The 288,358-nt window shown below is 41.3% G+C and overlaps 2 protein-coding genes across 5 annotated transcripts; both read right to left on the reverse strand.

The window, feature by feature from the left end:
- Nucleotides 1–2,812: 2,812 nt before the first annotated feature.
- FEZ2 (fasciculation and elongation protein zeta 2) lies at nt 2,813–21,081 on the reverse strand. Of its 3 annotated transcripts, XM_083432253.1 has the most exons (10): nt 20,579–20,908; nt 18,163–18,271; nt 17,237–17,353; nt 16,735–16,879; nt 15,402–15,670; nt 11,976–12,056; nt 7,927–8,002; nt 6,267–6,332; nt 4,180–4,208; nt 2,813–3,730 (listed from the first exon to the last, which is right to left on the reverse strand). In XM_083432253.1, the coding sequence occupies exons 1-9, from the start codon at nt 20,848–20,850 to the stop codon at nt 4,198–4,200; spliced, it is 1,146 nt and encodes a 381-aa protein (XP_083288379.1). In that variant the 5' UTR covers nt 20,851–20,908; the 3' UTR covers nt 2,813–3,730; nt 4,180–4,197. The 3 variants fall into 3 exon arrangements, with proteins under 3 accessions (XP_083288379.1, XP_083288378.1, XP_083288380.1); XM_083432252.1 differs by lacking the exon at nt 4,180–4,208 and having other exon boundaries at nt 20,579–21,001; XM_083432254.1 differs by lacking the exons at nt 4,180–4,208; nt 11,976–12,056 and having other exon boundaries at nt 20,579–21,081.
- Nucleotides 21,082–25,152: 4,071 nt separating this feature from the next.
- On the reverse strand, nt 25,153–157,580 carry CRIM1 (cysteine rich transmembrane BMP regulator 1). Of its 2 annotated transcripts, XM_083432149.1 has the most exons (17): nt 156,837–157,580; nt 139,580–139,750; nt 79,565–79,807; nt 76,720–76,840; nt 71,768–71,889; nt 64,653–64,835; nt 63,156–63,353; nt 55,230–55,358; nt 44,383–44,539; nt 40,703–40,824; nt 39,316–39,525; nt 37,400–37,615; nt 35,166–35,387; nt 32,587–32,781; nt 31,359–31,481; nt 29,265–29,452; nt 25,153–27,973 (listed from the first exon to the last, which is right to left on the reverse strand). In XM_083432149.1, exons 1-17 carry the CDS (start codon nt 157,186–157,188, stop codon nt 27,797–27,799), a joined length of 3,129 nt encoding a protein of 1,042 aa, XP_083288275.1. In that variant the 5' UTR covers nt 157,189–157,580; the 3' UTR covers nt 25,153–27,796. The 2 variants fall into 2 exon arrangements, with proteins under 2 accessions (XP_083288275.1, XP_083288276.1); XM_083432150.1 differs by lacking the exon at nt 139,580–139,750 and having other exon boundaries at nt 156,837–157,559.
- Nucleotides 157,581–288,358: the final 130,778 nt, after the last annotated feature.

Here is a 288,358-nt window from a genome sequence, read left to right on the forward strand (position 1 = left end):
CTGGGGACAACAAACACTTTGTTACTTTGACCTGTATGGGAGAGGAGTTTTTCCTTTAACCGGGGACTCTGGAATAAGCTATCTGCTGGAAAACGAAATCTCTGAAGACTCTGCTGGGGCTTCTGAAACTCTGCTGATACATCACACTGCTTGGGTATGGTGAACTACCAACTGACTTCCACAAGTCAACAATTTCCCCCCTTTTCTCAGCATCTTTGTTTTACAATATGATTTTTTTTCTTAAAAACTACAATTTCAAATAGTTTTTTTCCCCCCTTTTATAGTGCATGCCTCAAATAACTGTAAGCTTTAATTGGGTGACTGTCAATCATTCCAAAGTTCATTTGTCGTTATGCTAAGATTCACATTCTTTGTGACGTTATTTGGGCTGATCCATGCCCAAAGCAACCAGCGTGGGGGAAAGGTATTTGCTTGGTGTCCATGGTATGGACCAAAGCAGTAGGAGGAGTAAGATTAGCTGGTTTGCATGCACATTTCCCTCCCTCCCCCCCCCCACCTCACGCAGGAACACACAAAGAAAATAGTGATACCACAGCCTTGTAGAAGTTAGTGACACAGATGTTTTACCTCAAAATGGAAGGGCAAAGAGGAAATACCCTTATCTCTAATACAGGGGGAAAGAATAAAATGTGAAATTTCAGTCAGCCCCATTACTGAATGCAGCTTTTTAATGAGATCTGTGATATAATCTCCCTCAAATCAATACCTATTCACCATTTTTAAAACATTGGGCCTCTGCCATAGAGGCTTAAGCTCTAAAGCCGAAAAGTCAATAGTGTTAATTTATATTTGATCTGGCCCCATGGGAATGGAAGGTTGTTTTTTAAAAAAGGCCAGGCATTGTTAAGCATTTAGGCATACAAAAAAAGGTTTTTTGTTGTTGTTGTTGTAACTTCTGGGATGGGATTTAGAGTCAGTGACTTTGACATCTCCAAGTCTTCCATTCATACACATAAACGCGTGGTATTGACCTAAATGTAGAATAGTACAACTAGAAGAGACCTTGAAGATCACCAGTCCTCAGCAAGGACAGGAGTTATTTGATTTAAACATCCCCTCACAGATAATATGGCCAATTCCTCTTTTAAAACTGCCACAGTAAGTAGACTGAAATGTCCATAAAGTTAGATGTCTGTTGCTGTCTCAGGCAGCCTGCTTTTCTAGACTATGCAAGAAACAGAAAGGATACCTGACTATGACCTTTTTAAATGGAGCTTCAAAGAAAATCAGTGGGCTGGATCCTGAAAATAACAAGAGGAAACGGGCCAAAATCAGGATGAGACGCATTGTGCAAGTACAACACAACTATCAAAATACAGGACAGACACCGCCAATTAATATAAGATTAGCAGCAAAAATTCTGTATACAAAATAGTGAGGAGAAAAAGAGAAGTCTCTAATTGCAGATACTGGTACCTCATACTATGTGAATTTGCAACTTTAAGCAAAGTCACCTCCATCTTTTAGGTGAAAAGGGACAATCTTTTTTGGGATGTATAAGAAGCTGCATCTATGATTTTATCAGATACTAAATAAAACCTTAAACTAAAAGCATACACAAATTTAGCAAGATACTAATGCTAATTATAATGACAATTATAACTATATCAATACATGCCTATTTTTGTTCTACTGGTTAAATTGCTTTAAACAGTCCATTGTTTATTGTTTCCTCTGCTAATACTGTGTCATTATTGTTTTATGGTCCTTGACCTAGTGATCTGACTTTTTAAAAAACAATGCAACACTCTACATCTAGTAATCAGTTAGTCACTTTCCAAACCAGCTTTGCTGGCAAGCAGCCATTGGCCTCTGTAACATGTCATAAATTTAGATAGATATGCTTGATATGCAATGGACAGGGCTTCAGTATTATTATTTTCTGCACCAAAAGCACCATACACAATGGAGCCACGCTGAGGAGGGGGGTGGGGAATGCACCCTGAATTAATTTTTGTTACTTCAGGAGGGTATATGAAAACTTACCAGATGGTTTGTGCCCAGGTATACCACATCTATAAATAAACTGAAAGGCAGTAGATCTTGGAAAGCGCAGGTTAAAATCTGTCACAAACACTGTTGCTAAGCACGCAAGCTGCTACCCTCTCAACTAGCTGCTATTTCCGGCTGTCATGAAATATCCTGTGCATGGAGGCAATTTGATCTGGAGGTGGCGAAGATACGTATCGCTGTGGTGAGATTAGCATCCCAGAGGAAAAGTCATAACTTCCTGCTCAGACAGAGATAATGTGAAATCTTCTCAGCTGCAAAATGAATCTGAGATTAGGAGAAGTCCATTAAGATAGGATACTCTTGATAAAAAGAATTTCCTTCTGCCTACCCTCAGACTATATTTCTTACTGCTGTGATGTGGCTACATTTGATAAAGGAGGAAAGATTGAACCTGCATAGGTGTTCCTAGGAACAGGATAACTTTCTGTTCTAGTATTAGACACACCAGCGGATAACTTGTGTATAGGGTCACATTCTTGACATTTCAGGAAACAGAAGGCTGCAGCAAGTTGCACAGCATAAACAAGCCTGAAGTGAATGCTTTTTTACAGCCAGTTTTTTTAGCGCATTCATCTCCTAAGCTATTGCTCTTTCCTGTCTGCAGTTTTAAGGATCCTTTGTAGCGGCTGAGACACTTGAAAACTTGGTGAGACTTCTATTGTGTTGCCAAAGTCCCACCTTTGAGAGGAGTTAGTATTTATACACCGTAAGCAAAAGAAGTGCAGTGGGCAGACACTGTGCTGCAATACATAAATCAAATAACAACAGGAGAACAGTGTCTTTTTAAAAATGTTCATTAATATTCTGCAGCATATAAAATGTTATACTATGACCAAACATTTAACATGTGGACTAAAAAGCACAATAGCAGCAAGATATTCATATTCAACTACATTCATTTAAATAATTAAAATACTGAGCACAATATTAATGGGACAATAATTTGAAACAAATCAATCAGGAAGATTTCCCATGCAAGGCTGACTGTGGTCTTTCACATATCCCATTCATTTCCGTGGGGCTTGCGGAGAATAACTTCCTCATGAATTGTAATCTCATTAAGCGAGCCAACCAGTAATGGAAAAATGATACCCTACCTCTTTTTACTTCTGTAGAGTGCTGAAAAATTGATGAGAATCGGTAAACAGTAACACTAAACACAACAATACTTCTTTTTAACTCTTACATAAAAAAAAGTTCAGTGCTAGTTCCCATATCACTATTCTAGAGTCTCCCATGAAGAACTTCAGTCGAATTTTGCAGTGCAGGTTCAGCTTTTGAGCCATTTTACACATTTAATGCAATAACCTATTGCAGTTATTATTAAAAGTTCTGTTTAATGTAATAGGTTTTTACTTACACTAAAGTTTCTTGTTCTTCCACAGACTCAGATTGTTGTGGAGGATAATTACATGCCGTGTGTTTGTAAAAAATACTGTTTAAAAAGCCAAAACAATGCATGTGGATAAAACTGTACAGCATTTGTTCTCTGCTCAAATACATCACATGAAAATAATGGATGAATTCTACATACTCTGGAGGACTCACTCCAGGATTCAAAAGTCCAAGCAGGCAATGAAAATAGTAAATACATGAGAACACGGGGCCAAACTGAAAGGCTTTGAACAACCTTTGTCACAGGAATTAGCCCGGCTGCCTTTCACCAAACACAGCTCTCTTCATGTAGGGCACAAAACTGCAAAAGAATAAAGAGATGCATATAGGTATTTTTGGATTGGCTCATCCCAAAACAGTGTCAGATATGAGCTAATAAAACTAGAATGCTGAGATCTCTATTCTAAAAGCGTTACCAAATTCACAGGAAGCAATTGCTATGCATAATGAATATGGACCTCATTCCCCATCACACAAACAAAACAAATCCATAAAGGAACACACACTACCATCAACTAATTACTTACAGAAATGAGTTAAATAGAAGGTCATGTCTTAGGTGACACAGAATAATTCTTTTAAAAAGTAATTGTCCAGATATCTAGCAGATCTCTCAGATACTCCATGCAGCAACAATGAAAGAACAACTCTGATGCAAAGTGTACTCTCTCCACTGACAGATTACAGTGGGAGTCAAGACATGTCCTTTACATATTCCTCATTCCTGCTTCAGAGCTAAAAGACACAAACCTCAGAGCAATCCAGCTTTCAAACCAATGCTAGCACAACACAAAAGCAAATGAAGAAGTAAGGTTTAAGGTTATCAGAAGAGGAAAAAGTACATATTTCTTTAGTTGCATGAACATTTTGTGCTAATCTGAAAACAGTTTTTTATTAAGAAAATCTTTACCCTGCAGGTAATAAACTCTAAAAGTAGTGTTAAAATCCCATTTTAATTCAAAAGGTTGGAAACAAAAACGCAAAGCTCAAAACCACACCAAATATATATATATATTTTCTTTGATAGCACACAAACGTTCTCGTGTGTCAAGTTCTTTTCCACCCTTAAGTCAACCTAATGAGATTCTTGGTCGAATCTGCAACAGATACTCAACCAGGAAGGTGAACAATTTCTCCCTCTTGCAAATGTTCAACACATTTTACACAAAGCTTGACATGGAAGAGGGGTGTAGCCCTTTCCCTTCCCAACCCTGTTGCATGCCAGAGCTTTAAGCAATTTTCTTTGCTGTTCCTCTGCTGCTGCTTTTTGCCATTGGTTTTCATTCCACTGCCTACTTATTTAGGTTCAGGAATCTTTACACCAGCAAGGGATTAAAAGTACTTTTTGTATTCCATTTGATTAGCCTTAAGCATTGCATCGGGTGAAAAGTTTCTCTCTTCAAAATTCTGCTTTATTGGCAGCACCAGACTGCATGGGCAATTGGTTTAAGAAGGTATAAAAAGTTTCATTTTAGATGCTTGCAACAGGAGTTACTACTAGATATGAGAACTGTTTTTATATAGGTCTTTAGGTTATATTTTGTGCCTTACTAATGTGGGACATTGCTGGTTTGAAAGAAATATATTTGGTTAGGGTATTGTTTGGTTTGTTAGACATATTTGTACTGATATGTCACTCCAAGTAAAAAATCACAAGTAAAAGAAATATGATAATTGTTTCTAAAAAGTGTATGAGGACATATTTTTTAACATTTTATATTTTTTATCCCCTATCCTATTTATGCTATTTGCATATCTGCAGTGCCCAATGAATTTTCCAAAGCCTACAATAAAGTTCATTTCTAGCACTCACACCTTGAATTCCAACAGGCACAAATGCAAATCCTATACTCTTACTGCTACATCGAACTGACAAAGTATTTTGCAGCAGTAGTGCACCAGGTACGTGAAGAGCATTACATTGTTGTACTTGCTTTTTTTCGACAAGTCAAATCATAAAGACAAAATGAATTTTCTAAAAACCAGCTTAATGGATTGTTGTTTTTTATTCAGCTGCAAGTTATCACCCTAACCTTAGAAATCCTTTTCTAAAAAATCCTCGTACTACGGAAAGATTTCTCTACAGTCGACTCACAACTTGCACGCATTTAACTTGTGTGATTACCGCTTTATGTGCTTGGTGGCCAGCCCCGCACACCATCACACAAATTAAACACACACAAGGTGGAGAGTTTAAAATACCACTTTGAAACACTGCACAGGTAGAACAGAACACTGCTTTTCTCTCAGCTTCTAAAAGAATACCAGGTAAACAGTTAATGAGGAATATGTAATAATTCTCTAGAACCTTCTCAAACATTGCATAGGTCTTATTAAGACATGCGCAACATAGCTTTTAGTGCTGGCATATTTCACGAGAGCAGCTTTTCCAAGTGGCAAGTTGTTTACAACCCCTATAAAATACTGGTGTGAGGAAGCGTTGCCCTTTGAACCATTTCCAAAACACAGACAAATGACTTTTAAGTCTCTGCACCCAATGTTTAATCTCCACATCCCAGAGCTCTCCCCCTCTATGTGTCTTCACCTACTCCATTCGTGGAGCCAGCAGAGTGTTTTGATTTATTTACTATTTCAAATTCACAACTCGCACCCTTCCTCTCCAAAGGGACCCCAGGGCAGCTCACCATAATTATATTACATAAAACAAGTTTTAAAAACACTGTAACATACTGCAGACAGCAGTTAAAACTAGTAGTGAAATGGCTTTATAAAATTATTGGCCAAAAGCCTGAATGGATAAAAGCCTTGAAATGTAGAAATATTTCATACTCTACAAATTAACATTTTTTTTAAAAAAAGATGCAAGACTAGCTCACCCTTCAAAATGTAGTCTGTTAATAAGCTTGGCACTTTCTCACTGTCTTCTTTCATGGCATGAAGAACTGTAAAATGTAGAGATGATGATCAGTGGAAGAAGCACCAACTTAGTCAATATAAACATGGCATTTAGAGCAGTGCTTCCCAAACCCTTTTCACACAAACTACTGGGAAATTGCCAAGGGTCTTGGCGGACCATTTAATGATTTTTCTGCCTGTTGTAGCAATTGCAATGCACTGTGCTAGATAAGGTGTGATTTTAACTGTATTTTTACAGACATGTAGTCGACTACCTAAAAGAAGTGCACTGACAACTATTTAGATACCCCGCATTAGAGCAACTGTATTGAAGGTTATTGTGCACATTATTTCGCCCCCCTACTTTCATCCAAGTCAACCATGGATAAGAACATTAAACAACCCTAGCTTTAATCAAATGTATGTCTCCCCAACAAAGTGGACTGTTCTATTAATCTGTAATAACAGGGTTCGTTTTCAATGATAGCACTACTTGCCTGGCCACCCGACAAATGTCCCCCAAGTTCTCAGGGTACAAGGGCATTGGAAGCTGGAGTCTTTAGCATTGCGCTCCATGGTCAGCAAGTGGTAGACAGCTCACTTCATGGCTGCTTTGTCCTCAATGCACCCAAATAATTATTTCTCAAGTGCATTCAAAGCAACCCCTGCCCACAACAGGTCTAGAAACCAACAGATGCTGGTAATTTGGTAAACTAGCCACTTGTGCTAACCTGCCAAGTGGCAAGGGTAATTTTACTATTTCCCTTTTGGATCAATATATGTGAATCAAATAATGCGCAACTTTTATGAAGAACACATCCCAACCTCCTTAATATTTAGGAGTAAATATGTAGAATTATACTTGATTGTAGCACATTTACTGTTTCGTTCTGAAATATCTGTATATCAACAGCTGAGAGTCCAGTGCTCTAAATAAATGTTTTGAGGCCTGCCACACAGTGTTAGCAGGGAGAGTCAGGAAGTCTGTTACTGAGTCAAGAATCAAGTTGCAGCTAGTCAGTGGAAAACAATGCCGCTAACTCTTTAGATAGTGCCTCCTCTGAACTGTTTATGAATGGAGAAAGGGATAGTTCTTCATTAGTATGGCTGTGACTCTTGCTAAGTACTTGATACAGAAAAACAATCTGGAGAAGAAATGTTTCAGGAAAATTGGACAACTATTTGCTTGGATATTACTGCTACCTTGTGATGCAGACAGCGAACTTGAAGAAATTTGGCTAATTGTATTATGTACCTGAACTTCCTGGTTGTTTAAAGCTAAACAGTAGAAGTTAGTTCTACCAATTTCAGAATATTAATGCATACCTGAGCCGGGGAATAACACTGATTTCACTGAAAGATGCAGGAAGGGTACAACCTTTTAAATAAGTCTTCATTTTAAATAAGTCTTCACATGCCATGGGGCAGTTAGTGGCCTCTCTGGGTAACATATGGCTGCAGATCAACTCCAGGCATTTTTGAGTTATTTCAGATTTTAGAACATAAAATGCTTGGTTTTCTAATGCAATTTTCCTCCAAAGATACACTGGGAGATGTGCAACCCTACCAACTCTTCTGGATCTGAGAAAATAATCTAGAATTTGACTTTTGAAAGTACTGTAGTCACTATTATATACTTACTTTTTGTTAATGTTTGGAGATCTTCAACTGATGGAGGTCCACTTTTCTTCTCATAAGGGATGACTGTTGTCAGGTACTGCCAAATGAATGCAAGGATTACTAAATAGCATCAGTGATTCTTGGCACAACTTCCAGTTTACAGTCATACGATAAATATATCTCATTATGTACAAACCAGATCTGTTAAATTCTGTCTAAACACAATGAAACCAATTGTAAATATATTCTAGAAAGCAACAAAATGATGTGTGTCAATACAGTGTGTCAAAACTGATCTTAAATTCCAGAATACTGTTTACAAGGTAGCATCCAAGGGTGTCCATTCCCTCACTGATGGAAAAAATCCATTTGCAGAATGAGGACAGAAACCATTTCTGGTGATTCCGCGAGATGCTGAAAATTGTTTCGCTCTCTTTCATTCTTCTGACGGATTCCTTATGCCAATGGACACTGTTGGATACGACACATTGTAGTTAGCCAAACTCTTCCTTTTAGAGATTTTCTGTACTGTAAGGAAGTTATAACGGGATAGTACACACAACATTTTATTTTTGCATTTGATAACCTGGATAACCAAATGTAAACCCACAGATCTTTTAAATGCCAATAATAATGAATAGTTACTATGTTTGTTCAGGAATTGTCTGCTCAATCTTTTCATCATGGATATACTATATGTAAGTGTGTGTGTGTGTGTGTGTGTGTGTGTTGGGAGGTGACTCCATGGAATGACTTGCTGCATGAATTGTGAAATGAGTCAGTGTAACCAACTAACCAGCATCTGGACCAAGGAACATACCCAAATATATTTGGATAAGTGAAATCACATTCTGGGAGGCCCAGCTCCCCCAGCTGCTGCCAGGAAAGGTTGTGTGCTAGCTTCCCCTATGCACTTGCATGCAGGCTTACTCAGTGGCAGTGGCAACGCAATGGTCCAGGGAGCTGAGCTGCCCAACTGTACTGAACAATCCTTATTTGCTTTCACTTTGTGGACATAGCCCATTTTGCTTGGAAAGGCATCTCTGAAGCTAGATATTCTTTTCCACTGCAGCTTTGTGCTGCTGAAGAAGCAAGGTGCTTTAAATCAGCATTCTGTCTCTAGTTCTTCAGCATTTTTCCTTTGGTGGCATGTTTTATTATTGCCATACAGAAGTGTGTAGTAGTAATAATAGTAGTAATGGAAAATAGTAGCAGTAGTAGTAATGTTTTATGGCAGACATCCGCCCACTACTCAAGTCTTTCCAATTATGTATTTCAACTTTAAACACAGTTGTTCCCAATACATGGGCTTACATTATCTACATCTGAATTTAGTTCAAATTGGTTTGAATAAATACACAGATTTCAGAAAACTAAACGTGTTTCTTTTGAAGCTTTTACTGGCAATATTTTTTGGCTCCATAATTTCAAATTTGGCATTCATTGGGGGTTTTTTTTGTAGACTCTCAAACCCAAAACTGAACTCTTGGGGATTTCTGAAATAAAGCAGCCCTCCTTGCCAATAGGTCACAAGGCAATATGCAGAGCTGTACCCATGCAAACAACATTTTAAAACTCTTTCAACCATTGAAACCAATTGACTTGTTAACCTATGGCAACATACGAAGAGTATCCCCCCCATGGTAAGAAGATAATAAATAGCATAACCCTATACAAGTTTATTCACAGAAAGGTTATCTAGCCCAACCCCCTGCAATGCAGGACTCTATTGCCCAATGTGGGGCTCAAACCCATAACTCTGAGATTAAGAGTCTCATGCTTTACTGAATGAGCCATATGAAAGTCCTGCTATGTTCAACCACTTATTTCCCTGTAAGTGTGTTCAGGACTGCAGCCTAAATGACTGAGAAGCTGCTGCCTGAGGCAGAATACCTTAGTATGAAAAGAAGCATTATGCATTTTAAAATTCCAGAAAAAGAAATATGCATGTTAGCACCTATGTATTTGGGATAGAGAGCTATCAAACTAATAAAATACATTTTGGAAACTACAGAAATGGTGTCAAATTAATGTACATAGTACACATACCTTACGATGAGCTTCTAAAACAATGTTGAAGGTTCTGACAGCAAACAATACTGGAGACCCCAAACCGTGCTCAGCAAATGTCACACAGCCCCTCCTTTCAAAACTCTGCCCATACCAAAAGTTGATACAAACTTTGCTCCAGTTCAGAGACTGATAAGTAGTACATGGGCTTTTGCAGCCACAGAGTTCTCTGCCAGTAAGTTGGGCATTTATTTCAACAGAAGGGCTTAATTTGCAAGCACCATGTTGAACAGAGATCTAGGCATCTGCGGGAGCTCAGTGTGCAAATGGATTGTATTCGTCTAGTACAATGGAAGCACTGGCAGGGACTGCTTGGAATGGGCTCCACTGGGGACACTGACAACATACACAGCAGTCCAAAAGACCCCAGCTCATTCATTTTAGCACCGTGGCCTTCTTCTGGACTTAGATTGCAAACCACTCTAACCAACTGAGCTATCCAGGCTGACGCAACAGAATTATAGTTGGACAGGACTCTTGAGGGCCATCCAGCTCAGTTGATTAAAGTGTGGTAGATACCAAGGTTGTGGGTTCGATCCCCGTAAGGGACAGCTGCGTGCTCTGACATTGCAGGGGTTGGACTAGATGATCCTCAGGTTCCCTTCCAACTCTATGATTCTATGTAGCTGTCCCATACAGGGATTGAACCTTCAACCTTGTTTTTATCACTGCTCTTCTACCTTCCATATTCTTTAGGGATTTAAAGAGTTTTCAACCCTAATGTTCCCAGCATCTCTTCAGGACTCTCCAAGATGAGGGCTGGTCAAAATTAGATTTTACCCTCTCCAAATCCTATTGTCACTACTCAATCCAATGTTTATGCTAAGTGGTGCTAACTGCAAAGAGAAGCTGTCCAATGATTTTAATATTGTTAAAAAGATAACCACAGACTATGAAATGCGTACATAGGAAGCTACCTTGTCTTATACCATCTGCCTCAGAATTGTTTTTGTTACCTTTATTTAAAGCCTGTACAAATATAGAAGTACATGTTCTATCTGAGATTTTTAAAATGAGAGCGTGTTTAGTAAAAAAAAAAGTGTGTCTTGTCTTTTAAACAATTTGATCCTCATTAAAATTTGCATAGCAGCACTAGCTGTGGGTCTGATCTAAAACAAATATGTCTGATCATAAAAGCCAGCCAAAATAGCATACACACCTAGTACTTACAGGTCATTTGTGTCAATACTATACAGTGGCAGTTTTTGATCACTACTCTATATACACACTTTTTCAATAGAACCACATAATTGTAGAGTTAGAAGGTACCCCTAGGGTCATCTAGTCCACCCTGATTATTGTAAGGTTGTATAGACATACCTTTTCAATACTATAATACAGTCTAGCAATCTGACATTGGGATATAATAATAATAATAATAATAATAATAATAATAATAATGATGATGTTTGGAGAAAAAAAGTATTGAACTATTTATGGCATTTAATATCCCTTTGGATTGTGGATTACACATATATTTGCTTTAAATGAAATAAAAAATTGTCCAAGGAAACACGTGATGTTTGAGAATCCATAACAAAGAGGCTTTAAACATATTGGAAGTTGCCAGACTTATTTACCATACACTATTTTCCTGCATTTCTTTCTTCTTGTGCTGAAGTATTTAAGCTGACATGACCTTCTACTGCTGATTTCTTATGCATGCAGTTCATTCCAAGTATGCATTATGCTGATGCCTATATTTTATTTTCAGAGGTTAAATGAACCCTAGAGGGAAATTGTTCATTTGCTGCAATTTTTCTGTGCATATCAAGGCTTGTCTGCTCTTTAACTACCGAGGAAAGAAAACCTTTGCAAACAAATCATAGCCTTGAAGGCAGAGAAGACGCGAGTAAGCATGCTAATATCCCCTCCCCCCTCCGGTGATCACTTGTAGTCTGAAAATACTACCGCTGCCAGCTTTTTAAGGCCTTGATTTATATAAAGACAGAAAGGATAGCACAAGGGAAAAAACAAAGCGTCAGAGGATAGCCCAGCACCTGTTTTTCTCCACCCGAGTTTCCAAACGTTTGACGGAAGCCATTCTGAATAACATTTGAGATCCCTTCCATGCTGAACCGCTATAGGGAGCAAGAACATGGCAGGAGGGAAAAGGGAAGGGAGAACAGAAAAATTTAAAAGCTATTAGTTAGGATTTACTAAAGATGCAAGCAAGGTAAATGACAGAGACAAGCTGTTAGGAATGAATAAATGCAACTGCAGTTTAAGCGGAGAAAAACTTACTTTTTCAATATTTAGCTCTTTAGCAAAAGAAAACTATAGAATTTAGAAATAGGACCATCAGTACAATTTTATAAACACAGGCCTGATACCAAAGTGTTTTCTACATGAATTATGTGAGATGCTAAATGTCATAAAACAGACTTGTTTGCAGCCACAGCCTAAAGCTTCAGACACCTGATGTTTGCCCACCTGTCTAACTAACCTGTGGAGGGTTCACTACTTCTGGATCCGGCCCTCTGGCTGGATCCAGTTCCTCACCCTTGCTATAGTAGCTAGCCTTTTACTTTATTCACACCATTAAATTAATATGCAACATGTAGAATAAAGAAGAACACTTAAAACCTAAGATATAAAAAAACTTATACTTAGTTGTCCCAATGGGCATGTCATGCGTAAAAACAAGTCCCACTGGTAAGTCACCTTCTTGACTGGATCCCTTGCATTTAAAAGGGTGCTGTGTGTATAGCACATGTGAATGTACATGGGGAGATTGGTACTGGGTAAGGTCTGCATGTATGTATGGAAGTGAGAGCTGGACCATAAAGCAGGCTGATCGCCGAAGAATTGATGCTTTTGAATTATGGTGCTGGAGGAGACTCTTGAGAGTCCCATGGACTGCAAGAAGATCAAACCTATCCATTCTGAAGGAAATCAGCCCTGAGTGCTCACTGGAAGGACAGATCCTGAAGCTGAGGCTCCAATACTTTGGCCACCTCATGAGAAGAGAAGACTCCCTGGAAAAGACCCTGATGTTGGGAAAGATGGAGGGCACAAGGAGAAGGGGACGACAGAGGACGAGATGGTTGGACAGTGTTCTCGAAGCTACCAGCATGAGTTTGACCAAACTGCGGGAGGCAGTGGAAGACAGGAGTGCCTGGCGTGCTCTGGTCCATGGGGTCACGAAGAGTCGGACACGACTAAATGACAACAACAACAAAGGTCTGCATGTGTATCCCTATCCCCTAACATGGTTTGATGCCAGTGGCAGTCACGTGTTTGTATTCTACCTTTCTCTGTTCTGACCTCCCCACTGACACCAAAAGGCAGTTAATGATTGCAACGTGAATAAAATCAACCGTCTGCTTTGACTGCTTTGAATGCAAGGCGTTTTCTCACGCAGCCCAAAAATGTGCAGGTGCACAGGGACCATTGATTTTGGTTAACACATCAGCTTGGTTTCTATTTTACGACCCACAGGTGGGGAATCTCAGGCTTGGGGGCCAAACGCAGCCCTCCAGGTCTCTCTGTTTGGCACCTGGCACTTTCCCTAGGCCACTCACTGGCCCTGCTTTGCACCCCATGTGTTTCTTGCCTGGCTGAAATGTGCACTTGAACACTGATAATACCTCCTGCTTGTCATAATGGAGGATAGAGAGGGGTATGCAAATGTGATTAAAAACTAGCTTACTATACAAATATAACATTTATATTAATTGTTTCACCTCCAGCTCCACCCTCTAATGGAATGTGGCCCTCAGGCTGAAAAAGCCCCCCCCCCCATTCCAAACCCAATTGTTTCATATACCAGATGTTTTTCATCTCGTATAGCATTTTTAGTTCCAGCATCTTTTGCAGAGACTGCAGCTGAAAATCCTTCCAATGCAAAGAGCACCCCTCTCAAAACTACTCTAGCCTTGGCTGAGAAGCAGAAAGAGGAGTTGCATACCAACAGACCTTTTTCCTACAAAGAGCAGCATAAAGAGGTTGCAAAAGGGAGGGTAGCATTTAGGGGCAGCTCCCAGCTGTCCTCCTGCATCTCCTCAAGCCCCTCTCAAAGATAAGCAGGCCACAAGGCCCTGCGCAATGCCAGAACCGCTCTCATCCTTTGTACCACTTGCGATTAGGGCCACTTTTTGAACTTAGATACCGTACTCAAGTAAAAAGACATGCAGATTGCATCACACGTAAATGGTACACATGATACATGTGAACAAAGGTAGCGAAAAAGACTGTGCCTCGGACGCATCTCTAGGGTTCAACTAGAAACTCCTTGATGCTCTAGCACATGATGTTTGAGCATCTGTATACCTCTCTCTGGAGCAGATTGACCTTTAAAATGACAGTCACTTATGGCACATGTTCCTATTCCTCCTAAAATTAACAAAGCTTATGACTAAACAATCTCCTGGCCAATGCAGAGTCTATTAATGCTGTTATTTATGCATTTACTATTAAAAGTGTTCTGTCCTTTTTATGGCAGTATTATTTATACATGAAGACCTTCATAAATATCTTTCATTAAGCACCTACTCCCTAGCCTAGCTATTTTTTTTATTTTTAATGAAGGTATAATGCCTTGAGGCAAAGCTTACTTGACACTATAGCACAATCCTACTAAGCACAGATCTTACTAACATCTGTGGCAGGATCTTTCTGGTCCCCCAAAGTCCCTGACATTAAGAGGATGCGCTGTATGTGGTAAGTACTCCCGCATCTCTAGGTCGTAGTCTACCTGGAAAAGGGTTTTGAGGGGCCTCTACATGCTGATGACAACACTGGCAAAATAATGTGTGATCCCCGAGCAACTGGAGGAGGCAGAGGCTTGAGCAGGACATAGAAGACATACAGAATTGAGAAAAAAGAAGGCTAATGAAAGGAGATGGGGTATGTGGAAAACTTTATATGGCAAAGGGTATATATGCTGTTGCAATGACAGTTACTGAAATCTGTCCAACAGTTCTGCATCCTTGTGCACAACTTAACTTCTATTCCATTTCTGTAATCACTCTAATGAAAAATTACTACCAAGACCTCTGTACTTCAGATTTCTAGATTTTAGACTGAAAGGTTTCCATCATTTTCTGAATTTCCAGGGCAGTATCATTCCTCTTTACTCCTTACAAGTTGCTCAAAACAAAGCATGTACAGTACGCATTCCCTAGAACATAGTAAGTGCAGTGTTTAGCCATAAGGAGTACAACTTCTCAAAGTATTTGACTAAATTGTTGTACTATTGCAAGGATTAGCACTATGTTGAATAGAGCCCACTGTAAATGTATAACTATTACAGTTTGATGAAGTCATAGTTGCCAATCAGAAGCTATGAGATTCCCCAATAATGGCAACCAGAAAGACAGGAGCTGTATATACTTTAAGAAGTAAGACGTAGATAGAAAGTGATCAACTAGAGTTAAAATTCTAATTTGGTTTATATCTACAGACACAAAGGACAATGTTCTTACTGTTCCAGGCATATGACTCCTCTCTTGCTTGCCATTCTGAGGACTGCCATTTTTCAGTTTCTTTTTCTTCTTTGCCATTTCCTTCTGTTCTCTTTGTTTGTTTTGTACTTCAATAAGGACAGAGATGAAGCTGTTCTTTACTTCCTTCTCAAATTCCAGCTCATCTCGTAGTGCCAACTGCTGCACTAGCTCCTCAGAGTAGTCCTTGATGGCGGTCTCAATCTCTTCTAACAGATCATTTAATTCTGTCACAGATAGATTTTTCACACCTGCTTTCCAAACAGAACAAAAAATTATGTTGCGTATAATAATGCATATCAAAAACAGCATAAATCCAATACTTTGCTCCTAACAAATGCACCCAAAGAGCAACAGCTGCCAAATCTATGAACTTATGATGAAACACTCTTCCGCAACTGCAACTCACTTCACATGTGATGGTGCATATCAGGGGTGGACAAGCTATCACCTTCCAAGTGTTCTTGGACTACTTGCATCGTCCCTGACTATTGACCGGAAGAATTCAAATGCTATTTTCAAGAGGTGTCACCAGTTTTAAGGACAACGTGTACATCTGTCCTGCTCAATAGCTGCTTATAGGAGGAGAAAGCCTATCAGGATGGGGCAGAAAAACGTTTAGTTATCCTGAATAACTAAAATTCCTCAAGACTGTATTTCTACAGAGAATTACAGACATGCGCATCACCAAATACAGCCTGCTTCCACTTCCACTTGGCCTTATCTGTAGACGACATAACAGCGAAACTACCAAGAGAAAGATAGGCAAACATTGATAAATTGAAACATGGTAAATCAGGTGTTCACCATTCTATACTGGAAAATACTTTTTTTGGGGGGGGGGATATCACTTTTGGGTATATGAGGCAAACTTCTGTATGTTACACAAACTGGGATTTGCTTTAAAAAGTTTCCTTATAATATTTATTATATCCAGATGGAGATCAGGGCCATACAGGCATTAGCCTTTACAGACAAAACCCTGTTATGTGAAGATGACATTGCAGTACACTGGAGCATAAAGGTCTTCAGAAGAATCCCAGCTCATTGCAAACTATTCCATAATCAGGCAAGCTCCAAAAAAAGCAAAAAGAATCCTGACAAAATGCAGGAAAGTGTTCTGGAAAATGTTTTATTTTGACAGATCAGAAACATATGACTTACTGTTCTGACCTCTTCCGACAAATCATGCAATCAAGGCATCTAATGAAAATCAAGCCTAATTGTGTGTACAGAAGTGAAATGCTCTTTCAAACATTGAACAGTTTGTAAGAAGAGGAAATCAAATGCAAAATACAGCAGAAGGATTCCTTACGTTCTTCATAATTGTGGTTTGTACTAGATCTCTTAAGCGTTTGAATTTCCTGGGACAGTAAGGACAGGCGGTCTGACTGGGTTGGTGTTTCTTCATCATCTGGATCTGGAGATTCCTGCATCATTTCCTCTATTTCTTCAATCACCTTTCAAAGTAAACACACAAACACAGAGTTATGGAAAATCAAAGACACAATGTAACATTCAGGGCTGATTTTCAAAACTTAACAGTAACTTTCTAAGCATTTTCCTTCAATATAAAATATTGTCATATGGGGCAAATCTTCTCCTGATATTTCATTTGTGTCTTTTTATGAGAAGGAAGCATACCTATAAATCCAAACAAAATTACAATATGATAGCAAAGGCTGGACTTTGGGTTACATTCCTGCATTCCTATAGTTCGTCTCCAAGTGTATTTAGTATTTCTTCCATTAGAGAGATAAGAAGCTTAATAACCAGGTGCTGTTATCAAAGCTGCATGAGTGCTTTCCGTTCTTTACCTGCTCAGCTGTGAAGAGTGGTTCTTCATTGATGCAGGAAACTATAATAGAATGCATGTCTAGTTGCTCTCTCAACTCTTCATCATCTGATAAGTCAAGGTTCATGTTGTCATTAACCTAAATAACAAAAAGAAGAGTAAGAAAATTATTATTAAAAGCATCAAGACATTATGTGCCAAATCCCAACTATTGTTTTTGGATCCTAAATCCTTCCAAGAAATATGCAATCATTTTAAACCAAAGGCAATCCTAAACCCACTGACCTCAGAGCCCCACAACTCCATGGAACTTACTTTTCAGTAAACATGCATAGGATTGCACTGCTAAGCAGTGGAAACAAAACAACTAGGTCAGAACTTTTGCCCAAAATTAGAGGCAAAAATGCTTTTAGCTGTAACCAAAGAAGTCATTTTCTTATTTGGACATACACTAAATAAGGTATGGTTTATGTGCATGGGCACATACATGGTTCAGTATTTTAATACGTTGTAAGTCGCTTTAAGATTTTTCGGAAAAGCGATGAACAAATATAAACAAGCAGCCACTAACTTAAACAGAACTTACATAACATTGCACAAAAGTCTGCACACAACTGCAACTATAAGAGTGAATGAAATGTTAAATATTATTACTTTAATTTATTACCCACTGTTCAGCCGCAGTCACAAAAAATAGGGTGGGTGCTGAAAATATACAAGTGTCAAAAGGCCAAGGCAAAGAGGTAAATATATCGACTCTCATTTCTAATAGAAATTTGGCAGATATATATTTTTAAGAAGCAGCCTCAAAATGGAAACAGAAAGCTGAGAATTTTATGTCAAAAGTTCCTTCATTTGACAAATGATGCAACAACATTGTGGTTATGTGCCACAGCAGCAAGCATTCAAGAGAAAGCTGTTCAGAAAGTATTGTAGGCGTGTACTTACTCCCTTTTCAGAAAGATTCAGTGTTGGCAAATGCAGTGCTCTGGTGTGTGAAGACTTCCAGTCAACTGGCATTACATTACCATAATTATCTGTCAGAGCATTCCAAATCCTGAGGGGGGAAAATAAATTATATTTTAGCCTTCAAGCTATACAGCAACTACTATATTAAATCTGACAAATATACTGAGCAACACTGTGGTTTTAAAAATGCATTAACCAGGTGAATCCCACAGTGGTTCCAAAATCAAACATTTTGGAACTACATACATAACAATAAAAATGAATCTCTCAGCTAAGATGGGATGGCCCTAACCCATCCTTACTTGTGTGCAATAAGCTGTGGCCCAGATGGTAATACTCATTCCTACCCCCCACCCTTAGGTAAATAAAAAGGTATATCCAGCCAGTTCAATGGGACCCAGATGGATTTCATGATGCACATTTGTAATGCCTATGTGTCCATGGAAGTATACTTGCTTCTGCATGTGGATTTCCCTTGCTGGGTAATAACATAGTGTTCCCTTTTAAGGTTATTCCCTTTTAAGGTGATAACATACAGTGAGGGGAAAAATTATTTGATCCCCTGCTAAATTTTCCCATTTGCCCCCTGACGAAGAAATGGCCAGTCCATAATTTTAATGATAGGTTTATTGTAGCTGTGAGAGACAGAATAACAACAGGAAAACCTGAAGAAACCCAGAAGACAAAAGTCAGAGATTGATGTGCATTATAATGAGTGAAATAAGTATTTGATCCCCTGTCAACCAGCCAGATGTCAGGCTACCTGGTATCTTCACTGTATGCAACGAGCTGAGATTAGAAGCACCTGCTGTAAGGGAGAGGTTTTACCTGTACTCCCAGCTCGTTACAGTACCTGTACAAAAGACACCTGTAGACAGAAGCAATCTAGCAGATTTTAAAGTAGCCACCATGACCAAGACCAAAGAGCTGTCCAAGGATGTCAGGGACAAGATTGTAGATCTGCACAAGGCTGGACTATTGCCAAGCAGAATGGTGAGAAGGTGACAACAACCAATGGAAGCAAAAGCTGGGTTTCTGGAGGGGTTTGCTGTTGTTCTTCTGTCTCTCACAGCTACAATAAACCTACCATTAAAATTATGGACTGGTCATTTCTTTGTCAGAGGGCAAACGGGCAAATTTAGCAGGAGATCAAATACTTTCCCCCCTCAATGTAGATACGTGAATAACAGCAGCAATTAGTTTTGCATGCGCAGAGGCAAGAATCTAACAATTGTCTTGCTCGGTTAGACTGTATCTAGTCCAGTACTCTTGTCTGTAACAGTGGTCAAATCATATTTCTCTGGGAAACTCACCAGCAAGTCAGCAACACAAATGGCTGATATGTTTTTTGTCTCCAGTAACTGGACTGTGTTATCTGGCTTCACAAGAGCTCTGAATAATATTCCTCAAAGACTTACTACTTTTGGGGCAACCCAGAGAATATGTGTTTATAAACAGAGAATCTAATCGGAGAGGATTAACTGTATTGGAGAACAAATCAGAGCAGATGACAAACTTGTGCTTGCTAAAAAGCAAACAACATAAAAAGACAAAGTTAAAGTTCCACAGACTTTAAAGAGAAACCTCTAGTGAGCAAGAGGTTTTAAGAACCCTGACAAGCTGGTTCTCAAATATTATGGTTTAGAAGCAACAAATCATGTCTGTGTATGGAAGCTTCCCCTGCCTGAGGCTGCAATCTTTTGACCAGGAATAAGCCCAACTGAATGCAGCGAGTAAACATGCAGAGCCAACACGTCTTCTGGGACTGGACGGGTTTGTAAAGGGCCTCTCCTTAAATAAATCAAATTCTGCGCACAGATAGTTCTCCTTCCACCAGACAGAGAAGTCCCCGCTGTAAACTGGAACCCGGTTCTGGGGGACTAGAACAAAGCTTGCCTGCGTGGCCGAGTCCTGACGTACTAAAGAAGCTTCATAGAATGGCAGAGTTGGAAGGGGTCCCCACGGGTCATCTAGTCCAACCCTTGGCACGCGCAAGCTGGCACGATACCTACAGGAAACCGCTCTGAGCTTCCGAGCAACCCCCCCCCCCTCACGAGCAAAAGGCCGAGCTCGCCGAATGATGCCCAACCAACCCTAGTGTTGCATTCCGACGTCTTCCTCAAGGGCCTCGGGGACCGCGCAGTGCTGGGGAATGCAGAGGGCGGCGCAGCTCCCTCCCGCCTCCTCGAGGGGGCGATTCTGCGCTCCCAGAAGCCCCTTCATCCCCAACCGCCAGCTCTTCGCGGGGAGCAGCCTCTGAGGGCCGACGCTCCCCCAGGGCGCTAATATTTGCCCCCCAAACTATGCACCCGTCCCGAAAAGGCCACACCGGCCTGGGGAGGGGGCGGGCCCGTCACGCACCCCCCCCCCAAGGGTCCCCGGCCCGGCCACTCACTCGTCTTCGTGCAGCGCGCTCTGGTCGCTGAGAGGCCTCGGCGGGACCCGCGCTTCCCCTTCGGCGCAGCTCGGCGGCGGCGGCGCCTGGAAGCAGAGCGGCAGCTGGGCCGCCAGGTCGTTGCCTCCTCCGCCGCCGCCCCAAGTGCCTCCTTCCCGACACGCCGCCGGGGACTCCGGGCAGCCGCTCTCCTCGGCCGGGGGCTGGAAGCCCGAGAAGTCCTGCCAGTCCCCGGCAGGATCCCGTTGCGAGGCCGCCGCCGCCGCCGCCATGGCCGACGACGCAGCGACTGAGAGGAGAGAGGCCGGCCGGGCCCGGCCTGCGCGTGCCCGCCGCCTCGCCTCCGCCCCGGCGCTCCGCGGCGCGCGCTCCCGGTTTGCCCGGGCGGAGGGGCGCCCCGTTAAGGAGGGAGGCCGCCCATCGCTCGCACCGAAACCGAGATCTTGGCCTCTTGGTTTGGGAAGCTTCGCAATAGGCAGTTGGGTGACTCGGAAGCCGGCCCTGCATTGTTGAGCGGGGCTTTGCTCCCTAAGTTTATTTATCAACTCTCCTCTAGAATTTGCAGCCTCTTTGAAATTAAGAGCTAGCCAAGTACCGTAGTAAACCACACCTGTGCCCGGTGCGAACCGTATCCCGCCCCCATTGCTACCTATCACTACCTGCTTCAATTAGAACAAAAGATTTTGAATTGGATTTAAACAAGAAGAGTTACATCAGGGGCCGCTGGTGGTAACATTCCGGATGGGTTGGGCTGCAGTTTTTAGCCTGACATGTTTTCATAGGAAGTGAGTGTGCAGCACTTTTTAAGGAAAGGGTGCCATTGCACATGTGCAGTGTGCTGCTGTCTCCACACTTTCTCTAAAATAAGGGGAAGGGGGAGGAATTATTCTTGCGCATCTACCGACATCTTCCAGGCAAGAACACTCAAGTATGATTTTCAAACAAGGTTGACTCCATAACTCTTATTTAGAAATTTAATTGTTCCATGTAAGTTTTTTAATGCATGTATTGATTTTACTGACCTTTGCCAGAACTCTAAACATAGTACACACAACTTTTTAAAATGTGAGGAACACTTTCTTCCAATGGCATGCAGTTTTCATGCCTCTACAAATCAGTTTAACTTTTAATGATTAAAAATGCTTCCCCCATTCTTAGTTGTTTTTTTTTTAAGGATTCCAACCAACAGACCAAATAAAATAAAATAAAATAAAAATTTCAACCAGGGCATAGCAGAACATAGTTGCAATGCACGATTCAGTACTGAAAACTACATGGCTCATGTGCAGAGCATGACACTACGGTAATCATAATTGGCCTCTGTGTTAGGAAGAGTATTTTCCAGATTTGAGGAAGGATGTAGAGTCAGTCACTGATATTTAAACAGGCATAGAGACCAAACTTTTAAAAATTCACTGACAAACTCTCAAAAAAGCAACCTCTAAATAATAGTGACTGCATTTTCATGCATTCCTTAAACTAGGAGAGAGGCTTGTTGGAAGCAGATCTGCAAGCTCGGTGGATCAGGGGAATGCTGTGGACATAGCGCATCTTGATTTCAGTAAGGCTTTTAAGCATAACTTAAATCCTAAAATGAGTGGTGGGGATGAACTTCATGGATGTCCTCCAAAATGTTTGCACTTCCACCCTTCCAAAAAAACAAACAAAAACATTTTGCTTCTCAGTGACTGACTGTGAACATGTACAGAACACCTTTCCTATTGGATGGGAAGCATCTAAAAATATATATCTGAGCATAGAGTCCATGGGTAGCCAACTTTGTGCCTTCCAGGTTAATGGATAGGATCTTCCCTACCAAGCAGAGAGGCACTACTTCACACAACTGATTGAGGGTGTCATGGAAAAGCAGCAATTCATTAACTATTTAATTTATTTCTTTTTTAGTACCAAGGAGGGAGGAGAGGTGCTTGTGGGATTTTATGCCTCAGCTGTCATAATAACTTGATAGGGCTTGGGTAAGCACCTTTATATGCATAGTCATATGCAGTTCTGCTTCTTGACATATGCAGGTGTAGGAGTGAATGTGCAAGGCAGATAGATGTCTTCCTGCTGTAATGGGCTGGATGAGAGCCAATAACCTGAAGCTTAATCCATAGAAGACTAAGGCAATGGTAGGGAGTGGTTCCTGAGACTGAATGGAGTGGATTTTGTCTGGATTGGGTTACACTACCTCTGAAGGACTTCTGGATCCATTATTGTTGCTCAAAGCTCAAGCTTTGCAGTGAGGTGCCTTCCACCATGCACCCTGCATGGACAAGCACAGTTTAACATCTGTTGTCTAGGCTCTGGTTAGATTACTGCAATCCATTATATGTGGGGCTGCCTTTGAAGATGGTTTGGAAACTGCAGCTGGTGCAGAATTCAGTGGCCAAATTGCTGGCCAGGGAATGATGGTTCGAACATATAAAACTAATTATGGTATGCCTGCTCTAGATACCAATTAACTTTTGGGCTCAATTCATTAGTGCTGGTTTTGATTTTAAAAGCCTTATGTGGCTCAGAACCCCAAAAGCTCGAGGACTGCCTCTCTCCTCATGAACCAACTTGGAGCCTGTGTTCCCTTTCCAAGGCCCTTCCACAGGGTGTGGAAAGTGGTGACACAAGAACAGGCTTTTCAGTGGTGGCTCCCTGCTTGTGGAATGCCTTTAGGCACCAGTATGGACAGCTTTAATGCATTTTTTGGTGAGCTAGTAGAAATGTTAACTCTAAGTTGTAATTGGCATTTCTGCTATCTAGTACAGTGGTACCATGGTTCTCAAACTCAATATGTTCTGGAAGTCCACTCAACTTCCAAAACGTTCGAAAATCAAGGCCCGACTTCTGATTGGCTGATTGGTCCCAGAAACAATGCTGACAGCCAAAACAGACGTTCAGCTTCCGAAAAACATTCACAAACTGGAACACTTACGTCGGGGTTTGTGGCATTTGGGAGCTGATTTGTTCATCAACTAAGCTATTTGGGAACTATTTTTTGCCATTATATGTGTTTCTTTCAGATAGTTAAGGCCTGTAACTCTGAAGTAGCACAATTTGAAGCAATAGTTGGCTTCCGTTTCTACATGCTGTGGAACCATAACCAGGAGCTGATTCTGTGTGTACAGCAGGGGTAGAGAACCTTTTTCATTTTGAGGACCACAGTCCCTTATGAGGGGCGCATATCAGTGGTGGACAGAGGAATAAATGCAGATTTTACCTTTGTACATGCCAAAGAGCGAGCTGGCAGTAAATTACAGAGTTCAGAGTTGGAGAAAACTTTATCAGCAGAAAGACAAACTACAGAGACTAGGCCAAGTGTCGGGCCTAACGAGCACAGCTGCTCCTCCCCAGTAGGTCTTACTCCATCAGTTGCTGAGACTGAAAGTCCTGTCTCACCACAGCTGTCAATCAGTCCACTCCACTCCAGGGCTTTTCCCAAGAAAGCAGTGTCTGTGCCTGTGTGTAGGCAATCTCTCCTCCACCCTTTTCATGCCTTTCCTGGTTCTGGGAGATTGTTGCAGCAGGAGAGGGGATACCTGTGACTTTTCAGCAGCCTGACTCGTCTCTGCCTCGTTCTCGCCTCCTTCAGCTTCTGCATCTGATTCTGGTCTTCTTTCTGCCAAACCCTTAGCTCACTAAGCCCTGCTTCCTCTTCAACTTCTGACACCTCCTCTTCCCATTCTTCTCCCTTGTCTCCAGCGTCATCCCAAGAGTGCTCCATGGTCTCCGAGTCTTCTTCCCTTGGTGGTTCTCCAGCTGGTTTCTCCCACTATTCTGCGTCCAAAGAGTTCATGTCAGTACAGCCCTCTAGTTTCTTTGCACTCCCACATCCCTCTTTGGCCTCCATCCCAAGAAGCATCAGAATTCAAGGAAACATTCCAGCCAGGTAAAAGCACTCAAGGAGGGTGCAAAGCAAGACTGGTAAGGGGTGTGGATTTGGAGGTGTTGTGACATAAGGAGAGTTTCAAGGGCCAGCCAGAGAGGCCTGGAGTGCTGCATTTGGCCCCTGGGCCCAAATGTCCCCGCATACAGTGGCAGTGGGTCCTATTGGTTACATAAAGATACTTGCTGTCCCCCTGTGCCACCCCCTTCCCATTTTTGTACTAAAATGCTCTCAATCTCTTTAACAATTGCTGCAGTGCCTGGTCAAGTAAACATTTTTGTCATACATCAGTATTAGTGGCATACCAACAGCATGAAGAGTAATGATAGAAAGTTCTGCATATGTCACAGTTAAGGATTATGTTAAGGATATGAATGCTTAAGCGTTGGTGAAATGTTTGGTACAATTCTTCAAAAATAAAGGGGAGAAATCCCCCCAAACATCCCAATATGGACTGAGCATGCTTAGTGGACACAAAATGCTGACTGTTGGAGGAAGGAAAACAGAAAACTGCAGTCAATATATTGGAATATCCTAGCTGAGGGCACTGTTTGCTGGAATCATGAACAGGAACACTGCACTGCAACACTGAGGCAGCAGGTTCCACTGTATACCTTTTTTGCCGCAATGTAACTGGGAAACAATAAAACACTAAAAGATGTTAAACATAACAGAGAAGAAATCAATTAGAAGCTTATGAAAAGTTCATCAAGTTAATTTTTATTGTGCTGCCAAGAGCCAAATTACAAGAAACCGTCTTACATTTTAAAAAGTAAACAAGCAATCTGCCGAATTGCAGTGCACTCCAAGTGCCACATATGCATCTATTTATTTTTTTTCCAGAAAATTATCTGCATTTCTCTTACAAGAGCACAACAGGAACCAAAGTAAAAGAATGTAATGGATACAGCACATAGGATAAATAATATCTTCAAAATAATAATAAAATAATAATAATAATAATAAAATAATAATAATAAAACATTTTACACCATGTCCTATATCCTGCTAATATTTCTCAGAATATGGCCTTGATTGTAAAATAAAAGCAAGCATTTACAATTTCTGGATAACGACTGCTTACTCTTATGAAAGGAATGGATGATTTATCTTGACAGAATCTGGGTAATAACTGGAGAGTAACATTTGTTTCAGTGTTGTCATATGAGTATAAAATGCTGGGGGGAGTGACTACATTTTTTCTTTGTTTTTTGGAAACTGAATTTATAAACAGAAAAAATGTTGAGCCTTTATGATACACCTATTTTTCTCTTTGATGCAAACAGCTAGAACACTTTTTTGATATTCTAAAACAAGACATTTGTTAATCTTCGGATTAATAAATTAGGTCATATAATAAATTAGGTTTTTCAGTTTTAAAGTTCAGTAACCTCTGACCAAGTATTTACAACAATACTTGAGAGTTCCTTTACAAAAAATACATTTTCTTTTCACATTAAGCATACTGGGTATCTGTGTCTTATGACAAGCAACTGTAAAAGAAAGAGGCATACACAAATGGGCAGTTAGTATAAAAGTGCCAAGACATATTTGGAAAAGTTAATGTTGTATGATACAGTTAAAAGTTACGAGTCAAGCTGCAACAAACTTCCAGCTAGTTGTAGACTGTACTCCAGTAGTTGTTTCAAACAACTGTTTTCAAATATATCCAAATGCTGATGCAGTTAAGTTGTGGAACTGATGAGTGCTGCCTGTATGTTATCAGTGTATCTAGCCAATGCATTGAATTAACAGCCTTTTTAAGGCCATGCAGGAAAAGAAAAAGGAACACACCCTGAAATGTAGCAAGTAGCAAGAGCAATGCTTACTGCTAAAATTGTGCACATACTGTACACATATGCAAACACAAGGGCACGCGTGCACACACACTTGCATACTCACACTTTCAAATCAAATAAAACTAGGTAGAATGAGATACTCTCATCTCGTCTTTCCTAAACACAAATGATTAAGCAAAAATGTGGAATGCCTGTGTTTCTGTTCTGGGTAAAATCTCAGTTAAAAATACATTCAACAGGGGAAAATACAAAATTATACTGATATATACTGTATATATAAATACCATATATATATACTGTATATATACATATATATATACACATATATAGTGTGTATGTATACACACAGAGATGTATACACATACACACATATATACACACACAGACATACAAATGCTTTGTTTCCAGCATAACTTTATTTACATAAATATTTCTATAAAGCTAAAGTTTTAAAGAAGCATGATCTCCTTTCTTTCTGAGCTTCCAAAAAGGTGCTTGAGTAATATACAATTAAAATTAAGCAGCTTCCTAGCATGGAAGTTGTTTCTAGTCTGCATAATCGGTAACAGAAAAAACCCTTAACATGATTAAAAAAAAAAGTAATCTGAGCAAGATCTTCATCCAACTAATCTATTTCTTTTCCTCCAATGAAATATCTTTGAACCACCTGAAATTGATACACAATGGTAAAAGAAAGAAAAAAAGACACACACACACACAACACGCACACACAAGCTCTGGAATCAGATGGTGTTTTTAACTTTCCCTCCCTTTCTCTCCCTCGCCACTACTGTTGTCAAAAGATCCAGTGCTCATATCAGGAATTATACAGGCCTTAGCCACTTGCTGATTGCAAAAAAAACCTTGACAAACAGCATCAAAAGGAAAAACAAAAAGCAGCACAAGGTATAATTGTACACAGCTTCAATAATTCACCCTTTGTAATTCTGCTTTAATGTTTCCCTCACTATGTCATTAGCTCTTGCAGCTTCTGATCAGGTAGAAAAACATAGTTGCAGCTATACCACACCTGTGATGTGACAGGTACTATATTTTTGTAGCACAGCTGAAAAAAACAACCCAGACTTGGTTATTAAAGTTCAGGTATGGTTATGCTTATACTTCACTGCAATAAATGCTATTTTGGAGTGATAGGAAAAAAGCTATATTCTTATATTGATTGACTCCAAGTCAAGCTGACCAGCTTTTCTTCTTTGAGGCTTCCTGTTATTACCACTCAAACTCAACCCCAATTTCCCCTTTCCAAACAATCTCTATTACTATGTTACAAGCAAAACATCTTAACAAGTTTTAAAACTTTGGTTCTAAGAAAACACTTGGTCAGTTATCGCAAGGAGAAATGGGAATGCTTGTTCTGGCACACTGCAGGAGTCAGAGCCCATTCCAGTAAGGTCTTAGAGCTGTACATGAAGTCACAAATCCAATACAATCCACTAAGCAAGTGCACAATTCTAGTTTTATCTTAATAGCAGACTCAGTCTTTGTTTCTTCTTAACTTCTTTGTAAGGGTGCAACTTCTCACACTGTCTGATAGAAATTATCTGCCTGTAAGTTGTTCTGTTTTTGCATGCTGTAGAATCCACTGTATCTTGAGTCTGGGTCAGCAATTCTGAGCATCCTTTGAGAACTGTCCACCTGAACCATAGTTCCTTTCTTGCAGTCTACGTACACCAACTGATTGTTTAGACAAGAAGGCTGTTGGAATATAGAAAGGCAGAGAATAGGAAGTCAGGATATATGAAAAGCCACACGAGCTAGTAGCCCTTGCCACATCTTTTGGTAGAGCATTTGATAAGTCAGTTATGTGCTGTGCGGAACAGTGATTTCTTTAACTTAGGAAGCTGGCTTTTACGAAGTCAGACAATAGCCCAACTAGCTCAGAATTATCCATAATGACTGGGAGATGTTAACCAAGAATTCACACAGGAATCTCTCCATCCCACCTGGAGGGGCCAGGAATTGAATCTGGGACTTTTGCATACAAAGAGCATGCTTTACCACTGAGCTGTGACCTGAACCTACTGCCAACAAATTAGCTCATGCTTTGCATGTAAAAAAATCCCGGGTTCAATCCTAAGGATCTCCATTTAAAAGAATTGTGTAGCAGATAAAACCCAGAAGAGCTGTCATCTGTCAGAACAGAGTAGATAATATTGGACAAGATAAACAAATGGTCTGATTTGGAATCAAACGGCTTCCCAAGTCCCTGTGATTTATATGAATGCAAGTTCTAGCATTGTGAGCATCACTGTTAACCACAATAGTTGGTCCCAATAAAGACTGGAATCAAAAGCTAGAGAACACAATCCAAATAGCAGAAGAACACTCAGTTAATTTGCATGCACAAAAGTGACCTCCATGAGTCCATCATTCAGATCCTTCACAGTGTACTCCTACTCTAGTGAATAATGGCAAGCAGAGACGATTCACTAAGTAAGTACCTGATGCAACCTTTGGCCACAAATGAAGGTCTCTCTGCTACCTATGATAAGTAATATTAAGGGCATAAGGGAAAGCTTTATTTAACAAAGGCTGCAGCTGCATCTCTTTATCAAGGCCCAGGCAAGCGTTGATGTTTCAGACCTTGAACCTACTAGGGGGCATACTCTAGATCAGGCACCCCCAAACTTGGCCCTCCAGCTGTTTTAGGACTACAACTCCCATCATCCCTAGCTAACAGGGCCAGTGGTTAGGGATGATGGGAATTGTAGTCCCCAAACATCTGGAGGGCTGAGTTTGGGGATGCCTGCTCTAGATCTTATTTGAACTAGACCCTACACAATCTGGGGTGTAATCTAAAACATGTTCAAAGGGAACAGCCAGACAGACATTAGTATTTGCCCTCCTGCCTTTTTGGAGCTTTCTGCCATCCCTTTTCAATTTTTTTTCAACTGTATTAGCCAATTCAAGAAATCATGCTACCCGTTTATACCAAATGCAGTACAAGAACAATGGTTTAATGCCTAAATATATGAACTCTATTTACCTTTGTTGGTGCTCTGTAGCAGGACACTGGTATCCACTGCTTTTTCTGATTGATAAGTAGAAGTGCTATTATAAGAACGAGAGCTGTCATGATGGGCACTGTCACCCAGGCAAGAGAACTAAGAGATGCCTCTGCACTTGGTTGCGATCCTCTGGTTTCTCTATAATCCCCCTGAAGATGACCCAAATCTGAAAGGTGTGAATAAGCATGTTGGTAATGAACAATTAAATAACACCCCTAATAGAGTAGCAGAACAGCTCCATCATGCCACTATTTTTAAAATCCCAAGACAAGACACCATAACTGCTACCCTGAGTAACAAGAATTCTACACTTTACCCTATCAAGTTACCTTGGTTATGCATTATCTTACATAATAATATGACATGGAACAACAAAGTGAAAGAGTACCATAAAATTACAGTAGAATGCATGAAATATTTCCGTGGCACTAAAACATCCTATTGAAGACATGGAAGGGAACTGATTCTGGTAAAGTCCATAATGTTCGAATCTAACATACCTAAAGGATTGCCTCTTCTTCCTTACTCTTTACAGCAGGGGTGGGTAACCTTTGGCCCTCCAAATATTATTGGGACTGCAGCTCCCAATTCCCTTACTACTGGCAGTGTTGGTTGAAGTGGACAGAGTTTGCAAGTCCAACATCTGGAGAGCCACAGGTGCACTACTCAGCCTTTTGAGTTGACTGTCATCTTGAATTTATCGTTTTACACAATATTGTGACCACACTGTTGCCAAGGAAGCCCCTCCAGTGAGGGATGCCTCAACGCACCTGCCCAAACAGTAGGCAGAAGCTACTAGCAGCAGCAGCCCCCATACAATGGCCAACAGAAAGCAAAGCACAGTAATCTCAGGGGCCATGGAATCCTGAGCTATCCCTGATGTCATCAAGTGACGGCAATGGGCCCAATGCAGATATCACTGTTCCATAAGTAAGTCTTAACTGGGATTAGATATTTCTTATAATTTATTGGCATACTATTTTGAGAAAATTGGACAGTATTCATAGTAGTCATTACATTATCTGAACACATATGACATTGGGATGAACCCAAAGAACCCGAAGCTCAAACAGAAGACATTTCTGCTTATATACAGGAGAGTCACTAATTTTATGCTCAGCTTCTAGTCAATTCCATCCCACTCCACTCTGGAAGGTATGTGGCAACCCACTTTGCCGGTATGCATTCTGCTTTGCCGGTATGCATTCTGTAACCATATTTTCCTGTAAAATCTGCATAATGCAACCAGGCATTCCTTTTGTTCTGTGTTGCTGAATATTTATAAGGGGGTGCCTCATGGCCTTTGCCTTATGCTTAAAATTTTCTGTAGGAAGCATACAAGTTAATAATCATTTGTTTAATTTGGTAAATATGTTTCATGTACATATATGTTTCTCCTGCCTGAAGGAAACCAAAAGTATTAGGCCTATGTATATAACCTTTGGTCAAAAAACCTCCCCCCACCTTTTTGTTTACTTCAAAGGAAGCTTTCCTTGATAAGGATGAGTTTTGTCTAATGCTCCTTGAAAAAGATGAGTTACTGAAAGCTTTATATACATTTATATCCATTGATCCAATTCCAGTTTAACATCGTAACAGAATTAAAACCATAGTTAGAATTGCTTGAAGTTTTTTTTTTTTTTTAAATGCAGCAACTACACTGATTACCCCAAAAGAAATAATCCTTGTGTTTATTATCTGCTTTGCTTCAGGTTGTTTTAATCTCATGAAACCACATGAATTTAGAGGCTATTCCTATTGTCTTATAGGAATAAGACAAATGTGAGATATGAGGTTGATTGGAAAGGCATCTACAATAGATGATGTGGGGGAATGTAGACTAAACGTACAATGCATGTATCAATATAAGCAGAAACTCCTAAGTAGTTGGATGTAAAAAGAGAAGAAAAAAGAAGACTAGCATCGTGGTAGATACTGGACTTAGGCTCTGTAGTGAAACCTGGTTCTCTCAGTCATAGATAAAAGTTTTTTAAAATACTCCAAAAAGTGATTTTGAGGGGGGGGGGAACCTCCCAAGCAGCCTTTGATTCATGACATGAAATACAATTTACCTCTGTGGATATGAACAATGTCATTTTCACTGTGTGTAGGCCAAACTGGTGCTTCCAGTTCATTATCTCCTCTATGATTTGTCTTCTCAATTGGAATGTTGGTAGGTTCAGGTACATACATTTCTATTAAAAAAACAAAATTATCAAAGAAACTTATAGCCATTAAGCTTCATCCCTTACATTTCCTGCATCTTAATGTTTCACTCTATCCTGCCCACCTACTGCTTCTATCATGAGGCCAAAGTAAAACTAAGAAGTGTTTGAGATACCATTTGATACTTCAATAATGTTTTTCTTGATATTTTCTGGCACATTTGTTGTTCCTGAACATGACCAAGAAGGTAATTTTTGAGTCATCAAAAATAAAATAATTTAAACAAAGGGCTGTTCTAAGTGTATCACTACTGGAAAAAGGCACAAAACGTAGGCTCATGAGCTCTTCTCTCTTCCTCCAGTACAGCTGCGTGGAGGAGACTTGAAAAAGTTGCTTCCTCTTTAACAGTAGCTGTAATTTATTGTTAGATCCAAAAAGGGCAAACTGTGGTTCAACTACAGCTTATTTTCAAACAGTTATGCCTGAGAGGACAAAATGGGTAGGTGTGTGTGTGTGAACCTATGGCTACCTAATGTTAAATCACAGTTTACTTAACATCTGAAATAGGCCAAATAAAATACTGTAGAACAAGCAAAGCTTAAAAACTGTATTAGAAACAAACAAACAAACAAACAAACAAGGCATTTCTGTTTATTGAAGCATATTTGAATGCCTGAATTATTTGTTCTGAGAGAAAACAGGAAAATATTCATTTGCTGTATTCCAAATCCTGATTCAAGATATATTATATCTGAAACAAAAACAAAATGTTTACTTAATCCTCGGTCTAAATCAGGCATCCCCAACCTTTGGCCCTCCAGATGTTTTGGACTACAATTCCTATAATCCCTGACCATTGGTCCTGTTAGCTAGGGATCATGGGAGTTGTGGGACAAAACATCTGGAGGGCTGCAGGTTGGGGATGCCTGGCCTAAATGATACCAGTGGTGTCTTCTTATCTTTCTCAATATAGTAGCTAGATTGTAAGATAGTGGCTGGGAAGGTCTCAAAGGAGACAGTTTGGTTACCAGTACGTCTTGCATAGTATTTGCATGTCTAGGCGAAGTGATTATCTATTTTATGCATGTGCAAAATTCCTGATAAACTCTAAACATAAATATGAATGTATCTTACCTGGACACATGGGACAGCAACTTCCTTCCACGTTGATGGGCTCCACACAAGGAAGAGGAGGGCAACTGACCGTGGAGCAAAGGGTCTGACCCTGCAGACAGTAGCAGTGTGTGCAGCTATCAATATCCCAACGCTCTTCATCCGCGTATGTTTTTCCATTAAAGTGACACACTGCCTTCTTTGATGTTGTGTCTTCTGTTGAAATAATATTGCCACAATTGGGAGTTTAGAAAGCCATTTCAGAGCAATTGAAAAAGAGAAACAAGTGATTATAGACCCTGCCTTGGGACTAGATGATTTGTTGTTGTCGTTGCGTGGCAGGTTGACATTCTGCTCTTGGCTGGAAGCATCTGTTTACTGCTAATCAAATAATATATAGCAGGTACTGAAGTTTCCGTTATGAGGACAAAGGAATCAAATAATTTTTGCAGATCTTCTGAGATCTGAATTGTTCTCTTCAACTTTTCCAGTTAGTGAGAAATTAAAACATTTTTTGTGTTAACGTTTTTCAGTGTATATATTTAATGTGGTGTTGTGACTGGAGTATCAATATTAACCAGCAAAATCAGAGTTAAAACCTTTGCTCAGTTGGTTATGAAGTCATTAGGTTAGTTTCCTTTCTCTGCATTAATTCCTCCTCTGTGAAATGGTAATAACAGTCTGCCTTATACCTGATAAGCAGGTATAACCAGATAAGCAGTGAAAAGACTTAAATGTACTGAAAAAAATTATTAATAGAGCCATTATGCTAAAACCAACACTGGTTTTACTTAAGCTACCTTAAGTAAAATAAGTCCACAGTTGTTATTTCTCTTAGTTTCCAACAAAATTCAAAATAAAAAGTATATATGTCTATGCTTAATGCAACTACTGTTTAATTATATTTTAAAAGTTTCAGAAACTCAAGCAGAGGTGCATGAAACTTCTCTAACAAAGCAAACCAAAACGACTCTTATTCTGGGCTGGGGTATTTGGCTTAGGTGATCTTTTGGCATCCCACTAGAATTATAGAATCATAGAATCATAGAGTTGGAAGAGACCACAAGGGCCATCGAGTCCAACCCCCTGCCAAGCAGTTTAGCTGCTGGGCAGTTTATGTAAGGTTCCCCCCAGTGGGAATGGTATGTTCCGAGGGCAAGAAGTGGGCAATGGATGCCAATATGGTCTCACAGCTATTGTGTGACAGCATCGGACACAATTGTCTTGCACTTTCCTGCACTGCAGTCACAACCCTAAATTGCTAAAATCAGTGACTACATTTTAATTCTAACTTTCCTCCAAGATGCTGGCTGGGGTGCACATGATTCCTTCATTTTATACTTATATCATGGTTCATACAGTTCTGGGTTACTGGATCATTTCTATGATCTTCCCTATTCAGAAATTGCTGAGGAAATATTTCAGTATCCAGGTTTAGGGAATTACTCTACAGTGAACAACTAGGAAGGCATGATTTGGGTACTGACTTCTATGTAGTGTGGGGAGACTGCAGTGGAAGAGGGGTGTTGAAGAAACACAATAACCTGAGGCTTATTACAGATGTGATGGGATTAAAATATTAGCCAAATGACCCCTAGATATTTTGGACTACAAATGCCATCAGCCTCAGCATGGCCAATGGTCTGAGATGATGGGAGATTTAATTTAAAACTTATGGATGACACTAGGTTGAGGAAGGCTGTCCTGGAGTCTAGACGTTAAAAAATTTCATCAAGCACCCAGCCACAACCTTCACCTATCTGTTAAAAAATCTGTTCAGAATCTTGGTCTTTTGAATATACACCTGCCATACTGAAGGCATGTAAAACACTGACTGTTCCCAAGGTTCATTGCTGAGGGAGGCACTTTTATGTGCATCTGGTCTCTCTTCTGCACAGTAATTTTATGCTGTTGACAACAAATAGAAGCCAAATGCATGGTATCGAACCATGGACTGTGCCAGGATGAGTGGGATCAAAAAAAAAACTGTGCAGTGCTTCAAAAAATAGGAGTGCTTGCATATGTAATTCTTTGTAGGCTGGGGTGGGGGCAAGAGTTATTACAAATTAAATCTGTTTCTAGACAGAAGAGGGTCCTCTTAATAGCTAAAGATAATCTTTTTGCAGCAGATTTTCCTTACTAAATAAAATTTAAAATAAGATATTAAAAGATAATGCCACTGCATTAAAAACCAACCAACCAAGACCGTTTAATGTCTAGATGCGCCCTTCAGCTCCATTGGCACCAATGAAATACAGTTTTCAGTTAAGTCAAGTTCCACTGCTTTTAGTGGGAGCAAGGCATGACTCATTATGGCTGGATTCTGGACCAATGAAAATAAGAACCTATTTTGGCCCAAAATGCAACAACACATTCTCAATCCTATGAAATACTTTCATGTTAGAAGACGACATATATAAAAATATATCTGCTAATAGTATTAATAAAAATAGTATCACTGTTCTCAGCAGAAACAGCAGGATACACCAGAAATAAAGCATAGAAGTCAAAGAAGGTAAAAATTGAGAAGACACCATGATATGGAGTAACTGATTAAAAGCCCTCCTATCACATCATTCTTTCCCCTTTTCAGAACTTACCTATACAATAAGGACAACACTGTCCCTTTCTCAAAACAGGTCTGTCACAAGATACTGGAGGGCAAGACTCAGAATAGCAGCTGATTTCACCATCCATACAAATGCAACTGGTACAAACATTGGGCTTCCAGGATTCAGCAGTCAGGAAAATATCACCATCATCGTTTTTGCAGTAGCTGGGCATGCTCTCGTTGCTTGACAAGGAAGGCTGAACCGGCTCATCTAAAAATAAAAGCATGCAAATAAGCAAAGACTTGCAAGGCCCTGCCTATCCAAACCAGTGGGAGGAGTCATCCTGTTAAATGAATGTCCTCCAGTCCACCCAGGCAAGATCTAGGAAATGAATCTGGTGAGCAATTTAGTTCTCAACAGTTGCTCTCCTATCTTTCGTAGTGTAATTTTTATTTAAAGGCTTATCTGCACAGTTTTTTGTGATACAAAGTACATACAAGCCATGAAAGATTTCTGAATTTTGGCAACTTTGCCTATCACACAGTTCCCTCATTCTTATATCACTATAGACTTGCATTTGGAGAAAAAGAGGTACAACTTTGAGATAGATAGCATTATGAGAAAGTACAGATAGCTGTTACCGTATTTTTCGCCCTATAGGACGCACCGTCCCATAAGGCGCACCTAGTTTTTTGGGGGGGAAATAAAGGGAAAAAAATTATTCCCCCCCCCCAGGCGCAGGGTTGGGGAAGCTCGAGCTTCCCTCGACCCCAGCCCCCAAACAGGCAGCTCTCTGCAAGCCGTGGGAGCCCAGCGCTGGCTCCCGCTGCTGGCGGAGAGGTCCGCGAAGCCTGGACGCGCTGAGCTCAGTGCGCGCAGGCTTCAGCATGCAGGCAGCTCTCCGCAAGCAGCGGGAGCGCTCCTGCTGCTTGCGGAGAGGTCCGCGAAGCCTGGACGCGCAGAGCTCAGCGTGCGCAGGCTTCAGCATGCAGGCAGCTCTCCGCAAGCAGCGGGAGCGCTCCCGCTGCTGGCGGAGAGGTCCGCGAAGCCTGGATGCGCAGAGCTCAGCGCGCGCAGGCTTCAGCATGCAGGCAGCTCTCCGCAAGCAGCGGGAGCGCTCCCGCTGCTGGCGGAGAGGTCCGCGAAGCCTGGACGTGCAGAGCTCAGCGTGCGCAGGCTTCAGCATGCAGGCAGCTCTCCGAAAGCAGCGGGAGCGCTCCCGCTGCTGGCGGAGAGGTCCGCGAAGCCTGCATTCGCCCCATAGGACGCACACACATTTCCCCTTCATTTTTGGAGGGGAAAAAGTGCGTTCTATAGGGCGAAAAATACGGTAATTTAGTCATGCCCATCAGGAAGTTGATCCACACATACCTTCCCTGAATACAAAGACTACACTACTTCTGGGGAATGCTTAATCAACAGAAGTGAGACTCACAAAGCCAAGGGAGCAACTTGGCAGGGACAGAAAATTCATCCGTAATTTTTTTTTTTTTTGGTATTTAAAATTAAAATATAATTAAAATTAAAACTTTTTTTTTTTTTAAAAAAAAGAGGACTTAAGTCTGAAGTGAATTTTTGCTGGATTAAGAAGCCCATCACTGGTGCTATTTACAACACTTTCTCAGGAAAACACATTTTAATACCTGTTTTGATGAGAGAGTTATATATAGTGAGTTGTATCCAATGAAGCTTTCCTGTTCATGCAAGGACTTTTGCTTGCACAATTGAGCCTCCCCTCCCACCATGCACCCCCACCACCTACAGCTGGTCAGGGGGTGGGGTGCACAGGGAGGGGGAAGAGAAGTTCTGTTGAGCAAGTCAAAATCCTTGTATGAAGGGGGCAACATTCTTGGATATAATCTAGTATTAGCACTGTACTTTCAAATAATGAATTGTACAAATATACTAATGAAAATTCAGTTTGTCAGAATGTAGGCTCTAGAGCAACCCATAGTAAAAGTTCTGCATCACAGTATATGAATGTCTAAATTAAGCCAATAACTTTTAAGTAATTCTTCTTAAGAACGTTTTGATTTATGACTGAATATCTGCATGCTGGCTCTCATATTTCCTGTTAGCCACAGGTTACGCTATGTGTATCAGAGCTTTCAGCCCTACTAAACACTCTTCTAGCTTCACAGACTTTTGTTCAATAATTGTCAGTTTAGCTTACTTCTTGCACACTTTAACAGGGAATAAGTATCATATTTTAGAACAGCATCCTGCTCAGAGAGAACAAACAACTGGGAAGTGTATGCTGAAACCTGGAAAGTAATGCTAACCTGGGCACTGAGGACAACATGAGTCCTGAGTACGGGAGGGGTTCCGACAAAGAAGAGGTGGGCAGACTTCCGTGTCACATAAAACTCGTGCATTATGACATGTGCACTGTGTACAAGTATCAATATTCCACGTATCTCCTTCCAAAAAATACTCTCCTCCTGGAACATAGCAGATGGTTGGACCACTGAGTTCCGGCTTCTGCACAAGGGATTCATCTGAGGGGGAAAAGAACCCCAAAACAAAGTAACAGAAAATTAGACTCTGCGGAATTCAAGCAACACATTAAGTTTTGCAACAATAGATTTATGAAATTGTTTATGCATAGATAACATGTAAAAAAAATATATAGTACAACATTATTATGTTAAAAACCCAGTTTCCTGTATTTCATCAGCAGTGCGATTGAGTAACACTATTTTTCTGCATGCTATCTCATATGTGCCAGAGCCAAGGAAATTTAAACTAACTACAAATCACCAGTAATGAATATTCCATATAAATAAATATAAAACGAGGCACAGAATGTTACCATGGCTACCAGCCCCACAACAACTTTAGAATACCAATAACATAGCTATCCTCGGTCCTTTTTCCTTACACAACTGACCTTTGAATTTTGAGAGAATTATTAGAAATATGTCAAGATCACAACAGTAAATGACTATTAAGAAAATGTGTTTTTTAGATCATGTTTCTGGACAAATGCCCATCCAAAGTAGCTTAGGGGCAAAACAAAAGATCAAACCAGGGCTAAATTTAAAACCTACAAATCAATCCTTGACATAAAAATCGACTGAGCTTCCTCACACCCATCTCCCCCTTTCCCTGGGTCAAGCATTTCGATACTGTACTGCACAAGACTTTTATATGCAAGGAGGGTAATAGTAGATTCCTTACCTACTTCTGATTTCTGAGTCAGGTCACACAGAATAACCATGTTTCCTAGAAAGCCTAACCCTCTCATCTTCAGTGATCTACTTTTGTCCATAATTTTTCATGCTACTTTTTTCCTTTCACTATAAAACCACAGTGGGCAGCAACTGGACTCTTGCATGCTACTTATAACCTCGAAACAGAGCACAGAAACCTTGCTAAACCCAACACTTTAAAATTGTCCCCCCATAATACTTAATGTGCTTTTGGCACACCTGATAGCTGCTTGCAAGGTATACATTTGAAAATGAACACAGCATGAAAATGAAATATACAGATTAGTATTCAAACCCTGACCTAAATTCTGGGCTTGAATACAAATTTGTATTCCAGTGCTCCAATGGTCAAGTATAATGAGAGTTGCAGTTAGCCATCACTGCTTTAGGCACAGACTAACACATTAACACAGTGATTCAGATTCTGTTATGATTCAAGAAAAAGCAATAGTTTGCAGTGATGTTTGGGTTAGTTTCCTTGCCATATCAGGGTGAACTCTGTGCATAGAGTATGAAATAGGTGAACATATGCAGTAAGAAAAAATACTAACTCAACTAATAAATTGGATTCAAAAGTCACTGACAGGTTGGCAGCAACTGGGACAGAATTTGAGAAATATTATGCTGTCTGCCTCACAGTAAGTGCATCTAAAATTTAGATAATTCTACTCCCCTCCCCCTTTATTGGAAATAAAAACTGCTAAATGCTGAAGTACACCTCCTTCCTTCTGCTCTCAAGACTTTATTTGTCTGCATTAAATAAAAATGCTAACAGTACTCAGAAAAAATACTAGGCAATATATTTTATGGCTAAAACTGAAATATATAAACTTAGTGTCAATTGTTAACTTACAAAGGTCAAGGCAGAATTATGTGGAGACAAAATACTTTGTCTTTACTGTTCAATTTTCCTCCAAAAGGAGAAAGAGATGCAGATATTAAAGCAAGGTGTGCTTTATAGCCCAATAGGGAACACAAAATGGTACCTGGACATGATGGGCAACATTGGCCTGGATGTATGGTGGGGTTGCCACAGTTTGGTACAGAGCAGGTGATCAAAGCACACATCTCCCGTCCATTATGACAGTAGCATTCACGGCAGCCATCATGCCAACTTTCTTCATTTTCATGACGGTGCCCATCCACTGACAAGCAAGAACCTGCCTTCGCTGGTGGCATTACAGAAGCTGGTATCTCTGTATGAGTTTGTTTTTTAAAAAAACAACAACCAGTGCATCAATAGGATGGTAATAACAACCAACAGCTAAATCTTCTCTTGTGTTTGTTGTAGCAACTTAGTAAAATGTTCAGACTGAGAGGCTATGTATAGCATAGATTTCTAATATGCAGCAGAATGCCGAAGGGCACACATACAGAGCATTTAATAGTTAATGGGAACAAACTCAAAGAACTAGAAAGAGATCTGTAGGTTTATTTTTTCAAAAGTTGATAACAGAAGAATATTCAAACACTGCATTCATGAAGTAGTATTCTCCTGTATGTATGTATCCACCAAAAGCTGGCTCTGTGAAGGTCAATACTATCTTTGAGAATGCATGGGAGAGCGATCTAACCAAAGATTGTGAAGATTTCCCAACTATTTTGGGTATTGAAGTCTGGAGAACAGTTACTCATTGCCTCCTCTCCTTCTGTTTAACATCTACCTAGCCAACAGCTGCCCAGAGTGGCTGGGGAAACTCAGCCAGATGGGTGGGGTGTGTATGTATGTATAAATAAATTATTATTATTATTATTATTATTATTAGTAGTAGTAGTAGTAGTAGTATGCTAGGTATTAAAGGGCTGTAGGGTTGTACAGATCTGTTTTACACCACGGTTTCCTACTGAGAACCACTAAGGACCAATATCCTGGTCCTGATCCTTTCCTTGAGTGATGCTCACATCACAAGGGCTTCCGTGGTCAGTTCAAGAGAAATGAAGATCCATGTGTCCATTCCTCTGAATGCCAATTAGAATTTTCCGGAGAAACACACGCGCTTAAGAGCTCTATGTCTACATCGATGCTCTGGATAAGGGTGCATAATGCATCTAATACAAATAATGGGCCATTTTTCAAATATTTGACACCTATAGTGTACAGTGATCTTTTAACTGTAGGTATAAAAACACTTTTAAGAATATGATACTATACAGGGGTTTTTTTAGATTGAATAAAATAAGCAATAATTTAATCTGATTGTTCAAGTTTTTCATTTTCAAATTCCTATTAATTAATTATCATCATCATCATTATTATTGTTATTATAGTTGGGGTTAGATGGGACTCGCTTTCAAGACATATCACTGTAATATACATTTTCCTTAATATCAAAATGGGTTGGAAAGAAACAGCTCTGAAGGAGTTGAGTCTACCTGTACATTTGCAGACAAGGCATCCTTGATTGTTTTGCTGGTAGCCCATTGGACAAATCTTACCACATGAAAGCTCTGGGCATTTTTTACAGCGGCAAATTTCACACCCATGTTTGTTCTTCCTACACGATTTAAAAAGATATATATTTTGATTAGTTATACTTTAAAAAGCGGCCTAAACATTTGTAATTACTACAATTTTTTTCCTGAAATGACAAATGTTGAAAATTATTTAATTATAATTCTGTTCTCAAAGGGAGTGAAACAAAAAGAAGAAAAAAACCTTGTAAAAGAAATTTAAGCCTTTTGTTTGTATTGTGAGATGGCTTGCAGCCAGGTCCTGTTTATAGCATCACTTAGGAACAACTGTTTTGGTGTGCATATAAAAACACCTATAAATTACAGAACATTATGAACTCCTCTCCATCTCACAGGCAAACAAACTGAACAAAATTGGACAACAACTGTTTAAACAAGATTACAAGTTTGTGATTACTTGCAATCTTTTAGAACTTTTAAAGAAAACGGCAGCTTCCCCCACATCAGGACTGAAACTATGGTGGTGGTAACCTATAGAGCAGGAGTGTGGAACACTTTTGACCTGGCAGGTCAGATAGCCTGTGACCGCTGGCCAAACATGATGTCACAGAGACATCAGGTGACTGATAGGTGGTCGCTCCCACCCACGTGGGGGAAAGGGTTGTGCTTCACCATTGCAGTGCCTGTCGGGAATGTGATGCTAAAGCAGCATCCAACAGGACTGAACTGTCTGCTCATCAGACCTTCCTGCTCAATATAGGAATCTCAGGGAATATGCTGGCAAAATAACACCCAGAACTGAACCCTCTGTTCTAGCTGGTTTCGCTAACACATTCCCCACAGGATGGGGTTGTCAGCTGATGGACAGGTGACCGTGGTTTGGGGGATATGGCCTCACAAGCTACTGTAACCTGGACTTCCAGGTGGGCCAAGATTGTCCTGTGTGCCAAAAATTCCGTATTCCTGCTGTAGAGTTTTCACAACAAAAACTGACCACCCCACCTCAAAAAGTGTTTTCTTTCTTTCTAGGGTAAAAAAAAAAAGCACCTTTGGAGTATATATTTCTCTGTGTGGGATTTTAGCTGGGAAAATGACATCAAGAAAAGTTTATAGCTCCTTCCCCTACTAACTCTGAGCAGACGTACTGAAATTAATGGACCTAAGTTAAGTCGTGCACATTAATTTTAATGGGTCTATGTTGAGTAAAACTTAAGTTGAATATCACCTTCTACCTGCATTTGGGCTCATTGCAGCTTTAAAAAAAAGACTTGAAGAGGTACAAAATCCATGCATGCATGTTTAAAATTTACTTGGGCCCTAAGATTGGGGTTTGTAAAAACATTTACTATAGAGTGACACAAAGTGGAACATACTTTGGAGTACAAGGATTGCACTGTAAATTTATAGAAGGATCTAATACTTAAAAGAACCATTACCACTTAGGCCAACCTTGTGCTCAGAAACTCCGTTGGCTGGACTTCTGTGCGAACAGCTACAATTCCATATTTGAATTGAGAACACTTAGAAGTGTGTGCTGACACTAGCAGCAGCCACAGAAACTTATAGGTAACTTAAGAAAGATATGTCTTTTCCTATGTCATTTTTTTAATACAGCTTGGCACAGAAGAAGAAGAAGAGTTTGGATATGATATCCTGCTTTATCACTACCCTAAGGAGTCTCAAAGCAGCTAACAATCTCCTTTCCCTTCCTCCCCCACAACAAACACTCTGTGAGGTGAGTGAGGCTGAGAGACTTCAGAGAAGTGTGACTAGCCCGGTTCACCCAGATTACGAGTCTACTGCTCTTAACCACTACACCACACTGGCTCATGAACAGCTACTCCTGTTCATAGAATCGTAGAGTTGGGGGGGGGACCCTGAGGACCATCTAGTCCCAATCCCCTTTAATGCAGGAATATGCAGCTACCCCATATGGGGATCAAAGCTGCAACCTTGGCATCATTAGCACTGAGCTATCCAGGCTATCTCAGAACAGAGAAAAAGTAATTCTTGTCTGAACTATTTCAGTAAGATTTTGGCTGTGGCCTTGTCTTATCTTCTTTCTGACTTCAGAAGAAAAAACTAAGAAACTCATTTCATGTAGGAATATGCAAGATGCATCAGTCTTTATTCAAAAGTTCAAGTGCAGACATCATCTTATCCACCAGATGGGGCACCAGTACAGAGTCTGACCCAATGGTTAAATTTCACAAGCTTCTCTAGACACAAATGGAAAAGAAAACTAGAGCTGGGTCTCATCTATTTATTGATGACACAGCACTCCAAATCACTGGCTGACCTCTTCCAGTGGTTTCATGCGTATATTGAATAATACAGGGGAACAAGATGGAACCGTGTGGAAACACCGCAGACCAGCAGCGAAGCAACTAAAAGTAGTTCCACAGTAGTTCCTTTTGGTTTGTCCCTCTGGGAAGGACCAGGAGCCACTGCAGCAAAGTGCATTCAAGTCCTATCCCAACCAGGCAACCTGGAAACTTATAATGGTGATGGTAGTGAAAGCTGAAGAGAAGTCCAGCAGAATCAACAGCCCAAGGTGATAATGACTTCTCTCCATCCTGAAACTGAACTCAAGGCTGGACTGAATTAGATTTAGATAATTTCTAACATCCAGGAATCCCTTGAATTGAGCTGCGACCACATGCACCAAGCACCTTGCCCCAAAAGAGATTATGGGAGACTGTCTGTAAGTTGTCCAAAATGTTGTGACTTAGAAATAGTTTATTCAACAAAGTTTTACAACAGCCTTGTTGTAGATTGTGGAGCTATATTCTCCATCAGTCTAGGGAGGCACTGACCACAATCTTTATGTAATCGCCCCTGGCTGCTTTAAAGGCCAAGCACTCAGGTGTTCGGCATCACAGTTCCAAGAATCCTGCTTATCTGCTCTTGCAGTATAAATTGGGATCACAAATTGATTGGAGTCACACTTTTCCTTAAGGATGAGATTTGGTAGCTTGTAAGCGCCCAGCTAGGTCCCATCTTGGGGAGAGAGGATCTGGCCATAATAATCCATGACCCATCAAGGCTGGAATATTGTAAAGCAGGGATAAAGAATCTTTTTCAGTCACAGCATGACATTCCCTCATGGACAAACATCCAGGGCCACATGCCATGGGTGAGCATAGTCAAAACAGGTGGACATACCCACCCCTAGGCTGATGGATGAGATAAAAGTGCTCAGTGAAGACCAAATATCATTAAGAAGGGGTATTAGGGGTACTTTGCTAAGCAGAATTTGGCAGAAGTTTCTCTTTTGGCTGAATTCACACGAACTATTTCTTCTGATGGCGATTCAGTAGTGCTCCTCAAACAACTGTTCAGTAATCCACACATCAATTTCAGCTGACCACAGGAGGTGGAAGAGATAGTAAGAAAATACTTCTCAAGTTCTAATTTTCTCTTTTTATAGTATCATTTTTTTGCCATTTCTAGGGAATCAAAAGCATTTGTAAATGTATATACATTCAAAGTTATCCATGTTGATATGTACTTCTGAGTCTATTACATACTCTGCATGCTACATGTTTTCCTATAATACATAGAACAATGTAAGAGGGCTTTACACAGTATTATTTGTTTATGGATTGCGATAAGTATGTTTTTAAAGTAAGAATACGTACAAGTATCCAAATGGACAGTACTTGTCACATACTATGGGTTTGCATTTCTTAGGTCGTGGGCGGCACTGGCAGGTCTTACAGTTGTGGACATCAGTCTGGAAGCCAAAGGCACAGTCCAAGGAACAATCTGACATGAGGTCAGTACACAGCTCTTCTCCTGTGAAGAACACATGAAACTTAGCAAAAACCGCTAATAGTTATTCGTATCAGAAATGCAGGCACATGAAGAATACTCTCCCCCCACCCCCGCAACACACCTCACAGAGTATGGCATCTTGGAATAGGTCATGGCAGCCTGACTGGAACCACGAGCAAGAACACTTCATTTTGATGCTGTTCACATTTGTGTAGACTACTAGTTAGGCAAATGTTTAAGAAAGCACAGGAGGGAGCCAACAGAACTAGGTGCAAAATGAATTTGCCTTTTCTGGAAGCAATAGATGAAGACAGTAGTTGTAGTCGAAAGACAACATTTAATCATAACAGACCTCTCTATTCAGTTAAGAGTTGTCCCCCCCATATCTTCTCTACTGCAGCTTCCACGCATACATTGCAAACTGCAGTTTAAAAATCATGCTGCCTCCTCAGAACTGGAATCTGTTGCAAAAGACCACCAAATAAAAGCTTTGGGTACATGGGTTTTCCCCTAAACTACATAGAAATGGCTTCCCTAGACTGCAAGGGGGGAACCTGCCTACATATACACCAATTAAACTAATTATGTTAATGGTTAAATCAGCATGAGTTTCATGTAATGCATTCAGAATTAGGCATCAGAGCCTTGCAATTCTGAAAGGGCTATAGAATCCTCACACCAAAGAAGTCTCTCATTTACAGATTTTCAAACCACTTGCTGTGGAAATTTACATAAAATCATCATATTTTTGTCTCGAATATATCCACAGGATTTGGAATAATACTAATAAGTGAGACCATTAGTACTTACCTGTGAAGTGTTATTTTTCATACATATCATGAAATCAGGTGGGATGTGAGCTCCACCAAGTGGTTGAAGGCAGAAATTGCTGCTCAATTTGAAGAGGCTTCTGGTGCTTTGTTGTACATACAGCCAATTGTACGCAGATAAGCCATGTATACAAGAAGCAAACAGCAAACACAAAAAGGCAAATATGCAACAGTTTTCTGAGAAAACTGGAATGTGGGAAAAACTGGTAAGTTTCAGAAATTTTAACAGAAGGAGTTAGGCAGCCAGTATAACCACAATAGGGTGATGTCCTGGTATCATGTTATATGTATGAAAAAGAACCTTCACAGGTAAGTACCAATGGTATCTTTTCTCTTGTGTATCATGACATCATGTGGGACATACCCAAGCTGACCCATGTAGGGTTGGACATTAATAAAAGGCTGGCTACCTGTTAGGGACAGCATGTTGTAGGACACACTTCCCCAAACCTGTCTCAGCTGCAGCAAAGAAGTCCACCTTATTTTATTTATTAGATTTATATACCACCCTTCATCAAATGATTTCCGGGCGGTTCACAATGTATAGTGCTTGATACATGCATTGGGGTTAGCCCAAGTGGCTGCAGTACGGTGCAGGAACATTTAAAGAGAATGCTGCCCCTCTTTCGGGGATCCTTAAGAGACCAGAGATGGATGGAAGCAAATTCCAGCTGTAGAACTTTGCAGCACCCAGCAGCCCAATGTTATGGACCACCACCTATCTCAGTACTTTAGAATATCACCTCCCACTGGTGGCAGGGTTGTGTCAGAACTGATTTTTTTTGTATCTGAACTTAGAGGAGGAAGAGAACATGCTCTGGAATTGCTGTTGCCCTCTACTTGGAGTTGTTGCCTATCCCAGAAGGGTGAGAGGACCAGACATATTTTCCTCTGAATGGACAAAAGGATTGAGGCAGTTGGTATGGGTGGTAGAACCAATGAAAAGGATAGTGATCTTCTATTTTCTTGGCCAAGTGCATAGACTTCGTCTTGTCTTTAGACTATACCAAGTCTGTGCAAATAAACAAGAAAAAATGTTGAAGGAAAGAAAAAGTGGTAGGTGGCTAGACCAAGGGAGAAACAAGAACTCAGATTAACCACCAAGGAGAGGGACTTTACTGAAAAGAAGCTAGACAGACCCAAAAGGTTGAACACACTCATACCTACTCCAGAAAATTAGATACAAAAAAGCTTCTTCAAATTGAACAGATATTCCTTCAACCACTAGGGGGAGCTCACATGATATGTACAAGCAAACAGATGCAAACAGTTTTGAGTGACTAATAATGTACTACTGAAAATTTTTACTTTTATCTTACTTTTTAATAGTAACTTAAATAATACGCAAGTATTTTACAGCTACTAAGGTTGCAATCCACTACCTTGGATGTCCCACTGAATACAAGAGGTCTTACTTTTGAGTAAACAGTATTGAACTGTAAGGCATAAAGGAGCGATCCACAATATAAGGAAATGCAAGGCAAAGGCAAGAGAGAAGGAAGTCAAGAGGTAAAAATGAATGGATAATAAAAATGGGATGTACCTGAGAATGGATGAAACAATGGATCAAACCATTATGACAAAATAAAATACTGAGAAACTTTCTTAATAGGGTAGTAACTGCATAGTTCAAAAGGATTCTAAACGTCAATGTTGTTAATCTAATACAGTAGAGTACAGTAAGGATACACTCTGATCTCCTGACTAGAAGAACTAATTTTCTGAATGAGATCAGTGATAATCCAGCGCCAGTCAGATGCCACTGAGTTAACAACCCTCTTTTTCCAGAATATGGTAATCAGAGGTACAAGACATCTGAAAATGAAAATGCCATTTTTAACTATCATTATAGTCATTGATTGATGATTTTTCTAATCCTTTTTTTAAAGAAGATACATAAGCTTATGTCCATCACCATATCTTATGGCAATGAATTCAATAAGGCCAAGGATATATTGCATCAAAAATACGATAAGTATCTTGAAAAGTAAGCACAGTAACAGCATGTATGATATATAATCCATTAATACAGATGTCACAAAGAAAACACTCTGGCTTTTCCAAACTACTATGCAACACCTGACATGCAAAACTTCCAACAACATGAATGGCAAATTATGTTCCAATGACATTAAAGTCAAATTAAGATCCTTCAGACCACTTCTTCCAAATACAGCTTATAACTATGTGTGGATGTATATCTTGCAAGTTAGTATAAATTCACATATATTCATAATACAGCGTTATTACGCATTACAGCAGAGGCAAAATCTCCTTCCCAAATTGCTCCTGGTAATTTGGATGTGTGGTAATAAAAAATATTTTTACCAAATACATAATGTGGGATTAGCCATTTGTGCCTGCACACAGATTCTTCATACACAATGAAAATCCTGGACCACTTACTTCAAAGACTGTCTATTGAAGCTTGGGACCCAAGAGAAAGAGGAGGCTTCCTTCAACTCCACAGGCAGCTAGTGGCCTCCATTGCTTTTGGAAACCAAGAAAGTGATGGAAAAAAGTTTCACGTTCCACCTAGCCTGGAGGAAATGGAATGGGTCTTTTCAAGTGCTCAGGCAAGACAAGGAAAAGTCATTCAAAACTCAGCAATGAGATTTAGGAATGTAAGAACAGTATCCTGTGTTTTTCGTTGGTTGCAACTGTACTGCCATATTCCTAGTGTATTTCTGGAGCACTTATATATAAAAAAATAAGTCAATGATCTGAGAGAAACATACTCAATTCTCCCCATGTTTTGGACAGCATCTGCTGAATCAATTAAGTTCTTGGTCAGAATTGTTTTCCCAAAATGGTGCTACTTTTCAGACTTTGAGAAACATATATGAGGTATCCCCTTCCTCTTTTTATTATAGAGGGCATTTTGTTAACTGACTTCTGATGCATTACATAGTTTTTGCCGGTTTTAAAACTACAGTGTTTTATATTTGCATAGTTTATTGTTACTGGGTTGGATCCAAAGAAAAGTCTACAGAAGGCGACTCCTAAAAATATATTATAATTTAGTATAAGTCATAATTATAAATATTTAAAATAAATAAATAATTACTTTCCTGCCCCCTCCTTTCCCCGGCAACTCACTGAAAAGCCTGTTCAAAAGGCGGGGGGCGGGCTGTGGCTGAAGAAGTGGGCCGCAGCATGGGAAGTTAAAGGGAATCCCCCAGATTGGGCAGAGGCAACTTCCACAAGTGAACAGCTCACACTATTCAGTAGGACCCTCCAACCTAGGCCAAAAGGCCAGGTATAAATTAAGTAAGTTATTTTTTCTATTTTGCCTCATTTTTTATTTGACTTTCTTCTGGTTAAATCCTTTTACCACATTCTATCTCCCCTCCTTTCTTCTTGATCTTTCCTATTCCTTTTCAAAAGATGGACAGGCAAAGCAGTAAAGAAAGAGAATTCCACACTTAGTGGAAACTAACGCAACTTGACTAAAAGATGTTGAATACAAATAGCAACCCACTTATTGGATATTATTTATGAAAGCAAGCAGAACTTTGAGCTACTTGTTCTTAAAACTCACCCAACAAGAGATGATGCTTTTCTTATTCCCACTTCCTTCCCTTTTACCACACATGTAAAAGGGAAGCCCAACTTGTATGTTGTACCATGTTACTTGGGGACAGAAAAAATAGTAGGTACAAACTCAGTTCAGAGGGAATAGGCACATGCTGCTGCTACACTTAGTTAAAGCTAAGTAGGTCTTAGCCTAATAAGAAGAGAAGAAGAAGAAGAGTTTGGATTTGATATCCCGCCTTTCACTCCCTTTAAGGAGTCTCAAAGCAGATAACATTCTCCTTTCCCCTCCTCCCCCACAACAAACACTCTGTGAGGTGAGTGGGGCTGAGAGACTTCAGAGAAGTGTGCCTAGCCCAAGGTCACCTAGCAGCTGCATGTGGAGGAGCGGAGACGCGAACCCGGTTACCCAGATTACGTGACTACCGCTCTTAACCACTACACCACACTGGTGATTGTTAAGGGAGATAACCTGGAAACTCCATGTAAATCATCCTAAACTACTCAGAGTGTGCAATATAAGCAAGCAAGCAAGCAAGCAAACAAACAAACAAAACAAGCAAACAGGCAAGGTTTTGCAACAACCTGAACATGTTATCTTCAGTTTGTGCTCTCAGCAGCATGCCACCTACTACTACCTCAGAAGGCCTATCAAAAATTGAAACAACACCTCCTCTTTGGGAACTTAAGATCCAAAACCCCATTGCATATGAATTTGTGAAAGCTGACAACCTGATATCAATTCAAATGTACAGAAGAAACAGGAGAACACTGCAAGTTCACAATATGTTAGTTTTTAGAATTTTCAAACTATGGTTTGTATGAAAATATTGGTAAGACAGAAAGTGATGGTCACAACTTGTGTTGTACAAAAGAGTAATGAGTAGCTACAGCAATAACCACATGTGATTTTAAAAGATAAGCTGTGAACATGTATAGAAAACCAGCTTATTATATCCTTAAGTGTACCTTGTTTACTATATGTTCACAACCATAAGGTGAATCACAGCATCATCATAGAATTGTGGAGTTGGAAGGGACCTTGCAATGCAGAAATCTCAATGAAAGCATACATGACAGGTAGCCATTCAACCTTTGCTTAAAAACCCCCAAGGAAGGAGAGTCCACCACCTTCCAAGGGAGATTATTCCACTGTTGAACAGCTCTTGCTGTTACAAAGTTCTTCCTGATGTTTAGTCAGAATCTACTTTCTTGGAACTTGAAACCATTGGTTCAGGTCCCAGCCTCCAGAGAAGGAGAAAACAAGCTTGCTCCATCTTCCATGTGACAGCCCTTAAGATATCTGAAGATGGCTATCATATTTCCTCTCTGTCTCCTCTTTACAAGGCTAAACATACCCAACTCCTTCAATTGTGCCTCGCCTCATAAGGCTTGGTTTCCAGACACTTGATCACCCTGGGTGTCCTCTGCACATGTTCCAGCTAGCATTCTTACATTGTGGCACCCAGAACTGGACACAGGACTCCCAAAGTGGTCTGACCAAGGCAGAATACAGCAGTACTGTTACTTCCCTTGACTTGGACACAATTGTTATGTTGATGCAGCCTAGTACAAATTGTATATAAAAATGTTGAACAACAACGGGCTCAGGACAGAACCCTGCGGTACGCTACTTTTCACTTTTTTACAAGGTGACAGGGAACCATTAGTAGTCTTTAGGTTTGGTCAGTCAACCAGCTACAAATCCACCTAACAGTTACATCGCCCAGCCAACATTTTATCACCTTCTCCACAAGAATATCAAGGGGAACTTTGTCAAAAGTCTTACTGATATCAAGATACATTATGTCCACAGCATTCTCCTGATCCAACAAGCTTGTAACTATCAAAAAACCAAACCAAATCTAACCAAACCAAACCAAACCAAATCAAATGAGATTCATCTGGCATGACTTGTTTTCGAGAAACTCATGCTGGGGTAATCACAGCCTCCTTTTCTAAGTGCTCACAAATTGACTATTTAATTAACTGTTCTGGGACCTTTCCTCGTATCAACGTCAAGCTGATCGGTCAGTAGTTACCTGGGTCTTCTCCCCCGGCATTTTGAAAATGGGGTCAACAATTGCAGGCCTCCAATCCACAGGGACCTCACCAGTTCTCCAACAATTCTCAATGATTAGACGAAAGGCTCTGAGATTACATCCACAAGCTCTTTTTGAGTATCCCTGGGTGCAGCTCACCAGGCCCTGGAGATCTGAATTCGTTTAAAGCAGCTACGTGTTCCCTCATCACTCTCTTTTCCTATCTTGGTCTGCACCTCTTTCCTTGTATCATTTATTCTGTTATCACCAGGTGGGGCACTGTTTCCCTTTTGCATGACGGCAGAGGCAAAGTAGGTGTTGAGCAGTTTCACCTTCTCTCTATCACCCAATAGCACTTATTCATATTCTCCACACAGAGGACCTACCACTTGTTTGTTCTTCCTCTTGCTTTGAACATGTCCGAAGAAACAGTTTTAATTATTTTTAACCTCTCTTGTAAGTTGGCTAAATGTGCATACTCCTCCTTTGTGATTTCTCCTTTATTCCATTTCTTATACATGCCCTTCTTAACATCTCAGCTCATCCTTACAGCCACACTGGTTTCTTTAGGTGCCTCTCACCATTTTTTCTTGTTGGAATTGCCTGCATTTGTGCCTTCAATATTTCACCTTCAATAAGAAACTCCCATTCACCTTGAATTCCCTTTTTCTTTGAGTATTTCTGACCATGGGATCTCACCCAGTAGCTTCTTAAGCTTTCTGAAATCAGCAGTCTTAAAGTCCAGAGTGCATGTCCAACTACATTTTGCTTTCCCTTGCCTCTGTATAATGAAAGCCAAGAGAACACAATCACTTCCTCCCAAGGTTCCCATGTACTTTCACTTCATCGATCAGTTCCTCCCTGTTGGTGAGGATCGTGTCCAAGAGAGATGACCCCCTTGTTACTTCTTCCACCTTCTGGGAAATGAAATTGTCAGCAAGGCAACTGAAAAAATTGTTGGGCTTTACATTCTTGGCAAAGTTTGTATTCCAACAGATATTGGGGTAATTGAAGTCTCCCATGATTCGTATATCTCTCGTTTTTGAAGGGATAGAGCAGGGTAATCTGCTCTATCAAGGCACACTCAAGTCTTCAGTCTGCCTTGGAGCTCTTAATGCTCTATAGCATTAAGGTCACTGTTGTTTCCCTCTCCTACAATTTTTACCCATAAACTCTCAATCTGTCTTCCATGTTCCAAGTCACGGATCTCTTCACAAGCGTACACATCCTTTACATATAATGCTTCTCCTCACTTCCAGCAAGGGAACCAACTTGCACTTGCAGGAAGAGTAACATGGTATAGGTGTTGCGGGTCACTGCAGCAGCTCCTTCATTGTCCATGTCTCTTGGGGCCCAACTGATGCATTAATTCCCATTTACTGGTGGCAGCAGGGACAACAAACCCTACTGAAACCAAAGGTATGGAAAAGTAGTGCTTCAGGGGAGCTCCACACTCAGGACTGATTTTTCACTTGGTGGAGGTAAAAATGCAGATCATGTTCAACTAGATCAACTCTATAATGTTAGTACATTTTGCTAACCATTATTAGTTGTTTAAAAGAATTGCATTATATGGTAGAAATGCTAATGAATATTTCCTCCCCCAGCTTGTATATATTTATTTCTAAAGGTTTTTTGAGAATCGCAGATTAAGTATTCAGCTACCATAAGCAAAGTGTAGTTTGAATAGCAACTTAACAAAGAAAAAATTGCTAGCCTCTGCTTTCTTGCCTTTTATCATCACTGTTTTTAAGTACAGTGGTACCTTGGGTTAAGTACTTAATTCATTCTGGAGGTCCGTACTTAACCTGAAACTGTTCTTAATCTGAAGCACCACTTTAGCTAATGGGGCCTGCAGCTGCCGCCACACCACTGGAGCACAATTTCTGTTCTCATCCTGAAGCAAAGTTCTTAACCTGAAGCACTATTTCTGGGTTAACAGAGCCTGTAACCTGAAGCGTATGTAACCTGAAGCACATGTAACCCGAGGTACCACTGTATAAATAAAACAAAACAAATTAAAGTTTTGTTATTAGTGAAATCAGTCATAGCTTTTCCTTAAATTAACAGGAATATTAGCCTTGAGAGGAACCCATGAGAATGAAGGTGGAGGAAACAACAGGACAACTAGTCATGGTGCCAGGCAAGTGGCTGAGAAGTAGAATTTCTGGGTCTGGGGGGACCCAGAGAAGCAGGGATACTAAGGGTGGGGAAAACAGGATTGTTCAAGAAGAAGAAAAGCTCCCTGATTTTTGGCAAACTCTTAAGAGCAGAGTGGATAGCATGCAGGCCACAATGAACTAATCTGTCCCATGACGTCATTTTCCTCATTCATCAGCTGATTGGCAGTGGGACTGAACAGCCATTACCAAAGGTCTCATGGGCTTTGAAGACACTCAAACTCAGGACGCAAGGGAGAAACGTGCTAAGATGAAGGCACGCTTGGCAAATCAACTCCTGCCCAGAAACCAATGTCCCCACTGTGGAAGGACGTGTGCATCAGAATTGGCCTCCACAGTCACTTATGGACTCACTGTTAAAACTGTGTTTATGGAAGACAATCTTACTCGGCTACGAGTGATCGCCAAAAGAAGAAGAAGAAGAAGAAGAAGAAGAAGAAGAAGAAGAAGAAGAGGAGGAGGAAGAAGAAAGCGGCAGCGGGAGCATGCCCTGCTCCAGAAGTTGCAAGCAGTTTCCCTTCTGTAAACAACCCTGTGCTGCTCCTTGAACGGCTGGTGCTTAAAACCTTTAAACCTCTGGAAGTTTAAAGAACAGTGCAGGACTATTTAAAACCTCTTTCACAAACTCCCCTACATTCCTCTTCAAAACTCTAAAAACTACCTGGTTTTCTGAAATTCAAAGAGTAGCACAGGACTGTTTGCAACACTGCCCAGCTGTGCATTACATTCAGAACACTCAGGGCTTTAAAGTGCAGCATCTCCTGATGTAATAGGGACATCTGTAAAATTGGATATGGATAAGGATCTGGTCCACCAGTGAAAAATGGTTCACCATCCCCTGGACTGACCAGACAGAAGAGAGGGGCAATCAAAAAGAACAGCAAATTGCATTCCCTGTAGTCTGAAGCCACTAAATGACAGTTTGTCAAAAGCACTGTCAGGGTTGGAAAGAAGGAAAATGCAGGACTAAACTCTTAAGTGCAATTATATTTAAACTTGTCTATAATTATAGCTATAGATCTGTCTATGTTTTTAGCTTTTGTTTATTTCAATCTGCGGAAGTGCTATCACAAATCAGCTCTCATTGATCATTCTTAATCCCTTGAAAATGTACTGCTGATAAAGTTACAGCTTATGGCTAATACAATCATTGTCGTACTTCCTTCAAAATCCTCTCAAAACTGACCTCTTCCATGAAGTCTTTGGCACATCCCCTTAGTTCCCATGATGCACTAGAACTCAATATTAAGCTTTCTTTAAATATGTCCAACTAAAACAACCACATAATGCTTCCCTGTTAACCGCTCCCCTCAGTTCTCTTTATTAGGACTTGACCCCGAACATCAAATTTGCAATCCCACCAATAAACACTCCTTAGAGCACATGTCTGAAATCCAGCATTATGTGAGTTGACTTCTGCTTGTGTATGGAGACCACTGGGTGTCAGTTTGTGGCTTCACACATTCAGGTCTAAGGTGGAATTTATCTTCCCTCAACCCAAAACCATCTCAGAAGAAAGCCTGCTTGAGAGGAGGTAATCAAGAGTCTAGTAAACCCAGACATTCATGAGGGACAGGGCTATCAATGGCTGTTCTGCCTCCATGGCTGGAGGGAATATCCTTCTGAATACCAGTTGCTGGAAATTGCAATAGGGGAGAGTGCTGTTGACTCCCTTGGGATGAACAGGTAGCTAGCTATATGTAATGTGTGAATAGTGCTCTGTCCCCTCTCCCCATTTTCATGGGCACAGAAATGCTAATTGAACAGTTTTACATCAGTAAATCAGGATCAGAAACACCTTTTAAAAATGGTGGATGACCATTCAAATGCTCCCAAACTGTTTATAGAGCCATACTGACCTTTATCTGCAGGGTCCAAAAATATGACTGACAAAATTAATAATAATATATGATATCTCTGGAAATTTATTTCTGTTGCATAGATTTTTCTCCCACCATAAGTTTATTTATTTATATATTTTTTGGAAAAGAGAACATGGTATATTGTGCATGAGATAGTATTGAAGATGGAAAAAAGAATGCAAAGTTGCTAAGAATGTTTTGAAAATGATTTTGGTCAACATAGGCTCTTTAGAATCACAATTCAGCATCAACTGTATACTTACTAGTTTTGCACTGGCAGATGCGACAACCATTTTGGTCTACTCTGAAGTCATAAATACAATCCATCTCAGTTAATGTGCAATTCACCAGAGGATAACACGTGGGTGGACCTATTGTGATGTATGTTGGCTCTAATGGAAAGAAAGGAATAATTTATTTTAAAATATGCACATGCTAAGATCTAAGAGTCATTAATGGAAATGCTTATTCAAATGTGTTAAAATTTGGACATTGTCAGCTCTAGCCAACTAGAAAAACTTGACTACATTTGTAGCAGAACAGCATTTAATTGCTCAGATCCCATTAGCTATCTGCTTTGAAATCTGAAACTGAGATTTGTTACACTTGCTCTGCCTCCCCCAGTTCCTGCCCCTAACAGGATCTGGCTTTATCTTTGCCATAATTTTGCTCAAGCTGCTAACTGTTGCTTTGTGCAACACACATGGTATGGCTAGGGACTACAACCATTGTTCAGTGACTTGTAGTTTCAGCCTGCAACCAAACATATCCCAAAGCTAAGACCCGTCTCACCAGAATCCATCTTTCCGTAAACTTAAACAAAATAATTAATTTCACATATTATGCAAATGAGCTTGTGGCAATCATAGCCTGCTCAACTCCTTTAAAAGATTAACTGGAACTTAATGTGTTGGATCCAATGTTTACTTAAAGCATACAAAGATAAAACTCAACATCCATAAATTTGAACCACATGCCTGTATCTCAACTTTCTGTGGCTTGTTAATTACATTGAAGAGTATGCACACTAGACAGTACATACACAAATGTTACATTCATAGATGGATGAATGGTGTGCTAAGCTTGCCTAGTAGGCAAGGAAATGCAGTCTTGTTTTGCCACCACAAATACTCTGCACATACAGAAGTTCATTGGAACCAGACCATTATTCTTAATTTCAAATGAGTTTTCTAGTTCATACGATAAATTTCCAGACCATCAGACACAGAAATGTACATATTTTATATTGCATAGTATTTGCAAGATATTTTAGTGGCCGTTTCTCACTATTTTTGTGAATACATAAAATACACCATGTGAACACACAATACAGATATGCTTTGTCAAGTTTGAAAGACATATGTGTACACATTTCACCATGTTCTTTAAAACGCACATGACTGAGGTCTCAAACTGGCCTTTTGTTGACACCATTAAATTCATACATTCTATGTGCATAATTTCCTATGAATGCAATGAAAAAAATGCTGCCAAGAAACCAGATGATTTTTGAGAGAAATTCAGAATGCCTTACATATTTGTCAGGGACCTGCCATCAGCTCAGAGGTGAGAGGTAGAAGGGCAGTTGGGTTACAGGCAGCCTCCAAAGATCGTGAGAAGCAGCACTTCCTCTGCAGAGGAGGGAAGCCACGCCTCCAGTGGGGAAGGGATGCAGGGCTTGGAGGATGCAAGGGAGAGCCACAGCACCAACCATGAACAAAGTGCGGGGGGGGGGGGAGGCAGGTCCCCCTTTGCCCACACCCTCCCTGGGCAGTCGGTTTACGCGCAGAGAGGGGAGGCGTAGGATGGGGGTCAAGAGACTACTCTGCTGGGGAAAGTTTAAGGACCGCCCACTCCCAGATTCTGCTAGCGACTGAGCAGACATGGAAAAGAGTCGATCTGCATTGTGAATGTTTTGGACAGATAACAAAGCCTTGAAAAGACCAACGGGGAGTCTTGCCTGTTTGCTCTCGAGCAACCATGCCGGCACTCATAACAATATTTAAAGAACAAAAATATAAGCTATTGGTATTTCGAATCCTCAGATTCTGCAAGGACCAATGCCAGTGCCAAAACAGATTTGGTTCATTGAACTGATAAATGCTGCAAACAATTTAGATAAGCTTGAGAATTCTATTAGATCTACCAGAGAGACATAACTAAGTGAAGCCAGCACAGGCAGTTATTAGTGAAACTATTATCACTCAGAAAGGCTTTCATGTTTTGCTGTGCACTGTGCAATTATTGTAAAAGAAAACCACTGAAATGGTGCAAATATCTTATTTCTAATGTCATAGTAGTCCCAATAGATTTTAAATGAGTTTGAAATTTCATTTTGTTAGGCACAACGTAAGCAGACTGACTCCACAAAGAAAATGTATAGCCAGACAGCCATGATCAAGTGTGCTAAATCATTATTTTGTATTTGTGATTTCAGATATAATGTTAAGCTGAGAAGAGCTAACATTTTTAAAACCTTCATTTATGTAAACAAATTATTGCAAAATTGGATTATAATACATGTTAGATAAAGCTAGATGCTAGCAAAACAGCTCCCTGTACATCTGAATGTTTTGAAACTTTAGGTAGGAAAAAAAAATCAAATTGTTAACAGGGCCTTGGGGGGGGGGGGGGTCAATGCACTTCTTATCTAGCAGGTGCTATGCCACATGTCCAATATGTGCGTCTCAGTGAAAAATCACAATGTTTGATAAGGAAATCCTTCAGAAAACTTGACGAACAATCCTACCAGAATATGCATAGCGTAGTATTTACCTAAGAGAAAGGTTTATTATTCATAAAATTATTCATGGCATGCAGCTGGAGAATGGATATCCTTTTCCAAAAGGATATAAGAAGAGCCTGCTGGATCATAACACTAGAATTCATGAACATCAGATGGAACGGAATGTTGGACAATTAAAAACATACTTCTTCATGCAGCACATAGTTATAACCACCAACATGGATGGCTTGAAGAGAGAATTAAACAAATTCATGTCAGATAAAGCTATAAATGACTACTAGTTATGATGGCTATGCTGTACCCAAAGGAGTGTTCTTGTGGGTTTCCCACAAGCATGGGTGGCCACAATGAGAACAGGATGCAGCCATTGGCCTGACCCAACAGGCTCTTATCATGCCCTTGTGTTAAAAGTCTATTGAAATTTTAACATGGTGTTCAGGAAATATTGAAATATTTATTTCAGTCTTTGTTAGATGCTGAGAAGAGACCTGGAAATAAATTTTAAATATTTTATTTATACATTTACATTGCTGTGCTGTTATTCTCAATTACTTCTTTCAACCCTTGAAAACTACAATTGTTTATGTTTTGCACATTCCTGAAAGATAGCTGTTTTTTCTTGAATAATGTGTTAGAACTTCTGTAATGCCTGGCAGAAACAACTGCTGGTAGTTATTCATATGTGGGTTGTTGTTGTTTTTTAATGCTGCAGCTACTCCCATACAGATTCCAATTCTATACATCAATATTTTTTTCTCAGAACAAGCTTATCAATAACTAACTTTTTCTATCCACAAAGGTAAATCCCAAGATAGAGTAATTTTATATGGATGCCTGAGTTTCAATAAGCTGCAAAAGAGGACAAAAGAAATAATTTCAGTCCCCTCCCTCCCCCCCAAAAAAATGCAGTTACAAAAAAAGGAGGGGGAAATCAGCTCTTTTCACTTCACTGAACAAGACTCAACAAATAAAGCTAGTTCAGCTACTGCCAGGCTTCTAGCTATTTGAATAGACAAACAGTTAAGCTTGAAAAAGCACACATGGTCATGTGACCTAGGTTAGCCTTTCATTGCTGCCCTTGACAAACTGCAGAAGAAAGACTGAGTGCACAGATGACGAGACAATGGATGGGAAAATAACATTCCGTCTCTGTATATTTTAGATGTGACTCTAAACTGTAGAAAGGTTTTTTTAAAAAAGGGCTGGAAATGGTAAAGAAGGCTGCTGTTAACATTACTGATTACAATTATATTTAAAGATAAATGTGATTGCAACAGACAGCCATTAATTCATAGGAATTTCTGTGGAATAACACTGTGGTATTTAACAAACTATATACACCAGCATTCAGAAGGTCTATCGAGAAAATAACATTGAGAGACTAAAGTTTAATGCTGAACTAGCTAAATAATGTTACAGGTTTACTTGTCAGAATAAACACCCAATGTGATGCTATTTTAACAAGTGACTCCACCAACCCAGCTGCATATATGTCTGTAACCACTGGGCAATTTTATTTTTTAGTTCATGAAGAATTAAAAGAATGCTCAATGTAAAGTTTCAGCTCTATTTTCAGTGTTTCCCTGGTAAAACCGTCTACTGTAAACAGTTTGTCTACAGAACACCAAATTCACGATGTCATTATAGCTGAAATTGTGCAAGGTCTCCAAACAGTTACACAATATTTGGTAACGACAATACGACATGCTACATTATTATTGCCTGCAAAGTCTAGATTTCACATTACTGTATTCTTGGTCAGAAGATGTGGAACCCTGCCCTTAAAAACCAACCCAATCCTCTTACTTTGTGATCACAAAATCGCAGGAGGCTTTTCTCCGCTGGTCCTACAAGAACTACCCTAGTGACCTGGCAACTTTATTTGTAGGTCCCTGTGTGTACTAAGTACTTACAGAAAAAATGAAGGCAGCAGTAGAAAGAGCCTTATTGAAGGATAAGTCAGTTACTGAGGTGTCATGAGTGGAAGAAGAGTTGGGACAGCTAACACTAGAAAATACTCAACTTCTCTTTAAATGCCTTCTGTACTCAGATTCTTTAGATCATGAAACACAATGCAAATACATGTTTTCATTTTCTTTATGAACATGAGCTGTATCACCTACAACTACTAAATAATTTCTCTGCTGAATACTTTCCATTTATGAGTCATCTCCTTTCAAGTTTAGAAGAAAGTGTTTAAAAGTTTTAAAATGAAAGGTGCATATTAGAATTACCTCAAATAATTTGTCCACATCATCTAAATCATGCTGTGTCACAGTGAGAGAGATGGCATTAAGAAGGTGGCACCTCTAATTAGTGGCTTTTCAAAAACTTCTACTCTCCTTACCATAGACTTTAGTTAAACCAATCTAATAATTCAATATACTCTGTCTTCTATAATAAGGACTGATTGGTTAATTAATTTTTACCTGCCTACATTGCCCAATGATTGCTTATTAGGGCACTGAGGATCAATAAGGTTTTGGTAGTCTATAAAAATTTTGAAATTGCTAAATGATCGGCATATATGCTTTGCATTATAAAACATTCATGAATATCCAAAAGAATTCAGATTTGGCAATGAATTGTAAAAATAAAAAAAAAAACATGCAGGAAAAGATTTAGCAGACAATACAGCGGTACCTCTAGTTATGAACTTAATTCGTTCCAGAGGTCCATTCTTAACCTGAAACTGTTCTTAACTAGAGGCATGCTTACGCTAATGGGGCCTCTTGCTGCTGCTGCGCCATCGGCACACAATTTCTGTTCTCATCCTGGAGCAAAGTTCTCAACTCGAGGTAACTCTTCCAGGTTAGCGGAGTTTGTAACCTGAAGCCTTTGTAACCTGAGCTGTTTGTAACTTGAGGTATCACTGTACTTAGGTGAACAATTTCTAAGATCTACTCATGCTGTCTGCCAAAAGATAGGAAGGGTAGAATGGCCACCCCATTCCAGAACATGATAGTCCATCAATATAAACCAAAAATCTTTAAGTGCTATGGTCCTCAAAGGAGCTGGACTTACTGTGGACCCCTTGTGTTAAATTCATATGACAGAGCAGGCAATAGAAAGTTAGTTCAACTTCTTGGATCTTAACTCCCCCACACAGTGTTCTGCTCATAGAATGGAGCTTCCTTACATCTTCCTTCCTAGTTCAATTCCTTTCCCCCACTGCCCCTGAACAACCCCTGGAAGCTTGTGGAGTCTTCAGAACAAGGGTGTGATTTGGGGAGGAGATAGGAAATAAGCAAAAGTTTGGGGCCTTCCTTCTATGCATGTGGAAGTTTCTCTCCTCTTATGCCAGCATCTTTCTATCTAAGCCACAGAGGCAAATGATTCATTAAAATGCCTATATTATAGTTTATTAAAATGTTATAAAGATATGCTCAAGTGCACAAAAGTGTGCAGCTGCAAGGTTAACTGATTAATCAAACATAACAGTCTGTTTTGCCCCTGACAAACCTGTTCCTTAATTAACTTTTTAAACTTCCATGTTCTTTGTGGAACATTGTCTGTCTTCCAAAAAAAGTTAAATGCTGCCTCCTGAGCTGCATAATATGTGTTTACTTAAGCTTCCTGGAAAAACATTCATATCATTCCAAGGGTGACTAAATGTTTTCCATCCTCATAGCTAGCATTCCAGACAGCTTTTCTTTTCCCCGAGTTCATTACATGAAAAATACCAGTTCCAAGTTCAGTGCTAGAGAATTTCCTTCCTGGTGCCCAAATTCCTAATGCAGAAACAACAAAGTGGTTTTAAGGCTGCATTGCTTGGTTTGGTCCTTTAATTAAAACTTTACAGAAGATATAAAAGCAAAGAATTCACAAAGGAGGTGATATTCTACAGCAACAATAGAGGCAAAGGAAGAAACATGAAAACCCTCCCAACAGAGCAGACATGAGTATGGACAAGCCTGGAACAGAGTTGCATTAATTTCTCTTTTTTCAACATACTTCCACCTTCTCAGCTTTTTATATGAAGGGCAACACAGATTCACCAACTTCACAAGATGCATATCAGTTCAGGAATATTTTCCCCAAACAATGTCTAAACCAGTGGACTCCCATGGCTATGTATGGTTCAAGCATTGTGTGTCCTTTTTCAGAAAAAGGTTCCAAGACTGATCATTTGAAAGATCATGGCAGACTGCTGCATGGTGAAGAGTGAGAGTGCTCTTCACCATGGAATTCAGGTTCCAAAATAAATATATAAATAAATTTCACTTGAGGTATCTAGCCAAAAGACTGGCTCTCTGTGAAATCAATGTCACCATGGGCATCAGAAAGTCAATCAGGAGTGTGGCTTGTTGCTAACCTATCACAAAATTGGCCTCTTAGAATTCTGAACAGCTGCAGAGCTAGTTTTCTGAAAGTATCTAAAACACAAAAAACCCTAAAAATTCGGGGGGGGGGGGAGAGCATATTTTTGGTTCTCATGTTCTTATTTTCAGAAGCCTGAACTTTTAAAATGTATTTTATAACGGGGAGCCTGAAATAAAATTCATTTCTTTCAGAAACAATGTTGTTTTGAAGCCAATTCAGTCTTGTTGCAAATCCCTTAGATCTATGATCCAAAGCTAATAATATTAGTGATGATAGTACTGAACAGGAAACAGGACTTGTTTTTTGAGAGAAATACTTTCCAATGTTTCAGAAAACGGAACATCTTCAAATACTGGGCACCTTCTCATTTTTTCACTCCTAATCAACAGTACTCAAACAACTACTAAGTTGCAATGGGAAGTACATTCATGAAAATGTTCACCGTCCCCCACTATGAAATACAGCCCCTTTTCATGGCATTTGTATTCCTGCAAGAAAGTGTGCAACGCTGCCAGGAAAGCTTGGGAAGAATTACAGAAAGAATCACCCAGTTACCTGGGCAACAGAAATGTATCCTCTCTCTCTCTCTCCAATTCAGAGTGAGGGCAATGGGAGGGCTTTGTTTGCTTTCACTACTATTATCACATAGTCAAACCTGATCTGATGGTATTCAGAAGAGGGGTGCATAACAGAAGGAAAAACAAACATGCCCCCCCTTGTCAGGGCAAGGGAGGCAATGTACCCTCATCGGAAACTAGCTGAATTTCAATGGCTGATTGCAAAGCAGTAGGGATGGGGACCTGAATCTGCAGCTAGAACAGAGCACAAAACAGTGGTGGGCAACGAAACTACCAGCAAATATGATGAAGCAGTGAAAATTTCTGACCGATAAAGATCCTCCTATGCGGAGTGTGGGAAATGGGAAGGCTTCATGTGCCCTCAGGAAAGTTGGCACCTAGTTGCTCTGATGTTCACTATATAATCTGTGTCTGGCTGAGGTCACATACTACAGTAGCTCCTCTGAATATTAACAGTAACTCTAGCACCACATCGAAAATTAACACTAGAAAAGTTTTTATGCCAATTCTTAAAATGGTCTTTTGCATTCTCCATGCCTTACCTTCACACATTGGACAGCATTCCCCAGGCACTTTTACGGGATTCAAGCAGCTCTGTCCACAGGCTGTGGCAACACAGTGAGATTCTCCATTGATACATTGGCAGAAAGTGCAGTCATCTTCCCTCCAGCGGTCACCGTGTGCTTGAATCTGGCCATTAGCGTAACACCCAGCAGGGTTACTAACGGGAGAAATTGAATCTAAAAAAACAACCCCAAACCACATCAAAATGGTTCAATTTATTTGTAGTGTTTAATACATATGTTTTATTGATAATATAGCATTTTGAACATTCTGAGAGAATATCAACACAGGATTAAAAATAATTTATTACAAGACCACATTGATATTCATTACAACAGCAAGGGTGCACAGCTTTAAAAGTGTCAAAATGTAAATTATCTTTCCCAAATGTTATCAACTGTGAATTATATTTTTACAGAACTTTATGAATTGGACTCTCTTTTAATAAGGAAAACTGACAGAAATACTACATTTGCAGAAGATATATAAGCACTAGAGATAATTCAGATTATTTATAAAACTCTTGGGGTATCAAGGAAGTGAATAGCATCCTGAGCAGCCATCCCAATTTCAAGGTTCTTGTGCCAGGAATTATGAGCTATCACTTCAACACATTAAATAATACTAAAATCTATGACGACTTACAACTTGTGCAGGGGTTAGCATCCAGGGACTACATGTAAAGCTGAAATCATGTACAGTGATATCTTGGGTTACAGACGCTTCAGGTTACACACGCTTCAAGTTACAGACTCCGCTAACCCAGAAATAGTGCTTCAGGTTAAGAACCTTGCTTCAGGATGAGAACAGAAATCGTGCTCCGGCAGCACGGCAGCAGCAGGAGGCCCCATTAGCTAAAGTGGTGCTTCAGGTTAAGAACAGTTTCAGGTTAAGAACGGACCTCCGGAACGAATTAAGTACTTAACCCGAAGTACCGCTGTATAGCTAAAACAAGCCCAGAACCACACCCGTGTGACCATCCCAACCTTCCTGAAGCCGGTGTGCTGAGTGGGCCTTGCCCCTGGGTGTAAAGTGGAGCCTTGCTTACTGGACTGGGACACTTCAGTGAGATCCCAGGACCCATTTGAGACTTTCCCAGAGCCCAGTAAGCAAGGCAGAGAGCTTAAAAGTGCTTTCTGTGACAGGGAAAACAAGCCTGGATAGCCGTTTTAAACTCTCTGGTTTGCTTCCTGGGCTCTAGAGGTTTCACAAGATCTCAGATGGTCCTGTGAGATCTCATGAGACATTCCCAGCATTAAGTAAGCAAGCCTGGGAGCTTTCAAGCTCTTCCCCTTGCATGCATTTAATTTGTGCAATTGCAGCTGGCTGGCCACCAAACATGTAAAGCTGTCATTGCTGAAGTTAAATGCATCCAAGTTGTGAGTTGGCTGTACTTTTAAATCAGATTCAAAGAGCAACAGAGTAATAATAATAATAATAATAATAATAATAATAGTAATAATAGTAATAATTACCTTCGCATACTGGACAGCATTCTCCTTCTGGTACATAGTATCTGTCACAATGTAGCTCACCACACTGTGCCGAGAAACAAATAGACACACCACCTTGGCATCGACAAAACCGGCAGGCATCCATTCGAAACATATCTCCATCATAATATTCCACACTATTAAATATACAAGCTGGCTTCACTTCTGAAAATAGCAACAACAACAACAAAATAACTTTTCATGAAGGTGCTTGGCTATAAAAAGCATAGTGACTTAACTCATGAAATTCTCAGATATAGGATTATCTACTCCTTGGTAAAAAAAATAAATCTGCATTTTTGTTTCTGAAATGTTTCACGGTTTACTTAATATATACCAGGCTGAAAGTGCCTCAGCTGAAATTGCTCCTACTTGTGAAAGCTGGGGAACATGATTTTTGCTAATCCTACCTTCACCTACTGTAGTCCTCCATGATACATCCTATTTTGTTCTGGAGGGTCCCCTAACATTCAGGAACGCTTTTCAAGAGGGACTTAAGCTTGGAGGGTATTTTTTTTCTGGATGGCAGCTACATATTCTAGGGCATGTTCTACATCTACAATTATAAAAAAGAATGATAGTGACAGAAGAACTACTGGTGTACTCCAGCTACTCCACCCATCTATCAAGGAAAGAGCCACTTATTTTGAACTTAGCCTCAGCTTCATCACACCTGAGCTAGGCCTTTGCAAAAAGTCGGAAGAATTCAGGGTGCAGAAACAAAAAGTTATATACACAGCCTGTTCACTGTGAGGCCGTAGGGTGATATTTAACTCTCTTGTTTTAGTTCTGCTACCAGAGTTTGCTGGTGAACACCCAGCCCATGTTTTGTTTTGTTCAATGAAATATGACTGTTGCTGTTCATTTTACATTTTATTTCAATAAAGATGTATTTTTTGAAAAATGCTCATGACTATGCTGGTTTCACAGATATAAATTTGGGATAAATTTCCTTCATTGGATCAAATGTCATGGCAAGCCCCCACATTGCACAGAATCATTTGGCAGCACTCCTGCCCTTTTATCTGAGCCCAATTTATATGCTAAACCCCATTATAACGTTATGTACTACAAATACTTATGCCAGGAAAAAGGCTCTGTTGAAACATATTGCTAATTATTGATTGATAATTAACTACCCTAATTTTTATTTTATTTTTTATCAATTATCCTGGAAACATTCATATTCAAGAGTGGCACATGAAAATGAATTATTTTACCGATTCCTCCCATGGATAAATTGCCTAAGACTTTTTCAATATTGTCTATTCTTAATGGAAGCTAACATACCACAGCGGCTTCAGGCCAAATTAGATGCAACATGAAACACCTGCTTTAATGTTGCATGTATACCTTTACAATTGCAAATAGCAGCACCAGCGCCCCCAATCAGGAAGTGAGGGAGGAGCCTTTTCCTGTGCCTGCACTGTAGCCCTGACCAAAAAAACGCCCTTTTGAATTTATTTACATTGGGAAGGCAGCTCCCACTTAGCCCAACAGGAAATTCCCTCTTAATGAAAATTTGTTGTGACTCTGACCCAGGGGAAGCATTAAGCTCTCCCTCCCTGTTGTGGTCCAATCCTAATTGGGGGATTCAATGACTGCTATTTATGGTTTAAAAAGGGCACATGGACATTAAACAACATTAAACCACAGAATGTGCAGTGACACAGACGTCTCCAATTCAAGGTGGCTTTGGGCTAGCAACACACTCTTTCAGCCTTAGCTTCTTTACTGGCAATAAAGGGAAAAATAATATGGATCAATCTCACAGAGTTGTTGCAAGTACTACTGTGATAATGTATACCTAGCACTTTGAAGACACTAAGGTGGAATCTACTCACATATTAAAAACATTCTGAAAATGCTTTTTTAAAAGCGTTTTTAAAAATACGCTGAATTTTCCATTAGGCTCACCATCGCCATCTATTGTCACATTGTATATTGCACTTAAAACGATTTATTTGCAGCTGTATAGCTGAGTCCTAAGATTCTGTATGAGTAAATGAAGCTTTCTCATTATGGAGTCAGACCATTGGTCTAACTTGGCACTTACACCGACTGGCAATGGGTCTCTAGATTTCAGACTAGTATTGAACATAGCATTTTCTGCATGCAAATCATGCAGTCTATCATTCTGATTACATTACAAACAAACCACAACCCCTATTCACTCGGTTAACAGAAAGGTAGCTGATATATAGCTAAATGTTATGGGTATTGGGGTGTGACAAGTAGTCCTTTGTCTCACAGCCTATCAATTTAGGATGCCTCATAATGCATAATCTTAATGATTTCAGAAGAGTCAATGTTTGCAGTGAAACATCAGTGCACCTTCTTATGACTTCTACACTACACTGCTGCCTGTGACTCTTTCTGCTCAAGCAAATCCCAGATGTACCTGGAGCTTAGGAACTGTAGGTGGATCAAAGCAGTCCAAGCATCTCTGGGTCAGGAGTTACATACCTATGTTGTCTGGCAATTCTGTCTAGCCACTGGACCATCCTGGCTTTCATATATGCCTGGGGTTTCTTAGGGTTTAGCTATCTGTACTGACACTGAAGGGAGTTATTTCAGTGCAATGAACAGAAACAGAAAATATTTGACGGTACACTATTGGATTAATTAACAGAAACTGCGCTACATCTGGAAAGTTACTGGAACTCAGAGAATGTTTTTAGAAGGCGATTAAGGTCTGTTAAGAGCAAGATCATCTTACTCCAACCGTTTTAGAAGTCAGAACACATTAGGAAAACAAAACAATTGCAGACATTTCTTTGCAGACAATTTCTAAAGGTGACTGCAGCGTCTTTTGATTGCTATGAACCCTGGATGACACTTTTGTGTTTAATTCAGAAGATTATCAGCAGGAAGTTCTTTTTCCTTCACTAAGCCATGTAGCACACTCGTGGGATATCTGTTGCCTAAATGTCCTACCTAACCTATCTTAAATCTTCTTTTGTGGCTATGATAATTAGTAGCTGCTAAATTCCACATAAATAATGTGTTTTATTCTGTAACACTATAGGAAGTTACCTTATACCAAGTCAGACCACTGGTCCATCTAGCTCATTATGGTCTACACTGACCGGCAGTGACTCGCCAAAGTTTCAGGCAGGATTCCCTACCTGAGGATTGAAGGAGGGACCTTTTGTATGCAAAACAGATGCTCTACCACTTAGCTACAGTCCTTCCAACTATGAATTTTATTTTACCTGATGCTACACTGCCAGCTCAAATAGTCATCATAATACTGTAATTACTGTCAAACAACTTCTTTTGTCTTTTCAAAACAGGTACCACCACCACTGGGTGAAAGCCCACATTCCTTCTTGGGCAATTTGTTCAGAGCTGCATGCTAGTGCTGGAGAGGGCCAGAACCAAAAGTGAGTGGGCTAGAACCTCCCACACAATTTCTTTCAAAATCATCACCATCCCTCATTCTTTTTCTCAAGATCACCACAATCACTTCTTCTCCTAAAATCATAATCTACCCTTCCCACAAGGATTGGATCACATTGCCATCTCCTGCTCCAGCCTGGCTGCATTAATACCATCACTGAACAGCAGCAGCCAGTTCATACAAACTTGGGAGACTTTCAGGATTGCTTTCTAGATCAGAAAACATGATTACAGGCAAACTTGAGACCAGAAATCAAGCCCTACTTTGCCCTCATCTACTCTTCTCCTCACAGTGTTTCCTTCTCTGCCAGAAAACACTAGGAGAAAAATCTAGAATTGCAAAGCACCTAGGTCTCCTACAGAGTATGCTCACTTCATTCTCTTTATCATTATTTGGAGCATTGATTTCCCTCTGACCCAGGGGTGTGTGTGTATGTGTGAAGTTTCAGGAACCACCACTATGAGGTACTCAGCTTGCTTCCCTATCTCTGGCTCTTCTATATGAAAAGATTGTTGAGGATGCTTCAGGAGCCATTACTTCAAGGCTGCCGGTGAAGCACACTTTTTCCACTGGTAAACAGTGGGTGGGGGCAAGGAGTAGGCATAGGATGGAAGGGAATGTGAGTGGGATGTATCTGGCCAGAAGCCAGTAGATCTAAATTTAAATAAAGAACCTCTGTTATATTTATAACTTTATGACTTTGGATATAGAACCCCTAAAGGATACTGATTTTTAAACACATATTTGCACAGTGACATTCATTAAAGAGCGGTACATAGCATGAACAGAAATTTCAGGAACAGAGAGAAAGAAAGAATAAAATAATAATCCTTAACTGAGTTTGCCTTTTAAAGGCATAACTTCACTGTTGTTAGATCTATAGCCCAGTAGCATACTATACATTTATTAGTTTGAGTTGTTATTTGTATAGTAAACATTATTTCAGCAGTGGTGCTTTTTGTAACATAATTCTTACAAAGAGAGTTATTATTCTATTATATCATTTTGTTTGTGATCTTTGATGTGTTTTTTATATCTAGCAAACTAAAGATGCTTCACTAGAATACCTGCATCTTGCCTGGTACTTAGGAAAAGTATATTAATGTTTACTTGGTTTACATGTTATAATTACACAGCATCTCAAAGAGTAATTAAAATAGCATGTGTCCCTTTGATATTTTCGTTCAAAATGAACTCAAAGATATGAAATGTAACAATATAAGGAGAGATGGCAGAAAACCTCAAAAATTCTAGAGATTATAGGCCTGTTCACCCTTAACGCTAAGTCAAATCCTGGCTAAGCATGAACGAGCAAGCATGTGGGCTCTCACAGCAAAAATTATGGCAGCTTTGCTCTCCCTTGATCCTGCTGCTACTGCCCTAAGCCATGGTTTAGCTTAGCATTACGTACATCTAAATCTGGGTTTGTATCAATATATATTGCCAAATGTATCACTGAAGATTTTACTTGCTCATCCTTTGTCTCCTAATCCAATAATATCTTATACATTTTAGACAGCACTTTAACATTACATTCCAACAGATCTCTCTCCAATTGTGATATTTGTTTCCCAAACCCTCATTTCGTATCTTTCTTAAATACTTCATTCAAATGGTTTTAGTTTGTTTTAAACTGATTTGTTTTTGCTCTTGCCATCTGTCCCAGATTTAATTAAGTTTAAACTACTATTTAATTAATCTAATACTGAGATGCACAGACTCTGAATATTTATAGTAGTTTTGTTGATACTTATTGTTTATTATTGATATTTTGGGAACTAATGGGTCAGGGATAGCTAAACTGTGCCCCTCCAGAAGTTGCTGGACTATAAGTCTCATCATCCCTGACAACTGGGCATGCTAGCTGAAGCTGATGAGAGCTGGAATTTAAAAACATTTGGAGGGTCACAGGTTAGGAATCCCAGTAGAAAATAATGCATAACAGGTAATGCTGACATTTAGCAGTAAATCTCAGTAGTTAACTAGTAGCCCAATGCTTTCCTAATTTTGTGAGCCAGAATCCAGAGAGTTATCTGGCTATCTCTGAGCATTCACTGGAGCTTTTCAGACCTGATACAGGGCATGAGCTACAGGTAAAGCCTTGCCGTCAATACAAATTCCATCTGCCTGGCCCATTCACTTGCTACATTAGCATAGAGGCATCACAGCCTGCCTGGCCATCAATCAGAATAGAATAAACAAAAATAGCTTGCTTTCAGATTTCCCTAATGAGTATTTGAAAACTCATGTCACTGCAGATATGCTTTGGAAGATTTGTATTTATTTTCCACTATATTTCAATTTTTCACATTATGTGTAAAGAACATGAAATTATAACTTTCAAATAAAATAATAATAATAATAATAATAATAATAATAATGCATACCACTATTAATTAACTGTGCCCCCCTCGTTATCCAGTGATGTGGCTTAATTTGTAGTTTAGCAGTTTAACTTGAAGGATACAATTCTTCAATAATCTATTTACACAGAGGTATAAAGAGGGCTGGGTTCACCCCTTGAAACATGCCTCCCCCTCCATCTACTGAGTTGCCTGTGATGGCACCTGCAGCAGACTTTTAAAAAAATAAACATGAACTGCACATAACAGCAGGAGAAAAGGCTTGCCAGGAAGATGGCTGCAACGTGCTCAGGCACCAAGAAGGGGTGCTCTTTCCTGAGTGGTTTGCAATCATCACCAGGACTCGGAAAACATTGTAGCAGATCTGAGTGCTCCTTTCCACTTTCTAAACACAGTAAGCACAACATCTTATTTAAGACAGCCTTCTGTTAGCACAATAAATAGGAACATGGTATACCTTTACCGAGAGATAAAACTTTGTAATGATTTTGATCCACAATTGGGACAAAATCTTGGAGGCAGCAGTTCCTAACCTCTTTTGGGATGAAGGGTAGGCATAAATCCAATGAAATAAATATTTGCATGACTTCTGGCACATGGCTAAAACCTGTCTTTCAAGGTCATCGTCAAAGGTTCTGGTAGTGTGTTCAAGAGGTTTTAAATTAATCTATGGCTATGGACTATTTAAAATGGCTTTTGTATTGTTGTATTATATGCTTCTTTTTTTCTGAAAAATAATTAATTCATAGAAGTACCCTATCATACCCAGTATTAACAGACCCCTACTAAATAAGGTTAGGGACGTGGGTGGCGCTGTGGGTTAAAGCCTCAGCACCTAGGACTTGCCGACTGAAAGGTCGGCGGTTTGAATCCCCGCGGCGCAGTGCGCTCCCGTCGTTCGGTCCCAGCGCCTGCCAACCTAGCAGTTCGAAAGCACCCTCGGGTGGAAGTAGATAAATAGGGACCGCTTACCAGCGGGAAGGTAAACGGCGTTCCATGTGCTGAGCTTGCTCGCCAGATGCAGCTTGTCATGCTGGCCACGTGACCCGGAAGTGTCTTCGGACAGCGCTGGCTCCCGGCCTTTAGAGTGAGATGAGCGCACAACCCTAGAGTCTGGCAAGACTGGCCCGTACGGGCAGGGGTACTTTTACCTTTACCTTTACTAAATAAGGTTAAGTTTTAATACCCTACAAGTTTTTAGTAGGAATAATGTCCTATGTAAACGTATATATAATTTCTACTTGTGCCCCATATTGGACAACATATTTAAATTAGCCATAAACCAAACTCCTCAAAATGTTCAGTCCAAATACACTGAGAACGTAACATACCATTGACACATTCAAAGACATCACAGCACTTGCCAGGTGTTCTGTCTCCACGTGACACTATTTGGGGGATGTAGCCTGCCTCGCATTTTGGAACACCACATAAACCAGAGAGACATTCGCACCTGAAACCGAAGCATTGAAAGCTCCATAAATAAGTGAGGCAACATATGAGGGAGGGAAAGCACAAACATGGGGGGGAAACAGCTGGTGATAGCAAGTTGGTTTTCTGCTGTTACATAATAAAAGACAACATGACTATTTAAAACACAACACAGTAAACAAAATTTAACAATTGTTCCAATGGACAATGCTTGGCTTTGATCAGAAGACTGATGTTCCAAATCTTACATACATCCCAAGCAGAGGTAGGCCTGTCGAAAAGTCACTAATTCCTTAGTTCTTGATCATAAAAACCATATATCTCACAGTGTTTTGGGGAGAATCATCAAAATAACGAAGGAGCATTCTATGGCACGAAACTGCTTAAATATTGCTACAGTACTAACACTATCTCTAGCAACCATTCTCTTAACTCTGTGATGTGATATTTAATTTGAAATGGCATGGAAATGTAACATAAGGTGACATGAGTAATTAGGATCTGTATAAATCTTTCAGAAGCCCAAGGACAGTGTTGCAAACTCAACCATCAACATTTAAAGTTTACTTATACAAGTCATTTCAGCCTCATTCATAGGAAGTGAACAACATCCCACCCCAGACATTTTCTGGTCATTAGCTTTTCAAACACATATGGATAATAAACCTTAAACTGTCCAAACAATCCAAAACTCTAATCTACCTACAATGAGTACTTAGGAGGTTTCTGAGATACACAAAAGATACTCCTCTTTAAAGAGGAGATGGCACTGAATACATTTGCAAATTATTTTTTAAATCATGAATGCTAATCCCTGAAATATCCATCCAGAGAAGAGTTGAAGTGAGAAAAGAAGAATATGGAATCATCCTTTAAGAATAAAACATCATATACTTATATATTAGATAGGGGTAACCAATGTGGGACCCTACCTCCCATCCCTGATCACTATCTTTGCTGGTTGGGGCTGATGGGAGCTGAAGCCTAACAACATCTGAAGGGAACCATATTAAGTACGTGCATACTGAAAATTGCTGAAAATATATGTGGGGTAGAGGGGGACTGTTTGAAAAATGTCAGCACAGGGGAAGAGAATTTAACTATGGGAGCAGATTCCCCCCCTCCCTCATTTAGTAGTAAAACGCCGTTTTACCACCTAAATCAATCAGTATTACCTCCAATAAGACAGGGGCTTTTAACTGCTTGGGCAACTCCCAAGCAATGCAGAAAAACTAGCTTGTGTGCATCCCTGACACTCAGCGTCCCAACTTACCCCTGTATACTATAATCTTATTAAGGTCCTGACCAATTCAGGGTCAGAAGAAAGGTGCTCGCTCTATTCCTAATTAATCTATAACCCCCTCTCCCAAACAGTTTAAAGTATCCTGTATTGAGATTAAGATAGGGTTGAGAAATTTCTGCCATGAGGCCCAAACTCTTCCCACACAGCATAGGATGGCATCTCTAACCACACTGTCATGTTTAAGATTATTATTTGCATTTGCTAGTTGCTTTATACAAGAGAAATATCTCATAGCGAGTTTATTTTTATTTATAAAAATATGTATATAAAGCAGCAACCGTTTTGCACAGAAATTCCATTCCTTGCCCATGTGCACATTGGTGGAGTGTGCATAAGCCCGCTCCACCTTGTTCTGTCCTCTTCTGGGTCGAAAAGGACCTATGCTTTGGCAGCCAAACGCCAACTGGACGCGCACAAAATGGTCACTGCCTGTATTGCTATATTATAAAAAATATCAGAGTGGTTCACAATAGAAGCTCTTGAAAATCCCTCACTGGTTTTTGAGCAGTCAGAGACTACAAATCCCCAATAGTTTTGAGGCAAACAATGGTCACCCATCCCTTCATATAGTCTCTCTCACAATATGCTCATACTGAAGAAAATTAGCACTTTTTTAAAAAAAGAGAGAGATTAGTTAGTTATGTCAAATGTGGAGAGGGTGGCAAATCAGATTTCATTACTCAATGTTGTATTATCTGGAATGTTTATTGCTGTATTTGTTCTATGTTTTTATTGGTTGCTAATCAACAAGGGTGAATTTGTATTTGGGCTTAGAAGATCAAATCACTAAGTATACAGGACATTCTACAGAATAACATTTTGTATTTATTATTAACTTACAGAACGCATGAAAATAATATTTATGAATGTCTTACATTTCTGCCCCACCTTCATGGCTATTATTATTACAGTTCCCTATTCAGGCAATGAGCAGATCTAGAATTGCTTAGCTTCAGCAAGGTGTTGGTCTCCTGTGCCTTCAGACCATAATATAGTTAGATTTCAGAAAATAAAAAATTTGAAAAGCTCTCCACAAGTCCTGTGAGTAATTTTTAATTCTTTCAGTGCCAGCTTTTGTCAGGCTAATGGGTGTGACCTCTGTAGTACAGTGGAGCTATTTTGATGAGATTAAACTAATTAGTATAGTGTTTTTTATTCATTTTTGGGTGTGTTTTAAATCTTGTTATCTGCCCTGAGATCTTTTGATGAAGGCTGGAATTCAATTGCTAAAATAAATAAATTGAACCACATCTAACTTGTTAAGTATAATCAAATATAATAATTTTTTATCAAAATAGGTCAAGAACAAAAGCACCAAGTGATCTACAAGATATAACCTAAATATGTATAGGACAGACAAATAGATTAGCAGGGGCAGAATAAGGATTTTTTAAATGTTGTCTCCCCTTTCTATGGAAAGAATGTTTCCCCTTATCTGCCACTTACGACATCTAAGGAATACTGAAGAGCAGAGTGTACTCTCTCTTCCCACAGCCATTTGAGAGAAGGATGGGAGCAACAAGCCTGGAAGCTACCCTGGCAGACTACTTGAAATCAAGCAGTCACTGAGGTGCAATGTCACCAAAACGGCTCACCCCTTTTGGCGAGAGTAGGGCTGGGATGTGTAACCATGGGTAAATCATCTCACCAAGCCTAGCACACAGAAGAAATAAAATGAACAACAACTGTTCTTAATAATTGTCAGAAGGTTTTTTGTTGGCAGGATGGAAGAATCCTTTAGGCCTGTTTATTGTGACTATACAGATACTGTAAGGATAGAGGAATTGTTTTGCGGTGTTTTTGCTTTTTCAGCATAATCTAACACTACTACTAATTACTTAGCTGGTTAGCTAGGACTATACAGAAAAAGGAAGGATAAAATGAATATACACTTTATACTAAGAAGAAATGGAAGCACCATGTATGAAAAGACTCTGGGCGTTGAGTACTAATAATTTTCTCCTCTGTTTTCATAAATGGCTAGGAAGCAAGAGTGATTATTAAAGAAGCTTAAAACTTCTATCAGCAATCATTAGTATATGCTTAACACACAGCTCACTTAAGAATTGGGAACCTAACAAAAAGAAGCAGTAGAGAAGTGAATGTGATAATCAAAACAAGTAAGTGCAGATTAAAGATTGGAATAAACTCACAGAAATGCAATTAGGAAGAAGATTAAAATAACCACTTAAGTCAGCTGACATAAAATGCAACATTTTCTATGCATCAGTTTTGGATATGGATAAGCATGCATTTTGTACTAGGACTTCTGAATGCAGTTAACCAAAAACTGTTACTTATAGTTATAAGAATGAAAGTAATTATTCTGGATTGAGGAGTATATGAAATTCAACTGCAACATTAAAACTGTAAGACAGCTTTAAAACTATTTCAGAGAACAAATTTCCTGTCCTGCTGTCACTCTTTCCACAACTAAATGATTATACTGTTTGAAATCAAGATACGTAAGAATGTTTAAGAACAAGACAGCAATCAATGTTAGATATCCAGTGAAATGTATGGACATTTGCAGTCCCGGTGTCACTAGTTCCTAAATACTACATAGCAGAATAATTTTAAAACTCATTTACTGTTATATTTTGTGCTGTTTTTAGACTCTCATCTTGCCACATCAGGTAATTTCTTGGACCAGAGAATTATCTACAGTGGGATTAGATTCCAGATCCTCAGCACGTGATGGTTCTTTGTTGCTGAACACATGAATGGTAGTATTTGGATAGGATATGTGGAACCTTTGGGGAGCAGTTGTTGGGACGCTCTCAGGATCTGCTTCATCTTACAATATCAAGTTACAGAATCCAGAAATGCCCTATAGTTCATATATACCACATTACTGTAGTCAAGACTTGAGGTTAGGTCATAAATTATTGTTGCAAGATTGAATCTGAAAAAGATGTACAGCTTCTTACCAGGAGGCGTTTATTGGTACCACCGTATCCCAAGATTCAGGGTCATCCTCTATGCACCCAAGTTTAATCTTATATTTCTATATAACCAAATACATTAAGAAAAAGCTACATGACATTAAGTTCTCTCCTTGTGTTTGGAAATAAAACTGTAGGACATCTAGTTCTCTCCTTGTGTTGTTCCCATCTATAAAATACACTATTTCTGTACAGCCTTTCTAAATAAGTTACTAAGTTAAGGCTAATAAAAACATGAGAACTGCAAGCTAAAATTACTCCTATTTTATTTTTACATGAATGAGAAACACGTCAATTCCCCCCTAAAGATTTTAGTTAAAGAAAAGATTTAGTCACTAATTCTTCTCATATATCTTATTTCAGAAGTCAAAGCAGTTACTAATTCCATTTTAGTCATGAACACTTTCACACAGCAGTTGCTCAACATACACCTCCTAAATCTTCAATAGGAATTCAACTGAGAAAAAGCTGTTATTCAGAATCATCTAGAGCAACAGTGATGCTCAGTACTCCTTTGCTACTTGTATCACAACTGCTTTGAGTTCTTAAGTAGAAACTTTAAACGCAGTGACTGTTAAAGTCTTGTATCAAATGTATAACAAACCTGGTAGGGAGAGTACAACATCCATCAGCTGTCAGCCTGACTTGAGTTTCATAGCTATCCAAGGGGCAAGCAACTTGCTGGACAGGAGGACATTCTACTGTGCTACAGTCTATGCTGAACACTGTTGGAAGAAAAATATATTTAAAAATTGATTAGAACTCGTATTGCTTTAGAAAAAATGACAAGAAAGAGTCCAATTCTTTCACAGGGTACCTGAAGGAGTGTCTCCTTCCACTTATATATGCCCAGAATAAATAAAGCAATCCTCTGAGACCCTCTTCCAGGTGCCCTTGCCAAATGAGGTGAGGCAGACAGCTACTAAACGGAGGGCCTATTCAAAGATGGCATCTTAAGTTACAGAACGCCCTGCCCAGAGATGCTCACCTGGCACCTACACTTAAGTCCTTTTGTCACCAGGTGAATACATTATCCTTTTCTCAGGCTTTTTAGAAGTGTTTTAGTATTTCTTAGATATTTTACACTACTGCTATTCTCTGCTTGTTTTTGGACCTGTATTGTGCTTTTTAATTCTCTTTTAAATTTCATATATTGTTCTATCTTGTGGTTTTAATGTTCACTGTAAACTACCCAAAGAACTTTGGTTATTGGGCAGCGTACAATGAATAAATAAATAAATAAATAGAATAATATGGTACAAAGGTCACTAAACGCCAACCATAATACTTCAACACCAGCTTCTGGATGATTGCAAATGCAGACAAGGACATATGCCAACCAACAGTCCCCAAACCTAAATTCTCAAAGGTTTAATTCACAGCACCTTCACATATCAATTAGGTGGAGAGGGTAATTATGCCTGCTTCCATGCATTAATATAACATGTAAGTCTGATATTTGCATATTAACTCCAAAGCAAGTACAACTGATATTTGCAATCTTTAAACCCCATTTTGAGTCATGTTCACATTTCTGGAATACATGCATTGGAATTAAGAAGAGAGTGTTGTTTTTATATAATATGCCAAAACATTGAGGGAAGACATGCTCATAGGTGGAGCAGCTCCCAACCATTCTGGCCAAAAATGGTGACCATAAATTTTATCCTGGAGACAAGAGGCATTATAACATTAATTTTATTATTTCAAAATGGAATGCTGTTAAGTGACTTGCCAACCAGCGGTATACAATTTATAAAAGGCAGCTCAGCTGCCAGAAGACTTGGGAGCAGCCATTTCTGGCACAGTAGGCTAGGTGCTTTGCAGAGGCTGCACTGGCATTGCAGAACTTACTAGTAGTTCTCCCTCATGATGGCTAGATATCCAATCCACTTTTAGTCAGCAGCCAGCCATCACATCCACTGGCTCTTCCAAGTGAAACACAACCAATGCAGCCAGTATGCCGTGTTCATTTGCAACAGCTGAATTAGTCACAGCAGCAGTGTAGAAAGCAAAGCGACAGGACAGAATTTCAGTGATCCACAATGGTAAATTTCCATTTTTGTGTGTGCATAGCAGAGAGGTGGGCTGTCTGTGTCATATCCTTTATCAATGAAGGGGGTTGTGCTGTGTTTTCCACCTAGACTATTCTTTGCCCCCAACACCAACTGCCCTGGGGAAGGATCCTGATATTGTTTATTGTGGGTTAAATAACCTTATAAGCCACTTATAAAGACTTATGTCACTTATAAGCCACCTTAGACTTCTACCCCAAAAGGTGAGAAATAAAAAATCGTAATAAGTAAAATAATGTGCACATGCATCCCTCCTTCCTTTCCTCCGTGTATATATGGCTATGTATGTTTAAATCCCCTGCAAGTATTCACAGAGGCTGATAAACAGTCACAAAAGGTAAGTAAGTGAATTTCACTCACCGGCATTTGCACTTAGCACCACCAGTATTTTCCTTCTGTAAAAGGAGCTGCTAGTGATGAGGTGCTTGTGTTTCCATTTATCCAACCAATGAAAGTTGTATTCCAGTCTAGCCAAGGTTTTAGTACAGGGAGAGACAAGTCGGTGGCAGCAAATTATCTACGTATCTCTACAGCTTCCTCTCAAGCCCAGACACCATTTGGGGACCCCTGATACCAGATCCACCCTATTTTTTGCTCTCTCTTTTTGTAATTGTAAGTTTTAAAAATTGTTTTTAATTTTCTATTTTAAATTGCTGGGACATCAGAGTGAAGGACATATAATAAATTAAAATAATAACAGCCACAATACATTCAGTATGTGCCCATTTATGGATGCGTGAATCTGTCTAGATGGTGATTGCAATACCAAAACACATACTGGACAGTCCCTTTGAAGTCAGCTGGATTTGCCCTTGAGGAGACTTGATTTCAATCAGTCTTGGAATGCCCCTTATTTTTATGAGTAAACAACCAATGGAAGGGAAGGTGCAGGATGGTCTATCTCTACATCTTGTACTCTAAATGTCAACTTGATCTCTGTGCTTTCAGTTACTAGAGGAGATGCTATTCTGTCAGACAAAAGAAATCACAGATCATAATATAGTTATAGTCTAGCTTTTATCATGGTTTTATCATCATCTATGAGCACTAACTGCCACTGGACTGAAAGCTTGCATATGATTATCAAACAATTACGTTACCTAGCTTGATAACACAAGGAGTGAGGGAAATCAGTTTTGTAGCACCTGCCTCACATTTCTTTGCATTTATGTTATTCCATCAGTGTTCCTGTTTCGAATAGCTTGTAAGATAGGAAAGACTTTGGCTGGAGTGAAATTTTCTCTGATAGTGCAGTGATAGAGACAGTGACAGGAAAAGAGACACATGAAGGAGTTCATTTTTGATAGTCAGCTCTAGGTTAATATGCATAAACACTGAGGTAATTGGGCTGGGGGGGGTAAAGGTACACATTACCTGGTTTACATTCATAGAAGTCACAGCATTCCCCCGGCTTGCCTGATGCTTTAGAAACCAATATATTCAAATAGCCTGGTTGGCAAACTTTCCTCAAGCACCCTGTAGGGTTGCACACGCAGCGGCTAGGCAGAGGGCAGCATTCACCAGGTGGCGCATACCCTTCAATCAAAATAGAATCTTCTGGACAGCGAGGAGAAAACTGTACTTCACAACGGGCCTTGGAGCAGTCAGGCTTTTCTTCTGAAAACAAGACAGTGTGTGGATGTCAGTAATATGTTGTCCTGTTAATTTAAAGCTTTGCACATTCATACCATACAGAAGAGGTATCACTAGAAACTGTGTTGATGGAGCTATGTCCATTCCCCCAAAAGGGATGTCAGCTGTTTTTGCCAAAATCTGCAATTGCAGGAAGCAGAAAGATGGACAAAGAGACCCATAACACCTTAAAGCAGAGCTTTCCAAACTTTTCATGTTGGTGGCACACTTTTTAGACATACATTTCACAACACAGTAATTCAGTTTTACTAGCAAACTGGAGGTTAAACTAACGCCTTTCCAGCCCTGGGAGGAGCATGGGGAGCGTTTGCATGAAGCCAACGCTGAAGCCAACACACTAACGTGTCACGATACTGAAGTTTGGAAAGCTCTGCCTTAAAATTTAAATTAAAGAAGAAAGACTTTTACTGCCAAGTACTTGTTTCATCATAGGCATGAAGTACACAGCAGGCACACATTTTCATCATTCTAAGTTGTTTACTCAGGCACGCATGTACACATACACAAACATGCTGCTACAAGTACACTGATTATGGTAGCTTTACAAAGGGGGGGGGGGCAAGGATAATAACCCTCCTGGCAGATTTACCATTCTAAGACATCACTGGCATCAATCACTGAAACCTAGGCATGCCTGAAAAGCAAAAGGGCCCACCCCCTTTTGCCACCTAAGGCAAAAGCGGAAATATTTTGCTCCCTGCCATACTGCCCACTTCCACTGTCACTGTATTTCCCCCATCTCTCTGAACTTGGAGATGAGCAGCAGCGCTGTGCGCAGAAACACCTGGCTCTTGCTAAACTCCCCCCCTTGGCTCTCACTGAGGCACTCCTCAAAGCATTGTCACTTGTCTTTTCTGCCCCAGAGATGAGGAAGATAGATGGCAATGCTACACGCCAGAATGCTTCCCTCTCCCCAGTGAGAAGGGAGTGCTTTGTTACTGGAGGCAGTAGGGCAGATGGGGCACTGACTCTTGTGCTTCCACCACTTGAGGTAAGTTGTTTCTCCTCACCCCACTGGTGGGCTGGCTCTGCTGAAAAGTGATCAAACTGTATATGCCACAATATACCATAAATATTAAAATCCTATAGATAACCATAGGGTGCTATAGATAACCAAGTATAGGGTGCTAACAGAGGGATAACCTCTGGAGTGGACATGTTGTGTTCCTTCTGGGGTAGACTGTCCACCTTTGGTTCCCAACCTCCACACTTGTGGAGTTCTCACCTGTGGCTCCAAGAAGCTTCTAGAAGCCCCAGAAATGGCTTCAACTGGCTGGCTAAACCAGATGAGGGTACCCAAGGACAAGACCAATAGTAGGTCCAATGATCAAGAAGGCAGTTTCTGCACATGCTGTAGAGGGAAGTGAGGGGTAGGTGGGGCTCATCAAGCTGGGAAGATAGCCCATCTAACAGATTCTAAACCTCCCCTGCCTTGTGGGATATCTTTGGGAGAAAAAAAGGCTGAGGAGTAAACCTACACAAATCTGGAGTGGAGTCCCTAAGATGGTTGGATGGCACTTTGTATGCCTCCTTCTAGCAATTCCTTCCTAGCAGCCAAGCTGCTGCCAGACGTATTGCTCTACTTTCCTTTGGACCACATCATGAGGCAGAGAGGGAGGTCTTGTCGTCTGGGCAGCCCAGGACCACCATAAACTTTGTCCAGGCTTCTGCCCTGGAGAGGTCACTTCAGTACTGCTAATGCAGCAGCTTGACGTCACACCCAGAAACACACTTCATTGTCTCGAGATAGACGAATGGCAACACTGGATAACCATTACCTTATGTAAAAAGATAACCACTTGTAGCCCTTATAAAGCTTTTATGTAATCGAATTTGTCAATGAACTGGGTACAGCCTTAAGTTTAGGAGACAGAAGTAAAATAAATTTTAGGGATTCGGTGCTTAGGTATAATGAATTTATGGTCAAGGACACAATGTCCACTTAATCTGACTTGTTCTCCTATCATTTCTGGGTATACTCATTTTCTTCAGTACTAACATACAGAGCTGTGTTGATTATACATGCTGTGAGAGTATGCATGGTATAAAATATCAGTAGTATGGCTCACGCTATCAAGAAACTGTGTTGTTGGAGTATATGAAAAGTATAGCTGGTTATACTGGTGTCCTTCTGGAGAAACCTAATGCTAATGGATGATCAGACTGGATGAGTATAAGCATACACTAGCATCTTTCCTCAAGAACTGTCTGCAGCATGCTTTTTGCTTTATTCCCAAAAGCTCCATGTGTGGTACTTTCTGCTTTTATTTCTGTTCAACCCCATCTGACATTTACTTCCCCATCTTTACAGTCTCTAGGCTAGGAGGGGCTAAGAGTGCCTTTTTACAGGTTGGTACTCAAGCTATAATCTCTTTCAGTAAGAAGTGACATGGCCACTTTGGTAACTTCCAATTGGGTTGTTGTGGTGTGCTGTAAGTGCGGCTGCTCTTGAAGAAAAAAACTTCAATTGGTCTAAAATGCAGTGGCCAGATTACTGGCTGGGATTCCAATTAGGTAACATATAAACCCAGTTTTGCAGCAGCTGCGCTTGTTGCCAGATTATTTAGGAGCCCAATTCAAGGTGACATTATTGACTAAAGCCTTTAACAACCAGAGACCCAAATACTGAAACACTGCCCTACCCTTCCATCCTACCTGAACCCCTTAACATAGGGGTCAGCAACCTTTTTCAGCTGTGGGCCGGTCCACCGTCCCTCAGACCATGTGGTGGGCCGGACTATATTCTTGGGGGGGGGGGAAATGAACCAATTCCTATGCCCCACAAATAACCCAGAGATGCATTTTAAATAAAAGCACGCATTCTACTCATGTAAAACCAGGCAGGGCCCACAAATAATCCAGAGATGCATTTTACATAAAAGAACACATTCTACTCATGTACTCATGCTGATTCCCGGACCATCCGCGGGCCGGATTGAGAAGGCGATTGGGCCGGATCCAGCCCACAGGCCTTAGGTTGCCTACCCGCCTTAAAATAAGCAGGTAAGCAGGTTTCAAGATAATATATCACATATTTAACAGAACAACAGTGATTTCTTTTTCATGCATAACTGAGAGGCATTCAAAGAATAGAGGAAATCTTTTCTTAAGAACTCCTTTGATTTTCATGGGATGTAACAATGTGGCCATTATATATTTCAAATTACATTTTTATGTTCAAATTAAGCTTTATATTTTCAATGAATTTTACAGTAGGACCACACAATCCATATTGTTAGTAAATCAACAATTTCACATTTCTTCACCAAGAATGCCATAGGGTTCAAGTAACTTGTTACTTTCTAATTTGTAAATTAACTGTTCTTCCTCTTCATCTGACATAGTTCTTCAGATATATTCCTGAATGCAGTTGTTTAGGTCACTTTTGTGATTTAAAAATCTTAATTATGCATTTATAGTGTAAGCTGACTTTACATTTACTGTATAGCGTAAGATGCTGAGCGCTGAATGCAGAAACGAAGGGTATAAGCTATGTGAATAGTGAGTAAGTATTGCAAATATTGCCCTAGTTGCCTGCTTCTAGCCTTTAAATCAGGTGTATTTGTTAGTTTTCAAATCTGTAGCAATCCACTCCTCAAAATCTTCACCCATTTATTATTTTAATCAATTTATATTCCACACTTCCTCCAAATGGAGCCCAGGTTAACAATTTAAACGTGATTCAGCAGAGGTTCTTCTTAATTGTTTCTTGAGCAAGACTTCTCTTTTAAAGAAGATTTCTCACCTATTTAGACCCTGACTCTTTAGGTACAATGGGTTAGTTTTGGACTTGTCCATATACACCCTGGGATATCAGATCATTATTCTATGTTTAAATACTATCTAAGCTTCCATAAACTGAACCACCCACATTACCATTTTATTGTTCAACATTCTAATCCTCACATTTGTTATAAATGGCCCTTTTGAAATTTAATATACCGGTAATGGTTTTGAACTTTCTGGCCATTTTCCATTCCATTATTATATACTGAGGTTAGTTGTGCTGCAATCATTAATTTAAAGCAGTTTGACTTGACTTGCTTCTTGTAGTAGAGAAGCACCATTTTGGATTAAATCAATGATCCCTCTCTCATTTCTATGTTAGAGCACCTTAAGCACATATTGAACTCCCAGAGGTTCAGAAATCTAAAATGTTTGAAAAATGTAGTGGGTTGAGGGAGCAGAGATACAAAAAAGCAGAAACTGACATTTGCAAAAGTTTATTCTAATTGGTTTACAATAATCCAGCTCATCTCAATCTTCCAATGCTCAGGGTTTCTGTGTACCTAAAGTAACATATATCTCTGTAAAATTTATTCTCCCTAATTCCGGATTTGTAGGGTAACACAGAAATAGCTTAAGAACAATTCTGAAGAAGTATTTCAGTGCAATACTACAAGATCTGGGCATTTTCTACAGGATCCTTCCTGTAGGATTCCATTCTTTTCCTCCCTCCTATTGGGCTGAATTTGGAACATGCACTTAAAAGCTGGATCAGTAAAACAGGGACAGCATTAAAAAGTCTGAGCTTACAGATAGCAGTAGCCAGAGTGGTTGTTGTTATTTTTTAAAATCAACACTGTGTGCTCAAAAAGAAACTCTCTGAACCAGAAATATACAAAAAAGGGAAAACCAAAATGATTTAAATGCCATGAGTGCCTTCCCTATGATGAAAGGAATTTGGGGCTTTTATAGTTTTGGAGGAGAAGAACATTGGGGAGATGTGATGCTGAGATGAAGTGAATTCCATTTGTGGGTGGGGCATAGCAGGAGTGTGCACCCACTTTGGATGTAACCTAATAATGAACTGGATTGATTTGGGAGGTATTCACTCTAAAGAAAAACAGGTCTTGTCTGAAGTTCAGTGGCCTGCTCACTGTTTTAGGTCTCTCTTTCTTTCTGGCCAAAAGTTGTAAATTTCTCAACCTGCCCTCAAGCTACCCATAAAAGGGAAATGCCAGGCAGGGGGGAGGGTGGCATCTTTTGTGACTGAAAGCTGTAGCTTTTGACCAGGGCTCTAAAATCACAACACTTTTGGAGGGAATGTTTCCTTAATGCAAGGGTCAGAAATTTGTGGCCTTCCCAGTGTTCAGACTCTTTAACTCCCATCGGTTCCAGCCAGCACAGTTGATTGTCTGGGATGATGCAAGTTTGACCCCAGCAACAACAAGAGGACCATAGTTCTCTGCCCCTGAATCAACATATTAGAAGTTATTTCAGTGTTCTTTTGCAAATTGAAGTTGCAAGTTCATTACAGCATATGCTTTCATGAACTGATGCCCACTTCCTCAAATGCTTCCTCAAATAAATGTGTTAGTCTTTAAGCCACCAAAAGGTTCTGGTTTTTTTGCTGCAGAAGATAAAGCACACCTAATCTTCTGGAGGAGAAATCAGGTTGACTCTGCTAGGAAGGACAACGCTGAAGAGCTATGGAGTGGTGGTTGTATTTTGTTATTCATATACAGACAATAAGAAAAGCAATTGTCAACTTAACCCCAATACCATTCCGCGATAGGAAAACCACTACCACTTACCTGTTCTAGAAAAGCTCAGTTATTTGAAGGACTCCCATACCATTGCTGAATCAATGCTTTAGGTTGTTTTTATTTTTATGTTTTATATTTCATCAAAACTTTTGCTATCTAATGTTCTAAGTCAATATTTTGGATGTGTCATCCACGTGCTCTTTGTTGGGTCTTATGTGCAAGATATAACTGACCATTTTGTTTATAGTGAAATAATAATAATAAAAAAAAATCCTGACCAATCCCTTTCTAAAATCCAAGCCCTTCTATCCCAATTATTTACTCTTGTTGTTGCATTTTGGTTTCTGCCTGGTATGCCAGTTACTAGTTAAGGCCAGAGGTCAGCAAACTTTTCCAGCAGGGGGCCAGCCCACTGTCCCTCAGACCTTGTGGGGGACTGGACTGTATGGGGGAGAGAGAGATGAATGAATTCCTGTGCCTCACAAATAACCCAGAGATGCATTTTAAATACAAGCACACATTCTACTCATGTAAAAACACCAGGCAGGCCCCACAAATAACCCAGAGATACATTTTAAATAAAATGACACATTCTACTCATGTAAAAGCATGCTGATTCCCGGACCGTCCGCGGGCTGTACTGAGAAGGTGATTGGGCCGGATCCAGCCCACGGGCCTTGGTTTGCCTACCCATGGTTAAAGCCCTTCCTTATACTCCTACCCCATTCTAGCCCTACTTACATTTGAGTAAAGCTCAGTGTTAAATATCGATAAGTCTGTGTATCTGAACAATAGTATAACATCTGTTCGGCTGTTTGTCTTCTGGCTGAAAATTGATAGGCTCCACTTCCTCAGGAGGAGCTAGAATGCCTACAAATTTCATCCCAAAAAAAGAAGTTATGATTTTTATTTTTATTTTTTAAACTGCGGACATTGACCCTGGCATTCAATGCTACAAAGCTATTAATCTATTGCAACCATATCTGAAGACTACAAAACTGGACAGGCGAGAAATCTCTCTACATACCAGTGCCATATTTATGTCTACATCTAGAAAAAAAGATTTATCAAGCACAACAGGACTTCCAGATTAAGTATGTTTAGGACTACAGGATGAATGAATGTGTAAAGCTACCAGAGGACATGTGCTTCCCATTATGAATTAGTTGACTCTAGAGTTGTTTGTTGATTTAGTTGATTCCCAAAATCAATAGCCAAATCACTTGCACAAATAACTAGTCACCCAAGAAGCGTAATATTACAACTTTGAACTCTTCTGGAAGAGGGCAAGTCATAGCTCTTCTGGAAAGGGCAAGTAAACCAGCTGATCAATGTGCATAAACTACCGCCCAAATAATAATTCAGGGATAATTTATATATACAAGTCACTGTTTCAGAAAATGCACACTAGCTACTGATTTCAAGCAAGTTTACAATAGCAATGTAACTGACATGGTGCATAGTTACTCCACCTAGTCAGAGGAATGGATATTTCACTTAAAGGATGGAAATAAAACTGTATTTGCAGTTGATTGTTGTATTTGCAGAGAGCGGGGAATCAGTCATCATGTGTTTCTCCAAGGCCCAGGTACAACCTGAATTATGCAAAGCACCTAAAAGGCCCTTTTTGAATGCCTGCTACCTTTTCCCACACTCCATCTTAAAACACTTGTCAGACGAAGACATGGATGGCCTGAAACTTTCCTTTCTGTGCTTTTTCCTATCTAGCCTAATGAAAAATTCTGTGAAACTTGAAAGCTTGTATGTGGCATACTATTTTGTGACCGTGTGTTTGGCCTACTAAATATATTGTCCCCATATCAATAAAGCTTTTGGACCAATTCTGAAATGCTAACATACATAAAATACAGTATTTAAAAATTACCCCTATTTTATAACATATATTACCTTTTATTCTCTATAACCAAACACAAAATCAAGTTTTATTCTTTCAAAACTGATGAAGTTTTGCACAGAAGTCTAATTCAGCTAAAGCAATGTTGTTTTTCAGTGTTTCTGATTATGCTTCTATATAATCTTATCTAAGTGAAATTATTCTTTTGAATGTTTTCCTCCTCTGATGCCTGAAAACTAAACAAATAAGGCATGAGAACATCCATGGGAGAGTTGAAAAACAGTTATTTCAAAACAAAGCAAGATTTGTTGACATAACTCTTTTATTATGTAATTTGTCTTACTCAGAATACAATCCTAGGCATGCTTCCTTGGAAGCCAGTCTCACCGAACATAGTAGCACTTACACTTAAGTAAACATGTATAGGATTGCACTGTGGGACATGCAAAGAGTTCAACTCAAATTATGCCTGGTATTCTTTGTGGTCACTGTGCTGAAAACAGTTGTTCTTTTTATTTTATATCCCTTGTTAAATCCACACTAAAACACAAAACACCTTTCTTCCACTTGGCAGTCCCTTACAGTTGTCATTGAAATAGATGCCAAACAATGGAAGTACTGTACAGTTATACACATGAGCAGGAAGGAAATATTAAAAGGATTAGGGATAAACAAGAAAAATGATTACCCAGCTGAAGCAGTCAGCCAGACAGGCATCCCTACAGGAATGCAAAATACCCAAAAGGATTTTCAGGATATCAAAAGGATAGTTAATTAGATTTTAAAGAGAGATTATCTTGGACACACAATATGTATAACATCCCACATGGATGAACTGGTTTGAGATAAAAAAAAGAACTACACTGAACTTTTCCATAATCTTCAAATCGTATCTGGACTTTTTAAAAAAATGCTCTGGGTTTTTAGGGACAGGATCGAGGTTATATACAACAACATACATGACAAACTGGCAGATTATTTTATATAGGTTTATATAACAGCATTGTAATATTGGCAGTTTTATTTTCAATCCTTTCTTAATGATCCAGGAACAAGGACTTTGCCTTTCTTGCAGCTCCACACACTGGATCAACATTTTCACTGAGCTATCAAAAACAATCTCAAGATGCCTTTCCTGGTCAAACCCTACAAATTCAGATCACATTAACATATATGCAGATTTAGGATTTTCTGCCCCAATGTATATCACTTTATACTTTTATAGTTACATTTTTGATGTCTTGCTGTCATCAGAAAACTTGACTACCTCACTTCTCACTCCTAACTCCAGGTGATCTATGAACAAGCTAAAAGGCACATGTGCCAATACTGATTTGGCAGACCCAACATCTTGTATCCTTCCCATTGTGAAAACTGTTCATTTATTCCTCTCAGGATTCTGCTCTTTAACCAGTTACTGATCCATTATAAGGACTCTGTTATCCTATAATACTAAATGATTAATTTCGACCATACACTCCTATGTTCAAATCCCTGCTTATCTATGAAGCTCACTAGATGAAGTTGGGCAGTCACTCTCAGCTTAATCTAAACCTCATGTAGTGGTTGTTGAGGACAAAGAAAGACAACTGGGAAGCATGTATACTTACTTGAACTGCCAGAGGAAAGAATGAGAATTTCTATCCTAGCCCCTCCCAAACAAGCTACAAAGAGAATAAGGCAGACCCTCTAAGCCAGGCATCTCCATAGTCCATTTCGGGGGCCTAATCCGGCCCGCCGGTCGGTTTAATCCAGCCCCTGTGGCAGTTTATTTCCTGGGGTCAACCTCAACTCCAACCCTAAAAAAAAGGTCAACAACTTTGGTCAGCCCCCAAGGCCCTTTATTTCATCAAATATGGCCCTCTTTGAATAAAGTTTGGACACCACTGCAAGCAGAAGCGTAAGAGATTCCTAGAAGTCAACATCTAATATTTACCTAGGAATTTGATATATTTTTGAACCCTAACCCCATCCTGCCACATGTTGAACACTCATAATTATGTCAGGTTAAACTGATTTTATTAATTTTCATGATGATCTTTAACAAACTAAAGTTTCTAAGCAGCACAATCCCACCTGGTGAGGTAAGACAGCTAACTTGTCAGTGTGGCAGATTTCCAGGGGTACTACATTAGCAATATCAATGACTCAGAAAACCACTGTCTATACTTTCAGGAAAAGTGCACAAAGCCAGTTGAGGTCAGTTGAGTAGCAAAATTGAATGGTATCACCTGCATTCCAGGAAACATATTCAGCTTTCTGATTTCCATATGACAGGGTATAAATACAGGTATAGGGGGAAGTAGAAAAGGAGCAACCAGCAATGAGAATGTAGCAGCCTGGTCAATTCTTAGTCAATGCTGAATTGGTACACTACAAGTGGGGGTGGGATTTTAATTTATCCAGAAGAGGAAGAAACCTTAATCTTGCCCACTTTTACTCATATCAGCCAAAAATACCCACAGCAGAGAGAGATCAATGTAAGATAAGAGACATACATTACAAACCCAATATAACTACAAAAGATGAGATGGGAAGAATACATGTCACAAACTGACACTTTATCACTGAATAATAACATAAACCTGCTATTAGCGCCATATTTAATCCAACTGTCAGAACTGAAGATTAGGTATATAAGAAACTAAAGCAGCTCCCCCATTCTCTCTTCAAAGTTAAGACTTCATACCATTTTGCAAGTAAGACAAGAATATGTAAACTAGGAGTAGGTAGAATATTGACTGTGGTACTCTCATATTCACCAGTATATGGGAAACAGCAGAACTGTCAATTTTTTCATCACTTACAAAAGGATCTGAGAAAGGTCTCTGTCAATTCTCCACCTATGTGGAAGGTACTGCGTTTCAATCATCTATCATGCCAAATTCAAAAGCTGTTCTGAGAGCAGGCACAAGGAGGCAGTCACTGGGTTGCACAGGCTGACAGAAGATGAGGAGGGGAACACAATCATGATTTACTTTGTTTTAAGTTAGAGATATCCAATTATAGAAGATTCATAAATATTTCACATAATAGATATAGGGGGTTATTACAAACAATTACAAGAAAGCAATTCATTTATGTGAAATTTATTACTAAAATAATTCAGTAGTAACCATCAAGGCAGAGCGTGGATCGAACAACACACAGACGCAAGAGAAACTAAACATGATAGTGTTTAAAAGAAAAAAAAGATGTGCACAACCCAACCAAAAATGTTAACATTACTTATCTGGAAGTATATTTCAAATTCTGAATTCGCAGGCCTTACAGCCATTAAAGTATGTGCTGTCAGCTTGTTTTTATGAGATACACTGTTTGCATGTCATGCATCAGTTGTGCCAGCTTTGCTTCACTAGTGTGCAAGAGAAACAAACCACAATTCCTGCCTTAGAAATGTGTCTGAACTGGGAATTGTTAAAACTTCACCCACAATGTAGTATCAATTATATTGAATAGTAGTACTTAGTTGAGCAACACAAACTTCAGGAAGTTTCAGCTTCAAGTAGAAGAACAACTTAAATATTTTTAAAATTACCTTGGAAAAAAGGAAGCTACACAAATAAAAAAACTTTAATAATGACAACTGGAAAACAGGAGTGAAGAAATGGCGAGAGAATAAAAAAAACCTCAAGCAGTACACTCAAAACTCAGTTGTAGCTGGGGGGGGGGGGGAGCTGGGTTTTTGGCCCTGGGTGGAGCCTCCAGAGGGGTGCCACTGAGGCTCCCAGCCTCTGTGTCTGTGTGTGCACTAATAATAATAATAATAATAATAATTTATTTATACCCGATGCAGGGGTGGGTGGGTGTCAAACTGGGTCTTTGACCTGGGTAACAATGAGTCTAGTTTCACCCCTGTCAAAACTTATGGACCTAAGTACCAATTCTAATGCACACTAGTAAATGTAAGTAGCCTGCCACTTATTCTGGATTGATTCACAAACATTAGAATAGTGTATATATTCTCATCTAGGGAATTACAGCAATACTACCACCACCTTGGTAGGCTCACACCAAGCATCACTCTCCTCCACTAATTGTCTCTGCAAATATACAAACAAGTTTTGAACACCCAGAAGATAGGGAATGTGAAACAATACTCTGGGTGGAGATGGACACTGGGACATGTGTATAATTATGATCTAACACAAATCAGCAAAATGAAAGTGGTGAGTAAGTCTTGCATGTATCAATCTAGTATTACACACATGGTGTATTTCTTAATTTACAAATAAAAATATAGAACATTTAAGGAGCAGTTTTTAACAAAATTAATCAAGTCTTGGGGCACCTTAAAGACTAGCAAATTTATTAAGGCATAGGTTTTCAAGGATCACTGTACACTTCATCAGATGCATGAAGTGTAATCCTGAGTTGTCAAACATTTGTACACATGGAGATGAAGGAAAGGTATACTTGAAACCCAAATAGTAACAGTGATCAATTAACAAGGCTCTATTCATGGTAAAACATCCTGGTACTGGTAAGCTGATTAACATACACAGCAAGATAAAAAGCCATGTTGACTGAAGCCACAGGTGACACAATGGAATTGCCTAGTAAATTGTAATTCTACATTTGCACTGTATTATTCTGTTCAAGTATAACCACCATAAGATCCGTTAGAGACTGTTCTTTGGAATTTAAATTCCCTGTGTACTCCTCAATCCTTTATGCACACACCTTATCATACATGAAACAGTGCAAAAAGAAAGTAGAGCTACTAGTGTGATCCAGCTGAAGACCATTAATTTAGGGGAGGGGGGAGGCAAAGATGATATGAATTGAGTTGAATGAAGAAGGGTATTCTTTATTAAGTTAATAAAGCCTCACATGCAAAAAATAAAAAATCACTCGAAGCTTTGGTATGATTATCTTTATAACTTCAGAGCTGGAGGGAGGAGCAAAGGATGGATCAGAAGAGGAGGAGAAAGAGGCAGATCAGGCAAGTGAAGGACCAGGTGCTTCCCCATCTTCTCCTGCATCACTGCCTCCCAGGACCAAGAGGGGACTGAAAAGGGATGAGCACAGAAAGTTTCCATGTAGGCATAATCTCCGGCTGCACGTGCACAGCCTATCAGGTACACAAACCAGTTGAGGGGGAGTAGGCCCCTGTTGCTGTAACTGCTCCACAGAGCTGTTTTGCCAATTAACTACAGGTTCTTTACAGGATCTTCGGTAGTCAATATATGAGGCAAAGGATATTTTTATTTGAACAAAATAGGAAAACCTCCTCAAACAGAAAAAAACCAACAACCCTCAAACAGTAAACCTTCTTACAATGAGAAATAACCCGAAAGGAATAACCCCCAAAAGAACAATTCCCTCCACCAGACCTTCATCCACATACAACACCAGATCCAACCATGGGAAGCCTCAGCAGTGTTTGGTCCATCATCCTCTTCCTACTCAACCACATTGCCCAGCACTATTTGCACCTGCCTCAACCAGGCAGGGATCCTAATCTGGGCAATCAAGCCCCATGTGGGCCACACTCAAGGGCAGGAGTACACCTGCAAGGACTCATAGGAAGGGTTGGCTGCGTAAAGCCAAACCCACACCTCCTCGATTTCTCTTCCATGTTTTCCACTAAAAGAGTGCCAATCTGGGAATAGCTGAGTAGACACTAGATTGGTGAATGTAGGTATCGAGAGCTGTAGAAGCAATTGTAAGTGCTATCTTTGACAATAAAGTTAACTATCTGCCGTGTGCAGTCCTTTGGCTGAGAAGCACCTTTGACAATAGTAGGCTGAAAGCTACTCTCAGTCAGCGTTTCAACCTGCAATAAAGGTATAAGACTGAATACTACTGCTGGTTTGTGGTATATCCTAACGGAAATGTGTGAGTAAAAGCACTGAATAACAATGCATAATTGTTGCAAGCTACTCTCTCTCTCCAACCCCCAACCTGCAAAGGCACCCAACACCTCTAGACAATACTGTGGGGTTCTTGTAAATCACTCAAGAGCTTGACGTACAGTTTACAGTGTGCATTACACTGCAAGCATGTCATAAATGCCTACTCCATCCACAGTCCCTTCCTGCTACACAGGAATGGTGAACTGCATTTTTCTTCAGAACTTGAATTAACAGTTTTTCCCCTCTTTTAATATTTCACACATTGAACAGAGGAAAAGGCAGCTGTACAATCTGCCTATTGACTTGTGCTCATTAAATCACCAAAAATACTCCCTTCTTCCCTCCAGTCACCAGAAGAGTTTTATGCATGCATCACCTGCCTCATGTACAAGGATAGGGATAGACTAAGAACACATCTTAATCTTTACTTGTGTGAGAGAGAAAACAGAAATTTTTACTTAACTGAATTGTGGTTTAGAGTCCCCATCCACCAGGTAAATGAATGAATACAAGCATAAAAGACAACCTGCAAAGCTAGGCTCACGCCACAGAGAAAGGGCTCACTGTGCAGAACTTGTAATAAAACCCAATTGCATCACCTTTCTTTCATCATAAAACTGTACACAATTTCCTTAAAACATATAAAGCTGCCTTTTGGTGAATCTGACCTTTGTCCCATCTTTTTAGTATTACCCTCCAAGCGTCAGACAAAATACCAGATACTTGGTGCTTTTAACTACAGGTTCCAGGGATAAAACCTGGGATATATGCAAAGTAGGTACCCAGCCACTGAAGCAAATCTCTCTGCCAAGCACAGCTTCTCATCTCCTATGCAAGTTGAGAGTGGGAGTCTAATCTGAGAGGAAGAGCAGTTGGTGGTGGTGGTGAGGGTCTGCAGAAGAAAGCTACCAACCAGACATACCTAAATGTTTGTCTCATCCTCCTGGCCCCCATTGGAAAATATATAGTTCCATGCTTAAAGTAGTCCAATTGCTCACTTTGTCAATGCTCTGATCCCAAATATCTACTTGTGACAACACTTGTACTAAGGGTAAAATCAAACATAGTACACACACATCCTCTTGCACAATGGGACTTCTTCCTCCCCTTCCCCTTGCAACTCCATGTTCCCTCTTAAAACCTGAGAGTTTTGGAGCACCCTCAAAAGCAGACTTTGGGGGCACATGAGGACTGGACTGAGTGAAGCAGGAAGTTCCTAAAGCAGCCATTAGAAAGCAATACTTGAAATATTTACTATTGAAGCTTATTATTTACTATTGGCTTTAAACATCCATTAAAGTATGTTTTGCTCATATATGAATGAAAAGTAGTATCAAGCATGGCATTTCATTATCCTTAATGCAATACAAATAAGAGCAGAGATAATCAGAATTAGAACTTACCAAAGGCAGGCTAGTTAGTGCTTATATAACAGTGAAACTCTCTAAACAATGATGTGAGAATTTGGCTGAGGCTGCAGAATAGTTATTAAATATGGATTCCTCAATTTGAGCCTTAGCTGGATGTGATGAGTTCTAATGCAACAGAAAGAAGTTCTGAAGAGGGAACAATGTGTTTATGCCCAAATATCAAAGATCCTTCAACATTACCCAGAGTTGTCAGCAAGTTTAAAAATCAAACTCCTTCCTGGCTTCAGACAGGCGGCGGCGCAGGAGGCCCCATTAGCTAAAGTGGTAACTTAGGTTAAGAACAGTTTCAGTTGAAGAACGGACCTCCAGAACGAATTAAGTTCTTAACCCGAGGTCCCACTGCACTGGCCCAGAAAGTAGACAAGTTATTTTGGCCTGGGGGGAAATCTGGCTTCTGGGGGAAGCAAATCTGGATGACTCAGGAGAGCAGAGGAGAATGTGGCTTAAGGAGCTGCATTTTAGATCCAATAGTTATCAGCCAAGAAGGATTTCCCTGCAATTTGAGCAGTGCAGAGGAGCTAAGAACAAGTGGAAGGATACATGAAGAAAAACCCCTACCTTGAGTGAACAGAAGGGGGATGCTACATCTTACACCTTTCCCCCTTTAGATCTTATAGTGAGAGATGCATCTTTAAATGAAACCATGAAAGACAAATTATTCAACTCATATAGCTGGCCACAGTTGGGAACAGGATGCAACACCATAGGGCTCTTTGGTGCAATCTAAGAAGCAGAATATCTCTGAATACTAGAAGAGCATTGAAAGATTTAATTTTACGCAGTTGATAAATTGGTTTGGAAATTATACAGCATGAGTTTCAGGGCTATTTCAAGACAAACAGAGGGAGGGAGGGAGGGGTGATGTGTGATGGAAAAGGGTGAAAAATAATAGATTAATAAAATTAATTCTTGTGAAATAATTAGAAGTTTTTGAAACTGAGTTGCAGCTATCTTGGATGAAATTTGACAGTCACTGAAAAGAAATGAACAATAAATACCTACACATTCAGACGACAAGAGCAAGGGGCAATCCAATTTTAAATAACTTTTTTTTTTACAATTGTAAGGACTCTCATGCAATAAAGATTTTCAATCAAAGGTGGAACTCTGAATCAGCATCGTCTCACAACTGTGGTGGGAACAAAACTCCTGATCCAACAGCAGCTTCAGTTTTCTTCCTGATTCGGAACTGTTTTCAGTGTTTCAAGTATAAACAGACACATTGTCCTTCCATTGTAAAATATCAGAATTTGCTAGGAACTACCCTCCACTTTGAGCAATAGCCAAAAACAACATCCTTGTCACTCCATTTATACGGAAAGTAAAGAACTTTAGGAGCTGAGAAGTTGAGGTACAAGCTTGTTACTTGGTGAGGGGCTTGGCAGCAACATCTACTTTTTGGATGAATGGGAAAGAATATGCAATCTACTTTTTATTGGTTCTGATTAGCCCAGCTACTGATCAGCAGGGGAAAGTTTGCCTCGTCTGCAGCTGGACCAGATATTTTCTTTACTCATAAGACAGCACCCAGATTTCCTGTTCAGTCAAGTGGACAAAAAGGGGTGGAGGCAAAAGGGCTGAGCAGAAGTGGGTCCCCAGGTACAGGTGGAAGGATACAGAACACAATGATGACCAAAAGAGTATGTTTTTCCATTTAGCTGACATAACTATTAAGTCAGAGTATTAATTTCCTAAGTACTTTACTCAATTAAAAAAATAGGGTGAAGGAAGCATTTCAATTTCTGCATATGTGAGAAAGGGGGGACAATGAATAACATTCAACTTTTTTGCCCTGCATGAGATTGCAAACAAAATGGGCAAGAACTTCAATGTAAATGAATACAATTTGTTTCAGCAAACAAACTGCTAATAAAACAAGCAGAGCCACCAACAATTTAGGACCAAAGGAATGTACAGATTGTTAGAACTAAACAAACCCCAAAAACCTGCTGGAGGAGCACCACATTTGCCTAAATCCTAAAAACAAGAATGGAGAAAAGTTGACCTTCAAAGGAAGAGATGTGAATAAACGTGATACTGATGTTTAAAAGGCCATTTCCTGTGTAACAACCTTGTCTCAGATAGCCCGGATGAATCTCTAAAGGTTTAGTTAGATTCTTATGGGAGAAGGCAGCCCTTGAAATGTCCTGGACCCAGAGAGTTTGAGAGTTTTAAAGTGCAAAAGCAACACTAAACTGGGTCAGCAGTGAACCACTAAATGGCTACAAAAACTGTTATTTTATATTCCAAATGCCCTACTATTGTCAATACCCTGGAAACCACATTCTGAACCACTTGTAATCTCCAGCTACTCTGAGGTAGTCCCAGATCAGAGTACACATTGTGGTAGAGGACAATACTGTGAATGCTGGAAGAAGAAGAAGAAGAAGAAGAAGAAGAAGAAGAAGAGGAGGAGGAGGAGGAGTTTGGATTTGATATCCTGCTTTTTTGACAGGCATTTAACTGCCAAGCAGCAGAATCATGTGCAGTCTGTGATAAAGACAGAACAAATGAAAGGAATCAACTACCAAGCAAATAAAAAGTGAATGCATACCATAGACAGGTACCTACAAGACGACACAATATATGCCTTGTGACAAATTTGTGCCCTCTTCAAGAAATGGGATAGAGGTCCCCAAAATAAACCAGGAACTACAAAAGATGAGTATGTCTAACAGACAATGCCAATTGGTGAAACTTTTCCCATAATTGTATTTTCATACCAGGAAAGACTAAATCCCATTGAATTTCTGTTTCCAGAAATCCTGACCTGCATTTAATTAATTTCAGCTAGGATGGAGTGATCTTCATGAAGATTAAATAGTACCTTGGAATGGAAGGTTAACTCCTATGTCCCCAGCTGCACTCTCCAGGAAGATTACTGCCCATGCAATTTGACATTTAAAAAGTTAACACACTTTTTTCCAATTACATGTCTGAGAATCCATTCTTACTAGACACAGGTATAAATACCAGCACCTCTTTAGGTTCTTCAACTATATCATCTGGACTTTTACAAAAGTCCATCAACAAGGAAAGCTAAGAAACTAGGTCTCCTCTTTGAGGCTGGAAAATGAAGCACTGCCCTCATTCTGATTTCACTTTTACAAACCTAACTATCAGCATCATGTTGCCACACAGTCAATGTCATGCCTGACTGGCTGTCAATTTAAGTCAAACTGTGAATTGCAGCTGCTATGAACATCAAACAAGCAGGACTAACTCCCGTCCCCTTGCAATCAGAACATTTTTGTGGGCAAAAATTCAGCGCAGTCCTAATAAATATAGACAACCATTGAAGTCTCCCTAAAGATCTATACCAAATCTTGTTCCCTTTAACAAGTTGGTATACACATGGATCTAATGTCACAAGATCCTATCTACAGATAGCAAATTAAGGTGGCCTAATCCCAACAGAAGGAAGAGCTTAAAAGGGCTTTCTTCAAACTGTTAGTAAGTACCAAAATGACCGAATAACTTAACATGTTATTACATGGAAAATTATCAATACAAGGAGATCATTCCATATAAAGTGATCCAACTTTTTACCTCATGTCATCCAATTTTATTAATATTTTGTACACTTGTTGAACAATCAAAACTAAGTTTAAATCTAAAACTTTTTCCTGTTTTTGAGTTATGAGGGTTTTATGAGGGTTTGTAATTTCAAAAAATTGACAATTTTGGCCCTGCACAAAAGCCTTTAAATGCTCAGCTCAGGATTGAGATACATCAAAACTAAAAGTTCATGAGATAAAGTACTAACAAGAATTCTTTCAAAGCGTTAATTCTACCATGCAAAATGGGATGACATGAAAAATTAAAATTTTAGATTTAAACTTAGTTTTGATCATTCAACAAGTGTACAAAATATTCAGAAAAGTGGATACGGGGCAAAAAGTGGATGATATGGATCACTTGATATGGAATAATCCAGGAGTAAAAAAACACTGAATTTGACAGGCATCAATGGGGTCTAAAATGGCTGGAGCTAACTAGGAAAAAACAGTTTGAACACTATGCAATGCTCTGGTCACTAATTTCAAAAAGAGTAGGAGCTGATACAGAAATGAGTCATTTATTTTTTCAGAAGACTACAGATCAGGCCTGCTCTTTGAAGCCTGCCTCCACCATGATGTCATGGAGGTAGATACTTCCCAGTAATTGTGTTCACATCAACTTTGTACCATACAGAGACCTTCTGTTGGGAACACTATGGAAAAATCCATTATACTAAACCTGTGGAACAAAGGTTCCAAACTCAAGGCCCATTTCTTCTTTGCATTCTGTTTTCCCGCTACCATTGTCAGCCTGATTAAAGTTTCCTGATTTAACAGATTTTCAACTTTAATACAAATATTCACAAAAGTTGTGGTTTGCAGATGACTTCTTAAAAGATGGCGCTCTCCTTTATTCCACTATATTTTGCATGCCATAACATGTCATGTATTCATGCAGTGGTGCCCAAGCTAGGAATGCTCCCTTCTTGCTAGCCACTCTCCTAGGACAGGCCAGAAGCAATTGGGAACCACTGCTTATGATCAGGGCATATTCAAGCCAGCACCTTCCCAAACAAAATAATAAGCTAAATAATATTATTTATATTTAAAAGTTATTTGACTTCTGTTGAAAGCATATCCCCCCATCTCCTGTCTCTTCTATCCATGCATTAGTACTTTATGTACTACTATCTTTCCCAACTTCAACTTCTGCCTATCCTGAATCTCTTGAATCTGTTGTCCCATTATCCCACCCATCCATTCACTGTACTAATCCTCAGTGGTTCCTCTCTATTCAATATCTTTCCTGAGCTTGTGCCACTGAAACCCTAGAGTCAGCATGAAAAATTTTGACATTCTATGTTACATGTACAATCTCTCCCCTGCTCCCCATCCTCTTAAACCAAGGTCTACTCAGAAATAAGTCCATTGACTCTAATGAAGCTTACTCCAAGATGGAATTGCAGAAAAAGTATTGCCTCTTTACCTTCCCATTCCTCATTAAGAAAGGCTGAAGAAGGATGAGAGGGTAATAGAAAGATTGCAGCAGATGGCTTCAACTTCCTTACTGAAGAGCCAACACAGTACCTGCTCTTCAGATAATAGCTTCATTTCTACTCTCTCTTGCCCATGCACAATCCAGTCCACCTTCTTCACCATGCAAATCTCTTAAGATTGCTTTCCTTTTTTATATAATCGCTTCATGTATCACCTAAATCCAATTTATCTCCCAATCCCTGGTTGCCATCACTCCTACTATTATCCTGTTAAGTATCAACTGCTCTCTAACTTCTTTCACACTGCCATGAAATATGTAGTATGGGTGGGGACAGGAAGAGCCACTGTTGCCCAACACTGAACAGCTGGAGCAAGCAGTCATCTTAACTCTTCTCGAGTGCACCCACTGTTTTTGGCTTACTGACAAACCACAAGCCTAGGTTCAGAAGTATAGGCATAGCTGCACAGAGCACAACAGCAGGAGAGGAGTGCTGCAGCCACAATATTCGTCCCGGAACCTACAGGTTTGTACTACACCATGGTCTGCCTTAAGAGTTGTGTGACAGGTTTGCATATGATGGCACCTGTAGTGCCACACAAGTTCGTCATCTAAAATACGAAGAAGTAATGGTTTTCAAAACAATTTGTATTCATATGCATATTTATGTAATTTAATCCATTGATCTTAATTGTATAATCAATTAAAAATCTACATGATCAACTTTTTTTCTAACCAGCCCATGTAATATATTTACACTGAAGTAGAAAATCATTGCTAAAATCATACATGCATGTCAGTTAGTAAAAATATACTTTCAAAACCAATCAGTGTTTAACTCTTTCAAGTACTTTAGATATCTTTGAAATTTGCAAACTCAAAGAAGTAAATGGGCAGAGTAATCCAAATCCATTTACAACGGACTGGAGGTAGGGTTTGGATTAAGTTAATAAACAATGTTCATAATAATTTTATTATTTAAACACCACCTATCTGGATGGGCTTCCTCAGCCACACCTTCCAGCCCTACCAGTCTCTGCCAGTGGAGTGGTACCAGCGTTACTCTTGTCGGTGCTGACCTTCCCAGTCTGCCTACTATAGGTGAAACCAGCCAGTGGAAAGACCCCCAAACAGGACATTCTGAGATCAGGGAAGGGCCAAGTCTGCCCTAAACCCTGCCCATCAGGTAACTTCATCAATTAGGAGTGCCTCCTAAGTAAACTAAATGCTGTTCAAAAAGCAACGATGCAAAGCAGTTTGCTCTAAAATTGGGTTCCTTTCCCTATCTCATATGCAGAAATAAAAATCAGTTTTTAAACTAGCAGACCCACAGGAGCAGCTTACTGAAGTAACGAGTACCAGATAGTATTAATTCTCAAGTTATAGGTGTAAATATTTTAAATTGACTGCCAACAGACAGTAGGATTTACATGCATGTTCAGGAAACAGTAATTTGGGAATGTCTGATTATTCACCTCCCTTTGTACCACCCTGTGTGGATCATTTAAAAAACCCAACACCGCATGCATTAAGTGCAAAATTAAGATACCAAGAAGTTAAAACAAAACCAGATCTGTAACTCAGTGGTAGAGCATTTTGCTTTTAATGCACAGAAGGTCCCAAGTTCAATCTGCAGTGCCTCCAGGCAGGCTAGAAGAGACCCATCTGAAAGCCTGGAGACTTGCTGCCAGCCCATGTAGCCAATACTGAGCTAGATGAAGCAATGGCTGGTTTGGTATAGGGCAGCTTCCTATATTCCTGATCAAAAACTATAGTTGGAGAATCAATAATTTAGATTAAAAATACATTGGAATCTCAGTTACTCTCAGAAAAGGTCTATACATCTGACTTTTAAAAGAAAAAATGTGGCATTCCAGTGGCCAATAAAAACTAAGGAATCTCCAAAATCCCTGAAGCCTAACTAAAGCTTGAAAAGGTGGTTTTAAGGTCACTTAATAGTACTAAGTACTTTCTTCAAAATCTTGCTAGGTATATTACCTCAAGAACATAGATTTTGAAAGTATAGTATGCAAAACATATTTCTGAGCATACCTTTTGTCATTCCCCAGTCTACGCAGCTCATTACAATGAGCCCTCAAGAAATAGAGCACAGTGCTGTTTTGGCTGTGCATTTAGGGCCAATATAAATACAGGAGCCACAAAAACATAGTTACTTCTTTTGGCCTTTGTGCAGCCTTACATCTTGCCTAAAGTGATTTTAACATGTCTGCCAGCTCTATCATGCCAGAACAGCTTGTGCCCATGCAACAGACTGCTGGTGTATGTGAATGTTTTCTCCAAAAGGGGTGTATAAAGAACCCTTTATAAATGTCAGGCATGCATGGCTAAGTTCGCCTGTCTACCCTATATCTCACATGCAACTGCCACTAAAATGTTGCTGCCTTTTATATTAAAGGTCTAGTGCCCATGGAGCACTACATGGTGCTCTGCAGCTTCCAGTACTTGTCCTTTACTAATTGAAGCCACACACAATACACACAAAACACACACAAAGGATTCTGCAACTTCACATATCCTAAGCATGACCACTCCAAGTCAAAGAATAGGGCAACTGAACCTATACTTCAAACCTAATTTCCAAGAATTTGCTCACACTATATTTTGATAGTAGCTGCCATTTACTGATTGCTAAGAAAGACAGAAATCAGAAAATATTAGTTGCTAAGGAGTTCAGTCTTCAGACAAAGTTGGCATATGTGCTGCTTCACATACTTCACTATAATAAAAATGCATGTGAAAATGCAAAATTATATTCTACAGACAGACATCAAAGGAGGCAGATTGACCACAGTTCATTGTCACATAATTTATTCAATTACACGCAGGTCCCACTATCTACCCACTTCCAATGTGAAAATTCATTTATCTGTATGTAAAGAATTATGCCCAAACCTCGCTATACACTCTGCAGATTCAGATATCCAAACATCCTGAATTCCCCACTTCCTATGTGAACCCTCACCTAACAAATAATTTCCAGGGAACGCATTGTGTTTAGAAAGCAGATGCCACAAAATGAATGGTACAGCCTTCAAACAAATTCTTCACCTGTTACAATTATTTTACTTATGAATCATAGGACACTGCTTACTCAATGAGATGTCAACCTGGAATTACTACATTTGCATAAGAAAGAATGATAAAACAAAAGTTATCAAATGATATGTCTCACCACTAAAATTAATTGATAGTTGCTATAGAGGTGTTTCTAAAACATATTAGAAATTTTGAATAGCCAAGGGTGGGAAGCAAGAGATAATTCAGTTGAAGACTAGATGCACATGGAATACTCATAATAAAATTAATACATGGTATTATAAAAAGAAATGAGAAACGAAACAACTTTATTAAAACAGACCCTTTAGATCTATTTTAAACTCTAGAACAAGTATATGGTAAATACTCTGTACTTTAAAGGGCTTTTGTTTCCAAAATAAGGGATAAAACAACTGATAACTGAATACGACAACACCAGGTAGCTTCCGCTACAATATTCAGAAGTTAGAACTGTGTAGCTGTTGCCCACTAATAATTTTTTTCCATATTTTGCATACTGGTTGATTTTTCACCACCATAAGGCTGGTCCTTTAAAAACATTTAAATTAGTTCCAACCAAAGTAATTCTGCTTTCCGAAGCAGAAAACTCCTACAGTCCACTCTCACTTGAGTTAGTTTAACCCCCTTAATAAAAAGCTTTCCTGTTGAGACAAGTCTGAAAAATTATAGGCCTTGCTTACACAGGTCAAGTATAAGGCATGTTCTCACATACCAACACTGACATAACAGGTTACATTCTTCCATATGTACACACCCATCTGTGCTAACTACCAACCAGCACTAATTTAACGGAAGCTAAGCAAAAAATGGCAAGTCTCCCAAGTTACTTGGCAGAAGCTCAAACTTGGATGCCTACAGTGAGTTATTTATTTGGTATGTGCAAATGACTTGTCTAAAGATCTAAAGCCTTGTTCTGTAAAGTCTATTCTGTGTTCTTTATTCTCCTCAAGGTAACCAAGTTAAATGGTTTTATACATAATGAAAATAAGTTGCAAATAAAGCTTAAGATAGGCACACTTACTGCATGCAAGAAAGACACACACAAGATTTAACATATCTAGCTGTGCAAATAATGCCAAATTGTTTCAGATGACCTAAAGAGGGACTGCTTAAGTGATTGAGATTGAAAAATTCTATCCATGTGATATAGTATGCATTGTATTAAACAGCTATTATGGTCAAAATAATATGGTCATGAGACTCTTGAGAGTCCCATGGACTGCAAGAAGATCAAACGCATCCATTCTTAAGGAAATTAGCCCCGAGTGCTCACTGGAAGGACAGATCGTGAAGCTGAGGCTCCAATACTTTGGCCACCTCATGAGAAGAGAAGATTCCTTGGAAAAGACCTTGATGCTGGGAAAGATGGAGGGCACCAGGAGAAGGGGACGACAGAGGATGAGATGGTTAGACAGTGTTCTCGAAGCTACAAACATGAACCTGACCAAACTGCGGGTGGCAGTGGAAGACAGGAGTGCCTGGCGTGCTCTGGTCCATGGGGTCACGAAGAGTCGGACACGACTGAACGACTAAACAACAACAAATGGTCAAAATGTACAGGAATGTGTCAACAGTGGTATGAACACCACAATTGCAATGTGTATTGACAGACAAATTAAGGGAAGAACTAGAAGTTGCAAGAGATGTGAGCCTGCCAGTGAAGAGAGTCTTGTAGCAATTAAAATTATGGTAAAAATATGGGCTACGGTATCATGTTGTTTCTCTACCTTGCAAACTATAGCCAATGAAGTAGAGAAGTCTCATCATGTGTTTTTATTTACTTGAACACTTAAGTCTAGAGGACCAATTCTGTCACATATTATAGAAATGTCTACATAGCAACAGAGGTATGATTTTAAAAAATCATTATGTCCAAGGGCCCGTGTGCACATGTACATCTAAACATGAAATTAACTTACACTTAACTGCTAAAAAGTTGAAATTATGTTTATGCTTAACACAGCAGCAGAAGCCAGATTAACCCAATCCATCAGGCAAGAATCTCATGGACAGAATCAAAGATGGCTACTGAAATATATAATTGTGTGCTTATACTTAGTGAATAGGTGATTTCTAAAATATCATGGCCTCACTTTAAATAGGGCTGAACTACCAATGAGAGGCGTGTCATGCTCCTCTATTCCTTCTAATCAGCATTTCAATTGGACTTGATTGCAAACTGCAAGGACTGCTTAGAATACATTAAAACTTGAGGAATGAACACAACTGAGAGAAAACTGTACGCAGTGCACAATTAAGACAGTCATACTTCTTTCAAATGAGGTGCATTTGACCACAGCTCTTGCAGAAGAGAAAGATTGTTGGAGAAAGAAAAAATGGTTGCAGTCCCAGGCGAAGTGTGCTCAGGGTCATCTGGGTCGGGGTGTTGAAAATGAATAGTACAGTAATGGCAAGACAATATCTTGGGATCAAAATGACCATAATTTCATTGGTTACAGATGTCAGTAGGTTTTGGCATAGGGACTGGATGTGTTTCTGAACCAACCCACCCTTTTGCTAGGTGATTATTCCTTCAGGTTCGATCCTTGTTTTAGGATCACCCTATGCTCCCTACAGAGCACCATTTGAGGAATTCTATGGCCCATTAGCCCCCCTCTGGGCATTTGGATAGAATCTTTCCCCTTAGACCCCTTTAATGGGGCATTCTGATACTCTGTCCGAGTAAAAGGAGGTGGGGCTCCAGCCCACCCCCTCTGCAAGACTAAGGATCCAACCCAATGCCCTTTTTTCTGCCAGGTCAACCCTACCATTTTGGCTTGGAGTCAAACAACTCACATTACTGGGCTTTCCCAGAGCCCCATGCAGCCTATGGAACAGAAACGTCCATCAACCACGCAAGAGTAAAGGGATTCTCTCCCCACCAACTACAACAAGCTGCAACTGCTCCTGCCTGTCAAACCAATAAGCAGGCTTTAGTGGACAGCAGAACAGTCACTAGTCTAACATTTCATTTCTATCCTGCTACATTGCCAAGGTGGATAGCATTAAAAGTACAGTGGTACGTCAGGTTAAGAACTTAATTCGTTCTGGAGGTCCATTCTTAACCTGAAACTGTTCTTAACCTGAGGTACCACTTTAGCTAATGGGGCCTCCCCCTGCCGCCGCTGTGCGATTTCTGTTCCCATCCTGAAGCAAAATTCTTAACCCGAGGTACTATTTCTGGATTAACGGAGTCTGTAACCTGAAGCATCTGTAACCCGAGGTACCAACCACTGTACAAGTGCCACAGTATTTTATTAGTATTTTATTTTACCTCCCAGAATTGCTCTGGTATAGCACATCCTCTCAAACACACAAATCCTAGTTCTCATGAAATTAACTTGGCTCTTCATATAAGGCTTTCATCACATCACAAAATTACTTAGGAGTAAGTTCTACTAAATTTAAATGTGATGTACTCTCAAACTTAATATCAGACTGAAAACCTCAGGCGATGTGGGCAGATCTTCTAAACAAGTACATTAATTGTATATTTATCCTGCCTTTTATCCTCAAGGAGCTTGAGGTAACATATATGGCCTCCTTTTTATTCTAAAACTCTCTGAGGTTGGTTAGGCTTAAAGTATGTCAGGCCAAAAGTCATTCAGTAAACTTCATAGGTGAATGGTTATTTGAACCCGGGTCTCTCTAGCCCTAGGGTCTGCTATTTAGAAAATAGCATCTTTTCCCCTCCAAGTCAGGAGTTAGTGGGCCCAACCAAATAAAGGTGTAGTGTATTTCCAACTTAACCCAAAGCATGTAGCTCCAATATAGCTCCAAATACTATTTACCATTTATGTAGCATTCTCAAGTGTGCTTTACATTCATTTCTCACAACCTGCCCCTTTCAAAAACACAATTGCTTAAGCTGATGTGCCTTTTTCAGCCCTTACTGAACACACACAGCCTGATCACAGCTGACCACAGTCCTGGTAACATCCAATTTCAATTAAGGTTACCAGATTTTTTTTCAATGAATCCGGGGACACATTAATTAATGCATTAATTCATTAATTAAATACTACATGGGATGTTGATGCTGCAGTGATGGCGGTAGCAGAGAGGCGGCTGCCGCCTTGACCTCAACAGGCACGTTCCCCCTTCCTCCAAGGCTTCTATCTCCTTTCTCCACAAGCCTGGGCAGCCCCTGAGTTGTTGAGGTGGTGTTGGTGGGGAAGCGATGTGCGGTGGGTCATGCATGGAAGGCGGAGAAGGAGGGCCGAGAGTAGTGGCAGTGGCAAGGCTCGGGCAGCGTGATGCCTTCCTTCCCATTGGAGCAGCCCCAATCACATTCCTACTTGCGTGCAAGCAGGAGGGGGCAGGGATCTCTCAGGTAGCGAAATGCCTCCCTTCCCATCGGAGAAGCCCCAATCCCATTTCTACTTGCGTGCAAGTGGGAGGGGGCAGGGATCACTCAGCTGGAAAGGGAGGCTTCACACTGCCTTTCGGAGCAGCCCCATCCCAACTCCTACTTGCGTGCAAGCAGGAGGGGGCAGGGATCTTCATCCTGGAGAAGAGTGACTAGTGGGGTGCCACAGGGTTCTGTCTTGGGCCCGGTCTTATTCAACATCTTTATCAATGACTTGGAGGATGGACTCAAGGGCATCCTGATCAAATTTGCAGATGACACCAAACTGGGAGGGGTGGCTAACACCCCAGAGGACAGGATCACACTTCAAAACGACCTTGACAGATTAGAGAACTGGGCCAAAACAAACAAGATGAACTTTAACAGGGAGAAATGTAAAGTATTGCACTTGGGCAAAAAAAATGAGAGGCACAAATACAAGATGGGTGACACCTGGCTTGAGAGCAGTACATGTGAAAAGGATCTAGGAGTCTTGGTTGACCACAAACTTGACATGAGCCAACAGTGTGACGCGGCAGCTAAAAAAGCCAATGCAATTCTGGGCTGCATCAATAGGAGTATAGCATCTAGATCAAGGGAAGTAATAGTGCCACTGTATTCTGCTCTGGTCAGACCTCACCTGGAGTACTGTGTCCAGTTCTGGGCACCACAGTTCAAGAAGGACACTGACAAACTGGAACGTGTCCAGAGGAGGGCAACCAAAATGGTCAAAGGCCTGGAAACGATGCCTTATGAGGAACGGCTAAGGGAGCTGGGCATGTTTAGCCTGGAGAAGAGGAGGTTAAGGGGTGATATGATAGCCATGTTCAAATATATAAAAGGATGTCACATGGAGGAGGGAGAAAGGTTGTTTTCTGCTGCTCCAGAGAAGCGGACACGGAGCAATGGATCCAAACTACAAGAAAGAAGATTCCACCTAAACATTAGGAAGAACTTCCTGACAGTAAGAGCTGTTCGACAGTGGAATTTGCTGCCAAGGAGTGTAGTGGAGTCTCCTTCTTTGGAGGTCTTTAAGCAGAGGCTTGACAACCATATGTCAGGAGTGCTCTGATGGTGGTTCCTGCTTGGCAGGGGGTTGGACTCGATGGCCCTTGTGGTCTCTTCCAACTCTATGATTCTATGATCTCTCAGGTAGCGAAATGCCTCCCTTCCCATCGGAGAAGCCCCAATCCCATTTCTACTTGCGTGCAAGTAGGAGGGGCGGGGATCTCTCAGGTAGCGAAATGCCTCCCTTCCCATCGGAGAAGCCCCAATCCCATTTCTACTTGCGTGCAAGCAGGAGGGGGCAGGGATCTCTCAGGTAGCGAAATGCCTCCCTTCCCATCGGAGAAGCCCCAATCCCATTCCTACTTGCATGCAAGTGGGAGGGGGCAGGGATCACTCAGCCGGGAAGGGAAGCTTCACACTGCCTTTCGGAGCAGCCCCATCCCAACTCCTACTTGCGTGCAAGCAGGAGGGGGCAGGGATCTCTCAGGTAGCGAAATGCCTCCCTTCCCATCGGAGAAGCCCCAATCCCATTTCTACTTTCGTTCAAGTAGTAGGGGCGGGGATCCCTCAGCTGGAAAGAGAGGCTTCCTGTTGCCTAACTGAGAGATCCCCGCCCCGCTCCTGCTTGCACGCAAGTAGGAGTTGGGAGGCTGCTCCAATAGGCAGCATGAAGCCTCCTTTCACAGCTTAGTTGCTGGGGTCAGAGAAAGTGGAGGCAGCCCAGAAGCTGCATCTTAGAGCCCTTGAACCACCATCATATGGGGACTTCTGAGCAGCTCCTGAAGCCAGCCAGAGCCAACTGCACTGGGCTGCTGAGACTGCCGCTGCTGCATTTCCCAGGGACATTAGATGAAATCCGGGGACATTCTGGGGATGGAATTCGTCCGGTGACTTATTTGTAAATCCAGGGACTGTCCCCGTCTGGTAACCCTAATTTAAATACTGTAACTGGCTATATGTGGGCTTGCCTTTTTTAGCATTACTTGGAAATTTACAGTTGGTGAAATACACTAAAGTTACATTACTTATTTATTTATTTATTACATTTACATCTCATTCTTTCTTCATGGAACTCTGGGTGGCATGCATGTGTCCTATTTCAGCCACAGAATCACCCTGCGAGTGATAGCGACTAGCTCCAAAGCACCAAGTGATCCTCTTGACTAAGGGGATATTAAACAAAGGCCCTCCTAGCGCATCGCTCTAACCACTACACTACTCTGGCTAATTTATACTATCAGCAGGGAACATTACCAGTTTTGACATCGCTTCTGTGGTGTCCTGAGCAAACACCACCCATGGAGGACAAATTGCCAGCAGTTTAATTCTTTATTGATAAAGCACGAACGTACAGTAGGTGCACTAAACACACACATGCGTAGCTGGCACCCCTCCCCAGGCTTGTGCCCCGAGCTAGACTGTTGGAAAAACAGGAGCAAACTCAAGTACCCTTACGTGACTGTGTAATAGCAACTCCTCCTACATGGAAGTTGTTGCTGTGCCTGCCTCTTCAAGCCCTTCCTGGTTGGAGAGGATGACAGTGGGACGTCGATGACAGCAGAGGGTGACAGCGCGGGGGGGGGGGGTTACAGCAAGGATTCTGCCACCTCCTCCCTTCAGGCAGTCTCTCTGTAAGCTCCTGGTGCATCCTGTCCTTCCTTCAGCTCTAGCTCCAGCCTCACATCGTGCACCTCCTCCTCTATTTACGACTGCTCAGACCCCCCCCCCCCAATCCTCTGGCTGTTGCCTCACAGGAGGCACAAAACCCCATAAATCACTAGCCCCCTTCCCCGGGATCAGTCTCTGGCCCCGCTAACTCTACTACCCATCCTTAACTCTTCTGTGCCAGCCCCTAAGATGTGGTTTCCTATTTATTTCTGAACAAAGTTTAAGATACTGGTATTTATTCTTTCGACTCAAGTAACTGAAAATAGGCCTCAGTGGTGGTGCTTGTCTCAGACAACAACAGTCTTAAGACGGGTTGCTTAGAAGCTTTTTTAGCTTAGGCACCATATTAATATTTTTGCAGTTTTAGGAGTAGGTACTCTGGAGACCTAGGGACATATGGTACGATTTCAAAATCCCTCTGGAAGTGAGCAGTTCAGACTGCTGGCAAGACAATGCATTTCCTCCACTAGCCCACTGAGTGGAGAGGGAGAGCAAACCATCTGAAATCAGTGGTGGCCTCACCACTTTCAGCACTGACGCTACCCACGGTTGTCTTTGGTCTCATCCACTACCAGCATATGACATACACACACACACCCCAGCCACCAAAAAAGAAGAAGGTATCACACCCTTGTTTTAAGTGAACAATTATTTGTATTTATCAGTTAAGTATCACTGCAGACTCATTTTCTGTTTTATCTGCTATTTAATACCTAATGCTACTTTTTCCTGCTCTGCTGCGATTTGATTTGGAACCCATTCAGGGGGAAAAGCTTACCAAATGGTTTTCTTTTTTTTTTAAAAAAAAATTATTAAACAATTTCAACAAAACAAATTGTCAATCCAAATAGTCAATTACATTATTTCCTCCCCTTTTATCCCCCTCCCTCTTCCTCCCCCCGAGACTTCCCTCAGCAACCTTCTCTGATTTGTTAGTGCTTATTATTCTCTGCATGTTAAAAACTGTACATATCATTACCTTACCAAATGTTTTTCTTTACATTCACCAGAATCCCAATAATGCTGGGTTATTATTTCATTTTATTTTTTTAAGAAAAACAACTTTAAATCCTTCAGGATTGTGACAAGATTTTTAGAGTTATTTCTCCCATGACAGTGTTATCATAAAGTCATGCAACAATTACCTCTCTAGATATATATAAAACATATGCAGCCTAATTTGAAAATTGGAGGAACATTGTAAAATGAGAAAAGGACTGTTGGTGCACTCACTACTTTTCAAGTGCAGGGTTTTTAATCTGTGTTCACCAGTGTTATATACTCAGACAAATAAGCTAATCACCAAATGACACCTTAAATGTAGGTTATGGTTGCCACAATAGAATGACTAGGTGCCTTTTTTGAAAAATGAAAAAAAAAATGCAATTGTTATTATTATTAGTTTCATCTCTATACAACTTTATATTTTAAAGAAAAAAATCTCAAAGCCATTTATACCACATTAAAACATCAAATAAAACAATTCAGAATAAAACAAATTCAAGCTTCAAGAAAAACATTTCAATCCTTTTCTAAATGACATTCTGCTTTCCCCATATTTATTTACCTACTTAATTTATATAGCTGCCCCATAACATAGTACTCCAGGAAGCCAGCGTGGTGCAGTGGTTACAGTATCAGACTAGGAACTGGGGATCAGAGTTCAAATCCCCACTCAGTCATGAAGCTCACTGGGTGACCTTGGGCCAATCACAGCCTCTTAAACCTACCTCACAAGGTTGCTGTAGGGATTAACTGAGGAGGGAGTAAACCATGTCTAAATGCAATAAACAAGCTCTTCTGCTTCCCTGCTTCGGAAAGCTGGAAGGGCCAGCCAGATGGCAATGTCAGTCACCAACCTGACATCCAGAGATCGCCATGTGGTCGCAACTGGACCTGCACCAGTTGCAAAACATGCCTGACGCCCGAGTAATTTCTAACACTGGTGTTCACAAGATGTTGTCCAAAATGCGTATGTATACCATACTTTTAAATATAAAATATCACTGTTTGATGTGTTTTTTCTGAAGCCACCTTCACATCAGTTGGTGTCCTTAAGCTTGGTTACAACAAGGGGAAGAGTGGACTGGGAAAGTTTTCAGCAGCATGCAATAGTATGATGCTCATTCACATTAAACCATGGGTTATCATTTATAACCGTAGCTGACTGTGACATGTGAATTAGATCGATGTCTAAACTGATAACATATTCTTCTGTATAAACAGAATCACACAAGGTGGGTAAAACTACATTGATGGGTGTAGCTTGAACTTGCTTTGCTATGATATGGAAGGTAACAAGTTGCAGCTGAAGCTACCATGGTGCAGTTCTGACTGTCAAACTCAGCAGTTATTTGCTTGGAGCTTTAAATAGTCCTCATAACTATTTCAGAAGCAAGGTATTGATGCTTCCAAGACTGCTGTGGGCATTGGTTTAAAAAGCAAGCAGAAGTCGGCGAAGAGGTGATTTTCAGCAGACAACTTCCCTGATCTGAGAGCATGTTCTGAATTGGAGCCCTGGTGCTGCTTTTCCATAACAATAAAAAGCAACCAGTTTTATGCACACTTGCTTAAACACATGAGAAATTTCAAATGTAGTTTGGACCCAATTCGTTCTCTCTGTATCATCAACTATGTCTGTCAAAGAGGGTGAACAGGCTCCATATCATTGTTTACTACTATAACCAATCTCATGAGAAAAACCAATTAGAAACTGTTGCTCTTAAGTATATTAAAAATCACAGGAATCGTCATACAGCATATTTCCATAAATATAAATAGTCTAACATTTCTCAAAAAAGCAGTCTTAAAGCAGCAGTCAAAAAAGCAACAGTACTTTTTCAGAGACTTATTTATACAATTTATACATCCTATGGCCTAAAGCAAGTCACTGACTAATTATGAAAACTGGCATCTCAGAATTATTAAAACACCATCCTAAAGGTGAGCCCCAAAATAAAGTGAGTTAAATCACTTCCAGAATATGTTCAGGGTTATTCCTTGAATTACTGTTCTCCATCCCCATGACAGGCTGCTGAAGTACAAGTAACAGCCATAACATTTAGAGGCCACTCATCAAAAATATTGCCCCAATTGTTTGGAAGTGCCAGCCATTACCAGGTTGGGTATTGCTGCCATATAACTTTATACATGATCCATATCACATACTGTGATGAGTGGTCTTCTGCATAACCATTCTCCCATGTGGAAGAAAGTATTTCTCTGTCAGTAAATGAGAATCAGGTGAGAAGGCTCTGTGTGGAACTGTGCAGGCCTAAATTGTTGTACAGATAATCTTTAAGATGGCACTGCCACTCAATCTTAAAATTGGTAAATGTCAGACCCGAGCCTGATCGCTTCAAAATGGCAAATTTCTCATCATGTATAGAATTCACAATTAAAGGATGGAGAACATAAGAACATATAGGAAGCTGCCTTATATTGAGTCAGACAACTGGTTCACTTAGCTTGATATTGTCTACATTAACAGGCAGCAGCTCTCCAGGGTTTCAGGCAGGGAACATTCCCAGTCCTACCTGGAGATACTGGGGACTGAACTGAAACCTTCTGTATTTGGCAACACCTTACTCCTAGCTGCAAGTTCATACACTTAGGAACCATGACTACTTTATTTTACTTATGCAAAATATTGAAGAAGTAAAACCCTTGAGGAGGTTGGAAAAAAGGAGGTATGTCTGATCAAGTGTTAAACCACAGGAATGAAAATAAACTAATTCTGGAATAAACAAAATACTTAAGTAGGAATCACTCAAGAATATTCATGCTATTTCTCCTATAGCCTATCTACAGCATCTTTTTCTAATCTCCAAACTATAGTTCCACATTTATTTGTGATCCCCAGATTGTTCTAAGCATGTATAATGCTATTTGCAGTTCTATTTAAATTTTACCCCCTGCCCCCATTCATATTTTGGTGTACTATCTGATTCATTTTATCAAATATAGCAGCTGTCTACAATTCCAACCCAACTTTCAAATGACAAGACTGCACTTTAAAGTCTTGGAGAGTCACAGAACTTATTCATCCCATGGGACAGAAATCTTTAAACTATTCCCTGGATGCTCAACCAAAAAAATAGATGACAAAATGATGGCCCATCCTACCTCCAAACAGGAGACAAAGGCTCAAACCGAGGCTCAAACTTTGTTCACACATGAGATTTTCCACTATGCAGAGAAACTCCATAGCTTCTGAAGCATTGCACAAAGTTTCACCTTGCTGTGAGCAGCCAGATTGGAAAAGTCGCTATCGACACAACCTTCCCAACCTGCCTACAGACAACACCACACATACTTGTGCTACACTTCAGAAGAGGTAGGATGTGTGTACATTTTTCCCATGCAGATTTATTTCCATCTAAGAAAAGTGTCACTTGTGAAGCAGCCTTAAGGTAATTACACTAAGGACAAAGTATGAGAGCTGGGGAAGAGAGGCACTACAGTCCAGGCCCAAACCCTGGCAGCCTCTACTCACCCTCAGAACTGCTGATGCTGCTCCTCCCCACAATGGATCCAGCTAAGACGTCATCAGCAAAGTGGGAGTGGTCCCACCCTATAGCCAGGTTGTTGGGGAGGGGCGAAGACCTAAACAGAAAAGAGAGAGACACAGAATGAAAGTTTAAATTTTAAAAAAGCTGACTTAGGTTCATTGGCCAAATTGAGTGTCGGATGGCAAGAGTGACATACACCAAATTCCATATCACAAGCTGAGTAAATTCATGTTAAACCACACATCTGGACTACAATGTAAGGATGCATGGTATAACATCTCATTATATAGATCTTTTGGATAACATTTTGCTTCCAAACATTTTCCTTTAAAAGTCATTATTTATGGAAGTGTTTAAAAAAATTAAGGCCAAAATTCCAGTTCAGTAACCTATGGCATGAAATAGTACAGCACTAGCGGAAAAGAATGCTTATACAATTTTCTTAAATATACTACATATTTAAGGGTGATGGTAATGGAAAGCCAGGGGAAACTATAATTTCAAAGTATGGCAGTTTCCACAAGTATTCCAACTAGTTCCTGTGACACCAACTACTGTATAATATTCCAAAGTCCATATTAGAGTGATACATTTATTAGGTCAGCCTGATTCCCCTTATATGTTGTCGGAATATTTCTTATAGGTCAACACAGCTACCTTTACTTTTGGTAAAACTTAAAACGTATTTCATTTCATGCTATGACCCTTAAGTACTCCATCAAGAGCTTTCATGCATGCACAGGCATGTGATCATATTTTAAATTACTGGATCTGATTTACTCATATGACTGGAGAGCACATACATTAGCTTCCTCCCTTGAAACCAGCAGAGGTGCCTTACAATAGGTACAGCCCATATACATCTCAGAAGTTCCTCATACACTAGCAACTGCTGAATCAGGGCACACAAGTGCAGTTCTGTGCATATGCTGAAACTGAAGAAACCCTATGTAATTATTGGGACCTAGACCCTAACTAAAGAGACACTAACATTCAAGTAGACAAACTATTTCCTGAAAAAATAACCTAGTCCATTCAAGCTATTAAACTGAGCCATCTAGAAAGTCAAAGTGGAAGCAAATCAGTGAAATAACATTTCAGAATGATGCAGGCACAGGTTATTAGCTTTCCTTCTGATGGGCATGGATTTTATTTTAGTGAAAATGTATTGTTTCAGTATTTTTCCTTGATGCAAAATCCCACTATATCTGTGCACACCAGCAACTGCAACAATCTACAGTACATACCTTCTCTATTTTTAGCTAGCATCAGTACCAATCACGGTTGTTATTTGAAGTCAAATCTGCATACCAAAGTTTGCCTTGTGACCAGAAACACCAAATTATAACTTCTGAACTAATACTATGTTCTTCACTGGTTCCTAATGGCTACCAATTCCCATCCAACCCACTTTTTATTTGTACGTTACATATGAAGCTCTCTTAATAAGATAAACTCCTTTTCCTCAGTCTAAACCACTGGAGTCCACTGGTTACACAGTGATCAACAAACTTTAAAGTTTAGCAAATATTTCAGAACAGATATCAATTTTCAGCATGGAAAGCAAAACTATCTTTTTTTTACTATAGTGGTTCCAGAAAACTATTATGCAGCCCATCAGGAAAGCTTTTTTGAAAGCCATGAAGGCCAGTTAGTCTTGCAACAAGGATCTGTAAAACCCTTCTTTCATTCCAAACAAGTGTTTTAAAGAACTCACCAGCAGAGACTTGTAAACTCATCCCACAGCCTTTCTAGAAAGATACATCACAAGCAACTTATGCTTCTTTCCTGACTTTTTTCAATAGACAGCAGTACAGACTAAAAGTTAGTCATTAACCTTCCCAATAAATCCCTCTTTTTCTATCTTGATTTCAGTGAGGAGCAAGGCAATTTCAAGCTTCTTGATTTAAAACCCATGCACAACATCTGAATTCAGATACTGCCACCAAGATGAGGAAGAGGTATTTAATCTTCCACACAAAAACAAAAAGGTTGGAAACTGCAAGCTTGTAAAATGGAATGCAAATACTTGTTTTGAAAGCATCCACATAATTAAGCCATTTCAGCAATATACACAGAATATTACTACTTCAATTCCTTTAATGAAATTGGTATTTTTTTATGCTTAATGCTTCTCAATATCACAGGCTTGCTGAATCAGTTTTCTTAAAACAATTGTTTATTGGTTTTTAAACAAAAACAAAAACCATTAAACACTTAACTAGCAGTACATCTAATGGTGTATGTTCTATCCACTGACTGTTATTTAGTGAGAAATAAAGATACAAAGTTTCGTTGCAAATTTTACTTCAGCCTGAAACTGGTTATGTGACCTGAGGAAAACTACACTTTGAGCTTCATGAAATATGGTAGAAATATGGCAATCATTACGGGATGATTGTAGGATAATATACACAGCAATTTGAGCACTTCTAACAATTACTTCTTATTTATTTCAATGATTCGTACTCTATAGTGCTTATAGTTATCAAACTGGTTTACAGGAGACCCAATACAGTAAGATTTAAAGTGAGTTAAAACTCTAAAATCAGAATGCAATTATAAAGCCTCTTGCAATAAAACAGTCATCAGTAAGTGCTACAGATTCAATGGAAGGGGGCTTGTCTGACCTCAACTGGAAAGGAGTTCCACAAAACTGGGCCCACAATACTTAATGCACAGTTCCTTGCAGATAGAGGCCTTGAGGGACCATTAACAGTAACTTGCCCAAAGACCTCAGTGTTTGAGCAGGGATCTAAGGCATCAGTCCCTGCAGGGACCAATGCTGTAAAGGGCCTTGTATTAATTTTTAAAAACCCTGAACCTGGCCTAGTAGCATTTGGGCAGCCAATGTAAACTTTTAAGGGGTTATGTGCTAGCAATAGTATGTGCCCATTTAGCCACAGTGTTTTGCACCAGCTGGAACCTCTGGATCAGGCCCAAGAGTAGCCACACAGAGAGAACATTGCAATAATCAAGCCTTGAGGTTAGCAATGCATGAATCACCACAGCCAGATTATCCCTGTCTAACAATGACCATAGTTGGCATACCAGCTGTAGCTGGTAAAAGGCACTCCTACTTGAGCCTTCAGAGACAAAGATATAAGCAAAAGTACCTCCATACCTGTTTTTTTTCAGCAGGAGTCCAACCACATACAAGACAGACAACTGGCCAATCTCCCAGGTATGGGAACAAGCAACCCACAGTGCCTCTGTCTTCCCAGGGTTCCAGCACAGCTGTCCCATATTCACTCCACCACTGATCTTAGACAGTAATCTAGAACATGCACAGCCTCTCTTTACTCAGATGTTATGGAGAAGGAGAGCTCAATCTCATCAGTGCACTGTATTATACTTTGCCCCAAAACTCTGAATGACCACATGCAGTGGCTTCATATAGATAATGAAGAGCATTGAAGACATGGTCCTGTTTGTAGGAGCAGAGCCACTGTAGAAAAGTGCCCCCAGTACCCAATTTGCTACCAATTTGTGTGTGTATGTGTGCATACAAACAAACAAACAAACAAACAAACAAACGCAAGCAGCTATAATCACACAGAAAGTGACCTAGCACAACTGCTCACAAATTTCTACAATCTGCTCCTTGAAAACCAACTCAGTCATGAGACAGGATGGCACTTCGGCCCAGTCTTCACACAGAATGCATTCTCATATGTACTTGCTTTGAACTACCCTGAATGCCAGAAGACTGTATCATAATAAAGCATGCCTAGACCAAAGTAAGTATTTTGATATTACAGAAGATTCTAAAAGTCTTTTACTAGACAATATGTATCACCTTATGTGATCACCATCCTTAGGTTCTGAGGCATGAAGATATCAGCTTTTAAGGAACACTAATTATAGTTGCACACAATCTGCCATAAAAACCACCTGCAATGTTTGACAATTTAGTATTTTCAAAAAAGAATCTCAGTGCTTTACTCCCATTCCATCTCCTGTAGACTGAACTTCAGGTGAAAATATATAAGCTTATTTAAAGACAAAAAGAAGTATTACATTTAGTCAAAGTAGTACAACTTTTGACCACTAAGAGGTATGGGGGCGTGGCGGCTGCAGTGTTTGAAATTAAGTCATGCGTCAGGTGCATTTTGCAACTGGTGCGGGTCCAACTGCAATAACGTGGAGATCTCTGGATGCCAGCTTGGCGACTGAGATCTCCATCTGGCTTGCCCCTCCAGCTTTCTTAAGCAGGTAAGCGGAATAGCTTATTTATTGCATTTATATGGCTGATGAAGAACTGAACAAAACAGTAGTTACTATCCGGAAACACTGTTCATCAGAGTTCAGAGTTGGACATCAGAATTGGACATTTGCCGATTATACAAAGCTTTACAAGCTTGACTTCCGCCGGGTAAAGTCTGGCACCGTGACTTATTCAAGGACTTTCAGAGACTTCAGTTTGATAGTTTTGATGTTTTGCATTATTCCATAAAGTTTTCTATAATGTAATTGTTTCTGGCTATCGTGTTGCTTTCGATATTCTTAAGCAGGCAAGCAGAAGAGCTTATTTATTGCATTTATATCCCATTTCTCTCTCCAAGGAAGACATGGTTCACCCCTCCTAAATTAATCCCTACAAGTAATACAATCAATGCTGGTTTTCTACAGTAATCTACACACAATTTAAGGTGCTGGGTTTTACCCTATAAATCCTAAATCAATTTTAAAATCCCAATGCATTTTAGCCAACTTCTTATTAAACTACAGTTTCCATCATTCCTGACCACTGTCCATGCTGGTTGGGGCTGACAGGAGTTGAAGTACAACAACATCTGGAAGGCATCACATTGGCTATCCCTGCATAGAACTACTTCTCTATACCACCTAAATATGGGGCTTCAACCTGTATTTTGGCTGCTTACATAACTTCCACCAGATGTAGAGAACAGTGGCGTAGCGTGGGTTGTCAGCACCTGGGGCAAGGCAAGTAATTTGCGCCCCCTAACCCTTGGATTTGCGCCCCCTAACCCTAACCCCCAGATGTTGCACCCGGTGCGGCTGGCCCCCCCTGCACCCCCCACGCTACGCCACTGGTAGAGAAGAACATATGCAAAGTAATTAGAATAATTCGCAGTCTGATTATAACAACCACCAATTGGTTGTCCACTCCTTCCAGTTATCATAGTCTAGAAATTTACACATGTTAAAAAGGAAAGCTATTAGAAATCATAAGTCACAATAAGTAACTAACAAAAGCCAGAATTCCCCAACCATTTTGGACCTGGGGAAACATCCAGATTCTGAGCAAGTGCTGAGGGCACCACACAAAATTAAATAGGTACAAGGCAGGGATGGGGGGCTGAGCTACAAAACCACTCTTTTGAACCCAGTTTTCTGTTCCAACAGAACACCCTTCACCAGAAGGCAAAACTCCTATTCATTTACAGAAGGCAAACTTTTTTCTGTCTGCTGAACATATCCTTCCTCACCACCACCCAGAATACACCATTACCCAAATACACATGCACCACTTTTCTTTTCCTATCATAGCTACTCCATTTTATTATTATTATTATTTGCTCCCCTCCTTCCCTATTCAAGGCTGTTTTTTCTTCCCCCTTTCTTTTTGCCTCCTTTTTGCCTCCTTTTCCTTTTCCATGTAGGCAGTGTCAGTCTACTGAAAAACAAACATATATCCAAATGCTCAGGAAAACCCCAAAGTTCGCAGAAGTACAAAAAAAAAAATTAGGAAAAAAAATTAAGGAGACAAAACCCCTCAAAACTAAAGTGGTCCCAGGAAAACTGAGAATGCTCACTGACCACAGAATGCCAATTCTGAGGGCTGGATAGGAAAGGGTTTCTACCAATGGCAAGCCCTCTACACTTGGAAAAGTGGTGAGGCTACTGAGCTCTAAGAATACGTGCAAGAGAGTAGACCCATTTTCCTCCACAAGTGTGAAGGCAGGCCTTCTGCTTATTAAAAAGCGTTACTGAGGGGAGATTTTTTCCTTTCAATTTTTGTGAGGACCTCATAGTTGCATTATTTGTTAACAAATGATTCTAATTTTTTCTAATATGCAACATTGAATATGGAATTTCTTGAGCAGTCAAGAGATGTTGAATTTATACTGGATACTGAATGCAGGTGCAAGTTATCATACACAACATATAAATAGTATCACAAGCCTGAAATATTTTCAATATTTGGAGTTTAGAAAAAAGTACAACAGTGTATGTTTCATAATATGCATACCACAGCTTTAACATCACTTTTGTCTCATATTTTCCACCCTATTTACCTGTACACAAATAATTCATTTTAATGGTAATTTACAGAAACTGAAGGGTTTTCATGTTATACTCCACTTCAAATGATCTCAGTAAATTGGTAGAAGTTATTTTCTCAATATCAGACAGAGAAGTAAGTATCTGAAAAGAAGTACAATGGACTTTACAACATGAAATCAGGCTAACTTAAAACTGGTTAAATCCATGGCGATCTCATGAAAACTTGTACAGCCTCACAGTAAGCAAGTCAGAAAGACTTGCATGGATTTAATTTGCACAATTTCAACCGGCCAGACTTCAAACACACAAGGATGAAACCACACAAGCTAAACAGGTGTAAGATGTGCTATAATTCTCTGCCTATTTGAGAAACTAAAGCAATTTCCAGAAACAATCTCAATAGAATATACCATTTTAAGAACATGACTGAAACATCATAGAAATTCCTTTAGGAGGAAGGGTGGGATATAAATTCAATAAATAAAATAACGTGTCATACAAAAATGACATTAAAATATATTACTTACAGTACAGGCTCAGTTCAGATATGAGCTAGTAACTTATGGTTCAATAGAATGAATACTATGAAAACTGTGCAATGTACTCTCCTCTATTCTGCCCTTCTATACATTTGATTTTGTTAAACCAGCTTCCTGTTACATCCAAATTGGGAAACAGACAAGCCAGCATATCTAATCAAGATCTGAACCAAGAACTTTGGTTATGCACAGGCATGACACTTTATTAGTCTAATAAACTATGGTTTATAAAAGTTACATGTGAACTGAACCTAAGGGACAACCTGGCCAAGACAAACTTGTCAGATATTCTCTTATTATCCCCACACCAAGGCAAAACCCAGACAGAACTGCTTGTATTAAAATGGGGGGGAGGGGAGAGACACAGACGAATGGACAGGTTGTAACAGCCACAAGAGGTGTGTAGCAATGCTCTTGATGCCCTGTACCATTTTCTCAAATAAGAGATATGAACAGGAATTTATACAGGAATTTTAGGCAGGAATGGGTTAACCACTTTTTTTATCATGAAAACTATTGATTCAGCATGCCTGACACCCTTAAACTACACAGGGGCTCAATCAAGCCCTGTAGTAACCACTAGTAGTCCATACAGATGTAGACAATATCCGTATAGTTGGTACATTTTACTATGAACACCCTCACCAATATTCCTGCCACAGAACTACATCAGCCATAATAAAGCTGACATCTAAACACAGCCAAAACTCTAGGCCCATCTGCATACATTTCTCTGAAAAAAATGTATTTTTCCAAAAAAAAACCACCAAAAACAAAAACACAACAAAACACAAAGATTAATGATCCAAGGAAGAACCCTATCAGATCACATTATTTATTTAGTGGTAGAAATTTATTTTTTTGTTTACATCACTTTTCAATATCTGATAATGCATAATTATATCCAGTTTATCCAGAAGTCCAACTGGTAGATCAATGTCCCCTCTATTCATCCTCATTTCTGATACAAAGAACACCCACTACGGCATAGTATGACTTTTTTAAACTCTGAAACCTTCGAGACATTCACAGTATTTATAACTTTTTGTTAAAATTAGAAATCATAGAAAGTAAGAAAATAAGAAGTGCAAGGAACAAGGATGAGATACCCCAAGGGACTGCTATACAGGGCTTAGAAATTCTGACTTATTTCCCAAAATTTAAGAAAATTTGACCATGAAAAAAGGCTAATCAGAAGTTGTTTCTCTTAAGTACAGACATAGGGCTAAAGTCAACTACCCAGCATTAGCAGAACCCAGCACAATGGCTCCCACTAGTGCAACACGGCTTCCAGCTCTCTCCCCGCCCCCATCTGTTCCTACATATCCCACAGATCCGTTCTGGAGGGTTAGGAGCTGGTTGGAAGGTCCTAAATTAAAAATCCTCTGAAATGTTAGAGAGGGATGTAGTAAGCATAGAATATAGTATTTTCTGGCATCTGGTTACAAAGTATGGACAGCCACAGCCGCTGACAGAAAAGCTTACAGAAAAGGTAGTATCTAGGCATTAACAGATTTTCATAAAATGTGTCCAACATTAGTAACTTGAAAACTGGACACTGATTTTACAGATGTCACTACTGTCTCACTAAGTGATTTGTCATCATTCAGACTCCTTCAAGTAGTTACTCACTACTTCAATAAACAATAAATTTGAATGAAACCAGATTGTTTTATAGTTTACTTGTTTGTTTTACATCAGGCTTTTGTGAAATGTGCACAGAAATATTAGAGCTATCAGGATTACAGTACTGAGGAAACTTTGGATCCTGATTTTAGACCACTACTATACAAATGTTGATATGCTTTTCTAGATTTTAACAACACAACCAGTATTTACTCCAGTACATTAGCACATCATCTTTTAGATACTGTACTTGGAAAGAATCCTATTGCTAATATTGTGTTCCCCAAAACTTGAACTATGGAATTTTATGAAAATGGAGTGTAAACTGCATTACAGTCATGATTGGTAATACAACTCTCTAGTTCAAGCCTACTAAAGTGTCCAGTTAAAGCTACTAGCTACGTATTTGCAAAACAAAAAAGCTAATATAAAAAACTTCCACTTATTCTTACAAGCTTAGATAACTGCATACTAAGATTCAATCAATTTAAACACCAAGATTTAAATTTAAACACACACAATTTAAATTTAAACACACACACAAAAATTCACTAATGTCACTATGTTAAAAGAAATCTCTCTCAAGAGTTACAATGCCAAGACTAAACAGCTAAACAGATATATTAGGGAGAAAGCATAGTCTGTTTCAAACAAAACTCATAAAGTCAGATTGCATCCACAGTTCATAGCTGATTTAAGTCATCAGATATAAGATTTGCCTCTCGCATCATATTACATCTTAGTTTGAGCAAGAAACATGTCTGATAAATCAGAAGAGAAGATGGCATTATCAGACCATGCAAAGAGCTACACCAAGTGCCTGAGAAAACTGTATCACACACTCACACACTTAATATAAAGCACTTGCAGTTCATAAATCCCTAAACAACTCAGGACCAAGTTTCTTAGAGAGTGCCTTGCCCCATAGCCTCATCTGATCTCTGTACTCAGCTGATTAGGCCTTACTGGTGATGCCACACATTCAATGTGTGGGGCCTTCAATGTGCTTGCATCAGCATTATGGAACTCTATCCCATTGACTATTAGAGAGGTTCCTACTTAGTCTGGTAGCATTTCCTGCACTTTAGGCACCTGGTGCCTTCCTTATTTGAACTATCCTTTTTAGTTTACAGTCAGAAAGATCTATAAAGAAGGATTTTTATTATGCTTTGTAATTTTGTTTGCCTGGTTTTATTTTATGCATTTTTATATACTCTTGTTCACCACTTAAGATATTCTATACAGAGCTGTTTACAAATTATTAAAATAACTTTAATAAAATAGCTATGCAATAATGTTGGGTGTAGAGTCTCTTGTGATCTCAATACAGTCTATTTTTAGTATAGAACACCATGTTCATGAGTTTCTGTACTATGTCACTGCATCATACAACACAGAAAGCTGTATTTGGATCTTTCACCTGCCATAGACACTGTTCCTGCAAATATACTTTAAATATACAATGTAATTTTGTGTGTATGTACACAAGCTTTGATAGATTTATTTTGTTAAGATTTATAATCTTCAAGGTAAAAGTAAATAGTAAGAAAGTATATAGGCAAATTATTCTACCTGCGTTTAAAATGAAAGAGTTTCACATAAGCCTTGCTGCCTCACCATGTGCTTCCCTAAGAACATACCAAGTGTTTTCCTATAAAATATTTCAGTGTATCAATATGTTCATCAGATCAATCCATTCTAGATTTCCTACTCTATGCTGTGATTCCTGGAAGGCCTTACTCAGCAGTCTTCAATCTGACATGTAGCAAAGCCTTCACATTATCTTTTGTGTGATCGGTACAAATGAAAAGCAAACTTACCAGCAGTTCTTTTAACAGTAGTCTTCCTCTTCCTTCAGCCTACAACTGAGTCCTTATACTAAGCGTAATGGCTCCACCTACCAGGAAGCAAAAGAATTGTCAATCAAGAACATCACAAGGTACCACCTTGCCCGCTTCCACCTCATTTAAAGCTCTTCTTCGGGAGGATAAGTATGTACTACAAAGGTGATAGAAAAATATAATTAAATGTTTCTTGGGAGAGCTGAGCTTACCAAGAAAATGTTTCACAGTTTGGAAAAAAGAGGAAAGCATGTTCACTATAGTAATATACTGTATAACATCTTGAACTATTCATACACTTCTCTACCCTAAATTAGGTTTGCCCAGTGTTTATTAAAAGAATCAAAGAACTCATTTGTGAAATCACTGAAAGCCCAACCACTACCCAAGGTCTGCATAAAACTGAAAAGGTTACAAATCAGCAGCAGAAAGAAGAGCCACAGCACTTCCTATCTGAAAATACAATCACTTGCCAGCTACAGTGAAAGAGAAAGTTTAACACACTGCAACTGTTATCTAGTAATCTGTTTTAAGATGTACATTTTAACATGCACACAATATCCTCTTAACATGTTGCAACCAAAACTGTATTTTTAAAATAATCACAATATGGTAGGTTTTTCTGCTCCACTTAAAACTTGACATCTAATTTTACTGCACAGAAGACACTTCAGATTAGGATTCTTTTACCTACCTATTTCTCCACCTGAAAAAAGTCTAATTGTATAATCCAGACAAAGAAAATATCGTAACATACACCCCCTCAAATGCTTGAAGGTGAACTGCAATATATTGCTTCAACCAAGTCCGGGAATTTGGTTACATGCTCTGAAGCAAAACCAGAGACATGCCAAAGTACAAAACTATTGGGTTGGTTCTTATTAAGAGGCACCTATGCTCAGTAGAGAGTAACTAATATTTTAGAACTTTATAAAGGTTCTGGGTCCCATCTTTATTAATATTTCACGCATCATTTGGAGGCTTTATCTGTTGAAGAGACCAGTCATATTATCAAAAATAAAACTAAAGGCTGCTGTTTCTCAGTAATAAACATTTTCCAGTTAGTAGCATAAAGTAATCTGCTTTGAGTTTATAAAACTTGAAATGAACATTACTTACAAGATTTAACATGAAATAAAAATAGACCTACAGGATGAAACCAGTGGGCCATCTAGTTCAGCATCCTGTTCTCACAGTGGCCAACCAAATGCATATGAGAAGTCTGCAATCAGCACCTAAGGGCAACAGCACTCTCTTCATTTATATCAGTTCTCTTTATAAAATACGGGGTTGTTGTTTTTAAAAAATAATCTTGTAAGTAACATTTCTAATGCAAGATACCTTTATAGATGGCAAGTCCATGGAATTCTGACCAACGGGTTTCATACCGTACTAACACTAACCAGAATATGCAATGTTGTTTCATTTTAGAAAGCTCAACTGAAAAATAGTAATAAAAGAAATGTGCTGTAAATAAAATGTCAGGAAAGAACTGAATAGAATCAGGGGTCTTGGAAGCACATTGGGAAATCCAAGAAGCTATTGTGGGCATCATGAAATGCCCCTAAACAAGAGAAAAACAGGTGATGGTCAAACCTCACCTTAAAAATCAGGCAAAACATCTACATACACCCCAAACATCTACATACACCCCAAAACAAATGAACATAAACCAAAAAAGAAGGCAACTCTTCCCATCCAAATTGAAACCCCCTCAATTCAACAAAAAAATCTCAAATAAAAGTATTAATAATTTGAAGGGCCAGAAGCCTTGATGAGCATGGGGATTGTCTGACGTTGGTGTGGTGTGCCTGTGCATCACTTTGGAGACACCATAAATAAGTCATAACAACAATTTTGACTTATCTCCTTTGTACTATATGCAATCTACTGCAAGCTAAAACGCCATCTGTGCAAAGCCTACAGAGAATACAGTTTAAGAACATGACTGGAGAACTGGAGCAAGCAGATATACAAGTGTATACTCTTTCAGACTACAACTGATTAGTTTTTTGTTGTAGCTCTCTATTAAAAAAAGAGGAAGAGCTGTAGGAATAGGATTTCTTCAAAAATCCTGGAACTATCAAATATAAATAATGACAAGTCATTGAAGAAACTTAACGGAAACGAGGTAAGTTGTCGGAAGTTTTGGTGCCAACCAAGATACACACATATAAAGAGAGAGCGAGACAGAGAGAGCACACTTCTGCATACACTTTCTACATTGTTCTGTTGATCTGACAGGAAGTACTGATTAACTGTTGATGGAGAGACAGGCAATTGCATTTGGTCCCTTATCCCCTGAACAGGTGATAGTGCTGCTACCTTTCACAAAGTCTAATCATCTGATAAGAACTACATGTGCTGGTCTTGATCTAGGAATAGTTGCTGTTTATGGAGATCCCAGCTTCTGGATGCAGAAATCTGGCACAAGGATTCACACATATCACACTTTTTACCTACACCATTCCTGATGCAGCAGTTGATGCTGGTGTACAAGAAAATAGGGAAAAAATTATTCGGAGGGGGGTACTGGGGTTTTTGTGGGGGTTATGCATTCTGTATTCCCATTTTGTATTTTTCTATTGCAAACCACCCTGTGATCGTCAGATGATAGGTGATATACAAATTTAATAAATAATAATAAATAGTAATTTATTATTCTATAGCTCTCCTCAGCAAAAGTGAATAGTAAATGACTTTGGATTGTCCTCCACCCCAAATTAACATTATTCTTACACTTAGGAAAGGCATTCAGAAGTCTTAATAGATTTTTGTTTTTACCTGAGATGCCAAATATAAATCAGTCACTAATACCTGCTCACACATTCAATATTGGTTTTGGAAACAAGAGATGTGCAAGAAGGGAGATGCTTAGAATCAATTCAATATACTTCTTGATATGCTCCCTAATGGGTACAAATCAAAGAAAGAATGCTGCAGTCCATATTAACAGCAAACCTATAAATTCATGCCAGAGTGTATATAGCCAGACTTGTACTTTTGCTTCAGACAACTACACTTTTGAAAAGTCATCTAGACACCTAAGTCCTTGTACCAGGCATGGGAAACATATTTTTGCCAGAGAGCCACATTCCTTTGTGCCATATACTAGTGGTGGGTGTGGCCAGATACACACTGTCCATTCCTCCACCCAAGTATTATCACAGTTCAAGGACACATTCCAGCCAAGTCAGATTACTAGAGGAGGATGTCTAGCAGGCCAGTAAGGGCTGTGCATGGAGAGAATCCTGAGAATGAGATAGAAAGGGTTAGAGGGCTGCTTTCAGTCCCTAGTCCTGAAGTCCCCGCCCTGCATTATTATTTATTATTATTTTATTTATTTACGAATCACTTCCTTTGAAGAATCTCAAAATGATTTTACAATTTGTGTGTGTGTGTGTGTGTGTGTGTGTGTGTATATATATATATATATATATATATATATATATATATATATCTACACAATTTCAAATCCAATACAGATAACAACTGGGACTATCATGAGTCCTGAGGTAACATATTGACAGGACTGGTCAGGAGGAATAGGATGAGATAAAAACAGAAGGCTTGTTGAAAAATGAAAATATTCATGTTATCTACATGTTATCCTATCTACATGTAATCCAATCTGCATGTTATCAGTCCAGAAATGGCTATATTACCATCCTAGACCGAAATCACCTAGGCCTTAAGTAACAGAGATAGATCCAGGAGCAACCCTAGACATGAACTTGCCTTTCAGACCCCATCCAAAACAGGAAATTGAACAATAATCTGGACTCAGGAAGCACTATACCAACAGCACTGTCGTCAGTTTACTGGCATTCATCCAGCACACATCAAGTGCAGTCCAGGCCTTACACAGCCTCTCATGATTCTGATGTTACAGAGAAATAGAGCTAAATATCATTAGCATATGGACCACATCTCACCACAAATTTCCTAATGACCACTCCGAAATATTTTGCAACACTGTGGCAATTGTCACAAACCAATGGGTCCAGGGGGGGCTTTTCCATGAGTGGTTGACTCACCTCTTTCACGGTGACTTGGACCACTCCCTCCAACTATGACACACTGACTGCATCCTGCATCCACCTGGTCTTTCCCTTTGGGAAGTTTTAATAAGCCAAGAGCTGCAAGGGAACATGTTGTTGGCTGCATCATGGCAAGCACCTTGTCCACATCATTACACCGCATCAGCGGAAGCATATTCTAAGATGGTCTCCTCCCTGGAGACTGCAGCAAATATAGATGTGGCATCAATATTGAAGGTATAGTTGCTTGTTTCCACAACAAGGTGCCTTACAAATTAAGTCACAAATTAGAGCTTCCAAACAATCTAAAACATTAACAGACCCTGGACAATCCAAGAAAGGTCTGCTGGATGGCTACTTGAGAATGCAACAGAGATGGACAAGGCGGCCTGCTCCGCTGCCCTCACCCCCCCCCCAGTAGGCATGGTTATCCTCTCATATATGTTCAGTCAATTTCACAGCATGTCTTTCCCTACTTGCACTCTAGCTGTCATCCAGACTATTTCACCAGCTCTAGGTTTCTGGTATAACAAAGTGCAAAATGGGTTCTGCAGTGCAATTCCCCTTTTGCACTGCAGCTCTGTGTGATATAGTCCATGCTACTCACAAGTGCTGCAGGGAGAGGCGGAGACAGGAAAGACTGATTATATCAACTGCCATCTCCTAGAACAACCATAAGATACAACCTAGCTCCATTTTGGATTAAGCACTAGGAGCACACTATACCAGTGCTCTTGTTCCTGCTGTGGTTTTCACATCTTTCCAAACAACTCAATGTGCTGATAGTGCTTTCAGTACCTGCCAGTGTTTCAATAATTTAAATGGATTTGAAATAGGTATTTTAGAGTATATACATTTTAATCTTTTTTCTGCCCATAGCATTTACTAGCAGAGGACTAGCCAAAGATCCATGCACATTCACAGAAAGTATGGACAGGTAAGAAGCTACCACTGGTGGTGTTCCCACAATAGCCAGTGGAAGGCTCTGAAATGGGACATTCTGGGGCTGAGCAAGGCATGGATCCACTATATGCTAGGCTAGACAGCTTCCTGGAGAGTGGTGCAATTCAGCCTATAATTGTGCGCAGGAGACAAACCCGGTGATAAACTCAGATAAAGAAGCTAATTGCCAAATGGAGCCTTAAGCCTAGGTCATGGTCTAGGCACTATTCTTTCCACAGTGGAATTTGTTATTATAGTGTCACACGACTAGGACCTGGGAAATCAAAGTTCAAATCCCCACTCAGTCATGAAGCTCACTGGGTGACCTTGGGCCAGTCACACTCTCTTAACCTACATCACAGCGTTGTTGTAGGGATTAACTGAGTAGTGGGGGTGAACTATTTACTCCTTGGAGAAAAAGGTGGGATATAAATGCAATAAATAAGCTCTTCTGCTTACCTGCTTAAGAAAGCTGGTAAAGCCAACCAGATAGAGATATCAGTCGCCAACCTGGCAACCAGAGATCTCCACGCTGTCGCAACTGGACCCATGCCAGTTGCAAAAAGCGCCTGGAAGATTTCTAACATTCCAGAGGATATGCCACTCCATACTTCCCTAGCCCTTATGACAGCTATGCCAACCAAATACTTTCCATTATTTACCGTAATATTTATGTGCTTCAGTTTCAAGTTTCCCTCCTGCTCTCAGTTTTCCTCAGTTGAAAAATATATATTTTATGTACCTCTGAGCACAGCAGTTTGTTGCTCCATATTCAGAACCTGAGTATATTTATGAACAATATTATATATATCCAAAGATAGATAATACTTTTAAATACATTTTATGTTACAGTGTAAAGCTTAGGTTTGGCAAGTAAACAAGCAAGCATTCACTGCTCCCACTGAAAAGATCAAACAAAAACCAGTAAAACTCAGCACTGCTGAAATCTACATTTGGAATTCAGCCCAGGCAGCCTTTAATTAACTTTAGGCTGCAGTAGTATACATTACTGGGGAATACGTCCCACTGAACTCAGTAGTACGTGCTTCTGAGAAGACATGCATGGGATTGCGCAGCCAGGCAGCAGATTTCTAGTCATTAACATACAGGTTGGTGTACAAGGGTATAACTGGAATTCATTCCATGCATTAACAGTCCAGATCTCAATATGTCAACTATCTACATCAGAGGTGGAGAATCTATGGCCCTTGATATTATTCAACTTCCATGAGCTCCAGATAGACTACATATTTCACTGATGACTGTGTACCACCTCCAATATCAGAGGTGGTATAAATTAATATTTGGAATGATCACTGGGAGAAATGCAGAAAAAAGAAACACCATGGTGGATCTGAAGCAGCATAAGAAGACACTGTCACTGGCCCCAGCTGCAACAAAACATGTCTCCCCCATATTGGTCTCTACAGCCACAGCAGACACTAACCTTCCAACAGTTTGACTTCTCCTCGAAGGGTGCACTCCTCCATTGTCTCCTGAGACTGGTGGATGCCAACCAACCAACTCTAAGCATTCCTAGTCTGCATTTCTGTATCTTCCTAAGCTTGGGAAATGGTCACAGCTTCAGGGACAAAATAGACATAGTAATATGTTGTTTGGCCTTATGCAATTGTTTTTCCTTTAATCAATAGTAGGGGAGATCAAAGCTTTATTATTTTAGCAGCTCTGAAAAGCTAAGAAATTACCGACCGTAATCAAAAGATAGATCTTGATTAACTGTATGGGAAACACTCAATGAAATAGTGGTGATAGAAGTTGTGTTTTCAGAGCTCTGGTTGCACTACTCTGAAGAGATGCTGTTGCTAAAATTTAAGATTTGAGAAGGTAGAAAAATTGAAGAACCCAGCACAACCCTGTACTATGACAACCGCCATATGCTCACTTTAATAGTCAGTTCCTGTGCCTATAGACAGTTTCCCCCGCCTTTCTCTTATTATAACTGGCAAAAATATGGTAACATATATTCAACAAGTCTATTTTCCACATGACTTGTTTTGTTTCTAGAACCAACAGCATGATAGGAATGCACACTTTCCCCCAATTGATTTAAAGAGAACAATTTAAAGAGAACAATTTAATAGGCTGACAAAGCTAACTAAAAGGGCAAGCTTAACAAAGAGAGCTATGCCAAGGGAGTCTGGTAATGGTCTTTGTGCCGTGTAGTACTGCACACAGGGCTTGCTTTGCCAGCAATCAGGAAAGTAAGAGCAAAACAAGTCTCAGAGGTTAAGAGTAAGACCAGTAGATAAACTGGATCTACTTTCATTTTTACTAATTGTTGCAAAAGTGATATATTCCTTCTACTGCCTATTTTAGTAACCATATGGAGTGTATGTTATCGTTCTTTTTAGTTAACTACAGTAAGCAAATAAAACATGTTATTTAAGAACTCCTCTAATCACAGATTTGCTTTTCAACTGAAGTCAAGGTGATGGTATTTACCTTTAATGCCATTTACAACCTGACCCCATGTACCTGAGACAATTTTTATTCCATATGTTCCTGACTTTTAAGCTCTGAATATGAAAACCTTTTTGCAGTACCACCACCTGTTAGACAGTGGCTACCATACTAACATGCATTCAGAATAAGCTCTCCAACACAGTGTGTTAAATCTAGGAGCTTGTCCCTGTCAAGGGAGTAGTTACAACTTGCCTTTTCAGACAGCTTTATAATTAGTGTATTGCACTGTGAATTGTAGTATATAAGTAGGTTAAAAATATCCTATATATAAATCCTGTTTAAGTTACTAAAATAAAGTGGAACCTCAGGTTGCGAACGTTATCTGTGTGGGAGGCACGTTCGCAACCCGCAGCACCACATCTGCGCAAGCGCGGGTCACAATTCGGCGTTTCTGCGCATGCGCAAGTGCCAAAACCCGGAAATAACCCGTTCCGGTAATTCCGGTTTCAGCGCAGTGAGCAACCCAAAATCACATAACCTGAAGCGTCTGTAACCCGAGGTACCACTGTACAGCATTTGGAAAGTCCAATTTTAGGCTCTTACAACTGACGTGGATGAAAACCATTCAATTGTTTAAGATATCCTGGGAAACACTTTCTTCCCTCCAAAGTGTATAACCAATTCACAAAGCCACAAATGTAGTTCTTCATATATAAGTTTATGCCTCTCTTGCAAATATACACACATTTAAGCAATGCATTAAAACTCTCTTTCTACACACACAAACTTATGCCAAATTAGATAGTGATCTGTAGTGGTTTGAGGTACCATTTTTAGATGGTATAAAATTCACTTCCTCCATTTTAGGACCATAATTTTGAATGGCTAAATATTCTTCAAGATACACAAAAAGCAAAAGGTAGCCATGTTGCCCCATAAGGAGAAAATCCAAATCCACAGAAGAACAAAAAGGATCATATAAATATGTGCTAAACTCATCCTGAATTCCAGGATGCAGACATGGGAAACCACTACACTACTTCTGGTTAAACACTAACACAGTTTTAACATCCTGCCTTTTTAAGAGTTCTGGGAAATTCAAAAGCTTACTCACTACTGCGATATTAGGCTCTGTGCTGCTGCTAATTAAGACATAATATTGCTTTAAACATGCTGCTGAAGTTTTTGTGGAATTGAATGTAGTAATCATGTTACTTTCAAGTTTAATTTCTTAACTGCACAAAGCCAAATTTCTCTCAAGCTATTCTCCTGTAATAAGTTATTTAATTATGCTTAGCTGTAGACCAAAGACACAAACATATTGCTTTTGGCCAATTTGCGATATCTACTTTTTGCAAAACATCTGGCTTAGCTGCCATGGAATAGAGGAAGTAAAAACCAGCTTAAATAACTGTGCCAAGTAACATGAAGACTCAACCCCAGATGCTAGAATGTTAAGCATTTCCTTTGCAACTATATCCTCTAGCCAAAGGTCAAAGAGAACATCCGACAGCCTGTATTCGTAAGCCCTAGGTGAATATTTTCTTTGGTTTTCCAGAACCATAAATGCCCATGTGCAGCATGATTAGCAAAATCTGTTTGAAGTCCAATTCTTTAAAAAACTATCATTACAATTTTGACACTATAAGTGTCAAGTGGTTTTATCTGAAGGCAACTATATAGTTGCTTATTAATAACTGCATTCTTAAGAATGTTTCTCATTAATCTGAACTTTTAATTTTAGCTATGATAAGTAAAAAAACAGCTACTACCATTGGATTTAAGGGACGTGGGTGGCGCTGTGGGTTAAACCACAGAGCCTAGGACTTGCTGATCAGAAGGTCAGCAGTTCAAATCCCTGTGACGGGGTGAGCTACCGTTGCTCAGTCCCTGCTCCTGCCAACCTAGCAGTTCGAAAGCACGTCAAAGTGCAAGTAGATAAATAGGTACCGCTCCGGCAGAAAGGTAAACGGCATTTCCGTGCGCTGCTCTGGTTTGCCAGAAGCGGCTTAGTCATGCTGGCCACATGACCCGGAAGCTGTACGCCGGCTCCCTTGGCCAATAAAGCGAGATGAGCGCCGCAACCCCAGAGTCGGTCACGACTGGACCTAATGGTCAAGGGTCCCTTTACCTTTACCTTTACCGTTGGATTTAAAGCTGCTAATGATAGAACATACACTCTTGGAGAGCATCTGTTTCATAGTTAACATGATATGGTTCAATAGAGTAAGACATTACTGAGCTATTGATTGAAACTGTCACAAACAACACTGCCAAAGGAATATACTTCCATCTAAAATATTGGTATCAAGTCTACAGAATGTATTATTTCTTACAACCAGTAAGTTTAAGTCTCAGTGTCTTAAGGCAGCTAATAATCAGTTTTTAGTTCTCTGATAGAATAAAGTCCATTATTTATCCACAGCATCACTTCTAAACCCACAATAATCCTTTCATTTTCTTTTTCAAATGATATAAATATTTGAGGCTTCAAATGTTTTTATCTCTCCCTGCAACAGGAGTGCAAACAGAACATACAGAACTAAGGCTGACAAAAGTAGCAGCACAGAACAAAGAAAACATACAGAACAGCATGCAGAATAGGATAATATTTGTGTTCATTTTAAAGGCATACTAGCCAGTCTGGTCACAATTTGCTGGCCCAAGCTATTCTAAACAAACTGCAACTGAAGGATAGAACTGAATTACAACCCAGCATTTTTGTAAGCTCTTGGTTTAGCATAGGAGTGCCAGAATATTCTGCCAAAACTGAAATTACACCAAGTGTGAGATTTTCAGGAACATTCAGGGCCACTGTGCATGGAACACAGATGGCTAGATGAGGGTGAAGCTTAATCTGGACAATATGGCGGTACTATGTGTGAGGTAACCAAATGCCCTGCATGGAAATCTGCAATGAGCCTCAGGCAGGCCTGCATTCCCCCCAAAGGACATGTGCACAGTTTGGGAGTTCTGCAGGGCTCAAAAATAAAAGAAAGAGTTCAGGTAGCAAATATTCCAGGAGTGCCTTTTAACAGCTGAGGTTGGTACACCAAGTGTGACCCTATCTCAACAGAAGGAACATGCTTCAGTTACCCATGCTCTGGTGACATTCAGAATTGACTACTGTAAGGTGCTTTCCATGGGGCTGCCTTTAAAAACAGTTCAGGAATTTATAATGCTGCAAAATGTCTCTGTCTGGGTAATGGCAAGGGCCAAGTGGATGGAAGATATAACCAGCTATACTCGTTGCCAGTTTTTGGCCCAGTTTTAAGTCATATTGACCTTTAAAGCTCTAAATGCTTTCCAATGACATGCTCTAGCTGTTCAGGCCCACAAGCAGTCATAAAAACTTATTTACCATGGCCTTTTCATAACTCAAACTCAGTGTTGTCTATAGCAGAGTTTTCCCCAGCTCTACCTGGAAATGCCAAGGACTCAGCCTGGGACTTTCTACATGCAAAGTTTTTAAGCATTCCTAAAGAAATAACACAACACTTTATAGTGTTAAATAAATTGTATTTGACCGTAGGCAATTCTGCAACACCCAAAATGTCAGACAACACAACCAAGTACCTTATATGTTAAGTATGCTATAATTAAGAAGGACTGAAATATATAAAAACTATAATTCCTATGAATTTTAAGTCTGTCACAGGCAAGGGCTGTGTGCTATAAGCAAAGTTCCCATTCTGACTAACTGCCAGCATACTATAAACAATTCTCAAATGATCAGTTGATCATGATGTCACTGTGCCCTCTGAATCCAAGCAGGACTACACAGGGGCAGAGGGTTTGGGGGGGGGGTCATTTAAACACATCAAAATTTTGGCATTTTGCTCAATGATTTCTTCAAAATGATGCATGCCATCTTTAAATATAAAATATGTTTCAAGAAAGTTTGACTTCCTTAATTTGAACTAGATCCCACTTTGAAGTACATGTGTGGCCTCAGTATGGGCATGCTAGGAAGAAATAACAGAAAGGACTGTATTCCTCATTGGAAATTTATATAATGTCCATGTATGTATGCTTATGCAAGCCAAACTCTGTAGTTCAGTCACAAGAACAATCCTATTTGTAAGAGGAGAAAAGAGTGCCTTTTTCCTTGGCTAAATGTTATAACTAGCTCTTTGACCACAAATATTCCAAAAACTTTCAGAGAGATTCATCTACATGTCATCACAAATTTAAACCTGACAGCTAGGAACTTTAAAAGTATTTGAGAATTCCCCCCCCCCCAAATCTTCCTTTAACAGGCAAATGTTAAAATACCTGTTCAACCAGTTTTTGAGTTATTCTGCAACAGGAATGTAAATAGTATGTTGTAAAGGCTCCCAAAAGCTGTTTTAATTCCTAGTGAACTCTAGATTTGAACTGTCAGGTGTGAATAAACTGTCTTCCACATGTTAAATCTGACTTAAACATTTCAGGGATATAGACCTGGGTATATCAGGTACCAGTGTTCGGCCAAACAGACTTAAAAGAACACACTTAAAAGAATTGACAATCCTTAGAAAATTAACAAATTTGTTAGCTTTTATGGACTATAGTCTACTTTATCAGATCCATGAAGTGTTATCCTGACTTCCTGTGTGTAGATAGATAAATATCATTTCCAGGCTGGATATTCAGACTGCCATGGAGTAATCAGTCTGATTCAGGAGGGTAAGGTTGAGAAAGCTATTAAAAGAAGCCAACACTCCTACCCCCCATGATGTATCCTGCTGATGGAAAGGGTAATTCTCCACCCTATCTTCCTAAATGATCTCAGTTCACATTAGTTTGATTCAAATTCTACCTTCCTTTTTCTCAATCAAGTGTCCACTCAAACCAGTCACTCCAAACTGCATCTTCCATACTCCCACTCCAAGATTAATGAGGCTGTACTTCCTTTTCTTACTCAATATGAAAGTGTCTGCAACTGCTGGGTGGTTGGTAAAACATGGCAGGGGGAAAGGGCTGGTATAAAGAAAGCATTAAAATCTGCATTTTATAACAACCTTAAAATGGTGTGTGGCAGATGGTAGGGTTTAATTAGATTAGACTCTGCTAGGTACAAAACTGATTTCTGGTTGTATCAAGAGCTCTAGTGTGGCTGCATTTCAAAATCTCTTTTGCACCTAGCAGAGTATAATCTAATTAATTTATCCTACCATGGGCTGCACTCCAATGTAATTAGATTTGATTCAGTGCTGTTTTGGTTCAGTGCAACCTGTTTTGCACATAGTAGACTCTGGTCTACATTCTGGAGCTCCTGACTTGTTCCCATTTCTGAACCTTTGAACTCCAGGTAACCCCAGAAGTAGTTTCTGGTTAAAATCAGCCTGACTGACCCTGGAGCCATGGTTTAGCATATTATTTTTGTACACTTCCACTTCCAGTGAACTCTACCTTGTAAAGACTTGCTGAGGCTGAGAAGACTTCTCTTTTTAATATTTTTTTGTTTCACACAGGAGAATACATTCTACATTGCTTTGCACCACACTGCTATTTGTTATTTTGATATTGGTTGTTTTCATTGTTTTATATTATAATTTTAATTGTACACTATAGTTATTTATAGGGATGCAGGTGGCTCTGTGGTCTAACCCACAGAGCCTAGGGCTTGCCGATCAGAAAGTCAGCGGTTTGAATTCCCGTGACAGGGTGAGTTCCTGTTGCTCAGTCCCTGCTCTTGCCAACCTAGCAGTTCGAAAGCACGTCAAAGCGCAAGTAGATAAATAGGTACCGCTCCAGCGGGAAGGTACATGGCGTTTCCATGCACTGTCTGGTTCTCCAGAAGCAGCTTAGTCATGCTGGCCACATGACCCGGAAGCTGTATGCCGGCTTCCTCGGCCAGTAAAGCAAGATGAGCGCCGCAACCCCAGAGTCGTCCGTGACTGGACCTAATGGTCAGGGGTCCCTTTACCTGTTTATAGTTATTTTAATTATATTTTGTAACCTATCTAGGATCATTTGATGAAGGGCAGGCAATAAATAATAAATAATAATAATAATAATAATAATAATAAATTAAAAAAAACATGCCTCCTCCCTGCATTTTAAGCACTAGCATAAAGAAAAGTAAGGTACAACTCTGGTTACCTTTTCAATTCTCACTACACTTTATCTTGAAAATTGAAGCAGTCACAGCACTACTTCTTTGGAAATATCACTATTAAATAAACTTTGTTAAATACTTTTTTTTAATAATAAAAGCTTCTATCTGTTGGTACCTTAGTGCAAGGACACTCTGCTCTATTATCTACCATAAATGATCTGAAATTACACACCAGTAGTCTGCCCACCAACAAAGTTGCAGTGGGAAACCCTTCTCTTAGCACATTTAAGTTAAATTCTAACCCAGTCATTCCTTTTCTATTACATGGACAGATACTATTGCCTTTGAAAAATGAAGAAATACTAAAGAACATATGCATGGCTTAACAGTTGTGAACTGCTTAAAATACTTGGGACATCTTTAAAGTAACAATAATAATCTAGATCAGTGTTTCCCAACTGATGGTCCATGGACCCAAGGAGGTCCACATAACCCATCCAGGGGGTCTGTGGCACCATTCACATAACAAAAACTACCACAGAGATATCAGAATTTTCAAAAGTAGGGGGATCATAGCCTGGTTTTTGAAAAACAGGTTGTCCACGGTACTTAGCTAATTGGGAACCACTGCTCTAGATTATACTTTAGATGTCACAGTCCCAAGTACTTTCCTTTATTGTAGAACAGTTTTAGTAAGGAAGCAACACCAAGACAACTGCTCCCAATTCTAATTTTACACAACACCTTGATCAAGCTGCTATTTCAAAGAACAATTAACATATACACAGCAAGTCCCCATGGCTGATAGCAGAGTATTTCAATGGCAATTTCATATATGGCATTTTTTCTACCTGACAATATCCTGTGTATATATTCATTTCCTAAGCAGAACAAGTAATTGTTTTTCTATATAGACACTAGTAAAGAAATTCCTGGTCTCTCTAGCTATACCATTATATTCTCGTAGACAACATGCCATTTAACACTAGACAATTAAAGGTGCACTGGACAGTTTATGCTACTAACATCTTTTAACCAGGCAGGAAAGACAGAGCAAAGCAAATAAATGTATAATCTTTCACAAACCTGAGAAAAAATAGAGTATTAAACATCGATATCAACTTGTCAACTGCTCAGACAACAAAACATATTTGACTAAGAACTTTAAAAATCAAAAAGTCTGCACTTTTCAGGGTGCTATTTAATTATTTCCCTACCACATTTGGGATGTTTTGGGTATTGTGCACCGAGCTATGAAAATCAAGATACCTCTACAGCAGACAAAAGAACACAAGTTTGCTCCACCTGTCTAAAAAAGCCCATGCATACTTTACAACAGTCTGAACGTGCACTGCAGCAGAAAACAAATCAAGCCACGCCTTGGGCAGAATGCAATTGTGTGGATCATCTCTTTTCACAGGCTTGAAATATCCTTGGATTGGGAAAGGGAAATCTTCCAGAGGCAACAAGGAACATATGTGTAATTACAATAGACACTAGTAAGTAAACTCTGATCAATTTGCCTTTTCCCCACAATAAAAGTCCCCTTCTTTATTCAGGATACACAACCAAGCAAAATATCCAAAAGTCATTATTCACATACCACAACAGAAAAAACTTTAAATCAGTGTATTCAATCACAAAACCAGAAACATCTCATTTGCCAACACTATTGCTCTACATCTCCTTTCAACAAGCATGGGATACAGAATAAAAAATTACATATTAGGCCTTTAAGGTGATGTGCCAAAAATAATTACAAATCAAGTACTAGTGAATACAGACTTACCTTCAATTCTCTTTAAAGCTGACAGGCAAGTATCCCGGCTTGGAAACTCAAAGGGATTACTACAGGTCCTAATAGTATCACATTCGCATTTTCCATTGATTATATTGCAGCCTGTTATGAGGTTTTCATTGCAAGGCTCAAATCCAAGTAGCTGATCATCCCAGTTTTCATCTAAAAACCAAAATGAAACAACTATAATACCAGTAGGTCATTGATTTGTTTCATTTAATATATTTTGCCAAACACCTACACATCTAAATGAAAATATTAAACTCAGCTTTAGCAGGTACACTATGAAGTTCTGTACAGTTCAAATTTCATGTTCGTATAACTTCATCACAATTTTTAAAAAAGTTGTGTGTGAACCTATAGCACTTCTATTCACCACAGAAGCTTCAGAACCACCTTATTCCCTCTTTCTCTTTTTAAAGGTGTTTCTAGCACCTGTAACAGAATAGAGAATATAAAATCCAGAGCATCCTACAGGCTCAGACAAGGCCCTTTATTTTCAAGTCATAACCTCAATTTTGAACAAACGACACTAACTTTCTAGAGGTTTAGACTACCCACCAAGTCCCAATTAGAGTCTCTGTGAAAGAAGTCTAAGCAATCTGGAATATTGGCAGCTTTTCATGAGAAAAATGTGTATATGTATGTATCTCCACTCAATTATGGACTTTGCCTACTCTTAAATCACTTTTTATCCAGCACCTGCATCAGTTTCCATAATGACTGCATACAACATGGATCTGAAAAAGGCATTGGTATGTCAAGATTAGGACCCATGTATATGATCTCTTATCACATTGTATTTCCCTGCTTTTACTCCAAATCACTGACTGTTCACCACTAGAAACAAGTATACCTGGCAGATAAATGTGTTGCTCATAACTTATAAGCTCTGTCTTCTGCAAAGTTTAACGATACAGTAGCTACTATAGCACATGATGATACGCATTGACAGATCTCTGTCATCTCTTCAGTGGTGTAACTACAAAGGGGCAAAAGAGGCATCTGTACTAGGTAAAAAAAGGATAAGTACTTTACAACGATGGGGTGGAAGTTTTCAACCCATAACTATTTTTTCCCATTTCCACTTTTAGAAATACAATTACATAAATGTAATTAGCAACATAATGAACAGAAGCCAAAGCTGTGGAACTGGATAGGATAAAATACTATTCCAATTTAAAACTGAATTGCAATTAACTTCTTTATAGGTGACTATCCCTAGCTATCATATATTTAGTGTAGTTTGGATATCCAAAAATTAGGATATGTTTTTTCAGTATCTTCATTTACCATTGCTCTTCTGATTTAAATTAGGTAAAGCAGGTATATGTTACTGAGTTACTGCTACTGAGTTGTCATTAGAAATGGGAGAAAAATTAGACTAAAAAATGGGCCTACATGATTTGCACTTCTCTAAGTTTTGCAAGATTTTCACCACAAGCAAAAATACAAAAATGTATACAGTAGGTAAAAATGCATAAAATGCATGTATTACTGCAAACAGACAAAAATGCATTTTAGTAGGGTAAATTGCTTTACAAAATAATCTATGTTTGGAGAAGTTCACTAATGAAATTTCATTAGGACTTTTTTAAAACAAACAAAAAAAGAAACTGATGTGCAATTGCAGAAATTGACAGATTTACACATCCCTAGCTGACAAAACTTAAAATATTTAGTAGAATTCCAATGGATTGGTTTAAATATAATATTTGATATATAAAGGTATTTCTAAACCTCACCCACAGCATATTTCAGTTCAACAACTTTTGGTTATTTGGGGGGGGGGGATTACAACATGGAAAATCAATCTACTTTCAATTTTTCATTTTCTAAGTACTTGGGGGAGTAGCCACAGCTCAGCAGTAGAGAATTCCTCTTGCATGAAAAATAATAACACAATATAATTTTATTATTTATACCCCCCCCAATCTGTCTGGGTGTCCAAAGAAGGACCAAAGTTCAATCCCCAGCATCTCCAGGGTGATTCTTGTCTGAAACCCTGGAGAGCCTCTGCCAGTTAGTTGAGGGGATTGTGGACAATACTGAGCTTGATGGACCAGTTTGCCTGACTTGACATAATGCAGCTAGCCTCTAATGTTCCTAAGTTAATTAGATTTCCATTTATGGCAACTGAAAACTGTCCAGAAAACCTACTGGCCATGTTTGTATGTGGAAGTGCTAAGGATGTGTGTCAGGACTGGTCGTTGTCCTCTTCAGATCACCACACAAACGCTTCTTGTTCTTTTATAACTTTTTATTGCGTATTAACAAAACAATCTTATAAACGGTTCTTAAATATTATTCCTCAGAGTTACTTCTTTCAGATACCTTCTGAGCTCTGCTTCTCCATGACCAGCCACCCTCAAAATGGCGAAGGCGCCTTTCCCTTCGCTTTCCCGCTCTTTTTTCTAACCTCCTGGCTAGAGCTGGCTTGTATCTCCTCTCCTCCGAATCTGAGCTAGAACTTAACCCTTGCCTTTCCTGTGAACAGCCAGTCCCTCCCTGTTGTTCCTCTTGCTCCCTTCTATTAGATTCACTGCTCTCCCTCCCCCCTTGGGGAATGCTTTCTCCCTCTGAGAAACTGGAAACTTCTAACTCTTCCCTGACAATGTGAATGGAAGATGCTACTATGAGGTAATGGGGGGGGGCAGCAGAGTTATTTTGTTGGGTGGCTTATACTAGTTTATATGTGGAATTTTCATTCATGTTAATTATGGTACTTTAAATGTAAATATTTTGTTATATTTTGTATTTGATTTTCATTTGTACTTTTTCGCATTTGATATTCTGCAATGTTATATTTAATGTTTTAAGATTAACTGTGAACCATTCATAATAATACAATACAATTATAATTTATATAATAACCCCGCCCATCTGGCTGAGTTTCCCCAGCCACTCTGGGCGGCTCCCAATCAAATGTTAAAAACAGTACAGCATTCAATATTAAAAACATTCAGCATTTATTTTCAGAAATGTAGCTATATGTGAACCATTTAAAAAACTGTTGTTTTAATAAACACTTCCTAAAGGAGCCAGTATTAGGGGTTACCACCTTCTTTATACTTTTAAATTCTTTAACTGTTCCATATGATTTTGAAGTGTTTTCAATCATATATAGTATGGGGTATAGAAATAACTAGTTATGGCATAACTTCCATATTGCCATATTCAATGAGACACTGAACTTTTACCCCACAATGCAAAACTTTACTTTGCACTATTGTCAAGCAATGAGGTAATAACTCATTTCCCATTTTTTAAATGTCTGAGGTAATTCAATAAATCTGGCTTAGAAATAGACCATTTAGCTATGAAGCATGCAGTGGACATGTGGGGCTATATAAACTCACAAGTTCACTTTACTTATTGAATATTTACATAGATTACAAGTATTATGAATAAAAATATTACACCAGCTGCATGTGAGATAATTGGAATTATAAATACACACAGAACACTAATCTTTAAAAAGTATGTATATTTTAAATTATTTGTAAAACATGTGTATGTATATTATGTCATTACTTTATTCCAAAACACAGCAATATAAAAACCCTACTAGAATAGGAACATAAAAAAGGAACAAAGTATTTTAGAGGACCTGCCCCTCCCCCATTTGATGGGCATTGCCATTCAAATGGTGTGTGTGCATGTCATCTTATGGTTATGTGGGGTGGGTCTTACCCTCCCCAGTATTTTATTCAAGTTGGCACCCCTGCTGCTGACAGGAGCAAGACCTTGTCAGCATGTAACACCAGTGGGTGGCACCTAAACTTTGGAACTCCCTGCCTATTGATATCAAGCAGACACCATCAATGTAGCTTTCAGCTCCTGCTTAGGAATTTGAGGTGACTTTAATCTGTTTTAGTATTTTTACTTTTTCATGTTTTAAATTGGATGGCAATTTTTTATCCTAGTCCCTCCTTTATCACAGCCCTAAGTTCAATTAACCCCCATGTTTCCACATTTCCCATAACTTCATATCTCTTAATGATTCTCTCCTTTTGCACTCAATATCATGAGGTGACAATCCTGGATGAGCATGCTCTTTCAGTTTTTTAAAATGGCAAAGTGATAGGGTCTGAGTTACAAACTATTAAGTTCCTCCAAGTGTTACCAAAGGGTGCTATTTTATTTTACAGAAACACCTTTGTTCAATTTTTTAACTCTTAAATTTCAAACAGTATCTTTAGACATTCAAACATACAAGCAAAATGAAACATTTTATATTAGGAAATGCAAACTCCTCTAAAGTTTATTGACTGAGCATTTACAACATAATTCTGGGTTTCTTGCCTGACCGTTGAAAATGTAACAGAATATTTTTAACTGATCATTAGCTTTTAATATGATTTCATAACGAACAGAATACAAGGCATTATATTCATTTTTATTATGGTGCTTCTACCTACTCATGAAAGTTTTAGACTTTCCCAATTAGATGATATTTTCTCATTTCCTGAATTAAATTGGAGTGGTTATCTTTAATTTTTTTATTTTTTATATTTTGCTTATAAACAATAAGTTTTTATCATTATTTTTATTATTATTGGGTCCCCCCTATAATAAACCTAGATCCTAGGTAATCTAGATTCCGAAATATCTACTTGGGGTTCCTCTCCATGGAATTTGGTATCTTTTCCCATTACAGTCATATCTCAGGTTACGAACGTGATGCCTGCGGGAGTCATGTTCGCAACCCGCAGCATTCACAACCTGCAGCAGCGCACGCGCGTGATGCAATTTGGCACGCATGCACAAAGCGTGATTTAGCACTTCTGCGCATGTGTGAGTGCCAAAACCTGGAAGTAACCCATTCACAAAGCGTGATTTAGCACTTCTGCGCATGTGTGAGTGCCAAAACCCGGAAGTAACCCATTCCAGTCCGTATCTCGAAACACGCAACCCGCAGCGTTCGCAACCCAAGGTATGACTGTATCTGTTATAGTCCACTGCTTATGATAACCAAACCATTCTAATTTTGCAGCTTTATCTTACATTCCAAGATATAAATGTTTAAGACTGGCTTTATTTCCTCTGGGTCTCTCAAAATTGGGACTATAGCAGCTGCATGAAGATTGACTTAAATAATTACCTCCTGCATTTTGCCCAACAATTCCTGGATGTGTTCCAACAGACTCTGCAATGTTAAATTACAATGGTGACAGTGAGCATCCTTGACAAGTGCCACTCTGAAATTTAGAATTTTTCCAATTTTACATTATTCACAAATATTGAGGCTGTTGGATGGCATATATCAACTGAGCAATAAAATTAAAACTATTCCCAATCATTTTTACAGAAACTGTAATTGATACCTCCATTCTACTCTATCAAACTCATTTTTGGCATTTATAAATAACAACCCATATGGAATCTTTGTTTCGTATCATTAGGTGCCATTTTACCACTCTTAGGAAATGCCACTTGATCAGCCTTGATATATTTGCCTATAAATATATTCAATCTTTCCACCAAAATATTGTTCTAAAAGTTGAAGCCCTAATTGAGTCAGGCAATGAATGGGTGGCTGGCAGAACTTCTGTTTCTAAAAAGACTACAGAATATTGGATGAGTATCAAGTATCATTCATTTCAGGGTGTATACAACAAAAACGTCCAAAAGTGTCAATTTTATTCATTATATCTCATCACTGTAACTGTATAATACATGTTTCAGAGAATTATCACTCTTCAGGCTACATTAGAGAATAAAAGAAAAATAACCAAAGTCTAGTTGAAGTCAAAACCACACTTTTACAGTTCAATTCATACAGTATAGCACAATGTAGATCGCTCGATTAAGCTTTAGTTAGGAGTCATGTTCAGAATGTACTCTTCAAAAAGCCATTCAGTTATCCTAAATCTGTTGTTCATAGCACCATATCATATTCTGCTACCAGGATATTGATAGGGTCACTAAGGTAATTTTCCTACTGTGGTAACCTGTTCACTATTTTCTCCACCATTACTTTTACTTATAAACAAGGTTGCGAACACACTTCAACAACAGAAAGTGGAAAAAGAACAAGTTTAACTTAAAGCATAAACGAAAGGAACAAATCAAATGGATGTAGCCATGCAGGTACTATTCTTTCATACTTTCTGAAAAGATGAGGCCTCCTAGTAAAACAACACAGAAAGATGATCAGCCAAAAGTAATTGATGTAAAAATTAAAAATCTCTTTAAAAATATGTTTCAAAATATCACAGTATTTTCAAAGTGCACTAAACGTAATACTACAGGCATTAGCCAATAAATACTCCCAACCATCAGAATACAATGACCATGCTTCATGGAAGGAAAATTGCACCCAGCAGTTCAGTTAAGCAGGCTACCTGCTTAAAAAAACAGCAGTATGACCATTACTTCTTGCTGACGCAACATCTCAAAAGTCAAATAAGTAACTGGTATGCATTCTCATCATAAATCAAACATCTGAAAAGGCTCTTGGGTTTAAAATCTGTCAGACAAATATTTGAAGCTGTGTAAAAATTCATTAAATTCTCACAGCTTTTACTGTTAATGTAGGTTGGTAAAGTAATATTTTTTTCTGGCTAGCAACAAAGGAAATTAAAAACAATATATATCTCTAGTATACCTTCATATGGAAATTGTTCCTTTAAAATGCAGATAGAATGATGGAAACTTAAATGATTACTGCTAGTCCTCAATACAGTGAGGCTGATAGCTTTAATTATAGGATAAGTACTAGAATATTTGTACTAGAATAACAGGACAAGAAAATTCAAGTTAATTCAAGAGGGAATATATGTAATATACAATAGTATTTCTGTTTGTAAACATACTTCTCCACACTTTGCAATGTAACTGCTTCAGGTGTATCTCCACATACAAAATATTAGGAACAAAAGCTAATTAACTATAGTCTCTCTATTGAAATACTCATGACAATGAAGCCAGAGATGAGGAAACTAGTAATATGGAAACTGGTTGCTAAAGTTGAATCAGTGGTCAATCCTGATTACATGTGATGGAGTAAATGTGACACTAAATGGAAATCTGGAAATGTCCAACATCGAGAAGCAATCCTGATAGCTAAAATAATAGGACCCAACACTTATTACATTGTCAGTTCTTTTTTGGAACAGTGTCTGTCAGGACTAGAAAAAGCATTCATAGTTACCAGGATAAATATTCTGGAAGCCAACCTCAAGTTTTTCAAGCAAACGAGACAGTGTTAAATTTCTTAGAAACCTAGCTTAATAATGTCACTGTTCTATCATTAGCAGCTTTAAATCCAATGGTAAAGGTAAAGGTAAAGGGACCCCTGGCCATTAGGTCCAGTCATGGCCGACTCTGGGGTTGCGGCGCTCATCTCGCTTTATTGGCCGAGGGAGCCAGCATACAGCTTCTGGGTCATGTGGCCAGCATGACTAAGCTGCTACTGGTGAACCAGAGCAGCGCACGGAAATGCCGTTTACCTTCCCACTGGAGCGGTACCTATTTATCTACTTGCACTTTGACATGCTTTCGAACTGCTAGGTTGGCAGGAGCAGGGACCGAGCAACGGGAGCTCACCCCGTTGCAGGAATTCGAACCGCCGGCCTTCTGATCGGCAAGTCCTAGGCTCTGTGGTTTAACCCACAGCGCCACCCGCATCCCTTCTCAGTTCTATACAAGTCAGATATTTGGGGGGGGGGGGTAAATGTCTTATATGCTTAACATATGAGGTGACTAAATTACTTCCAGTTACTTGCACTGGTTCCATTAATTTGAATGGGAACCATGGTTTCACAGTGATCTCAAAGTGCAACTAACGTGGTATGGATCCAACTGGATATCATCAAATTATTGGGAATAGAATAACACATTTTCCAATGTATTTTAAAATACTGATATATAATAATGCAGTATATTAGTAATGAAATGAGAATATATTAGCGAACTGAGATGAAGAATTTAACTTGCTTACTGATCAAAACGGAATAAATCCTTACAGAATTTTACATCAGAACTTCAATTCACACTAATACAGCAAAAACTGATTTCAAGCATAGCATATGCTCTCTCCCCTCTTCCAAGGACTCTAAATACTGCAGAGGAACCCAATAATGAGTTAGATTACATAATGGAAACCTATAAATTAGAGTTGGATCCAAGTTGCTAGCCGCAAACTTGATCACTCTTGGCCCCTAAGTTTGCAGGGTCAATGTGAATACATAATTTTAATAGTTGATACCTCATTCAAAATAGAAATCCATACAGCTGATCAAAAGTCCTGCCTATTAGTCTGCCTGAACCAATAGCTTGGCCCTTGGTTCCTCCCCTTTCACTCATTAGATCTCATTAACAAGTTCTGTAAATAGCCACATGTCTGCTCTCCTATGCCAAGTAAGCATCATCCTTGGAAGATCAAGGCAGGAAACCTTTGTAAGCTGGAGAGGTAATGATACAGTGTTACCTCTGGTTAAGTACTTAATTCGTTCTGGAGGTCCGTTCTTAACCTGAAACTGTTCTTAACCTGAAGCACCACTTTAGCTAATGGGGTCTCCTGCCACCGCCGCAACACGATTTCTGTTCTCATCCTGAAGCAAAGTTCTTAACCCGAGGTACTATTTTTGGGTTAGCGGAGTCTGTAACCTGAAGCGTATGTAACCTGAAGCGTATGTAACCTAGAAAAAAATACTAGGGGAAAATGTAACAGTAATCTTTTGTGGACAAATAACTTTGTGGATTTGTTTCCAATACTGGTGAATCGGCCAAAAATGGTTATAATAGGGATTTGTGATAAGATGGGCTAGCAATAAACCTACATTTGTAGACTTATTTGCAAAGCTGCATGGTCAGTCAGTCACACTGCGATTCACAGAGGGTGGAGACACAGAGACAACAAGGCTTTATGTTTCAGCAAGTTTCAAGCAACTGCATTCTTCCCTTCCAGAATTCAGACCAGAACCCTTTTACTTCAGCTATTAATTTCCACAAATTAAGAACATTTAGGATTGCAATCCTATACATGTTTACCTGGGAGTAAGTCTTCAATGGACAGCCATTGTGGAGGCGTGCCACTATACACATGGCTGCCCAGCAGTGTTGACTGGGGGAATGAGGGAGGAGCAAGGCAGTGATGTGATGCAGGTCAAGCAATAGAAGCACTGAACTGGTTCCCCCACTGCACCTGCACCATGCTGAACTCCCCATAACTTCACCCCTCTTCCTCTCAGTAAGCAAAGTGATACTGTTGATAGGAGGTCAGGTGTGCTGCAGTGGAGCTCCACACTAGTTGCCCTCACTTACTTCTAAGTAGACATGTACAAGATTGTATTGTTAAAGCCAAAACGTTATATCCTGTAACTAAACAAATGACAGTTTAACCCACACATTTACTTTTCTGTTCCTCTTTTATTATTTATCTTGCATAGCTAATATTTCATATTGCAACTTAAACAAGGCAGGGGATTGTGTCATTTAAATGATGCCCGGTTTCCTACATTTGCCTGCCCTTAAATGGTACCCCAAAATCTGCTGTCTGAGGCAGGCTGCTTTCTTCTAATTAAAATGGCTAGCCCTGCACCTTGTACATTAAGTATTATACCATGTAATTAGTATTTGCTTTGATACCTGCAGAACACTGAGCTAATATTAGCAAAATGCCAGTCATGACAGGCAGGTGTGGGGTGCTGGCTAGTATCCTGCAAGCATCTCCAAGAGATGCTTCCCTGCAAAAAAAATACATATACTTTCCAGTAGTTTGGGCCAACCATTGTAAGGGACAGAGAGCATGCTTTGTCCCCCATAAAACACTATTTGTAAATAAAGAACTTACTTTTTTCCTGTATGAAGGCATGTCAGACACAAGTTTCATAGATAAATAGGAAAGCCACATTACCGAGCTAAGGCACAATCTTACTATGTCCCAGACATTAAGAATCAAGTACAGTGGTACGTCGTACAGTGGAACTTAATTCGTTCTGGAGGTCCGTTCTTAACCTGAAACTGTTCTTAACCTGAAGCACCACTTTAGCTAATGGGGCTTCCTGCTGCCGCGTGATTTCTGTTCTCATCCTGAAGAAAAGTTCTTAAAGCAAGGTACTATTTCTGGGTTAGCGGAGTCTGTAACCTGAAGCGTCTGTAACCCGAGGTACCACTGTATGTCCTTTCCTCTGAAGTGTCCCTTTCTGTGTTTTCCTTCTTGTTCACACAACAGCAAAACAAAAAGTTTGGGACTCTTGTTTCAGTATATTGGGACTACTGTGTGGCTGAAATGACAAACCATGACATAGCCACGGCTAACCATGAGCATAATCCTGGCTTGCTTGTATGTCCAATTCTAACCAGTATCATTAACTATGGTTAGCGCCAACAATTCAAACTATGGTTTAGGAGTACCTGCTTCTGCTAAACTTATTTTATTTTATTTTTTTGCTCAAATTTGAAAATATCTGAGCAGTGTACTTAACATTAAAAATAACAGTTGAAAACAACAGTACATCAGCAGATGCACCAGCAGCCAGTAATTAAAAATTCAGTCAGAAAAGGCGAGTAAATAAAAAGTTCATAAGCATTCATTTGAAAGAATATACAATTGGTGCATGCCTTATCTCAGGTGGTAACACATTCCACATTAAAAGGGTGACAACACTGAAAGCAAATATTAGGACCTCTCAGTAGCCTGGTGCCAAGATGTTTAGGAGTTTCTAAGCAAGTAACAATGTCACACTGAATCTGGCCTGGTAGTATATTGGTAGCCAGTGCAGTTGTGTCAACAAAATGTTTAATACATGGATGATGGTTGGCTCTTGATAGTAATCAGTCTTGATATTATCAGTACATGGATCACTGTGGTCAGATCATCCCTGTCCAGCAATGGCTGTAGCTGCTGTACCAGCCAAACCTGATAAAAGTACTCCTAGCCTCTGAAGCCAAAGATGAATAAATGAGAAGGCCCCAAAGATGAACCTGCTCTTTCAAAAAGAGTGTGACCAGTAAATGTCTCACTTCCTGGACACAAGAACGAAACACCCAAAGGGCCTCTATCTGCCAGGATTCAATATTGGTTTATTGTCCTTCTTGTACACCACATCCAGAGAACAGCTCAAGCCTTGAGTGTCCACTTCTGAATCACAGAGAAATAGAGCAAAGTGTCATCAGCATAATTAAGACATTGCATTCCAATTGACTGCTCCCAATGATTTCATGTAGATTTTAAACAGTATTGGGGGTAATGTGCCTGGGGTGGGTGGGGGTGAAAGTGAGAATGAGAGAGAGAGAGTACTACTCTCTGGAACCAGTCCTGCAGTTAGTAGCAGAATCTCTAGAGAATAGTGCCTCCAATCCCCAGCCCAAAAAACCAATCCAGGAGCATACCATGGTTGATCAGATCAAAAGCCACTGATCTCACATTGACACCAGATTGTGCAACTGCAACAACATAATAATATATTTTATATCTTTTAAGCTTTCTGCATTTTACTGAAGTTGGTTTTAGTCCCAATTGGTTTTTGAGTCCCAATTCTGGGGGGAAGGCGGGGTATTATTATTATTATTATTATTATTATTATTATTATTATTATTATTATGCACAAGAAAGCAGCAATTAGAACCTCCAGATGAAGAGGATGTAAAAGGCTAAGGCTGAACATGTCAGTCTGGTTGACTACTCAAATATCAAAACAGTTCAGAATATTGCAAGCAATATTCACATAGAAGCAGCACACAGAAGCCTAAACCAGACTCACTTCATAGCAAACAGATTTGCCTGAACAGGCTACCACATAATCCTGCCAGTTTTGTTTTTTAAAAATGATACTGCTATTCTTGAGCAAAACTGTAGCAACAGTCAGTTGCAGTACCAAACTGCAGTCTGAGTTACAAAACGTTTAATAAAGTTAACTTACTAAATCCATACATCTTTTATATCCCAGAGTACTTCTTTGGAAATCAGTATTTATGATAAAGGTGCTGCATACCAATATAGCCTTTGAAGTTTAACAAGAGAAACATGCCAAGGTGTCAAAGGTAAGATTGAAGGCATTTTCAACAACTTTACAGTACTCCTATCTTCCCTGAAAATGTTTATTGTGGTAGTAAACTAGGAATTGCCAATATTTTGCAGTATTTCAATCAACTGCCCATTCCTGGATTGTTTGAGGAAAGTAATAAGAAAATGATATTACAATGACAGATCAGTGTGGAGAATCTTTTGCAGCCCAAGTACTGCATTCCCTTATGGGGTTGGGTGGGACCAGAGGCAAAAAGTGGGTGGAGCAACAGACTTTACTTTTACCTTTTTGTTAGCTTACATTCCAGTCACACAAAATTCAGAGAGCTCAGCACACACACATCCGTCCAGGCAAGCAAGAGGCATTAACATAGTTAAGTGCTTTTGCTTGGCTGGAATGTATCCTCGAGGAGAGCACAGAACAGGGACAATGAGGAGTATGTTTTAGGGAAAGTTCTACAGAAGAGAGACCTGAGGTTCCGTTCCTGTTATAAGTACTGCTTTTGTGACAGTACAAAGTTGATCACAAACATCTCCTACAAAAACCAACGTAATTCATTAACTGTAAACTAGAACTCATTTACAACCAATGAAGCTAAATGTTCGAAGATTCATGACAGATAAAAGTAGGCATGATTTCCGGCATCTGGGCATGTGCAGAAGCGATTTCCGGCGTTGTGCTGTGCTGGCCCGGCCCACGGAGGATCTCCACGGGAGTGATGCAGCCCATGCCTGGTAAGCCTTGCCGACCCCTGGACTAGACAAATTCATAGAAGAGAGGGCTATGGCAAGCTCCTTGCTATGATGGCTGTGCTCTGCCTCCACAGTTGGAGGAAGCAATGCTTCTGAATACCAACTGCTGGAAAGCACAGGAGGGGAGAGTGCTCTTGTGCTCAAATCCCACTTGCAGGTTTCCCACAGGCATCTGGCTGGCCACTATCAGAACAAGACGCTGGACTAGATGGGCCACTGACCTGATCCAGCAGGCTCTTCTTAATCTCTTATGGAAATTTAGCATAAATTTAGGAAGCTATAGTATTCAGATCCAGGGAACCTGGGACACTTATAGAGCACTAGCCATAGATGTGTTATTTTAGAATGCTTTATATGGAAACAAGTAGTTTGATACTGTATATTACTAATTTATTACATTCATATCACAGGGAACATAGGAAGCTGCCATATATTGATGCTGACAATAGCTCCATCTAGCTCAGCATTGTCTACAATGACTGACAGTGGCTGTCCAGGATTTCACGCAGGAAACATTCCCAGCCCTACCTGGTGATGAAGAGGATTAAACATGCACACAAAGCAGGTGCTCAACCAGTGAGGTAGGTCACACAAAGAGACAGTGCCTGGAATAAGGTCACTGAATGAGCTTTAGGCACCTTATGTCAATCAGCTGCAGCAACTTCAGACATTCATCACCAATTCTTCCCCTAATAAAAGTAGCATTGCTTAAGAAAAAAAAAGCTTTATGAACTTTTACAGAAGTATTGTAAAACTACATTGTCTAGCGCTTGTTATGGAAAGGGTCAGAACTAAGTTGAGTCCATGACATGCAAATATTCCAGAAGGGAAAGTGAAGGTTTACACAGTTGAAAGGAAACCAAACTATTTCTAAACACAGACCTCCCTGAAGACTATTGCCAAATGTTAGAATAGTTTCCAGGCCAAATACTGGAAATAGTTTAAATAGTAGTTTATGTCCCCTAACCAAAGCCAGCATGGACAATGATCAGGGATAACAGGAGCTGAAGTCTGGAAGGCTACAAGTTCCACGCTACTTTTATAGATCTATATTTCCCAGCTGCCCCCCCCCCCAGCAAAGCTAAACAACTGCTTATTGGCATCACATACATGACCCGATTACATTGGAGTGTCTCTCCAGTTCAGCACCAATCTTTTCTCAGTAATTAAAATGGTGTCAGGGCTTATTTCTAATGCAACGCATCTGCTGTCAATACTGTTAAAATAGTTTTGAGTTGTTCCATGCTCGTTACTTATATAAAGGTTTATGAAATTAGTTACATGAGTTCATATGGTACTTTACCACAAAGGGATCAAGACCAGCGGAATACCAGTAGCATTGCAGCTTTCAGCAAATAACTGTTGAACTATGGAATCATAGCTAGAGCAATGTTAAAAAGGAACTCCACAATGGTGAATCTAGGAAGCAGAACAGAGTATAGCTACAGTATGGTAGCAAGTAGTAGTTCCAGTCCTGAATGGATATTTTTCCAAAATCAGATTGCACACCTAATGCTGTTATATAAAATGTTACGTAAATATATAAAATAAATTTTGTTTTCTTCTGAGAACATTTAAATAACACCCTTATTGTTAAGATATCATGACATTACAAAAATATCAGTCCGCTGCTGTGTTTGCTTTATTCTATTTAATACATACTGCTTTCAGAAGATTTGAGACAACAATTTGCCACTGCCGATTAAACCATGATCCATGTTAATAACCACTGGACTGAGAACACTTTTTTGGCTGTGTCAGTGTTTTTCATGAACCCATCTAAAAGCTTTAAAAAGAGTTCTACATTGTGACCAGTAGGGGTCGTTTCAGGATAAAAATTCTATTGTAAGAAAGACTGAAAAGAGAATAGATTTGTAAAAATGTGAAAACCTACTCTTTTGTGGCAGATAGGCTTTCATCTACAAATGATATTCATGTCAAGACTGTTACCAGTAAAGCTTTGTTGTATCAACAGATAAAAAGAAACAGTAAACTCAACCACTGGTCCCAATTCAATTGTTGGAATCAGTAACAGATTTTAGTTAGCTCTAATATTTTTATGTGAAAGCTCAAAATAATCTTATGAACGTGTTGCCAAATTCAAAGCTACTAATACTTCAGCCCAATTGGTGACCAAAAGCTTCAACTATGCATACTCATGCAGCTAAGTGATTTATATGGCAACAGTTTTGCTAATTTCTATAGACTGTTTCTGTGAGATAATTGGAACTGGGACAGCTGGGTCTAATGTCAAGTCCACACTAGCTGAAGTCTCTTCTTGAGAGACTCTCCATATTATTTTCAGCAGGGGAATGCCAGATGTGCTTTTCATTGAAGTCCAGCATTGCATCACTTCCAAAGAATTATAGTTCTCCTAAAACTGCCAGAAAGCTCTAGACTGCTATACATTAAAGGAGACAGTGTCAAAACATTATAGGAAGTTTTCAATATAATTTCCCTCTTATATAAAAATTAAGGTGTAGTTACATGGAAAATATGCAACATCTGAATGGAAGATCATGACAGATATTTATTCACAACTTAATATGCTTGCATGCGCCTTATATTTAAACTCTCCCCATACAAACATGTAAAGCAATTACAACTCCAAACAGTTGTAAAAGCCTGACAGATCCATGCCGATTCTCATCATGTTCAGAAAACCCAACTGATAATGTGCGAAGGAGAGCTAACCTGTACAGAAAACCATATCTTATTTATATCATAACCAAGAGTAGTAAAAGTAAAACTAAACTACGAACAAATGTATGTACCAATTGTTAAGTTTAAATGTCATTTTGGGAGATACAAGGGCACTAGCTATCTTTAAACAGTTGGAGTGTGTGCTTTTTTAATGACTTTACTACCGTTCTCCAGAGGAATTCCTGAACTCACGGCTGCTCTCTAGCGGATCTACAAAAATCATCGTTTTAAGTAACCAATGAAAAGGGAGGGGGGAGACAAAAATTTTCCATATAAATTTTTATTCTCATCTGCACTATAGTATCTCAAACTTTCCTAATGTTTGAAGAGGTGAAAATGGATAGATTGAACTCTCTCATGCCACTTACACAGCTATCAGGCAAAATATTCATATATTTCCATTTTTTTGACTAGAATATATTATGAAGAAGACTGACGTACAATACAAATTATAGCCAACTGAATTGCCCCCTTTTCTGCATGAAAATGAAAGGTAGATTTCTGCCCCCCCCCCCAATGATGCATAAAGTGATGAGTGTAAGCATTTTAAACATTTCAATAGATGGTCACCCTTTGATTCTTTACTGATTCAAGAATTCTCATTCAATACTGATTACAAGCCATTTGAATCCAGAAGATTGAAAAGACAGGTGTCAATCTGACATTTCAAAAAACATATGAAACAGGGCTAATAGGTAAGCAATATCATCCACTATAAAGCTACTCTTATCAAATAGTCTGCATGTTGCAATGTTTCTGAAAATATACCATTAAACAAAAATTATGCAATTATGATAGCTTTCAAAACTATAATTTCAGAAAAGCTGGATTGCTACATGACAATCAATAGCCATCTGCCTGCACATCTGGACTGGGGAGGGAATCAAGACACTGATGACTGTAGCCCTAAATGCACTTACTAATATACAACTCTCATTGTCTCATACTAGGTGGAAAACATGGTTAGTGATGGGCTGCAAAAACAGGTTGAAAAAAGAGCAGACCAAAGCTAAAGGAAAAAGAAAATCAAACTGTTAGGACCAGAGATACCTACATTTAAAAAATAAGGAAGAACGTATCCTTTTTATTTCAATGCCCTAGTTCAAAAGCCACTTTAAAATCCACGACCGTTGGGAACAATAAGCAAAGGGAGAGGGAAATGTAAAGGACGAAACAGAAGAGGAAAACGCAACATCCACCTTGTGAGGGGGAAGCATTCGGTTCTATACCGGCAAAACACACGCGTGCACATACTACTCTGAGCCACTGTAGCATTAAAGAGAGATGCCTCCTCTTGGTTGTTGTTTTTTTAAAAGCAGTGCAGATTGGGGGATGAACACCTGCATATGATGTGGGCAAGTATGGAAAATAACTATGAGGAAAGCGGGGGGGGGGGGGAGAGGGGAGGGGAGAGAAGAGTCAGAACATGCAATCGACGGAGACAACACGCCACACTAGGAAACCCCAACCTTTCCTTCCAATCTACCTACCAGCTTTCACGGTACATGCAGCCAACATTTCACCCTGCAAGTGTACTGAAAAAATGGAGTGGCTTGGCGGGGGTGGGGTGGAGAGACCCCCGAAGCACCAGAATACTTTCCAAGTGGGGTCTGACAAGGGCCCCAGTCCTCCCCGCCCCACTTTCCTCCCGGAAAGAAATCCCCAGTGCCTCTCTCCGCCGCCGCCGCCCCCCAACCTCCCAAGACACGCGCTAGCTCGACGCTCGTCGGTCCGCGCCGGGGCGGAGTGACTCCGCGCCCCTCCGCCTGGAAGCAAGAGGCGCCCGTCCGCCTTTGGAGGGGCTTTTTGCCTTGTTACCTTCGCAGACGCCCGCTTCGTACTCCGTGAGCGAGTCCCCGTTGAGCGGCGGGCGGATCACGCAGCGCAGCCCGCGGTCGCAGGCGCCGTGCAGCCCGAAGAAGCCCCCGCAGCTCTCGTTGCGCTGCCGGGCGCACATGAAGCAGCAGCCGCAGATGTCCATCACGACGCCGCCGGGGCAGTTCTTGGGCTCCTCGCAGCGGGACTCGTCGCAAGGCAGGCACACGAACGCCCGCGTCCCGGACGCCCCCAGGAACGCCACCGCCAGCAGCAGCCGAGGCCAACCCGCCGCCCAGGGCCAGCCGACGCCGCCCCGGCGCCGCCGCCCCGCCGAGACCGCTGCCAGGTACATCCCGGCCAGGGCCGAAAAAGCGCCCCCGAGTCCGGCAGGGAGCAGCCCAGCCCCGGCGACGCCTCAGCCGCCTCTCCTCCCCCGGCTGCGGCCCCTCGAGAAAAGTTTCCTCAGCGGCGGCGAGTCCAGCCAAACTTCTACCCCGGGCGGCTTCCCGCTCCTTTCGCCGTCAAGAAACGTCTTCCGCCCGCTCCTCCCCGACGGTGCCTCCGAAGCCTGCGGTCTCCCCTCAGCGGCCCCGCGCGCGACGGCGGCGGCGGCGACTACGCAGCTGCTATAACGGGCGCCAGAGAGAGCACGAGACGAGCCTCAGCAGCTCCACCAACAAACTCGCCTCCCGACTCCGGACTCTTTCGCCGCCTCAGACTCCTCACAAGCTCTCCCGGAGCTCCGCCCCGCCCCAGCGCCCGTGCCATTGGGTAGCGGCGCGCCTGACTCCGCCCCCAAGGCTGCTTTCGTTGCCGCGGATTGGGCCGCTCGCGCCGCCCCTCTCTCTCCCGGAGCCTTTTCGCTCTGTTGGTGGATGGAAGTGGGAGAGGCGCTGCTGCTGCTTGAGCTCCGCGGCGGCTGCCTGCCTGCTTGTCTCCCTCCCTTCGCGCTCTGCCCCTCCCCTGCCTGTGGCGCTGAGTTCTCAGAGGCGGGCCCGGAGAGCGACCAACCGGAGGTCAAGCGACATGCCCAGCCAGTCCGGGAAAAGGCAGTCGCGGGTGGGAGGGGCCCTAATTAAATAAAGGGCAGCACTGATTGCGAAGGGAAGAGGTGGGGAAGCGGGGCTGCGGGCGCGCCTGCACCGAAAGTCAACCTGAAGGCTGCAAATCCGAATGCGGGAAACTAATTCCGCACGGCGCTTAAGTTCGTCACTAGTTCTTCCCTGCCCCTTCTTGGCAAGGGGAAGGAGAAAAGCTCGCGTATCCCAGAATGCCAAAAATAATGTTATTCAGTTGAAAACGTCATGCTTGTAAAACACTCATAAATTCACGATGACATCGGAACACCATAATAAATATATAATTGGGGGTGCCCACCCAAAATATGATCTGAGCCAGAGCAAAGCACACACCCAAGCAACATAAAAGAGGTTTCTCTCCTATACTAGTAAATGTGCCCCCCCCCCCCGTCCCAGAACTTCATGTGAGCACATGGCACAAATAAGGGGACCTTGAGGATAGTCAACAATAGGGATGGCTATTCCAAAATGTGCTTTGGGTCAGCATAAATCATAGATACATCTTCTAAGCAAACAAAATTGCATTTGCATATACCAACGGATCCAGCCAAGCTCAGCTGCCTGCAGATGCATGGTAGAAACAAAGGCATCTATGCACACCAATAGCGTTGGTCAATAAAGTCAATCCTGTTTGGTGGGAGGCGTTCCACAGAGCAGGTACCACTACCAAGAAGGCCCTCTGCCTATTATTATTTATTAAATTTGTATACTGCCCTATACAGGTTGATCACGGGGCAGTTCACAACATAACATTACAATATAAAAAACACAAAATATATAATAAAGACAAAGGCAACCCAATAATCCTCCCTCGTCCTCTGAATTGGACCTCAGTGTCTGGGATGAACAACGGAGACAAGATGCTCCTTCAGGTATACATGGCCGAGGCTGATTAGGGCTTTAAGTTCAGCTCAAACACTTTGAATTGTTCTCGAAAATGTACTAGAAGCCAATGTAGATCCTTTAGGACCCATGTTATATGGTCCCGGCAGCTGTTCCCAAGCACATCTGGCAGCTGCATTAGTTGTAGTTTTGCAGTAGTCCAAGCAGGAGATAACCAGAGATACATAAGAAAAAATAAGCACCCCAAAATATGCTTTGGGACACCTCTAATCATATACCCACATGTACAGGATTTGTACACTCTTGCACAGTTTGCCTGGTCGCTCCTTTAGGTGCAGCTGGATCCCATTTCTACTGACACTCAGAAAGGAAGGTGGTGCAAGTGAGCAAGCAGTGGTGGCTTCTCCTTTCAGCTGCCAGTCACTTGTCCACTGTGGATGGAAGGTGAGTGAAAAATGCCTCTGCTCCCCTTTCCGTCTGTGGCGAGAAGGTGCAGAAATGGTGTTTTAAAAGAGCAAAGAGGACGGGACCTTTTCCTTGCCCAGGGTAAAAAAATGGGAGGCTGCAAAAATTTCTAGGATTAGGAAACTTGACTTCTCTCTTCACTGTATTGTGTGAATCGTAAGTTTGTTATTGTTGTTTTAACCCCATCTTCCTCCAAAAGTTTTTTTTTTCTTCTTTAAGAAGGTTGTTTTGCAATCGAAGATGATAGATGTTCTTTATTTCAGAAAAACAAGCCTCTGGCGAATGAACCACAAAGCTTCCCTGTGATGCTCCTTTAAAAAAAATAAAATTGATTTGACAGGTAACCCTGCTTTACAGGCACAGCCTGAGGTGGGAAACTGTGAATTGCTGTGAGGTGGCTTGGTGACTGAAAAGTCATGGCATCCCATAAAAGTGTGCCTTTGACCTCCCTGGGAAACCGCTTGTAGAGCAGGGCAGTGGGTTCAAAAGCAGCAAAATCTCCTTGTTTCTCTTGGGCCTGAATGAGCCTGCAGGGAAGTGTGGGCCAAGTCATGAAGCCAGAAAAGGAGTGACTAGAGTAGCCTTCCTCTATCTGCTGCCCTTCAGGTGTTTTGAACTCCCACCAGCCACCAGAAGACATGTAGAGTCTTGGCTGTGACTCCAAGGGTACCATTTGGGTAGGACAGCTAATACACCCCCCCCCTCCACCAACACATTTTCAGACCATGTGTGATGAGTCTTAGGCTGAGCACTTTCATCTCTGGCCTACTCCTTGGCAACTGAATCTTCTTCCTACACAAAACAGCTTTAACACTGTGCCCCTGTCAGTCAGCAGGCAAATGCTCAGGAAGATTTAGTTATCTGTTTACCATGTGAATGGAATCTGTGAAGAGGCAGCATGCCTCTGATTCCCTAAGGCTGAGACATGCAACAGAGGGCATCTGTCTCCAGTCTCCACTGTACCCACCCAGGTTGGATATGTTTCTGAGACATTATCTGGAGTTGGGCACTGATGGGCACAGTGCTTGATTAGATGGACGTCCGATCTGACCCAGATGTTGTTAAGCTGCTCACAACAAGTCAGCAGCACGACACATGATTCCTCTTCAGGGGAATTCAGCCTTCTGCCTTTTCCATTCGCATCAACCCTGAGCTTTTCAGCGGCCCTCTCAAAACAGCACATGAAATAGTTTGTGTGTTAACTTTTCTGATCTTAGCAAATGAAGTCCCCAGTTGAATCCCTGGCCTGTACTGGAGCAAAGATCACAAATCTTTCCCAATAATCAGTAAACCTCCTTGTCAAACAGCTCCTGCAAAATGGAACATTCCTCCAAAGGAACACAAGGATATGAAATAACTAAGCGAGAAAAAGGACGAGAGAGGGTGTGAGTCTGCATGGTGGAATGAAGGCCCAATTGAATTAAACATCTGAACCGCAGCCCAGGGGAAGAATAACGAAGAGTGACTAATGAGAGAAGGGAAATGCTGAAAACAAACACAATGCCTACTCACTTCGCTCTCAGCAAAGTAGTAAGCCCCCAAGAGGGCAAGGTGGAAATATAAAAAGCAAAGAAGTCTAGCAGCTGTTTGTGTCTAGGAGGGCCTTGTTCCTGACAATGCCAAGCGTTCATGACATACACTGGTACACGTTGAAAGCAGGAATGAGTAATAAACACATGGAACTGAAATGCTGAAATGCTACAGCTTGTAAGGATATTTTGGCAGTGTTATGTACTGAGCTGAATCCTAAAACAATAGGATCCAGAATGCAGCAGTCTGATTGGTCCGCAGGAACCACCCAATCCAACTCCAGGTGGAAGTGAATCAGTGACCTGATTGGCCTGCAGGAGCAGCCCGGAATTAGCCAATCACGTGGGCCCCATTGTGTAAATAATGTATATATAGCTAGACGTTTCGGGGAAAGTTTCATTCATTGCTACTTAGAGCTGAATAAAGAGCATGAAATTCACACTCAACTCCGAGTATATTTCAGGCAGTATTAGGCCCACCTCAGAATTTGTGTTCTATGGCAGTGAATTGCTTAGCCTAGGAAAAGCTGCTACCTGTTGACTGCTCTTGTGCATCCCAACAGAAACTTCAGCTGCTCTCCTCCCCTCACCCCACCCCACAAATCTGTTTCAGAGGGCTGGAGGATTTTCCAGAACAGATTTTGATTGAGGGTGCAGGGAAAAGAGAGGAAGGGGAAGTACCATTGCATGACTAGAACTCTGCTCATTCAGTGTGGGGTACAACCCAATGCCTGTGTTGGGAAGATTATAGGGGTAGAAAGTGCAATTATGCTGAGACTATTGCTTTTCAATATTTGCCTGGCTTTTTCAGGCCTCATCTGCACCATCTCAAAACTTTCCTTGTAGGTTGCCTGTTCCTGCATTTTTTAGCTATGAATCACATTATGCTTACACTGTCCAGGTGGCATCTCTGTATCTCGGAGCTAAAATTCGCTTTTTGCTTAACTACCATGAAAAATTCTTCTAAAATGATTACATTCCACTGTGCCATGCAACATGTGTTTGCCATATCACGTTTTTGGGGTTATCCCATTTCCCCCTCAGCTCCTCCTCTGTTCTGCTGCCCATACTTGACCCACCAAACCTCAAATCTCCTTGTCTCATTTCTTTCCCGTTGTAGCTGATGTTCATTCCCAAGGGCACCTTTCTCTTCTTTCTAGGTAAATCTATGTGGATTTACCTAGAAAGAAGCCCCTTTGCACTGTGACTGAGTTGTTGTTTGTATTAAAGCAACACAGGGTGGATTTTCCTGTATTCACCAGGGGTGAGCTGTTGCGATAGAACAATAGACACCCTTCGCAAACACTTCATTCTTAGCTAGATGGGGAGTAGCATAAAAATGATGTGACATGACCAGATCAAAAATACTGTTTCACACTACCCTAATTTATGAGTGGTGCGAAATTCCAGGGGTTCCAGAAGCATACCCATGGTTTGTATTTCCTTCAGAATGAGGCACAGAGGAGACTGTGGTGTCTTTGATACATGGTTTATTTAAACACATAAACAACCTGAGCCTACGATGGAGGGGTTCACAGCATTATCACCCCAAGAGGGTCCTGCCTCTCCCATGGCTACAGCCTTGGATTCCGGCAGAAATCAAGCATGCTTCTGACTCTCTGGTTTCAGCCTGCTTCCTCCATTACAACTCAGCTCTGGACTACAATGGAATGTGAGAACAGCAATCAACCAGCATTGATATGGAACCGTGAAGGGCTACAGTGAACAAATTGGATTGGGAAGTGTGGATTTCCAAAGGCTGTGCTGAAGAGCCCTCAATTTCCTGAAATGAAGCTAGAATTTTTTAAGCAGCCATTGAAAGATAGATGTTAGTGAATGAGTGATTTTTAACTGAGCCGTATTTAGCTTTTATTGTTGTTAGATGCCTTGAAGGATCCCCTCTGAGAGTAGGATGTAATTATTTTAAATAAATAAATGCAATAAATATTAGGTACAAATTTACTAATGTTCACGCACAGTGCTGGCTTTAGAGTACAAAATGAGCTCTCTTACATTGCTATTTAAAGGTATTAATATTTCATTACGTTTGTCCAGAAGAGGCTTTTAAGACAAATGGGTAAATTTTAATTGGGATATCAATCTTAGGAGTATATTCATCTTTTTTATGGAAATGTTACTTAACAGTAAAGTAGGCTGATTAGGACATCTGTTGGCCCATTTTAGCAGTGTTACACATGAGTGAAGTGTTCAACTCTGACATTTTAAAATTAATCGGAACTATACACCTTGGTATTTATTGTGCTTTGGACAAAGGAGAGAAAATGGAGCATAATGTGTTGTGCATGTCTGAAATTTAGTAAGTCACCTGAACCTCCCTCTGTTCAGGACCTCCTATAACCCCTTTGCGGGGCGGGGCAGGGGAGAGGTCTTTTTATAGTCAAGCAGTATATAAATTATATGAATTAAATAATAAACCTAAAATCTAATTTGCAAATGATGAACACAAAGTACATGGATCAGCATGGGGAAATCAGTCTACTCCAGAAAGGACCACAGACTGAAGAGGTTTCAGGGTGCCACGCTGAGCCGCCTGCCTGCCCGCCGGGTCAGGAGAGAACACAACTGGTCGAGGCAGCTCTTGGTGGGCACATCCCCCCAACGCTGACTGGGGGTCCAGCGGCAAGGCCATGCCCCCTGATGGCAGGCCTGGTAAGATGGGGTTCTCTGTGGGGGGTGCCTGGTTCACACCTGCTCAAAATCATGTGCCTGGGGCTATGGTTTCCCTGGCCCTCCCCACCCCACACCGCTGCCAGGTAAGCCATACCCTGCACAATCAATCACAATATGCGGTGCACACGAACACACCATTTGAATGGCAGTGGCCATAAACTTTTGGGGGTAGCCCCCTTAAATAGCTAACACATAAAAATAATTTTTTAAAAATCCTTTTTAAAAATTGATCCTTAAGATGGGTTGTCTTATGAAGACTAACTCTTTTAGAAAAACAAACTACAGTGGTACCTCGGGTTAAGAACTTAATTCGTTCCGGTGGTCCGTTCTTAACCTGAAACTGTTCTTAACCTGAGGTACCACTTTTAGCTAATGGGGCCTCCCGCTGTCGCCGCATGATTTCCGTTTTCATCCTGAGGTAAAGTTCTTAACCTGAGGTACTATTTCTGGGTTAGCAGAATCTGTAACCTGAAGCGTCTGTAACCCGAGGTACCACTGTAATGTGCTTCTCATCACATATGTCCAGCTTATCATCACGTATGTCCAGCTTCTTATCAGCCAGTGTCGTTGACTTTGCAGCACAAAACCAGCAACATGGGCTGAGAACCAGTTTGTCCCTGTGGTCTGTTCACACATAGAATGACATTTATTCTGTGATTTAGGGAAGCCCTCTCTCCTGCCTAGAAGCCTAGTGATACATGTAGGATTTCCATGTATTACCTGTTCTCATTGTGGTCAATCTGATGCCTATGGGAAGCAGGACCTCAGCACAAGAACCTTTTCCTCACTGGTGATTCCCAGCAGAAGGTGTTCAGAGGCAGTGAGTAGCCATCACTTCTAATAGCCATCTATAAGTCCTACCAACCCCTGAATTTGTCTAATCTGCTTCAAAGCCAGCTGTTCTCCCCCTAATGTTCCTAAATCAGGTTAAAGGGAGAAAACCTGTAAATATTTCTTTTTTGGGGGAAAGAAGTTTCTAGTCTATTACCTAGAACAGTGTTACCCAATTAGCTAATTACTGCGGACCCCCTGTTTTTCAAAAGCCAAGCCATGAACCCCCGAACTTTCGAAATTTTTTATACCTCTGTGGTAGTTTTTGTTATGTGAATGGTGCCTTAGACCTCCTGGGGAGGTTACACAGACACCCCCCCCCCCGGGGTCCCCAGACCACCAATTGGGAACCATGGAACTAGAAAATATCAAGTTAAGTTGAAGATGGAGTCAGAAAACTGGAAGAGGGCAGTTACTCCACTTCAACAGTCAGGAAGACAAGGATACAAAAGATGATTTTCCTAAGCCCTGTTGGAGCAAGTGGGAGGAGCAAACTCACTGCAGGATATCACTTCCCATTGATTAAGAAATTTAGAGTTTCTTGCCAATGAGATCTGGAGGTCTCCCTCATTTTTCTTGCTAGTTTTTAGGGCTTTCATAAAATTCTGTGATAAAGCAATCTTCTTTGCATGCTGAATAACCCTGGTTCAGTCTCCAGCATCTCCTGGCGGAACTGGGAATGTCCTCTGCTTGCAACCCTGGGAAAAGGCTCCCAGTCATGCAGGCAATAGTGAGCTAGATTGATCAATGGCCTGATCGGTATAAAGCAGCTTCCAGTATACTTCTCCCCACAGTATATTTTAAATTGCCATCTTTTAGTTGTCCAAATGCTGTGCTTTGTTCAAACACTTGACCCCAAGGAAAAAAATTAATTGCAAATGAGTTACATGTATGATCTATTTAGCTCTCTATATCTATCAAGCACATCAAGTAAACTGGCTTTCTGCAGTTTTGCTCATTCATGGGGTTCATACAGTTTGCAGGAAGTAAGATAAAACATTTTATTAAAACTTCCAATATTTTTCCTACAGTCATTAAATTTTTTGGTACAAGTTTCCTCCTGGGTGATTTAGTAGCCAACACAAATATGTATGAGGGCCTGGATCTCAGCACACTAGCTAGTATTTTAGAGAGTTTTGTGTTAATTTTACAATATCTGATAGTGCATGTCTTTGGTGTTTTTTAAAAAATGTAGCTGAAATCTGTCTTACATTATTTTTGGAACATCTTTGATGTATTAATTCTGCTACTTTTGAAGTACCCATTTCCTGTTCTACAAGTACTTTACTTTTTTTCTCCTCCCTCTTTCCACTTAAAAATATCTGTTGCAATGTTATGACCAATAATTCCCTTCCAGTGCTTCCCACAAGAATTATGGGAAGTAACTTCAGAGCAAACAATAGTTCTACTGGAAATAACTGCAAATAAGCCATCTCTTTCTGCAAAGCAGTGCCACCCACCCCAAATTCAGGCAGCTGCTCCAGAAGGATACTGTCGTGACGATGTTGCGAGCATGAGCATCACAACTCCCACCCTAAGCTGGGCAAAAGCTTCCCGGGCTTTGGAAAGGAGGCGCTATGCCTCTGACAGGATGTTGGAGCCTACCTTTGGGAAGGTGATGGGAGGGCTCTTGAACCCATTTGCAGCATTGCACCTCCCATCCTAAGTTGGAAAGACGCTTCCTGGGCTTTGGGAAGGAAGTACTAGGCGTTAAGACTTTAATATTCTAATTTGCCAGGAACGTTTAGGGGACTAGCCTAGTCCCCTTAGTCTGCTGACCGCACGCCACTGACCACTGGCTAGGTCCAACAGGCTCTTCTAAATGGCCTCGGTCCAGTATACCTGAAGGAGCATCTTCACCCCCATCACTCAGCCTCACTGAGGTCCTCCTCCGAGGGTCTTCTGCTGGTTTCCTCACTGCGAGAAGCCAAGTTACAGGGAACCAGGCAGAGGGCCTTCTGGGTAGTGGCGCCCGCCCTGTGGGACGTCCTCCCACCAGATGTCAAGGAGATAAAGAATTACACAACTTTTAGAAGACATCTGATGGCAGCCCTGTATCGGGAGGTGTTTTAATGCTTGATGTTTTTATTATGTTTTTAGATATGCTGTAAGCCGCCCAGAGTGGCTTATGCTCAAAACTTTTTAAACATAAGCAGTTTAGGATCTCAGGTGATAAATTATGCTGTAATGCTTCAATGTTTCATTGATTGAAAATCAAGATAAGCTCAGAACTCAAATGTTAAAAATTTCAATTACTTTTTGGAACACCCTTGTACTTTTTTTTAAAAAGTTTCTAAAGTGCAATCCTGTACATTTTAGTCAAAAGCAACCCCTATTGTGTTCAAAAAGGCTTCCCCCTTAGTGAGTGCGTTTAGGGTCACCTGCATACTCTGAAGAATAACATAATTCATAAGCCTTGAAGGACATATGGACCCATTCTTCCAGAGAAGTTATCTTGTGGAATATTCAGTAGAGGCATGGCTTCCGGAAGGTTGCATGACCATGACCGCCTTGAGCTCCTTGAAGGAAAAGGATGAGATATAAAATACCTACAAAAATTAATAAAATCACACCACAAGTCATGGACTACAGTGGCTAATATGGAATCTAGTCATTTCCAGCCTAATCTTCTGCTGTGTTTGGTGTAATATAGGTGGACCTTAGATGTTTCTAATTCTGTACAGAACCAAGCTGATAACTACATTCCTGAGAGTTATCACATTTCTGTACACAAGCAGATCATACGGTTTCAAAATAAAATCTGAATATTAGTTGGCTGTGTTCAAAAGTGATGCTAAAATTAATATAAGGATATTATCTGAATATTTAACTCTACCAAACTGTGGGAGGCAGTGGAAGACAGGAGTGCCTGGCGTGCTCTGGTCCATGGGGCCACGAAGAGTCAGACACAACTAAACAACAACACTTACCTAATGTTCTAGATAGCCTTAGATTCCCCCCGCAAATGAAATAGATGATTCTGCTTTTAAAAACCATGTCTCCAATTGGGATTTAGTCACAGGTGAAAAATTAGTGACTGGAAGCAACTGCATAGAATTCTTGTTTGCCTTCTGTCTATATCGTTATGCTATTTACATTTGTGCAAAGTGACTATGAAATATATTCAATTTGAAATTCATTAGTTCCTTTCCCCATCAGTATTTTCCATTAATTCTGCCCACTTCCTCATCGCTTTGCCTGGGGGTAAATTATTAAATGTAATGCAAAGCAATGTAGAATCAGAAGAAGACCACCATTTGCAAATTAAGCACTGATAATTGTAAGCGTTTCTCATTACGCTTTATCAGCTTGTTGTGTTTTCTGCTTCCCAAAGCAATCCAAAAGACCCAGAAGTGCAGGTGAAGAGACATTTGTGATTCCAAGATGACAGCATTCCTGAGGGAATCACCATGCACTGTACATTTAGTACAGCTATAGTGATTTCATTTCCTTCCGTGTAGTGTGAGAGATATATGGCACTTCATGTGTGGGGGGAAATGTCATTGTGAAAATCTTGTGAAATATGTTACTCTGTTGTTAGACTCTGCTAGATTTAACTATGTCTTCCTAAGGCTGGCTAAGGTTGAAGAGCTCCCAGCCATCTTGATGTTTCTATTTTAAAGTGTGAGCTCTGTTGATGGTCATTATGGTGGTGATGTGAATCCTAGAATCCTGGAATTGTAGAGTTCAAAGGGACCATGAAAGTTATGCAGTCTAACTCCCTGCAATTCAGGAATCTTTTTCCCGACGTGGGGCTTGAGCCCACCACCCTGCATTTAAGAACGTTCAGTATATTGAAGGACAATAGGTGGAACAGGTAAAGAGGCGAGTGCTACAAGACTACAAGACCCTTCCCCGACTCCATCGGTCAGCCCAGTTGAATGCATCCAGGAGACACACCTAAGGGCACAGCGCTAGGGTTAGTCCTGCTACTGCTTGAAGTGTTTCTCTAAGCACCATGGCTCCAAAAGTCTCAATTTTGCCAGGGAAGGATATACTAAAACGGAGGCTTAGTCGCTCAGGCCAAGAAAGCAGTAAGCGTACCCTGGCCGTCGTCCATCAACATAAACCACAGGAGCGTTCCCACCCTCCGTTCAGTAGACCTGGGACTCTGGAATATGTAAACTCCCAATTCATTTCATAATGCAATAAAGCCTTGAGCTAAAACTATGGACTGGTATTTCAGAGGGCTGGTGAGGAGAGCGCCACACAGGAAGTACTGTGAAACTCACTGGTAATTGTATTAACACGCACACCCACCCACCCTGCAGAATGTTATGTTATGCCCCTTCCTCTCTCACACTTTTCTGGCCAGTGGCAGCGACTCCACAGCCAAGAGGGCCAAGAGGGCAGTGACACCTCACCAACCGCTCCTGGGTGGGGTGGGAAATTCCACCCAACCATTCGCGTTTCAGTAGAAAGTGTAATGAGCCTATTTCAATTCTAAATATGCTGGAACTGCACATCCTGCCCATGTCAGCAAAATCCAGATTTTTAACCAGTCGTTCCATAACCATTAGAGTTGGTGTAGTTTTCCAGTGCTGGGCTAACATTGTCTTCACTCCCTATTAGAAGATTTAGAAAAAAATAAAATAAAATAAAGTGCCACTTTAAAGGCTTAAGTCAAATAGTACCAGACTCTGCGACTCAAACTATAATCTTAAAACAGTAATTTGAAAATAACCTGCTACTTGAGGCAATAGGATTAAATATAATTATGGTCCCGCCATAAAGAATACAAATCTGCATGGTCAAAATGACATTTATAGCTTTTAAGGGCATCGTTCTATATTTAAGACATATGGGCCAAAGGGCTATCCTATAGCTGCTATAGGATATGGTGAAGTTGCAAAGCAGTGGCTCCATGCAAACTGGAGTATCGGATTATTTGGCCCATGTGTAAATATGAAGGAGAAAAGAACCTGACTTCACCAGAGTCGTCTGCCAGCAATAAATGCATTGTGTTTCTCTTGATGAACAACATAAAAATGTTTAAGAAAGTAAAGTTGTGTACACATGCTAACTGAGAGTTCCAAAGGATACTGTATTTCCAAAGTGTATGAATGGGGAACAAATGATCTGGAAATGATGTGGCCAAAATGACCAGGGACTGGATCACCTTGCCTATGAGGAAATGCTACAAATGACTGGGACTTGTTAGTTTAGAAAAAAGGCAACTAAGAGTAGGTGATGCTGGAAGTGAATATGATTGTGCACAGCGTTGGGAAAGTGGATAGAGACGATCTTTTCTCTCTTTCTTATAATACTGGCACTGAAATGAACCTACTTGGCAGGAGATTCTGCCAATTAACGTATGAAATTTACTGCTCCAAGACGTGCTGATGGCCACAAGCTTAGATGGCTTTAAAAGAGAATGAGAGAGATTTATGGATGAGAAGTACTCATATCAGCGGCTACTAGGCCTGTTCCAGGTTTCAGTAGAAGTATGTCACATGGTACCAGTTGCTGAGGAGCAGCAACCTGAGAGGGCTATTGATTTCATATGCTGCTTGTGGGCTCCCCAAGCCAGTGTGGTGTAGTGGTTAAGAGCGGTAATCTGGGTAACCGGGTTCGCGTCTCCGCTCCTCCACATGCAGCTGCTGGGTGACCTTGGGCCAGTCACACTTCTCTGTAGTCTCTCAGCCCCACTCACCTCACAGAGTGTTTGTTGTGGGGGAGGAAGGGAAAGGAGAATGTTAGCCGCTTTGAGACTCCTTAAAGGGAGTGAAAGGCGGGATATCAAATCCAAACTCTTCTCTTCTACTTGGCCACTGTTGCAAACTGGATGGGAGATGAGAAGGGACTTTTGGTCTTGCCCAGCAGAGCTCTCTTTATGTTATAATAGGGGAAACTGCAAAGGGTCAAAGGGAAAGGTATAAGAAGTCTGATGTGGTCACCAGGCACAATGTTTCCCATTCACACAGTACCATATCCTGAAGAAGGTAGCTCCTATTATTGAGGCATCAGTTCAGCAGTTGATAGTATTTTGCACAAAACTTCTCAAAAACATCTAAAAAGCATTTGTTCTCAAAATGGTCTGTTCAATTTGCTTATTTGCATTGGAGATGAAATAGCGTTTTTAACCTCAGAACTCGATACTGTGGTTATAAAACAAATAAAGTGCCCAACTGGTTATTCACCTATGTAGGGAAAGTGGTCATTACACAAGCTATACCTGCCTATTATGTGTGAAAATGGCAATGCATAAACGGCAGGAAGGCAGTTTAACAACAGGAGATACATAAATGAGATGTCTGAACAACTTTACGTTTTGCCAAATGCCTCTCTCACTGTCAGATAGATTCATGGCAATTAAAAAAAAAGTGACATTAAGGCAATTCGTATGATTTCATCACAGGGAACACAAGATGAATTATTCAGCACGATTTCAGATGAAAGTCAATGAGCCAGTGATACCTCCGCTCCACTGTGCACAGGAGTTCTGTCGAGATGGCACCATTATCCCCAATAAAGAACAGTAACCTTTACTCAGGAAACCATCCAGATCACACAGCTATGCTCTCAATGGTTTATTAAAAGGTGGACATTAAAAATACAAGTGATTCGGAACAAATGTAAAAATGCTACAACCATGCTTTGTGATGTATCATATGATCTGCTCACTTGATCCTCCTAAATTACCTTGCTGACCCACGGGAGAGAAGTAACACCAGCAAGCTAATAGGATGGGAAGATTAATTAAGGAAGTAAGATGAGTCTGCTCTGGTGAGCCAGAGCAGCGCACGGAAACGCCGTTTACCCTCCCGCCGGAGTGGTACCTATTTATCTACTTGCACTTTGATGTGCTTTCGAACTGCTAGGTGGGCAGGAGCTGGGACCAAGCAATGGGAGCTCACCCCGTCGCAGGGATTTGAACCGCCAACCTTCTGATCATCAAGGCTCTGTGGGAGACTGTAGTATGTGGTAATACTGTACTGTCCCTTTGAGACTTGTTGTACCACTCCAGCAGGGGGCCTACTGTATTTCTTGTAGCTGAAGAGGGAGTGTTGTTGCTCAGGGAGCTGAACTTGTAGCAGGAGCGTTTTTGTATGTGCTGAACATGGTAAAAGAATACAGGCCTACAACTCCTCAAGAGCCATCCTTTGAGAGCGTGCCACCTCACACAACTTAGACTTCGTTGGGATCCTAGAATCCCAGCGTCAGGCCCTCCACGCTTTCTTTAATCTTGTCTCTACCTGTGATCCCCCATGCTCCTCTTTTTCTGCCTCAGGAAACATCGGTTCTACTTGCTCCTTAAAACCAGACTTTGCAAGAGGAACATATATGTCATTTCATTTTCCTGTACAGGATTGTTTCATCCATAATTACTCTAGAATGTACAGTATTTTGAGTGCTTTAATGTATATATTTGAAAACACATTCTTTTGTGTGTGTGTGGCGCTGATAATAGCAGGCTCCGAGAGAATATGAAGCAATTTCACTGGGAGATCAACTTCCCAAGCAGAAAAATGTTCTTTCTTTCATGCCAAACCTCTGTTTAATTCTCTTAAGTCTGTGGGAGCCAGATCTACTGAATGTTTTCATGCTAATTTATATGGATTTTTAAATAAGGAGTCATGGAAATCCATACCTCATATACATTTTCTTTCCATCCAACGGAATTACTTTGGCTATCGTGTACTTCAGTGAAAACCACCTCTGTAAGCAGAGTGTGACTGAGCAAAGGCTAGCAAAATGGAAAATTTCATTTCCAAAAATATAATAAAAGTTTAGGAGTAGTAGAGGAAGTGGATGTTCCTTGAACTTATGGTACACTCATCTATATTTCCCCCATTATACTTCTATTTGCACAAATTAAATTGGCTGTAGCATTTAGAGCCAAGATAAAGATTTTTTTTTTGCTGCTGCTGCTGCTGCTCATTTTGACTTTCACTGAAAAATAAATATTGACACATTTTAATATGTCTGTGATTAAAAGTGTGATGCTGGGGAATGCCTTGGTTTCATTCCCATTATTTAAGTCAAGCAGGAACTTTCCATGACATTTGTTTTTTAACACAAGATCATTCCTGTGTGGAAACAACAAGGACATTCGCTTCTGGAAACCAGCGGGCTTTTGCATACCTTCCAGAATTTCTCTGATGAAAATAGGGACACCCTCTTCTGCATCAGGAAGCCTCTCCCACATTTGATCTCATCACACACATATACATCAGTCACCTTGAGCCAATTATAACCTCTCTGCCTCACTTACCTCGCAGGATTGTTGTAAAGAAAACTTGAGTGAGGGAAGGGATTGTGTACAGCACCTTCCACAGATAAATGGAATGAAATAATTTTGTTGTTGTAAGCTGCCTTGAGTCCCTGTCAGAGGAAAAGGTGAGATGATGATGATGATGGAAACTCTAAGAATGATCAGGAACATACCAGAGAGTAAATATTGAGAGTACAGATGGGCCTTTGGTCTAAGCTAGGGGGGCTCGTTTTACATAATGTTCACCCCGTATATTTGTGTTAAATTATGCTGCCCTGCAGAAGTAACTCTGTATGTTTTCACCTGAACACAAAGATTGTCTACATGCAGGAAATACATTTGGCTGGATTCACCTAATGAGTCCTTCTCAGCAGAAGCCCTGCCAAAGGATTTCTACTTGCATAATAGGGCTTGCCCACTTCTCTTCCCCCTGTACCTCCTGAATTTGGCTTGAGGGTAGGAAGAACTGCATCCCCCACAACAGTTTGCAGTGTGGGGAGGAGGAGGGATTGTTCCATCTGGCAAGCTCAACTACTTATAGTGACATAACAAACAGAGTTGATTTTTTCCCATCACTCTTCAGTCCTCATTGGTCTAGATAAGATCATGATATTGATTTGTCACATACCAGGAGAGTCGTGGATGTGTTCATTCAATTTTTAAAGCATTAAAGCCGTTAAGACTATCACCATGCATAGCAACTCTAGACTTCAATGGTATCTGCAGTTTTATACTTAGCTTTGGAGCCAGCAGTGAGAATGTGTTGTTCCTACAGAGCAGAGAGGAGCACAGGGCCAAATTAGGCATAAGGATAGATGTGTCTTTGCTTTCAACATGATGAATCCTTTTTAAAAATGCAAATAACATGCTGTGGTCCTACAGGAAAATCCCGCCTCAGAAGCTTTGAGGGAATTTTTCCCACCACCAATCCCTACGTTCAGTTCTTCACATCAGCTGGAGATTTTTCTTTTTTAAAATAAGCATTTATTGTGAATATCTCCTAATATTTACATGTTTGTATTCAGTTTTGTCTAACATGCACACTTTTGCAAAGCAACCTTCCCTACTGTAATGATTTTTTGTACCTTATTTTCACTGTACATCTTTATATTATTATTTTACCTTAGTATGTGCATTTCGGCACATATTACTCGGCTATAGAACTGCATGGCGAAACTCGGAGAAGTGTGAATTTCGAAGGATGGTTGTGCTTAAGTTCCCATATTGCTTCAGAAAGGGTGAATTACGGTAGGTCAATTGGCCTTTAAAGGCCAGCTGAATCGAATGTCTCCCCCATCCCTTGTTTCCTATCACAGAGAGAGATCACAACATGCATGCATAGGATCAGTTCAAATCCCATTACCCCTGCCTTACATGTTCAAGGATTGTGTGAAAAGCCTTGTAAAAGCTGAACTTTGGCTTCCTGCATCCACCAGACCCAGCCAGCACAGCCAGGGGTCAGAGATGCTGGGAGCTGCATTCAAATTCTTGCAAACTGGATTACAGCATAAGGATCAATCAAGGTTCCGCTTCTCATTCTAAACATCATATAGCAGGTTCAGAAACTGAATCATAAAATGAAATACAGTACTCTCACTAAGCTCAAAAGTTAAATAAAGCCAGAACTGCCACCAACACCTACAAACCAGGAGGGCAATCCTTTCCTAATGGTGCAGCAATAAAACTGCTAGCACATTTGCAAAGCTAAGCAGGGTCTGATATGGTTTCAGATTGGATGGGGAACTGTGTACAGTCATACCTTGGGTTACAGATGCTTCAGGTTGTGCATTTTCGGGTTGCGCATTGCACTGAACCCGGAAGTATTGGAACGGGTTACTTCTGGGTTTCAGCGCTTGTGCATGCGCAGAAATGCTAAATCGCACTTTGCGCATGTGCAGAAGCGCTGAATCGCGACCCGTGTGTGTGTGCAGATACGGCCTGTGGGTTGCGAACACTGCGGGTTGTGAACGTGCCTCATGCGCGGATCATGTTCACAACCCGAGTGTCCACTGTATTGAGATTCCTGCATTGCAGGGGGTTGGCCTATAGATGATCCATGGAGTCCCTTCCAACTCTATGATTCTGTGATCAAGCCCACTTCTTTGGAGGATTTAACTTCCTGCCTGTAGAAAGGACTGTGTGCCAGGAGCAGCCGTGATATCTTGACCCAGTAGCTGTTATTTGCTTTGCTCCTGGATTTTGATGTGTGTGCATGTCTATATTCTTCGAGAAGACCAATAAATAAAACACACCAGAGCCAGATTTTGAAGCTTCAGACATTCAGACATGTTTTCAAACAGGTAAAGGAACAATGAGGACTCCTCCAAGTTAGAGGTAATATAAACAAATGAAAGGGTTATGTTTCAATAACGCTAACGGAAGGCTCAATTATTATTTACAGTCCCAGGCATGCACAATAATAATCCAGGGGTACAGCAACAGAAGCGTTTTCAAAAGGTACTTATTTCCCGTCCTACATACTTAAAAGTTCACCTTGCAATCATTATGTTTGTAGGTTGGGTAAGGAGACAACCTACGATTCTCCTACTACAAGCAGTCTATTGAGCCCAGCATTTCTATATAAGGCAGTATCTGTTGTGTCTGTTGACCATTCTCTCTTATTCATTTCTGGTATGTTTTCTCCAGGTGTCTCAACAGTCTGAAATCAATCTGGCAGGCACTGCATTTCATGTGGAGGTGGTTTCTCAAAGCTCCTTCCTGATTTGGCCTCACTTGAGCAACACTCTTTTTTCTTTTTTAGTTCAGAGCACCTGTTCAAGTAATGTGAATGTTAACTTTAAAATTAATGAGCAAAAGATCCGGTCCCTATGATATTGACATTCTCATGCCATTTGGATAGCTGTCTTACCAGAATAACAGGTCACTATGTACTTCCCATACAAACATTGCAGGCAACACACAAATTCTAGCTTTATTCTAGCTTTATTTGAGAAAGAAAGAAAGAAAGAAAGAAAGAAAGAAAGAAAGAAAGAAAGAAAGAAAAGTTGTGTGAAGGTTATGGTAAAAAAGTAAGCCTTATCCTTTTCCCCCTTAAGATCTTTTACTCTACGGAAATGATGGGAAAACTCGGGACTAGGGACCAAATATGGCCCTTCAGATCTCTCTGTCTGGTCCCCAAGCTTTCTCCCTCAGCAGCCCTGCTTCATAGCCACCTTCATTTCATTTTACTTTGAATTTGTATACTGCCTTTCTATATGAAATGCTGTAGGATGCTCACACACAGAGGAATCATGGGCCGATATGGCATATTAATGCAGTATTGCAATATTGGTATAACTGGCCCTTATAGAACAGAACTTTTTATTTCTTTCTGGGAATGAAATTCCAGGATCCAGAAGGGATTCATTAAAATGTGGGTAGAATGTGATGAACAACTGCCAATGTGGACTCCTCCACCGAATTATATCCTGTGCCTTCCGTACCACAGAGTGTATCTCCCCATAACCTTGGACAGGTGATTCTTGACTCTCCTTGAAAAAGAAAATGTCCCTTGTTTATAGATCTCCTTTCCTGGGCACTCTTGGTTTGCTTGCCATCACCTGGAGAAGCCACAGGCTACACACCGCCCCCCCCCCCCGGTCCCATTTCCTGTGCTGCTTGACAGGCATAGCAGCAGTGGTGTGCCTTGCTTAGTTTCTCCCCTGGCTCTTGACCTCGCTTCTAAATTTGTCCTGATCTCATAAGAATTCTTCTTGTGCTGATGTAATCCAGCCAATACTTCCACATTCCTGCATCAGGCAAACTGTCTCAGAACCGGTTCCACAGGGAAGCTGTCATTTAGCTATCTTTTTGCAAGCTCAACAACTACAATTGCATATGCCACTCTGCTAGCTGTGTACCCAAATTCTGCACACCGCACAGGCACATGGAATTCTACAGCTTGGTCCAGATTCCTATTTACAGCCTAAAGAATATGGCATGCATAATTAGGTTTGAAAGAGAAATAAAAATGTAACTGAAGTACTGTAATGACTATGTATATATTCAGACTATTTTCCTATGTTAGGTATTTATTAGTATTTCTCGTAACAGCCACAGCACCTTGATTGCAATATTATTTAAATATGAGCATATTTATTCAGATTATATATCATTTCATTTTCAAACTACCTCATCAGTGTCATCTGCATCTAAATCACCCTTCAGTTTTTCTGCTTTGGGCATATATTTGAACAAAGTTTCTAAGATCCAAATTGGTAAGAGAAAAAATTTGGAGTGAAGTATAAACCACATTTTGCCATTGCATTCACTCTAGCTGATATGTTCTTCACACCTTTGGAAGGGAATATATCACCTCCCACCTTGTTGACCCAGCAGTTCCCCAAGAGAACTCTACTGTGAGAAACCCCTTCTCCCCACACCGAAGAGCTGCTTTCACACTGGGAATTTTCTGTGGAATAGCTGTGCTTTGTTCACTCACTTTTTACAGAGCATCTATACAACACTGCAAACAAAACATCCCCATCTCATGTTTCCCCAGCATTCATATATATGTGTGTGTGTGTGTGTGTGTGTGTGTGTGTGGCTGAGAAAATCCAAAATAAAAAACTCAATGGAATAACCACACAATATCTGCCAGGTGTTCATCATCCACTGTTCTACTGGATTCTGGCTTGGGTGGTTTGCTTTAGCTATTTCCTTCTCGGTGATCCAACTTTCCTATTTAGGAATCAGCCCTACTGTTTTTACCATTCTGTTTCCCAATAGTATTGCCTTTGTATCAGTTCCTTCTCCACCCCCACTCCAATGGGTAGGGGAATAATGAAGGGGGGTGGGGGTGGATGTATTTAACCCTTGTCAATGGGCACAGTGGTCACAATGGAAATTGCTCTACCACGGGGAGAGTTGCTATTCTGCTTAAAGCAGCTTAACGCAGAACAACAATGGAGCTAAATCATCCACAGGTGGAAACACCCCGGGAATCACTACATGGAGCTGCTTACAGCTTGATTCCACTGCATGGGATGCAGGTGGTGCTGTGGTCTAAACCACTGAGCCTCTTGGGCTTGCCGATCAGAAGGTCACCGGTTCGAATCCCCATGATGGAGTGAACTCCCGTTGCTCTATCCCAGCTGCTGCCAACCTAGCAGTTCGAAAGCACGCCAAAGTGCAAGTAAATAAATAGGTACCGCTCCAGCGGGAAGGTAAACAGCGTTTCCATGAGCTCTGGTTTCCATCATGGGGTTCCGTTGTGCCAGAAGCAATTTAGTCATGCTGGCCACATGACCCGGAAAGCTGTCTGCGGACTAACGCCAGTTCCCTCGGCCTGAAAGCAAGATGAGTGCCGCAACCCCACAGTCGCCTTTGACTGGACTTAACTGTCCAGGGGTCCTTTACCTTTTACCTTTACCTGATTCCACTACACTCCATTTCACCTGTGCATAAGATGTTTTTGTTCACCCTGTCACAATTCAGTGTTTGCAATCTTGCTTATGCTTACAAAAATAAAAGGAAAAGCATTTTACAGTGTGTTGACCTGGAAGACCAGGGTTAAAATCCACACTCAGCAATGATGTTACCGTAAATTAACTGAAAATGGCAAGTTTCTCCCTTTTCCTTCCATAATGTCTGGTTAATCAATCTTGTAATGAGGCATCACACTGTTCCACATGTCCTGCACCCACTTCACAGCATTTGTGGGTGAGGATGCAAGGAACTTGGAATGGTGTGACATTAAACGTATAGCTGACATTAAAAGCATAACTGAAGTGTTATGTTATATGCTGTCTGAATTTATTATGTGATTTTGTATGTACTCTGCCCTGGCACTGTATAGGGAAGGACAATAATAAATACATAATATTTTTTTAAAAAAAACTGATATAAAAAGAGGAAGGGGAAATTAGATGGTCTGCTACTGTTTTAATCATCAACTTTGCATTGGGAATAATACCTAGCTTGGCCCTTAGAGAAGCTTGATAGTTTAGAATTTACATTGGTTATCACAGAGAAAGTCTGTAACAAGAGTAAACTACTGCAGACTCGTTCGAGTTGTTCTGTGATTTTGGATTTGACAATATTGTTATGCACGCCCCAATCTCGAAACAGTGAGAGGTTTCAGGATTCCCACCACATCCCTTGCGCTTGAGTTGCTTGGAACAAAGGTCACATATCATTTATACATATATTCAGGCTAAGCATGGGATGGAAAGCTCACCACATTAACATTCCAACAGGTCCTGCTTCTCCATTAGATTTCTAGGATCCTCCAGTGTCATAGCATTGAATTTATCACAGAGAGCAAGCCAAGCCTCTGAGTATCGGGTCCAGGTTCAAGACCGCCTGACCATTTTAGCAACCCCTTCTACAGAATCCCATTTAACAGCTATAAAACCACAGGATTGAAGGGCACCATTTAGTCCAACCCCAAATTCCGTTACATATGGCACTGTGGGCGTATATTTGAGAATTTCACTAGCGAAATGCTCTGCGTTCTTCAGTGAAGCTTATCTAGGATCAACATTTTTAAAAACATCCTTGATGCTGATTAATGGTGCATTCACACAGTTTCTTTTCTCTGATCAAGCCACCCACACCCACCTTGCTGCCCCACTCTCACAATCCCATATAATTGGGTCTTGGTAGGGCGACCAGGTGAAAAAGAGGACAGGGCTCCTGCACTTTACACCTGCTAGAATTTCTTCTTCTGCATGACTATTAAAGATGCAAGAATCCTGTTCTTTTTCTTTTTCCCACCTGGCCCCCCTGGTCTTGTGAAAGCATTCCGTGAGTTTCCAGGCTAGCAAACGGCAACTCTGACTTTTGCAACGCGCTGTTTCATGTCAGCACAAATAGGGAGCCTCATTTCTCAAAAAGGGAAACAGAAGCTAAAAATGAGTCGAGGTCATCTTCCCTTTGTAGTAATTGCAACAAACTGTATGCAGTTTTGTTATTTTTGTTTCAGCCAATGATTCACATTAAGCATGTAGCCTACATACCAGGACGGGAACCAGAGAAGCTAACCTTTTAATGCCTGCTCAGCAAGCTATGTTCACAAGTGGTGCTGAGTTTACGCTTAAGACATAGATTTTATCACCCACCTTACATAGTTATTTCCTTGGAAGGTCTGTCACCTATGAAGTACACGACACAACAGAAAACAAGAATGCTTCTTAAACCTTGGGAAAGTGCTCCTACTTTGGCTAGCAGCAATGTGTTTGGATTAAAGCCCTCATTTCTACTGTCATCAATTGCAACATTCCTAATTATTTAAATGGGAGAAAGAAATCTACGTCTTCAGCTTTAAACTGATGAAAAGGGCAAACTCTGCATACATTTGGGGAAATATTCAATCCAAATGCTAAAATCCATTTTCACATGTGACTTAATTAAAAGGGAGGAGGATGAGAAGAAGAGGAGGAGGAGGAGGAGGTGGTGGAGGAGGAGGAGATTTATGAATTCCATGAACTATAAGTTTGTCCACAGTGTTCGCTGGGGGAACCACCTTAAAAAACAACACCCTTCTTATGGGGCTGTAGAGACAGCTGATGTTTACTAGGGAAGTGGTGACCTGATGAAAGCAAAAACTTGAAACACTGCAGTTTAGTTCTGTGGTTATTAGAAACAGAGAGGAATTCAGACTGGCGTCCTTCCAGCAAACATGAGAAAAGGAATTGCTGGTAGGATTCTTTTATGATATCCGCTTAAGCCTGGATGTGAAACTGCCTTTGCAGGTATCATACTGCCACATGAGAGAAACAAAGGTGAACCAGGCTGGCTGTTTGATATTTGTGGAAGTAGGTAGGAGGTAGGGAGGCAGGGGAGGAGGCAGGGAGTTGCTGTGATTATCGTTTGTTGTAGCAACTTCTGGTGCTAAAAAGAGAAAACAGCTTCAGAGAACTCGTTTTCTGCCTGCAACAAGAAAGTGCTGGCATGCTCAAAAAATACAGTGCAGTTAGTATCTCCTAGGGTATATACCAGGTCCCCACAAATTCACGTTGGTCATTTAAATTTACAATAATTTTGCAATTAAAAAATTTGAGGCCTTTTACATCATAGAATCATAGAATCATAGAGTTGGAAGAGACCACAAGGGCCATTGAGTCCAACCCCCTGCCAAGCAGGAAACACCATCAGAGCACTCCTGACATATGGTTGTCAAGCCTCTGCTTAAAGACTTCCAAAGAAGGAGACTCCACCACACTCCTTGGCAGCAAATTCCACTGTCGAACAGCTCTAACTGTCAGGAAGTTCTTCCTAATGTTTAGGTGGAATCTTCTTTCTTGTAGTTTGGATCCATTGCTCCGTGTTCGCTTCTCTGGAGCAGCAGAAAACAACCTTTCTCCCTCCTCTATGTGACATCCTTTTATATATTTGAACATGGCTATCATATCATCCCTTAACCTCCTCTTCTCCAGGCTAAACATGCCCAGCTCCCTTAGCCGTTCCTCATAAGGCATCGTTTCCAGGCCTTTGACCATTTTGGTTGCCCTCCTCTGGACACGTTCCAGCTTGTCAGTGTCCTTCTTGAACTGCGGTGCCCTAGAGTACTGTGTCCAGTTCTGGGCACCGCAGTTCAAGAAGGACACTGACAAGCTGGAACGTCATTGGGAGAGGGAGATAAAGAAAACTGCTGTAGACCAGGCTTTTCCCAATTTGGGTCTCCAGCTGTTTTTGGACTACAACTCTCATCATCCCTAGCTAGCAGGACCAGTGGTCAGGGATGATGGGAATTGCAGTTCAAAAACAGCTGGAGACCCAAGTTTGGGAAACCTTGCCTGTGCAGGCAGTCCCATCAGTGCTTAACTCCTCTGCAACAGGTTTGCATTAGGCCATCGACTCTGGGTCCAAAAAAGAAGAAGGGAAAGTCATATTTGTAGAAGCTGGATCTACTTCTGCCTCCATGACACTACCTGTGTAGAAATGAATTTATTCATTTCAGAATTCTGCATTTTAAACCTTCGTGCTTGAAGAAAGAAAGTTTTGGAGTTCCTGATCCCCTCACCTCCTGAAACCATTTTCTACAAGTGAGTGACAAGTAAATAGGATCAAATTTGAAAGCCTAAATTACGGTGATGCATATACTATGTTGAACAAAATGGCAGACAAGGACAGTTTGCAGTGTATCATTTCAATTTACTCTCCATCAGCAACAACGAGCACCACATTCTCAAGACAGCCTATGAAGCTGCTGTGTAGTGCATCAACAGCTTTCGATTGCTTCAATAAACTTCTTTTTATTCATCTGGTATGGGTCTCTGTCTCTCCCACCCCCCTTTTAGATGATCTTTCTTATCCCAGGTTGCATCAGCAGGGATGAGATTTGTTGACGTAAAAGAGGGAATGCAAACCTCGTGCAACCAGTATAAAACTTTTCTATAGTAGTAGTAAAATAGGTATACTTCTCTCTCCAAAGCAGTACAATAGGTTTCAGAGGTCTTTTCCTGCAATAAAGCAATGGGTGTAACCTAGAGTAGATTTGACAGGAACTTTCTTTCTGGAGAAGAGATGAGTGATTAATTCTTAGTGAATAATTTATCTGACAAATTTAGCCTCTTTTTCTGCTTGAGGTCTGTCTGCCGGCAGATTGAAGCTCCCCTAGTCCAAATGTACTTGTTACTGGAAGAAGTTCAATGATTTTTTTTTTTTAAAAAACACACAAATCTGTTCCTGGGCTTGGTGCTGAACAGATTCCTTGTGGGATCTGTTATTCTGATGCTATAGCAAGTTAGCTCTTTCTACCACTAAGGCTGCCAATATTTCAAGTAAACAGAGGCAGAAACGTCAGATAGGCACCAATAAGATTTGGGAGCTGCCGCCAAATCTAGCATCAAAAGATTAGAATTATCAGAAAATTGCTATCTGATTGCTGTAAAGAAGTCTGGGTCCAGACAGAAAAAGTTCAGAGGCACTGGAACGATCACATAAAGTTCCTTATTAGTCAGTGTTAAAGTTACAGGTAGCTAGGAAACAGCTACAGAAAGTTCTGGAAGATTACAGAGGGACAGGTCAATACTAACGCAATGCAAACTTCTTTCTTCTCCAGCTGTTCATTCACCGGGGACCTATTAATGAAACTCAGGCGGAGCCTTGCATCTCCTCATTGTGCCTACAGAAGGCCACGGCAAGGACTCCTAGTCTCCCCAGACCCCCACTACTGTGTGGGGTATAGGGACCAGGCCCTGCAAGAAAGTCAAGCGCCAACTCTGTCCCTCTATCTCTTCAGGCAACTCTATCACAGGGCCTAATAATGGCAGCCGCAATAGCAACAGTTCATTTAGCTGCTGATCTTGTAATGCGATATATGCTATCAGCTGCTAGCAATGGCTGCCTACATTCTACAGGGTTAAACAAGTCTGTCTCTGTGCAAAAGAATAAATGGAGACATATCTGATATCAGAAAGGGCAATATTTACAAACCAGTGGGAGAACATTTCAATGTCCTGGAACATTTTGTTGTTGACCTTTTGAAGGAAGACTTCAGTGTGAAACTGATGAATTACCACTCCTCAGGAAGTTCAGTCCTATCACCGGAGGCCCAAATTGAGATAATGGTTTCTTTTTATCCCACTGCAGCTCTTAATTAACTTAGCACTGCCAGTAGGATGTTTGTGAATCGATAGTGCTTTGAGAATGGCCACCACAGTGCGTATTTTACATATACTTTAAAGTTATTGTCAGTTTATAATCCAGCAATCTATATTTTCCTCTCTAACCTCATTCTTTGTTTTGTTATCTCTGTACAAATATAAGTAATCAATATACTGCCTAAATTAGGACAAAATATTATGCCATAATAAATTCAATAGTCTTTAAGGTGTTACAAGGCCCTTTGCTGTTTGTTTAATGTGCGGAACAATTTTTTTTGTTCTCAACTACTATGTATTTTCGGCGGTGGGTGGGAGAACTCAAGCTAACACAGCAGTCCTTCACAATATGGAAAATTCCTTTAGTGTGCATTTATTCATTTTATTTCTTTTAAAATTTTAAAACCACACTTTCATACAAAATATTGCAAGGTGGTGTACAACCTAAAAACTACATAAGAAGTCAAACTGGTTGACAAAGAATCTAAGGTTTGAAAGGCCTTTGTATATAATACTCTATTCAGAAGCATCCAGAAAGAACCAGGGAAGGCACCTGCTGAATCTCCAGTGGCAAGGAGTTCCACAGGGCAGGGTCTGCTACATGAAAGGCTCAGTCCCTAGTAAAGGGCAGTTGAACCTCAATATATTGCTTGTCAGCATAATGTCAGTGTATCACTTATGTCATCAGCTAGCAATGCAGTTGCTTTGATAAGTTGGCTCTCCCCACCCTTTTCCAAAACAAAACAAAATGTTAACTATTCTATAAAAGAGCCTGTATGGAAACGTGCTCTGGAGACCTTTTTGTCCATTACTGCCGCTAGATGGGGCTGAATGTTGCTTGGAGAAAGGGACTTCCTTTCCTCTTTTACTACCCTTGCTTTTTTTCTATGGGATGTCGAGGGCTAATTGAACAGAGGTTGCCATTGTGCAATTGCAGGGACCCGCAAAGGCATGACTGGTCACCCTTTCTGGGCTGCTGCCAGTCAAAAAATAATAATCTCAATTTCAGTTTCATCTTTTACCATTTGAACCCCAAGCCCTCAGCGCAAGGCTTTAAGAATGTACAAGTGCCTGCAGATTTCATTCTTCTCAAGACCAGGCGGGGAATACCTTTCAGAGAGTAATGGCGAAGAACAATTGGTGAGAGGCATAACAGCTCTCTGCCTCTTAAATCAATGCCTTGCTATCAAATAAAGAATAGGAGGCGATGACAGGAACAGAAAGCTAAGCAGCAGGACCAATTCCCCTGTAATCAATCTCCCTCCTTAGCCACGTTTCCTCACCTAGTTATGTTCAGGGTTATTAGTATGATGCACAATAAATGGCTAGGTGTTCTGAGATGTGTACAGATACTGGCCAATAACTTCTACTCGACTTCTGAAACAAGAGGCAGCGTCCTACAAATATCCGCTGCTACCTTTTGTGTGTGATGCTATTGTAACCCAGGGGGAAAAAGGCCAAATAAAAAAAGCACATTGGGGGTGGTGGGGGGAGGAGAGAGAGATTGTGAAGGGGGTGGATGGGATTGTCATTCATCCCGCCTGCCAGCAAAGAAAAGAAAGATGTGAAAATTCTGCCCTTGGACTGGGTTCAGATGTCCATCTGTCCCCTATCTCCAAACAGATGATCAGTGCTATGAGAGCATTTCCTCCTTAGTTGCTGTCAAACTCAGCAATCTAGAAACAGTGCTATCATAACGATTCTGATTTGGAGAACAGGCCTAGCCTAGATTGAGTCTTAGAATCATAGAATCATAGAATCATAGAATCGTAGAGTTGGAAGAGACCACAAGGGCCATCGAGTCCAACCCCCTGCCAAGCAGGAAACACCATCAGAGCACTCCTGACATATGGTTGTCAAGCCTCTGCTTAAAGACCTCCAAAGAAGGAGACTCCACCACACTCCTTGGCAGCAAATTCCACTGTCGAACAGCTCTTACTGTCAGGAAGTTCTTCCTAATGTTTAGGTGGAATCTTCTTTCTTGTAGTTTCTTACCAGGTGTATTCCTCAACTGACAAGATTCATTCCACCCCTGCTCTCTCTTCCGTGCCATTTTCTCTGTGCACAAGTATTACTGAACTCTGAAGGCAGGGTTTTCATTTCATAACCTTTGGGAGATACCGTACCTTCCATATAAATAATGTTTCTGCAGAATAACTGACAGGTGTCAACTCAGTAGCAATGGTTCACTGGGCTGTCTGTATGGTCATTTTAGCTACATTCAAATTGGAACTGCACCATGGCAGGTCATATAGACTATAGTTAGACCCTTTATACTCCCCCCACCCTGAGTCATGGACTTCCTGCTCACATGTGAAAACAGTAATGATGAATGAAATATCAAATCTATCAAAAATTAGGATTGGGGGTTAACTGCTGTGAAATGTTTTCCTTAGTTTGCATTATTATTTTGGAAGGATATTATGGATCTCAGTCTTGATCTATCTCAGCACGAAATTAAGGTATAAAATCCAGATTTGCAGCCCAATTCTATTATGGTTTACGAAGATGTTTACTCAATGCTTGCCAATAGTTGTTACTCTTGATGGGATTGAAGACTCCTCCTGAACAGTGTGGACTGCGTTGTATAAGCTGCAATATGTGTTTGTGTGTGTTTAGCACCTGAACTGAGACAAGAGTCTTGTGCCAGCACAGCTTCATTCATTTAAAGTTCTTCCGCCTGATACCAGCCAGTTTGCTGCACCAAACACAGCCCCCTACAATGCAGCCCACACTGTTCAGAATGTTATATTTACCTTAACTCATGCCTGAGTAGGCAGACAAATCCTACAGCGCTGGCACATGGTCCACAGCCTGCGACAGAAAGTGCAACTCTAACAAATCTTTTTTTATATATATCCAGGGGAGAAGCATGGAGAAATAATTTAGGAGATATATTTGTGGCTGCAGAATGTTATTATAGACATGTTGGCCGTTGGTGCCAGAATTTTTGAGCCACCCAACATCCAAATAGTGTGCATGCCAAAAGTCACTGAGCTCGGATTTACACTTTAATATGTTAGTCATTATATTTGGTATTCATCTAATGTAACCTTCCCAATATCCTGGAGACTATATCAGTAGAGTCAAATTGTTTTACGAAACTGTTAATGTGCAAGGACATGTGAACCCATATTTGCAGCCTACCTACCTATTCAGTTATCAGAAACAAAAGATTTGCTGCAAACTAACAAACACTTTCAGTTACACCTTTATTCAGCATAGTAAGAGAATAAATTCTCTTAGTAATGCATGAAATTTACAGGAACTGCACCTGGTATACATGCTCCAGACTCTTCTCTGGGTGGGATGGGAGAAATGAACAAAGTGGGTGAGAGATCATAAAATCTAAGCAATTTTTAAAGGAATAATTCAGCCTCAAAAGTGAACAGGATGTGAGAAGCATATAGACATACATCTAATTCAAACTTTAGTTACACAGAGTAAATAAAATAATGCTGCAAATAATGTGACTCATACGTGAGAAACTTCATCTTGGTTTCTCTGCTTCACGGAAAAGTATTTTTCTTCATATTTAGAATTCTGAGAATAAAGGATACCCAGATCATCTCAGAATTATATAATTAAAACTGAAGGTTCTTCAATGTGGGGAAGGGCATTGCTCCCCAGAGGTGTAGCGAGGTCAAGTGCTACCCGGTGAAGATTTTTTTGGTCACCTCCCCCCATCCACGGCTCTGGGGAAGGCATGGGAGTTGCGGGCGGGCGCTGTGCCAAATGTCACCCCCCTCAGTGACGACACCCAGGGCAGTCTGCCCCCCCCCCACGCTTCTGTTGCTCCCTCAGCATCACACATTTTGGGGAAGTCTGAATGTGCCATTTTCTTTGTAGCTTTTCTGGGAAGTTATTTGCATTTAAGTACGACTGGTCTGTACGGGCAGGGGTACCTTTACCTTTATATTATATCTATATCCATCATATGCAAGCAAGAAGCAACCATTCACACATTGAACATATTGAATTCCCCACTGCATAAAATGGCTGCCTTTAAACTCCTCTTCATTTTAATTCTTTACCTCCTTTGAATCTTCACCCATTCCTTCTCCTTTTTGGTCACATTCACAGCATACGTTTAAATCAGCATTCATTTAAATCACAGCATACACCCACAGCATACATTTAATACCACATTAATAGTCACAGCTTCCCCCAAAGGATCCTGGGAACTGTAGTTTGTTAAGGGTGCTGAGAATTGTTAAGTGACCTCTCTGAGCTATATTCCTAACAGCCTTAACAGGCTACAGGATTTCTGAGTTGGGTGGTGGGGAAGAGTGCTCTAAATGTATGCTGTGGATGTGTTCTTTGTGGGTTTTGAAATTCAGTAATCAACTCCTTTTGATGGATCTAAATGAGTGTACCCGAAAGTAATTTTTATTCAACATGTCTCATAATACACTCTAATCCTATGCTGTTGTGTTATGATGCAAAACATCTCTATAGTTTAAAGAGGTTGCCTTCTGCGTGTGTGTTTTTATGTATTAGCATTCATAAAAGAGATTCCACTTGGGAAGATTTACAATGTTTAAGGATGGTGTGCCAGATGGCAAAAGCCATATGCATTGCAGAGTCCTCTGAGGGAGGGGCCCTCCCCCCATTTTGCATTTGTTTTTGTTTACTGAGGAGAATATTTTTCCTGGGTTCATAAAGTTTCCACATGGCGGGCCTCTTGCGTCATGGAGGGACACACTAAATCTGTCCTACTAAATCTGAACTATTGGGAATTGTATAAATAGTAGTTGAAAGAAGAGATGGACAGATTGAGGCTACATGGGTGGAGTAATTGTTTTTAAACTCGTACATGGGCTTTAATTGCTCCAGTTAAACAATATTGCCTTATCCTCTGGCATGCTGTATGCAAGATGGGGATCCACAGTCTGTGGAACAGTTAATAATTTCACAGGCAAAAGTGGCCTTCAGCAAAATAAGCAAATGAACAAGAGTTCTCATTCCGCTATATTTAATGGGAAGAACTTAGGAACAAGCTGCAAGGGAAAGTGCTATACTTCCAGACAGAACAAGTTATCACCCAAGACTGGGGGAATAAGTTTAAAAGAGCACTGAGAGAAAATGTTCATTGCACTGCCTTTAGAATTCATGGCCATATATGTCAAGATAATAGTTGAGAGTTATTTATTTCAGGGAATTTCTACTTTGCCTTTTGTCCCCTCAAAGCATCCCTGAACCGAATATTGTAACCAGACTTCCAAAAAGAATAGTTAGGATTAATAATAGGATTAATAGCTAATAATAATAATAGGATTAATAGTTAGGACGCGGGTGGCGCTGTGGGTAAAAGCCTCAGCACCTAGGGCTTGCCGATCGAAAGGTCGGCAGTTCGAATCCCCGCAGCGGGGTGCGCTCCCGTCGTTCGGTCCCAGCGCCTGCCAACCTAGCAGTTCGAAAGCACTCCTGGGTGCAAGTAGATAAATAGGGACCGCTTACTAGCGGGAAGGTAAACGGCGTTCCGTGTGCGGCTCTGGCTCGCCAGAGCAGCGATGTCACGCTGGCCACGTGACCCGGAAGTGTCTTCGGACAGCGCTGGCCCCCGGCCTCTTGAGTGAGATGGGTGCACAACCCTAGAGTCTGTCAAGACTGGCCCGTACGGGCAGGGGTACCTTTACCTTTTTAAATGTGAAGCCTAAATAGCTAAATCAGCTTAACCTCTCCCCACTGAAGAAAGCTTTGGTTTAAAGTCTCATGCTAGGTGCGCCCTGGAATCTCTCTCTCTCTCTCTCTCTCTCTCTCTCTCTCGTGTGTGTGTGTGTGTGTGTTTGTCTTTGTAGGAATCAACTACTATTTAAATGTCCTGTTTTAATTTCCAGTAATGGCAATTTTTGGAGACAGGCTTCCAAGCTAGGTACGTTGTCACCTCTTACATTGTACATTCTTATATTCTTACATTCTTTCCTCTCCCAAAGGCACACGCTTGAACAGAACAACTTACATATGGATCTAAATAGTACAGGGGCATGAAATCGCACACAGATTTTTCTTTTCCACAATCGGAAATACGATTCAGGAGGCATCTGTAGATCTGGGAGATCAAAATACTTCATAGTGCATTTGTGGAGTCAAACAAGTCATGCAGACGCACACATGCTTTGGATACAAGTTAAGGCGCTAACCCTTGACCTGCAAAATCCCAAATGCCTCCTTGTCTATGTGCCATCAGGTTCACTTTGCTGCTCTGGGAGCAGCCTCGGGACTCGTGCTTCAAGAGCAAACCACAGAGGCACATAGTGCAAACCACAAAGGTATTTAGAGTCTCAAGTGCCAACCACAAAGGCACATAATGAGACACAACCAGGGGCTGTTCTGCGTCTTTCAAAGGCAATCTTCTTATTGAGCGTTCATCCTGGTTTGTGTGTGCTAAAGCTTATGCGGAGCTTTAGATTAGATCCAGGTCTTCATGGAGCATTAATACTGATTTTATTTATTTATGGAAGTGTTTACATACCACTAATTCATGTAAAATATGAGAGCAGTGAACACCAGCATAAAAACCACGCAAAAATAATCATTAAAATGACTGGCTCATTGAGAGGTTGTAAACAGCTGCATAGGCCCATCAGCATAAAAAGGTATTCAAGAGAAAGTCAAAAGCGAGGATGCCTCTTGAATATCTGCTGGAGGAATATTTCACAGTTTGGGACTAGTGACACCAAATGCCTGACTTCTAGCTGAGGCCAGTCACAGACCCTCCTATTTCCCATGGACAGTCTTGGATTTACAGAATCTGTCCCAGTTTCTGATTTAATCCCAGAATGTCCCGTTTTTCCTTAGGATGTCCCTATCTTCATCTGAGAAATGTTAGATGGGATGGAGTTATTTGACCCCCCCCCCACAAGCCATCTGAAAGCAGCCCTGTATAGGGAAGTTAAAAAAAGAATGTTTAATGTTTTATTGTGTTTTTATATATGATGGAAGCCACCCAGAGTGACTGGGGCAACCCAGTCAGATGGGTGGGGTATAAATAGTAAAATCATCCTCATCATCCTTCATGGTGTTCCATTGTGCCAGAAGTGGTTTGGTCATGCTGGCCACATGACCCAGAAATCTGTCTGTGGACAACGCCGGCTCCTTTGACCTGAAAACAAGATGAGTGCTGCACCCCATAGTCGCCTTTGACTGGTCTTAACCATCCTGGGCTCCTTTACCTTTTACCTTTATTATTATTATTACTATGGAATAGGACATCCGTATTTTCATTGGAGAAATGTTGGAGGGTATGCAGTCAGCCTTCTGTTAACACTGGGGACAACTAACGATGTTGATGATCTAAGTGAGGAAGCTGAGATATAAGGACGCAGGCAGTCCTTACGGTATCTTAAAGCTGTCCAGGTCTTGTATAATAACACATTGGTTTGCGGGGAAGTTATATAACAGGGTACCTTTCCCTTTACTATATAACAATGAACATTCATCCTGATTTGCTTGTTGAGTAATTTATGCATCTTCCTGTTGGTCATTTGCTCATTCTACATTTTTCAAATGAATTTGCCTGTTGCTTCCCTAACCTCAAGAAGTCCATTTCTTTTTAAAAGTTTCTTTTTTTGCAATAAGATGACAGAGCAATTTAATTCAATTTAATTGCAGAAATCTAAATACTGACAGTATGGAGGCTCCCATGCTCTTTCCTGCAGTGAGGCCAACTGAAGTCCAAAATGAAACATCTGCTAGCCTAGCCAAGAACCAGTGTACATGGCGGAGTTGGAATGAACACAGAAGGCAGCCATGAGTTGCCATGCAACCTGAGTAAAGAAACCAGAACCCACGCATTTAATTCTGGCCACTTTGTCAAACTCCAAAGAAAGAAAGCCTGAAGGCAAAGTACGGAGAGTGGTTGCCTACAAGTAACACCAAAAACTTGCTTCTTCATCTAGTCAGTCCTCTCTTTTGGACTTCTAATGGTATACTCCATCCAACCATGCATTCAGTGGCGTAGCGTGGGGGGTGCAGGGGGGGCTGGCCGCACCGGGCGCAACATGGGGGGGGGGCGCTCGCACTCACAGCTCTCTGCCCCTACCTGGCTCGCTCACTCTCTCTCACTGCAGTGCTGGCTGTGCGAATCAGATCCGAGAAGCCGGGTCGCTGCCTACTGTGGAGGGGAGGGTGCCAGGCGTGCGGTGCGGAGAGAGAGCGAGGGACTATCTGGGGGAGGGACAGTGCAGGGGGGCGCAAATTACTTGCCTTGCCCCGGGTTAGGGGGCGCAAATTACTTGCCTTACCCCGGGTGCTGACAACCCACGCTACGCCACTGCATGCATTGGCAGAGCTGAAAAGGAAGGTAGTAAAACACATATTGACCGGCTGCTCCTAGATCCAGGTCCAGAAAAAGAAACGTTCTGTGAAAGGAAAGCTGATAATGATATAGTTAGTAGACAGGAAAATGGTTTGCTTTTTACTGCCCTGAAGGGGGCATAAATGAAAATTTTAAATTAGAATCTCTTAATACAAAGAGGAATGAGGGATAAAGAGACTGCCAAATTCCTTCCCTGCTAAGAACCTACAGCTCCAGTTGCGAATAGAAAATTTAACTTATTTTTAAAAATTGAGGAGGAGAAGTCTGGCTTATGGTCACATGGCATATGAATTATGCCAGTGACAGGTGCTGGGTAAATATTTGGGCCACAATTCAAGAAACAATTGTTATTCATGAAAACCTTTTAAAGCTTTACCTGTGTCTAAACTCAGTTGAATCCCATAGGACATCGCGGTGGGCATACTTAAAGTTAAACAATTTGTGCTGCAATTTCCTTGATATGCAATGTTAACTCTTGGGCATTTAAAAATTACGGTATTGGGAATTCTGTTCTCTTTAAAGGCAGATTCCACTTCAGAGGATACGCGCACTGCAGAATATTACTCAGGAGAAAGCATATTGCGAAATATGGCACTCTTTCATTTTGCATTCCTTTTCCCACTGTACATTGAAATAATATATTGAAGAAGTGCTTTTTGTGCATTAAAAACCAAAACAAGATCCATCTGCTTATCATGAAGCAATATCTCTGGTTTACCATAAGTATGGAGAAATAAAAACCAAATGCCACTTTGCATGATTTTTGCTACAGTAAACTTTTAAGGCTGTATAATAATTGATTTTATTGTATCCAGAATATCTCCTCCTTCCTTTTTATGGTAACATTTAAGCTGTTAAATCCTGAAAGTGACTTTTAGAAGACACTTTAAAGAATTTGTCTGTTTTGAACTATAAACTTTTTTTTTCACGACGGGCAAAGCAACCCTGTGTAGAGTGGGTTTCCCTGTATTTCATAAGTGCTTCCACTTGAAGACTAAATAGCCAAACGGATTGTTGAGATATTGCAAATGGGCCATTCAGAAAAGTTTCTTTTAATAAAAAAAATCTTATCAGATTTCCTCTGGAAGGGGTAAATCCAGATAAATTTGAAGGGTGTGTGTGTGGACTAGTGTTTTGATGCGAACAGTATCATGTAGATGCTTTAAAAAAGCTTGTAAACTTGGGGATCGCCAAGCCCAAAATAAATGCTCATTTGGTAGAACCCATTTTCGGTGGAATCTACACACATATAAAAACCGTTCTGAAAATGCTTTTTAAAAAAGCGTTTTTAAAAAATACATCAAATTTTACATAAGGCTCGCCATCACCATTTCGTGTCACATTGTATACTGCATACACATTGTATACTTAAAACGTTTCATTTGCAGCTGTATAGCTGAGTCCTAGATCAAGGCAGCATCTATGCTTGTGCAAGATGGTGTAACATGTGCTATATCCTATACGCTTCCAAGGGAAAAGAAAATACAGAATGGAGGAGGCTTGCCAGGCATGGGCCCAGTGTTCAAGGCAACATGGGCTGAGGCAGTGGCAACACCACCATGTTACTCAGCCAGGGATGGAGAATCCTTCACCCCACAATCTATCAGAGAACCTTCCACTGGGAGTCCCCTGAAGATGGACACCTACAAAGCCAGTTAGATTACACGGAGGGAATCTTGCAACAATGTCAAATGTGTAAACAGGCCCCAAAGCACCCAAGTTGTGCCCATAGAAGCAAGTACAGGAAAGTCTGAATATACAAATAGCTGGTATATTCTCAGTATGAATGGTGTGTAGTGGTGAACCAGAATTGGCCCAGGGAAATGGCCCAGTTCTTTCTGTAAAGGCCACTGTTGGCTTACGGACTGAGAGAAGCTCGCCGTTTCTCTGGTTCAACTTTCACAGTGGCCTTCTGTAGGCCATGTTCCCACACACCAGAGTCTAAAATCTAAAAGCATGGCATGCTGTAGAGTAGGGGTAGGGAATTTATTTCGGCCAAAGGGCCTCAGACCCTTGTGGGTAAGCTTTCTAGGCCACAGTGACAGGTTGAGCCAAAGCCAAACTGTTAGAATTCCTGCTCTGTGACTGCAGTCATGGGATTGTTGTCTTTCACATGACGGTATATGTTTTGACTTCACAGAGTGGGAAGTGACGAAGACAGGATGTTTGTGTTACTATGTTCCGTGAAGTGAGACTATTGTCCTTTGTTCTTTTTTCTTTGCTGTCTGATGCTAGGGAGAGAGGGAGCCATGTTGCAGTGCTTCGTGTGTGTTTATATGTAAGTAAAGTAGATTAGCCAAAATGCTGAGTTGCTGAGGTCTGTTACGCATGATGCGCAAACTCTGTGGATCCCTAAGTGTGCCGGTGTCTGTTGGCATCAGTCGCTGTGATATTCGGGGAGAAGAAAGCTTTTGAAGCTCCCGAACGATCGACCAGGAGGGAGGGAACATGCCAGTTGGGCATTTGTCTCTGCCAGGGTCCTACTCGAGTGTAGGCTGAGCTCCTAACAGGCTCATGCACCCTTCATTCACATAGCATCCAAGTGTCCCACTTTAAGTGGGACATCCCAATTTGACAGAGGTTGCCCCGGCTTCAGATCCTGACTCTGTGCAGGCTGGTGCGACCTCCTACCATTCTTCTGCGTCCAACCAGTCCCTAACACCACCCACCCACACTTCCATCACCATTCAGTATGGGCTGCATCTGCATTGTAATTGTTTTAAGATGTTCTTAGGTGTTTTCATTGCTTTGTTGCTTGCGTGTTTGCTTCCCTGGGCTCCTTTAAGGGTGGAGTTTAAATGTAATAGATAAATAAAATAAAAAAATCACACACATGCAGTGTAGAGAGTAGGCAGGTGAATGCTGCTGTTGTAAGGACTCCCGGGAGGAATCTTTCTTGGTTTCAGTGAACTGTATGTTAACTGGCCTGTGGATTTCTGTCTTGTTTATGTTTTTGTTCTAGATGGTGTTGGTTCGTGCATGGAAAATAAAAACTAGTAGCACTGACAGATATGAAGCTGATTGCTTTAATTAACTGGCTTAATTAATCTGTTAATATATTGATCACAGCTCAGAATGGAGTAATAAAACATTTAAAATAGCACATTTAAATGTGAACGAACATTGCAACAAAGGAATCGAAGAAGAAATGAATGTCATAGGATGACATGCTTGAGATTCCATTGTGGTTTAATTAATGCATTTCATTAATCAGTTAATGAGACGAAATCAACCCACTTGCATAATTGAAAATTTCAGTCTGTTGACAGTTCTAAGTGAAGGCAGATGTCCTAAGGAAATGTGATGTTACTTTAAAAGTTAACAAAAGGGAAAACTTGATGGGTCTGAAAATGGAGGGAAGTATAAAATGAGTGTATACAGTGCTGTCACTTCTGCTGTTGGTCGGCACCTACCTGATATATAGAAATTGTGCAGTTTGAAGCAAATATAAAGCTGTAGGTACTGCTGTGGGAATTAAGATAAAGACTTCCATGAAATTCAGGATCACATTTGACATGTTACTTGCATTTTCCTGTCTTTATCTTATGCACTCGCATTCGCTTAAACTGTCTATTTAAAGCCAATTTGGCCTTGCGATTTTAATGGTTTCCACAAAAGTTAACAATTTCCCCAGTGTTTAATTTTTTTAAAAAAGTACTGATAGTTCAAAGTGGCTCTATTACTTCATAATTTTGGAAATTATTATTTCACACAAAGATAATAACATTCTACTTGAAAGATAATCCAAATGATTATATGGTTCAGCATTAAGGGCAGTTGTGTTATCATATGATTACTTAGAATAAGTAAATTGCAGTGTGTGTGAGCTGCCACTCTAGCATGACACTAAAATGTCTTTCTGGTAAAAAGCAATACCTCATTGCTTGAAGTAACCAAAAAATCATAAAGCAAATGCCAGATTTGGCCCACAGTTCACCAGTTGCCAACCTATACAGTCTCAGAGGATATTAGCCTCTGTAGCGATTTAGTCATGGGGGGGGGGGCACGGAATGCCCTGACACCAGCAGAAATCATCACTAAAGTTTTTGAGCAGTAGGGCAACCTAGTCAGATGGGTGGGGTACAAATAATAAAATCAGTTTTTTTGATGGCTCAGAGTTCAAAGACAACAAGCCAGCTATAGTCCACTTGATTTTCTTCACTCTTACACATTCCACCAGGGAAATATTGGTGCAAGATCTTAATGCCGGGAAAACTCTACTGATAGTTGTGTATTATCAATCCATTTATATAGACATGAACATAATATCTGCATTAGAAGAGAAAAAGCTGAGTAGCTGCTGCAGGAGCCAAGAAAAACATTTATTTTGGATGCTGCCTTTTTAGAACTGATGGCTTTGCTGAATTTCAGAAATGTGTTTGAAATCAGAGAGGTCTGTTTATTGGGAGGTTATAAAAAATAGATGGGAGAAGAAATGATTTAGAGACGATTTCAAGTCTCTCCCTCGACCAGTTAGTTGCCCTTTGCTATGACCTTGACCTTTAGTTCCATCACGCCAAAAGTTCCTTAAATATTTGTTCAGATATTTTGGGAATAGGCAGGTAACAGCTATGCTGCCTGCTTTGATTAGTTTCCAAGCTGAAGAATATGATATAAAGGAAAATATATTGTAATCATTACTAGGGAGACATTATTTTGAAAACAGAAGCATTCCTGTCTAAACTGCATGTAGAAATATAGTTGTTTTTTTAAAAGCAATAACCCTTTTTATTAGCCAAACCTTTCAGTACCAGAGAAATAGGAAATAAATATGACATTATTTTAAGCCACCCCTCCATCTTTATTTTCCAGTGACCTGTGCACTCAGTTTTGAGTGCTATACTTAGCAAAACGGATATATAGCGTTCACACTTGTGCAAATGTTTGTTGTATGTGGAATTCATGGTCTTCACAGGGGATGCCTTGTTTGTCCACACTGAACGTAATTGGTTTCACACATGTAGCTTGAACAGCAGCTTCTGATTCTATTAATAGCCAGTGTTGCCACACACCCAGCTTCCAAATGCTGTTCCGCATTTGCACTAAGTGACCAGTGGGAAATAAGCAGACTCAATTTCTCTCTCAGCAGTCTGGTGAAAATTAGCAGCTGTTTTGGAGATATAAACACATACACAGCTGGCTTAGGGGCTGACACAGTTGTCCTCTAAAGTACTAATTTGATGTTGGCATACCAAAGTAATGGATACCTCCAGACTGTTATCAGCCACTGTCAAAGGATGCAGATAGAAAGTGGAGCACAGCAAAGTCCATATATGTGGCTTAAGAAACGGCTTCTCCTAAATCCCAATGCTCCATCACATACCCTGTAGGGGCTCATCCACACTTCTGCTTGTCTCATGCCTAGAATGCAAGCATCTGGGCAGCTGATCCACACTTTCTAGGCACAGGGCCCAGTGGTTTTTCCCTTGCCCCACTCCTTTCCCAGGAAAAACCCCCTGCTCTTTAGTGCTAAATATGACCAAATGTCAATCTGGAGAAAATTGCCAAAGACATGATGGTGACTGGAGACAAAATGTATCTCTTCATCTTGCTAGTATGCAAGTTATTTATTTGTTTAGATTATTCCCCACTTAATAGATACAAATATCCCTAAGCAATATCCTGTATAGGAGACTAAAAAGATTTTTTTAAAAAAAAAATCAGCTGCAAAAAAAAGTTTTTAATGTGTTGTAAAGTCCAGTATACATATGCAGCACTAGATGGCAACAGTGAGCTATGCAAAATTCAATGTATTTTTCAAAACGTTTTTTAAAATTGCATTTTCACAGTGTTTTTTTATATGTGTGTAGACTCCACCTTATACCAATTCCTTCCTTGTTTTGTATGTTTTATGGTAATTGCTGTTGCGGTTTGATTTATAGCCTTTGTTTTGCAAATTTATTTTTTGACGTTTATCTATTCTTCACCCCAAGGTTAGAAACGCTTATGTCTTACCAGGGAGAAAGACATGGGTATGCCAGTAGTTTATCATACTCAGAATAGGAAATGAGAGGGTGGGGGGAAGGTTGGAGCAAGACTAATATCTACAGGAATAGATAGACTGTAAGTGGAGATGGGGTGCAAAAGTTGAATTGGACAGGTGTACAGAAGATCGCAGTATGGAAGGCCAAGGCCATGGATGCCCTGTAAAAAGAGAAGGCAGGAAGTGGGTGGTTAGTTTACTGACACAAAGGAAGTGGTGGACTTATTTTGAGCGCACTTGAGGAGGTGGAAGAAACAAGAGATAAGGCAGACAAAAAACAAAAGCCACGGGCTATGTCGCCTATCACCTGTTTATTCCAGAGCAGTGCCACTGACAGCGGTTCTTCAAAATGCAAGTTTAATATAAAGTTCTTTCAGATACAGCTTTCATGTATCATTTGGATACAGCATGTAAATCGGAATGGCGAGCTAAAGAGAAAATAGAATGTGGGACACTGGGGTGCAGGGTAGGGCAAAGGGTGAGCATATAAGAGAAGGATGGAAGGGAAAGGGAGATGAGAAAGATCGGGTGTTCAGCACTGGAAGTGGGTGGGCACCTGTGAATTCATGCTAGAGAAACAGCTGGCAATGTGAGATGAAGCAGAAGAGCAAATGTCTCTAATTCCTAGCTTCCTTCTCACCACTAATTTAAATAACACTTTAAAATCTATTTATTTTAGAATATTGATATAGGGCTTTATATTTAAAAAGCATCCAAGGCGGTTCAGAACCATAAAGCACAATGCAGCAACAGTCTAATGCAATAGGTCCTGACACTTTATAATTAATAATGCAGCATCCATAATAGATAAATGGTAGAACATGCGAAAACAATGCTAATGCATATGTGTTTAACATATGTCCAAACCTAAAAAACCTAACACAGTCAGCATGTATCTGATCTCCAAAGGAAAGCTGTTCTATAGGGTGGTCACAAGATGGATCTCTGTGGACCATGGTACCATCAGATGATAACTGTGGTGAGTAGGCAGGTCTCTATGGGAAGGCAGAGTAGTGTTTTGATATGTGTTTGATATATGAGCTTGGTTTATCAAGGAGCAGGCAAAAGTACCAAGTGCAATAGTTCTCTGTTGTCTGTACAAACATAGAAGATTCTGGGGAAAGCCTTGGCAGTTCTTTAGTTAGTGCTGCTACTTCAGGGACAATCATGCAATCATCAAGCTTTATCATTCCACATTTTGGCACCTGTTTTGCTTAGCCCTCTGTGATAAGAATGAGAAAAGGGGGAAAAAAGATTTTTTTGGTAGACTTTTTATAATAGAGACAAATAACTGATACTGGCCACCTTTATATTAGATCCTGGTACCTTGTGTACCTGTGGGGCTGCTGGAATTGTTTCCAATCTGAGGAAACATCTCACACTTTTTGAACAGTCTTTCTAAATAAAGTTTGGGTCAATCATGCTGGAGTTGGGTTCTTTACATGACTAAAACATATTCTAAGATGCTAACAAGAAAGGCAACAACAAAGGCTAGGTATCGACCACTCTACTGGTGATAGAAACAAATACTGTAATACATTAAGAATCAGATTAATGTAACAATTCTTTTTAAAAATAAAAATCTTACACGTCTCTTGCCTTCTTTTCTGTCAGGCATCTGTAGAAAAAGTGGCATATAATGCACTAACTATGATTGAGTGTTAGAAGATGGATAAAGTCGGCTAGCAAGCATCACCTTATGTGGCTGGAACTTTGGGGTTTGCCAGCTGGTACTATGTGATAATATTATCTAGCACCACATCTTCAGTAAAGAGCTGATAGCCCCAAACCAATTCATATACACTTGGATGGCATTTATAATGCATGTAGACAAGGGGAAATACTCAGCAAGCTCTCAGAGGTCCCTTTGGGGTGACCATTGTCCACACATTGCACAGTGTTACTGTGTAATGTAAGGTAGCTGTAAAATAACTTCTGCTGTGCTCCAAAAATGGTATGCAAAGTTACTTTTTATTTATACATTTGCCATTTTGAAAATCACTATTGTTACGAGTTTGGGGGGTGCCAGACTCCCCTAAATTCCTGGACCCAGTAAGTGTTAGAATTTAATCAAGCCTCCTGGATCCAGCAAGGGTTAAAATATAAGCCAGGCTAGCTTCCTTGTGAGTTAACCACTGGTGTGATGAGCCATTAAGAGACCAAAGGAAAAGGTGACAGGCCATTAAGAAAGCAATAGAGAGGTGACAGATGGCAAATGAGTGGGGCCATATATCATAAAGACATCGCAGTCTCCACAGTGCCTCATTTCCAAAAGGAATCATGAACCCTGGGTGAGCACACAGAACCCCTGGAATCTCGCACCACTCAGAGATTATAGGTTGTATCCAACAAAGTCACCCATTGGTGCTAGGACTTCTGCCTGTACCACAGTGATTCCTTTCCCTGCATATCCCCTGTTCTGGGGGTTCCCTCATCCCTCCAGAACAGCTTTGGAGGGAGTGGCAAGGAGAGAGAGAGGAAGTTGGAAGTCCTAGTGGCAATGGGATGACTTTGATGGATCTAACTCTATGGGAAACTGCCTTCTTATCTACACTGCGCATTGCCGATGGTGGGAACAGTATGTTGAGAGGTGCCTCCCCGTCAGCATTCCTTCTGCGTAGAGAAAGAGAAGTAGTGACCCAGGTCTTACCTGGCAATAGCCGGCAGCAATTTCTGTGCTTGGTGGGCCATTCCCCCAGCTGCCAAAATCAAGGGGATTACTGCCTCTATGTGGATCTGTGTGCTGTACTTATCTTGCCAGCACATGGATCAAGATGTGTTTTGTTATACAAGATGTTTGCTTTCTCCCTTTGAAAGGGAACTGAAAAAAGAAAAAGAAAAAGATATTTGTACATATGGTACAAACCTCTGGCATATATTCATAAGCACGATGACACCGGCTTTCTTCAGGACCATTCTCCTGTTATTTCTAATTTTGGATGCTTCTTCTTACGCAATGGCACCTGTTCGCTTTGAGCTACTTTTCCATCAGAAAATGCTGTTGGGAACAATGTTGTCTGCTGTTGAAAGGAGATGCCATGTCATCCTTCCTGGATGTGACTGAGCTTTGTCCTCTTCATTGTGAGCAATGACTCAAATTTTTCCCACCCAGCCTCCAGGCAGTACTTTCCTAAGAGGCGACAGAGAGAATGAGGGGGGAAAAACATCAAAAGTGCAATGTACTACCAGCTGCTTTCAAATTTTAAAACCCAATACATGCAGCTACTTCAGTAAGCTCATAGATATTGCTTCCTCTTGAACTTTTACCACTAAATAAAAAAGCTAGGGGCTGGAACATCTTCATATTGATGGAACATCTTCATTTTAATGAAAATAATAGGATGAGGGAGCTCAGTTTTCATGCTTTATGAAATCGAGGAATTCACAGTTGTTCCTGCAGTATACCTTGCACAGAAGGCTAGCAGACCTGTCCTAGCACTGTGTAGTGTTGCAGTGTGTGTGTGGGTACAGGGAACAAGAATGGCACACAGGCTGAGGTGGAGTCAAAAGGCCACCCCACACAGTCTTTGGGAGGGCATAAAACAGGCTGTTTGTGGCCTGCTTACTGACTGTCAGGCATACTGGTTGTACCTCAGTCCATATCATCAGGGGTGCCCCCAGCCTGCAACTTGGGTGTGTGGCAGGCTGAAGCCATGTCAACAGATATGCCACCAGGATTTTCCGGGCCCGATACTGCTGCACATACCAAAGAAGGCACACATTGCATATGTATATTTATGCACCCTTTCACAAGTGCAAGCACAGAACCCCAGTGTGGTGTAGTGGTTAAGAGTGGTAGACTCGTAATCTGGTGAACCGGGTTCGTGTCTCCGCTCCTCCACATACAGCTGCTGGGTGACCTTGGGCCTCTGAAGTTTCTCAGCCCCACTCACCTCACAGAGTGTTTGTTGTGGGGGAGGAAGGGAAAGGAGAATGTTAGCCACTTTGAGACTCCTGAAGGGGAGTAAAAGGCGGGATATCAAATCCAAACTCTTCTTCTTCTTCTTCCCTAAGAAAATGAGGGGCTGCCTGCAAGTAATAAGATGTCCAACAGACAGAACCTCAGCTTTCCCCTGAATTGTATTTCCATGCTAGAAAAGGCCTCCTCGGTTTACTTTCTGCCTGCCGAAAAAGCACAAAGGTGCTGCTTTCCCTCAGTGCCAACCTTAAACCGGGCAAAGAAGTCAAGTTAAGCAAAAAAACAACATTGTAGAGTTAAGACAGTAACGGCAACAAACATCTGAGCAACTTGATGGTATATTTTCAGATGAAATGAAAATAAAACTGAACACCTGTAACTGTGAGGTAACAAGGCACTAGAAATAAAAGCATACACAAAGCCAGGAAAAGGAAGCATTTCCCTACTCTCCCCCCCCTTACAAAGCTTTGCCTGCTAAAGATGCATTTTAGACGATAGGGTTTTCTTGCTTTTAAAAAAGATTATAGACATAGGACCAGGTATCAGGTGCCCCTATGAAACCTCAGGCTTGGGTAACAAGAAGGCCTTCCAGGCATTTCTACCGAGTCCTCAGAATGTCCCCATGCCATGCCGTCTCTCTGGATGACATCCCTCACTGGCCCAGCTTGTACTCTAAGCAGGTTGTTGCCTTGGCTAGAACTTTTGAACTCAGATGACACCTCTTGCTTGTCTGGAGGGACAACAGACAGGAGTGTGTGTGTGTGTGTGTGTGTGTGTGTGTACATGCAGAAAGAAGCCTACCATGCAAAGATAAAATGTAGGCCTGTTGCTCTGTCTATTCAAATCATACTATCCAACATTTCTCCGATGAAAATAGGGGCATCCTAAGGAAAAGCGGAGCATTCCGGGATCAAATCAGAAACCGGGACTGCTTCTGTAAATCCAGGACTGTCCCTGGAAAATATGGACTCTTAGAGGGTCTGCTTTGGTCTCTGGCCCTGCAGCATATAGCCCTTGAAAAGTGCCCAGAAGGGCAATGCAACTCTCAGGCTGAAAAAAGGTCCCACAACCTCTGCCCTATGAGAAATGGAGGAGAAAGGCTAATGTTTATTCTCTCCACCTTCATACCACAAAAATATAGGTTGTACTTTTGACTATTTTTCTCCGACTTCTCTCCTCTCTCTTTTTCTTGTTCATGGCACTTTTAATTTGCAAAGTGCTTTATTGTGTTTGCCTTCCCAAAGCCCTCAGAAGTAGGTTACCGTTATTGCTGTTTTACAGAGGGGGAATTGAACTTGTAAGATAAAGAATACACTTTGAAATATACTCTGATGGCTCAAGCAATTTCGCCAGTTACATGTTATAGGGGAGCATTATTATTTTTATATATATCATGGTTAGCAGTTGTTCTAAAAAGTTTTAATTATTCTTTCTTTGACAAAACGCCTTGCAGTAAAATTAACCGAGTCTTTAAAAACGGAATGAGAATAGCAGGGAGGAAATGATGAAAACTGGGATGTTAGGGCTGTAATCCTAAATAAACTTACTAGGGTGTAGAGCCTGTTGAATTTACTGGCACTGACGTCTGAGTCAATATGCTTAGAATTGGACCACAAAAGTATGGAAGCAGTGAAAAGATCTGAGGAAGAGGGTGAAGCAAGCGGCGTCGGCTCCTACTTTTTCTTCCTGTTGCTGCTCACTTGCTCAGAGATGCAGATCCTTCAACTGTCTTTATTTTCCAGGGACAACCCCAGATTTACAGAAGCTGTCCCGGTTTCTGATTTGACCTTGGAATGCCGCGTTTTTCCTTAAAGGTAAAGGGACCCATGACCATTAGGTCCACTCGTGGCCGACTCTGGGGTTGCCTGCCAACCTAGCAGTTCGAAAGCACCCCCGGGTGCAAGTAGATAAATAGGGACCACTTACTGGCGGGAAGGTAAACGGCGTTTCCGTGTGCTGCGCTGGCTCGCCAGATGCGGCTTTGTCATGCTGGCCACGTGACCCGGAAGTGTCTCCGGACAGCGCTGGCCCTCGGCCTCTTGAGTGAGATGGGCACACAACCCTAGAGTCTGTCAAGACTGGCCCGTATGGGCAGGGGTACCTTTACCTTTAAAGGGACCCATGACCATTAGGTCCACTTGTGGCCGACTCTGGGGTTGCGGCGCTCATCTCGCTTTATTGGCCGAGGGAGCCGGCGTACAGCTTCTGGGTCATGTGGCCGGCATGACTAAGCCGCTTCTGGCGAACCAGAGCAGTGCACGGAAACGCCGTTTACCTTCCCGCGGAGCGGTACCTATTTATCTACTTGCACTTTGATGTGCTTTCGAACTGCTAGGTGGGCAGGAGCTGGGACTGAGCAACGGGAGCTCGCCGCGACCTTCTGATCGGCACGTCCTAGGTTCTGTGGTTTAACCCACAGCGCCACCCGCATCCCTGTTTTTCCTTAGGACATCCCTATTTTCATTGGAGAAATGTATGGAGAGGTCAGGATAACAGGAAGTGACAGCATGAAGGGCAAATGTCAGGGCTTAGAGACTCCAGAGGCTGACAGGCAGAGACAGGGAGCCTTGACGGTTGCCAAGCAATGCCAACCTCATCTGGACAGAGGCTAATCCAGCAACACCAAGTGTTTTAGCATGTTTTTATGGTGATTGCCTGGGAATAATGTGTTTCACACTTGGCTCTGAGCAACTAATACGTTAGATTAAATTAGAAATCTTCCATGACGGATGGCTTCTCCTCCTCCGCATTTGTTATTGCTGGTGCGTATGTGCCTTTGCTCAAGATCCTTTGGTGGCAGGCAGGCACATGCAGGGGCTGCGCGCATCGCTTCCATGACCAAACAGAAACCCATTTTCAACACCAGCAGAGGACAGGGGTCAGTCAGCAATGCACATAAAGGAGCAGGATTTCAGGGGCAAAGTATTTCCATTGGAATTTATTAAATTGTTTGGCTTCTTAATAATTAAAGAAGCCTCGTTACCAGACAAACACGAACAGGTTGGCTATTCACCCTGGAAAGACGGCATTTCGTATTGCCTCTATTACCGAGAAGAACTCGCAGAACTAATGAAGAAGCATAAAAATGCAAATTATTGCAGCTAATTGGCTCTAGCTCCTTATACTTCCTGAATTATTAATTTATGGAGGCATAAATCTGCCCCTTCCAAAAATATATAGAAAAGAACAGCACGCTGCGCTCAGCTTTGTAACCTGCAAGTGTTTGTTCATCACCTGTGTGCCGTCTTTTGGCTCCTTTTATTATTAAGGAAAAGAGACGGGTGAGAGATCATTACCGATTGTGTATAGGCAACTTTTATCTTTATATGACAGCCTGCTTAAAAGCAGATGGTTATGTGCCTGGTATAATAATACAGGGGTCACGTGGAAGTTACAGGGTAGTCCTGAAAGACAGGCACATGTAACAGAAAAATACCCAACCTCATTGAGTGTGTTTCCGTGCACCGAAACAGGAAGTAATGGATCCAGACTGGTGAACCTGAGGGCTGAATTTGCTTCTAAGGAACCTTCCGGAAGCCCCATGCCAGTGACAGGCAAGGCCACAGCCAAAAGTGGGCGGACTCACATGTCCCTGTCCATCTATATATGCATTATCAGAGTTCAAGGAGACATTCCAGCCAGGGAAAAACACTCAAAGAGGTTGCAAAGCAGGTTTGGTATGGGGCATGGTCTAGGGAGAGGGTGCTACCTGGGCCAGGTGGAAAGGCTTGCAGGACTGCATTTGGCCCCCAGGCCTGGGGACCCCACCCCTGCTGTAGGACCCAGACAAGGAACTGAAAACTCACACAATGGTTAGTGAATTGACTTCAGAGAAACAAAGAAAAAACCTTGAATGATCTCTGTGCAACTAAGAGCCAACTACTATGTAACCTACAGAATTGTGGGCAACTGATCTATTAATCTCCTCTATAGCGTGGTTTGTGACTCGTGGTTCGTGACTCTTGCCTGTGGTGAGATCTGAAGCTCGTGGGTCCAGTTGCGGATGAAATCTGAGAGACCTCACTTTTCATGATAGTCTGGAGGGGAAAATCCAAAGCACACTGCTCGCATCTTAATGAATCTTGAAACTAATGAGAGTGCATGTTGAATATGAATCTCCCCAAGTTCAAATATGTGGGTGGGCTGTGCCCCATAAAGTGGCATATAACTAATTCCATAAATACAAATTGATAAAGCAAAACATTCCAGTGTATCTAGTTTCTGAATTGGGTAGAAGATATTATTCCAGGGAAACATCTTTCCTGAGCTCAGCAGGGAAAGTTCACTTCTAAGACTTTAGAATGAGATTTATCATGCAAAATCTCATACAAATTTACTCAGCAGGCTTTAAAATGGATGAGATTTATTTCGTTGCCCGACAACGCCTGGGGAGGCTATTGCATGATTTCGTTCCGTTAGTGTGGTTAAAAATCATCTTATCTCTCACCTAAATGCATCAATGGACAATCATATCATATTATTTTCAGGATGATATTTCTCATATTTGATTTAAGTCCAGAGGATTATTTTTTTGGGTGTGGGTGGGTGTGTGGAAGCAAATAAAGTGATAGGTATTAGACTCAGGGAGTCAGGATGGATGTGGGAGAAGACTTCGGAGAGCTTTCTCTTTGGAAGGTAATTTTTCAAAGAGATTGCTTGTTCCTTCCTCCCAGAATGTTTGGAGTCCCTTCTGGCTTTATTGAACACATCCCATTATGTGAGTGATGCCAGCTTTTCTGTCATGCAGGTGCTTTGAACTTTTGACTCTGCAGGATTCCAGGGGATGACAAAGGGCCCACGTATACATTAAGAGCCATATGCAAAGACAACAATAGGAGGAAGTAGAAGGAAGGGCTTCTGTGGGAAATAATACACAATGACAATATGAGAAGAACGCAGCAAAATCATATGTTAAAGATTATAGAGTAGACTTCAGGCAGATCTCCTGAAAAAAACTTTGCTTGACATTTCATTATCTGAATTCTTTCTTTCTTTCTTTCTTTCTTTCTTTCTTTCTTTCTTTCTTTCTTCCAGTGTGAAAAATGTATGTTTCCAACTGTACCATCTGTTTCCTGTTTTCCAAGCAGTCTTACTCCACCAAGGGACAATACTGCTTAGGAGCATATGGAGAAGGTGGTGGCCATGGTAGCCTTACCAAGTCAAACATTTTTCTGACATCTGTGTGCACAGATTGAATGGATATGTTTTATTTTAATTACAGTATTTAGCAGAATTTTTCAGACCCCCCTGAGCATTAAAGTACCAAAGAAGTATAGAAGAAGAGAAATATATATATAAATATAAAATATAAAAGCAACATAGTACTGTATCACAATAGCAGGATAAATCACATTTCTCTCCATCACAATGCTGGTTGCAGACATAAATGGATAGTATATAAAGCTGGGAAGGCTGGACCACTCATGAAAATTCCAGAAAGGTTTGTCACTACAGTTACAAACTTAATTTGTTCTGGAGGTCCATTCTTAACCTGAAACCGTTCTTAACTTGAGGCACCACTTTAGCTAATGGGGCCTCCCGCTGCTGCCGCACGATTTCTGTTCTCATTCTGAGGTAAAGTTCTTAACCTGAGGTACTACTTCCGGGTTAGCGGAGTCTGTAACCCGAAGTGTTTGTAACCAGAGGTACCACTGTATGCTGTTTAAAGTTACAAAATTTATTTATTCCAGTACAATAGATTGTCAGTCAACCACAGTTCCCTCCAAGGCTGGCAGAGAAAAACACAGGAGGTGAGATTGCTCTTGCGCTCAAATCCTGCCCTGTGGAATTCCTGCAGGCCCACTGAGCCTCGCACCCTGTTCTCACAGCGTTTATTTATTATTCATTAAAATTGCTAGTTGCTTTATCTTGCGCAGGGCTTACAATCAAGTGGTCAACCCGTTGCCTATGCCAATGTCTCTTAGGAGCTATAAATGTAATACAGCATATATCTGCATATTTTAAGGTGCAGCCCCACCTCCACAGCCACCCACTTTCCCCAGGTACTTAAGACTCTGGATTCCACCCGCTCAAGCTGCCAGACCCACCCACTCCTGCACTGTGGGGGTCCCTGTTTTCATCCATGAAATATTGGAAGGCACAGATAACAAAAAGCAAAAAACAAAAAGCAACAACAACCCCAACGTAATTTTTTTTTAAAAGCGAAATCTTTTGCTTATAGCACTTCTTTCAAAGCGGAAGACTGGTGGGAGAATGCAGAGCTGTTTTCTTCTTTCAGGCCTTCTTTTATACTCTGTAATTTTATGTTTTGCTTTTGAAATACATCTATATAGGGCTCGGCAAAGTTGTTAGAAGCTGGACACGTGATGGAAGAATAAAGCAGGCAAGTCAGACAGGAGGCACGTCAGAGATGGCTCACAGGTTGCAGCAAAGACAAGCACCTGTTATTTTGGGAACCTTGCCAAGGTAGTTGCGGTTAGAGATTGTCTTAAAAGAACTAAACTTTGTTATCTGAAAATCTTTTGTGGTTTTTCTTGATATAAGTGATTTTCCTACCGAAAATGGCCCATTCGTAGCAGAGCTTCTGAGAAACCTGCTGGCTTCCGCTGAGCAAAGCAGAGGCTCCTTCCTCTCTGCAGAAGGATCAAAATAGTGATAGTTTTCATAAGGATTTTACTTTCTCTTTGTCTTCAGCCTCGTCTGCTGAACTGTCCAGGAACTTTTTTAAATTGAAAATAATCCTAATAACTATAATCAACTTTCCCTTTTTGTTTGTTGATCTTTGGTTACTGCATAATATATTATATGTAATTATTCTGTATGTTTTACACTTCTTTAACAATTTATTGACACTGGAGGCCCTAAGCACTGAACAGATTATGGTATCGTCCACATGTAATTCAGAATAAGAACAATACTAGACCATAAATAAAATTTTATTTTTCAAAATGACACGAAACCTTCCTATAGGCTTAAATTGAAATAGCCTCTTTCTAGATGACTACCTCAATGCTTTCTTTGAAATTCCAAACGTTAAATCTTTTTTTAAAAACTCATTTTTGTGTGTGCCCCTGCTTTGTTGGTTCCCTAAGCACGCACACTGCCAACTGGGTAATCTAGCACTGTCTGAATGTGTGTTTTAATCCTGGTATCTGATGAAGTGTGCATGTACACGAAAGCTTATACCAAGATCAAACTTAGTTGGTCTCTAAGGTGCTACTGGACAATTTTTTAATCCTGCTCAGTAACACTTGCACTCAGGACCTGCTATGCATCGCATTGGCATCTGGTTGGCTACTGGGCCCGGAAAAGGATTTTCCTGACCTCCTTTAGAGTATCTGATACTGTCACTTCTTGGGATGGGCAAATGTGTCAATTTTGGTTTCTAACTTTCCCCAATCTTGAAGTTTCCTCAACAGTTTGTGAATTCTTTTTTGGAAAAAAGCCCTCACCCAAATCTGCAGGATTTTAGTATACATTTATCCTAATATATCCATGTTCTAATCAATGTTGCCTAATCTATACATTTGTGCAAGCAGTTTCCCCCAATATGTGCATTTTTGTATGTTACTTCCACCAATGTAGGTGGATAGCTCAATTGGTAGAACACTGGATTCTTAATCTCAGGGTTGTGGGTTTGAGCCCCACATTGGGCAAAAGAAGACTATCATGGTCCCTTCCAACTCTACAGTTATATGAGTCTATGCACAATTCCCTCTAATATGCACATTTTTGCATGCATGTTTTGGCCTGAGAACTGTATTGCAAAATCTGGAGAAGCGTGAATTTCAAAGGATAGCTGTGTCTCACTTGACATCTGTTGTTTCAGGCAATACCAATTAGGAAGGTTCGCATTAAAATGCAAACCAAACTGAATTTCTTCCCCAACTCTATGGCCTGCAACTAGAGACAGGATATTTGGTGAGGTTTTATCAGGTTTGCAGTCTGGCTGATTGACATACCTGAAGTTAGGAAAGACGTTTCCTCCCAGCGAAAGTAGTTTGTTGCTCTGGGCTGTAGGGTTCTTCCATCAGCAAGAGGCACTCAGAGCTGTAGTTCAGCAGGCAGCTTCTATAATCTCAGTGCTCACTGATTTACACATACTGAGGTTTGAAATGTACAGATGAATTGGTGCTGGATGGATGGGACAAGGGTGTGGTTTGAAGAAGCAGTGGGAGGGAGTACTTCCGTTCCCTCCTGCTGCTTTTCTCATAGGGAGATGTGAAAAGAAAGACTGTGAAACAGTCTGGGCACGCAAATTTTTTTTAGGGCTCATTTCAAACTGAATTCACACCAAAACAAATAGAATTGCTTGCAGATAAGAGAGAGAGAAAGAGAGAGAGAGAGAGAGTGACTCAAAGACATTTGTCTTTTAGAAGAGAGACTAATAGTCCCTTCTGATCAGTTGGGAAACTAATTAGCAACATAACTCAGTATTCCTGCCTATAATTTAGTAATGAGCTTCCCGTTCCACTCAGCAACGGTATTGCTGGACAGAAAAGCACTGCAGCAAAACCTCCTGCTTCATTGGAGATGCCATTCATGATGATCTTGTTTAATAGACCTTTGGCATCACCAGCTGTGACAAAGCTGTCCATTTCCTACATTACACTAATAAATCCTTTGCGGTGTGTTCTAATCTATCAGAAGGGCCTTGTGGCTACCTATCCAACTTGTTCAGATAAGGGCTTGTGTCTAGGGGAATAGCATTCAAACAAAGCTTGGCATATATGATAACAAGAGCCATATGTGCTTGCTTCGAAATGGACTGCCTGGGAGATGTGTTTTCTGGACCCACCTTTGCACCCAAGTGTGCCTTCTGCACATATACCCAAATGAGTTCAGGCTGCTGTACGTGCAAAGTAGTACCTTCCCAGAGTACTGGATTGTACATACAGGACCCTATGAATATTTGGATGTACGTATGTGGGATCTGTGCGAAAGTATGTGTGGAAGTCAGGGGCAGGGGCAATCATCTGTCTTAATGCATTCACTTGTACCCAAGCGAAAGAGTGAAGAGGACTAGAGTATTGCTCAAATGTCTGACTTTCACTGCATAGGTATTCTACAGATGTGTAAGTGAAAATATAATTAATAATATAATATGATATGATATGATATAATATAATATAATATAATATAATATAATAATGATTTACATGTAACACATACACCCTGGGGAATGTACAAAGGAAAGGCCTACCACAAACAAGAGGGCCTTGCTCTCTATGGATGGAGTTTCGGGAGTTATTACATTGATCAGTAAACATCATACAAAAGTGTTCTAATGTTAGGATAGGAGTGCCCTCTAGTGCTGACAATTGTATGGGAGTCAACTGCAACATAATATAGAAGAACTCAACATGGCTGCCTGTTGAATGTAAAATGAACCAAAAGTGACAGGCAGTAATGGGTTACGAGCATATTTTAATGGAGACAACTACTTAGGTGCTGATGCTCTGCCATTATCTTGGCGTTGTAGTATTTCCTCCTTGCAGAGGTGCCTCTGGCACTTTCACTATGCAACTTTTGATGAAAGCTTGAAGATGCAGTTCTTTCTCCTGGCCTTTGACACCTGAGATATGTTTTCTCAGGGCCACAACTGTAATCTGCTTTAAGTGTTTTTAATTCTGAATTTTAAATTGTTTCAACTCATTTCATCTTTAAATTGTTTCTACTGGCGGAGAGCATGTAATAAATATAATAATAACAATGCAAAATGTCCACACGATACATTTCTAACTCTCAGCACTGTCTCCCTGCCCACCAGAAAAGAACAAGACTTTTTAAAGAAAAGTGGGCATGGTAGCTTTTAATCTTAAAATGAGAACCTTATTAATTTATAAAAGGGTTCATGTTCTTAGAAGAACATGTTGGAGATCTAAAGCCATGTTATCCAAAATAAGAGAGTAAAATCTGTGTGTACATAGATATTCTAAGTTGTAGGTTCAGGTTATGTTTGTTTATATATATACGGTACTAAATGAATATAGGAGAGACCCCAGCCTGGGACAAAAGGGGCCTTATATTCTTCGCACCAGTATGGTGGCATTTTTTACCTTGATTATACAATTCTTTTTAACGTGATCAGCATTTGATGTAGTTATAGTCCGCTTTGGGTTTGATCCAACTTCAAAGTTGAAAATGCCTCTTCCATGAGCAGAAGGGATTTTCCACTCATTCAGGAGCAAAGGTACATTTAGAGCAAACACTGGTATTTAGCTGAGATTTATGGAGCCAAAATGGGCTGCAAAATAAGTAGCAAAGTATGACTTTGTAAGCAAACAAGGGCATAGCAACAGGACATAAAACTAAAACACACACACCCTTGAATAAAGTTTTAATGACATTAATGGGGGCGTTATTCACAATTAACTTAACTCCATTTATTTCAGTAGGACTTGAGTACAATCAACTTTTCCTGGATTGGGGAAAATGTGTTCTGACTATGGACCAGTAGGTTAATTCAGACTGACTTCAAAGGTGTTTCTGAAGATGCCTGGTGATGAAGTCTCATCAAAGCTAAGACAACTGTTATGTCAAAGGAAAAGTAGGCAGAATACTTTTTTCTCTCTGTTTCCTTCCTGCTTACTTTCCACTACTTTAATTGAACATAATGAGTGATAAAATATTTTGTCTGATGTGGAGCCAAAATCTATAGCTCCCTCCACTGCCAAATACTTATTTCTGCTAAGTACATTTCCCCCTCTTATTTTTCCTACTTTCCTTTAAAACAATATCCGTGGACAGTCACATGAGCTTCCCAAACCACTTCCCAGTGCAGGATTATTGCTACTTTTTAGAATCAGAAATAATAAAAACAAACCCTTTGTCCGGATGTTGAATTGGATTAAACTCAAGAAGTCCCGGTCCATCACTCGGGCTGTCTCCTTCTCATTTTGCTGGCAAGGGCTGAGCTAGGTTGTGCTTTCTGCCTCTGTAAGATTTAAAGGTGATGATGATGTTGTGCTGTCAGGACTGGGGCCAAACTAGTCTTCATGTCAAAGATGCATAAATTCATATCCTTAACTGGATGGGTGCTAAAAGCAGAGGCAGGGCAAAAAAGCAGAGGCAGGGCAAAATTTGGATTGGGGCCATGACACAAAGCAGATCCCCCCCCCCCCATGCCAATGAAATAAATAAAATCCAGAGATATGTCATTTTTTCTAGTTAGTGAAAATCATGTCTTTGAATGTGTTGTTAGCTCCACAGGAAAACAAACAAACCTACATATAGTGCAGTAAGGTCCCTGCCTGTAAACTTCCCCTTCCACAGGTAATAAAGGTAAAGGTACCCCTGCCCGTACGGGCCAGTCTTGACAGACTCTAGGGTTGTGCGCCCATCTCACTTAAAGAGGCCAAGGGCCAGCGCTGTCCGAAGACACTTCCGGGTCACGTGGCCAGCGTGACATCGCTGCTCTGGTGAGCCAGAGCCGCACACGGAAACGCCGTTTACCTTCCCGCTAGTAAGCGGTCCCTATTTATCTACTTGCACCCAGGGGTGCTTTCGAACTGCTAGGTTGGCAGGCACTGGGACCGAACAGCGGGAGCGCACCCCGCTGCGGGGATTCGAACCACCGACCTTTCGATCGGCAAGCCCTAGGCACTGAGGCTTTAACCCACAGCGCCACCCGCGTCCCTTTCCACAGGTAATAGCAGGTTTTTTTTTGGATGGTGATGATTTGCATTGTGGAAGGGTTGAATCCTCTCCACCCTGTGTTCATTGGGACTACATCCTTGCTCCAGATCCTACAACTTTGCTTACCTGGTCTATAAGAAGGCTGATGACAGCTAACAAATGTCTGTGATGATTGTGATGCTACTAAAACCTTTTATTAAAGTTCAAAAATAGAGAACGTTATGAATAGGAATGTCATCTTTTCATTCAAACTGAATAACAGATTGATGAATCCACCCAAATACTGTACCTCAATATATTTGTGATACATTTCAAGGAGGAGCATGTGTCTTTTGACACATTTGTGTAGGATGGATGCAAAAATAGATGGCTGGCAATGAGATTATCTCACTGGTGCAGAGGCACAGACATCAGAGATAAGGCTAGCGATTCACCACATCCAAGATGTTTGACATGTAATTTTAACATGAATATTACAACATGGAATTTAGATTTGGCATTAGGTTCTTCATATCACACACTGGTCATTCAGATGCCACAAACAGGTTGCTGGCAACAGGCTCCCCCCCTCCACTTTTCTTTAATGTATTGGATTTTCCAATGAAAGGGTAAATCAGGATTAGATGGGGGAGGTGTAGGGATACAGGCTGCTGCTGCTGTTGTGTGGATGCTGCAAAAACCATGTGCAAATGATCCCCCAGATCCCACAATAAACACCAATCTGGACGCTCCCATAGAAGGAAGTCAATGAGCCAGGAAGCTTAAGGCTGAGTCAACTGCATGCTACCTTTTAAATTGCAACTGATGTTCTTATCTTAACAAATATCTGATTACTCCGATTCCTGTTAAGACAGATGATGTACAGTCTAGTTTAGCTAGAACATTTAAACTAATCACACAAAATGGGTTTTTTTAAGTGCAACACTTTGCAGTTTCATTTAATGATCTCTGGTTTTGATTCCTGCCCCCCCCCCAACTTTTCTGTGTTACCGACTTCAGCATAGCCGCTGTACATTTCTGGTTTTGTCTTCACTAATTTAAATATAACCAAGTAACCCCTCCCATGCCCTTCCACATCTGCTTGTTGTACTCTCCATAAAGATTTAATGATCTTTGAAATGATCTCTATTTCGGATGCAGCATTTTAAAAGCAGCCTCCCCCCCCCTGCATGATTGTTTTCTAATGATATTGCAGGGTTATATGCCTTCTGCTCATGTATTTTTTGCTTTTGAGACAGCCACACTGCACAAAACTTTGCCGTTTATCTGCTCACAATGACAGACAGGCTGAATCTCCACAGTTAGTAGAGTAGCGTCATATTAATCAGATATTATTTTTATGGTAGCCCATGAAGTTAAGAAGTGACACAATATGCCACTTGTTTTTTTCATTGTACATTTCCTGATGACAGACCCAAATCTTGACTGTTGCCATTGCTTTGTCCACTCATCCTTTAGAGTTGAAGTTATTTGCTGAACTACTTCACAGTCTTTTGTAGGTCTGAGTGAATTAAAAATCACTTTGGAACATTTTGCCACTTTGCTGCTTGCTCCCTTTGCCAGATCATTAATGAGCATATTAGACCTTTGGCCATTGTGAAACTGACTATTTAATCACATTCTTCTTCTTTTTTGCAGGACGGGAAGTCGGGGAGGGTTTCACTTAGCCATTATTTAATAGAATTATCCTTCTCATTCCTGCATGTTGATCCAACCCTGTCTTGAAGGTTCAGGGGGACCCTGGAGCATACTCAGCAGAGCTGTCCTTTTAATATGGCCCATGATTGATTGATTGATTGATTGAATTTCTATACTGCCCTATACCCAGAGGTCTCAGGGCAGCTTACAGAACAAAAAATTAAAATATAAAACCACAAAATATATAATCAAAATAAAAACAACAACCCAATAACCCACCAACCCATATTTTAAAAAGGCATAGGATGTCATTCAAATCAGCCAAAGGCCTGGCTAAAAAGGAACATTTTTACCTGGTGCCTAAAGGTGTATAATGAAGATGCCAGGCAAACTTTCCTGGGGAGAGCATTCCACAGATGAGGAGCCACTGCAGAGAAGGCCCGTTCTCATGTTGCCACCCTCCAGACCTCTTGAGGTGGAGGCACACAAAGAAGGGCTTCAGAAGATGATCTCAGTGTCCGGGTAGCTTCATGTGGAAAGAGGCGGTCCTTGAGGTATTGTGGTCCTGAGCCGTTTAAAGCTTTATAGATCAAAACCAACAGTTTGAATTGAGCACAGAAACTAATTGGTAGCCAGTGCAATCGAACCAAGATCGGTGTAATGTGCTCAAACCGACTTGTTCAGGTGAGCAACTTGGCTGCTGAATTCTGCATTAGCAGGGTGGTCCTTGCTGGGCAGCAGCAGCGGCAGTCCTTATGAAGCCTGTCAGGCCCTGTCCTGGGCCAGGTGCATAGAGTCAGCAGCAGGGCCCTCAGGCTCTCAGCAGGCCCATTTATTTTCTTATTCACTATAGCCCACTTTACATATACAGTTTCCAGCATGGCAGGCATCCCTGCCTCCACAGTTAATATCATGCTGCTCTGGGCATGTATAAAGGCTTCCATCCATGCTGCTCAATATCCCAAAGCATATAAAACCATATAAGCTGTCAGGAGCAGCTGAGATCTGTGGGGAGCTGTTCCACGTTGCGAGTCACTAGACAGCAAGCAAAGTATATTCAGGGCTTGGACAGAGTCTACTGATCAAGGCTGGTTATTGGATCCTTTGAGCTTTATTTTTATTTTTACCAACCAGTTTCTATTGATATTACTGCAGAATTGTGTTTTTATTTATTTATCAATAGTTATATTTCTATATTGCCCTTCATCCGAGGATCACAGGGAGGTTTAAAATATAAAAACACAACATGGTAATAAATAAAAGCAATACCCCAACAGCTTAGAAGGTCACAGATTGTTTAATTAGCCAAAGACTTGGGAGAAGAGGAACGTTTTTGCCTGGTGCCTAAATATATGTAATGAAGGCAACAGGCGAGCCTCCCTGGGGAGAGCATTGCACAAACATGGAGCCACTACAGAAAAGGCCTGTTCTTGTGTTTCCACCCTCTGGACCTGTTGTGGAGGAGGGACATGAAGAAGGGCCTCAGATGATGATTGCAGGGTCTGAGTCAGTTTATAAGGGTAGAGGCGGTCCTTGAGATATTGTGGTCCTGAGCCATTTTTACGTTGTACACTGCTTTGTTACATTCTTAATGGAAGTGCAGGTTGTAACTATTGAAATAAACAATAAATACACTCCTTTAAGAGGGCTTGCTGTTCCAGCTGAGCTTTTCCTGAGCAACAAGGTCTTTCTGATTTGGAGTATGTCTTTGTATTTGGCCCTCACTTTTTGCTTGCTCCTCAGTCTTGCCTTCTAATTGGCTCCCTGGCCCTGACATAAGTGATACAGTTCCTATTGGATTGCTTGCATGCTGTTGTTCCGTTGAAGGCCATGGCCTCAGCTGAATGGGCTTCCAGCCTGAATGGGGTGTATGATTGTGGGGTCTGGGAACAAGTTTGAGTTTCAACTTGTGAAGTGAGGCAAAAGCCAAGGAAGTGCAAGTTTAGGTTCAGGTAAAGCAACAACATCAAGCAAAGCAGAGATCAGATTCCAATAAGATGAAACCAAGTAAAGCCAATCACATTCTGGACCAGATATCTCCGTACGAAACGGAGAGCCGAATGGTGCCACAGGAGCAAGTGAATCCATACATAGGCTTTGACCACGTTATTGACCACTTTGGCCAATATGCTAGAAGACTCCAGTTTTTGATTAAAGCGTTTTGATTTATATTCACCACAGCCCAGGCAGATTCTGTGTAAAAGGTGTGAAATTCAACCTTAGGGGCTTTTAATTTGTTTCAAGTCCTATGGTATTGTTGTTCAACTGACAAATTGAAGCTGTATGTGTTTCTAGCGCCTTTCTCTGTGGTTGTTTTAGGGACAAATAAAGCAATTTGCTAGAAGTTACTTCTGAAATGTATAATCCCAAGCGATACAGTAAATCACCAACAGGCACATGCCTTTAAAACAGCATTCTTTCCCTCAAAGGATGCTGGGCATTGTAGTTTACCCTTCACAGTCACAATTCTCAGCAACCCTTTAACAAACCATCATGCCCAGAATTCTTTGAGGGAAAGAATGTGCTTCAAAAGTTGTTTAAAGGCAGCCTGAGTCTTGAAGAAAACTGCAGTTCCATTTGGGTGCCTAACTATCTCTGGTGACTGAGGAATTTTCTGTTAGGCTGTTGCGGTAGCCATTGATTTTGAAGACGCAGGCGAGATGGTGGTTCTGCTGGGCCTTCTGGGCTGGAGTCTTCAGAGCCTGAGGATAGCAATGTGACCTCTTCAGGCTGGAGAGCTGCCAGCTAAACAGGCTCCTCTTGTGCTGGAGCTGTTGTTAAATTCAGCTTTCCATAATCCCAGTTAGAATGGCAAGTTGACATGGGATGGTGGGAGCTGGATACCCGAAGGGCCACACAAGTTCCCCAGCCCAGCTTAAGGGGGGGGAAAAAAAAGGAAAATCCAGCACTAGAATAATAGAACAGAGTTGGAAAGTAACCCAAAGGTGAGCTAGTCCAATCCCCTGCAATACAGGAATCTCAACTAAAGCATACCCTAAATCACTTGTTAAGTGCAGCAATAGACCTGCAAGGTGAAGGTCAAAGAAGTTTTACCCAGAGCAAACTCACTGAAATTATTGAACACGGCTTCTTTAGGTCTATTAATTTCAGTGGGTTCACTATGAGTAAAACCTAATGGAATATCACCCACAGGCTTCTGATGTTGTTAATAATAATAATAATAATAATAATAATAACAACAACAACAATAATATCCCGCTCCCAACAGAATATTAAAAACATGATAAAACATCAAACATTAAAAAAATGTTTAGGGCTTTAAAGGTCACTTTGAATTGTGCTTGGAAACGTATTGGATTGTGCTCAGAAACATCTTTGGATCGGGACCATGCTTTATTTTCAGAATCTTGGCGTTGTTCTTTGAAGTAGTGACTTAAATATTGGAAATTCTTTTTATGCTTGCTCTGAGTCATCTTTCCTCTGAACTGCATGTACCATTTTGGTAATGCCTTCTGAGACTTTTCAATCTATATATCACACGTTTCTTTACTGGTTTGCCCCTAGCATGTAACATATGTCAAGGTGTTTTATACATCTAATTAATTTTTGTCTCAGCACTGATGTAATATATATAGATCCATTATTCCCTGAATGACCCTTACCAACTTTTTAAGGGGCGGGGGAGTGTGAATTTACAATTCTCAATTCTTCTTTAATGTGAAATCACTTTAAAAAACCACACAACTCATTCTCCAACTCTGTGTGATTGCACATTATTTCTACTAGTGGACCAATTGCTATTTAAATTACTGATGCTTTTATATGTTAACACATCCTCTTTTAATACTTTACTTTCTGATAGTGTGTTATCTTAATACCTGGAAAAGAGTAGCATGGAAAAAGTTGTTTTTCTAATATATTCCTGGGCTGAAGAGTGATAGAGGGAAACTTATAATTTCTTGGCTTGTAGGTTTTCTACTTCTGATAAAATAAAACATTTTATATTATCTTTTAGCCTTCGGATTTTTAATTTCTGGGATTGGAGAGCATTTTCTTTATGTCTCTTCATACCTAATTTTGGTAGTACATAAAGTATTCAAATCATTTTACAATCTGCAACAATATTGTGAGGTAGACAAACATGATCCCCATATTGTGTATGTGCAGCTGAGACAAGGAGAGTATAGTGTGCCCAAGATGTGCGTCCAAGGTGTGATTTCCTGTGATTTCTAGGAAAGAGCTACTCATGATCATGTAGAAACTGAGGGATCTTGTAAGGAAATATGAGAAGGAAAGAAACCAATAACATCAGGTGTGGGGAACCTGTGGTCCTCCAGAGGATACTGGACTACAATTCCTATCATCCCTATTGGCCATATTAGCTGGAGTTGATGGGGGTTGTAGTCAATCAGCATCTGGAGAACAGGTTCCTCACACCTGATGTTATCTGGTCCTTCTCTTTCAATTTTTCCTCGCAATATTCCCCTGAAGTAGATTAGGCTGAGAGATATTGACTGGCCCAAGGTCATCCAGTCCATCACCAACCATTAAACCACAATGGTTAGACAACCTTTACTTAGGAGTAAGCACCATTACATCCAACGTAGAGTACTTCTGATTGCCTAGGACTGCACTATAACCCTATAAATGTCATTCTGAGATTTCCAAATTCCTCTAGTCCACCAATTTATGGCGCTCCTAAAGATTCTTCATTCAGACAAAAGGGCTGCCCACCCCCAACAACCAGTGATATGGCCCCACAAGCAGGACTTGAAAACAATAGCTACCCAGGGCATATTCTGTCTCAATCTGGAGGATGCATATAACCAGCATGAGTGGCATTCAACCAAGTCTTACTTAGAGTAGACCCATAAAAATGCATGAACATGTCCAAGTTAGGTCCCTTAATTTCATTTCGTCTACTCTAAGTAAAACTTGATTGACTACCCACCCTAGTACTAGAAATCATTGACAGACCTATCCTCCATGGATTTGTCAAAAGAAAAACTTTATTGTAGAACCACCAGCATCAATGGGAAGATTGGCTTACTGCTGTTCATCTGCAAAGATAATGGAAGCAAGCTTGAAAACAGCATGGTCATTTACCTAGCAACAAAATGCACAATACCTCAAAGCCACGTTCCTCATATTGATTCCGATCCTTGCATTAAACCTGTTCCCATATTGTTACCAATACATACTGCGCTGGGTATCATTAAGCACAGTATTAACTGAACCACAGACTGATGCGTTTGTTATTTCCCCCCTCTACAATAACTATCATGACCGGCAAGATTCTCCGCAGAAACGCCCACATAAAAGGCTCTTTCGAGAAGAAATGTGCAAAAGGGATGATGAACTTGCTAATAGGCAACATCTCAAAGCCTGAGAATGGAAGGAAAAAATGTTGACAGCATGAGTCGTCACCATATTGATCTCTGCTATTAAAACTGTATATGGCTTAGCCTTTTGTATCTAACAGCTAGCAGCAATTTGCGCATCACTAGCTGAACTGACAGTTGACTTATTAAGAATGAAAACACACATTTATTAGACCCTATGGATCTCCCCAACAGCAAGACGAGGGCTGATTAGAAAGAATTCTGGGTCTTCCTTGTTAAGAGTGCCAATAGAAGTTTCTGTGGAACTTCTGAATGAGATAGGGACTCCACTGGGAGAGGAAGGCCAACAGCTAGTGCTATGGTAATGATCTTTTGAGTGAAGTGCCGAGCAGCTGGTTCGTGTGTGATTACAATCATTTGATTGCTCAGTCCTTGATAAGCCTCTGCCCCAATGTGGGGATGGTCTCCATTGAAAAAGATCGCATTGGAATTGTCAGCTGCTATGAAATGTATGCCTATGGTGAAAATTCAGATAAATGTGTCATCACTCAATATCAGTTCAAGCCACCTTACATGTCTGGATTGTTCAGAGTTGTGCTAGGTGAAAAAAGAAAGTGGGAGGGAAGGGTATGCTAGTGAAATCAATAACTGAAGTAGCACTAAGACGGAAATAAAGGGAATGAACTGATGGAAAGATTTGATATTCTAAGAACTGGTGGCTAAAGACAATTATAATTGCCTTACTTGCCTTTGGAGGGCCAGGCCCATAGTAGTGTAATTAGGGAAGCTGAAGGCAACTCTTGAGATGGAAATAAAAACCTGTTACGTAGCCTGTGTTGTAATTGTATAGCAAAGCCATTGTTTCAAAGCAGTATCAAACTAGAATGTCTGTCATAGCTTTGGAAACAGACCAGCAGGGACCAGAACACCAAGTCAGCTGCTCCACTGGCACCAGCTTAGAAACTGAATCAGGATATTGGCTCTGAGCCTAATGTGTCAGTTTGCATTTCTTAGTGCAGAAAGTCTGGATCTGATGTGTAGAGATCTTTCTTATTCTACTTAATTCAAGAGGATTCTGGATGCTTCTCTGTGTGAAAGAAACAAGCAGAAGGTTCCTGGTGTTTGGGTTATTCCTTCTGAAAAAATGAGTACAGCTAGCTTAAGCTGGTTCTGTTATCTCTTCTTCAAGGTGTAGTGGTTAAGAGCGGTAGATTCGTAATCTGGGGAACCGGGTTCGCATCTCCGCTCCTCCACATGCAGCTGCTGGGTGACCTTGGGCTAGTCACACTTCTTTGAAGCCTCTCAACCTCACTCACCTCACAGAGTGTTTGTTGTGGGGGAGGAAGGGAAAGGAGAATGTTAGCCGCTTTGAGACTCCTTCGGGTAGTGATAAAGCGGGATATCAAATCCAAACTCTTCTTCTTCTCTTTCAAGGTCATGCTGACTATAATAGTGAGGCCAGAAGGAGCCTGGGTTTCACTCTCTTTTTCTATCTCTTTTCCTGCTGGTGTGGTGTTCTGTATGCAGTGTTAAGGTTTTAGACTTATTGTATGTTTTTGTAAGTATAAGTCTGCTGCAACTGGACTTCATATGGACTGTGCCAATCTTGAATGTATTGGATTTGTGACCATTATGCTCATTTGCCTTCAGCAGCAGTAAAGCTCTGCTGGATGAAATGCCCCTGGTCTATTTTTTGGGAATCCTGCAACGTGTTTAAATTTTTACTCTGCTAACTACTATACACTGGAATCTCCTCTGGATCAGTATTGAGTAGAATTTCAATGGCATAATGTGGGTGACAAGGGCCCTCTAAATCTGAGGGTGGCAGGCAGGAGATCACTGAGCTGGGGCACATGGGCTCATAGAACTAGAGTCAAAGCCTTCCCTGCCACCTTTGCTCGGGCCTGAGGAACTGAATGCCTGCCATGCTACTTAACCAGTCCATCAGTGCAGAGAGCGCATCAGGAAGGAGGCTGTGGAATGAAAGAGAAGCGCTTGTCTTCAGGTGAGAGGGTTGTCCTCTTAAGGAGTTGAAGTTCTTAAAACAAAAGGTGGAGTAAGGCATAAGATAAACAGACTGGAGGCAGAAGCTCCAAAGGCCTTAGTTCATACTCAGCCCTTGTTGGAGCTTGCCTGGACCTGTGTGCACCACCTTGGGACTAGAACAGGACAATGTCCAGTCAAGTGGGTTTTCTACACTCAGTGGTGATGCACAGCAGATAAAGATCATGCTAGTCAACATGATCATCATTATAGTGCCTAATGTAGCATGGTGAACGAGGGAACAAATTCAAAATGGAGATACGATGGCTACAGTATGAGCAAGGTTGAAGTACTACCAATACTACTAAACTCTATTCCCTGCTTCCTCCCAAAGTAGTGAAGGGTGACAAACACCAAAGTGGTAAAACATTATGATTAAAAATAAAAGAGAATATTTAAAACAGTGGTTCCTAAGCTTAACCCTCTCACTGGGCCACTTGAAAATTGCTGAGGGTCTTTGTGGACAACCTATTGGTTATTCTGTGAGTTATTTAGCAATTGTAACGTGCAGTGCTAGATGGTAAAGTGTTTTTTTTTTAAATGAAATTCAAATTATAATACAATAAAATACAATAAGAAATAAAGGAAGCAATAAAAATATAATTGAAAATCAATATGAATACTTTAATGTGATGGATGTGCCTGCTGGGCTAAACAAATTTATTTGACATTTGCTGTAATATGTGCCAGCCAACTTCCACTCTGAGCCACTCTTTCTTTTGCATGTGTTTTCCCTTAGTTTCTCCTGCTCTTTCTCACTGCTTGCTTCATTCCCATGACTCTTCCCTCAAGGGCTTTGTCTCCCTTGTTTTCCTGCTCAGGGTTTTCCGCCATCTTGCTGCCAGCCCCACCTTTATTCCTTTGAGGAATTATTCATTGGATTTATACACTACTGTTCCTCCTGAATGAGCTCAGGCTGGCGTACAGAGGCACAATGGAAAAACAAAGCAAACATATTCTAAAACAGCTTAAACATTCTAAAGACAATTACAACAAGTCCTCCCTCCGTCACTTCCAGTGTACCTCATACCATTCTTCACACACACAGCTCAGCCAATCTGCAGAGTTGCCACCATGGAACACCTAAATGAACCTCGTGGACCACTGGTGGTCTACAAGCCACACTTTGGAAACCCCTCATTTAAAATGTTTGAAAACTATTAAAAACATTTAAAAACATGTAAAACAGTTACATACTCCCACAGCTGGGAGCTTGATGAAAAAGCAACCATTAAGTGTTTCCTAAGCTTAACCCTCTCACTGGGCCACTTGAAAATTGCTGAAGGTCTTTGTGGACAACCTATTGGTTAAGTGTTCTCTGAGCAACTGAGAAAGGTTCTGTTGCTTTCTAGATCAGCTTACTAGGGTTAACCTTGCTGTAGATTTGGGTTTATTTTTTATTTTTAAAAAATTAATTGTCTGTTGTCAATTGTCTATTGTCAATAAAAAATATTTATTGTCTCTCTGCAATGGATGTTACAGCAATATAATAATAACTTAAATGACATCAACCACAAATAATGACAATAAACACCAGAACTGAGATAAAACAACAGGAGAAAGATGAAAATGGAATAGCTTTAAAGCTGGGCATGCTACTTGGACAACAGCGTCTACAGATAGTATCCAAATATCATAATTTGGGACTGATGGGGAAGTAAACGGTCAAGGTGAGAGTTCCACAGATGAGGTATCACTACCAAACAGGCCTGTCTCCAGTCACTTCACTGTAGAGGGTGGGATATTCTGAACAGGGCCTGTGATGATGATCTTAGAGACATTTGGGAGTAGGTTGAACAGTTTTATTGGACAGTTGGATCAAAATGTATTATAGGGAGCCATAGCAAGGCAATTTTTTATTTATGCCTTCAGTACTGTATATACTGCGGGAGGCAGTGGAAGACAGAAGTGCCTGGCGTGCTCTGGTCCACGGGGTCATGAAGAGTCGGACATGACTAAACGACTAAACAACAAAAGCACTGTATATACTGTAGAATGTCAGCCAGTACTCTTGCAGTTCAGAAAGTTTTGCTGAAGGGCAGAATATCAATATTTTAATTAAATGTAAATACCTTCTTTGATGAACCCACATAGCTCACCGGGTAGGATGTCTTCAGAGAATCACTCGCAGCGTTCCCCTTCCTGGGATACGAGTTCAAGTTCCGCCCAGGGAGGAAAAACTCTTTATGTGGAAGGTCTGTTGGTCAGTGGTAGAACACACACTTTGCATTCAGAAGGTCCCAGGTTCAATCCCTGGCATCTCCATATAGCAGTGTAAGACTAAAATCCAGGAGTGCCACAGCAAGTCAGCATTGACAACACTGAGACAGACAGGACCATGTTCTGGCTCAGTTTAAGGCAGTTTCCTAGGTTTCTGGCAGGTAATGACATTTTTATTTTAGCAGACTTTTACCTGATGTTTTATTTAGAGCTGTTTTATCTCTGGTTCCTGCCTTCATATTTGACTCTGGTCTTCATGCGATTATTTTTTATTTATTGAAAGTATTGTAAAATGCAGCATGCTTTTAATTTGTTGAAAGCCACTCTGAGTGAACACTAGAAGGATGTGATAGAAATCTCTCTCTCTCTCTCTCTCTCTCTCTCTCTCTCTCTCTCTCTCTCTCACCCACCCACCCACACAAAATAAAAAGCTTCCTGTGTAATTTTAGGCACAGTAAAAAATAGGCAAGTGTATTGGAAACCAGAAAAGCGGAGGCAGACTCTCAAGAAAATACTTAAAATGCCAAGATTTATTGAAAACTATGAATTGCCTGGTGCAGTTGTAATGCTGTGTTTTGCAAATGTATCGCCTTGATTTGCAATGTGCAAAAGCACATTGTTTTGCTTCCTGTTTGTACCACTGTTCCAAACATGCAGTCCCTAACAAGCTTAGGTGATCATCCCCAAATGACTTTTCAGCAAAGGCAGCACTGAATATATGACTAACAAGTATGCTGCTGTTCAGTGCAGACAGTGTTAATCCATCAGATTAGCTCAGGCAACACGGAATCTCATTCAGTTAAGAAGGGACACCTGGATGCTCATCCTCAAAGTAGCAACATAGCAAAATAACAGCAGAGCCCCAGTCCACGCTCACAATCGGCTTTGGGCCTTTGGATTTGTGACTTGAAGCAGCTGGATTATTCAATGTAGCAGAGTCAGTGCGAGTACCTGCTACCTCTAGATAACAACAAGACCTATAAACAGAGATCTGCAGACTGATCTACTGTTTATGGGTTCTTCACATCATGTTTTCAACCTCATCTTTTTAAAATGTTGTTTTTACAGAAGAAATCACAGGGAGTCTTGACATCTTAATATGTTTTGCATCTTGATATTAGTTTGGAGTTTAGGTCACGACAGTAAAATGCAATGTTTAGATGAAGGATACTGCACAAGCAGCTGACAACCTGATCCTACACTTGTTCCTGAGATGCACAAGCCCCACTGAAAGCAATAGGCCTCCCTGCCATGAGATATGCATTAGAGCAGGCTTCCTCAAACTCGGTCCTCCAGATGTTTTGAGACTACAGTGGTGTCCCGCAAGACGAATGCCTCGCAAGACGGAAAACCCGCTAGATGAAAGGGTTTTCCGTTTTGGAGGTGCTTCGCAAAATGAATTTGTTATGGGCTTGCTTCGCAAGACGAAAATGTCTTGCCAGTTCTGCGGGGGTTTTCCCCCTCCCCCCCTTTTTCCCCAGCCCCTAAGCCGCTTAACAGCTGTTCTCTAAGCCACTTAACAGCTGATGCTAAGCCGCTTGACAGCTGATCTAAGCCGCTTATCAGCTGATCCACTAAGCCGCTAATAGCCTTTTAGCAGCTAATCCGCTAATCCCTTAATAGCCGCTAATCCCTTAATAGCCTCTAATCCCTTAATAGCCGCTAATCCCTTAATAGCCGCTAATCCCTTAATAGCCGCTAATAGCCACTAAACCGCTAATAGCGCTAATAGCGCTAATCCGCTAGTGGGCTTGCTTCGCAAGACGAAAAAAACCGCAAGATGAAGAGACTCGCGGAACGGATTCTTTTCATCTTGTGAGGCACCACTGTACAGTTCCCATCATCCCTGACCACTGGTCCTGCTAGCTAGGGATCATGCGAGTTGTAGGCCAAAAACATCTGGAGGGCCGAGTTTGAGGAAGCCTGCATTAGAGTGAGGGTTTAAGGATGGTACATTTGCGTTCTCTGCATTTTATATCAGCATAAAACTAAATCAGAGTCACTTTATCTTGAAAGAAGGAAGCAAAAGATCCAATTTTAATAAAAATCCCATGGACAAAAGTTCTATATGTGGAGCATGGGCAACAAGCAAAATGAAAGAAGGCAAAGACAAGGCTTTTGGAAGTGATGGAGATGAAAGTGTAAGAAGACTGGGACAGAGTCAGCTCCAGAACTGCAGGACTCTACCTGCATTTGAGTGTTTGTGTGTATCCAGCAGATCCAAGGTTGCCTCCTCTTCCCGCTTCCTTTTGCTCTCTTCGCCATCAGAATTTCCATTATTCACAATCTGAGAATGGAGGCGGAGACTTCCATGGCCTCCATGAGCAGGCCTTCTGCTCCATCCACAAATCTCCTTTGCCACCACTAGCAGATTAGAAGATCTGCACTACCCTATGGCCCCCAGGCCTTCCCAGAGAATTATGGCCTTAATAAATGAATAAACAAATGAATGAATGAATGAACAAGCTTCGTGAGTACTCTGAATGAATGAATAAATGAATATGAGCCAGAGGAAGCTGCCGGGACAAATCAAATTAAAGGAGAGGAAAAAGTGGAAGGATTATAATCAACTGAATAGGCACAAACCAGAGAGCAGTGCCGAATTGTTGAAAATGTTGACCTCGACAGACGCTGGCTTTTACTTCAGGCTTTGCCCCAGAGCCTTTAATGTCTCTACAGCAGAAAGCATTTATCATGCATCTTTCATTGGTTCCTTTGCAAAGACAATTAGACAGAAAACCTTTCACATTCTCTTTCCCCCTCCCCCTCGCGTGCTTTCCTGCTTTCACTACCACTAGTGTAAGTGATGGACTATTTTTGGTATAGCTCTTAGGACACATTTCAGGCTATTCATCTATCTCTTCTTAATGGTTTAGGAAAGAGAATCCTGTCAATGGAAAGGAGATATTATTGAGTTTCTAGATGAGCTTTGCGGGAGTTACTTTTATCCTCAAATATCTCTCTCTTAAAAGCTGTACCTAGTTATTGTGCCGAAATGCTGAGTTTCAGCCATTTCAAAATGCATTTTAAGCATTGCACATGAAGAAGATATTAAGCAATATTTCGTCTTTGCCCATGAATCCCATAGAGTTTGCTTTTGAGGCAGGAGGATTAAAAATAGTTTTAATAAGTTTTTAGCAAGTACTCCATAAAACAGACTGATTTTAAAATATAAAAGATATAGCTAGGGTATTGCAGACTGAAACAAAGCTGAAGATCATTGGGTTGAGGTCTCTGGAATGAGAACCCAGCTTCCATAGGCAAACTTTACAAGTTTGCTGGCATTTGGGGGAAATCAGGGACTTACCTACGGCCAACTATTGAGGGCCAGTAGCCACTCTTCATTTTGAACCTGGGAATAGATATCCACTTCCAAGTGCAAAATACGCAATTCTTGCATCATCTGAGATTATAATTATGATTGTTATTATCAGTGCTTTTTATCTGGGGGGGGGGGGGAATGCAGGGGTTAGGGTTTTATATATTGTAGCCACACTTCACCAGCAAGTCGCAGGGTGGGTTACAACAATTTAAAATTCAGTATTAAAAACAGCTGAAAACAACAGCACATGCACATTTAAATTGCACTTTTCTTTGGCAAATATATCCATGCCATGGCTGGGAAAGGAACATCTGCCTTGCTCTGCATTGTCTGCTGGTGTCATTCATAAGAACATCAGGAGGGCTCTGAAGGATCAGACCAAAGGCCGATTGAGTCCAGAATTGTGTTCTCACAGTGGCCAACTAGATGCCCGTGGGAAGCCAAAAAGTGCCTCATGACATAGCCAAGAGCATACCTGCCAACAAGAGGTGGCAGTGGCTGTAGCAGGAGGTGAATTTATCTCTTGGGGACAATGTTGCAAAAAGAAGTGAATTAATCTTCATTTTAGCTTAACACACTTTTCCCAGCAGGACTCAAAGGAGCCACTAATGGAGCATAATGCAGAAGATTAAAAACATACATTGTTTCATAATTTATTTATTTTTTAAAAAATAACAAATACCCAGAATGGTTGGCATTTTCTCCTGAACCTTGGCAAAAAAAACCCCCATAACCTTTCATTTACACTTATATGATCTACTCAAATATTTATTGTGAAGATTTTTAAAATATTTTTCCCATTGGAAGAAGGAGTCCCAGTCCTCTTAGCAAATGGATTTCAAAAACATATTTTTAAATTGCCTGATCAGTTTGAAATAAAAACTATCAATTCTTCTTCATATCGTGAGGGAAAACATTGGATCCTTGTCTGTCATGGTTATTCAAGGTGTTAAGGTGTTTTATGTGGTGTGTATAGAATTTTTTTTCCAGAAGACACATTTCAAGAGTCCCAAGCACTTCACACCCATTTATCTTAGTATTTATCACCACAGACCCCAACAAATAGATTAGTAACATCCATACCTTTCTTTGTGATGGTTCTCATGGGGACAGAGTACTAGCACCTCTTACTTTGCTGCACATAGCAGCCATTTTGTGCTGGAACCCACAACAAATTTACCAATATATGGGTACTGGCACCTCATTATTTTTTTGAACAACAAAAAAATACTAGTAATATTATTCCTCTGTTGCAAATATGCAGACTGAGAGAACAGAGGATGTAATCTTATGCAAGACCATCAGTGAATTTAAGACTTAGGCGAGATAGATTTAAACCAGAGATTTCCTGGCTAATAGCAAGGGTGGCCAGTGAAAAAGAGGACAGGGCTCTTACACCTTTAGTAATTGTGGAGATTTTAATTACTTAAAGGTGTAGGAGCCCCATTCTCTTTTTCACATGGTTATCCTATTAACACACTTTGCTTCATATATTTCTTAGATGAACTTCCAGCTGAACAAGTTTTTAAAGAAATTTGTTTTGAGAACAAAATATTCAATCTCCTTGAGATTCAGAATGAAATTATGACAGGCCTTTTGATGGCTGCATGCAGATTCTTCTTCTTCTTCTTCTATTATTATTATTATTATTATTATTATTATTATTATTATTAAAAATTAAGAGTGCACATATGCATATCTACTCACAAGTAAATCCCACTAAGTTCAGTGTGACTTACTTTTAGGTTTTTGTTTATTAAGCTCAATAAGGTTTTCTTCCAGGTAAGTAGGGGATTGCAGCCTGAATTTCTTAATAGCTTCTTTAAAAATAGAGCTGATTCTTCTAGCTTAAATCACAGATGCCAGTGAATGCTAATGTCAATCTGTGAATTGCTTGTATTTGTAAAAATACTTGTATTGTTATATACTGACAAACTATTCAAATACACAGCTTAAGAAAAAATTGCTGGGTGAGCAGGTTAATTCTTTTACTGACATTTCTTTCCCCATCAATTTTTCCCACCTATGGGCATTAAATTGTTGCCTAATTACATATTATCAAAACTGCACATTGCCAGTTTTTGCTGCGCACATAAAAACTAGCAGAGACAAGCCATTGAAAAATGTACCTTGCATGTCACCCTAAACTGAAGCCAAGAGCACTAAGTAAATCAGTGGGATTTAAAGTGCTTAACTTCTTTATGTTGTTTGTCTAACTTAAATACACTTCTGGTTCTCCCCAAAGCTCAGAGTGGCTTAGGTGTGATTCCTGGGCACTTTTCCCCATCCAGGCAGCTTACAAGGTCATAGCTGCTTAGCTTTTAGTGGTGGAAATGTGCCATATAATTTCATCCCACACTCTGGGCAACTTTAAAATGTCAGTACTCTTATAATGTCAAATGATATGCCTTGATATGCAAGGTGAGTCTCTCTCTCTCCCCCCCCCTCTCCTGATGCTTTTTCAGAAATAATATCAACACAGCCCACATTATGTAGAATGCAGTCCAATGAAACACAGCTAGGTGTGGGGTGGGGTGGAGCAGAGGAAGAATGAGAATAGACATGATGATTGGGTTAACCAGGCCACAAGTATATCAATTCATAGCTTCTCCACAAGATTTGGCATGGCATGGGGCAAAGGGTTTCACTACCACCACCTGTTTGGTCACTGCCTATGGTACTCTCCATCCCACAGGAGAAATGCCAATTTAAGGCAGCAGAAAGTCATCCACAGTCACTCATGTGTCTAGCTTGGTAGTATGGCTAGGGTGACCACTCACACAACACAAAAAAGGATAAAAAATTGCATAAAATTTGCACATGCTAACATTTATTGTATACATGCAAATTTAGAAACTGGGCAGTATCCATGGATGTTGTTCCATTTGTGTGTTAAGATCCCCAGGGGCTTCCCAATAATAAAGACACAACTGACACGGAATTTAGTTTTAGGTTATTGGCATAATTTTGGCCACAACTTTATTGATTACATGTAGTGAGTGGTTTGTTTAGGCATTGGTTCCTGATTAGCTGCACCTGACCTCAGCAGGACAGCACTGACGACTGGACCCCACCATATCGTCAGTACAGGTAAACACCGTGGGGGAGCATTGGTACGGTCATGTGACTCAAGCTCACCCCAAAATGCTCCCAGGGACTCTTGAGTGGCCCTACCCCCTGAAAGGGGTCGACAAAAGCATGGCGAGTCCCTGGATTCCGTTAACAGAATACCTGTTGCGCATTGGAGGGGCCAGGTTCTCCGACTTTCCCTCCAGACCACCTTGAACCAATGCCTAACCACCAAACCTTACAAAGTTGTGACGATTTGCTACGCAGCAGGCGAAACCCAAGTGGCACCAGCCAATCAGCCAAATGGGAAAATTCCTACTGGGCCCCTGCTCCAACAGCAGATGACCCATGACAGCGTAGCAAGGTCATAGCAAGACCCTAGATATAGGGAGGGTGGGCGGGCGATCTGGTGCACGAAGTGAAAACAGGAAGCTTGACGCTAAAGGTCCCTCGGTTAATACACAAAAAATCCCATTGGCCGGATCTGCCCAGCAACTGAGGGACCACCAATCGGGTTGTTGTGGCTATCCAATCGCTCCCACCCACACAACAATGAGGTCAGTCCTGATGATCTCACTGCAACATGTGCCCTCTGTGAGGAGGACCCAATTAGTGCAAGGCCCTCAGGTGTGCAATGTAACTTCATTTCCTCTCCCTATGTACCCCATAAATCTATTCTGGGGTCTCCCCCAACCCTCTGAAGCAGTTTTAGAGAGAGTGTATCGAGAGAGAAGAGGGAGAAAAAGTTCCACTGTGTAAACGGAAGGCCTTGCAATAATGGAACTGCCTTGTAGGATACCATCCAACTACTACAACTTAACTGGAATGACAGTACCTCTCACCATAGTGAGGAGGATGGTGACTAAGCAGCCTGTATTATGACTGCTGAATTGGCTGTTCAGGTGCTGAATGTTGATGGGTAACTTCAGGGCCTCTGCTCTCCTTAGGATTCTTTGAGCAGATCCACACCGTGCATTTTAAGAGCATTCAACATACATTGGAAACACATGACTTTCTCCAAAGAATCCTGGGGACTGCAGTTTCCCATTTCTTGTAGCAAAAAGAATCAAAGTATCTAACAAATTTGTTATGGCTTAAGTAGGTTTGCCATAAAATTCCCGACACCCGCAAAACCACCAAAATTGTTGAGCTTTTGGGGGGAAACCTCCCCCCAAAATAGTGATTTTAAGCTTTTTTCCAGCATACATCTGGGTTTTCCCTAACATCCCGTGATGCCATTTTTACACCTGAAAACCAGAACATGTCAGGAATTTTCCTGATGTATGGCAAGCCTAGACATAAATTTTCATGGACTCATTGCTGCAGGAAGTGAAATCTTTGTTGACAGGTATATGAAGGAGAAAATGGCAAGGTGTGAGTTGAATAGCAATGGAATGTCAGTAAATGGCAATTAGAAAATAATATTTGCTTTATCCAAATGAATTTAAATAATTTGCAAGATAAGACCTTGTGTGTGTGTGTGTTTAAAAAAATTCTTCTCTTTCCCCCACTCCTAAGAAATGTTACTAACCATTATGGTTATATTCTACCTCCACTGCCAGGGACAATATGGTTCCAGTTATTGGAAACCGCAGGAGGGGAGAGTGCTGTTGTGGGTGGGTCCTGCTTGCATGCATCTCTTAGGATTCTGGTTGACCAGTGTGAAAACAGCTTGTTGGGGATAACATGATCTGCTGGCCTGATCCAGCAGGCCTTTCTTAGGTTAATTTTGCTCACATTGCAATTTGTCACAAGTTTCCTCACCCAAATTCAACTTGGGCCCCTTCTGACATTATTTTATTACTGTGGGAACCGCTGAACGAACATTCCCCTCCTGTATCGTTTCAGTAACACTGAATCTGGGTCACATAGGAAGACCTCATAATGAAGCTCTTTCCCTTGACGATCTGGCTAGTCCTATCATCAGGCAAAGGGAGGCAGGCACCTTAAGCTGCTGATCTGGGGTGTCACGAAAGGGCAGCAAATGATGAGATATTCAATTTGTCATCATTTGCTTTTATTCCCAGAGGGAGGTGCTTGGGATTTCCTGCCTCGTGTGCCAAAGTAACTTGGCCAATTTAATGTTCAAAAGGATTCATTTTTCTGCCCTATCTCTACTGCTATTTATCAATACATTTTCGTTTGGTCCATTTTACATCTATTTCTTGAACTATGCCCTTAAGATAAGAGCATCACAAAACTAATGCAGGTTCCAGAGCTGTGATATAGTTGACAATCTCATCAATCACTGCAGTTATAGATTGTCAACATCTATTCATTCTTTTAAAACAAGACTATTTTTTTTTTTGTAGTCGTCAACCCCCCAAATTGCTTTCATGTATAACTTACTTTTCAAAGCTTGGTTGGAACAATATACATTTTGTAAATCATTTTAAGACATTAATCTCTTCCAATGAAATGGAGAGTTTTATCAATATTGTCAGTATGCCAGTATACTGAACCTTCCTCAGTTATGTTTTAAATATATGCCCTTCTGAATTTACATTTGCTTCCAGAAAGAGCACATTTCTGAAAAAAGAGTTGGGGTGCCACCACCGAGAAGACTCTCCTTTGAGCTCTAATCATCTGGACTTCACTAGGTAATGGCTATGCATTTCTTTGGAAAGCCAAAGCCACAGAAGCTTAAGGAGTTCCCGATCTGCCTTGAGACACCTTGAGTTCCCGATCTGCCTTGAGACACCTTGTTAATGGAATGATCCAACATAGATACATGAGAACCTTCCTTGAATCAACCTGATTCACCTTGTAATGTGGGGTTCAAACAGAGCCTATGCACACTCCTAGTACATTCCCAGCTTTCATCCCTAGCTAATGAAACAACTTCCAGATACCAGCTTCCATTCATTCACACAATATTGTACAATGTTTATATATAAACAGAGTATCATAGCAATGGATGCCTCTCAGATTGCTTACTGCCATACAGCTCTTAAGGGCATGAGGGACTTCTTCATGCTTACAAGCTGGCAGGTTATAGCTGAAGTGGCTGCTTGTATTCCACCTGAATGCAAGCGGAGCAAAAGTATGTGCAGCGTGGGATGGCGCATAAGCCTTGTGAGATCTGCTCTTCTGCCAAAGATTCAGAAATCTTTGGAACTGATGTGGATGACAATAAATACCTGTCTGTTGAATGTCTCATTTAGACAACCTCATCCTTCACAACTAATCTGGCCACTTGAAACTTGGTCTTATTCTATCGATCCTCCATCTTCGTACTTTGTATTTCTCATCTTCCTTAGAATAAGAAGGCATTCAGTTCACGTAGGCATGCCTTTATGATTTTAAAAAGAATATTCTCAGCCTATCTACTCCAGGTGCTGACTGCAGATGCTAGAACTGTAGGCATGTGCTATTTTTTAGGGTAATGTTTTACTGCATCAGACAATGCCGCCAGATGTGTTGCAAATTTTGTTTGATGGCTGGCTTTTTCTTGTCTTTATTTACAACCACGTCCCTTAAGAATAACAGGCTCATTCTTTTGTGGTCTATTAATACATTCTCATTCTCTCTCTCTCTCTCTCTCTCTCTCTCTCTGTTTGTGTGTGTGTTTAATGCTGCAATCTGAGGGTGATTAGTTAAGATTGTACTTGTGTCCCACAATTGTCATCCACATTACGGTTGGGTGTATTTTTTAAAAATGTGAATGTATATTTTCCTAAATACTTATATAAAATTGCTGTTGAATGTAGGGGGAATGTCAGCATCGATAACATTTAGTCTGTTTAAATGGAAATTTGGGCAGCTGCTTTCAGTACATTTAACAATAGAATTCCCCTGCGTGAAGGCTGCTGGGCCGTGGTACATTGCTGCATGTTCTTGCAATGGCACATTCATACATGAGAGCCTCCCAGTTATGCTGCAGTCAACAAAGATTAGTTTGGATGTTGTAAACCAAGTGAAGATACAAAAGGCAAAGTTTATGTTTTCGTTTGTGTTGCAGATTTTTCCTTTTTTTTGAGTGGGGGGAACTTTCCCCACTACTTTCCAAATGTTTCAGTGATATGTTTTGGTAATGTTGCTGCAATATTGTTGGTTCTTAGCAGCTGGGGTGACTTGTATTGCAGTATTATTTACTTTATTTATTTTGATATTCTTATGCTCTCAAGGCAGTTCACTGAAATAACATAAGGACAAATACATATGGGTATATATATCTCACACATAAAATATTAAAACTAAAATAGCAGCACAGAATGACTCAAACCACACCAGGCATCCATGGGAAACATAATATAAAACACACTTTAAAAAATATAGTGCAGCTTCATTAATTAAAAGCCAGTTGGAACCAAGAGTTCTTTTAAGGCCCATTTATAAACTGCGAAAGAAGCGATGAAACCCAAGTTCTTCAAGGAAAACACTTGGGTGATTTAAAAGGCCTCCAATCAGCAGTACTATTCAACTGCCAAATGACGACTGTATGAGCAAGTGCTCCAGCCATTTACAAGCCTTGTTCACTTAGAATCATAGAATTGTAGAATTGGAAGGGACCCCAAGGGACATCTCGACTAACCCCCTGTGATGCAGGAATCTCAACACGTGATCCCCCATCCAGTTTGAATCCATACCAGACATTGTCTTAGCTTTGCAAATGTGCTAGCAATTTTATTAGTGCACCACTTGTAAGATGCTCAAAGCACCAGACCATTTTTTTCCTTCAAGAAAATATGTAGTCAGTTTGCATTTGGGGGACATCTGTGATGCACTCTTATATTTTGTTGTAGTTCAACAGTACCTCCTAGAGTTTCTGCGATCATGGCACTCTTGGGGGAAGTTTGCAATGGGTAGACATTCTGGCTTTATTCTCCAATAAACATTCTGAGGCTAATTCTTTTTTTGACAGTACCAAAACCTGTTAGAACAGGCCACCTCTTTTATAAGTGCAGAGTTATTTGAAAAGTGGTCTAACCTCTAAATAAATTTCTGACCGCAGAAATGAAGTGTATTTCATCATTGTTCAATGCAAAGGTGCTCTGCCTCAGAACCTCTGAAAGAAACTCTTAACATACTCTGAAACCCTCGTGTTTGCCCTAATAGCTAACATTTGCGTGTTTAGACCCAGAAACCTCCCCCCTAATTAAATTCACACTTGACTCAAATTTTTGGTTTGGTTTTTGGCAGAATTTAGGCCACAACTTTATTGATTACAGAAAGTGACTGGTTGCACAGGCTCTGGTTCGACTAGCTCCCTGCCATGCAGGTAGCGCTGACCCAGGGCACCAGCATAGGTCAGCCAAGGGTGAACACCCGGATAAGCGGAAAGCCGGGCATGGGCTAACTCCACCACCCAAATGTCCCCCTGGACTCAGGCACGGGCACAACCCCCTCACAGGGGTTGACCAAACCATCAAGTCCCTGGATTCATTTAACGAAATACCCCTCACATAGGGATGGCGAGAGCGTTCTCCCATCCCTATCACCTGAACCAGTGCCTATCCACAACCTTACAAGTTGTGACGATTTGCTACGCAGCAGGCAAAACCCAAATGGCAACAGCCAATCAGCCAAGTGGGGGAAATTCCTGCCGTGCCCCTGTCCCAATGACAGACGACACACAAAGGCATAGCAAGGTCAAGCACAAAGCCCTAAAATTAGGGAGAGGTGGGTGGGTGTTCCAAATGCATGCACCGAAAGAGGAAGCTTTGGGTCACGTGCATGGGCATAAATAGGTCCCTCGAACCGTTTAGACTGCGTCCTATTGGCCAGATTGCACCCAGCTTCGAGGGACCTACCAATTGGGTGTTGTGGCTAACCAATTGTACCCACCCACAAGACAGAGTGTCAGTTGTCCAGGTCTCACCGCAACACGTGCCCTCTTTAAGGGAGGACCCGATATAACATTCCTATTTTATTTGCAAGTCTCTGTGTGTCACTGTTGCCTTTCCTTTCCCCCACCTTTTCTCTCCTTTCCCACCTTCTCTGTTTGCTAGATTGCATCAATATTAAGCTCCCTGTGGTGTTATAAAAATATTTCACAAGGTTTTGTTAAATTCTGTGTCCACCAGGCTTTGAGGAAACAATTCAAAAGATCCCCTCTTTATTTGTTTTCCTTCTTTGACCTGGGCTGAGAAGTCCTGGGTAACAGAGTAGACTCACGCATCAGCAGAGTTATCCTGCTGGGCTGGCAACATATTATAATTCATTTTGGGGGGAGAAAAATTAATATAAAAAGGTGGTTTCCCAGTAAGGAAAAAATCCCCCCTTTTTAAAAAAAGTTCTCCTGATGTCTCTTCTGTATGCCAATCATTCCTTTCTGTCGCTTTTCTTGCATGCCTTCATTTAATCATCACTTCTCTAAATTAAAAAGCCCCGACCTTTTAAATCTTTCTTTATATGGGCACATTTTCCATGTCTATAACCCATCCCCTAGTGTATCTCTGAACCCCCTCTATTTCCATGATAGTGTGATCATAATTAAGCTCAGCCTTCCATGTATAACAATGATTAATATAATAAGCTATAATGCTGTCAGTCTTCTCCCATGAGTGGTTACTGTTAATTTAAATCTCCAGCTTTAGAAAGCACAGCATTGTACAGATGGGTCTATAAATGAAAGGGGAAAAAAATCAAAGCACCCAAAACTGAACAACCTATCCTAGCATTAATGAAATTGAGAACCTTCCTGTTTACTTCAATTAATTTGGGATGGCAACCAAAGAAAAAAGCAACCCTTGATGCCCTAGTTGAGTGGAAAAGAACAACCAAAATTCCTCCACAAACAAGAAGCTTGCTCTTGATAGACATATGATGAAAAAGTGAATTAAAAAATCTGCTTTTAATTCTATACGGTTATAATTTAGCATTGTGTGAATGAGTCCTTTCTTCTCTGGTCCAACTGCAAGGAAGAGACTGAAAGCTTTCATTTCCATTTTAACTAACCACAGTTTAGTGTTATCACAGACAAACAGTGATTAGTCACAACCATGGTTTACTGAAACAAGTCAACTTCAAATCAAATCAGCTGCCTTTTTTCAATAAACCATAGTTAAGATTAACCCCAGTAAGGATTTGGAATTGTGGCTAACTGAAAATAGAAGCAAATGCTTCTACTCATCCTCTTTGCAGATACACCAGAGTAGGAGAAAAGGGGGAATGTGCTACCCTGAGCCATGCCTGGGTTCATTCATATAAAGGAAAACCCACAGACACCACAAACTCCTATCGATGAATCCTTGATGGTGCCCATCAATTCTTAGCTGCTTCCTTCCCTCGGGCCAAAAGGTTGAAGTTAAGTGGCAGTGGGTCCCCATAATTTTTTTGGAGCTAATCCCTGAAGTATCTTGGACTCAAAGGGAGAGGCATTACTCTTCCTATCAATACGACTATTTTGGGGTGGGGGGAGGAGGTAAGAAATGGGACTGTCAAGAGTCTCCACCTGTGCCATATCTTGAATGTCAGGACGGAATCCTTATTGAGATAAAGGGAGAGGAGCACCATCTTTGAGAGAGAAGAGTGCTCCCTCACTTTCTTTCTCTCACACCCATCTGACGGGAAAAAGCATTTTTCATAGCAGGGACAAAAATGCTTGCAAAACATGTCCTCCATAATGCCTCAGCCCTAGGGAAAGCAACCTTATTAAAAATGAGCAAAGGGTGCCTTTAGAAGTGAGGACGCATTAATGTTGTTTTCCTTTCCCTTCCTCCCTAAGGGCCGTTTGGCCTGAACAGAAAGGAGGCATCCCTCTGTTAGGCAGGGACAGCTTTACAATAGAGATGTTTTGATATTTGCCATTAAGCCGTGTCACATATTTCGTTCCGTCTTGAACAGGTGTTAATCTGCTTTCAGGAAAAAAAGTGGAGTGTTTGGCTTTGCTCCTAATCAGAGCCATAGGCAGTCATGAAGCAATTCCAGCAGTTTCCTCAGTAAATTGGCTATGAATATTTAAGGAGGAAAGGCAGCCGTTTTCTTTTACTTTTGCCGCAACCCAGGCCAAAGCACGCCTCCCTTGGTAGTGCAAATATCCCCACCTCCTTTTAAACAAAGCCGCATCAGGAAAGTGTCTCGCTCATATTTTGCTGTTTAAATAGACAGTAAATTCTGAACGGGAAGAGAGTCCATTTAGCATGTTCTTGTATGTAAGCTGTGGTCATATAGCAAGCTGCCGACAGAAAATGGGAGTGGGATGTTGCCTCTAGCTGGCGAGGGGAAGCCATACATAATGGATTGCCTCAATTCTTGTGAAGGCACAAAAGCAGAAAAGAAACAGTTCAAGCAGAGTGATGGCTGTGCAGCCATTTTAAGAGGAGAGTGAAAATTTTAGAGAGGTGTGTGGCAAGGGTCACAGGCCTGCTCTTGGATACATTCAATATTGGCTTTTTTTTTTTTTTTTAGGAGTGCATTTTAAGAACACATGTTGAGATTGCTATCTCCCCTCCCTTTATTTATTTTTAAATATTTATTATATAACTTTATTTAAAATGACTTTATTATTTTTTAAATAATTTTTTATTAAATAGTGGACACAACATAAAAATGAACATAAAAAGACCAAAAAATCAGAGAACAGAGAGGTACAATAGGCTTACACAGCAGTATATCTGTCAGGGGCTGGGCAGAGGAGGAGGGGTGGTGAAGACTGCCTCCCCATCCTGACCCTTCCAGGGAGGAGAAAGAGGAAGACAGTATAGATTTACAACAGTGGTTTGCGGGAGGTCGCAGCTGAGAGGCAGATGAGGGGAAAAGTTGGGAAATAATGGGAGAGGAGAAGCAGGCAGAGCCGGAGCAGCAGCTGGCTAACACATCGTCACTAGAAAGCATTCCAGACCCACCATCTCCCAGAACCTGGCAAGCCTTAAAAGTAGGAGAACAAAGAGCTCAAAGACACAGGCCCAGCATCCATAGAGGAGATGATGATGATGACGAATGAGGAAGTGGGAGAGAAGGGGGGTTGGAGATTCACTCGGGACAATGCTGTTACAGTGGTACCTCGGTTTAAGAACTTAACTCGTTCTTGGAGGCCCGTTCTTAACCTGAAACTGTTCTTAACCTGAGGTATCACTTTAGCTAATGGGGCCTCCTGCTGCTGCTGCTCTCATCCTGAAGCAAAGTTCTTAACCCGAGGTACTATTTCTGGGTTAGCAGAGTTTGTAACCTGAAGCGTCTGTAACCCGAGGTACCACTGTATACAAGAGGCTGGGTTCTATAGCCTCTCTCTGTAAAGTTTGAAGTTAAAAGGGACTGTAAGAAAATTTTCCTTGTCTTTATACTTTCATGGGCAACCAGTCGGGGGGCTGTGGATAGCATCCTGACAATATCTACTAACAGTCTTCAGTTCTGTATTAATATTTGTTTCACTTTCCAGCATCACTTCTGCACCGTTCATGCCTGAAGTTCACTGTCAGATGGATGGCCAAGACGCTCTGCAATTTAGTCTGCCTCCCACAAGAGTTTCAAAATGCGTTGATGGTTCTTCTGTTCATTTGCGTAGGCTATGAGGCCATGTTACCTGCCACTCCCATAGCTGAGTGAATCACGTGCCTCAAATTTTCAGCAATTGCTTTCTTTTTAGATTATACATAAGATGCCTTCAATCCAGCCTCTTGCATGTGCAACTGCTGGGTGTGTGTGTAGCCTAGGCTTCATAATGGATGAAAACACTGAAGCAGCTGATTGGGAGGGGAGGTGGGAAGCAGTGGAGGGAGCTAAATCCAGCAGCAAATTCCTTTTCTTGAACAATTGGTTGAGACCACATCTACACCATACATTTAAAGCAGTATCATGCACAAAAGAATCCTGGGAATTGTAGTTTGATAAGAGAACTCTTTAGGAGACCCCTATTCCCCTCACAGCTACTGAGTGATTTAACAATCAATCCCTCGTTCCAGGAAACTCTGCGAATGTACTGTTTTAAAGTGGTATAATTGTTCTTTAAATGTAGAAGATGATGCTTCTATGCTATTGCTGATTATTTGATTGGCAATATACATAGGGAGGACTGGTTGCCAGATCTGATGTGGAACTGTACGCACAGCAACCATTTGCCAGTGTGCTCCATCATACAGCTGGGCCTACGTATGTGGAAGCCTGCTGTGTTTGTAGGCAGATTTGTGGCCACATGATATAGGTAATTCTGAGGAGTAACTGCACCTAAAAAAAATGGGAAAGGGAGCACATGACTGCCTAACCCTTCCTAATTGGCTCCCTAGGGGGGTGGGGAAAGTTGCAAATGTTAGCGGTAACAGATAGAAGCATATGCAAGCCACAAGTGCACATGTTTGTAAAAAAATTGGGGAGAGGAAATCAAGGAGAGGAAAAAGTATTCTAGGAGAAAGGCATTATGAATAAGCTGAGGAGTCAGAAAGCGCGGAATTGGCAGGCACCCAGTAGGAGGTCACAGCAGTTAAAAAATAAATCAAGTTATGGATAAGCGGGCTAGGAACCAGAGTAGATAGGAAGTAGATGCACAATTTTTTGGAAATGAAGGAGCCGAAATTACTTGATTGTATAGGGAAAAGATTGAGTTTGTTTCCTTCCAAAAATACTCTGATAGAAACAGCACAGTTATCATTTGTTCTGCCTCACTCTGTTATACACTAGTCTCTCTATCCAGTAGGATTCTGGATAGGATGTCCTACTTCTATTTTTCCAGGACACCATAATTGTCCTGATGCAGGAGGTGGGTCCAATGCATAGAAGATGCCAGGAATAAGTCTGTGGCTACCACTGTAGGATGAGAATTCAGGCATCTCTCACTGAGGTAGCAATGGACACATTCCACTTAAGAACTCTGAAAATAGTTAACTCTTTAAAATCAATCTTACCCACCTGAAAATTCTATTTGTTTCTAAAATTTGTGATCTATATTCTTATTAGATCACATATCTACATCCATATAGCCCTAGTAGATTGTATGTCTTCACGTCTCCTCAGCAACAAATTTTAAAGTCCCCGCGGCACAATTTTTGGCATTTCACAGCTTGCTGGAACTCATTCTATAAATGAGTTGGTTGGTACCACTGGCTGTGACATTGTGAGAAAATAGAGTACCCATTAAAGAGATAGTTGGTTACCAATACTGTTGGTCAGTGTCGGCCTACAATTTTGTATCAGCTTCCACTTGACCTTTGCTGCCACAGTTGCTTTAGTGGCATCAAAGCTATCTTCAGTTTCACATTTTAAAGTACCAAAGGTCTCTGTTGTTTTAACGAAAAACCATCTCAGCATGAACTTTAGTAGGCCACCATGTGACACATCAGATGCATAAACTGGACAACAAAGGTGTTGGCATACATTTAGAAGAGACTACTGGATCCGGCATTTTGTTCAGTATCCTGTTCTCAGAGTAGCCAAGAGGATGCTTATGGGAAGCCCACAAGAGCACTCTCCCCTCCTGAGGTAATTTGTATTCAATCAGGAGCATACTGTTCCCAGAATAGGTCCAGGCTACAGGAGGGTGAAGTGTCTGTTTTACAAGGGATGAGTAAAGCTACAATCTTATACCCACCTTGTTTGGAGCAGTCTCACTGACTTAATTAAGTTAATGCTAAATAAACATTATTTAGTACATGTTAGCAAACGTGTAGGATCAGGCTGTGCAGTCTTCACATCTTCAGATCTCGCCTTGTAAAACAGAGATTCCTTCTCCCACTAGACTCGTGCCTTGATTCATAGGCAGTTCTAATGCATTTGCTGCACCTGAAGGCACACATTTCTTGCTTACCAAAACTCCTGCCCCAAAACAAGGGTGCTTATTGCTCTCCTGGGTTGTTTTAGGGTGCCACTTGGCTCTTTGTAGATCAGCAGGTGTCCCTTTGGCTTCAGTTTGTTGAGCAGCGTTTTCCATGAAAGTGTACAGAGAGTGCTGGTAAGCTGCCTTGAGCATGGCAGGAGAGGTGGGAAATGAAATTTTCAAAACAAGCGACACATAAATACATTCTGAATGCTCTGTGCCAAGGCTGCTCAGGTCTTTCCCATAGCAATGGAGCAGGTACATCGCAAATGTGACATGCTTGCAACGCTCTTCAAAATGCCGGCTCTCAGCACATCTGTTCTAACCCAGTGGATGCATCTAAGGGCCTGTAATGGAAGCCACGGTGACTCTGACATGTGTAATATTTTGTTGGGACAAAGAATGCCACATTTGGTTTTCAGACTCTCCTATGACAACAAATTAATGAGGCTCACCATGTTTATTAACAGGTATTCCTCTGGTTTTCCCATTGAATTAGCAGAAACACCTAGCGTTAGGCGTAGGGAATCAGATCTGGCTGATTTTTAGGGTCCTTTCTGCACACAGCCTTGTGGGCTATGTTTGACATGTGGTTGGGGCCACCTAGCTTGACAATTATCTCAGGTCTGGGTAGTTTGGCCTGGGTAGCTTTAAATCAAATAACATGGGCAAAAAAGATCCACAGTGTTTTCCAAGCACACAAGAATCGGCTGATTTTCCTACATACACCTCCTAGTATACTTTAGATTGTAAGTTAAACTAGAATCAATACATAATAAAAGATAACAGCCCTTGTCTTACAGGTGCACAGTTCATGAGATCTACCACTCTGGTCTTTTTCATACAAGCCTATATCACTTGATGTCTCCTTATGTCTACCCTTCCAAAGTAGCTGCACTTCAGATGGTTTGGATGTTGGTTCCCATTAAGTGGCATTGGACATTTCCCACCCAGCTGGGGGTGGGGGTGGAGGGGTGGGACTGGATTTTCCCTGTACCAGCATAGATATTATTATAGTCCCAAGCAGTGTGAGTGGAGAGAATCTAGATCCTGGCAGAAGCACTTGGTAGTACCTCTTCCAGCATGAAATACGAGGCTTGCTCTTCTGGGGTCACCTCTGCTGTTGTGTTGGAAACGTCACTAGTGAGGAAAGCAGCATCCTGCTCGCAGCTGGACACTGGAAGGGGTAGGGCCTCAAGAAATCAGGAAGGGTGCCCAATACAGCCCAGAGGCTCCAGTGTGTCATCTCTGCTCCGAACCATAAAGGACCTTATGTAAGACCTAATGCAAGACCTAACCCTTTCGCTTCCTCATCCTTGCCCATTCACCATCACTTGTCCTCTAAAAATGGTATTTGCTTCCAATAAGGCACTTTAAGCTTCAGTAAGAGAGAATTCAACTGAATCTAAATATATATTGGCTGTGTGTGTGTGTGTGTGTGTGTGTAGAGCAATAGTCCAAAACATGCCTTCTCTCCCACCCTGTATTTGGAGATGTGCATTAATTCCCTTATTCTTCTTCTAGCTGTGCACTAAAGGTTGCAGCTAGACTCACCAGGGTGCTGTTTCATTAATATTAATCATGGGTATCCTTTATAGTACTGAATTTTCTCTTAGTGCTAAGGAGTGTTCTTCAACAATGAGTCCTTTTCAGGTGAATTATATCCAGGGCACTTATTTTCCTGCTATTGGCACAATCTACGATATTTGCTTTAAAGAGCACAGCTTGTTTCCTACCAAGAGCTGAGATTTGCAGACTTTTGTAAAGAAAGCCTCTGGTCTCAGTTCCCAGTTACAGAACAATGCCGCACTCTCCTCCAGCAGGATCACTTGGAGGGATCCTAGTTTGATGAATTTTTAAAAACGGCTTTCCTGCTGATTGCCGCTGCAGTGCTTCTGTGGTAGCGGGCTTTGCGAGTGCTTATTATTATTATTTTAAAGTGCCCGGCACCAATCTTTCCTTAGAAGCTGGCATTTGAAAGGATGCTTTGGCGCACGGGGCTTAACTAGTCATACATTCTGAATCACGGGCCTGTACCCTGTGGCAGCAGGTGAGCAACTAAATGGGCTGGAGATGGAAACTCCTCCCTACGGCTTCAGAAGCGAATGCTGAGCTGTCGAGCAGACAGTTCTGCAGAGCTTCCGAAGCTGCCAGGTTGCAACTTGCCGGCACGTTGCTTTGTCTGCGGAAAGCAGGTTGCAGAGAGGCTCCTACAGAAACTTCCACTCTCTGCTCAGAAGGATTCTTGTGTCAATTTTAACAGCCTACCGACACAGGCAGAAATTCTTCAGGTGCAACTGCCCTCACCTGTAGATGGGAAGGCGGGCAGCTCAGTGATAGAACCTCAGCTTTGAATGTAGAAGGTCCCAGGTTCAGATCCCAGCATCTCCAGGTCAGGAGATTGCTTGAAACCCTGGAGAGCCACTGACAATCAGTGTAGACAATTCTGAGCTAGATTTGTCTGACCCATTATAAGTCAGCTTCCTATGACAGGAAAAGCTTCACCAGGTGCATTTCTCGTTAGAAATAAATTAAGAAAATAAAAATTGCCCGCCCGCTTTCCACAGCCACAGCCGATCGCCCCCCATTCACTATCCATGTATACAACAACCCCCAAATTAAAGGAAAAATTATCATCTTATTCATGGAAATATGGTAATCGTGCCCCACTCTAGGCCTGGTGGAGAAAGGCAGGAGCAGGACCCTCAGACTCTCAGCAGGTGTTCCTGCTTCCCCCAGCCTCCCAACCTGGGAGATCCTTTCTACCCTGCCCCTCACCCAGAACCACCAGATGTATTTCTCAGTGTCTCGGGGCCGGCCCTACCATTAGGCTCAAACAGCTGCTTTGGGGTGTCATGAAAGGGCAACAATTGCTAGAAATTCAATCTGTTTTCACTACATCGGCCCATTGGAGCCTATTTGTAGTGGGACAGGAAGGAGGACAAGAAGCCACTTCTGGGGCACCACCACTGTGGTATTCCAGCCCTTGGGAGGGGTGGGCTGGGTATACAAGGAGGCAGCAAGAATTCAGGAAGGCCTCCCACCTCACCTGAAGTTGTGTGGCATGAGATGACCACCGGTCCTGCTAGCTAGGGATCATGGGAGTTGTAGGCCAAAAACATCTGGAGGGCCAAGTTAATCCTACCTTTCCTCCTTGATGGGCAGACTTGCCCAATTATGATAGCAAGATTACAGTTGTGTGAGACCAATTTATTCTGGTCTCACACAACTGTAATTTTTACACCCAGGAAAGGAAAGAAAATTTAAGGGTTTTTTTCTTCAGGTGCTGAAATACCTTGGCTGGTTTTGGGTATGTTGCCCTTTGTCTTGGAATTGTGTGCATGCATGCCTTTTGCTGCTCCACTTCAGGCAGTAAAATCCTGTTTTTGCATAGGCTCAGGAGTCTTGCAAGAACAAAGTTAGTAACTTGGCTTATTTCTGTGAATTGTGTGCACACCACGAGGAAAGCAATGTACTGAGTAATGCTATTACTCAGTACATTTTGGGGAGGGGGTGTTGGCGACAGGAAAACACGCTTTCATGCAATGTGTCAGGACATTAGAAAATCAATTCTTGAGTTTACCTTGAATAAACAGCACCCCTGTCCCCAACAACCGAACAGCAATATTCATTACTGTTATTCATATTGTGATGCCCTTTAAAAATAAGAGGCAGCCATTAAAAAGCCTTCTTGGTTCAACTTCCATTTCCAGAAATTGTTCTACACAATGCAGTTTGTTTACAAATGAGATTGGGTTTGAAAGAAAGTACAGAGCACTCAAGAAGCAATCAGACGGCCAACAATAAGAAATGGTTTTGTGGTTTTGTTTTTGTCTTGAAGGAGACAAGCAGAACAACAGCACGTTTTGTTCTCGAGCTCATAAACAAAAAATCATAAGGTAACTGGCACGATTGCTTAGTGGCATGTCACAGAACAGGTACAATGTTTTAAGTTAGCTCTGAAAACAAGGCAGATTAGCGTGCTCAAGTGAATGGAAGTTGCTATGGGCTGTAGAAGACAATGGTTTTAATGGCGCCACCACTGCCCCAGACTCATTGTGTTGCCTTAATAATAATAATAATGATGATGATGCAGGGTTAAACAGATGGGCAGGTCTGGGAAAAATGGCCTTGCAGGGCATGTTGGACCCCCTGGCAGGCCATGTTTGGCCCATGGGATTGGTTCCTCACCTGAATCTATGGTCATTGACTTAAAATTCTCAATGAAAAAGGAACATGGGGCTTTTATGAGATTTTCCATTCTGTCCTAGTGATTGAAAGACCACTGGGAATAGCACAAAATGGGGGTAGGCAGAGGGAGAATAATGTTTTCTGGTAACTCTGACTTTCAAAGATGATCTTGAAAAACTGAACACCTTCAAACATTTTTGGGAGATTCTGAGATGTTTAGATTTTTTGAGAGAAAGGCAGTTTTTAAAAAAGGCCTTTTGCAGAAAGAACAGTGAAAGAGGACTGAGAGGCTGTTGTTTTTCAAAGAGAAAGGGAGGGAGATTCTTAAATGAGAATGAATTTATTGAAACTCAGAAAGGATAGGTAAACACTGAGGAGAGAAAGTTGTGGAGAACAAAAAGCAGAACTGTCGAGACCAGTCTGGGCTCACCTTGTGTGAGCATGTGTGCTTATGACATGCCATGTACATTGATGTTTCTTCATAAACAAAGCAAAAGAAATGTGACCATGCTGAAGAGGCCCCCTCTTTTTAGTTTACATTTAACTGGAAACCTGTCTGTCTGCTCAACACTGCAGGCAGCTGCAACCAAAAGCCACAAGTATTATACATTGCTCTCTTCTGTGCTGGAATGTAGTTCCTCAGGGCTATAGGTAGAGAGGACAAATGCAGCCATTGAGTTTGGCACAGAAGCCTTTCAAGTAACCTCCCACATTTAAATCATCTTCCCGCCATTTTGTAAAGAACCAAGATGTCCTACATCTTCTGAGAACAAGTGAAAACAGTGGTGGCCTTCAAGACAATAAAGTTTAAGAACCTGTCACAAGCCTTCTTAACAATCTCAGCTATCTTAGAATGCTGGAAGGTCTACTGCCAGCAGAAGGACAAACTGGACTTGGACAAGGAAGAGCTATTTTGTGTGTGTGTAACCACACTTGACTTATAAATATTCCTCCCTAAAATGCAACAAGACTATATATGGCCTTTATTGATCTTAAAATGGTGTTTGATTCCATTAACTGGGCATTTGGATATTTTGTAACTCTGCACCAGTGTGCCTCAGATAAAATTATGTGGGGAATGCACAAATATACCCTAGGGAACGAGAACTGTTTGTCAAGGTTAACAAGCACCAACTATTTTTGGACTTATTTTGTCAGTTTGTCAGATGAGGATTGTGTTTTCACCTCCTCTGGGGAAGGAAAATTGCTTTGTCCTTTTATATGCAGATGATGCCATGAAGATGCCTTTGTTGCTTTATTATCCAACAACAGTTCACATTATATGGATAACATTAATTACAAGACGCTCCTTGTGAAAACCACAGGCAAGAATCCCTCTTGTCTTAATTTGATTTTGGGTATATGGGCACACAAAGCCAAGTAAAGAGTGGGTTCTGAAAGTCCACATAGGCCTGACCAAACTGGAGACACGCTATATGGACTCATAATGTTAACAGCCATCAATTTCTCATGCTTTTCATGAAGAAGAGCTAGGTTGCTCAGATTCACCTGGTTTAACGAATTGTAGGCAACTTGAGTCATTTGCCAAAGGCAGCCATTGGTGCTCATTGAGGGCAGAAGTGGGAATTGCTTCCCTCAAAAGCAAGGACAGGTCTTCATTTTATGATCACTACTGGTATTTAGTGGTGTTTTTCACAGCAAGCACATGCTGAGTGGATACCACACACCTTTGGTTTCCCAGCTGTGTGTCCATATATGCTTTATGTTTCCCAGGACATTTTTCAGGGGGGACTCACGGGAACTCAGTTCCGCCAACTCTCAGGTGAGCACCATTGCCATTCTAAGAGAATGAGGGAGGTGTTCATGGTGAGTTCCGACACCTATTTTTCTAGAAAAACAGCACTGGTGTTCCCTACATGCTACGGGAAACACTGGGGCAAGGCACCCTTTCCTGCAGCAATTGGAATGTGTGTGGGATTCTTTTCTGCTTGAGACAGATGAACGCCAACCAGGAGGAGCTCTTTTCCCCAAGCATAGCTACTCTCAGCTTCTGGGCAAAACTCTCATCTGTTTCTGAGCTCCTTCCCTTATTTGTGCCAAGCACAATGAGACAAACTTTGGGGAGCTGGGAGATATCCAGTGGTTTTAAAAATGTTTCCTTGCTTACTATTTTAGGCCTTTCGGTGCCTTCTTTTTTTTTTTTTTTGCTAACCTAATCATTTTAAAAATGTAATAGTCTCATAAACAAAACAGCTCTGCTAGAGGATTTGGCCAAAACTGTCTCCTTTAAGTGATGTCTCCCCTGAAACAGTTGTAGTGCAGAAATCCCTTAGATTTAAGTTGTAGTTGAAGCAATCTCTGGATGTGAATCTTTGTAGGCACCATTAAGCTGCATTTTAAAACTTACGACTCAGCAGTTCCTTTTACAGAATCTTCTCAAGAGTTCCTATTCTAGGCTTCTGTTTGCAATTCAGATCCCAACTGAGAAGATGATATCAAAAAGGCTGCTGAGCATCTAACTACACTGTCATCTTCCACAATATGTAGTAGACGTAAAGGGTAGCCCCCACAGTACAATACTCTGAATAGGAGGTTATCTGAGCATGGATCCACTGGCAGAGGAAGGGGGTGCAGTGGGTGCGGTCCGCCCCAGGTGTCATCCCTGAGGGTGGTGACATCGCCACCCCACCCCCCTAGGACGCTCGGCGCAGGCAGCTAGCCCCGCCCCCATGGGCAGCTAGCTCCGTCTCTGCGTAGATCAGTAGAGCTAGGCTGTATATGGTGAATCAGCTATCGTTGAAATAGGCTTGCCTAGCCATTGTCATCTTGTGACAAGGCTGGATTTCAGAGTGCTCCAGGCAATGCACCAGCTCCTTCAAGAGCAGCGAGACTGCATCCTGGGTAATTTGTTTCCTCACATTCTGGCCCAACAGCAAGTGTCTGTGCCTTGTCAGGCTTCAGTTTTAATCTTTGGCTCTTCTCTAGCCTATTACTATCTCTAGGCATTGGTCCAGCACCTGCACAGCCTTGCCTGATTCAGATGGAGAGTAGAACTGGTTGTCATCTGCAAACTGGTGACACTTCATCCCAGATCCTCTGATGGTTCCTCTCAACAGCTTTGTATAGATGCAGGTAGTAGCAGAACCACCAAACACAATATCTTGCAGAGCCACTCCAAGAGGATTCATGGGTATCAAAAGCTGCTGAGATGTGGAGGAGAATAAACAAAGAAATACTCTCCCAGTTGCTGTCTCAATAAAAGTAACTGACCAGGGCAAGCTTGGCTATTTAAGTGACAAAACCGGGTCTCATGTCAGACCCAGATGGGTCCAGATAATCTGTTTCATCCTTGCATATCTCTAGTTGAATGACTGCTACCCACTCCACCACCTTATCCCTAAATGGGATATTACCCACCGGGTGCTTGCTGTCATACATCTTAGGATCTAGGGAGGGTCTCTTAAGGAAGGAGTATATAAATACCTCTTTCGGGGTACCTGGCATCACCCATCTCCACCACAAGGCATTCATCACCCCTGAAGCCATTTTCACATTCAACCTAGTCTTGTTCCAGACACATGATAAGCCAGGGATGCCGACTTGAATATAATGGCGGGGCAGGGCAGGAAAGCCCTGCTCTGCATAATAGATCACAAGACATGGCACACACACATACACCATTTGAATGGTAATGCCCATCAACTTTGGGGGGCTCTGGTGAAGGGGCGAAGGGACCTTGGCCCCTAGGAGTTGTGATAAGATGAATAATTTGGCTGGGGCTTGGACTTCTGGCATAGATGGCAATGGACAGAAGAATCAAATCCAAGAAAATATAGTGTGAATTTTATCTCATGCTTTTGTGACATGTTTATAAGGTGTGGGTGTGTTTTGAAAATTATGGCCTGTCCACATATTGAATGATGATTGATTCCAGCAATACCATGCACTTTATCGCAGCAGCAATGAAAAAGACAAACTCAATGTTAGGAATTATTAGAAAAGGGATTGGAAATAAAACTGTCAGTATCATAGTGCCTTCATATAAATCGATGATGTGGCTGCATTTAGAATACTGTGTACAGTTCTGGTTATCCCCACATCTCAAAAAGGATATCAGAGAAATGGGCATGGGTGGGGGGTGGGGGCAGAAGGGAAGGGCAACCAAAATGATCAAGGGTTTGGAAAACCCTTCTCTTATGAGAAACAGCTCAAATATATGGTAGTTTAAAGTTTGGGGGGAAATGAAAAGAAAAAGCGGAGCATGATTTATAATATATACAATCACAAATAGTGTGAGGAGGGTAGACAGAAATATACTCCCAGCCCCTCTCTCATATAACAGTAGACACATCAAATGAAATTCATTGACAGTGGATTCAGGAGAAAAAGAAATACTTCTTCATACAACGCATATGAATTTACTCGTTTGGAATTCTCTCCCACAAGTTTTAGCGACGATCACTAGCTTAGATGGCTTTTTAAAGGTTACGTAAATTTATGGAGAACAGCTCTAGCAATACCTGTTAGTTATGAGACCTAAACGGAGCTTCCATGCTTAGAATATCTCAAAATACAGTGGTTGTGCCCTAAACCCACTACCCTCCAGGATGAAATTTGAGGCAGTATCCTGGTATTCCATTCTTTCCTGCCATTTTTGTTGGTGAATCACAAGGGAACAGAAGCACACACACACACACAGAGAGAGAGAGAGAGAGAGAGAGAGAGAGAGAGAGAGAGAGAGAGAGAGAAAGGGTGTGTGTATGAAATGGTGAAATCTGCTATGATTAAATGGGCACAAGATGTTGGACATAACATTATGATGGCTGACTGGGAACAGTTATGGACCACTGGTATGAAGTTTACGGCATGTAATGCCTTAAAGGAGAATTTAATGAAAATGATTTATAGGTGGTACATAACACCAGTCAAGCTGGCAAAAATCTATCATTTGCCCGATAACAAATGTTGGAAATGCAAAGAGATGGAAGGTACCTTTTTTCACCTTTGGTGGACGTGCCCAAGGATTAAGACCTTCTGGGAAATGATATATAATGAAATGAAAAAGGTATTTAAATATACCTTCCTGAAGAAACCAGAGGCCTTTCTCCTGGGCATGGTCGGCCAATTGGTGTTAAAGAAAGACAGAACTTTTTTCATGTACGCCACAACAGCAGCAAGAATATTCATCGCAAAGTACGGGAAGAATGGCAGATGAAGCTGATGGACTATATGGAGATGGCGGAAATGACTGGCAGAATCCGAGACCAGGGAGAAGAGTCGATGGAAGAAGATTGGAAAAAATTTAAAGTATATTTACAGAAATATTGCAAAATTAATGAATGTTAGAAGAATACTGGAATGAAGTTACATGGTTTTAGCAGAAGTGTTATTAAGAATTATATGAATATTAATTGTTAATGTGCTAAAGTGGAAAATTTAAAGTTAAATTGTGTTAGGATAAATTATAGAACAAAAATTGAGAAAGAGGGAAAGGATTTGTTGAATTAACTAATTTGAACTAGAATACAAAAAAAGGGAGGTCCGAGGAAGTCGAGGAAACAAGCATATGAAATATAATGAAATGAAAATTGGATGTGTTTTTAAATGTTTTAATATTTTCTTGTTGTTTTGTGGTATTGTTTTTACGTTTTACTTTTGTTGTACTGTTTGTTAAATTTTCATTGTTTTTTTCTTTTTTCTTCTTCTTTTTGTAACTATTAAACTCTTAATAAATATCATTTTAAAAAAAAGAGAGAAAGGGTGTGTGTGTGTGTGTGTCAACATGTCCAAAGACAGCTGCTGTTGGGTCACACCATAAACACTGGTGGGAATGAAGTTTAGCAGCCCATGGTGCTATAGTGGTCAAAATTGCACAGATCCATGACACAGCAGGTAATAGAATGTAAAAGGAATGTTAGAAAACTAGTGTCATAATCGCCTTTTGGGTGAGATTCCTGCATAGCAGGGGGTTGAGCTCGATGATTTTTGGGGTCCCTCCATCTCCACAATTCTATGAATCTATGACTGGAGAACCCTGCCCACCTTTATTCTGTTAGCTATATTTCAGGCCTGGAGCAGTATTTTTTTTAAAAAACAAACAAACTCACCACCACAAAATCCTTCAGTGTCCAGCTTGAACTGGAGCTGATCGCTGGGTTTCTTTCTGCACATTGTCTTACGCCATGAAAGAGGTTTAATGGAGGTGATAATTGCTTTTCTTCCCTGGCAAGGGTACACTTCATTTGAAATTCACTCTTGAGTAATGATGCCCCTATTCCTTTTATCTTGTGCATCTACAAGACTAAAGAGATATTCTTGAAATAGCTCCCCAAAGAGAAGAGTTTGCAAGGGGCTACTTGCTATGCATTTTTCGCTTTCGGAAATTGTCTCTCATTTATTCTGCAGCTGAGGCAAGTTGAGAAAGGCCTCCTTTATATTGCACAGTCACCTGTAAACGTCAAAACACTCCAGAGCGATAGAGGCAGATAAATATTATCCTGATGTGACTGGAAACTGGGGTGGGTGAGAATGAGCTTCAGATTGATCAGGGAAGGACTGTATTATGCTTTTAAGAAAAACCTTTTAGGGTTTCCTTGAGTGATAAAATAAATCTGAACTTAGGGTAATAGAGAAACAGTTGACGGGTCCCTTTAATGTGTTTTAGGCAGTTCCAACACCTCTCAGATGGGTGCCATTGCCATTCTAAGAGAACGAGGGAGGTGTTCCATTGTGAGTTCCAGCACCTCTTTTTCTGGAAAAATAGCACGGGTTTCGGATATGGATTAAGCCTTGGAGAGCAAAGGCTTAAACATTCCCTTCCTGTGAGCTGTGCCCCTGATGAAAATTGCCCTGTGTTTGTGTGTGTTTAGGACCATGTCTAGTTTAGCTCTCTCACACCTTTTGTTTGCACTAAAAAAGGTAAAGGTAAAGGACCCCTGACAGTTAAGTCCAGTCGCGAATGACTCTGGGGTTGCGGCGCTCATCTCACTTTACTGGCCAAGGGAGCCAACGTTTGTCCACAGATAGTTTTTCCAGGTCATGTGACCAGCATGACTAAGCCGCTTCTGGCGAAACCAGAGCAGTGCATGGAAACACCGTTTACCTTCCCACCGGAGCGGTACCTATTTATCTACGTGCACTTTGACATGCTTTCGAACTGCTAGGTGGGCAGGAGCTGGGACCGAGCAATGGGAGCTTACCCCGTCGCGGGGATTCAAACCACCGACCTTCCAATCGGCAAGCCCAAGGCTCAGTGGTTTACACCACAGCGCCACCCGCGTCCTTTTTGTTCCCACTAGCTTGGGCTTATTCATCTTCTAGGCATCTGACAGCAAGTCATTTGCTGGGCTAGGGGAAGGGATGGAGAAGATATCTGGTTCAGTTCAGATTTTAAGGCCAACCTACCTCAACCACACTTTCCAAAACAATGTCGGTTATATGCAAAGTGATGCCTTGCATGAATAGAAATACTTCCAATTGCACAACAGGACTTCCTGCCCTCTGCCTGTGCCTCCCAGTCTGTTCTGGGACTGCTGGTTCCTTCAAGGGTCAGCAGCAGATTTGGGGACCATGCAGAGGAGGAGAGGGCGTGAAAGTCCCATTGCACAAGTGGAAGTCATTCTGTTCGTGCAATAATTTCTTTGAATACAGACCTTTGTGAACCAAAACACATCCTTCAAAATGCACAATACTCTCCAACCAAATAATAAGCACAAAAGTGTATATATGAGGGGAAAGTGTGTGTAGTAAAAATGCAGGCATTAACAAAAATACCGTATAAAATGCATTGGAGCAGGGGAAATTGTGTGCAGAAATGTGTGCAACAGGCAATTGCATGCAAAAAAATGTCTATTAGGAGAAATTTGCATGAAAAGGGTGACAAATTTTTATGAGGACTTGGTAAAAATAAATTTCAAATTGATGCAGAAATGTGGAGAAGTGAAATAAAAACAGGAAAAATGAGAAAGAGAGGGAAACTGAAATTGACAGGTTTGTCTCTTCCTAGCCAGGACCTTGACAGGTACCAGGTCATGATGTCCACTGAAGCTGGCATGGATGCAAGGCAGGGAAGCTGTTTTGAAATGACAGTGTTTTCCGCTCAGTGCAAAACATGAGGAAATTCTTCCATAGTTAGGTCTACCAGAGTTTTGTCTTGTTGACACTCTCTTGAATAAAGCTTGTTTATTAGGAAATTGTGTTCTCCCAAGCATTCTTCAGTATTTCAAAAAGAGCTGGGCAATATGCAAATCTTATTTAAATTTAATTAATCAGCTCAAAGGCACATGGTTATTCAGCTAAAAATTCTCCAATTTCTTCACAGCACTACTTCACATGTATGCATCTGAAATTATATTTCTGAATAATTTTTGCCTATGATTTTTTAAAATATAGTTACACAGTACAAAGGCATTTCTCAACCTTAATCACCTGGATATATGTAGAAGGAACAACCTACAGGCTCCTTCCACTTTCCACCTTATGTTGACAGCTTAAACGCAGCTTACCAGTCATGCTAATGCAAAGTCAAATCTTTATTTCTGAAATTAAATGTGCTGAACTGTGTCCAGAGTGAAAGCTCAGCTGCTGCTCTTGAAAACATATCCATTTAAATTATTTCCCTATATTTTCTACAAAAGCAGAGTAAGTGTGAGTAAATTCATTCCTTGGAACTTGAACAATTTGCTTTCTCCCTCAACCTCAGATATGGAAGGACCTCTCCCACCATCACTATTAATCTGCAAGTTGTAGCAAGAAAAATGAATATTTGCTTTCAGAGGAAAAGCTTTACCATGCTCAGCAGTGAGCCTATGTTTTACCGCCACTGCATGGCATTTCTATAGGCTGGGGGCAAAGTAAAAACACTAGCAGGCTCACAAAAATATATGAAAATATTGCCTATACCTTTTGCCACGTATCTCAGATTCTAGAAATGTTTGCCAACACTGAATGTCACCCCCACTTAGGTAAAGGTAAAGGGACCCCTGACCATTAGGTCCAGTCGCGGACGACTCTGGGGTTGTGGGCCTCATCTCGCTTTACTGGCCAAGGGAGTCGGCGTACAGCTTCTGGGTCATGCGGCCAGCATGACTAAGCTGCTTCTGGCGAACCAGAGCAGCGCACGGAAACACTGTTTGCCTTTCCGCTGGAGCGGTACCTATTTATCTTCTTGCACTTTGACGTGCTTTCGAACTGCTAGGTGGGCAGGAGATGGGACCTAACAACAGGAGCTCACCCCATTGTGGGGATTCAAACCACCAACCTTCCAATCGGCAAGCCCAAGGTTTAACACACAGTGCCACCTGCGTTCCACTTCCCAAAAGGGAAAAGGTGAGGGGCCAGGCAGTAGGGAGCTCAGCATAGCCAATCTGATGCTCCTGCCTCCATGCCCACACTGTGCTGAGCTCATTTCTACCTTCGTTCTCCCCTTCACAGTAAGTGGCAATAACACATGGTGTTGGGGTGCTGGAAGAGCAGTGCAGCCCCACCTGCGCCAGCCCGCTCTCTGCTACTGGTGGGATGGAAGTGGAACAATGTAAAACATGTCATAATTTGCAGTAAGTTATTTGTTGTTGTTGTTTAGTCGTTTAGTCATGTCCGTCTCTTCGTGACCCCATTGACCAGAGCATGCCAGGCACTTCTGTCTTCCACTGCCTCCTGCAGTTTGGTCAAACTCATTCTGGTAGCTTCGAGAACACTGCCCAACCATCTCGTCCTCTGTCGTCCCCTTCTCCTTGTGCCCTCAATCTTTCCCAACATCAGGGTCTATTCCAGGGAGCCTTCTCTTCTCATGCGGTGGCCAAAGTATTAGAGCCTCAGCTTCAGGATCTGTCCTTCCAGTGAGCACTCAGGGCTCATTTTCTTAAGAATGGATAGGTTTGATCTTCTTGCAGTCCATGGGACTCTCAAGAGTCTCCAACATTTCTCCGGTGAAAATAAGGATGTAATAATACCCCACCCATCGGACGGGGTTGCCTCAGCCACTCTGGGCAGCTTCCAACATATATAAAAACATAAGAAAACATTAAACATGAAAAAGCTTCCCTATACAGGGCTGCCTTCAGAGGTCTTCTAAAGGTTGCACAGTTACTTATCTCCTTGGCTCAGGGGTCCCATAACCCTCCAACATTTCTCCAATGAAAATAGGGATGTCCTAAGGAAAAGTGGGACATTCTGGGATCAAATCAGAAACCAGAACAGCTTCCGTGAATCTGGGAGTGTCTCTGGAAAATAGGGACACTTGAAGATGTTTTGAAGGAGAATGCTTGGCTGCCATTTTCAGTAGCAGCTGTTTAATGTCTAGACGGAGTAACGTCTTGTTTTCCCATTAGTCAAATGGCTGGTATATTTCTTTCTTTTTAGAACAAGCTTATCCAGCAACTTGATGAATCCAATATACCTCTAGCTCCCAGCTTACTCAGGGAGCATGGCCAGTGGTCAGAATTGATGGGAGCTGTAGTCCAGTAACATCTGGAGGGCCACAAGTTTACTGATAGTGAACTTGTTCTCTGAGCATTGATCCTTATATAGCCAAGGTGGACCCATCTGCATACACAAGAGAGATATCAGGAGAGGGGCAACCTAAGGGGGTGGGGTGGGGTGGGAACTAAAACAGCCCAATGAACATTGACCATGCTCAGTTTCCATAGAATACTTTGTTTCTGTCTGGGGCGGGGCAGGCAGTAGAGGGAAACGGAAGAACCTGGGGTGGGGGATGCAGTGGAGTAGTCTGAAAGGAGGTATGATTTACTGGCTGGCTAGAACAGTGATTAGGAATGCGCCACACTGCAAAATTTTGTTGCAGGTTGCACTTGCCAAATATAATTGGAGAAATTATTTAACTGACTCCCTGACATGTAGCCTAATCGGCTGGTGATAGAGAGAAAAATATATATACTTTCCCATTCATTTAATGTGTATAGAGTTGAAATCAGTTCAGTTGAGAATGATTACTGAGAAGATAGCACTTACCCCAGTAATCTATAAGGTAGATTTTCCACTTAAAGATGTAAGTCAGAAGCCAGTTCAATGAAACAAGTGTCCTTTTTATAAATCCTTAAGGTACTGCTATGAGCAGAATCTGGCCATTTCACTAAGCTGCCCTGAAACACAGGAGAATGAAAAATAATAGACTCAATTTACTAACCATTTGCATGGTACAATTTCCATAAATTGTACTAATAGGGCAACTTATAAACATTCTCCTAGTGTATTAAAGAAAGCAATTTACAAAATCTATTTAGAGCCATAAACTGAAGTTTGTTGGTAAAATGGCTCAGTTTCCAAGTAGTGTTTTAGATATAAAACAAATTGTTCCTGTTCAAGACACATTATGTTAATGGCACATTACATTAATACCCAGTATAGACATATGCAAATAATGAAATACTTTGATTTTGTTGTTGTTGTTTCATGTAGTTCATCTACGTATTGAATTGACATCTGTCCTCTATTTTGGAGACATTGTGCTTCATCTTTCTGGGGGCAGGGAAAAAGAACTCGTAGGATATTGCAGCTTTTAAAGGTGAAAATTACTGTTGGTGGGGGGAGGGAGGAGGCAGCGGAAAGATTTTCTAAACCTGTTCTGCTTGTCACTGAAGTAAATATGTCAGTATATAGGAATGAATATATTAGACCGTCCATACACTGCGGAATCACTCACTTGAAAACCTACACATTATATTTCAAGCAGCAAAGATTTAATGGCTGACGATGCAGTGACAGCATGTATCATTAATAATGTATTTAACTAGGGCATTATGCAGTGTTATCATAAATACTGAGCACCAAGTTACAGGTGGCAAAAAAGAGAGGAGGATGAATGCAATCCTTTCTCACAGTCTTTGTGCAGGGCAGCTCATGCGGGTGCTGTTCTGCCTGAGATTGCGGAACAAAATAGAAGGATCCTGCATGCGCTTATTCCCCGGGTGAAAGGCATCCCCGCACTTCTTGGAGACATAGTGATAATGATTAACATATTTGCAGCCTGATGATTCCCAGGGTCTGCTTCAACGGTGGAGCTACAAGCGGATAATTATGATGTACTCAGCATGTCAAGTGGGGCCAAGCCATGCACGAAGAACGACCATCCCTACCCACTTGAGACGCCTCGATTCCCCTTAACAAGGTGCAAATCTGGGAGACAATGCTCGACTCGTTGACGGGGCTGCCAGGTCCTCTCCAAGACTGTGGGGCTGTGAGCTCAGGTGTGTTGGAAGGAGGCATGGGCAGCCACACAAGTCAGCACCACCTCCAGCCAATGCCGTTGCTTGACAGCATTGACCTGTGCACCATCAGATTGGCTCATTGTTTTCAGGTTAATTTAAGGTTAATTTGAGGGTTTCAGGTAAGTCACAGACAAAAAATATTCTTTTCAGCTGCCAGGGTACCTTCAGCATTTGACAAAAAGTGGATAACAATGATAAATGGCCTCGGCCCAGTATACCTGAAGGAGTGTCTCCACTCCCATCGTTCAGCCTGGACATTGAGGTCCAGCTCCAAGGGCCTTCTGGCGGTTCCCTCACTACGGGGTTACAGGGAACCAGGCAGAGGGCCTTCTTGGTAGTGGTGCCCGCTCTGTGGAACGCCCTCCCATCAGATGTCAAGGAAATAAACAACCATCTGACTTTTAGAAGACATCTAAAGGCAGCCCTGTTTAGGGAAGTTTTTAATGTTTGATGTTTTATTGTGCTTTAAATTCTGTTGGGAGCTGCCCAGAGTGGTTGGTGAAACCCAGCCAGATGGGCGGGGTAATAATAATAATAATAATAATAATAATAATAATAATTTTTGTCACATCTTTGTAGAGGAGCGTGTCACTATTTGGGAAAAGGAAATTCCATAATTGCCAGGAATGGCTTAACATTTGAGATAGGGAAGGAGGTGGCCTTCCATATATTTGAAACCAAGTTGCCTAGGGCTTCTTGCTACTTGAATTGGGCTCAGAAGTATGCTGGAACCAGCACAGCTGCCTTTGAACAGGGGCTGTATGTGTTCTGGATGTCACCCCAGCCAGTAGCCTGGCTGCTGCATTCTGGATCAGTTAAAGCAGGAACGCATTGCATGGAACGCATTGCTGTAGTCAGTTCTGGAAGATTCTAGAGCAGTGGCCAAGTCTGACGATAGCTTTCAATGGATTCATAGAGCATAAATTTAAATTCCACAAATATGAGCAAGTTTTTACTTATTATTATTATTATTATTATTATTATTATTATTATTATTTATTGAATTTGCAAACCGCCCCAAACCTGCAGGTCTCAGGACGGTTCACAAGATAAAATCACAACATAAAAACACAAAATGCATAATCAAACCAAAACAACTCAATAACGCCCCCCACCACATTTTAAAAGGGACACATCGGATCAGGATCAAATGCATGCTCAAATTACATATTATTTTCTTGTAGCAAAAGAGCGCCCATTGTTTCAATGAAAGACCACATAAGGTATTTTTTTAAAGAAAAAACACCCAAGGGTTTAAATTCTGCTCAGTTACACCCATGCAAACCCATTGAAGCCATACATTGCTACATATGTATGCCTAGTCAGGATCTGTTCCAAAAGCCTGGAGAAATTAAAAATTAAGGAAGGGAATACAGCATGCTTAGTGAAACTGGCTATTGGCCAGAGGAAGGCAAGGCATGAACACCTATCAGATCCTTGGCTTGTTTGGAGGAATTCAACAAGGCAGAGTGGCATAAACAAGTATTTCTCCTAGCGAGGCATGAAATAATTGCCTAGCCAAAACAGGAAGGAATTAGAGTGGAAGGGTGGTAGCTGTTAAAACAAGAGTAACACACCCAAGCCCAGATGGCGAGCTTCCTTAATGTGATGAAAATAAATAGAGCATGCAGCTAATAAATGCCAAGCACAGAAGCACATTAGCTTAAATGTATATTCCATACCAAAACACATTAAAAAAACATGAAGGTCAGGCAAAAATAAAGCCTCAAAAAATTAGGAATTTAAAGTAGCAAGGGAGTTTTATTAAACATTAACTACAGTATGTACTTGGGGCTGGACATGCCAAATATTACCTTGGCCGAAAGAGCTTTAGTATAACGTGTGTGTGTGTTATATATGTGTGGCTTACTCCCATGCAGCCTGTGGTTAGATGTGCATAGAAGCCCAGGCATATGAATCTTGCCAGTTTTTTTCCTGGACCAATCAGGGTGTTTAAAGCCCTAAATGACCTGGGCCCGAAATCTCTGAAGGGCCACCTCCTTTCCTACATAGTGCAGACTCTCTCGTGTGTTAAGATCATGAGAGGGGGGCCCCTCTTGGTGTCTCCACTGCCATCAGAGATTTGAGGGGTGGTGGCCTGTGAAAGAGCTTTTTCTGTGGCAGCCCCCAAGCTGTGGAATTTCCTCCCACCAAAGGTGCATATGGCTCCTTCATTAGGTAGTTTTCGAGCCTTTGATGCTCGAGAGAGATATTTTTTAGAACCCACTCTATTCCCTGTCATTTCTTTTATACAGTGGTGCCTCGCAAAACGGAAAGAACCCGTTCCGCGAGTCTCTTCGTCTTGCAGTTTTTTTCGTCTTGCAAAGCAAGCCCATTAGCGGCTTAGCGGATTAGCGGATCAGCTGATAAGCGGCTTAGCGGATCAGCTGTTAAGCGGCTTAGCGGCTTGGGAAAAAGGGGGGGGGGGAGAAAAAAAACCCCGCAGGAACTCGCAAGACATTTTCGTCTTGCGAAGCAAGCCCATAGCAAATTCGTTTTGCGAAGCACCTCCAAAACGGAAAACCCTTTCATCTAGCGGGTTTTCCGTCTTGCGAGGCATTCGTCTTGCGGGGCACCACTGTACTAATTTCATTATTTTATTTTTAAATGGCTGTAACCCACCCTGAGATATTATGGTGAAGCTCAGGGAGTGGCACCACTGCTTACACAAATGGGAAAGTGGGGTAGATCATCTGCTTTGCATGCAGAAGGTCCCAAGTTCAAGCCTGGCGTCGCCAGGGAAGGGACCGCTGTCTGGGATCTTGGAGAGCTGCTGCTAGATGGGCCAATGGCCTGACTCAGTGTAAGGCATGAAGCTAGGGAGTTCCTTATCTTTTGAAGGGAATGGACTGTCCTCTGAAGGTGAATTTCCATGTATACACTGGAACTATTAGGTGAATGATTCTTAAACGTGGTTGTAAGGTGTTTTGATTCAGTTCTCTGATGACCATCACATTTTCATAGGTAATTGTTCCAGCTCCTTAAAAATCAAGGTCCTTCTGCCCACTGGTTCCCTCGAAAAGAAAGGGGAATGTAAAAGAAAAAGCCAGGTGGAAGGTAGGTTGGTAGGTATTGCTAGGTGTACACAGGCTCCTGGTATGTCAATCAGGCAAGGCCCATCGGGGCTTATCTAGCAACACTTCTCCCTTCCCCTCGGGAAACTGTAATCACTTATATTTCATCATCGGTTCTTACACGTTAGAAATTAAAACATATTTATGATAATCCTCTTGGACGAAAGCCTGAAATACTGAGAGCTTAATCCCTCACTGCCAAACAAAGGCTTGCAGTGAATAAATAGCATTAAGCACTTTCTGAGTCAAGTGCTAACCGTTATGCTCTGAAAAATGACTCCTTATAAAGAAGGAATTAGGGATTCCGTATTCATTTTGTCTTAGTCATTTTCTCTCACAGTTTGAATGCCGTTTTGGAACCAGGAAATACTACCCAAAGGAAAGTTTTGCGGATTTTCACTGTAATCAAATATCTTGCTCGTAAGACAGAAATCAGAAACAATCCAGCTCCGTAGTGGATTTCCAGTAGTGGATTTGTTCACTGGCTTGAATCACTCCCCGTCCCCTCACACACAAACACACATCCTTAAGGGACTATTAGCAATGGCCACTGTCTAACAATCCAATGCAGACTCTTGAGGCCTGCTTGCAGACTTCTCATAGGCTTCTGACCAGCCACTGTGAGAATAGGATGCTGGACTAGATGGGCCATTGGCCTGTCTTTCTAAATTCAAGTGACTGTGACTTCTAGTCCAGAAGAACTTTCACACCTGCAGCCTTACATTCAAGCCATTCTACAACTGTGGGTAACTGTTCTTCATTTAATTCAATGGGAATTGTACCAATAAACTTCCAGGTATTCATGTTTGGCAGCTAGTATCATGTTTAAGGCAGCACTAGAGGTAAAGGCTATCAACTTCTTAATTGGGTTTGTTCCTGTGCCTTTAAGAGCAGCCCATCATGCAGAAATTTGGCAGGTGATGCTTTTCCTGTCATGGAAACACAGTGCCGGGGAACAATTTACCTGCTTAATTTCATGCCGTTGCAGAAGTTTAGGGATTCTGAAAGTGTTCCAGACCACAGGTGATCTTTTCCTGCAGAGTGCCAATACGTTTGGTTATTATGAGGCATAAAGAGTAACCACAAGCAATGCTCTTAAAAAATAATGACTTTTTTGCATTTTAATTTTGAATATATCCAAGAGTGGGCTTTTGAATCTAAATGCCACACCCCACCCACTTCCAGATTAGAGCCACAGGAGTGGGGCCAATAAAAAATATATGTTTGCAACACTATACAAAACCAGGTGTAAAAGCCATGAACGAGAAGCAAGATGGCAATACAGCGGCACATGCTGTTTTTGCAAAAGAATAAAAACAAGAATGAATTTCGCCTCACCCATGTACTGCCAGTCTCCCTGATTCACCAGTGGCAAGAGTTTGCTTCCTGCAGCAACTCCCAGCAAGAAGCCCATTAGCTGTAATGTGGCTAGTTCCAAGATGACCCCTATTTTGCCACTACATTTGTTTCACGATGTATGTATCGCTTCAAGTAATGAGGAAGTCATGTTTCCTTGCTTGATTTCCAGTGTTCTGTTTTGCAGAGCGAAAAGCCGAATTTCTTTTTAAAAATGCAGACTCAGGTGATATTAGCAAAACATGCAACCCTATGCGAAAAACTGGCATAAACTGCTCTAGCTTGATAAAGTTGTTGCCCTGGATTTATGCCGGTGCGCATAAAAGAGGAATGCCTTCTTTCCATGCGCGAGGCATTTCCGATTCTGAAACTATCGGGCCCAGTTAACGCTCTTGGTGAACTTGTTCTGCTGGTGATCATTCTTGCATTTTCCATGCAATCTAATTCCCACCCAAGGCAATCACAGCCTGCAAATTGCACATTCTGTGCTTGGCGGAGGGCAGGGTGAGTCTTGGGTCACGGAAGGAGTATTCAGGAGAGAGAGCAGCCCCGCACCTCCAGACCTGCCTGAGGTTTTAATGAGGACATTGAGTTCTGCACGAGTCTTTAAAAAGTGATAGCTTGATAAATAATAGATCTTAATTTGGGCTTGTTCAAACAGGGCTCACTCTTTAGCCCTGTATTGACATTCATTGGAGGTCTTTTCATACGTTCGGAGAATGCATGGCAGCAGGGAAAAATCAGGATTGTACCCGTTGTTCTTACGCCCAACCTCTTAGCTGAGCTGTCTGCTTAAATAGAGAAAATCATACAAATTATATGTAGGACATTGGTTCACTATCAGGAATTCTGCACACATGCAAAAAGCAGGCAGCCCCAGAGGCCAATGGGTGAATTTCTGCCTCCTCTCCCACATACTCACTGAATAGCACTTGGCAGATGTGTGATGGCACACGCACACGCCTGCATGTAGTGCACATGTCGTTGCATGGTTGCGTTGTGGCGGATGGAGGTGACTCCTCTTCCTCCTCTTCCTCCTCTTCCTCCTCCTCTCTGCAGCAAGCAAGGCACACTTTTCCATGGGGAGGGGCTCAGACTTGGAGGCAGAGTGTGTCTTGGTGCCTCGCTGGCTGGCTTTGAAGGGCAGAGCTGAACCGCTTCTCTCTCAGAGGCTGTGCTGCTGCCATCTGCCTTTCATTGACTTTGTGGGTGCCTGGTCCCCACAGTTATATTATTGTAGGTGCCCAGGCACCCACGGCCCCCTGGAGTTGGCTCCTATGGATGTTGGCATGGACACATGTTTAGATATTAGAGTCTTGGGCAAATTAAATTGAGCTATCTTGTAGCTGAAGACTGATGGTGGTGCCCCAAATGTCCTCAGTGGTCTTCCATAACCCCTAGCTGTGCTTCTGCTCTTGGATAAAGTATGAGATGCTCACCATTTCATGGACACTGACTTCTTTTGCTGTTTCAACATGTGCCTTGCAAAGCCCCCCTTCCTTCCTTCTCCTCTAGTACCTTCTGGTTTGTGTGCTTCAATTAGCAGAAGAGGTGCTGTTGGTCGGAGTAGTGAGCAGGACAGGGTCTTCTCAGTGGTGGTGCCCCATTTATAGAACTCTGTTCTAGGAGACATTTGGTTGGCCCCCACATTAGAAGTCTTCCAGCACAAGCTGAAGACATTCTCACTTACTGAGTCCTTGGACCCAAGTAGGAATAGTCCTGAGAGTTATGTTCGTTGCTGCTGAGTTATATTAGCTGACTAAGATTCTGTGATTTTAAGTCTGGGGCTATATCCAACTAAATCCTTGTGCAGGCAGGATGACTTCTGCTTGCAGAATGGGACTTTATCCCCTCTCCCCTCCTCTCCTCTCCTCGCAGACACTCTGCGCAGAAAAAATAGGGGGGGGGGATAGAGGGGGAAAACACTATTGTGCAGGTGAAAGTCATTCCACACACACAAGGATTTACTTACCGCTAAGCTGAGGGACGCGGGTGGCGCTGTGGGTTAAACCACGGAGCCTAGGACTTGCCGATCAGAAGGTTGGTGGTTCGAATCCCTGCGACGGGGTGAGCTCCCGTTGCTCGGTCCCTGCTCCTGCCAACCTAGCAGTTCGAAAGCACCTCAAAGTGCAAGTAGATAAATAGGTACCGCTCCGGCAGGAAGGTAAACGGCGTTTCTGTGTGCTGCTCTGCTTCGCCAGAAGCAGCTTAGTCATGCTGGCCACATGACCCGGAAGCTGTACTCCCTTGGCCAGTAAAGCGAGATGAGCGCCGTAACCCCAGAGTCGGTCACAACTGGACCTAATGGTCAGGGGTCCCTGCACCTTTAAGCTGAATACAAACCCATGTTTTTATTGTATTGACACCATTATCAGCAATAATAATAATAATAATAATAATAATAATAATAATATTCTACCCGTCTCTCTTTTTTAGAAAGTTCAGAGAGACTTAAGTGGATCTCCTGCTCAAAAAACATCCTGACTTCAATTACATTGTGGTTTTTTTACATTGTGGTTTTTACTGAAAATTTCATTGTTTTATTCTTTTCGTAAATCACTTTGAGATCCCTCCCCCAATAATCAAGTGGTGCCAAAATGCTATCAAATAACATAAATAAATAAATAAATAAACCGAGGCATCTGTAAATACTAAAAAAAAAGGGAAGGGCTGTATATGTAAATATGTAAAATTAAATTAATTGGAAATAGCTTGCAGATATTTAATCGGCTTAGGATTTCATATAAGTTAAGTGATGAATCAATATGTTTAATTTTAAAATTAAAAGATATAAGGATGTTAATATTTTAGTTAAATTTCATAAGAACTTTGATTTGGAAAACAGTTAAAAGGAAGTGCATGGAAATTCAACCAAGGGGAAGGGAGGAAGTCACTTAACAATGTTAATAAGTGTAATTTTAATAAGGTTATGATCCATGTTTTTTGTTTATTTGTTTGTTTTGTTTATAATTTTGTGAAAATCAATAAATTTTTTATTAAAAAAAGGGGGGCAGGGCTGAGCAAATTCCCTCCCTCCACTTGATTAATTGATAATAATTCCACCCTTTTATTCACAGCAGCCCTCCCATGGTGGTAAAAATATCATCCTATACCAGACAGACAATTTGCTGTCCTTTGTGTGTACCCCATAAATAAGGTTACCAGATTTCTTCCAATGAATCCGGGGACACTTTTCAACTTCAGTAGGAATGATAGGATTTTGTCAGGGGACTGATTTGTAAATCCAGGGACTGTCCCCAGGAAACGGGGATGTCTGGTAACCTTACCATAACATGCCCCTTGGGGCAAGCCACTTTTCCATGCCCAATTGAGAGCTTGTTTTCCCCTGCCAGTAGTTGGTGCTTAGACATACCCAGCTCACGGACACTTACAGTTGTGGTCTGCAGCAGTTTGCTGAGTTGTGGGCTTTGAGAAATTGCATTAAAAATGTTAGAATGTAGTTTCAGCAGTACAATCAGCCACCTGTATCAGGGTTTCTTTTTCATTGTGGGGGTAAGATCAGACCTTTTCTTCTGACACGCAGTTGTAAACTCTAAAGAAATCTGGGTGAAGCCAAGCAAATGGAGTCCTTGGAAGAATTTCAGGTTACCTAGAATGCACTCCCCCCCCCCCTTTCTCCCTTTTTGTATCTTTTCTTTTATATGGTTTGCACGGTGACCTGCACTCTCATGCACACCCATTTGGATCTGATTCCCACTGCATTTATCTCAACTTACTGGCAAGTAAACACATATAGAATAGGATCTGTGTCCTCCCACCCTCTGACTCAGACCCTCACCTGAAAGCTTTATTCAAGAAATCAGTGCATGGTCTCAACATCAGTTTAAAGCATCAGATGCGTACTTAAAAAAAGTCTATAGGCAGAGCTCTAAGATACATTGTTGGGCATTAGCTAAGACCTTGTCCCAACACACCAGTCCTGGTCCACTTTTAAAGAGCGGCATGGGACTCATGATTCGCATGCTTCTCATCCCAAGCAAGAAGACTGTGCTTGCAAATGTGTTCTTTTGCAGGGAGGAGGCCACAGAAACACAGAATTATAGAGTTGGAAGGGACCATGAGTGTCATCTAGTCCAAGTCCTTGGAATGCAAGACTCTTTTGCCCAATGAGTCTGTTCACTCCAGCACAGACAGTGGCGCATCCTTGGAGATGGATCCTGAGTGTCCAACCCTCTGGCTGTCCCTACACCTCTGATTGGCTGGCCCTGCCAATGGGCCAGCCACCCACTCATCCACTAGGGTGGGATCCACTAGGATCACCACCATCAGGAGGAGGGCTAAGGACTGAATCAGATGGCTCCCCCCTCTGCCTGTGATGTCCAGCAAGAAAGGGGTGGAATCATTTCCCAAGTCACCACTGGAGGTCTCCCCACCTCTAGCCTCCACCCTGCGCTCTGTCCATGAGCATTTCACCAATGCAATGTCTTTTTTTCTTAATTGATGGTGAATGGCCAGGGGAGAAAATGCAAGAAGATGTTTCGTCACGGCACGAGTCAGCGCTGCTGCATCTAGCTGTTTTTTTCTGTAGCTACTGGACGTTGACTCTGTTTCTGGGAGAACATAACATTGTAACTACTTTATGCCCTCATTTGCCCTGGTGAAGGGCTGTCCAACATATATGATCACCCTGGCTGGCTGCAATCCTATGTACACTTCATTGTTTTATTTAACCAGAAAAAAATTATAAAGCACTTACTAATAAAAAAAACCCCCTATCCAAGTGGTGCACATTAAATAATACAAAACTATTATCAATTATACTAAATAATGTGTCTGACGAAGCTTGCTGAAATAATGAAAAACAAATGTTTAGCAGGTATTTCAAACAGTACAGAAAGGGTGCTTGCCTAGGCTTAATAGGATTAATAGACTGGGAGTTCCAACCTAGGTGCTTACTTGGGAGTAAGTTTGATGGAAGTCAGTTGTCTCTAAGTAAACATCTATAAGTGTGGGATGTGAATCTTAGCTAAGATTCCAATCCTACAGAAGAACACAATGAAGCAGAAACTTTGGCCTACCAAATTCTGCAACCTTCCTTCTGCATTCACTAAATCTCAATCCCTGTTATTTCTCAGAATCTTAATCTATTTAAGGATAAAAATATCTCATTCCTGCACAATCAATACTGTGCTTCCCCTCCTGTCTTTGATGACTGTTACAGTGCACTTGATGGGTCATCAACATTTAATTTTCTGGCTAATTGAAAACTGTGCAGTGATGTCAAATTAATGGGAAAGCATTCAAACAGAGAGCTTTTGGCTTAATTAGATAATTAACACAATCAGTACAGCATCAATTGTTATTCATATTAATATTTTAACTGTAGGTGGTTTTCCTTCAAAGCGCACAGTTGGCTTGGAATACCGTTTATCTTGTCCCCGTTCGTAAAACCATAATGCCTGGGCTGAACCAGAAGGTTGTGTCAACCCCACTCCCAAGACAAGACCCTCCATGTCAGATAAATGAAAAAGGATATGCTTTAATTTCCTCCAGAAAAGAAAAGAAAAATCTGCAAAAAGGGAGAGATACTTTATTTTTGACTTCCTCCCAGTACAGCTCCATCTGTTACGCACTGATTGCTTTGTAGGTGTAAAGTTCTCTCTTTCCCCAATACAATGATCACCAACATGCCGTCCATGACTGCCACTGCATCTATCAGTTCCTCCTACAGCACCCACAAAAGGTCTATAAAATCCAGAATACTCAGTTCCTGTTTGCACGGGCTCAACCTCTTCCTATTCTACAGTGAGCACCTCCCCTCCTTAAATGTGCATACATTTCAGCAGATGCCAGGACATGTCAGCCACCCTTCCATCCATTCTGAAGAGAGGAGGGATACAAAGAGCTTCTCTCTGTGAGCAGATATATGTGCCTTTCCCTCCATTGATAGCAGGGCTGATGAGACATGCCTGCCTTATTTTGCAATTCTGTCTCTTTTTCTGTTCTGACGGATGTGGCAGCCATTTTGTATTGTGCCATATCTTCCCCCATTGCAGCCATTTTGTGACTGGTGCCCACAACTCTTTATCAGTTTTTTGGATGTGCCCAATGGCCTGTGTTTGGCAACCCCTATCCTATTAGCTACCCAAATCCTCTTCCAGGATCCCCATAAAACAAGGAGAGCATTGGATTTAAACAAATAACATTGTGGCACTGTGATCTAGACCAAGGTTGTTGTCGTTTCCCTATCCCTTGATATTATTTCTTTTCTTTTTAGAAAAAAATGTATTTTTAGGGGGGAAAATACACTTTGTTTTCTAAGAGTTACAAAAATGAGAAAATCAAGGCAACCATGATACATTTCACAACTTGAGTCTGATATATGCCAATCCACGCAATCAAGCTGAAGCCTTCACAAATTGTCTTTCTGTAAATGATTGTGAAATGTGGGCAGTTTAGGTTCTTCTTTTCCTTTACGCAGCACTCTCACTTTATGTGTGAGTTTCTCCATTCACAACAAGCTCTGCGTTTTATGGTACCGGCTGTCTAGCAGGTTGGTGCCTAGTACCTTCTAGTTTTGGCAATTATAAACCTGCAACAGCTATCAATAAGTTTATGAGCTCTTTAGGCAGTACATTTTCTAATAGACCATCAAGTAACATTAGAAGAGTCAATTGAGGACCAAGGTATGTTAACTGATTAATGATTTTGGTTTTTTGTTTCCTGCAAGATTAAGTTCTGGAATGACGCCATCTCATCACGTGTCCACAACATGCGAAGTAATATGCTTCACTTCTCACAGCCTCTCCAGCAAATTTGGGAAGACAAATCGATTATCCTGGTGAGAATGTGGGGAGTCAGGCACTAGTGGAATACCACCAATAGTCTTCCTTCTAGGAGGAAGGGGGAAGGGATCAGAAGAAATCATTATATACTATAGGGACACTTGGCAGGGGAATGCTCTCAGGAAATGAATTTCCTCAATTCCCCATTGTAGCTATGAATGGGAGAGATACATGAAGAACAAACATGCCTGCCCTATCAATGTGTGGTTTGGTGCTTAGACCTGCTTGGCTATGGTTACCAGTATCATGCTAAAGGAAACCTGTAAGACATGGAGTACTGCCTGAATGGAGGGACAGGGGGAATCTCAGTTAAACAGCCAGTCTACATGAGGACAAATAAGTTATTGCTCTCCCTGCTCTCAAATGCAGTGACCAGTTGGACTGGAAGTGGAGTATATTTTTTTCTGTCCAGGGCTGAATTCTCTGAGGTGTAATTCTGTTTGGGGCTGCAAGATAGCAGTGGGCAGGGCCAAAAGTGGTCTGCTTGCATAGCTCCCTCTATCTCCCCACCTCTCTCACACCTCTGGTGATTGTCTGAAGAACCATCTCAAGGAAATTATACCGGTGGCTGTAAATTGGAACTTTAATGTAAAAAGAAACCTTACATATGGATTCTCCATAGGAGAATGCTTTTTCTAAGTGCTTTTCTGCCGCATACATTCCATACAACTGTAGTTCACTGTTATTAGAGGGGAGGGGGGCAAAGCCCTAATTGAATTTTGTAGGTCAGATTTGAAATTCTAAATGAAACCATACAATGGAATTCAAAATGTGGGCAGCCCCTCCACCCCTTCACTGAACATCAACCTCAGGGCTATTGACTTGCTAAAGGTGATATATAATTCTTACCTTATGTGATCTATCTACAAGTAAATTTTTTTTTAGGTTGTGGAGATAAGAGTAAACAGGTTCAACTCAAAATAAGAAATTCTCCTAATAAAACCAATATTAATATTCTAAACCATTCAGCCACATATGCATGTAAATAATTGAGAATCTTAATTAATGTGAAGTGTACATCTGCCTCCTCTTAAAACCAATCCTGTGCATAAAATCCAGCTCTGGGATTTCACCAGAGAAAGAATAACAACAACAACAGCAGCAATTGTATTTAGAGTGCAAACATTTTAAGACTTAAACTCTTAAGCAAATCTGTCACAGGACTTGATTAGGATCTTTTTGGGGAACCCCCTTTTCCTGGGTAAACCAATCAGCAGATGCTAATTAATGCATTAAAATGTGTGCCTTTCCTTGAAGGTTTGATACGATGTAAGCAATTAGGAGGGTTTGCTTATTTTTGCAATGGAAGCTGCATCTCATTATGAACTCTTCAAGAGACACATTATTCTTTCATAAAGAAAGCAGTTATCTTGTTTATGGATTCTTGAATTCAGAAAGCTGAGGAGCATTAAGTATTTATGCAGGCACTTGAAAGCAAACTGCTATGAAGTTGAGCTCATTTTTAGGGGTCTCTCATCTTGTTGGTTTTTAAGCAAATATCGGTCATGCATACGCTGCCATACAAATTGCTGTGATAAAAGTGAACTAATGCTTCGTTTAGAAAAAAATCACAGAGTGCCAAATATGTAACAAGGTTTTGCTTAGACATGGTGCACATTCTGCAGCTTACACGTGGCGCCATCTTTCAACTGCTCTCCGTGGCAGTTGCCTCCATTTGGAAAGTCAGTCACACACAGTGGTCTGCCATGCAGATTGGACCAATTTCTCCGCACCCCTGATTCTTTGGTAGTATGATGGGGAGGAAAAAAGTTAATGTCCAGTCCGTGTAGTGAAATGGGTACATGCAAATGTATTTCCAAAAATCATGACATGGGGAATGATTTAAAAAGCATGTTCTCTATATCAGCTGTATCCTGTACAACAGACCTTAGGCATCATGCCTCTGAAACACTCTTATTGTATGTCAACATGGTGACAACTCAGAGCCAGCTGGGTGCCCCAGAACTTTTTATGGAAGTTGACATTGCCATAGGAATATTCTAGATATAGTACAGTGGATGGCTGATAGTGATAATTATGGGACATCACAGGCGCTGAACATGGGATGGGGCTGTAGAGGCCTTGGCCAGCCTGTGGGACATTATTAGCTGTATATCAATTCTTTCACTCTAAGGTTTACAAAAGGTACCCAGGAGTACAAGTGTATTCCCCACGCCTGTGCCTTCAGGCAAAGGGTGGGGTTGGAGTCTGCCATTGCAATGTTGCACCAACCCACTCAACATTCATTTTAGGGCAGATAATGCCTATAGTATTAAAGTTGCAACTCAGAACCAAAATATCCAAAAATCTGTGTGCCTTTCCCACTCAGTCCCATAGATTAAGAAGCTAGAACTTTGAGGCTGCAATCATATCCCTGTCTGGGAGTAAGTCTCATTAAACCCATTAAACTCAATAGGATTTACTTTTGAACAGGTGTACAATTGTACCTGTACTGTAAACCAGGGCTTTTTTCTGAGGGAACTCACAGAAACTCAGTTCCAGCACCATTGCTGTTCTAAGAAAACGAGGGAGGTGTTCATTTTGAGTTCTGGCACCTCTTTTTCTAGAAAAACAGCACTGCTGGAAACTAATGAAGTCTTGCACCATGTCTGTGTGCACACACACATATAGCAAAGACCCCACATAAGCTCCAGAAAGAGGAACCACTGTCTCAAGGCTGAGTTTACATATTACAGTGTAGCAGTGAATGAAAAATTGCTTTCTTTTTCAGGTTGCCATTTCTCCCCCCCCCCCCAAAAAAAAGTTCTGGTGCAATTCCCTTCTCAGTTATTGACTCAGCACTTCCCTGCTGCTAAAACATTCACATCTGGGACTTGAGTTCAATAAACCTGTTCAATCAAACAGATTAAGTGCATTTGTAACAAGCTGTTCATTTGAAGAATAAATGGAGCTGCCCATCTCTCTCTCCTGAAGAAACACCTACTCTTCTGTTTACGTACCTCAAATTCTCAACCAGCAACTATCCAATTGTACTCCTGTAAATAAACTTTATGCAGATGTATTTATTTTTAAAACTATTCAAATTTTAAAAGAAATATAACAAGATACATTGGTAAACATGTATCAAGCCACAGACAGCAGTTCTGCATCATAAGTCATGCTATAATCTGGAGGACAGGACTGAGACAAAAATGTAATACACCTGGTGGTGTAGGAAGGGGGGGGGGGTGCGGTGGGTGTGGTTTGCCCCAGGTGTCATCACTGGGGGGGGTGTGACTGTTGGTTTCTGTTTTCCTTCACTGTGCAGCGAAAGGGCTTGTCACGAGACAGGTGTTTACATTCCACAGTCTGTACTGTACTGTTGGAGTTTCTCACGGGAAAGGGAGACTGGATGTGACGTACACTGGTTTCCTGTTTTTTTTTTCACTGTGTTGTTTCTCTCCAAGCTGTCGAGGAGAGAGGATGCTTTTCTGCTCCGGCAGAGGCAAGATGTCTTTCTGTAATATAACTGCTTTGAACTGTAAATAAAGCAACCAAGAGTATGCAGCACGTACTCCTCATCCTTCCGCTGGGCACGGAACTCTGCTTTAACCAACACGTGGTTATGGGCTCCAGAAGTCGAATCGGAGTGCCGGCAAAGGATCGGAATGCAGAGGGACAGATCGGATTGGAATCTGCTCTGCGCATAAACATGATTGATGAGGTATGTTGCTACTGCTCCGGGCAGCCTGCCAGCTTCTAGTTAATGGCTTTATGGCTGGACTTTGAACTTTTAAAGCCGTTTTGCCGGGAATAGGAAAATGGCTCCCAGGCTCAAGTTACTATGCTGGGGAAATCGAAAGTAACTTTTAAGTGCGCTTTTGGAATAAAGCAGGTGCAGCAGTGACGCAGCAAGATTTAAAGCAGCATATATGACGCTGAAGGCTAATGCCAGAGTCATGATGGCCCTTCAGGATGCTTGTGGGATTCCTAAGCTCAACAAGAAAAATTATGCCGACTGGGTTTTGTATGCAGAGGCAATTCTGCGGAAAGAGGGTTTGTTTGAGGTCATTACAGAAACCCCCCCAGCTCCAGTTACAGATGCATGGAAAGTTAAGGATTCCAAAGCACGGGGAACACTTACATTGATAGTATCCCCAGAAGAGCTCTGTCTATTGCGTGATAAGACCTCAGCCAGAGAAATTTGGGATTCTTTGAGAGAGGCTCACTTAAGGACAGAAGCTGGATCTACTATGTTTTACTTTAACAAGCTGCATAATATGGCTCTTGCTGAAGGTGGAGATGTGCGTTTACATCTGATGGAGATGCAAAATCTGAGACATGAGCTGCAACAGAGAGGACTCAACTTTCCAGAGGCTGTGTATTCTTTCATGATACTACAATCTTTGGGTTCAGGTTGGGAGTCTGTTGCAACCCAGATTGCTGTGCAGCCAACAGCTCAGCTAACAGTGGACTTTGTTACTGCCGTGGTGTTAAATGAAGCAGATCGCCGGGGTGCTAGCTGCATGGGCAAGGGGGAGTCTTCACAGACGTCATCCCATAGTGCAGTGGAACCACCAGATGGCGCCAAAGCTTTGAAGGCAGTGAAATGCTACTCGTGTGGACGTCTAGGCCATATGAAGAGGGAATGCAGATATCCCAGGGCCAAGACAGAGCAGCGCAGCGAAAGCTCATCGCGTGGAAAAGGCCGAGGCAAAGGCAAAGGTCCGGTGTCTAGGACAACGCAGCACAAGGCTATGGTTTCACGCTTCACTCCAAAGGTTGCAGAGGTCCAGAAGACGTCTAGATCTTTCTTCGTTGTTGATTCGGCGGCGACCCACCACATGTGCAACGATAAGAGACTTTTTGTGTCTTTTACACCGCAGGAAGGTGCGATTCACCAGGCGGATGACCACACTATTCCCAGTAAAGGCTACGGAACTGTTGTTCTTCACAGTTTGGACTTATCGATACAGAATGTCCTTTACGTGCCAGACGCCAAACATAATCTGCTCAGCGTTGGACAACTGAATGAGCGGAACATTGACGTTTCCTTCAAGAACAAGAAGTGCATCATCACAAAGAAAAATGACTATGAATTGCATGCTGAATATGTTGATCGTTTGTTTGTTTTATATTATGATGATGTTGTGCAGGATGACACTTGTTGCATTGCAGGTTCTAACAAAAGTTTGCATGCAGGATGTATTCATGATTTTCATCGAAAATTTGGTCATTTGCATTTTGAGGCAGTATCTAAAATGCCTGCCTTGGTTGAAGGTATGACTATTAGACCCTGCAGGTACCACATGAAGTGCAAAGCATGCGCAGCAAACAAGGTGAAAATGGCTGCGAAAGGTAAGGTGTCTAGTAGGCAAGCTACGGAACCATACCAGATTATTCATGCTGATTTGGTTGGACCACTAGCGCCCTCTTTGGGTGGAAATAGGTACTTCATGGTTCTCATTGACGCATTTTCTAGATATATTTTTGTGTACAATCTCAAGCAGAAATCAGAGGCTTTTCCTAGGTTCAAGGAATTCTGTGCTTGGTTGGAAAATGTGCATGGTAAGAAGATAAAGACTCTTTTCAGTGATCGCGGGGGAGAATTCACTTCTCAGCAGTTTGAAGCTTTTCTGACTGAGAAAGGAATTCAACACGATTTGTCTAGTCCTCGCTCGCCATGGCAGAATGGACTTGCGGAGCGGGCAAATCAGACATTGCTTCAAGGGTTAAAAACCTTGCTGCATGATGCCAATCTTCCAGAGAGTTATTGGGCCGAATCTCTCTCGTGTTTTGTTTACAGTTACAATCGCAGGTTATCTTCAGCGATTGGTTGTACCCCCTATGAGAAGATGTTTGGCAAGAAGCCATACATCAAACACATGAAAATTTTTGGTTCTGACATGTGGGTTCATTCACCACAAAATTCAAAGTTAGACAAGCGTGGATTGCATGGTATCTTTCTAGGTTATCAGAAAGGGTCTTACAGAATAATGATGACTGACTCTAAGACAATTAAGCTCACGAGAAGTGTTGAATACAATGCAAAGTGGGGGGAGAATGTGGGAATTTTCCAATGTTATCCTGATGACAGTGATGAGACTGAGGATAGTCAGAAGCAACCACAACAACCCACACCCACTGATGAAGGTTCTGAGTCTGAATCTGAAACTGAATCGGGTGATTCAGAGGATTTCAAGAGTGCGAAAGCCTCTATGCGACCCTCTGAAAGCTCTGATCAAGAATTGGAAGAACCATTGTTCACAATAGGTCGCTTTTCTCCTAAGAAAGAAGAGGAGAGTGTTGAAGACTTAAGGCTAATTCGTAGGTCACAGAGAGCCACAAAAGGCAAACCTCCAAAGAGATTTGCTGATGAATTTGCTACGATAGCAGTAACAGCTGTTAAAAGCTCCAAGAAGGTATTTGAACCTTCAAGTTTCCAAGAAATCCAGGGTTTGGATTCAAAGGAAGCTGAACCATGGTTAAATGCCATGAAGGCTGAGCTTGATTCCTTGGAAAGGAACAAAACATGGGAGCTAGTTCCAGTAGTTCCAGGAATGAAACTGCTTGGAAGCAAATGGGTCTTCAAAGCGAAGACTGATCAAAATGGCAAGATAGTCAGACACAAAGCCAGATTGGTAGCCAGAGGTTTTGCACAAGTACCAGGTGAAGACTATCACGAGACCTACTCACCCACAGTGAGGTATGAAAGCATTAGGCTTATGCTCAAGCTAGCTGCAGAGGAAAATCTACACATTAGTCACCATGATATTAATACAGCTTTTCTGTACGGATCTCTGGATGAATCACTTTATATGCTTCCACCTGATGGCGTACAGGTAAAACAGGGATTTGTTTGTGCTCTGAAGAAATCCCTTTATGGTCTAAAACAAAGTGCACGGTGTTGGCACACAAAACTCACTGAAGTATTGTTTTCTCTAGGTTTTCAGCAAGGGAAAGCTGATCCATGTGTATTTGTCAAAGAGGAGGGGCAAAAGAAACTGTACTGTTTGTTTTATGTTGATGATTTATTATTCTTTTGGAAAGATGTCGCAATGTACAATAACGCCCTAGCTCAACTGAAAGAGCACTTTGACATGAAAGATCTTGGTGAGGTAAACAACTACCTATCTCTGGAAATAGAGAGAGATCAGGATGGTAACATTCTAGTACACCAGTCACGGAAAATTGCTGATGTGTTAAGCAAACTAAACCTGATGGATGCTAACCCTGTGGACACACCGATGACAACAGGTTATCAGGTAGATGACACTGGAGAAGCATTTTCTGACTCTACACTGTACAGAAGTGTGCTAGGCAAGCTAAACTTCATTGCCAGATGTTCAAGACCAGACATTGCTGTTAGCTGTAATTTGCTAAGCAGACAAGTCAACAATCCTAGTGTCAAGGATTGGAAAGCTCTGAAACGCATAGCGCGGTATTTGAAAGGCACTATGCATTACAGACTGAGATTTAACAATCAGAAGTCTGGTGGTCTTGAGATATTTGCAGATGCAAGTTTTGGAAGTGACACTGAAGACAGGAAAAGTACGTCTGGAGTTTGCTACATGTACAATCAGGGTCTGTTTGATTGGTCATGCAAGAAGCAAACAACAGTTAGCTTAAGTACTTGTGAAGCTGAACTGAATGCACTGTCTTATTCACTTAAGGATTGTGAATGGTTGATACAATTGTGCAAAGATATGAAAATTCCTGTCAAATGTCCAATCCAGGTTTACCAGGACAACAAAGCATGTTTGGCTTTGCTGAAGTCTGAAGGTTGTAAGCAAAGCACGAAGCACTTGCAATTAAAATTGCAGCATGCTAGGGAATGTATTCAGAAGGGACTCGTAACGGTGTCCTATATGCCAGGTAATAAAATTCCTGCTGATGTATTATCCAAGATTGTATCAAGGGATCAACACTGTACCTATGTGCAGAAGTTGGGTTTGTACTGATATTGTACGAACACGCTGCCCAGTGATGTTCACAGAAAGGGGGAGGATGTTGGTTTCTGTTTTCCTTCACTGTGCAGCGAAAGGGCTTGTCACGAGACAGGTGTTTACATTCCACAGTCTGTACTGTACTGTTGGAGTTTCTCACGGGAAAGGGAGACTGGATGTGACGTACACTGGTTTCCTGTTTTTTTTTTCACTGTGTTGTTTCTCTCCAAGCTGTCGAGGAGAGAGGATGCTTTTCTGCTCCGGCAGAGGCAAGATGTCTTTCTGTAATATAACTGCTTTGAACTGTAAATAAAGCAACCAAGAGTATGCAGCACGTACTCCTCATCCTTCCGCTGGGCACGGAACTCTGCTTTAACCAACAGTGACAATGGCAAAAATATGTGTTTTTAAAATACAGTGGTACCTCTAGTTACGAACTTAATTCATTCCGGAGGTCCGTTCTTAACCTGAAACTGTTCTTAACTAGAGGCATGCTTTCACTAATGGGGCCTCTTGCTGCTGCTGCGTCGCCAGCACACAATTTCCGTTCTCATCCTGGGGCAAAGTTCTCAACTTGCGGTAACTCTTCCAAGTTAGCGGAGTTTGTAACCTGAAGCGTTTGTAACCTGAGGCATTTGTAACTCGAGGTTCCACTGTAATTTTTTTGGGGGGGTCTCACAACACTTTTTTTTGAATTTTTTTTTATTTAAAACGAGTTTAGCTACTTTGTCTGACAATTAATTAACCTCAAGAAGTCAACACAATACGCATTGAACCTTTTTAGTTCAGTCAACAAACACAACGAAACGCGGATGCATAGCAGAGGCTGCGCTGCCACTCTACAATGCTGGGATCCAAGGCTGCGAGCTGGCCACGCCTCCAAGCATCGTGAGGTGGCGCTGCCCCTCTCTACAATGGTGGGATGATCCCGGGCAAAAGCAGTGTGGGGTTGGCGCACGGAGCTACTGCGTCCCTCCACATGAGAAGGACTTAGTTGCTTCGGCGGTGCCCCCCGCCCCCACAGCGCACTCTGCCTCCCTGGTATAGCACACTCTCTCTGGCGTGCGCCCACCATCCCGGGCACCGGCAGGGCATGTTCTGCCACTGAATATACCTTCAGAGAAGTTGCTCTAGAGTCAAAATTGTGTGGCTGGAAGACAACTTTATTATGAATAGATTTTTTAAAAACGGAATGTTGTCATATACATTGCCAGCCGTGTACTTGACTGAGAGATCGGGACAGATCTTTGGCATATCTGCCGTCTTTTTACTTCGAGCAGCATATGAGCAGATTGGCTTTGTAACAGGAACAGACAGAAACACGCTCAACAGGCACAGCAGAAACTGGCAAGCTGTTCCGCCTCTGTTATATTTAGAGAGAGGATGCCCTGCATGTTGCAGGCTGAGTGCATAATGGTCAGCTGGCCACAAGGGAGTGGATTGTAGCTAACATGTTTGGCTGGCCTGGGCTTTGGGGATTGTGATGACCCTTCCCAGCAACTGGTGTTTATGAACTCAAAGTACTATTGTTTTCCTCACATATGTTCTAGCCACTGACCTGGGTGACCGGGGAAAATAGAAAGCAAACGCTAAAGTTAAAACTAACCATTTGCTCTTTAAATAGAGACCTTTAGAAAGACTTGCAAAGTGATCAGACCTTGACCTGAAACCCCCTTTGTCTGAAGGAACATGGGTAGGAAAAACAAAACAAAAAAGCCATCTCCAGCAGCCAGTTTGCTGACAACACTGATGCAAATTGCACCGCCACATAATTTTATTAAACCAATTGCTTACTGGGGTCCTTAGCCATGGTTTGTAGCATGAAAAATGCAGTGCGCTTAGAGTACATCCCATGTCTCCAGGGGAGAGTGAGGAAAGGTAGCAACTCAGGCCTTGACTCTTTATGCGGCCTCCATCCTTCACTAGCCAAGTCCAAATACCCTTGGCGCCAAGTCCTTATAATAAAAGGGATTCATCACTTTCCTGGAGAGCCCTTCCAAAAGCCTACTTAGCTCAGCTGCTGTAGGATAGGGCTGGAACAGAAACGATGCTTCCATAAAGAGGGGCTGTTATCTTATGATTATCTTGAAAGAAGTGGGTGGGGAGGCAAGTGACAAGCGAAAGGTCTTTCATACCTGGGACGGACTCTTCTTCTGCTCTCCATGGCCATATAACATTTCTGCATTTGCTGATTTGCTACTGAGTTAGGGCTTCCTTTTGACATTCAAAGGCACAATCCTGATCTCGCTGAGAGGGAATATTAAAGGTGCCTTCATTTTACACCTTTAGGCACCAGGCGAAAACATTCCTCTTCAACCAGGCCTTTGGCCTGTGCTTTTTTTCTGGGGGGACTCAAGGATACACATACCCCTAAACATTTTGTGAATCTAAGTTTGGCCTCATTGAGGGGCAGTATTTCAATACGAGTAGGAAAATGAGAGTACCCCAAAACACTTTGGCTGATTAGCATCTTCTTCCCCTTTTAAATATGTTTGTGGGAAGGGGTGGGAGGTTATTGGTTTGTGTGGGGTTTTTTTGTTCTTTTTTTGTCATGTACTTTGTGTTTTTATATTGTACATTTATGTTGTGAACTGCCCTGAGATCTATGGATGAAGGTGGTATACAAATTTAATGAATGAATGAATGAATGAAAACAGAGCTTGGGGAAAAGGAGAAAATAGCAACCACAGCAGATCGGAGGAAAGATTTGCACTCAACTAATACTTATTTTGCAGTGTCTCCATATTTCCAAAGAAGATATCACCCCATTTGAAAAACCTGCTGGAGCCATAGCTTGAACTCCCAACCATGTATAAAGAGCATTTTGCAGAACAGTGAAGGAAATAGGACTTAATGGTGTGCAAGAAAATCCTATTTTGCTTCTGCAGAACTCTGTTGTGCTCTGTGGTTTAGATGGCAGGGAGAGATTCCCAGCTCGGCTTTCTGTATGAATAAAATAGGAGATGGTCAATTACATTTCAAACGATACAGCACTGGCTATATTTTTCCTGATGAAAACAAGCTGACTCCTGTTTTCAGCACTCATGCATAAACGAGGCTTGCACTGTTCATTTCAGAGGAATTGCTTGGGATGTGTCCTTGGTTATGGTGTGTGGGGTGGGAGCTATGGAACAGTAACCGAATTTTCAAAAGCTTGCCAAACTATAATTCCAATGAACCTTTGGGGGAAGCCATGGCCATAGGTATAAAACCTGCATGCATCTATAGTGGCATGTGCCCACTGTTGTTTTAGTGACGCAACCAAGAGCATAAGACAGAGATGGGGGACCTGTGGTCCTCCAGGTGTTGCTGGACTCCAACCACCATCAGCCCCAGCTAGCATGTTTGATGAACAGGAATGATGGGAGCTGGAATCCAGTAGCATTTGGAGGACCACAAACCCCCTATCCTTGGAAAAAGAAATGTTGTGCTTCCATTGGGCATTATTTTTTCAGCACTGGCCAATCAGGTACCCTGGTGGTTCATTTGTTCCAAGGAAATCTTGTAGATGTTAGCCATCTTTGTCTGCTGCAAATTGGTACTCAAAGGCCTAGCCCAGGCTTCCTCAACCTTGGCCCTCCAGATGTTTTGAGACTACAATTCCCATAATCCCTGACCACTGGTCCTGCTCGCTAGGGATCATGGGAGTTGTAGGCCAAAACATCTGGAGGGGCGAGGTTGAGGAAGCCTGGCCGAGCCTAACCATTTACAGTCCAATCCTACGCATGCCTACTCGTTCAATAGGGCTTACTCCTGACAGATAAGTGGGGACTGTATTACAGGCATTGGACAGGAGCCCCATAAACAGAAGCCCTGTGCGAGGACTTCCGCTTGTGCAATGGGGCTTCCCCCTACTTTGGTATTCCTGGCTCAGGGTTGTTTCCCAGACCAGTGGGCAGGAAGAGACGGGATAGATTGGTTTGGCAAGCTAAAATGCTTGCACAAACGGAAAGATTGTTATAGCGCAATGTTGAATTCCAGCTTTTGTTATCTTTGCTAATTGCCACGCATGGTGCTATCCTCTACCAGTGGCGTAGTGTGGGGGGTGCAAGGGGGGCCGGCCGCACCGGGCGCAACATCTGGGGGGTAGGGTTAGGGGGCGCAAATCCACGGGTTAGGGGGTGCAAATTACTTGCCTTGCCCCGGGTGCTGACAACCCACGCTACGCCACTGTCCTCTACGAATGTGTCTAATCCTTTTATTAAAAGGCCACCAAACCTAGTGAACGTTGCCACGTCTTGTAGTAACAAAACCCACAAATTAGTTACTTCTGATTCTGTTCTGAAACCTGGCCTGAATCCAAATGGATGTAGATCCAGATAACCAGTGCCATCCAGGAACACGTGCTGTTTCTGTGCCACCCTGCTCTCCGCCATTCCCAAGAACGACCCTGTTACTTTGGACGACCCTGTTACTAGGTAACTGCTGACTGTGTCAGTCTCTATCCTTCTAGCAGTGAATTTGCTCTTTTCACTGCTGCAGCACACTGAGCTGATTTTTCAGATGTTCAGTATGAGTGCAGGATCTCTTTAGGGGGTAGTCACAGCCAATTTAGACCCCATCAGCACCTCTTTGAAATTAGGGCTTCTTTCCACCCTGGCTTGTGTTACTTGGCATTACTTACATTTCAGCAGCAGCTTAAAGCGCATCTTTTCACCCCAGGGAGGTGGAGTGCAAACCCTGCTACATGCATTTTTATACCTGCTACTGAATCGCTGGTATGGTGCAATATTCCCAGTGAATTTTAGTGGTTTTAAACTGTTTTAATTCTCAGTGCTTATGTTTTGCGTTTGCTTTGGTTGTTCTGCACATCACCCCAGGATCCCATGGGATGAAGGGGGCCATCAATAAACATGTAATAAAAATTGAAGCTCATCAGCAGGGGCTGACACCTGTGGACCTGCCTTCATGGCTAGTCACTGCAATTCATCACCACCCCCCTCTGCTTCCTGGGACCCGAGCCTGTGTAGAGAAGTGTAAAAAAGGGAAGTCTGAGTCTTCTGCCTTTGCAGCTGGCAAAACCAATATCTTTCTACTTCTACAAAATTCCAGCAACTGATCCTTCCCTTCCCTGAGCTTTAAATGAATTATAGAGAACTCAGGCTGTGAAAAGTCATGCCTGGTTTTGTTGGCGCCAAAGCATGCAAAGAAGTCAGTCAAGTTCTCTATAGATCATAGAGAATTTACAGGTGAGGTAAAGATAAAGGACCCCTGGACGGTTAAGTCCAGTCAAAGGCGACTATGGGGTGTGGCGCTCATCTCGCTTTTCAGGCCGAGGGAGCCGACGTTTGTCCACAGACAGCTTTCCGGGTCATGTGGCCAGCATGACTAAACCACTTCTGGTGCAACGGAACACCATGACAGAAGTCAGAGTGCATGGAAACACAGTTTATTTTCCCGTCGCATCGATACCTATTTATCTACTTGCACTGGCATGCTTTGAACTGCTAGGTTGGCAGAATCATAGAGTTGCAAAGGACCCTGGGGGCTATCTCATCCTCCCCAACCTCCTCAATGTAGGATCTCCAGTGAAGGATGCAAGGCCCCTCTCAACCATGAAGCAAGGTGAGGCAACTACCTTGGGTGACAGGATTCACATGGGCAGCCGATCCAGCCTCCAAGGAAGGCATTGCCTGCTGCTGCTGCCGCTGCCGCCACCGCAATGGCTGTCGTGACACCCTGAAGGGTGGCTGTGCCACTGCTTCAGCAAACCCTCCTGTCAGGGGTTCAGGAGCAGAGTCACTGGAGAGGGAAGAAACAGAGAGCGAGGGGGAGGAGTCGGAAGGAAATGTCAGCGGCGACAGTAGTCCAAGATCTCTGAGTCTCTCCAGTGACTCGGAGGATTCACAGAAAGGGGCCCCCATGGTCAGGGCAAGGGGAGTGCCCAGGGGGACACCTCGGGAAGAAGGGGACTCAGAGAGTAGCAGCTGGAAATCCGGACCAGCGTCCCCCCCAGAGTGCAGTAGGGGGGAGGAGTCTAAGGCATCGGGATCAGGGAGCGCGCAGGCAGAGGGAGAACGTGAGGCAGGAGTGGCCACACCCTCGTCAGGGAGCGAGGAAACGGTCATCCGGAAAGTAAAACGCGCGCGCGCGCCAAGTTCAAATGTACAGGAGGGCGGCAAGGTGGGCAGCCCGGGTAAGGAGCCAGGTCCTAAAGCCCGCCGAAGAGAGGGGGAGGAGTCAGAGGGGTCTAGCTCCGCGTCGGAAGAGTCCAGGAGGAATGAGACCCCGGGGGGTAGTAAGACCCAGAGGAAGAGAGAAAGAAGGAAGAGGTGGAGTAAGATTAGAGTCTTGAACTGGTGCACGGGGGGTGGAGATCCAGACAGAGCTTCGCCGGTCTAAAGTCCAGACGTAGGGCTGGGACGCTGAGACTTGTAAATGGAGACTATTCTTCAATAAAGACTTTGATACTGTACTATCGGCGAGCGTTGGTCCTTGGTGAGCTGGGACCCGGAGCCAGCCCTGACAGTAAGCTCTGTCTCAAATTTTAAAGTTTTGGCACCAAGAACCTCGCCACGTGAGTCGGCGCAGCGAGGACAGAGGAGGGGTGCTTACAGAGCTCACAAAACTCAGGCAAGATGACGACGGAAGAGAAGATAAAAGCCCTGCAAGAAGCGGTGAAACAACTCAGCACTGAGGTAATTGCATCCAGGAAGAGAGAGGAGGAGATGGTTACCTCCTGCCGGGATCTCCAGGCCAGGTTGGACGTGCTTTCCAAAGAGGGGCAAACGGGAGCCAAGGCAGAAGGCATAGGTTTGGGGAGAAGGGGAGGAAGCCTTGTATCGCATTTCGACGGGAGTTTGCAGCAGTACCCCAACTTCAGAGCAGACCTGCTGTTTGCGCTGGATTTACTTGACAAAGACTTTAGAGATGAGAGAGAGAGAGTGGGGTTTATCTTGTCCCATTTGCATGGGGAAGCCAAAACGTGGCTGCGGAATCTATGGAGGGACAATGATCCAGCGCTCCAAGATGCGAAGGCTTTTATTAAAGCAATGGACTCATGCTTTTTATCAAAGGTAGACGTCGATATTGCCAGGAGGGACATACATGGACTTAAACAAGGCAAAGCCAGCGTGCGGCAGTACCATACTCGATTTTTCGGACTGGTTCATGCCCTGGGGTGGGAAAAAGATTCTGCGCCAGTCAGAGACCTCTTTTGGGAGGGGTTGAATGCAGATGTAAAAGCGGAGATTGGAAGAGGGGAGAGACCAAGGAGCACCCAGCAGGTAGTCCAGAGGGCTCTGGAGATCGGGGTGCATCTGGAAGAACGTCCTTGCAACAGGGAAGAAGGGCGTTGGGGAAGGGCACCAGCCAGAGCACCTCCCTTCTTTCCCAGAGAAGCAGCGCGTGCGCACTCCACACCCTCGCAGGGAGGGGGAGAAGAGCCGATGGAGATAGGAGGTGCCAGGGCTCAGTCAGCTAACAGAGCCCTAACACCGGGAGCAGCCAAAACGAAGCCTCCTAGAGGGAACAGGAAGTGCTACATCTGCGACAGTGCTCAACACATGGCGAAAGAGTGTCCCCAGAGGCTCCACAAGCACACTGCAGCCTCCGCAACAGTCGCTGAAGCAGCTCAATTGAAAACGCAGCAACAGTTAAACGACGGAGTCTGGCTGGAGGAAGAGGCACTGGGGTCCAGTCAGACAAGTCAATGAAACAATCCCCAGCACTTTTGCAACCCACAGACCCCCTCCCACCCAAACCAGTGGTGCAGCTTACAGCGTCTCTCCAACTGCCCAATGGACGCACTCTGGAGGTGCCGATCACCATTGACTCCGGCAGCAACGCGGACTTTATAGGACTGGAATTCATTCAGCAGCACAATATACCACTGCTACCAGCCACGCTGCCCCTGAACGTTGTCACGGTGGATGGCAGAGACTTGTTAGGGGGGCAGGTGGTGCAACAAACGCAACCAATGGTGATGCGGATTGGAAATCACCGAGAAGTCATCAGCTTTAATGTCACACACCTGTCGGACACGCCTGTAGTCCTCGGCATGAGTTGGCTGCACAGGCACAGCCCAGCATTGGCGTGGTACCAACGCCAACTGACCTTCGGCTCCTCCTATTGCGCGGAACATTGCATCCTTCCTAGCCCGGAAGACGGAGGGGACGACCCGCAGCTACAATTAGGCACGCTGCAAGCAGTGCCTCGCAAGTATGCAGCGTTTTTGGAGGTTTTCTGCGAGAAGGAAGCGGACAAGCTGCCCCCCCACAGGCCCTATGACTGCAAGATTGACCTCCTGCCAGGAGCGACGCTGCCAGCCGGGAAACTGTATTCCATGTCTGAGGATGAGCTGCAGGAGCTCAAGGAGTTCATAGACCTCAACTTGAAGCGCGGTTTCATCCGGGAGTCGAAGGCAGCGGGGGGCAGTCCTGTATTCTTTGTGAAGAAGAGGGACACGCCCCAAAAAAGACTTGTGGTAGACTTCAGAATTTTAAATTCCAGAACCAAGCCCGCGGCCTTTCCCATGCCCAAGATAGATGACCTGCTGGCGACGGCGAGGAAAGGACGCGTTTTTACAAAGTTGGATCTGCGAGGGGCGTACAACCTGATTCGCATACGGGAAGGAGACGAGTGGAAGACTGCCATGTTCACGCCCCTGGGCACATATGAATACAGAGTTATGCCCTTCGGTTTACAAAATGGCGCCCACTGTTTTCAAGCTTTCATGCATCACGTCCTGGCGGGTCTCCTCTACAAGACATGCGTCTGCTTCTTGGACGACATCCTGATATTCTCAGAATCTGAGGAGGCCCACGAAGGTGACGTCAAGGAAGTTCTGCAGAGACTGCAGGAGCATCGGCTGTATGCCAAGCTGGAGAAGTGCCAGTTCGACAGGACGGAGGTGGATTTCCTGGGCTACAAGCTGTCGGACAAGGGGCTTGCCATGGACAGCGCCAAGGTTCGCGCAGTGTTGGACTGGAAGAGCCCGCGCAATCGGAAGGAGGTCCAGCGGTTTGTGGGGTTCGCCAACTTTTACCGCAAGTTCATCAAGGGGTTCGCGATGCAGACGGCGGCCATTACTGACACGCTCAGCTCTAAGAAGAAGAAGTTCATCTGGACGGAGCAAGCGGAGCAGTCCTTTCAGAACCTTAAGCGTCTCTTCTCGTCCGAAGGGCAGCTACTGCATGTGAATCCCAGCAAACCGATGAGGGTTGAAACAGACGCCTCAGACAGAGCCGTGGGCGCCGTACTGTTGCAGGAGGACCCGCATGGGGACTGGAGACCGTGTGCCTTCTACTCTAGGAAGCTCAGCAAGTCGGAGCAAAACTACACCATCTGGGACAGGGAGTTGCTGGCCATTCATGCAGCATTCAAGGCGTGGCGACACTTCCTCGTCGGGGCCAAGCACACCGTGCAGGTCCGCACGGATCATAAGAACCTGGAGTACTGGCGCACGGCAAGATTCCTAAACCAGCGGCACATCAGATGGGCGGAATTTTTCGCGGATTTCGACTTCAGGATAGAATACATCCCAGGCGACAACAACATCATGGCGGATGCACTGTCCAGGAAGCCGCAATACCTCGAAGAGGCGGCACCAGCAGCGGCCAAGCACATTTTCGCTCCGAAAGCGTGGGCGTGCGCTGCAGCAACCGTGGACTTGGAGGCGGTCCGTCGAGCACTGCAGAGGGACCCCTTTGCACAAGCCAAGATGGAGGAGGTGCACAAGGGCACGGTGAAGGATGACGAGTTCCAAGTACGAGACGGATTGCTCATCCGCAGAGGGGCCCTCTACGTACCGGGAGACGACCTCCGGGCGAAAGTACTGCAGCAGTTACACGACGCACCCACCGCCGGGCACTTTGGCAAGGAGAAGACGGCAGAACTCGTTGCCAGAGATTTTTGGTGGCCCAAGATGCGGGGGGAAGTCGCGGAGTACGTCTCGAGGTGCGACACCTGCCAAAGGGCCAAGTCAGTCCACAAACCTCCGGCGGGACTGCTCGAACCGCTGCAGACTCCGAGCGAACCGTGGGAGAGGGTGGCCCTGGACTTTGTCACGGATTTACCCAGCTCAAGGGGTAAAACGGCAGTGCTAGTGGTGGTGGACATGTTCACTAAAATGGCCCACTTCATTCCGTGCGCGAAGGTCGCCACGGCAGAACAGACCGCCAAACTGTTCATAGACCACGTCTTCAGAGTGCATGGACTGCCACGGTCTATCTTGTCCGACAGGGGGCGCCAGTTCATTTCGAGCTTCTGGCAGAAGCTGATGGGTTTCCTGAACGTCAAGATCAACCTAGCGTCGGCGAGACACCCGCAGACCAATGGACAAGCGGAACGCGTCAACGCCGTCATGCAGCAGTACCTGAGATGCTACGCAAATCAACAACCGACGACATGGGTGGACTACCTGCCGCTCGCTGAGTTCGCTTACAACAACACGAAGCACGTGTCCACAGGGGTGACGCCGTTCTTCGCCAACAACGGGAGGCATCCCAGAACCTTCCCGGGGTTAGAGAGACTGGGGGAGGGGGAGCCACAGGCAGCGGAAGTCTTGGCGGCGGAATTGCAGGAAGTCCACGAGCAGCTTAGGAGGCAGTTAGAGCTGGCAAAGCACGCATACAAACTGCAGGCTGACAAGCACAGGAGGGTTGGTGAAGACATACAGGTGGGAGACTGGGTGTGGTTAGCGGCCCACGCAGTGCCGACCAGATCCTTAGCTAAGAAGAAACTCGGACATAAGCAGCTAGGACCTTACCTAGTTGAGGCA

The sequence above is a fragment of the Podarcis tiliguerta genome (assembly GCF_965153285.1).
Source record: "Podarcis tiliguerta genome assembly, chromosome: 3".
Taxonomy (NCBI): Eukaryota; Metazoa; Chordata; class Lepidosauria; order Squamata; family Lacertidae; genus Podarcis; species Podarcis tiliguerta.

Coding starts and splice junctions, on each gene's coding strand:
- FEZ2 (XM_083432252.1), bottom strand. CDS start 20,850: ATGGCGGCGGCGGCGGCGGCCTCGCAACGGGATCCTGCCGGGGACTGG. Junction 15,671..16,734: donor AAACCACAATTATGAAGAAC/GTAAGGAATCCT, acceptor TTTGGAAAGCAG/GTGTGAAAAATCTATCTGTG. Junction 6,333..7,926: donor TCTCCAAACATTAACAAAAA/GTAAGTATATAA, acceptor TACATTTTACAG/TTCTTCATGCCATGAAAGAA.
- CRIM1 (XM_083432149.1), bottom strand. CDS start 157,188: ATGTACCTGGCAGCGGTCTCGGCGGGGCGGCGGCGCCGGGGCGGCGTC. Junction 31,482..32,586: donor TTGCTGTCCCATGTGTCCAG/GTAAGATACATT, acceptor TTTTTTTAATAG/AAATGTATGTACCTGAACCT. Junction 29,453..31,358: donor CATTGTTCATATCCACAGAG/GTAAATTGTATT, acceptor CACACCTTTCAG/ATTTGGGTCATCTTCAGGGG.